Source organism: Pteronotus mesoamericanus, unplaced genomic scaffold (genome assembly GCF_021234165.1).
Source record: "Pteronotus mesoamericanus isolate MK-2021 breed Mesoamerican mustached bat unplaced genomic scaffold, CSHL_Meso_final scaffold_125, whole genome shotgun sequence".
Taxonomy (NCBI): Eukaryota; Metazoa; Chordata; class Mammalia; order Chiroptera; family Mormoopidae; genus Pteronotus; species Pteronotus mesoamericanus.
In genome coordinates this window covers 5319550-5607907 of record NW_026555304.1, presented here as the reverse complement: position 1 = coordinate 5607907, position 288358 = coordinate 5319550, and the positions used below count along the sequence as shown (strand labels likewise).

General features: G+C 39.6%; 1 protein-coding gene, 1 long non-coding RNA gene and 1 pseudogene across 4 annotated transcripts; 1 reads left to right on the top strand and 2 right to left on the bottom strand.

The window, feature by feature from the left end:
- Nucleotides 1-37467: 37467 nt before the first annotated feature.
- LOC129082290 (uncharacterized) lies at nt 37468-41566 on the bottom strand. The gene is made up of 3 exons (XR_008530396.1): nt 41480-41566; nt 40458-40592; nt 37468-38616 (listed from the first exon to the last, which is right to left on the bottom strand). It is a non-coding gene; the product is annotated as an uncharacterized LOC129082290 (long non-coding RNA).
- Nucleotides 41567-132589: 91023 nt separating this feature from the next.
- Nucleotides 132590-282879, bottom strand: AUH (AU RNA binding methylglutaconyl-CoA hydratase). Of its 3 annotated transcripts, XM_054588036.1 has the most exons (10): nt 282592-282879; nt 264023-264090; nt 263829-263916; nt 242985-243071; nt 214442-214534; nt 210588-210644; nt 143518-143705; nt 139636-139686; nt 137994-138041; nt 132590-133061 (listed from the first exon to the last, which is right to left on the bottom strand). In XM_054588036.1, the coding sequence occupies exons 1-10, from the start codon at nt 282845-282847 to the stop codon at nt 132984-132986; spliced, it is 1014 nt and encodes a 337-aa protein (XP_054444011.1). In that variant the 5' UTR covers nt 282848-282879; the 3' UTR covers nt 132590-132983. The 3 variants fall into 3 exon arrangements, with proteins under 3 accessions (XP_054444011.1, XP_054444013.1, XP_054444014.1); XM_054588038.1 differs by lacking the exon at nt 242985-243071; XM_054588039.1 differs by lacking the exons at nt 263829-263916; nt 264023-264090.
- Nucleotides 213694-213967, top strand: LOC129082350 (selenoprotein K-like; annotated as a pseudogene).
- Nucleotides 282880-288358: the final 5479 nt, after the last annotated feature.

The window sequence follows — 288358 nt, the reverse complement described above, 5'->3', positions numbered from 1 at the left end:
GTTATCTTTGATTTTCTCCATATTTGAAATATTTTATTTCAATTTGCCTGTCCCACAGAGGAGCGCAGACATTTGACACCTGGCCGTGCTCCAGCAGTGGAGGCTGGGGCACTTTGTTAGGTTCACACAGCATCCTTCCCTAGGTCAGGATGTCTGCAGCATCTCATGCCCATTTCCTTTCATCTCCCTCAGAAGGACACTTGGGGGCAGTCACTCTACGTTGCACACACTCTGTCCCTCTGGGTGGCTCCACTTGCCCTGAGAATGGAGCCTTTCTTGGAAGGCCCCAGGGTGCTCTGTGACAACGCTGAGCAGAACAAGACCATGGGTGACATTGTCAGCACATAGCTACTACTCATCCAGCCAGCCGGGCTGCAGATGGCTCTAGGAGGAAGAGCCAGGCAGAACCCACTGGCAGAACTCATAAATCACAACCCTTCCTCTGGCTCAGCACATGGGAAGGGAGAACAAATTCACCAATGTACTGTTTTAAGTGGTTTTAAAAAATACAGCCTTGGCTGGTGTGGCTCAGTGGATTGAGCACCAGACTGCAAAGCAAAAGGTCACCGGTTCAATTCCCAGTCAGGGTACATGCCTGTGTTGCAGGCCAGGTCCCCAGTGGGGGGCGTGCGAGACGCAACCACACATTAATGTTTTTCTCTCTCTCCTTTTCTCCCTCCCTTCCCCTCTCTCTAAATAAATAAATAACTTTAAAAAAATACATACACACAACTTGATTTCCTTGCCATTCTCCCTCTCATTTTCTTAGCAACCCTGACGTACTTCCAGGAACACTTCATCTCCCAGAAAAGGAGATGTGTACAGTCTCTGTGTTATAAAATCATTAGGAAATAAGCACATGAAGAAGAGGGACAGAAACCATGGACTGAAAGCACAGCTCGAGCATTTACTGAAATAGTCCCCACTGAAGTGGGAGATTCTTTGTCCTTCTCATCCACATTGTTCTCACCACAGCATTTGAATTAAACAATACCCCACACAGTATTGTGAGCACCTTAGGACCAAAACATTAATAAACAACTTGCTTACAAAAGCGGTAAGTTCAAGAAAGGTGGCTCAACTAAGTCAAAGTTCAAAGGAAACTGAGTGATGACGGGAGACGCGTGACGATGAGTCACATGTAGTGTGAGAGCCAGGACTTCCACAAACACGTGGGGTGGGGCTGGCAGAGTCAGCAGGAACAGCGGCTAAGTTTACTGATCAGATGGGCAGGACTTCTTGGAAATTGCCAGCAGGGGAGTGACTGCCACAGAGCCAGGATGCAGGGCTGGCAAAAGAAATGAGGCAGTGCATGCTCTGTTACCTTAGTGAGTGGCAGCTACCCCACAGGAAAGGCAGCCTCCAACATCACCATGGTTCCAAGCTGAGCTCCTATCAGAGGAGTAGCATCAGAGGAGTTGTGACACAGAATCTGGTGTCCTTGACAGAGATTTCCTCCTCATTGTGATGAGAGCATTCTCAGATTCATGCCCAGGTGACAGCCCAGAAGGAAAATAGGAGTGTGTGTGTGTGTGTGTGTGCATGGACATCTCTGCATGTCCATACACTGAGGACAATGGACAGACACATAGCCACAGCTCCAGAGGGTTACAGAAGTCCTCCTCACTGGAGACGCAGACTGGTTTGAGGACTGTCCTAGGTGCGTCCATCTGAGTCTCGCCATGTGGTGCCTGGCAGGGAAGTACAGGTTGCCTTCACATTCCTTCAGGAGATGCTGAAAATCAGATGTATGTGCACAAGTGCAGTCAGACTGCTAGAGGAAGGCTGGGAGACAGGAAGCTGCTGTGGCTGGGAAACACGACACCTCCTCAAGAGTCAGGGTCACTGTCCACTTCCTTGGCACCCCTCCATCTGTGAGAGTAGCAGCTTCCCCTGGTCAGTGGCCTCAGCCTTCCTTCCCAGGCCTCTGGGCTGCCTACAGCAATGGTATCAGAGCACCAGGACCTCTGACTTCCAGGGACTTCTCTTCCAGTAACCATGTGCCCTTGGGCATTGGCTTCCCAGCAGGAAACACATGGAGCCTGAGAATCAGGCGTCTGTCAGGGCAATGAAAAATGGGGCCCTCCCAGCATGATGGTCCAGTACCTATGGGGCTTGACCCACCTGCATGGGGTCACTGTTGCTGACACATACTCATGCTCACATATATGCACTCACACCATGTTACACACTCACATCCATACACACACAGAAACATGTGCATGCATCTATATTCCCATGCACACACAGGCTAACATTCATGCTCTCACACATACACACATGCTTACACTAGTGCATACACAAATGCACAGCATATACACATGATTACATACCTACTCAAACATACCTCACACACATAAATGGACACATATGGTTGCACACACACATACCCACATACATTCACACAGGCACACATACACACACATATCAGTCCTGGGTGAGACCACCACAGCCCCACACCACCCCATGCCCCAAACCTGTCTGAAATGGACACAGACCCATGACCCCGAGTATCCTATTTGCTGAATTATAAGGTGTCTCTGAGGTCAGTTTCTGGGATCTCAGACTAGCCCAGCAGATGGCTGCCCACAGTTCCCAGCTGAATTGTCCCATGGGTTGTCCTGCAAGTTCACAAGACACTCTCTCCCCTCCCTGTTATTTCCCCATCACCTTCTCTGTCTCTCAGTATCAGACTCTTTCCCCTTTACTCCTTTAGCTCCCATTGCATTTCAGAAAGACAAAAACATCATCCTAATGGAGCTACCTGGCTGATACCACTTCCACCCAGTGATGGAAAACCATGTAATCAATGGTGGGACAGAGACACCACATGCCTGATGACCTGAGGCATGTAGGGAATATTCCTGCATGAAGTACCTCACCTGAATCTAGTTTTGAGGACACATCAGACGTCCAACAAAACAACTGCCCTACAATCTTCCAAACTCTTGGGGTAATGGAAGACAGAGAAAGGCTGTTCCCAACTCAAGGCCAGCTAAACAGCCATCCACAAGACAGGATCTCAGGTTGAGTCTGGGCCAGAGGGGAGAAGCTGGGAAGGGCACTAGACAATAAGAGAATTCTGAACCCAAGCTGCAAGCTGGATAATAGCAGAGCATCAATGTTAAATTTCTGGAATTGGAATAAGGTGTGGTGGTTATATCAGAGAACACCCTTATTTTCTGTGGGTGTCTCTGGAGGAAAAGGCCCCATGTACAGATTCTCCTGGCCCCACAAAACCTGTCAACAACATTTGTTAATAAACAGATGAATGGATGACGGGGTGCCTCTGCCTTTCCATGTGTCCTCACTTCTAATCCTTACAACACAACTCCCACTCACCCCCGATGCTCGCATCTCTATGCTTAACTTACAAATGCTGAACAAACTCAAGGCCAATGATGTGATGTTCCCATTCTAGTAGCCATTGGAGCTAGGACTGGGCACTCTTCTTTGACCTAATGTCCTCCAGCAGTCCACTGTACTGACCTCCAGGATCATTTAGTGTCATAGATTATAGATTACCCTATATCCATTGCCTCTCCCCATAGAAGGGGACAGTTGGCAGAGCACATTGGCCACTTTAGGTAGCCCACGTCACACAGAAGATGTCCTTAGCAGGGGCAGCAGAGCTCTGTGTCTGGAACAGAGTGCCCAGGAGTCCAGAACCAGGGACATCAGCATCCCAAGTAGAAGTTAGGAATGCAGACTCGGCCCCAGTCCAGATGTACTGGATCAGAGCAGTCACTTTAACAACACCTCACCTGTGACTGTGAGCACAGCATATCAGACACCTGTGACTGTGAGCACAGCATATCAGAGAGACATCTGGCTGGAGAGGCCAGGTTGGTGCTCAGTACCCCAGGGAGGTCAACTGAGCCTGGAGACACCAATTGGGGTACAGAGAGATGAGTAAATAAATCCTTTAAAAATAAATAAAACAACAAATAAAAAATCAATAATGACATTATGTCAAGATATATATTTTCTTCTTCCCTGAAAACAAGGATGATCTTCCTGGAGAAGTTTCTGCCTCAGACAAGGCATTTTGGTGGCTAAGCAATAGAAGACCATTGTAACATGGATTCAGTCTCAGTCTCGGAGGGTATCCAAGGTCCCTCAGGGACTGGAACTTTCCCAGAGCATCTCTGAGCAGTCTCCTGACATTTTCTGCATGCTCTCTTGGCTTCCTGATCTCCTTCTCTCTGCAAAGAGCTTCCTCTGCTGATATGTGGCTTCTCTGCTGCTCTCTGAGCTGCCTGCACACCTTCAAGCCCAGCCAACACTCTGGGTGTCTCCTCCATTCAAAGAGCTACTGTCATTCGGCCGAAGCTCCCTTTCCTAGTTCCTATTGCAAATCTGCAGTCCAGAGAATCTGCAAGCCCTTACTTGGGTAAAAATCCACCCTGAGTGCAGCTCAGTGATGACTGGGAGCAGGTCCCAGGTGAAAGGAGGTCCACGCAAATGGCAAGGAGAATGGGCATATCCATTTCCTGTCTAGACTTACCCCAAAAGTCAATCACCCCTCTGGTTAAACCCGGCTTCTCAACTCCATGGAGCTTGAGTTATAAACTAAATTACAAACAGATTTAAAATGTTAGAGGACTGCAGATAGCTTATAGCTCTTAGCACAGTGTCTGGAACATACTTGAAATGTTCTCACTGAATAAGTCTGAGAAATTGGAGGTATTCTAGGTTGGTTATTTCAAATTATTCACATAACTGGGTAGAACCTTCTCCATCCCAGAGCAATTTTTCCTCTTATATCTCTATTTATTCAGGTACAGCCACACACAAAGCCAGGCTTAGGTGTGAAAAGGACTGTGAGATCACCTGGACACAAGGATAGCCCCTCAGTTAGGGGCATGAAGTACCCAAATGTCCTATTCCATCTCTCTTTTAAAAGGCAGTGTTATAAAATATCCCACCTGCCCACACTGTGAATAAAATTGGAGTTTAAATAACCCAGTGTCCTCTAGCTGGGGATAAAATTATAATGACATGTTTATAAAGTGCTTCTGTATAACAGGCCCTAATCTAAGCACTTGCTATTTTTACTCATTTTACTCTTACATTGACCCTAGAAGGGTCATTATCTTCTATTACAGATGAGGAAACTGAGGCACAAGTTACTTAAGCATTGTGCTGATGTCACTCAGCGGCAAGCCCACTGTACAGCCCAGGGTTTTGCTTCAAACCACCACCACATAGGGCTTTCACTTTCTCTGCCCTGAAGATTACTTACAGGTAAGGAAGGCTCTGGGAAAAACAAAGCAAATTGGTTTCCTTTAGTCTTAAAGTTCAAATCTATCTACTTCATCAAAGGAAGGAAATGATAGGTGAGTTTTCTTTTAACCTACTGAAAATTTTATATTTCAGTTTTGAATCTCTTTAAAAACTTCACAAAACCCTCTCATACTTTATCAGTACATTTTAACTGTCTAATTGAGGGGAATGGGTACACATGTTGCTGAGGAACTTCAGCAGGTTGTCACAAATCAGACCCACAAACTCAAAATTGCAGTGCATTTCTACATGAGTCATCAGAAGACAGGGTGATGGCAGGTTTCTCGCAGTGCCTGAGGTCTGCCCCACGGCACAACTTTTGTTGTATGTTTTTTTCCACTTCAGTAGTAAAAGTGGCTGTGTGAGTTGCCTTGTTAGCATTTTCCCATCTGTCACGGTGTCCAAGGTTATGTCTTCTAACGGAAACATCAATCATTTTCTCTGGGCTCTAGTGTTTCTTGTTCACGGTACACAGCCGATCTCACCTCTCACTCCTTCCAGCACACTGGGGCACCAGGCATGACAGAGAATTGGCATCGGATTCATGTAAATCTGAGTGGATGCTGGGAAACCTCTTCCTGGCTGTATTTGTACTTCTCTAAGAATCAGGTTTCCACCTGTAAATTGGAGCAGTAATAACTAAACCAGTTCCAGACTGTCATAAGCATTAGTCTCAATCTGTTGGTTCTCAGCACAGCCCTCACTTGAGTGACCTCAGGATGGTAGATTAGTTGGGGGAGAGACTATTTGTGCTCAGTTATGCAGAAACATGAGCTCCAGTGGAGAGATCAGACAAGTAGTGGGACTGGTCAAGAGGGTGATTCAGGTCCAATACTGAGAAGGAATTTTCTACAAATAGAAGTAAACTTGCAATAGAATGGATTTTCACAAGAGGATATGGGTTACCTCTCCCAGGATGTAGTAAGGTTAGTCCTGATAAGCATTTGTTGAGGGGTTTGTAGGGAGAATTTGTAGAGCAGATAAAGTGTTGAGCTGAATGACTTACTCTGACTGATACCTGAAATAATACAGCTTCCTCATCCTGAGATACTCTCTATCATATCATCATGATCTTTTTCTTTTGTAGAATCTTATCAAATCTGTATCCTCTTGTTTATTTACAGCTGACTTGTTTTACTGCCTCTGCCACCTGACTGTCAATTCCATGAGGGCAGGGCCCTTCTCCTTGTGTGTTTCTAGCATTTGGCCAATGGTGAGCACTGAGTAAATATTTAATAAATAGAGGAATGGGTAAGTTAATAATTTCTAAATCTCCTTTCAATTCTGAGTCCATGAGACATCAGGCTACCCTTACTTTATCTTCAGGTATACTTCTTTAAAAAAGACAAAGATGTTTTGGGACAATTGGGCAAGGAAAAAAAAAGAAAGAAGTAAAACTATCTTCACACAAGTGATTAAGAAGTACAAATTGGCAGTTACAGAGCAGTCATGTGGATACAAAGTACAGGATACAAAATGCAATCAATAATATTGCAATTACTGTATAAGGTATCATATGGGTACTAGATTTACTGGGGTGAACACTTTGTAAGTGATATAAATGTGTAATCATTATGTTGTACACCTGAAACTAATATAATACTGTATGTCAACTGTAATTTAAAAATTAAAAATTATTCAAAGATAATAAATGGAGGAGGAAGGAGAGCTTTAAAATGTCACCGAGTAAGTGTAGAAAGACAAATGGAGTTAAGAAACAATCACTGGATGTTAAACCTCGTAAGTAAAAGTTGAATGAGGCATAGGATTTTTACGAGGTTTGAAAGTATCTCCCACAAATTAGTCATTAATTACAAAGGCAAAAATAGTCACTTCTACAGTAGAGAAACCTCCTTGGCCAAGTGATCAAAGCACTGGCATCCCCAATGTCAGGAGAGATGACACATGCCACCATGTTATTGGCAGCTACTCAAAAATGCATCACCTGAATCTAACCACAAGTAAATGTATGCACACCCAAACTATGAAATAGTGAATCTAGACTCTAAAAAGGTCAGTGTCAGAGAAGACAAAGAAAAGCTGAATAATTTTTCCAGGTTAAAGGGGGACACAGAAGAGCTGATAATTAAACGCAATGGATGATCCTGTTCTATATATTAGAACACAGTGGAAACCTATAAAGAGATGACTGGGACAATTGACAAAATCTGAACATAGAGTGTGGATTAGAAGACAAAATTGGATTGATGTTAAATTTCCTAATCTTGATAACTGTACTGTGATTATGTAAGAGAATGCTCTTGTTCTTAGGAAACAGACTAATACATTTAGGGAGAGAAAGGCATGAGATCTCCCGCTGATTCTTCCAATGTTTCAAAACAAATAGCTAACTACTTATATAGCATATATATCACACTCACAGAATGGATCAAACAAATGGAATAAAATGTAAACTCTGGTGAATCTGGGTGATAGATATGACATTTTTCTTGCAAGTTCTCAATATATTTGAAATGACATCAAAATATAATTATAAAAACTTTCAAAAAAAGATAAAAATGCCATCTCTGCTAAAACAAAACAGAGAAAAAAAACCCCAACTATCTTCATACACAGATAGCATGATCCCATATATAAGAAATTCTAAGTAATCTACAAAATAATCTGTTAGAATTAATAAATAACTTCAAAAAAGTTACAGGATACAAGATCAATATATAAAATTACTTGTTCTTCTATACAATAGCCATGAACAATCCAAAAGTAAAATTAAGAAAACAATGCCATTTAAAATACAGTTTACCCTCAAACAATGCAGATTTAAACTGCCCGGGTCTCCTTATATGCACGTTTTCCACATACTTGGAGGGCCAACTTAAGTTATACATCCATTTTCAACTGTGAGAGTGTTGACACCTCTAACCCTTGAGTTGTTGAAGGTTCTACAGTATCATCAAAAATAATAAAGATGGGAGAATCAAGATGGCAGAGGAGTGAGTGGAAGTCACACTGACATCCTCCCAGAACCAACTTGGAATTTCAACTAAATTGTGGAGAAATCACCTGGAACAAACAACTGAACAATAGCAAGAGAGGAGCCCTGTAATCTTGGAGACAGGAGAATCGGTTTTAGTGCAATCTAACTGGTAAAGAGTGCAGTACAGACTTGAGAAGGCAGGTGGGGCACCCACGGGCAGCAGCACCAGAAGGACATTGAAATGGCCACTTGGATCGCCCTGAGAAGAGTGGGGTCTAAACCAAAAGAGGGGATCTCTAGCCCACAACACCAGAGTCCAAAAACTACACAGAAAACAGCCAGCTGGAAAAGCGGCAGGGTTGCTCTCTGCCAGAGACAGGTGGCTGGAGATGCAAAGAACTGATTAAAGGGCCAATGCATACATTTTTATTTGCAGCCACTTACCCTGGTATCTGGCAAAGGTGGGGGCAGAATGAGCTAGAGACACCTGAGGAGGGACTTGGGAAGGAGCTCTGGGGAGAGAACTAGGAGAGTGGCTGGCAGGATATCAATGCTGACTCATCCCCCACAGACAGCAGCCATCTTACTCAGGTAGAGATCACACCCCCTGAGTGGTTCCAGTATCAGAAGATCCAATAGCCCCACCCCTAGGTGGGAGTCCACCCAGCCCGGTGCTGTCTAAGCTGCCAGCTGAGTGCAGAGTGACAGCCACAGACAGTAGATCCCTGGCTAAAGGGGGTGCAGACAGGGTTGGAGACACTTTAGGAGAGACTGGAGATGGAGGCTTTGGGGAAAGAATGGAGAGAGTAGCTGGCAGGATCCTAGTGTGGACTCCTCACCCATACAGCAGCAGCAAGAGAGGACCCAATAACCCTGCCACCAGGAGGGACTCTGCCCCCCCCCCCGAGCTGTCTAAGATGGCCTGCTAAAGGCAGAGTGACTAGATTAACAGCTGAAGGAGACAGTCACAAACAGTAGATTCCTGGAAGTCTCAAACAGACTACCTAATGTCAAACAGGGACGACATCTGACATCATCACAGGCAGATCCAGAAAGAAAAAACAGCGGTCTCCTACCATAGGAGTTCACATCACAAAGGCAAGAAATCGAAAGAGATCAACTTAAGAAACAGAAGCAAAATAGAGGAGTCTCACAAATAATGGGAAGACAAAGAAATATGCCTCACTCGAAGGGGAAGGAAGAATCCCCACAAAGAGAACTAAATGAAATAGAGGCAACTATCAGATATTGAGTTTAAAACAACAGTTCTCAGGAAGCTCAATGAGCTCAGTGAGCTCAGGGAGAATTACAAAAACCTACAGGGAAACTGCGAGGAACTTACTGCAAACTATGTCAGCATGAAAAAGGACATAGAAACTATCAACAAGAGACAAGAGGAAATGAAGACTACAATTTCTGAATTGAAGAACACAGTAGAAAGAACCAAAAGAGGCTAGATGAAGCAGAGGACTGAATCAGTGAGCTAGAGGATAAGGTAGAAAAGAGCACCCAGAAAGAGCAAGAAAATGAAAAAAGACTCAAAAAGAATGAAGAGGTGTTGAGGGAAATGCAGGACAACCTGAAACGTAATAATATCCATATAATAGGGATACCAGAAGGAGAGGTGGATGAGGAAGGGATAGAGAACCTGTTTGAAAAAGTAATGATGGAAAACTTCCTTAATTTGAGGAGAGGAAAAAGTCATACAAGTCCAGGAAGCACAGAGGGTCCCATTCCAGAGGAACCCAATGAGGCCACTCCAAGACACATCATAATTAAAACAGCAAATATCGAAAACAAACAGAGTCCTAAAGGCAGCAAGGGAGATACAGGTAGTAACATACAGGGGAGCTCCAATACGGCTAGCAGATGACTTCTCAACAGAAGCACTGCAAGCCAAAAGGGATCAGCAAGAAATATTCCAAGTTATGAAAAGCAAAGGCCTGCAACTAAGACTGCTCTACCCAGCAAGGCTCTCAGTTGAAATGGAAGGCAAAATAAGGAGTTTCCCAGACAAAAGAAGGCTAAAAGAATACACCTCCACCAAACCAGCACTGCAAAATATGCTAAATGGATTGTTTTAGGAAGATGAAGTAAAAGAGTCTATGAATACCCAATTCCTTTCACAGTCACCAATACTTCATATTACCAATATTTTTAATACTTAATCTGATTGTGACAATGACGTGTTATTTTAAGTGTTACTTTATTATTTGTTGAAACTAAACCTGTTTTTGTATACTTGTTGCCTATTTCTACTATTTTTAAGAAGCTTTAAATGACTTTTTGGTATTCTTTATCCATTTGTTGATTAAAGGTTTGTAGAACTTTTTTCCCTAAAAAAACAAACAAACAAACAAACAAACAAACCCTATTAACCATGTTTTAGATGTGTGGAAAATACTTTCCCATCTAAACCTTGTCCTTTAACTTTTTATATATATACACTACTATATAGTCTTAAATGTTTAATATAGTTATATGGTCAATATTTACTTTCTAGTTTCTGGGTTTGAATATTTTAGTTCAGGTTATGAAAAATATTAGTTCTATTTTCTTTCTTTTAAAATAGTATTATATCTATGAATAGATAATACTATTAAAACTGTTAGGAGAAAATATAGGTGTAAATCTTTGTGAGCTTGGTTCAGGCAATGAATTCTTAGATATAACACCAGAATCACAAAAAACAAAGAAATAGATAAATTGAAATTTATTAAAATTGAGAATGTTTGTGCTTTAAAGGATACCATCAAGAAAGTGAAAAGACAACCCACAGAATGGAGAGAATACTTAACAATTATTCATCTGCTAAGGGTCCAATACTAAAAATACAAATAACCCAATTTAAAAGATGGCAAAGAATTTCAGTATACATTTCTGCAAAGTAAATATACAAACCACAGATAAGCACACCACTAATCACTAGGGAATGACAAATCAAAACTACAATGAAATACCACTTCATACACACTAGCATGACTTAAATTAAAAATACAGAAAAAAACAAGTGTTGATGAGGCTGTGGAGAAACTGGAACTCTCATTCATTGATGGTGGAAATATAAAATGGTATAGCCACCTGGGAAAACAGTCTGGTCTGAAAGTCCTTCAAAATGTCAGGTGTAGAATAGCCACATGATCAAGAAATTTCACTCTGAGGTACATAGTCAAGAGAATTGTGCACATATCAGCATTATTCAAAATAGCCAAAAAGTAGAAATAACCAATATCCATCAACTGATAAATGCATCAACAAAATGGGTATATCCACAAATAAAATATTATTTGCCAGTAAAAAGGAATAAAGTATTGGCACACAGTACAGCAAAGATGAACCTTGAAAACATTATGTTCAATGAAATAAATCAGAAACAAAAGGCCACATGTTGTATGATTCTGGATATTAAATTTCCTGAATAGGCAAACCCATAGGGTTTCTAAGGAAGATTGTGGGGGCCAGGGTGGGAGAAGGGAGGAATGGGGAGTGACTTCAATGGGTACAGAGTTTCTTTTTGGGAAGACGAAATGGTCTAAAATTAGCACTGCATAACTCTGAATATACTGAAAACCATTGAACTATGCACTTTAAAAGGGTGAATTTTGTGACATATTCATTATATCTAAATAAAACTCTTGTGTATTTTTTTAAAGTCAAACTTTTAGTACAAAGTAAAATAGTAAAGGGAATATTTAACTTTCAGGAGATGACATTTGAAAAAAGTGTTTGTGATCTTATATCTTGTTTAGTTAATTGTGAATGAAAAGGTTTTCTTTTTATTGATGATTTTTCTCATACTGTATTTGAAAAAGATCATAAAATATGTTCTTTATGTAAAGCATGCATAAAATGATAGAAAAACAATAAAATAAAACCCATGAATCATCTACCTAACTTTGTGAGATCTCAATATTCTGTCATATTTTCTTCACAGATCTTTTATTACATAAGTAAAATTTTACATTATAGTTGAAGGTTCCTGAATACCCTCCACAAGTACATCCCTACTAGTCCTCTCCCCAGAGTAACTGCCACTTTATCAAACATATAAGTCTCACACATATTTTTATGTCTGTACTCTTTTTTATGTGTCCATGAACATTGTTAACAGTATATTTTTGTTTTATAAAATTATTTGTAAATGTTTTCATGTTGTAAATATCCCTCTGTAATTTGCTTGTTTTAGTCAACATTATGTTTTTGAGATTTATCAATGTTAATTCATTCATTTTACTGAATAAAAAAAATATCCAGTCCACATTTTAGAGACTTCACTGCCATGCATTGATCCATTCTCCTGTTCATATACATTAAGCCTGGTTATGCGTTTTCTCCTATTACATTCCATGCTACTATGAACATTCTGCTTCATGACTCTAGGCATTCCTGTGAGTTTCTCTAGGGAATCCCCTGGTATAGCAATTTCCAGATCATAAAGGATATCTAGATGCTGCTAAATTGCCCTTCACAGAGGTCAGCTAATTTACATCCCCTGTCATCAAAGTCAGAGTTTCCAGCCCCTCCATCCCCAACAGGAGATAGTACTGCCAACCTTTACTTGTTCCCAATCTACTTCTTGTCATTCTCACCTTTCTGATTACTAGTTAAGATTGAGCATGGTTTCATCTTTGTTGGTTTTGGGGGATATGTCTTATGTGATTACCTTTTAATATCTTTTGCCCATTATTCTATTGGGTTGTTTGCTTTTTCTTAGAAACCAAAAGAATTCTTTATATATTCTAAATGCTAATCCTTGGTCAGTTATATGTTTACAAGTATCTCCTATACTGCACCTTATCTTTTCACTTTTTAAATATTGTTTCTAATGCTTGTTTTTAACCTTAATATAGTCAAATGGATCAAGTTCTTGTTTTCTGTCCTTGCTTTTTGTCTTTTGAGAAATCCTTGCCGATTTTCAGAGCATAAATATCTTCTATATAACCTTCAGATTTGTTTTAAATTTTGCTTTTCACATTTAAGTTTTATTCAGCCTGGAATTATGTTTGACTATAATGTGAGGCAAATTTAATTTTATGTTTTCCAACACAACCCAGCAGTGCTGCTTGGATTATGTATCAATCTAGAAGGCAACCTCTGCCGTATGTCAATTTTCCACATATGCACAGGTCTGAGCCTAAGTTCTCTATTTTGATCCTTTGACCTATTTGTTTATTATTATAGTTTTATAGGAAATCCAAACATCTGATAAGCAAATGCTCCCACCTTGATCAATCTTGATTATTCTTCGCCATTTCTTCTTACATGTGAAGTTTTGATCAGCTTGTTAAATTCCCCCCAAAATATTTGTTGAATAGTATTTGAAGTTTCAATGAATTCTTGGATTAATTGGGAGAAATGGGCATCTTTATGCTGTTGAATATTCTCATCCATGAGCAACTTATATTCTACATCTACTCATCTATTCCATCTTCCTTTATGTAATTTAAAAACACTACATGTAATTTTGATCTTCTTGGACCTTTATGGAAAGGTCCATAATGACCTTTCACAGCTTTTGTTAGATTTATTCATAGTTACCATATATTCTTGTTGCCACTATAAATGGCATATTGCTTAAGTTGCATTTTATATGGTCTGTTGTTATAGATAGCACATTGATTTTTTATACTGATCTTGTGTCCAGAGGCATGGTTAAACACCTTCATAGATTTTAATAATTTGTCTGTATATTCTCTTGAATTTTTGCGTATAAACCATCTTTTTATCATAGATAATTTCAGCTTTGCTTCCCCTCTGGAAATTCTTGCACTTCTCATTTCCTTTTAATACCTCATGATAGTAAGGTACTCAAGTAAAATATTGGACAAAAAGAGTGAGAGCAGACCATTGGATGCTGTTGGTACAGGTTTTCTGGGGATGTCTGTTAACAAGTTAAGAAACCTTATATCTAGTCCCAATTTCCTAAGAAATTTTATTGTTAATTAATGTAGAATTTTAAACTGTTAAGGTGTGAATTACATAAATCAATGTTCAAACATACCCTTACATTCCTTGAGTAACCCATATTTGTCATGATTTATTTATTTTTACCTATTGCTGAACTATGTTTGCTAATTTCAATTAAGATTTTTATGCCCACATTTGTAAGAAAGATTGATCTTTTCCTTTCTCATGCTGTCTTTGTCTGCTTTGGTATAAAAAACAAAGTTACCTCAGAAAATGCGTCAGAGAATAGTGACTCCTTTCTACTCTCTGGAACATTCTGTATCATGCTGGAATAACTGTTTCTTGACTGTTTGGGAGAATTCTCTTATAAAACTGTCCAGTCCTGGCATTTTGAGTATAGTACTAAGCAGAGGAAACTTTTAAACTGCTAATAACATTTCTTTAACCGTTAAAGGTCTATTCAAATCCCTTTGGTTTTTGAGTTTTCCAAATTACATTTTTAGAGGTAATTATCTGTCTCTCTTTATTTTTAGGTTTTTTTATTGTTGTTATTCTTAGTATACTTCTAATTTCCATTTCTACTCTATCCATAGATGCATGCCTTTTTTGTTTCCTACAGGTGCTTATTTGTGCCTTCTCACTCTTTCCTTTCCATCTACTTTGGCTTAGTTTGTCTATTTTATTTCTTGTTTTATAAAACCAGCTGCTATATTTATTGATTCTCTCTATTTTATTTTTGTTTTCTGTCTCCTATATTTTTGCTTTTTTTTTTTACCCCCTTCCTTGTACAGTCTTTGGCTTTGTTTATTTCCTCTCTTCTTAAGATTGTTGCTTGTCTCATTATGTTTAAGTATTTTCTCCTCTAATACAAATATTTAACACCAGACATTTTGCTCCAGATGCTGGCTTAGCTACATCCAAAAGTTTTCATGTACAATGTTTTATACATATATGTATGCATATATTTATGTATATGTATATAGTAAATGATTTTTTTAATTTAACTTCATTATAATCAGATAATCATGTCCAAATAACTACTAACTCTGTGGATAATAAATACTTGATTCTTGATTAGGATATGCTTAATTGTTACAAATAGTTCATGTGTGCTTGAAAATAATCTCTGTGTACCTTTAAGTGGCCTTTAGATAATCTGTGGTTTCTCCCGTCTTTGGGTTGTTCAGGGATAATTAACCTCTCAGTGTTCTATCTTCTGAAGTTCTTGGGTTTGTCAGTTGAATCCCAGTTAGGGAGGTGTTTGCAGACATTTCAGTTAATTTGCAGAAAACCATGCCTCTGAAGACTTCCTTTGATAACATGATGGCTCTTCTACAAGAGACAATATTTAGGGTAGCTATCATTGCAGCTCTTTGACAACTGTGCCTCTGGAAAATAGAGACAGAGCTCCAAGGAATTGCCTTTTGGGAAATGAGGTGTGAGGGCTCCTAACAGGCTGCAAGCTTGGAAGCGAACTTTCTCCCCTCTGGCAACCTCTCTGAAGTGAATCGCCCACAGTGAGAGAAGATGCTGAGTTCCACTTCATGACATATGATTTGCTAACAATGAAAATAAAATAAAATAAATAAATTTTGAATATCCATTCAAAGTGAGGGGCAAACAAATGTTTATCTGAGATCAGTAAAAAAGACTATTTGGGAATCATTAATTTTGGCATAAGTCCAAATCATGTTCCCATCAGGAGGTGAAGGCAAGGGATATCTATGAGAAAGGGAAGGAGGAAAAGTATATCAATAGAAGGAAGACATTTCTATTGGTGTGGATAACATTACATAGTGATGTTAATTCTAAACAGTATTTTTAATTTTCAGTCCAAAAATCATAACTGCTTTCTTGTTAGCTTTGGAAACAGCTTTGGAAGCATAAGATTGCTTAAGCCCAGTCCAAAGGTCATTTTGCCCTAAATTAACATTCCAAGGTTTGAGACGTAAGGCATGCCAGGTAGTTCCTCTGGAATGGCAGCTCTGGCCCCATTCTAAAGTGATTGCATTTATATTATTCCTTACAGCTTCTTTTTCTCTGAAGTTCTCTTGGAACATCAACCAAATCTCTCCTCTGAGCCACCCCACTCTGCTCCCAATCCCAACTGCCTGCAAAAGGTTTCTGGGCATGCCTGTGACAGGACCCAAACAACAGAGAGTGGGTGTTTTGTCAGCCATTTTATTTTTGATGGCTTGCTAAGGTGAGGGAACCCAGAATCTTCATGAGTTACAAGGTGAAGGGAGATCTTGGAGGCAGATCTGCACCCTAGGGTGCAGACTCAAATTACCATAGGGAGAAAAACAATGAACAGTAGAGGCCACTGTGATAGATATTTTAAGATATTTACATCCCTAAATTTGAAGTGGGCTCAGAGAATGTTCGGATTAATTTTTTTGTAAATCTATTGGCCTCTTGTAAACACAAAAATGAATAATAAAAATATGAAAAAATACCTGTACTCCCAGTAGCAATGAAAGAAATACAAACTGAAATAACGAGATGGTATTTCTCATCTTTTAGATCAGTAAGGAGTGCACAATGGAAACATTTGAGGTTTTTTGGAGACAGAAAACAAACTAATTGGATGATAAAAATGTTATAAGCTTCTTAGGAGGAAAAAAAGTTGGAAAACTCACTCCCTTTCTGAACATGAATCCTAAGTAAAAGTCATACCCTGTGCAGGAGGGATATTATCATTGTCCCCATCCCCCACATCCTGCTCTGTTCTCCTCTGGGCTCCTAGAAGGTTGCAAACCAACTCCTGGCAGGCAAGCTGGGCCCTGGGACTAGCTCAGACCAAGGGCTGCGAGAGGAAGTGATGAGTAGTGTCACATGCACTAAGCACAGAAGACGAGCGTGGGCTTTCCTTTGGCTCTGAGCTCTCCTGAAGCATACCTGGGGTGGGGGGTGGCAGTGCAGGAGCTCCTTCAGCTCCATCAACAGTGACTGCGAGTAATCAAGCCCCAGCCACTCTTTGTCGGTCTTGTGTGTGTTAAGCCACTGACATTTGAGGGTTGCATGTTATCTGCTTATCTAGCCTAGATGCTCCTGACAAGAACATAAAGATTAATATCAAATGGGGTTCATTGTAGCATTACTTATAAAAGTATAATTTTTAAAACATCATTAAATATGAAAAAATAGGAGATGACCAAATAAATTTTAGCAAGTGGAATAATACTGTAATAAATACTTTACAACAAATAAAATCGATATGTTGAAGATCCTTAGCAATGGGAACATTCTCACAAAATATTGAGGGAGAAAGAAAAAATATTAAATGATTCATACAGTATGATCACATTTTTATTTAAAACTGTTGATGTAAACTAAGAGAAAAAAAATAAGTACAAACATCTTAGTAGTAATCATGGTAGTAAAATGAGACAAAATTAATGATCAAAACCCTGAAAATGGCCATCAGGGAGTTTGTAAGACGGCGCAGTGAGGGTAAGCCAAAAGATGTTATTTCTTATAATACAGAAAAGATAAATAAGGACTATTTTCCAGGAGCACAACAGCAGCAGGTTGAAATACATAATAGCTGGTGTGGGAAGGGTATTTTATTGAGCAAGTATACTCATTACTTGTGAAATAATTTTATAGGGCACGATGCCACCTTACTCCTTTATTGTCCCTTGTTTTTCACTGACAATCACTCTAATCTCAGGCTGATTGGTCATAGCTGAGGGAGAGAAATAGGGGCAGGGTAACAGGCAGGTGATGTCAAGAAGTATTCTCTGAGCTACTAAGTTAAAATCAAGCCTTGAGATTGTGGATGGGTAGATGTTCCTGAAACAGCACAAATAACTTGGACTTGCCATCCCCAGACACTTGCAAACTAGGCCAAACTTTGTCTAGGAACAGCACATACTTAGGAAATGTTGGCCTGAAGAAACATAGGAACTTTCTGAAATTATTAGGGCCAATTCCAGGAATGATGGAGGAATGGAGGCAAGCTGGAGCATCAGTTTTTAGAAATGACCATCAGGTGATCAAATAATGCTCTCGGGTCTCAACAACAAATTAAGAATTCCAGCGATTCCAACTGTTTCCCTTTCTGGGGATGTCTCTTGGGCCAAGGAGGGCTTCCCTCTTTGTTGTGGGTTTTCCCAGAGGTAACTACAATGCAAGTCCATTTCTCAGCAGTTAGAGCTGGAATGACACCCACATAGAAGCAGAGAAACCTTTTTTGGATTCTAAAAATGCTGTTGTATGATGCACACAGCTCTTGAATGTCACAGCTGGGAAGTTACTACTGCTCTCTTTCATTGACAGAAGTGACAACTGACACTGTGATAGCAGTGTAATGACAATGATGACAGCGTTTTATAGGATAACTCCCTGAGCGTAGTTGAGAGGCTGTGAGCAGAAGAAATTGAGAGTGTTAGGAGGAGGGAATTTGAGTTGGAACCATTATTAGGCTCAGGATATAGCAAATTAATAATTTGGAGCATATGTCATTTGGGTAAATTTTTATTTAACACTCACTATGTGCCTGGCCTTACTCTAGCCCTTGGGGACAAATATGGATTCTACAGTCATAAAGTTTAACTTCCCATAAAGGGTGCAGATATTTATTAACAAATAAACAAATAAAACAAATAAAAAAGAGCACCAGAAGAGGAAGGTGGTGGAGGACTGTACAGGGAGGCAGTCTCTGAGCTGGGTCTTCAACACAAGCAAGAGCAAACAGAAACTCTTTGTAAGTTCAAACAAGGGCCTGCTTTTAGGCAAAGTCTGCCTCTGGCTTCCAGAAGGATTTGATGGTCTGTGGACAGGTTCCCAGGAAATGGGCGCTAAAAATTGAAATATCACTGGAATGGGGAACACTTCAGGGCACGTAGTCAGGTGTGCTGACTTCTCAACGTCATGAAGATGATGCCACTGCAGAAGAGAAGGCCCCCCGGCTCAGACTCCATCTACAGTGTCCCCCACGGTGTGTACAGACATCACCTGATCCTTGGAACTGGAGGACAGGAGATTCCCATGGGAACTAGGGCTCAAAGAACCAGCCTAAAAATATTGATCCCTCTTGATGCTGTGGAAGTTGTAAGGAACAAACTGCCATTTGTCCCTGATTCAGGAGTCTCCTGTCCTCTGCAGGCTAACTTGTCAGTTTGCAAGGAAGGGGGATAGTTCAATCCCTCCACAGTTCTTGCAAGGGCAGACTTATTGGGAGAGAAACCATCATGTATGGACAAAAACACTACGGGAGAAAAAGCTTTTCAGGAAGAGAACCAGGGCGTAAATGGCTAGAGGAGAGTCTCTGTCCATGGGACAGCCGTGGTCCGAGGAGGGGAGGTGGTCTGCCAGGACCTCTCTCCACTACTCAGTTTGTTTTAAAGGCCCCATTTACCAGGTCACATTGAGGGCAATAAGAGGCTTTGGAGAGCAACATCCAACTTGTTGGCCTGGTTAGAAATAACCAATATTTGTTTTAAATAATAACAGCAAAAGGTTGTCATAGGATCTTATTTCTGGAGTTATTTATAGGCTTCATGTGATAGCCTAGTGAAACTGATCACATTTTAATGCTGCAAAGCTTTTGGTCATAAGATAGTCTATCAGAAAGGTCAACATTTTCCTGGAGGGAACCTGCCACCTCAGGCCCTTGGAACACAGGTGGTACTTAATAATAAGCACTCTGGGAACTTTAACAGAGCCCTGTTTCCCAAACGTCAAAGGGAAATGAGCCAAAGGGTGCAGCTCCTGCCAGCTCTAAGCCACGTCAGCCCTGAACTTTTGGCCTGGCCCTAGCACTCCATAAAAGTTTGTTTTCTCCTCTCAGGTTTCAACATCATTGGCTATTATCAGTAATCTCTGCCAGGGGAGGCCGTGGAGGCCTGATGGTTCAGCCCCAGAGACACTGCAAAACCACTTCTGCTTGGGTCTGGAGTGAACTTTCACACCTGGTTTTTAATCACTACTGTGCAAAGGATTCCACCCACTTGGAAAGTGCTGACTCAGGTCTCCTTTCTCCCAGACACACACCACCCCTTGTAGCAACTCCCCTCTGTGCAGCGCACAGCTCTCCAGAGTGCCCAGCTACCCAATATGAATTTCCTTCAATTCTACCCAACTTATTTTTCTTAAAGTGGGGCTGGAGAAGGGGTAAGGTGGGGTCTGGGTTTAAAGATCTCTGTCACAGGTGTGTGGCAGAAAAGATGGCCTACAGGACAGGACTGGATAACCGGTGGATGGGTATCTTAGTAACTAACACTTGGCCACCAAAATCAGGAAAACAGGTAACAACACTTGCCTAAATCTTAATAGTAGATAATGTTTTTCACCGACTTATTTTTAATTAACACCATATATTTTCTTTACTTTATGTTTAATTTTTTATTTTTAGATAATTGTAGATTCACATGCAGTTACTCTCACCCTGTTTCTCCAATGCTGTCCTCTGCAAAACTTTAATGCAATATCATAAAATTTTAATGTAATATAACTGACATTGAGATGACCTAGGGGTCATATTCAGATTTCCCATTTTAAATGTATTCATTTATGTGTGTTTTCAGTTTCATACAATTTTGTCAGATGTGCACATTAGTGTGTCCATCACCACAGCCAAGATATTAAACATTTCTATCTCCCAGGGTCCCTCCTGCTGCCCTTTTATAAGGACATCCACCACTCCTCTACTTCTAATTAATCTAATTTAATTAATTTAAAAGAAAATATATTGGTAGAAATGAAAACTGGTACAGCCACTCTGAAAAACAGACTATTTCTGATGAAACTCAATATAAAACTCCTTCTCATACAGCCTATAAATTGTGTTTTCAAGCATTTATTCCAGAGAAATGAACTTATATGCACTCAAAAACCTGTGCATGAATGTTTAAAGCAGCTTTATTTGTAATAGTCAAAAACTGGAAACAACCCAACTGTCCCTCAGTGGGAGAATGGTTAAGCAATTTGTGGTCCATCCACACCATGCAGTAATTCTGATTACGATATTCAAACATGGGGCAGGGGGATAGGTAGAAGAACAAGAAACTTTCTGTCACCAGCTGGTATCCAATTTAACTCAGTTCTGACACTACCAGGAAATAGCAACAGATTCCCCAGGTTAAGGGCTCTGTCTCACAAGACCCCCCTGCAACACACACAGACACCAGTCACAAGTCCAGTTTGTTACCTGTGCTTCTGACCAACTGGCTATAAATCAGAGGTTCCCACCACATCCTCCTTGTATTTTATTAATTTGTTAGAACAGCTCATAAAAAACATTTTAATCACTAGATCACTGGTTTATTATAGAAAGAATGTAACTCAGGAGCCATTGCAGGGAAGAGATGCAGAGACAAGATATGGGGAAGGTCAGGAAGCTTCCATGTCCTCTCCCAGAGTGCCACTCTCCCTGCATTTCCAGGGTTTCAGAAGCTCTATGAATGCTCCTTTTGGTTTTTTTTTTTCCTGGAGCTTTCATTATATAAATATGATTGATTAAATCATTGGCCATTGGTGTTTGACTCAACCCCAAGCTCCTCTCTCTTCCCTGGAGATCAGGAGGAGGGACTAAAAGTTCCAACCCTCTAATTATATGAATGGCCCTCCTGGCGACCAGCCCCCATCCAGAAGTTAGTTCCAAAAGTCACCTCATTCACATAAAGAACACCATTGTGGCTCTCTTGCCACTTAGGACATTCCCAGGGTTTTAGGAAGTCTATGCCAGAAATGAGGACAAAGACCAAATATATATTTCTTATTATAAATTTCAATATCATACCATAGACTACTACTCAGCAATGAAAAGTAATGAATTAATGGTACATAAAACAACTTGTGTGAATCTCCAAGGAATTATTCTGAGCGGAAAAAAGCCATCCTCCAAAGGGTGCATACTCTGTGATTCCATTTTTATAACATTCTTGAAATAATAGGATTTTCAATACAGAGACAGATTGCTTTGGACTTGCTCTAAGATAGTCATCTGTAAACCCTAAAGAGTTCTTCTGCTGATGTAAAATGCATATGGGGTGGGGGGGGGGTTCTTCAGAGAATCAGAACCAATAGGATGTGTGTAGGGAGAGAGGCAGAGAGATTCACTATAAGAATTGGCTCATGTGATTATGGAAGATGGCAAGTCTCATGATCTGCAGGGTAAGTTGGCAAACTGGAGACCCAGGAGAGCCAGTGGTTTAGTTCCAGTTACAAGGCAGGAAAAAAATATGATGTTCTAGGTCAAAGGCTGGCAGACAGGAAGAGTCCTTTCTTATCCTTGGGAGACTTTTTATTCTATTTAGAACTTCAACTGATTGGATGGGACTCACCCACATTGAGTATGGCACTTTGCTTTACTCATTCCATCAATCCAATGATAATCTCATCTAAAAACACCCTCATGGACACACACAGAGTCATATTTAACTAGGTATCTGGGCACCCCAGAGCCCTGTCAACTTAACACATAAAATTAACCATTATAACCTGTATTTTAATATAATTAATGATTAATTTTCTTGGTAATCCTGTGTTTTGGTTTTCTATGTTTGAATAAGACCCCTTGCTTCCAAAACATAATTAAAAACCTTAGTGACCTGAAATAATCATTTTCTTGTGGGTCAGGGGATTGAGGGAGGCTCACCTGGGCAGCTTCTGCCTAACTATGTGGTATAGGCTGGGCTGCGGGGACATTCTGGCCCCTGTGCAGATGCTTCCTCCTCAGCCTGCTGCCTCCTCGGCCTTCGTCCAGCACCACAGTCTCTGGGTGGTAACAATACTTACACAAGCTGCCTCCCAAATGAAGGAAGATGGAGGTTCTGGAACAGCATTCCTTTCACCTTATTCTATGGTTAAATATCACCAGGAACACAAGGACTTGACAGGGTAGGAAAAAGCAGACCACCCCCAGCATGGTGGGGGAATAACAAGGTGACTCTGAAGAAATGCATGTAGCCTAGGGGACTCTGTGTTGCCATTTTTGGAAAGTCTAATCCACCCATCCTATGTACTTTATGCGCTAAAGCATTGTTCTGACCAGACATCCGTGGGCTTCTCCAAGCCACCAAAGGTCACAAGGCACAAGCTAGGCTAAGAACCCAATGACAAGGCATTAGTTAACTAGGGGGAGGAAGGGTATCTGTTAAAGTGTGTACTGACTGAACAAAATACCATATGAACCATCTCCTGGCATATCTATAAATATTCTTGCTCTCCTAAATTCATCAAAAGGTCTAACCACATTCTCTTTAAAATCCCAGGACAAGATTAAAATAGAGGCCATCTGTTAACTCTGGAATTACATTTTATCTTAGCCCCTTCCCTGTTTTAGAGCTTCCAGGTTGTTTTCTGGGCTGCATGCTGGTTACATGGCCAGACCTAGGAACATTCTAAGTTGTAAGTCACTGCCAAGACTAGGGAGCTATCATCCACTCTGACTGGAGCTAAAGGGTCCCTCCCTGAGGGTGCTCTGTGCAGACATGGAACACCTGAGTCAGAATTTCCCATCTGCTTGATAAACACACTGCTGGTCTCCCAAGGCCAGAAACCCCAGGACACCAACAGACAAGGGAGCCCTATTCAGTTCAAACTCCCTGGAATATAAAATGGAAGGATTCCCTTCAATTCCCAAACTTTGAGAAAAGGTTTACACTTGCTCTCTGGGCTCCTTATGTTAAACAATTGACTCAGAAAGGAAATGACCTGTTGGATATCTTGCCTCCTATGTCGGTCCTGTGGACAGAGGGGACCATGCGTGGATCAGGTCTCCTGGATGAGAATCATGACTCACCAGCTGGTGGGGCCCATCCGCAGAGCAGAAATCAGTCATGAAAACAAAGACGATTGGTTCCAGCAAATGACTGATGGTGCCACAAACAAGTCAGTGAAAATAGCTAGAAGTGACCATCAACCCCCTCATGTCATGTGATCCCCAAAGCTTCAAGAGTGACTCACTTCTCTGCCCCAAGTTCAAAATCCCAACATTGTCAAGGGAGGAGAGAGCAAGGGAGGGAGAGGATGGATTCCAATTCTCTAGCCTGACAGGAAGCATGTCCCATCTTCTCCCTTCCCTGGAGAGTCTTAGTGACCAAGACCCAACTTTAGTCCCCTCCTCACACTCCACCGCAGCTCTCAGGAACAGTAATGAGCTTGTTCCAGCTCATGTTTAAATTACCTGAGGAAAAGACTTGGAGCACAAATGGAAGAAGACAACAAGTAGATTGGTCCCAATAAATTCGATTCCCTGGCAGTTGAGGACAAAGAACATTGCACTCCTGCAGAGTACAGGGTGTCTTCATCCTTTCCATGTATCTGACTTTTAAGTTGGCATGTGTTCAAGCAAAACTTTCAGATTAGAATGGGTTAAGATTATGACTGAAAGGCAAACTTGACAAAAATCAAGACGGCAGAGGAATGAATGGAAGTCACAATGACCCAAGGACCAATCTGGAATTACAACTAAATTACAATCTGGAATTAGTTGTAATGACCCAGGACCAATCTGGAATTACAACTAAATTACAATCTGGAATTAGTTGTAATGACCCAGGACCAATCTGGAATTACAACTAAATTGTGGGAAAGTCACCTGGAACAAACAACTGAACAAAAGTGAGAGAGGAGACTTATAACCTCGAACAGACCAAAGAATCAGCATTAGTACAACCTAAGTGGTGAGGAGTGCCATAGAGACTTGAGAAAGTAGGCTGGGCACCCACAGATGGCAGCACCAGAAGGATATTGAAATGGTCATTTGGATACCCCTGAGAAGAGCGGGGTCTAAACAATAAGTGGGGACCTCCAGCCTACTGCACCACGCCAAAATAGTACACAAATAACAACAAGCTGCAAAAACCAGCAGGGTTGCTCTCTGCCAGAGACAGGTGGCTGGAGATACAAAGAGCCATTTAAAGAGCCAACTTATAAATTTTTATTTGCAGCCACTTACTCTGGTCTCCGGCAAAGATGGGGGGCAGAGTGGACTAGAGATGCCTGGGGAGAGACTGGGGAAGGAGGCTTTGGGGAGGAAACTAAGAGAGTAGACGGTGGGATCCCAGTGATGACTCATCCCCCATATGGCAGTAGCCATCTTACTCAGGCAGACCACTCCCCTGAGTGGTAACAGTGTGAGAGGACACAATAGCCATGCCCCCAGGGGGTTCTGCCCTGGCCCGGTGGTGCTAAAGCCTGGTTGCTGACTATAGGGTGGCAGCCACAGATAGTAGATCCCTGGCTAAAAGGGGTGCAGAGTAGTCTAGAGACACTTGAGGAGAGACTGGAGACGGAGGCTTTGGGAAGAGAACACAGAGAGTAGCTGGCGAGATCCCAGTGCTGACTCCTCCCCCATACAGCAGCAGCCATCTGGCTAAGGCAGACCACTCCCCTGAGTGGCAGCAGCATGAGAGAACTCAATAACACTGTCCCCAGGAGGGACTCTGCCCCGCCCTGTGGTGCCTAAGCCTGACTGCTGAGAGCAGAGGGACTTGATTAACAACTGAAGAAGAAAGCCACAGACAGTTGATTCCTGGAAGTCTCAAACAGACTGCCAAGATCAGACAGGGTCAACATCTGACATCATCATAGGAAGATCAAGAAAGAAAAAACAGCGCACCACAAGGTCCGGAAATCGAGACAGATCAATTTAAGAAGCAGAAGCAAAAAAGAAGAGTCTCACGAATAATGGGAAGACAAAGAGACACCTCCTGCCCCATTGAAGGGAAAGGAGGAAACTCCAGAAAGAGAACTAAATGAAATAGAGGAAAGGAAACTATCAGGTATTGAGTTCAAAACAACAGTTCTCAGGAAGCTCAATGAGCTCAGTGAGCTCAGGGAGAATTACAAAAACCTACAGGGAAACTGCGAGGAACTTACTGCAAACTATGTCAGCATGAAAAAGGACATAGAAACTATCAACAAGAGACAAGAGGAAATGAAGACTACAATTTCTGAATTGAAGAACACAGTAGAAAGAACCAAAAGAGGCTAGATGAAGCAGAGGACTGAATCAGTGAGCTAGAGGATAAGGTAGAAAAGAGCACCCAGAAAGAGCAAGAAAATGAAAAAAGACTCAAAAAGAATGAAGAGGTGTTGAGGGAAATGCAGGACAACCTGAAACGTAATAATATCCATATAATAAGGATACCAGAAGGAGAGGTGGATGAGGAAGGGATAGAGAACCTGTTTGAAAAAGTAATGATGGAAAACTTCCTTAATTTGAGGAGAGGAAAAAGTCATACAAGTCCAGGAAGCACAGAGGGTCCCATTCCAGAGGAACCCAATGAGGCCACTCCAAGACACATCATAATTAAAACAGCAAATATCGAAAACAAACAGAGTCCTAAAGGCAGCAAGGGAGATACAGGTAGTAACATACAGGGGAGCTCCAATACGGCTAGCAGATGACTTCTCAACAGAAGCACTGCAAGCCAAAAGGGATCAGCAAGAAATATTCCAAGTTATGAAAAGCAAAGGCCTGCAACTAAGACTGCTCTACCCAGCAAGGCTCTCAGTTGAAATGGAAGGCAAAATAAGGAGTTTCCCAGACAAAAGAAGGCTAAAAGAATACACCTCCACCAAACCAGCACTGCAAAATATGCTAAATGGATTGTTTTAGGAAGATGAAGTAAAAGAGTCTATGAATACCCAATTCCTTTCACAGTCACCAATACTTCATATTACCAATATTTTTAATACTTAATCTGATTGTGACAATGACGTGTTATTTTAAGTGTTACTTTATTATTTGTTGAAACTAAACCTGTTTTTGTATACTTGTTGCCTATTTCTACTATTTTTAAGAAGCTTTAAATGACTTTTTGGTATTCTTTATCCATTTGTTGATTAAAGGTTTGTAGAACTTTTTTCCCTAAAAACAAACTATTAATCCTTTTTTAGATGTGTTGCAAATACTTTCCTATCCTAGTACTTGTCCTTTAACTTTTTATATATGTATATTACTGTCTAGTCTTAAATGTTTAATATGGTCATACTGTCAATATTTTACTTTCTAGCTTCTGGGTTTGAATATTTTACTTCAGGGTAAGAAGAATATTAGTTTGTATTTTCTCTTAAAACTCCTTAGATTTTACATACTGATTTTTAACCCACCTGAATATTTCTTGTATAATGTGTGAAATAGGGCTCTATATTTGTTTTATTTCAAGTAACAGTGGTCCATGCACCTTATTTGTTGAATAAGCCTTATAAGCCTTATTTTCCCCATTGACTTGAAGTATCAGTTGAATCATATATTCTATTGTTAGTTAGATATATATGTTTGTTTCTATAATGCTCATTTTATTTCATTGATCTACTCGATTATTTCTGTGCAGATGTCATGTTGTTTTAATTGCTGAGACTTTATAATGGATTTAAGTTTTTTAATATTTTATCATGGATCTTGACATTTAAATAAATAAATAAAATCTACATTTTAAAAAAAAGGAAGAAAGGAGGAAGTCCTACCTTTTGCAACAACATGGATGGAACTGGAGAATATTATGCTAAATGAAATAAGCCAGTCGATGAAAGACAAATACCATATGATCTCACCTATAAGTGAACTCTAGTGAACAAAATAAACTAATGAACAAAATGAACCACAGGCATGGAAACATGGAGCAGACTGAAAGCAACCAGAGGGGATGGGGAAGGAGGACAATGGTGGAAAGAAGGGGAAGGGACTAGGCAAAGAACATGTATGAACGACCCCATAGACATGGACAACATTGTGGGAATTGACTGCAGGAGCTGGGGGGGATGGGTGGAGAAGGGCAAGGGGGAAAAATTGAGCCAAATGTAATAAAATAAACATGATTTTAAAGAAATAATAAGTTAAAAAAAAAAGGCCAGCTTGTTGTGCTCAGAAAACTTTTACAAAAGTCGCTTTCATTGTGTTGTCCACATACCTCCAAGGACACCATAGCTGGCTGGACTTTCCAGGACCAACTTTGTCACCAACATTTGGCCCAGCTGAACACCTGCAGCCAGCACTTCTCAAATAATGGGAAGTTACTGCAGAAGAAGGACAGAGGAAGGACACCATCTCTGCCCCTCCCTCCCTGCACCAGACAAGCCCTGTGGATCTGAGTCCTCTGATTAGCCCCAAAACTCAAGCGTAACCAAATACTTGAAATAAGTTTAAAGAAAATGTTGGAATTTGGAAAAGGCCTCACTGGGCTAGCAACTCCTTTGCTAGCCTAGATAGTAAGCTTCCTACTAAAATGCACAGAGGGAAGGAGATAATATAGTGACAAAGCAAGTTAGGCATGTGGAACCAGCACGTAGGTGTCAGCCAGAGGCCCAGGCAGTAACCCCTCTTGCCAGTGGCTAGGGCTGCGCAGACTGGCCAGGTTCAGGTGACGAGGCCACTGCGATGCAGAGAAGAGAGCCTGGCTTTCTTTGCTGTAAAGCATCAGGATGCTCTATCTCTGTTTTTAGAGCTCGGTATTTAGAAGGCTAAGTGCTTTCTAAAGTGTTTAGCTTTCTCTACATTGTTTGCACCCTGATTGAGGTGACATCTTTGTCCTGCTCCCCCTACACCCTCACCACCCCATATGCACTTCGCTCACTTTTTTACCTGATTTGCCAATGAAGCTTGAAATTAACAGCATTTTTGGTTTTGTTTGTTTCCTAATCTGGCTCCAACACTGACTCCCAGAGCCACAAAAGTGTGGTGGCCACTCTGGAAAAGCATGGTGCCTTCCCTGCGGCCACAGAATATACCCAAGCCAGAATTTCACAGACGTGGCCAGCTCCCCTGATGTGTGCAACTGGACCCCAGGGTGCAGTCGCCAGCCTCCGCATCCTTGCAGCAAGTCTACAGCATGTGTGCAGGGCTATCCAATTCCTGGGCCTGTCGTCAGAAGTTGTTGGCCTGATCTGTCTCCTGTCACCTCTTGCACTGGGGTACTCTGCTCATCACTCTGTGACACTGAGCTCTGTTAGATTCTCCCACTGCTGTATCTGTTCCAGGATTATCCAGGCCCAGGTGAAGCCCCTCATAATGCCCTAAGACACTGAATACTGGGCTGTAGAGTTCCCACAGCCTTTGCCAGATCCCCACATAACAGGCTTAATCCACCCCAGGTGGGAAAACAGACCCTACGCCACCGATACCCTCTACGCAGACCCTACATCCCTGCTCTGGCCGCCACCCGCAGGGATTCATCCAGGCCTGCTCTTCTCTCTGGGGCCCCATCCCCACTGAAATCACAGTTGGGCACCTCTGCCCACAGCCCTGAGGCAGCCAAGACACTGCCAGATGTACCCGCACAACTCTGAAGGAAGGCAACTGCTGTCTGAGAGTCTGGAGCCTGAGACTGCAGGGTCCTGTGTGCACAAGCCAGCAGCCTCACACCTGTAGGAGGAGAGAACAGGACAGAACACTCCTCTAGCAAGGTCCTTTGATTCTTGTCCCAGAAAGACACACTGCGTTGGGGTCATTTCCTCCACTTGCGAGATTAGGGCCAGGGTCTTCATTCCAAGACAAGCTCCTTCTCTCACCCCAGGAAAGGGCAGGGCATTTGAGAGTGGAAATCATCATAGACAAATAAAACACTTGTCCTCACATGCAGCCCTGGTTGGATGTCCCAGTGTCCAGCTACATAGAAGGTGCACTGTCTGCTTAGTTCATCCAGATCACCATCTGCAAAGCACCAGGGTTCAGTCACCTTTTACCTCATGACAGAGGGGTGTCAAAGGAGACACACAAGGTAGCCCAACTTGAATGAGAACATGGTGTCCTTCAGTAGTTCTCACCATGTCTAAAATAAAAATAAAGACTTGGTATTTCTCTTCTCGAGGAACATCCACTCCCTTCTCCCCTCAGTCTTGGCCTCCTTTGCTTCCCCTCCCTCCTACCCTTCCTCCAGGCTCTCTCACTGCCCCAGTTTCTTCCCACCTCTCAGCAATCCCAGTCTTGCCTGCCAGGGCCTTTCCCAGCCCAGCCTGATGCTCCCTACCCCTGAGTCCTCTGACCCCACACCCAAGGCTTTACTCACTGCAGACATGACAGGACAGCTGTAGGTGACAGGTGAGCTTCAGACATGACCACTACACTGTGCTGAGGCCTCACATAATACCATAGGATTCAGCACACTTGCTCCCTGTATTCCAGGTTATTCTCTTTTGTAGTCTGCTCTCTCCTCACACACACACCCCCTCAGCCACAAGCTCTCTTTCAAGAAAAAAGTAAAGTGAACAGGCATCCATGGTCACCTTTTCTGTCTCTGATTCACCTGCTACTGGATAGACAAATAAAACACTGTATGGTATGACTGTGGAGCCAGGACATGTGGAGCCAGCCTTGCTCCTCCACCAAGGCCGGAGGCTGATCCCTTTCCCCGACACACACACCTGCTCAGAAACTTCTTGCTTTTCCTGCACCATTATATTTTTCTCTCTACCAGGTCATTCCAACAGCAAGAAAACATGCTCTAGTATGTATGGGGGGAGAGGGCCACTGAGGAGGGTATTTTTTTCTTGACTCCACATCTTCCTCCATCAAGAGCCCCATTTCCCTGTTCCACATAACAAAATCCAGAGTGTTGTCTATAGAAGCCATCTGCTTTCTCTGCCTTCCAGTTTTTTGCTCAATGCATTCCCATCCTGATGTGGAGACCTCCACCCAGGAATTGCCGTTCACCACCTGTGACCTCCGTGCTGACAACATAAAGGCTGTTAGAGTAGCCCCATCTCTTGGCACCAGGACAACTGGCTCTTATCTTGACCCTGCACAGCATTCTATACTGCCTCTTCTTTCAGTCTCAGCCCTCCTCCTCTTCCCATCCTGACCTCCCTGGCTGTGGTTTCCAGAGGTGCCATCCAGGTCCTTGTCTTAAATGTCATCTGAGGGCCAGCAGCTCCAGACACCAACCTCTCCATCAAGGTCCTCATACATACTCATCTGACTACTTGAGACCTTGAGATCCAACCAGGGCCTTGAACTTTATGTGGCCAAAAATGGTCTTAAAATGTCCAATCTGAATCAATGACTCAAACACCTGTCCTCAACCCAGCTCCTTTCCTCTCTCTGCACTCAGAATAAATGCTCATATTGTCCTAATAATTCTATCTTCCTATTCCAAAGCATACTACCCACCACCTCCGGTCTCCACCCTGTCCAGGTGCCATCATCCCCTGCGGGGTCTGCAGCGGCCTTTCCAGCAGGCTGTGCTCCTTACTGCCCGCCTCCAGTCCAGTCCCCATGCAGCATGTGCAGCCAAAGTGATGCCATGGAACCTCTATGACTACATGGTTTTGCTCCTTGGACACTCCCTGTGAAGACTCACCCTCTCTAAACCTGGCCACCACACTTCAAGAAACCTCAGCCACAGAGCACCTGCATGATGTCATCTTGTTTACCATCACCACCCAGCCAGCCTTGGAGGTGTTCTCACTGGGAGATCTTTGGCAGCACTGGCTTTGAGACTTCTTATGCCGCAACAATGACTGAAACAACTGCATCCCACCAAGAACAGATGAGAAACAATCACAAAGGACACTCAGACCATAAAATAGGGAAATTAAAGTACATGTCAAAAATCAAAAAGCCAATAAAAGGTGTAAAGGAAATGTGAGGAACTCCCAGGGAGCAGCCCAGAAGAGCCCGTGTAGAACCTGTTGACGAAAGATAAGACAGTGAGCAGGTGAGTCCAAATCCAACTTCCAAATAACAGGAAGTCTGAAAAGAAAGAATAGAGAAAACTGAAGGGGAGGAATTATCCGTGAGCATTATTCAGGAAAATGAGTTTCCAGACAGACAGTGCCCACTGAGAGCCCAGAATGTGAGATGGATGGAACTCATCACCAAATCAGGTCACAGTGAGATGACAGTGCACCTGAAATATCCCAACCACTACCTTCTTACTAGTGACAGTGGAAGATCTTGACAGAGGTACACTGTTTTCAAGTTTCTAAGGGAAAATTACATCAACCGCCGATATTACATCTAGCCAACCTATCATTTTGAATAAAGGCATTTTCAGATACAGTTTTTTACTTCAAAGCACCTTTTCTCAGGAGTCTATTGGCTCATCAGGACTACAACAATGAGAAGAAACTTAGAAGGAGGAGAACATGGCATCTAGGAAAGTGGAGACTCAGAGCCGGAGACAGGAAAATACAGTCCCTAACTGGTGACGAAATGAAGCCCCAGGACAAGAGGCAGCAGGTGTAGGCATCAGCCAGATCAGACAGAACCAGAGGAAAAAGCCTTTTAAGAAACAGATGAGGTTAATAAAAACCTGGAGGGTTTGAACAGAGAAAGAATCACCAATCTAGTGGTCAATTCAAGAATGAATGAGTGATAGATACATGTAAATTAAGCAATTTTTAAACTGGAATGAGGCAATTATTTACTCCTGGGGAATTTAGAGGTTATACAAGCAAGGAAATGTAGTCATCATGTACCATGTGACAGTTGTGAAAAACATTTCGAGTTATAATCATGTGAAGATCAATGTGGCCAGAATTATTGTCACTTATTGTGTCACATGAGCAAATATTTCACTTCCCAAAGTAATAGGTCAAGAGATAATATTTAAAACTTAAAAATCAAGAAATAGCATTATCTGAAAGAGCAGGGGTGGATTTCACCTGAGCCCATGGAAAGAGCTGAAGAGGACTGACTCTGGGAGCGATGCTGCTTTCTGAACCTGGTGAAACTTTTAAACTGAATTAAAAGAACAATTTAAAAATCAACCCCATGCATGAAATTTCTAAGGAAGGCTATAAGAAAATGAATCAGTAGATGTTAGAGAGTAGGGAAATTGCATGTGAACCATAAGTATTTGTTGTATACTTGTTATACTCCTAAATCATTTTCTCTCATCAGTCTAGAAAGTGGTCCTCAGACATGAGTGGGGAAACATTCAGGAAGACTCCAGCCTCTCCTAAGGAATTTTGAGAAGCCAGGCTGGCTGATGGGACTCTGAGCAGCTTTGGGGGTCACAGTAGGAAAAGATGGATTATCAAGTGGCAAGTGCCCACCCAGACCCCAAGATCTGCAGCAAGCCAAAAATGTGAGTGCCTGTCAACACAGTTTTTGTACCTGCCTCATTCTTGTCTCTGTTCATGATTACTAGACCTAATAATTTACATTCAGTGAGTTAGCTCTTCACTGTTAATTCCTAAAACATTTTCTATGTAATTTTTAAATATGATGACACTTCATTTCTATTAAGGACTGGTCAAGACATATGGACTATTTATGTCACATAGCAATCTCAGGCTAATACACTCATAAACTGAAGAGAAGACTATATCACCTGCAGTAATATCACTCCTGATAAACCGACCATGTCTTCCACCGACCCCCATTTGACTCCTCTTTTTTTAAAGTAAACTTTTTATTTTGGAGTAACTTCATATTTACAGAAGAATTGCAAAGATAGTACAGATAATCCCTGTGCACAGTTCACCCAGCTTCCCCTTTTGGTAACACTTCACAGCATCATAACGCACTTGTCAAAACTAACAGATTAACATAGCTATTAAATAAACTCCAAGCTTTATTCTGAGGTCACCAGTATTTTTCCATCACTGCTTTTTCTCTGTTCCAGGATGCAGCCCAGGAAATCGCATTGAAATCTTTTTCTGGGTTTTTTTTTTATTTTTAGATATTAAGCATCACATGTCTGGCTCCATTTTTAATTTTAGCAAAGATCTGGTAAGCCTGTCATGTGACAAAAATAAGATGGCGAGATAAAATAAGAATTCTCTTACTTTCCATTTTATGTGTTTATTTTTTTATAATTTTCTTTTGCAATTTGTTTATATTCAATATTGTATTACTTCATGGTGTACAGCATAATGGTTAGACAATTATATACTTTACAAAGTGCTGACTTTGATATTTCAAGTACCCACCTGGACCCAAACATAGTCATTACAATATTATTGACTATATTCCCTATGTTGTACTTTACAAAACACTGTCTATTTTATAACTACCAAGTTGTGTTTCTTAATCCCTTCACATTTTTAACAGTCCCCCAATCCCCTTCCTCCCCTCTGGCAACCATCAGTCTATTCTCTGTATCCATTAGTCTGTTTCAATTTTGTTTGTTGATTTATATTGTTATTTAGATTCCATACATAAGTGAAATCATACGGTGTTTTCTCTGACCTAATTATTTCACTTAGCATAATAACCTTTAGGTCTGCTCTTACTGCCACATTAGTAAGATTTCATTCTTTTTATAGCTGAATAATATTCCATCATATATAAGTACCCCAGCTTTTTTATCTTCTCATCTATTGATGGAAATCTAGGTTGCTTCCATATCCTGGTAATTGTGAATAACACTGCAATGAACATAAGCATGCATATATTCTTTCAAATTAGTCTTTTGGGTTTCTTCAGATATATGAGGTCTGTCCAGAAGGTTTCCAGTCATGCAATGTGAAAAATATAAACATTTATTTAAAAAGATACAATATATAAGAAACATTGTGCATAGGACAATGATGCCTCGAGTGTCCTCCAAAGTAGGCACATTGGGACCTCACACAGTTCTCCCAATCATCACCTGCTGCCCCATTGTATTTGCCTGAATCTCATCAATGGTCTGAAATCTCTTCCCCTTTTAAGATGATAGGAGTTTTGGGAAAAGTCAGAGTTGCAGGATGCCAAATCTAAAACTGTTTTCTGTTTTAATGAGGAAAAATATCCTAAAGGCCTCTGCATGAAACATATTATTTTATGGCAACAAGAGGCCAACGATTTCAGCCTTGCTTCTCAGCAGTGTTTTAAATATTATAAACATGTCACCTTGCGGATTCATTAGCTGTTTCTCTTTTCTCCTCAGGTTGAAATACAGTAAAGACTCTAACAATATTCTAAATTCCTGGCCAAGAGTTACAAGACCAACATTAACAGCTAACTGTCCTCTGCTCAAAGCCACCTTGAAATGTCAAGTGCTCTTGTGGCTTTATGGCAGTGGCAAAAAAAAAAGTAACATTTCTAGCTGCAGTGGCTGAGGCCCTTTGAGGACATGGTTTATTCCCTAGAGGGGTTGGTGCTGCTGAGCATTTTCTCAAAGTGTGGTACCTGCAGCTCTGAGTGTCACTGTGTATATTTTTCTTGGGGTGCCTCTCTGTTTCCATTTAGCAAAAGTATATTCACTTAGCTTCCAATTTTATTAGTGAATCTGAATGAATTGTAGTCATAGCCAGATATGCTAAGGTTGTTACAATGCACAGTGGGATGTTTCTGTGGTCCTACTGGATCTGAGGTGCAGGCTAAGAAGACAAACCCAGTGAGGTGTAAATGCCCCGATGGCAGCATAGAAAAGCTCTAGAGTACATGAGGTCTCCTGGGATGTTTGTTATGTTGCAGGTGCACTTTGAGATCACCTGCATCAGATGTTATGTGGCATGGTAACCAGGAATGTACCATGATTCCAAGCAGGTCTTCTAAGCAGATTGGCCACCAACTAGTTAGAGATGCACAAACCCTACAGAGGACAGAATTTACTCCTCACCATAGCCAGTGTCAAAGGACCAGGAGGTCCTTTGGGATGAGAGCTGGAGAACAATCACGACCTCCTGTTTCTCTACCCACCAAAGGCTCTAGAATCTATATGGCCTTCTATGGCAGTCTGACCGAACCTTACAGGATTTGCTGCTGGCACAGTCATTAATAAAGCTACGAAAGGGAAAGGACTATGAGAAGTAGCATGTCTTCTGCCCTCTCTGATGCTTGAACATGTGGAATCTAAACTTTAGAATTTCCTATTTTATCAGTGCTGGCACAGACACCTGCTGCAGCTCTCTCCAGCCCCCATGCCTCTCTGGCTCTGTGCAGGGCGGCCCCACGCCTGCAGGAGCTTGCTCAGTGCACATGTTGGGAGTGGGATGGGTGCAACCCACTGCATAAGAGGACTGGGAGTTGGTGGGTAAACAGCCAGCTTCCCTTCCCTTGCTGGGGCAATCCTAAGGTACATTCAACAGAGTTCAGCAGAAGGTTTGCAGCAGAAATGACCCTGTCACTTGCAGCAGTAACCTAATTACTAACCCACCTTTCAGTGGCTTTTCCTACTCACTTTTACCTCCCTCACTTGTGTTTCTGGGGGGATCACTGCCCAAATAACTTTCACCTATGTTCTTACCTCAGCCTCAGCATATGGAGAAAACCAAACTAAGATTCAATCTTCTAGCTAAGAAACATTCTTCATCCCTCTACCCCTTATGAATTGTTTTGTTTTATTTTTAAGAATTAAGAATAAAAAAGAAAACAACACTATTGAATTATAATGGGCTAAACTCATGTGAACCAATTAGTTTTAAATCACTCAAAGTATAGACTAACATAAAAAGATACCAATAATAGAAATGCACTTTCAAATGTGGTGACTGGTCCTGACCCTATTGACTGGGTAGCTAACATTTCAACTTTTCAGCTGCAATCGTGACAGTCCTGACACAATTCAGAACAAGGACATGACATCTGAAATCAAAGAAGGAAAGAGAGCTACACTTGATTCAAGTGCAGACTATGTAAGGAAACCAATTACGTGCTCACGGCCATAGGAACTGTGCATGACTTTGTTATTAAGAATAAGGTTTTATGCATAAAAATGTTATAGAGACAGTCATAGTCTCAGGTTGAAAATTACACAGTAACTAAACCTTACAGTTCCTACAAACATAAACTCAAGATGGATTACAGACTCAAATGCAAAACATAAAACTATGAAACTTAGGAAAAAAAGAGGACTTTGGTCTAGGTAAATAGTTCTTAGAGTATTTACATCCAAATGTATAATCCATGAAGGAAAAAGTTGATAAACTGGGCTTCATTAAAGCTAAAAACCTTTACTCTGCAAAAGACCCTGTGAAGACTGTGAAAAGACAAGCTAAGATTGGGGAAAAATATTTGCAAACCATACATTCATCCAACAGAAAACTTATATCTAGAAGATATGAAGAACTCTCAAAATTCAACAATAGAGAAAAAACAATCCAATTAGAAAATGGGCAAAAAAAAACATGAGACATTTCACCAAGGAGAATATACAGATGGCAAAGAAACACATGCAAAGATGGTCAAAGGTACTCAGCCATTAGGAGACTACAAATGAAGCCACAGTCACCGCACACCTATCAGAAGGGCTAAAATAGAAAATAGTGACACGAGCAAATGCTCAAGGGGATCGAAGAAATGGGACCTTGATGTGTATCCAGTGGGGATGAGTGGAAAATAGCTACCGCAGAAAACAGTTCAGCAGCTGCTTATAAACTAAACAGTTTACTATGTTTATAAACATAATATGTAATTAACATACAACCCAGCAATTGTACTTATGAGCACTTATTCCAGAAAAATGAAAACTTACGTCCACACAAAAACTTGTACACAGATATTCATAGCAGCTTTATTTATAATAATCTAAAACTGGAAATGACCCACATGTCCATCAAGGTGAATAGTTAAACTATGGCCATCCATATCACATTGTATACCACTCAGTAATCAAAAGGAATGAACTATTGATTCATGCAAGCACTTGGGTGAATCTCCAGGAAATTATGCTGCATGAAAACAGCCAGTCCCAAAAGGTTGCAAATTTTATGATTTCACATATATCATATTATTGAAACATATATCACATATTATTGAAATGATAAAATTATAGAAATATAGACCAGATTAGTGGATGACAGGGATTAAAGGGAGTGGGGTCAGGGAGGGAAGAGGATGTGGTATAAAAGCCTCATGAAGGATCTATGTGGTGATGGAAGCATCTTGTATCTTCACTGCATCAATGTCAACACCCTGGCTAGAATATGGTACTTTAGTTTTGCAAGATGTTAGTACTGGAGAAAACTGGTAAGGGGTACAGAGGATCTCTCTGTAGCATTTCTTACAACTGCATGTGAACTCACAGTTATGTCAAAATAAAACCATTTAATTTTTTAAAATAGAACAAATAAACAGGAAAATTAATAAATCTGAGAAGATTCTAATATCATGTTTATATATAAAGGCAAATACCTTACTGAATATTAATATACATTAAGTAACAGGATAAAATGGGAAAAGTGATTATGGAAACCAGGAATCCAATGAATAATGGCTACCTAATTGTTGTAAACATTGTTTTTAAGTATCACAAAGGTTTCAATGTTAATCCTCAAAACTTAAAGAAATATTACTCTCAAAGCCTAAAGCCATTTCTGCTATTCTAGAAATGGTTTTAGATGGCTCCCTTAATTGTTTGCTTTTACTACATGAGAAACTAAGCCAAAGCCATCTTCCAACAATAAGTTGTGCCAAGGTTGCCAAGAACATTACTAGTTCCACATTCTTTAAAACAGTTCACCAGCAGCTCTTGTTCTACTGCATTCCATAAAATAAACCCATTCACACACTGGAGAATTTGAAGCCTCTTCTTTCTTTTGTTTGACATGACCTCAAAGCCTGCATCTGCTTGTCTGTCCTTTAAGCAGTTTCTCAGCAGGCTGACTGAGGGGCTGCTCCATAATTTCAATTCTTTCCTGTTCATCCAACCTGTTGCATGAACCTAAAAATAAACCCAATAAACCATGGATTTTTTGCTTCTAATCTGGATATAGCTCTCTTTAAAAAGGCAGAAAAAAAGTGGCAAATTTCATGCCATTAAAACATGCTAATACAACTGTAAGATATAATTTCTCATGTTGACAAGTTTTAATAGTAGGCAATTAACAAATTTTGCACATTTGGGGTTTGATGACACATTGACCATCAGAGGGACCTTGGCCCCAATTGTGTTCACATACGCATATGTACTGGTTGCTGTGTAACAAATTATCCTACAATTTAGTGGCTGAATGCAACCATAAATATTTGTATCTCACAGTTTTGTGAACCAAGAATTCAGGAGTGTTATACTGAAGAGGCTCAGGGTCTCTAATGTGGAACAAGACTAATGCCTCCATGTGAAGGCAGGCAGAAGTGACGAATTTCCTCTTACTCAAGAGAGGTGAGATTCTTGCTTCAATTCAGGTCATCAACTGATTAGATGAGGCCCACCTACACTGTGGCAGGCATCTGCTTACCAGTTTATAGATTTAAATTTAAGTTCATCCAAAAATGTACAGACATGTTTGAACAAAGTCTGGACACCCTAAGGCTTACTCAAGTTAACACAAAATTAGCCATCATACCCACTATTTCCCTTTAAACTTATCAACATTAATTATAACCCTATTCTCCTAATTTGGTATTTCACTCAGTCACCCATTGCCCATCTGTAATAATGTATGAGTTCTCAGGTGCATTACCACCCTGCTCACACTCATCTACAATGCTTTTCCTTCCCTTTCCCTATATCTCGAGTCTCTTTCTCACCACACACACATAAACACCCAGCTCTGATGCCTAAGTTTCAGTGAAGCAGTTAATATTTCAAATATTAACTAATATTTCAAAATATTTCCTATAAAATCAGAAATATTTAAATTGTAGACTGTTATTATGCTTTCTCTCCCAGAATGAATGTTAAATCTCAACAATCCTTTGTTAACACTCATGTGCTCACTTCTCAGTCATTAATCATATCCACTTTGATATCAAATGCATAATACAAGATATATTGTTCATAGTGTGTCAGAGCTCTTTACCTTCTTAGCTTGATTAAAGTAATTTCTTCTAGTATCCTCAAAAAATGTATGCAGTTTTACTTTCTGAGGCTCTACGTGTCCAAAATGACCACAATTTTTTCTGAAACATGACTTTCATTTTTCTCAATATAATTTACTTGTATAATTATTCTTAATTGTTATCTTCTATCTTCCAATGTTGTTAATGAGACATGTAATGCTAATCCCTTTTTTATGTTTAAAAAAATTCTGAAGCTTATAGGTGTTTGTTACTTTATCAGGAAATTCACTGGAGTAAGTCTGAAGAGATGTCTTGGGATAGAGTTTCATCGACAATGTGGTCCTGTGTAGACACACAGAGGTGTGTCAGCAAGCATGGACTGACCCCCTGATATCCCAGTGGAGGGGCACTCACACAAGTAACAGGAAGAGTATTTTAAGTGTACCTGAAAGGCTAGTGTATGGAATAGAATGTTCTATTCACATCTGGTCTCAGTGTCCCACAGGCTGATCAAGAGGTATATCTCCGACACTTGTCAAGGTATCTGGAAGCTGGTTGGAGCAGCAAAGTGTGTGTTTAAGTTGACTGCACTCTAGGTACTTCCTTGCAACTGCTTTTTTAAAGGCAGCTTTCTTCTGAGGATCTTACATGCCATATCCATTATAAAGTCCTCCTTAGCACTTCCTGGTGCAGTATTTGCATATGCCTCTCCTGAAGTAAAGCCTCCCTTGGTAATGGCAGATAGAACAGCAAGGGGGATGAGAATGCACTGGTACTCACACACACCCCTGAAATGGGGAATCCCAATGTCCTCGTCCACCACAATGGGCAGCCTGGCCACACTGAAGCTTCATTTCCTCTGTCCTGTCTCCCAACTTGGGATGGAGAAGGTTACAAGCAAGCAGTTGTTAAACCCTGGAAGAGAAAATTCATAGACCCAGAGGGCATTATGTTAAGTGAAATAAATCAGACAGAGAAGGGCAAATACCATATGATTTCACTTATATGTGGAATGTTGAAAAACAACAAAAAAAAAATGAACAAACAAAATAGAAACAGACTCATAGATACAGAGAACATTTTGATGGCTGCCAGATGGGAAGGGAGTTGGAGGGTTGGGTAAAAAGGAAGAAGGGATTAAGAAGTATAAATTGGCATTTACAAAATGCTCATGAGGATGAAAAGTACAGCTTAGGGAACATGGTGAATAATATTGTAATAACTAGGTATGGTGCCAGCTGGGTACCATCGGGGACATCACTTTGTAAGTTATATAAATGTCTAACCACTATGCTGTATACCTGAAACTAATATACAATAATACTGAATGTCAATTGTAATTGGAAAAAGAAAGGAAGAAAGGAATGAAGGGAAGGGAAGGGAAGGGAAGGAAAGGGAAGGGGAGGAAAGGGAGAAAGGAGGGAGGGAGGAAGGGAAGAAGGAAGGAAGGAAGGAAGGAAGACAGAAAAGAGATGAGAGAGAGAGAGAGAGAGAGAGAGAGAGAGAGAGAGAGAAGAGCACTGGCTGATATGGCTCAGTGGATTGAGAGCCAGCCTGTGAACCAAAGTGTCGCTAGTTCAAGTCCCAGTCAGGGCACATTCATGGGTTGTGGGCCAGATCCCCAGTAGGGGGCACTCAAGAGTCAACCACACATTGATATTTCTCTCCCTCTCTTTCGCCCTCCCTTCCTTTCTCTAAAAAAAAATAAATAAAATTTTTTAAAAAGAGAGAGAGAGAGAAAAGAAAGAAAGATCAAAAACAATATGCCATTCCCAGGATGAAAGGCAGACCCAGCAAGGTACCCCTGGGGCCACAGCCACCCTGGGAGGCCAGTGTCTCAGGCGGTGTCTCAGGTGGTGTCTCATTTCTCCAATCTCTCAGCTTCACCTGCAATGTTCAGAAAACAGAGATCACAAACCATGTGACTCTTTTATAGCAAGAAATGACACCAACTAGGGCAAGAGAGTAGGAGTGTTGGGGCCCCTCCCCCACACCCAAGAGTGACGCAGATTGTCCTCTAAAAGAGCAAGGATGATGAAAAAAATTTCTCAATGCCAATAAAAAGCCACAGCAGAAGGGGTAAAGAGGCATTATCTAATCATGCAGAAAATGGGAGAGGAGGAGGCTGTCAAAATGCTCTCTTCTCCCTCGAAACATCTCAGCTGCTCTCTCCTTGAGCAGAAGGAAAAGCTCTTTGAAAAAGCAACGATTTGCCTCAAAAACATTCATTTAAAAAGTCTTACAATTATTGACATTCTCATTAGACATTGGCAGGAGCAGAGTATCTCCCCTGTGCCTGCTGAGAGAAGAGTTTGTTTTTTAGGAGGGGAAATAAAACAAAGGCACAGTCCAAGGACGCTGTGCTCAAAGTGCACGTGATGTGAACTTGATTGTCCCAGCAATAATGAGCCTGAGACTGTGCTGTTATCCACCTGGGCAGGCTGCCCCACATCTCTCTCTCTCTCCCATCCCCCCACCCCTCAGACACAGAAGCTCAGCTGGGCATCCGTCCAAATGACTCATTATATTCTAGCTGTATTCAGCACAAAAGTCATCTAACATCAGAGGATCAGTTACATCAACTAACAAGCACAGGGATTGATAAGCAGCTAAAATTAGGTCATAGCAAAGCAGCGCTTCTGATGGATGAGGTGAAATTTAGCCACAGGTTTGCTATTTAAAGATCTGTTATGGTTCCTTTCCTGTAACCACAATGAGCACACAACAAAGGATCAGGCCTCTGATGAAATGTTTAATCATTGCTATTTGCCCAGCTGACTGTGGTAACGATTTACAGGTTTTTGAAGAAGCGTTCAGTTCTTGACTGAGCAACATAAATAAATGCATTTTAATTCCATATCCAGAGCCTAATGGCGGCTATTTCTCCCTCCTCAGGGTGAATTCCATCAAGTTATTTTAATCACTTTTAAAAGCATTCTGTCAAACACTTTAGCCTCCAAATTATGACCCAGTTTGGTGTTTCAAAATTCTTCATCCAGTTAAAGCAAATATGCTCTCGATTGCCAAATGTATTCACTTTGTCCTAGTGGCCTGATGTCTTTGCTTTCCCTTTTCCTTCAATTTTAGAATTGCACACAGTTCCTAAGTGACTCACTTTCTTCTCTTCAGTTTACATATTTCCATTTCGTGGTGCTCCAGATTGGGGCTCCCGTTTAGTTGCATTTAGGTTAGTTGCGCTGAAGTTCCAGCCCTGCAACAGACAAGAGTTCTGGTTTCTTTATGTGATGTATTACGTTTATTGACTTGCGTATATTGAACCATCCCTGCATCCCTGCGATGAATTCCACTTGATCATGGTGGATAATCTTTTTAATGTATTGCTGGATGCGGTTTGCCAATATTTTGTTGAGGATGTTAGTGTCTATGTTCATCAGCAATATTGGTTGTAGTTTTCTTTCTTTGTTGTGTCTTTATCTGGTTTTGGGATTAGGATGATACCAGCCTCATAAAAAGAGTTTGGGAGTCTTCCTTCATCTTGGATTTTTGGAATAGTCTGAGAAGGACAGGGGTTAGCTTTTCCTTAAATGTTTTATAAAATTCTCCTGTGAAACCATCCAGCACAGAGCTTTTGTGTGCCAGGAGTTTTTTGATTACTGCTTCAGTTTCACCAGTTATCGGTCTGTTCAGGCTTTCTCCTTCTTCTTCCTTCAGTGTTGGAAGGCTATACTTTTCTAGAAATTTGTCCATTTCATCAAGATTTTCAAATTTCTTGGCATATAATTGCTCATAGTAATTTCTTACAATCCTTTGTATTTCTGTGGTATCAGTTGTTATTTCTCCTCTTTCATTTCTGATATTATTTATTTGGGTCCTCTCTCTTTTTGTCTTGATGAGTCTGCTTAAAGGCTTGTCAATTTTGTTTATCTTTTCAAAGAAACAGCTCCTGGATTGGTTGATCCTTTGAATTGTTCTTTTAATCTCTATGTCATTCAATTCTGCTCTGATCTTGATTATTTCCTTCCTTCGACTTGCTCTGGGATTTATTTGTTGTTGTTCCTCCAGTTCTTGAAGTTGCAGGGTTAGGTCATTTATTTCAAATGTTTCTATCTTTTTCAGGTAAGCCTGTATTGCTATGAACTTCCCCCTCAGGACTGCCTTTGCTGTGTCCCATAGGTTTTGGATGGTTGTGTGCTCATTTTCATTTGTTTCCAGAAACTTTTTGACTTCTTCTTTGATCTCATTATTGACACATTCATTGTTTAATGTGTGCTATTCAGTCTCCATGAGTTTGAAAGTGTTTGAGGTTTTTCCTTGAGGTTGGTTTCCAGTTTCAAGCCCTTGTGGTCTGAGAAAATGCTTGTTATTATTTCAATTTTCCTGAATTTGTTGAGGCTTGTTTTGTGACGTATCATGTGGTCTATCTTTGAAAATGTTCCATATGAATTTGAAAAGAATGTATATTTTGCTTCTTTGGGATGAAAGGTTCTATATACATCCCATAAACAAAAGGAAAGACAAAAACCACATGATCATCTCAATAGATGCGGAAAAAGCATTTGATAAGGTACAGCACCCGCTTATGATAAAAACACTCAGCAAAATGGGAATAAAGCGGGCATGCCTCAACATAATAAGGGTCATATATGAAAAACCTACAGCCAACATTATACTCAACGGGCAAAAAAACCTAAAAGTTTCTCCACTAAGATCTGGAACAAGACAAGGATGTCTGCTTTCGCCACTTCTTTTCAATATAGTATTGGAAGTCCTAGCCACAGCGATCAGAAAAGAAAAAGAAATAAAAGGCATCCAAATTGGAAAGGAGGAAGTAAAACTGTCATTGTTTGCAGATTACATGATAGTGTACAGAGAAAGCCCCATAGAGTCCACCAAACAACTACTCGACCTAATAAGTGAATTTGGCAAAACAGCAGGATATAAAGTCAGTATTCATTTGTATATTTGATGGCATTTTTGTACACCAACAATGAAATATCAGAATCAGAAATCAGGAAAAAAAAATTTGCTATAGCAACAAGAAAAATTAAGTACCTAGGAATAAATTTAACCAAGGAAGTAAAAAGACCTGTACTGAGAAAACTATACAACACTGAAGAAAGAAATTAAGGAAGACACAAATAAATGGAAGCATATACTGTGCTCATGGATTGGAAGAATTAGCATCATCAAAATGTCCAGAATACCCAAAGCAATTTATAGATTCAATGCAATCCCTATTAAAATACCAATGACGTATTTCACAGACATAGAACAGACATTTCAAAAATTTATATGGAACCATAAATGACCCCGAATAGCTGCAGAAATTTTAAGAAAGAAAAACAAAGCAGGAGGGATCACAATACCAGACTAAAAACTATATTACAAGGCCACTGTAATCAAAAGAGTCTGGTGCTGGCACAAGAACTGACACATAGATCAGTGGAACAGAATAGAAAGCCCAGAAATAAACCCATGTCTCTATGGTCAATTAATATTTGACAAAGGGGGCAGAAGCATAATTTGGAGTAAAAATAGCCTCTTCAACAAATGGTATTGGAAGAGCTGGACAGCTACATGCAAAAAATTGAAACTCGACCAACTTACACAGTATACAAAAATAACTCAAGATGGATAAAAGACTTAAATGTAAGTTGCGACACTATAAAAGTCCTAGAGGAGAACATTGGCAGGAAACTCTCAGATATCCCACACAGCAATATTTTCACAGATATGTCCCCAAGAGCAAGGGACATAAAGGAAAGAATAAACAAGTGGGACCTCATTAAAATAAGAAGCTCTGCATGGTTAAAGAAAACGTCAGCAAGATGAAAAGGGAACCAACCATATGGGAAAATAGATTTGCCAATGATACATCAGATAGGGGTTTGATCTCCAAAATATATAAAGAACTCACATGACTCCACTCCAAGAAGACAAACAATCCAATTAAGAAAATGGGCAAAGGACCTGGACAGACACTTCTCCAAGAAAGAGACATAGAGGGCACAGAGACAAATGAAAGGATGCTCAGCAACACTAGCCATCAGAGAGATGCAAATTAAAACCACAGTAAGATACCACTTCACACTGGTCACAATGGGCATCATAAACAGCTCAACAAACAACAGGTGCTGGCAAAGTTGTGGAAAAAAGGGAACCCTAGTACACTGTTGGTGGGAATGCAGACTGGTGCAGCCATGGTGGAAAGCAGTTTGGAATTTCCTCAAAAAGCTAAAAATGGAACTGCCTTTTGACCCAGTGATTCCACTGCTGGAATTATGCCCTACAAATCCCAAAACACCCATTTGAAAGAACCTATGCACCCCAATGTTCGTAGCAGCACAATTGACAATAGCCAAGTGCTGGAAGCAACCTGAGTGCCCATCAGTAAATGAGTGGATCAAAACACCATGGTACATTTACACAGTGGAGTACTACACAGCAGAAAGAGCTACTACCCTTTGCTACAGCATGGATGGAACTGGAGAGCATTATGCTAAGTGAAATACGCCACAGGGTGAAAGACAAATACCATATGATCTCACCTATAAGTGGAACCTTATCAACAAAACAAATAAGCCAGGAAAATATAACCAGGAACATTAAAACAAAAAAGAAACCAATAGGACCAAGAGGGAAGGCGGGAGGGTGGGATAGGGAAAGGGAAGGGAATGGTCAAGTCAAGGAACATGTGTGGAGGGCCCATGGACAAAGCCAAACTATAAAAGGATTGAGGGAGGGAGGTGGGGGAGGAGGGCAGGGGAAAGTGGTGGTGGGAAGGTGGAGGAAAATGTATTTGAACAATAGAAATATAAAATAAATTTAAAAAAAAAAACAGTTCTGGTTTTTTAACCCTGGAGGAGGTGGGGCCTAGAGCCACACATGCAGGCTATGGTGGCTGTGGGTCAGTGTGTCCTGTCTGGGCAAAGCCAGGATGTATACTTTGTGCCCACCCAAGCCACCACTGTCCCCTACCTCCAAGGGGCCTGTGACAGCACCAGGCACATTCAAGGCCACAGACAGCTCTGAGGGGCTGTTGAGCCTTCCAAGGTACTGGACCCAAAAGTAATGCAGCAGGGTCATGCGCACAGTTGGGGAAGGAGAACATGAGGCAGAAAAGTTAGAAGAGGGAACAAGGGCCTCGACCCTACCCTTCCCCTTTTCCATCATTGCTGGAACATCACAGATGTGACCTTCACTGACCTCTTGTTTCCTGCTTTTCCCTCCCCAATTTCCTGTAATTGGGAGGACCAAAAAAATTCCCCATCTAGAAAGGAGAGACAAGGGTGAGCTGCATCGGCACTTACGCCGCAGGTATCAGAAGCAGAGAACCACTCTATCCCCATCCTGGCCTGCATTTAAGAAAAACCTCCCACCCAGACCCTATGCAGGCATCTCATTCGCCAAGACTGCCCATTCTCACTTCTTGAGTGTATGCTATCTCTTTAATAAATTTACTGTGCTTTGCTAAATCCTCTATCACACTCTCAAATTCCTTCTTGTTCTGTGACAAGGACCTAAATCAGGCTGAGGCCTCCCTTGACCTCAGGTGCCACCCAGCATAAAGGAGGCCTCAGTGGGCAAAGACAACTGAGTCAGAGCTCTGGAAAGGCCGAGAGGACAGAGTTCCTTCTCCATGCAAGTCCGGGCCCTGGCAGCTGTCCCAGGCCTCACAGAGAGCCACGGTGCGCTTGGGAAGAGGGCACGTGAGTTATGCCTCTGCTGCCCTGTGCAGTCCAAGTTCCTCAGCAGACCAGACTGCCCTCCTAGACCCTGTCCCAGTTACATCTTCCCACCTCTTCCTTCCAGAAGGGACACCTGGGTTTCCAGCTGACCATTCAGCAGGGACAGTGATTATCCTGTCATCTCAGAAACATAACCACGTGACCACGTCTAGCAACTGCTTTTCAAATGCAATTTCCACATGTTTGCTTCCGTTCTAGCCAAATGGTTGTGCTAGCTTGGTTGGAAGGATAAACTCTAATCACAAAGTACGGTTCCCATTATTATATTAACTGGGTGTCTAATGCAGTGGCTTCTGTAATCCTGTGGACATTTCTTAGAGAGCCTACTGCAGACAGCAGGAGGGTGTGTTGCCATGCCCTCAGTCCCCATTTCCCATGATGTAGAGGGTTGGGTAGAGCTGCAGGGCCCAGAGGATAGGCAGGCGCTCACTAGGAAGCCCAGCTGATGGGGAGCTCAGTTGAGATGGGAGAGGAGACAAAATATTTTAAATTTTGATTCTAAACCTCCAAGTGGTTGCTCCTGGCTGTGTTTCTGCACTCTCCACACACAGCCGCCCAACCTATGTGCCTTAGTTAGGATTCCTCCCTGTGACATCCCAGTGCAGGGAACGTATTTGGAAAGTTATTTCAAGAGCACTGGTGGCAGGGAGGAAAAAGAACAGAGGTGAGATGGGACAAAGAAGGCAACAAGAAAGCCAGTTGTTATCATGATAAATGAGCCCTAGCCCACTTGGGACCCCTGGGTGCCAGGTGGATCTCAGGGTGAAGTTGCAGAACATGTGTAAGCTGCTCCCAGGGACCACTACCAGAGGCTTATGGGGTGGGGAGGGACATTGATCCACAGGGTCCTGGCCTGTTGAAGAGTCAGGCAAACTGGCAGAGGGCCAGAAAGAGCCCTGCTGAGATGCAGGTGCTTAGGCGTTAGCAGGTATGCATCTTCTGGTGGAAGTGAGAGTGGGTGGGTGTGTTGACAGCGCTAGCTACAGCATCCAGGACATTGTTTTCAGGAGTGCTCTTTTAAAGCTTAAATTGTGCCCCATGTCAGGAGAAATGGGAGCAAAAATCCTGATTAGTCAGGGGTTGTTTTCAAGGGTTTATTAAAAGGGGCACTTCTATTCATGTTCACAGTCCCAGCTGTGTGTGCCTTTATACTCAATGGGTGCTAAGGCCATCCTGTGGAGGATGACACGTGCTCTTTTTTGGACCCTTCAACCAGAGGGCCTATTCCTTGAGGCTGGTAAATTATACCAGGTGTCATTGCTAATCACCTTCCTCTAGGTTATTTAGGTTATATCAAGAATAAATATATATATATTTATCAAGAATAAATATATATATATTTAGGCCCTCCAAGTTATGTTGACTGATTACATTTTCCAAAAATGGCCACACCTGTTAGCATAACCCGAGAGTCTATATTCCCTCCTGCAATAGGTTGAATTGTGTTCCCCCAAAATTTATATGTTGTATGTCTAACTCCAAGCATCTCCAAAATGTAACAATATTTAGAGTTGTATTCTTTAAAGAAGTAATTAAGGTAAAATGAGGTCACTAGGGTAGGTCCTAATCCAACATGACAGGTGTCTTTATAAGAGGAGGAGATTAGGACACAGACACACACAGAGGGACAACAATGTGAGGACATTGGGAGAAGACAGCCTGCCATCTGAAAGCCATGGAGAGAGGCCCCAGGAGAAACCAACCCTGCAGAAACATTGATCTTGGACTTTCAACCTCCAGGACTATGAGAGAATAGAAGCCTGTTGTTTAACCCACCCAGTCCATAGCCCTACTACATGTCCCTTGAGCCTGGACAACTCCAAAACTACCTTAACCAACAGTGCACAGTAGAAGTGACACTGAGACTTCAAGGCTACATCAGAAAAAGCAACAGGGTTTCCAGCCTGACTTTCTGTCTCTCCTGAATGCTTGCTTTCTCAGCTCAGCCAACATGCCTTGAGGGACCCCAGGCAGTCCACATGGGGCAACAACATGGCACCAATCACCAGACAAACATGTAAGGGAGACATCAGGGGATCCCAAGCCCCAGGCTCACAGTCTTTCAGTTGAGGTTTCAGCCACGTTGGGGCAGAAACAAGCCATTCCATCTGCATTGTCCGAATTCTCAACCCACCAAATCCATGAGCATAAGACACAACTATTTTATGCCACTATATTTTAGGGTAACTTGTTACACAGTCATGGTGACTGAAGCCATCTTGAACAGGAAATAATGTGATCTTCAGTTTGCCAATGAGAAAACTGAGACAAAGTAAACTCAATGATTTTTCCAAGGTCACACAGCTAGGCAACACCAGAGCAACTTGAGTAATTTTCCCACCATGAAATAAGGAGTTATCAAGTGTGTACATCAGGGAACAAAGCCTGCTAAGCCACTGGTACACAGAGATGGCCTGGGGAGTAGTGGTGGACTGCATATACATCTAGGGTATTTCGGGTGTTCAGGGTATTCACCTACCTTGAGTATTTTCCTGCAAAGATTGTGTAAGTAGATCTGTTGGACATATTTCAAGGATATATTTATTAAAAACTTTGTTAGAAAGTGCCACATTTCCCCCCAATGAAAGGGCAAAATTTGACACTCCATTAACAGTGTCTGGGAATCCTGGATCAGTAAAGTCTTGGCAACATTATGGGATTTCTGATAATTGGGAAAGCTTTTATTCTTTTTTTTCAATTATTTTTAAAACCTTAGATGGTATACTTAAATCAGCATATGTTGAATTATAACTTTGAAGCCTTATCTATTGCCCTCACATTGTGAAAGACAAGGAAAGTAGTATAGTTACACCAGCTTCCTTTTCTCCTCTCTGTCTCCAAATTCTTGCCAATTACACAATTATCTCTCAGTTGTCCTGCTAGAGCATTTGCAGGCAACTCCCTACCTGGAACTTCTATATCTGCAGGCTGTGTTCTACTTTGGTCTCAGCTTCAGTGACTCAGTGGCTCTCAGGGTCCACCTCAAGTTGCTATCAACAGGGCTCCTGGTGTGACATTCCCTGAGTCCTATTTGTGTGCTGTTGTTGTACTTCTAGCTGATTGACCCTCTTCTTATCATCACATCTTGCCTTTGGGGGTTTTCTTTGAGACATTACTTCACAGTAGCCATGTATTCTCCCATCTTCAAAACTGGGCTTGGACATGTTCTTTGACTTTTAGCACATTTTTGTTCATGTGTTCTTCACCTATCCTTTGTTATCAGCCACCTCCCTTTTGCAGCCTCGTTCAGGTCCTTTGTTTGTTCTTTTTTGATGATTAATTGTCCTGATTTGAGGTGCCATTCATGGCAGACCAATTGGTACCAGAGAAGGGACCAGGAGAGTGAACTAGGACAAACTGAAACTTGAATGAGAGCATTTTCACCAACATCACACCCCAGGGCTGCCTTTACTTAGGAAGAACTGTGGTGGCCATCAAAGCTGCACAGGCTGCCACCCCATAGATTGCGCCTGACTCTAGCTGAGCAATCCCTAAGCAGATTATGCCCACCTTCCTTCTGTCAATCATCCTGGAGTCCACACAACATAGGAAGCCTGGAGTTGACCAGTAGACTCAAAGAGCTGACCAAAAAGCAAATGGAAATTCTAGTTCCTATCTGGACAATGGGGAGTAACCTGAAAACTCTAACAAGGTGCTATATTTCACGTGTGTCACAGTTGCCTTCTGTGTTTTTGTGTCCTTCCTTATCCTGTAACTAGAATGGCTTCACTGAACCCCCTCCTGGGAGAAATCATGTAATTGTTTCAATTTTGCTAATTATCTACTTAAGGGTCACTGTTTCCTACAATATAGCAGCTTAACTAATTAAAAAGATTAACCTGGGGTAGAAATAGAGAGTAAATTTATGCAAATTTATGACACTATGACTTGGACATAGGTATGAAGAACAGTATGAGACTTCCAGCCTATGAACCTGTGAATGGCTAGCTGCCCCTGGAGGCTACCTCCAGAGTTGTTCCTCCTGGAACCAAGACCAGCTAATATCCAATCCAGGATCCCAGGTACTATTCTGGTTCTGGCTGCATGTTGGCACCCCCAGGGCATCCAAAACCCCAAACAGGTCACAGCAGGACTCCAGAAGGTGGGGCTATTGCTGGAACTTTCCACAGCTCCCTAGAGCATTCCAGCAAGTGGCCTGGTTGAAAACCCCTGGTCTAGACTACAGTGTGTGGTCTTTGGTTGATAGTCTGAGCCTGCTTTCTTCCTGAAGTAAATTTTGAAGCAAATTCAAGTCAGGTCAAACACACCTGTTCCTTTCCAATCACAGGTGCTAACAACCAGTAACAAATCAGAGGGAAAAGAAATCTTCCTTGGGAAGAGCCCTCAAAAACCTTTTTTTTTTTTCCTCTACAGTCTAGGTGGTCCTCAACCTCCACTGCTTCTGGACTTACTCTGGGTTATTAAGAAAAATGCATGCCATGGATCCGTGCCCCTCCCCGCCCCACCCAGGGCTCCTGTCTTAAAGGGTTTAGATGTGTCCTGGACCTTCCCTAGTGACTCCTAGGACCCTATACCTTCATGCTGACCCATGTGAGTAGGGACACCTTTGGGTTCCAGGTTGGTTCTAATGGTCCCATTGCTCTTTGGACTATTTAGGATGGTCAGAAGAAACTGTGCACAATGACTATTTTTGAATAGTCATTTATTTAAAAAGTCACCACGGTCTTCCTAGGTGTCCACTACTGTGCTAGGTGGTTGGGGAAGGACTGTGGACAACAAAGACACAGTCCCCGCTACCCCATAGCTTGTATTATATGACTATATTATAGTCCTCACTATATTCTTGTAAACAAAGTAATTGAAAATGGTAGGGCATGTTATAAGAAAAGCAAACAGGGTGCTTAGATATAACATAATGGGGTCATGTCTCCTCCCACTTGGGCCTTTACCTGCTCTCTCCCTACTGCTTTACAAAAAGGTTCAGGGGGTAACCCTTACACTGGCCTGAAAGATAAAAGAAAGCAAGTCACAGGAGGGAGAGAAAGACTGTTCTGGGCAGAGAGAAGCACATACACAGGCAGTCACGTTGGGTCTTAAGAAGACAGAGGCTTCCATCTGGGCCACACCCTCACTCTCTCTTGGCTTGCTTAATCTGAAGGAAGCCTGGCCTCTGTGGCGAGCTGCCCTATGGAAAGACCCAGTGCAAGGACTGATGTCCCCACAAAGTCAGTGAGGACCTGCCAGCAGCCACAAGATGAGCTCCAAAGCAGACCCCCTCCAAAGCAAGCTGACATGACAACTGTGGTCCCGTAGGTGACTTGATCCAGGGGATCCAGGTAAGCCACATCCATATTCTTGATCCATGAAATTGGTGAGATAATAAATGTTTACTGTTTAAACTGCTAACTTTTGCAGTGATTTGTTAGACAACAATAGATACCTACTACAGGTGTCCTCTACTACTATTATTCCACCTGCCTTCTTCCTGCAAATTGGCTCCTATATTTCTTTGACTTGTCCTCATCACTTTTTGTGTCCTTTCTTATTTTCTGGCATCACAAGATGCTCCAGGTTCATCTTGTACTTTCCCTGCTCCAGTTCTGGAATCAACTGCTTCTATGAAGAATTCTATTCCTCATACTGGAGAATGTTTTTTAGAAACCCAGACCTGGGTGCTGGGCATGCTTGGTGCTACTGGGTGTCACTGCTTCTAGGCCCTCTCCGCAGGCACAGCTAAGAGATAAATGCATGTATACCCACATCAATGTCTATTTTTATAAACTGTCTATACATGTATTAGAAGCCAGGAGTTATTGCTGACACCTCCAAATCCCACCCAACACCCCAAGAGGCTTTCTGATCTTACTGTATTCGCAATTCCTCCAGGAGAGCTGTTCTCACTTCCCAGAGCGGCCTGTGTGTTCTGTAGTGTCGGGACCCACAATGCCAACTCAGTTTCTGGAGTAGCCTGGTCCTGTATCCTCCCACTTGAGCCTGCACCTACTCTCTCCTTGCCCCTCCCATGGCTGTCCTAATCAACTTGAATTCCTGCAAGGTCAGTTTGAGAGTTAAGAGGTCCTAGGTTGTCCCAGCTTTTTGGGCCTTCCTTTTTTTTTAAATCGAGGTAAAATATACTTAACATAAAATTCACCATTGTAACTACTTTAAATTGTGAAATTCAGTGGTTTTTAGTATATTTACAATGTTGGGTAGTCATTAACACTACCTAATTTCAGAATATTTTCATCACCCCAAAAGGATACCCTGTACCCACTAAGCAGCCTCTTCTGATCTGCCAGTGGGTCCCATATAGTCGCCTGGGGTGGTCTGAAGTGAGCTTGTATACTCCCCTGGAGTGATCTCAGGTGGGCCCATGCACTTAGTGTGATTATAGCTGCTGTTCTCAATTGGCTGGATGCCATCTCCAGTGAATACTTGCTAGACTATTTGGGATCCTCCTTTCTTGGGTCCTTAGATTCTTTCCCATCTTGTCCTTCTTTTTCTGACCACACAGATGACAATGCCATAGACTCTGGTTGAGGGTAGTTCACCACCATCCATCTGTTTTCAGGGTTTGTGGGAATAGTTTGTCAGCTGGTTTTGTTACTAGTCCAAAGTCCATGTGCTCGATCCTTCAAAAAGCCAAAATTCAAAACATCAGACTTTGGAGTAAGGAAAGGTTTATTGATCAAGAAGACACCAGCCAAGAAGATAGGAAACCTAGTGGTGCCTCACATCCATCTTCCAAAAGTACAGAGTTAAGACTTCTTTTATGTCAAGGGAAGAGGAAATGGGAGGGGCAAGAAGTGATTGACGACTACAGATATCTGGGTGCAGCAGTGGTCTAAAGAAGACTATGCTTAGTCTGTTGACCCTAGTTGATATGAGTCTATCATAAGTTTCCTGCAAATCTTTGATAAACAATACATACTTCCCTTATCTCCTTGGGACAGGCATTTTCAAGTAAGGAGCTGTTTTTGTAAAACGCAAGCCACAAGCAGAATTCCTCTAATGATTAGCATGTCTATATGCAAGACTACGCAGGGAACAAAGCAGGCTAGATAAAGATGGAGTCAAGAAGCCAAGTGTTTCACTCTGTTACAGTTGTGTTGTCCATGCTGCCCATGTATTTTGGTTTAGCTATCCAGTTGCTCTGTTTGTAAGTGTGTGGAGGGGGGCAGTGAGTGAAGGTTGGGGAGAGTCCAGTGAAGAGCACAGGCTTCTTTAAGAATTACCAATGATACGTTGGACAGGGGTTTTATCTCCAAAATATATAAAGAACTCACACAACTCCACTCCAGGAAGACAAACAATATAATTAAAAAATAGGCAAAGGACCTGGACAGACACTTCTCCAAGGAGGACATACACAGGGCCCAGTGGTAATGGAAGGATGCTCATTATCACTAGCCATCAGAGAAAAGCAGATTAAGACCATAATGAGATCCTATGCACCCCAATGTTCATAGCCGCGCAACTGACAACAGCCAAGTGCTGGAAGGAACCTAGGTGCCCATCAGTAAATGAGTGGATCAAAACACCATGGTACCTTTACACAATGTAATATTATACAGCAGAAAGAAAGAGCTACTACCCTTTGCAACAGCATGTATAGAACTGGAGAACATTATGCTAAGCGAAATAAGCCAGGGGGTGAAAGACAAATACCATATGATCTCACCTATAAGTGGAACCTAATCAACAAAACAAATAAACCAGGAAGATATAGCCAGCAACAATGAAAGAATAAAGAAACTGAGAATAATGAGAAGGAAGGAGGGAGAGGGGTAATGGGGAAAGGAAGAGGAAGAGAAGAATCAAGGAGCATGTATAAAGGACCCATGGAAAAAGCCAAAATGGGGAAGAATTGAGGGAGGGAGGTGGGGGTGGGTGGGACAAGGAAAAGTGGAGACAAATGTATTTGAACAATAAAAAAATTTTTTAAAGAAGAAGAATTCTCTGATGCATCACCTCTATGAGTTTTCCAGGGCTCCTGAGCCATGAAGGTTTGAAATTTATCAGGCTTCTTTCCTGGGAAATGATGTAAATCATTAAGAAAAGGTCAAGTTGTTTTCAGAAAACTCTTTTTATGAAGGGAAAGAAAAGTATAATATGGCTTATGAACATTTGTTCCCAAAATGCTTAATTCTTAAATGCAATTTAATACAACCTGGAACTTTAATATATGTGCAAAGATTCAGTCTCCAACAGTCTGGATAAATGTAGGTGTACAAATAGTGCAGGAATGGGGGGTGGAATTTCCTCTTTTTCTTCTTACTTCTTATGGCTAGTAGAATAAAAAAAATGATAGAAGACAGACTAACTGGAGAAAATAATCAAATTTAATTATGCATGTATGGACAGAGATGCCATAAGAATTTGGGACCATGGACAAATCAGGACAGTGGAGGTTTATATGCCGTCATGAGCTAAGAATAAAGAGGAGTAGTGATTTTGGACTTCAAAGGGGAAGAAGACTATTCACACTGAGATTGAAAAGCACATTTTTGGTAAACAAATGTTAGCTGGGCTGTCTCTAACAATGGGACGCAGAGAGAACTTTGATTAAAGAACTATAGAAATGATCCCTGAAAGTACCCTAAGAACACCAAAACGCCAATACAAAAGAACCTATGCACCCCAATGTTCATAGCAGCACAATTGACAATAGCCAAGTGTTGGAAGCAACCCAAATGCCCATCAGTAGATGATTGGATCAAAAAGTTATGGTACATATACACCATGGAATACTACGCAGCAGAAAGAAAAAAAAAACTACTAAACTTCGCGACAGCATGGATGGAACTGGAGAGCATTATGCTAAGCAAAATAAGCCAGGGGGCGAAAGACAAATACCATATGATCTCACCTAAAAACAGAACCTAACCAACAATACAAAGATGCAAGGAAAATAAGACCAGCAACACTGAAAGGAAAAGAAATCAACAGAGACAAGAGGGAAGGAGGGGGGGGGGCGGGAAAAAGGAAGGGAAGGGGAAAGTCAAGGAACATATAGCAAGGACTCATGGACAAAATCAAAGGGGAAGAGCTGAGGGAGGGAAGGAGGGAGGGGGCAAGGGAACGTGGTGGGGGGTAGGCAGAGACAAATGTATTTGAAAAAACAAATTAAAATAAAATAAAATTTAAAAAAAAGAAGTAAAAAAGAAAGAAAGAAAGAAAAAAAGAGTCTTAAGAGGTCTTTCCCTGTTTGTAACACTTAGTTCATAACAAACCATATTATCTATGATAATAGCTCCCTTCCTGGAGCAGGTCCTCTCTCTTAAAATTCTTTTAGGCAACTTGGGGGAAAGTCACATTTTTTCCTGAGTCTCTTGTTTCTTAAAAATAAACAGCTTAAAGTAATCAATATCCCAAAGAAAAAAATTTGGGAGTGCCAAGCTCAGCTCCCCTTTAGTATATATGTGTCTATAGCTTTTGGTAACTCAAATACAGGTTTTCAGGGTTTCTTTTTAAGAATAATATTTATCAAATATTAAATTCTGTTGTGCGTGCTTTCTTCCCTCCACTGTGGGACTGGCCAGACTTCAGATTCATGTGCTAGCAGATGACTTCCCATGCTTGTAAAGGGGGCTTGGTGTTTGAACCAGAGGCAGTGCATGACACTCGGGCTGACACAGGCAAGCACAGACCAGGGGTCTGGGTAGGGCCAAAGATCAGGGAAAAACAGTTCTACTCCTCTATTGACAGGACTATCATACCCTGCAAAGTGCAACAATCAATGCTTGTCTTGTGTCTAGTGTTTTGTTTTGCTTTGTTAACATGCCCTTGCTTCTCTTCCCTGGTGTAACCACATGTTACATGGCCTGGGACAGTACTTCTGAAACCTTTCTGGTAATGAGCTTCAATAGCTCTGTTAAAGGATGCCTGTCACATTATCACAAGAGCTTTCTGAGCACAAATGGATGGGCCCCAAGGATCAGGTTGTCAAGCTTCATGTCTCCCTCAAATTCTCAAGTGACTTACATTCTTCCTGCATTTCTGAAACATCATTAGGCAAAGAGCTCTGGAGCTCCAGAAAGATTATTCTCATGATACAAATCTTTGCAATTATGACAGCTCTAAAGTCACACCAAGAGCTGGTCAAACACTGTGCCCAAGCACAAACTAGACCAAGAACAGCTGCATCTCAGAAAAGCACCACTTAGAAAAGCAGAGGGAAGGGTCAAGTCAAGGAACATGTATAAAGGACCCATGGACAAAGACAACGGGATGGGGGGTAGAATGTAGGAGGTGGGCAGGGAAGAGGAGAGCAATGCAGGGAAATTGGGGACAACTGTAACTAAACAACAAAAAAAATTTTTTAATTAAAATATAGGAAAAGCAGGAGAAAGAACAACATAGAGAATGAGGTAAAACACTCTCAGAAACAAGTTTATTCTTACACATGTATGTATTTTTATGTTTGTTTCTTTTTTTATCTTTACTTACATATGAATTAGAAGTACAATATTTGTGGTAAGAGAATACAAAAAAGACCTGTATCAGAAATGGGTGAGAACAGGTCAGACAGACAAATAAATCAGTCGCTCTCTATAGGGGAGAGAGAGAGCGGAGTTAGCTTGTAAGCCTGACATTGTGTCTTATGATTTCACAAACATTTGCTGCTTAGACATATTTTGCTTGTTGACAGGAAATCAGAAATCTAACCAGAATGTGTTTAGTCAGTAGAGTATACTGTTTACATCAAGATAGATGGATGTAGGTACATGTATGTATGGATAGATGGATAAATGCATGTGTGGATGCATGCATGGATACATGGATGGATGCATAGATGGTGGATGGGTAGATGGATGCATGGAGGGATAGATGGATGCATGGATGGATGGATGCATGGATGCATGGAAGCATGAAAGGATAGGTGGGTGGATGCATGAATGGATGGAGACATGGGTGAATGGATGCATGGATTAATGGATGTATGTATGGATGGATGGATGTATGGATGAACTAATGGATATGTGGATGAAAAGATGCATGGATGGATGCATGAATGAATGAATGGATGGATACATGGATAAATGGATGGATGGATACACTGACATGTGATAAAGCAGATATAACAAAATGTTAATTGCATAATCTGGGTGTTGAGGATATTGGTGGTTCCAATTCAATTCTTTAAACTTTTTTGCATGTTTGAAATTTTTCATAATAATATGTAAGAGAGAAGCCTTATGGTTAATGTCCCTTATGGCTTTGTTCTTGACAGACTCAAGGAGGTTGTTAAAAAGTAAGATTCCTGAGCAACACCTCACCTACATCTGAGTTTCTGAGTGTGGGGGTTGGCAGACTGAATTTTCAAAGCTCTCTTGGGCTTCTTGTAAACCTAGGTTTTAAAAATACTATGAAGAAGTCACCTCAACCAAGTTAATCACAACATCACCAGGCATAGCTCTGCCTCTCACCACATGAACTTGCAACAACTGTGTCAGAACAGTGGCTGCCGTCTGACACTCAGAACACAAAGCAGGAATCCAGATCACCAGCCTCTGGAGGAGCAGAAACACTCGCTGTGTACATTTGGTGGTGGGATCCTGAACTCAGACCCAAGGTAGCCTTGTAGCCACATTGGGTCTATCCCCTCAGCCTTTCAGGCCTGTTTCCTCACCCTATAGGATTAACTGGAAGAAGCAATTAAAGAACACAAGCTTTCACTTCAACATATACTTATCCATTTATTCCTACAACAAATATGTACTGAGGGCCTCAAGGGCTGTTCACCCCATGAATCAATAGGGCCCCACCCCTGCCATGATGAAGGTAGTTTAGGGGAGAGTGGACATTCACTTACACTCATGTTCCAGTAGGGGAGGAAGTGGCTAAGGGCTAAGGGGGCATCTGACCCCCCTGAAGATGAGGCAGAAAGGGGCCTCTTCTACTCCAATATTTAGTGGTTTAAAACATAGATGAACTATTTATGACACCAATGATTGTTTTATGATTCTCTCTCATGGTGCTGGAGGTTGACTGCACTCAGCTAGATGGTTCATATAAGGCTGCAGCCACTTGGTGGCCACAACTGGACTCATGTCCCGGGCCCCCTCATGCAGCTGCCTATCTGTGGTAGAAGCTGGCTGTCGGCTGGTCCTCCCCTGGGGCTACTGCCAAGAGCACTGTGCATGGCCTGCACAGCCCCAGCTCCTTTAAAACATGGCAGCTGGACTGCAGGAACAAGCATCCAGGAGACAAGCAGAAGAAACTACATCACCTTTACGTCTTCACCTGGCCAGCAACAGAAACCACTGCCAGTGTCTCTACTTAAGGGAAGCCCAGATTCAAGGGGAACAGACACACCCCAACACTTGAGAGAATGAGTGTCAACATCATATTACAAGTAGAGCATTGGTGTGATGTGGCAGTCATTACACAGCCTCCTGAAGATGCAGATGTCTCCTGAAGATGGCTTGCACAGCGTTAGAAGGATAAGGGAGTGTCTACATGGAAAAGGAACCACATGAGCCTGGCCAGGCACGTGGACAGCAGGTGTTCTGAGGAAACTGACAGGTCCCCACGCTAATGAAACCCAGAGGGCTGGGGGCAGACAAGTGAGACTCATGTCACATATTGCCCATGATCACTTTGCAAATCTAAGCAGATTGTGCTTGCTGCATTGAGCACATGTCTGTCTGTATCAATTTCCATGGGGAAATAGATGACTAGCAGTAATGCCCATCTCTGGGAAAGGGACTAACACTCCAGCACTGGACTGCCCATTTGCAGGCACCAGCCACATATGGCTCTCAGCCTTGAAAAGTGGCTGCTCAGGGCCTGAATATGCTCTGAAGGTGGAATGCATTCCTGGGTTTGGAAGACTTAGTAGGAAAAGAATGTAACATACCTCATCGATGACATGATAAAATGACAATAGTTTCAATATATATTGAGTTAAATACTTTATTAAAATTAATTTTGCTTGTTTCTTTTTTTAACATGCCTACTAATACTATGTAAAGCATATTCATGGCTCAGATGGTCTATTGGGCAGTGCTGCTGTTGTCATCGGAACACCAAGCTGCCCCCTCCCTACGAGTGGGCCACACTAGTTCCCCGCCTGGCATCCCCTCCCACCCTCAGTCACTGCAAGCCCTGCTGGCCTCCGGAAGTCCTGCCAGTCTGCTCCCCAGAGCCAAACTCGAATGGTGTCAAGCTTTGTCTTCTGATTAACTTGCTCCTGTGTGGAGCCTGATATGGCTCCCTGGATGTGATCCTGCCTCTGGCTTATAATAACATTGTTTAATCAGCTAAAATGAGGTTAGGAACTCTGGTGCCCACTGGCCTCTCTCTCCAAAGAACCCAGGTTCCGTGGCAATGATTAACAGCTTCCTGCCCTCCAAAACCCTGGTGACTTGGGCCCTAAGCAATGGCAAAGTAGCCTCGCACAGTGCATTTCCCATTCCAAAGCCTCAGAAAATGAGAGGAAAACAGTTCAGACAGTGTCATCAAGGCCCCTCCATAGAACAACCACAACTGGCCCCATCACCAGGAAGAATACAGAGCACTCTCTCATCCCTACAACCTACAATTCCAATACTAAATGTATGCAGGCCTGCCCCATGGCTGCTTTTCAAACTCCAGCTGACCCTTGAATGTGGGTTTCAGCAGTACAGGTCCACTTATATGTGAATTTTTTAAAATAAGTGCATATAGTATTATTAATGTATTTTCTCATTCTTATTATTTTATTAATAGTATCTTCTTCTCTCTAGCTTACTTTATTGTACAATAAGAATATAGTATATAATACATATAATATATAAAATATGTGTTAATTGACAGTTTATGTTATAGGTAAGGCTTCCAGTCAACAGTAGGCTATTGATAGTTAAGTTTGAGGGGTCAAAGTTATACATGTATTTTAAGTGACCGTGCAGGGCTCAGGGCCCCTAATCTCTGAGTAGTTCAAGAGTCAGCTGTATACACATAATTTCTAACTGTGTTTCTTTTCTTGGACTGGTTTTTACTTGAGGATGCACTGGTGGGAAAGGTTAGTTTTCTGACCCTTTTCTTGGTCTGCAGCATCACTCAGCTCATTAATTAACATTTATGCTTACATTTCTCCTGCTAACTCTCAGCCGAGAAATGATTTAGTTTTGGAAAGGTCAAAGAGATACTCATTGAGCCTTTTCCCTTCTAGTAAAGAATGCAGTAGAGGGGAAAGACAACTGGATGTCTTTGGCTCACTCAAAAATCTTAAGAATTTAAACCATCTCCACCAGGTGTAAAAAACGCTCACTGCCACAGAACATGGTAAAAGCCATAACAGATTTAACTACACAACATGTCCACAGAGGGACCAAGAGAACTGCATGACACATACACACAGATACTCAAATACAAACTTGAACTTAAATAGATACTCTGTGCACATACAGCAAGCCAATAAATATATGTGAAACTCAGCTGTCTGCCTTCCCATTCAACAAGAAGTTCTGCTGGAACCGTGTTAGCCAGGGAGGGCTGCTAGTGGGGACAGGAGGCTTTTGGTGGTGCCTGCAGAGAATACACCACTCCCAGGCTAAGTGACTCACGTTATCTCATTCAACCTCACCATTCCTGGTAGGTGGGTGATAGGACAATTAAATAAGTGGATGTGGGAAGACACAAATAGGACACATAATTTGCCCAAGGTCAGTGGCAGAGCTGATATCTAATCTGGGCATTATCCAGGTCTGAGCACATGCCCAGACCACTGGGCAAACCTCCTCTCAAGGAATACCGAAAAGAAAATCGTCATTCATTCTTTAAAAAAAAACAAAATCATTGAACATATGCTGGAGGACACTCCCTATTGGTCCCTGATAAAAAAAAATATATTAACGATGGAGCCATTCCTGGTCTCCTTGGAAGACAAAGCGAGTGAAGGCAGGCTCCTGACATGTAGGCAGTGCCCGTTTCAGTACAGACATTCAGAACTCTGACCCTCTGGCCTCTTTCTCCCCTCCCTCGAATGGAAGCACTGCCTGCTCCCGGGGGGCATTAGTCACTATGTGGACAGCAGGGAGCATCGAGGTAACAGAGATGGGTTTGGAGAACACACAGGCCAAACTCTCCTGCAGAAAATAACACCAAAGCTCCAGATCTTTGAGCAAGGAATTTTAACACCTGTAGTAGAGACCTTATTAATAAATGACACTTGTTGAAGATTCTTTTATTTGTCAAGCTGTAGGATAGACACATTTCATTTTCTGAATTTTCCCCTTGTATGTTGAGGAAGTTAGGGTTTACAGAATTAACAAAGTCTTTCAGATTCCAGTCTGTGATCAAAATCAACACTACACATGCATTCCTGAAATCTGTAGAGCCTCATAGAGGTTCAGAGACAATGACCCCTGAGACTGGAATCTTGGAATGGCACCGTTACCTCTAACCCACTGACAATGACCCACTTACTTCAAGGCACATTCAATGCCTGAAGTTTTTAGCACAAAGAAAAGTGCAAAATCTTTAACCCATTAAGAGTTATTTTAACATTATGAATCCTATATACCAAAACTCATTTATGTTGTTCACATAGTAAACACCCTTGTTTTCTCCTGCCTGCCACTGCTTTACAAAGTGTCCTAGCAAAGACTGCCTGGAGAGGGCAGGAAGACATTGACACCTCAACATCCCCACCCCAGAAAACTGAAGAGTCACCTTCAGGTGGCGCAGAAAACAGAGGATACAGAAGGGCTCAGGAAGGGCTGAGGTTATTCCTGGGATGGTACTGAAGAAACTGCATTTCAGAACCTTACCTGCAGAAGAAAAGTCCCTGAATGGGGAAAGGGGTGGCGTGGGGAGGGGGGATTGCTGGTCGATACATCTTACATGTGTAGGATATCTACATGTATGAGTCAAGAGGAACACCTGCCCCTGAAATAAGACAGAGCCTATAAGGCCTTGAGGACAGACAGGAAGAGGAAAAGCCAGTAAACACTGGCTGTGGCTACAGCAGCATCCTTCAGTACCTCATCAGCAGGAAACATGCATTTTCCCCAGCTCACCCAGCTGATCAGGCACTGGAACATGGGTCCTGAGGAGTTTGGTGGATCAGTTCCTGGAAACCCTGCTTCAGTGGAAATTTCCTCAAGCAAAGCATTCACCCTGAGCCTGGCCACCTGCTATGGAAGGGACCCAAGAAATGTCCACTCAGTCCCGGGCAGCCCAGCGTTAAACTTATGGTGCCTTCAGGGATCCTTAAGGACACCTGCAGAAAGTGTCTGGTGGAGACCGTGTGGAGGGAACATGGGGTGGCAGGGAGAAGACAGCACAGGGTCCAGGGCCACCTTCTCCACCAGCAGGAGACACACAACTACAGCAAAAGCCACAGGAAAGAATTAAAGTCTGGTTTGCCCAGAAAATTTGCTCTGTGCATTTGACCTCCCATTCTGTGCTTCACACCAGTTAGGGATTTCTTCTCAGAAGACAGGAGGTGAAACCCAATGACAGCAGCCTTCCGTGCTGAGAGCTGGCCGGCCCTTTCCAAAATGTGTAAAGGAAAGATGCTGTTGTTTGCTGTGCAATTTTAAGATGAGGGAGGCACGTGTGATCTATTCAGAAAGCTTACTGAGAACATGGTAAGGCACCAGCCTGGTGCTGTGCCCCTGGAACCCACAATAGAGGTGGCTTCAACCTCCCCATGGACTGGGGACGGTGGGGATGGAGGCTGAGACCAGGCCCAAATGCAGCAGAGTCCACAGAACCAATGCCCCAGCTAGGAGTAATCGCAGGCCAAACTGGGGAGATGCCACCTTCCAAAGCATGGCAGGCAACCACCTTTCCCCTACACAGCCTTTTCTTGGGGCCATAATGCCACTGTGACATTGACCACATGTGAAAATGGAGTTTAATAGTCGCCTCCTAGCAGGAAAGTGACATTCTTCTGTGGTCCAGCCATCTGAAATCTGTTTCAAGGGCTCAGTTCACAGTAAAACACCCCCAACCCAAGATGAGAAAGTGGCTCTTCAATCGCTCTCATATTTCTGCATCCATTTCCTCTTGTTTTGTGGATGGAATAAAGGGAGTTTAGTTTGGCCATTGCTCAGATCTCTAAGGGACCCAAGTGTTCTGACTTCTCAGAAGGTCTAGCTGGGGATGCTCATGACAACCTAGTGACTGGTAGCAGCTTCCCTGTAAAACAGACCAGTTTAAGTGGCATGAGGGAGAGGCTCCCACATTGCAAACCGTGGGGAAAACAAGGACCTTGGAAGGGGAGGGAGATCAAGACCCTCTCTACCCAAAGCTGGCAGCCCCTGCAAAGGCTGTTGCTACCAATTTAAATGCCCATTTCTTATTCTATTTTGAGGCCTCTGGGATTTCAGGCTTGTTGAGACATGCCAGTTGTGAAGCCCTAAGCATGGAATGCTCATGCTAGCTGGAGGCAACACATGTGGAAACACATTGCTCACCAGGATTTGCCTCAGGCCTTGGAACCATGCTCCAAGGGTCTGGAACAGACCCCCTAGTCCACAAGATAGCTGGGTGTCCAGTAGCCAGAAGGAGGCTTTGACGTTCCCATGATCTATAATGCAGAGGTAAGTCAGCCTTTAAATGAGAATATGTTCCCAGGACTGATAGTAAATAGAAAAGGCAGTATTTTAAATGGAAATAAAGTAGGTTTGGTGTTGCCATAAAGCTACAAACTGCAGCTTAGCTGGGAGAAGTGGATTCCATTTGAGAGAAAGAGCAAATTAGAATATAGGCTCAAGGGCAGCCTAAGAGAACCCTATGCACTACAAAAGAAGGAGAGAGGGAAGAAGTGAGGTGAGTGATCCAATCAGCTAGCCAGGAGAGAAAAATGTCACCCTGAGCTTTCATAGCATCCACCCTTTATCTCCAGCCCACAACCCCCGGCCTTGCTCCAGGCCAACCTCTCGCGGCTCAGCTCAGCAAACATCAATAGGAAAGCAGACTGAGCTCAGTGTTTGTCTACACCTAAGAATTTTTTCACACATTTAAGGATGTTTTGCATATTTTTTCTACCCTCCCCTCCCCAAAATGTGGCTCTGTAGTATACTTCTGCATTCTTTAAACCTCTTAGTTTGTGCAACCCGCATTTCAAACTCTAAGGATCCTGCCAGAACTTTCTTAGTTTGATTTTGGGTGTTTTATTTTTCAGGGCGAGGGGGACATCAAATGAAAATTGAATTGAGCAACAAAGAAAATACCACTTTATGTTTTCTTGGTTTAAAAACAAACAATAAAGGCTGACTTAATATGTTGACAATGTTCTAAGTCAAAAACCAAACCGAAGAGAGGATGAATTGAAGTCCCTGTGCCCTCCCACTGCATGTGGTACCTGGTACCAGCCTGGTCTTCGTGTGTCTAACACTCTGTTTGCTCCCCAGCTCTTGACAGGATGGAGACACCCATGATGCCTGCCAGAACTCCCCCTGGCGAAGAGCAACATAGTTTGTCTTCCAAAGCTTTGCATGTTGATGAGACTATGAGTCAGGAAGAGAATGGATTCAACTTGCTTGAAGATAAAGTTGCTTGAGATTTTCAAGATGGAGCCTGGTACTCTTTATGTAAAAAATGTCACTGACTTGTGTCTATTCAGAGCTTTGATTTTCAATGTTACTAGAGTTTCTTTTTTTCTTAGACAATGCTAAATATTTAAAGGCTTAGAGTGACCTGGAAATTCATAAATGCACATTTAAAAGTAATTTCATTCCATTCTAAAATTAGAAGTGGAAAAAGTCAAGAGAATCAAAACAAGTTGTTGAAATGAATATTATGGTTGGAGCAAGTCTTTTTATGTTTGTTTCAAATTTATTTTATTGATTCTAAATAATCTTTAAGAGGAGGTGACTCTTATTATTTCCCTCGCTTACAGGGATATCCAGGACCCAGAGGTGGGATGACTTTCCCAGAATTCCTCTCACCACATCAGGGAGGGGTCTGGGCTTCAGCACCTCTGCCCCCATGAGAATTCGGGGAATGCCAGTTGCATGGATGATGATTTCATTCTTTTGCTGTTGGAAGAAGCATTTGGGAAATCAGCCTCCAGCATATTTCGTTCATTGAAAAACTGACTATCACAGATACAATTGGGCCCCTACTTGGCACTGGGAACTTAATATAAGATTGTTATCTTTCATAACATTGGAACCAGAGTGGTAAATCTCATAGCTGAATAGTTCTTGGACATGTTTCAGAAAGAAATATCTATACTCGATGTTGAATAGCCTTCTAAAGGAACAACAAAAGCAGAATAATTTTCATTTTCTAGAAGGCACACAATTTTGGCAAGGGCATTTAAAAATATTAATAGATCCTGCCCTGGCTGGTCTGGCTCGGTGGATTGAGTGCCGGCCTACAAACTGAAAGGTTTTCAATTTGATTCCAAGTCAGGGCACATGCCTGGATTGTGGGCCAGATCCTCAGATGGGGGAGGGCAAGAGTAGATCTATCAATGTTTCTCTTGCACATCAATGTTTCTCTCCCTCTCTTTCTCCCTCCCTTCCCCCTCTGTAAAAAAATAAACAAATAAGTAAAATCTGATAAAATATAGTAGTAGATCCTCATGCCCAAGATCCAAGTAATACACTAGTGTTCTGAACAAATTGTAAAAGGCTCTGTGCTTGGCCTATCCCCTCTGCCCCAGTTGGATCTAGGTAATAGCCCAGTGAAGTTGGACTGGGCATTGGCACGTATAGATGTGTTGACTTTATGCTACATAATGTTCCTTGCACTTTCCTCATTTAGCCATGTGTCTTGGAGTTCACTTACACGTGTATGTGTATCATTTTCCTCAAGTGGACAGAATACAAATTAATTAACAACTTCTCTCATTGATGATCATCTAGAATGTTTTTAACCCAATAGCTGAAAAAACAAACATTTGAATTTGCTGTTTCCTCAGTGGGGGCATTTTTATATATCTTCATTATCTACCTGTATTTCATTGTGAATCACCTATTTATTTTGCTTATTTCTCTATATCATTGTTTGCACTGTTCTTATGATTTGTAGGCACTCTTCATATATTCTGATATTATTCTTTGTTTGCTAAATATTTTCTTCCTCTTACTTGTCTTCTCCAAATGCTTCAGGACAGCTCTTCTTATGCATTTTCTTTTATATGTAAACTTGAGATTAGGCTTGCCAATTTTTAATTTAAAATATTATATCTCATTTTGATTGTGATTGAAACAAATTTATATTATTTAGAGAGAATTGAAATCTTTATAATATTAAGGTGTTCTTTCAGAATAATATGTCTCTCCATTATTCAAAAATTTTCATGTTCTCTTTTAAGGTTCAACTGTAGATTTTTGATAGATAGCCTCTATTAGGTTAAAGAAATATTTTCTGTTAACTTAATGAAGATTATGTACTTAATTAGGAAAGAATGTTGAACATTTTTTAAAAGTTGTCATGTCCGTTAAGAGAATGTATGGTTTTTCTCCTTGTCCACTAAGGGGATAAATTGTATCAATAGAGTTTCTGATATTGAACCATCCTTGCATTCCAGGTAGAAACCCTAATTGTTCATGATATTTTACTTCTTTAATATGCAATTACAATTAATGAGCTAACATTTTACTTAGGATTTTCACAATTAGGTCCATAAGTGAAATGAGCATGTGATTTTATTTTTTTGTACTGTTTCTAGTTTGGGATAAAGATAATGCTAACTTCGTATAATGAATTGGGATATATGTATCAGTCTCAATTTACTGGAAAAATATACATAATATGGAGATTATTTATTCTTACAAGTTTGGCAAAATCCACATGCACCATCTGGGACTGTGTTATTTGTTTCGTTTTGTTTTTGTGGAGGAAGGGTTTCTTCATCTGTCTGGGGTGCTCTAAAGAAATACCACAAACAGGGTAGCTTATAAAGAACAAATATTTATTTCTTACAGTTCTGGAGGCTGGAAGTCTGAGAATAGGTGCATTGTGGCCAGGTGCATTGTGGTGCATTTCAGACTATAGAATTCTTGTTGTGCCCTCATGGAGGAATGGGTGAGGGAACTCTGTAGGGTCTCTTTTATAAGGAATCCCATTCACGAAACTCCATGTTCGTGACCTTATCACCTTCCAACGACCCCATCTTTTAACAACATCTTATTAGGTGTTAGGATTCCAACATGTGAATTTTGGGGGACACAACCATTCAGACCATGGCAGGAGGAACTTTGAAAGGACAGTTCTCACAAGAAGCTCAATACTGTAGTGGGCCACTTTCTCTCATACTTTCCCCTGCTTCCAGAATTAAAAGTGAATACTTAGCAAATATTAGCTGTTTTTGTTCCCAAATCTGTTTATAACAAGTGTACCTGTTGTAATAATTTTATTTAACTTAGTGTTATATAAGCCAATGGAATAAGCACCAAAAAAAGTTTTCATTTTATGAAGACTAAGTTGAAGCTTTAGGAGGACTAAATAGAGCTGAGTAAAAAAAAAAAAAATGATTTAGATTTTAATGTTCTAACATAGCTGGAATTGGAAGGTGGGCCTCAATCACAAACACTGTATCCTGGCTATTCCAAGTATGATCCATGGACTGGTAGCACCAGCATCAGTTGGAACACTGCTAGAAATCTCAGGCCTACTCCTGACTTACTGAGTCACACTCTGCATTTGAGCAAGATCCCCAGGAGATGCACAGACTCATTAAAATCTGAGATCTGATGTAGAAGGATTCCACAATCACATTACATTTACTGTCTGAACACTCTCCCCCTGTATTTTAAAAATCAAAACTAGGAATTATTGACAGTGAATTATAGGTGCAGTTTATGTAAGAATAATGTTGTAGGCATCCATTCAGCAGACCCATATTCAAAGAGAAATTTTGACCCTTAATTAAAAGACTGGTGAGTGAATACCTGTTTTCATGTTTTTAATTAAAGTGGAACGTTTGAGCTCTGTAATGATATTTTCTTGATTCCATTTAACACACTCTTTCACTTAATCAACTGACTACAGATATGGATAGTGTTGAATACGAGAGATTCTACTATAATTTAGTATTCCTTAATTAGCATTACTTTCATATAGAGTCCCAAAAATGTTGGCATATAGTTGAATCTTTAAAAAATTAGAATCTTTTTTCTGCAGTTGTGAGCACTTTTTTATTTCTAATGTTTCTATGCATCTTGTTTTTGCTGTTTTAGGTTTCTGATTTGTTTGTTTGTTTTTATCTGTTCAGAGTAGCCAGAGATTTGTTTAAATTTTTTTCTTTTCAGAAACTTTAATTTTGGTTTCTTATTTATTTGTTTGTTTTCACTAATATTTCACTTTAGTTTTATTATATTCTTATTTTCATTACCTTTGGATTTTTTTTCCTGTCTCTAATGCTTTCTAAAGCCAGGATTATAAGCTACAAATTTTCTTCTGACAATTGCTTTGCCTATGTCTTTCATAATGTGGTACTCCCATGGACATTCATTTCTGAATTTTTAACTTACAGATGTAGTTTTTATTTTCTTTTTACTTTAAAGAGTGTTTTCAAACTTTCAAATAGAATTACTTTGCCATCCTCTTGATATTAATATCTTTTTTCTGCACTTTGTTCAGAAAATATAGCCTATAATGTCTCCATTTTAGAATTTATTAAGATGTTTATGTTCTGCGTTTTTTTTTTCCTTTTTTTAAATATTATTTTTTATTTTGTTTTATATTTTTTTAATTTATTTACTTTTTAAATACATTTGTCTATGCCCCCCCCCCACCTCTTTCCCTTGCCCCCTCCCACCTTCCCTCCCTCAGCTCTTCCCCTTTGGTTTTGTCCATGAGTCCTTGCTATATGTTCCTTGACTTTCCCCTTCCCTTCCCTTTCCCTGCCCCCGCCTTCCCTCTTGTCTCTGTTGATTTCTTTTCCTTTCAGTGTTGCTGGTCATATTTTCCTTGCATCTTTGCATTGTTGGTTAGGTTCCACTTATAGGTGAGATCATATGGCATTTGTCTTTCGCCCCCTGGCTTATTTCGCTTAGCATGATGCTCTCCAGTTCCATCCATGCTGTCGCAAAGTTTAGTACTTCTTTTTTTCTTTCTGCTGCGTAGTATTCCATTGTGTATATGCACCATAATTTTTTGATCCAATCATCTACTAATGGGCATTTAGGTTGCTTCCAACACTTGGCTATTGTAAATTGTGCTGCTATGAACATTGGGGTGCATAGGTTCTTTTGTATTGGCGTTTTGGTGTTCTCAGGGTATAGTCCCAGCAGGGGAATCGCTGGATCAAAAGGCAGTTCCATTTTCAGCTTTCTGAGGAAATTCCACACTGCTTTCCATAGTGGCTGCACCAGTCTGCATTCCCACCAACAGTGTACTAGGGTTCCCTTTTCTCCACAGCCTCGCCAGCACCTGTTGTTTGTGGATCTGTTTATGATGGCCATTCTGACCGGTGTGAGGTGGTACCTCATGGTGGTTTTGATCTGCATTTCTCTGATGGCTAGTGATGCTGAGCATCCTTTCAAATGCCTCTGGGCCCTCTGTATCTCCTCCTTAGAAAAGCATCTGCCCAGGTCCTTTGCCCATTTTTTGAGTGGATCGTTTGTCTTCTTGGAGTAGAGTCGAGTGAGTTCTTTATATATCTTGGAGATCAAACCTCTATCTGATGTATGATTAGCAAATATATTTTCCCATACGGTTGGCTCCCTTTTCATTTTGCTGATGTTTTCTTTCGCCGTGCAGAAGCTTCTTATTTTTATGAGGTCCCACTTGTTTATTCTTTCCTTTATGTCCCTTGCTTTAGGAGACATATCAGTGAAAAAATTGCTGCGTGGGATATCTGAGAGTTTCCTGCCAATGTTCTCCTCGAGGACTTTGATGGTGTTGCGACTTATATTTAAGTCTTTTATCCATCTTGAGTTTATTTTTGTGTATGGTGTCAGCTGATGATCCAATTTCAATTTTTTGCATGTAGCCGTCCAGCTCTCCCAACACCATTTGTTGAAGAGGCTGTTATTGCTCCATTTTATGCTTCTGTCCCCTTTGTCGAATATTAGATGTCCATAGAGACCTGGGCTTATTTCTGGGCTTTCTATTCTGTTCCATTGGTCTATGGGTCTGTTCTTGTGCCAGTACCAGATTGTTTTGAGTATGGTGGCTTTGTAGTAGAGTTTGATGTCTGGTATTGTGATCCCTCCTACTTTGTGTTTCCTTCTCAAAATTGCTGCGGCTATTCGGGGTCGTTTATGGTTCCATATAAATTTTTGAAATGTCTGTTCTATTTCTGTGAAATACGTCATTGGTATCTTAATAAGGATTGCATTGAATGTATAAATTGCTTTGGGTAGTATGGACATTTTGAGGATATTAATTCTTCCAATCCATGAGCACGGTATATGCTTCCATTTATTTGTGTCTTCCTTAATTTCTTTTTTCAATGTTGTATAGTTTTCTGCATACAGGTCTTTTATGTCTTTGGTTAAATTTATCCCTAGGTACTTTATCTTTTTTCGTGCTATATCGAATGGTATATTTTTCCTGATTTCTTCTTCTTCTATTGCATTGCTGGTGTACAAAAACACCTTTGACTTCTGAATGTTGACTTTGTATCCTGCTGTTTTGCCAAATTCACTTATTAGGTTGAGGAGTTTTTTGGTAGAGTCTACAGGGTTCTCTATGTACACTATCATGTCATCTGCAAACAATGATAGTTTTACTTCCTCCTTTCCTATTTGGATGCCTTTTATCTCTTTCTCTTGTCTAACCTCTGTGGCTAGGACTTCCAATACGATGTTGAAAAGAAGCGGTGAGAGCAGACATCCTTGTCGTGTTCCCGATAGTGGGAAAGCGTTGAGTTTTTGCCCGTTGAGTATGATATTGGCTGTAGGTTTTTCATATATGGCCTTTATTACGTTGAGGAATGCCCCATTTATTCCCATTTTGCTGAGTGTTTGGATCATAAATGGGTGCTGTACCTTGTCAAATGCTTTTTCTGCATCTATTGAGATGATCATGTGGTTTTTGTCTTTTCTTTTATTAATGTGATGTATCACGTTTACTGATTTGAGTATATTAAACCAGCCCTGCATCCCTGGGATGAATCCCACTTGATCGTGGTGGATAATCTTTTGAATGTATTGCTGGATGCGGTTTGCCAATATTTTGTTGAGGATTTTAGCATCTATGTTCATCAGCAAAATTGGCCTGTAGTTTTCTTTCTTTGTAGGGTCTTTATCTGGTTTTGGGATCAGGGTGATGCTGGCCTCATAGAAAGAGTCTGGGAGTCTTCCCTCCTCTTGGATTTTTTGGAATAGTCTGAGAAGGACAGGGGTTAGCTCTTCCTTAAATGTTTTGTAAAATTCTCCTGTGAAACCATCTGGCCCTGGGCTTTTGTGTGCCGGGAGTTTCTTGATGACTGCTTCAATTTCCCCAGCTGTTATCGGTCTGTTCAAGCTTTCTGTTTCTTCCTCCTTCAGTGTTGGAAGATTATACTTTTCTAAAAATTTGTCCATTTCATCAAGATTTTCAAATTTCTTGGCATATAATTGTTCATAATAGTTTCTGATGATCGTTTGTATTTCTGTGGTATCAGTTGTTATTTCTCCTGTTTCATTTCTGATATTATTAATTTGGGTCCTCTCTCTTTTTGTCTTGATGAGTCTGCTTAATGGCTTGTCAATTTTATTCATCTTTTCAAAGAACCAGCTTCTGGATTGGTTGATCCTCTGAATTGTTCTTTTTCTCTCTATGTCATTCAGTTCTGCTCTAATCTTGACTATTTCCTTCCTTCTACTTGCTCTGGGATTTATTTGTTGTTGTTTCTCCAGTTCTTGAAGTTGTAGTGTTAGGTCTTTTATTTGAAATGTTTCTATCTTTTTTAGGTAAGCCTGTATTGCTATGAACTTCCCTCTCAGGACCACTTTGCTGTGTCCCATAGGTTTTGGACTGTTGTCTGTTCATTTTCATTTGTTTCCAGAAATTTTTTGATTTCTTCTCTTATCTCATTATTGACCGATTCATTGTTTAATAGTCTACTGTTCAGTCTCCATGAGTTTGCAAGTTTTTGAAGTTTCTCTTTGAGTTTGATTTCGAGTTTCAAGGCCTTGTGGTCTGAGAAAAAGTTTGGTATTATTTCAATTTTCCTGAATTTGCTGAGGCTTGCTTTGTGTCCTATCATGTGGTCTATCTTTGAAAAACTGCCATGAGCATTTGAAAAGAATGTGTATTTTTCTTCTTTGGGATGTAAGGTTCTACATATGTCAGTTAAGTCTCTTTGATTCAGTGTTTCATTCAGCGCCACGATATGTTTATTAATGTTTTGTTTGGAAGATCTGTCCATTTTTGACAGTGGGGTGTTGAAATCCCCTACTATCAGTGTGTTGCTGTCTATATCTTTTTTGAAGTCATCCAACAATTTCCTTATATACTTGGGGGCTCCTATATTGGGAGCATATAAGTTTACAATGTTGATGTCTTCTTGATAGATTCTTCCTTTAAGTATGATAAAGTGCCCCTCTGGGTCTCTCTTTATGGCCTTTGCTTTGAAATCGACTTTGTCTGATACAAGTATGGCAACCCCAGCCTTTTTCTCATGTCCATTTGCTTGGAATATTATTTTCCATCCCTTTACTTTCAATCTGTGTAGGTCTTTTGCTCTGAGGTAGGTCTCTTGCAGGCAGCATATGTGTGGGTCATGTTTTCTTATCCATTCAGCTACCCTGTGTCTTTTGATTGGGGCATTCAGTCCATTCACATTGAGAGATATTACTGATAGAAACTTACTCATCTTTTCTCTTTGTACTTGTGTTCCTCTCTGTCTCATTCTTTTCCTTCATCTGCTTAAACCAGTCCCCTCAGCATATCTTGGAGTGCTGGTTTGGTAGAGATGTGTTCTTTTAGCTTTCTTTTGTCTGGGAAACTCCGTATTTCTCTTTCTATTTTAATGGAGAGCCTAGCTGGGTAGAGCAGCCTTGGCTGTAGGCCCTTGCTTTTCATGGCTTGGAATATTTGTTGCCATTCCCTTCTGGCTTGGAGTGTTTCTGTTGAGAAGTCAGCTCCTAGGCATATCGGGGCCCCCTTGTATGTTACTTTCTCCTTCTCCCTTGCTGCCTTGAGGATTCTCTCTTTGTCTTTGACATTTGCCATTTTAATGATGATGTGTCTTGGAGTGGACCTCCTTGGGTCCCTCTTGAGTGGGGTCCTCTGTGCCTCCTGGATCCATGAGAGCCTTTCTCTCCTCAAATTAGGGAAATTTTCCATCATTACTTTTTTGAGGAGGTTCTCTATTCCTTGCTCCTCTTCTTCTCCTTCTGGTATCCCTATTATACGGATATTATTGCATTTCAGGTTGTCCTGCATTTCCCTAAATGCTTCTTCATTCTTTTTGAGCCGTTTTTCCATTTCTTGTTCTTTCTGGGAGCTTTTTTCTACCTTGTCCTCCATCTCACTGATTCGATCCTCAGCTTCATCCAGCCTGCTTTGGATTCTGCTTTTTCAACAATTTTGGTAAGTGTTCCATTTGTGTTTGAAATCAAGGTGTACTCTCTGTTGACATAAAAGAAATGGTTTTGAGTGCATAGATTTATATACATATTGCTAAAAAAAAATTTTTAAAACAACAGGCCCAAAAGGAGTCACTTATGCTAAGCCCCACATCACCAAACCAAGACTTAATTACAGTTTCAGCTCTTCAAAAAAAGAAAAAATGGAATCATAATCAGTCAGTCAGGAACCACCTGATCAGTACTAGTTAGGTGATCTGCCTAACAGACCTAGCCATCCCCTAAGAAAAGTAAACCCTACAATAACCAACCTGCTTTTGCTCTATATAACTTCCTTGTTTCTACTTTCTTCTGGCTATAAACATCTTTCCATTTTGTTCAGCTCCTTATACTCCTTTCTATCTGCTTGATTGGATGTTACCTAACTTAAATTGATTTTTGCTCAAATAAATTTTAAAAATTTAATATGCCTCAGTTTCTTTAACAATTGTAATCAAGCTTGTTAATTATGCTATTCCAGTCTTCTGTATCCTTTCTTATTTTTGTCTATCATGGAAGACTCAGTGAACAGCTTACCTAACCATTCCACTGTACTTCTATTTCCCCATACCCTCTGATTTTTTTAAGGATAGCTATATGCCCAGTCTAGGACATGAGCCTAGATTAAATCCAGGCCAGCATTTTTCAACAGAGGCTTTGCTGACATCTCCACTCCTATTTCGGATGCTGGTGTAAGAACATAAGATCTAGAGCAGCAGCAGCCATCTTGTGACCAATAAACATCTTTACCCGTTTTACAAGTTTATTTGCTCAGCATTCTTCGTATAGTCTTCATGCTTCTCCTAAATCTATTTTTTTATCTTGCTGGTATGTGTCTTCTTTAAAGAATCCATCATAAATGGTCCATAGGTGGTACATTTTCTGAGTCCTCAGTGCCTAATTTAAAGTGCAGCTGTCTACAGATATACAAAATATAGACCCACGCATGTCATGCTACACAACAATGTGAGTGTATGTTCATGTCTTACATGGACATGTGCTTGTGTATGTGTGTTCTTATGCGTACATGAATTATGTGTACATTTATGTGCCTGTATGTAAAAGTGTGTGAAGATGTGTGCCTATGTGCGTGATCAGGTATGTATGTGAGTGTGTGTGTTTATATATGTTTTGGGGACAGTGCATCGAATAGGGCGTCTCAGTCCCACAGCCAACCAAAGACTCATGAAAGTTCTCAGTTTACAGAAATCACTAAACCCTTTGTCAAGTGCAGCTATGCTGATGCTCATTTGCTGTGTCCACAGGGACGTTCCAGCTGTCTTTACAGGGTTTGCATTAGCACAAATATTACATTAGTTGTACTGTTTAGAGTGTGCCTATCTCTCAAGAGACTCCAGAACATGATCTTGAAGCACTTAAGTCTGACACGTGTACATCATATTTAAATAAAATACTAAGACAATTCAGTTATGTGACCAACAGCACGGGGTTGGGCGGCATAGATTATCATTAATTCTTAAAGAAAAAATTTATTCTTAAGATATTTCTGGGTCAGTTTCCTAAATTGTTTTGTAATCTATAGAGGAAATTGTCCTTTAAACATCCTTCATAATCTTAATGTCCTTCTAAAGCCATAATCAACTTTCTTTCCATACATTCCTTCAATTTTCTAAGTTGACATAAGTTATATATAGACTCTCCCCTAAGTTCTTCTCTCTCCTGAAATGATTATTAAATTCAATTATAATCTAATATTCAGTGCTTTCTCTAATTGGAGATGCTGCCCATGGGAAGTCATACAGAAGTTTGAGTATTACATTTATCACCTGTTTGCTTCCTCAGCAAAGCAGGCATATATATTTTAATTGAAAGTGCAACCCATGTAGTCATACAAAGTAAGCGTATGTGTGTAAGATGCCACTGTCTTCTCAGTATTTTAATGAAACTGCGCCTGGTATGCAGATATATATATACCTTCATGCCAATAGAAGATGCTGTCTTAGTTGGTTGGGGCTATTGCAACAAAGTGCCACAGACTGGATGGCTTAAACACAACAGACATTTCTCACAGTTCTGGAGGCTAGAAGCCCAGGATCACGCAGACGGGGAGCAAACTCTCCTGAGTGTTATAAGGGGACTAATACCATTAAATGTACTCTACCCTCATAACCTCATCTAATCTAATCACCTCCCAGTACCATCACACTCGGGGGAGCTAAGATTTCAACATAAGAATTTGGGTGGGAGGACAAACTTTAAGCCGTAAACAGGTTTCAAGTCCATCACGGTATCTGTCTGTGTTGCAAAGAGCATAATTTTGTTGAGCCATTTCAAGCTGACATAGACAGGTGACTGGGTATTAAAAGGATTGCAGGCTTAGTGGGATAGCAAAAGCAAGCTGCTTACCGCAGCCTGCAAGGGAGCTGCTCCCTCTACACACAGTAAGATCCAAAGTACCTGCCCCATCTGGGAGCCCCAACTCAGCTGCCAGCTTCCTTACATGCAGCACACACCACTATAAGCAGCAACAAGATGAACAGCATGCTGCCCATGACCCTGAGAAGCCAGCACTGGACAATACCACATTCACCAAGGAAACATTCAACATTGCCAAGGAAAGCTGGCCAGTCAAAACAACAGCCCACCTCACGTCTGCTTCTAATGCTATGAGAGAGTATCTGGAACCCAGCTGCATGAACACCTAGGCAATGCAGGTATTAGACTCCCAGCCTCTGCCCTCAAGGAAGGATGGAGCAGAGGTTGATGTGGATCTGTCCTACTCACCCACCTTGGCCATATTCTAGAAGCTACAGAGTGGGTATATACTCCTTTGTGAATGCTAGCTTAACTTCGAGGAGGTAGTGCTCAATTGAGAGAACCTAGAATCATAGTGCCAGGCAGTAGCTACTAGCACATGTAACTATGTATTACTGAATGGGGATGTGCTGTAGGTGCAAAATACACACCACACCCCAAATACTTAACACCAAAAAGAACATGAAGCATCTCATTAATAACATTTACATTGAGTAGATGTTGAATGATCATATCTTGGGTATATGGGGTTGAATAAAATACATTATTAAAATCAATTTCATATAGATGGATGAATGGATGAAGAAAATATAATCTATTAGAATGGAGTATTATTTAGCCTGAAAAAGGAACAAAATTCTGACATGTGGTACCACATTGATGAACGTTAAGGACATTATGCTGATTGACATTAAACCAGTCACAAAATAACAAATAATGTATTATTCTTCATATATGAGGTCCCTAGAGTAGTCAAATTCATACAGAGAGAGAATAGAATAAAGGTTAGTAGTTAAAGCAAAGAAGGGAAAGGGGAGTTGGGGAATGGAGACATAATTTCAGGTTGGGAAGATGAAAAGTTCTACAGGCAGATGGTGGTGATGGTTGCAGAGCAATGCGGACATTAATGCCATTAAACTGTACACTTAAAAAATGGCTAAGATGGTAACAGCATTATTCACAATAGATAAAAGGGGGAAACAACCCAAATGTCCACCATTGACTGAATGGATAAAGGCGGGTGGCAATGGTTGCAGTAAAATGTGAATATACTTACACCACTGAATTGTGCACTTTGAATGGTTAAAGTAGTAAATTTTAAGTTATTTATCACATATTTGACTTTCAGGTGCACACATTTCAGAATGGTTCATGTTTCCTGGTCTCAGAATTCTCAGGGACAGAGGCCTCCCCACCCCCCTGCCTCCTTCAACCCCTTTCTCTGGAAGATGTGCTCAGGAATGCAATGACTCCATTTCACTGTTTATTCTTTGAGGGGTTTCTTTTGTCATTGTTATCTCCTTTCTCTTAGACTGTGTTCTGAGGATAGCCAAGGACGCTGAAGTTGAGAATGGACACCCTCTGCTTGGCTGTGGCTTCTGCCTAGGGGAGCCTAACATAAACCTTGCTACACGACCCCGAAGAGCCGCAGCAATTTTGAGAAAGAAACACAAAGTAGGAGGGATCACAATACCAGACATCAAACTCTACTACAAAGCCACCATACTCAAAACAATCTGGTACTGGCACAAGAACAGACCCATAGACCAATGGAACAGAATAGAAAGCCCAGAAATAAGCCCAGGTCTCTATGGACATCTAATATTCGACAAAGGGGACAGAAGCATAAAATGGAGCAATAACAGCCTCTTCAACAAATGGTGTTGGGAGAGCTGGACGGCTACATGCAAAAAATTGAAATTGGATCATCAGCTGACACCATACACAAAAATAAACTCAAGATGGATAAAAGACTTAAATATAAGTCGCAACACCATCAAAGTCCTCGAGGAGAACATTGGCAGGAAACTCTCAGATATCCCACGCAGCAATTTTTTCACTGATATGTCTCCTAAAGCAAGGGACATAAAGGAAAGAATAAACAAGTGGGACCTCATAAAAATAAGAAGCTTCTGCACGGCGAAAGAAAACATCAGCAAAATGAAAAGGGAGCCAACCGTATGGGAAAATATATTTGCTAATCATACATCAGATAGAGGTTTGATCTCCAAGATATATAAAGAACTCACTCGACTCTACTCCAAGAAGACAAACGATCCACTCAAAAAATGGGCAAAGGACCTGGGCAGATGCTTTTCTAAGGAGGAGATACAGAGGGCCCAGAGGCATTTGAAAGGATGCTCAGCATCACTAGCCATCAGAGAAATGCAGATCAAAACCACCATGAGGTACCACCTCACACCGGTCAGAATGGCCATCATAAACAGATCCACAAACAACAGGTGCTGGCGAGGCTGTGGAGAAAAGGGAACCCTAGTACACTGTTGGTGGGAATGCAGACTGGTGCAGCCACTATGGAAAGCAGTGTGGAATTTCCTCAGAAAGCTGAAAATGGAACTGCCTTTTGATCCAGCGATTCCCCTGCTGGGACTATACCCTGAGAACACCAAAACGCCAATACAAAAGAACCTATGCACCCCAATGTTCATAGCAGCACAATTTACAATAGCCAAGTGTTGGAAGCAACCTAAATGCCCATTAGTAGATGATTGGATCAAAAAATTATGGTGCATATACACAATGGAATACTACGCAGCAGAAAGAAAAAAGAAGTACTAAACTTTGCGACAGCATGGATGGAACTGGAGAGCATCATGCTAAGCGAAATAAGCCAGGGGGCGAAAGACAAATGCCATATGATCTCACCTATAAGTGGAACCTAACCAACAATGCAAAGATGCAAGGAAAATATGACCAGCAACACTGAAAGGAAAAGAAATCAACAGAGACAAGAGGGAAGGCGGGGGCAGGGAAAGGGAAGGGGAAAGTCAAGGAACATATAGCAAGGACTCATGGACAAAACCAAAGGGGAAGAGCTGAGGGAGGGAAGGTGGGAGGGGGCAAGGGAAAGAGGTGGGGGGGAGGCATAGACAAATGTATTTAAAAAGTAAATAAATTAAAAAAAGGAAAAAAGAAGAAAAAAAAAACCTTGTTACAAGTGCCAAGAATGAGGATCAGAGGGGCGTCGCCCATGACTGAACGACAGAATGCACAGGCTTCGGGACGTGGATTTTAGTGACACTGACTTGGTGATTCCTGCTGGCAGGAATGATTCACGTCATTCCTAAGTGAATCCCAGGTGAATACATTGTGTCCTGTCTGTGTAACCAGGACTGTCACAGCCCACATCCTGGAAGTTCTGAAATGGCCTGTGAGGTTTCTCTGTACCCCTTTGCTCAGCACACCACCTCTGGGCCCTGCCAACACTTTCCAGCTGGTATCTCAGTAGCCCTTGACTCATAGTCAGCAGGTCCCTGCTATTTTTTTCAAGAAGTAGGTTTCTTTTTCATTAATTTGCTAGGTTTTTTTAAGTTCACCAAGCACTGGAAAACACCTGGGGGTAGAAATAAAACATCAGTATATTAACCATGAGTTTTAATTTTCACTTATGAAATGTTCTGGATGTTAAATTTTTAATGGACACTTACTATTTATATGAAAAAAAAGTTATAGAAACAAGGCTCTATGGAACGATGGCTCTCAGGGTCTACTTTAACCTGACTTATGCTGTTTGTAAAATTTGCTTCTATATCACCCTCCACAATTTTCAGATCTCCTTCTCCTTCAAACCACAGAGAACTCTGAGCTACAAGCCAGTGCTTAGGAAAGAGTAAAACAAGTGACCGCCCAGAACAGCCACTCAGAGACATTAGGATGCCAGCAAGCAGTGATGCAAGCCCCACTCAGACACAGACAGAAGCACCCACATGGAGTGAATGGGGACCAAGAGCTCTGAAAAGGTGCTGCTAGAGATGTGCAGGCTGGCATGCTTGAAGGACATATGAGGATATATGTGCAAAATGCTTCTGGAGCAATTCAGTGCCCTTATTAAGGTAACATTGAGCCTCTAATCAGATGTATATTCTAGCTGCCTTGAAAGGTAAGGGAAAAAAATGCTCTCAAATTATAAATGAGCTCTCTTCTGTAATACCTAAACTCCCAAGTTCAGCTAATGACTCTGGTTTCCACTCCTTGTATCTCATAGGCCAGTTATTCATCTTTTGACCTCAGTCCATTTGCAGCCTTCTGTGTTCTCTGTGGTGAAAGGGATGAAAGTTTACAAGCTCCATGTCCTGGACACCCTGCTAACTGACTTCCTAATGAGCTATGGGTGGGAGGTTGGAAGGGAAAGGGAAGAAAAAAGCCTTTTGTTCTGCTCTTGGCAAAATCTCTGTACTAAGTCAAATAGTATCCCTCCAAAATTAATGTCAACCCAGAACCTGTGAATGGGACCTTGTTTAGAAGTAGGGTCTTTTTAGATGTAATCAAGTAAGTCGAGGTTATACTAGATTAGGGTGGGCCCTAAATCCAATGTGACTGATGTGTTTATATGAAGAGGGAAATACGGACACAGAAACACAAAGGTAAATGCCATGTCACAACAAAGTCAGAGATTAGAATGATGTCAAATAATCCTAAAACTTACATGGAACCACAAATGATCCCAAATAGCCATAACAATCTTGAGAAAGAAGAACAAAGTTAGAGGTACTATGTTACCTAATATCAAACTATACTACAAGGCTATAGTAATAAAAATAGTATGGTGCTGGCATAAAAACAGACATACAGATCAATGGCACAGAATAGAAAGCTCAAAATAAACTCATGCCTGTATGATTAATAAATCTGTGACAAAGGAGATAAGAACACACAATGGGTTAAAGACAGTCCATTCAATAAATTGTGTTGAGAAAATTGGACATAAAATTGTAAAAAATTAAACTAGACCACCTTTTTACACCTGCACAAGGATAAACTCAAAGTAGATTAGAGATTTGAAGGTAAGACTTGAAATCATAAAACTCTCAAAAGAAAACATAGGCATAGTCTCTGGCATTTTTCTTTGTAATATTTTATTCTAATATACTCTTCAAGCAAGGAAAACAAAAGAAAAAATAATGAGACTATATCATACAAAAAAGTTTTTTGCACAGCAAAGGAAACAGTCAACAAAATTAAAATGACCTACTGAATGGAAGATATTTGCCAATGATATATTCTATAAGGGGCTAATATCCAAAATGTATAAAGAATTCGTGCAACTCAGCACCAGAAAAAATCCAATTAAAAAATGGGCAAAGACATTTCCCCAAAAAAGGACATGCAGATGACCAATAAACATATAAAAAGATTCTCAATGTCACTAATCATCAGACAAACACAAATTAAAACCACAGTGAGGTGTCACGTTATACCTGTCAGGATGGTCACTATCAATAAATCAACAAACAGTGTTGGCAAAGATGTGGAGAAAAGGGAACCCTCTTGCCCTGTTGGTGGGAATGCAAATTCATGTATCACTATTGAAAACAGTATGGACTACCATAAGATCCAGCAATTTCTCTTCTGGGTATATATCTGAAGAAATCCAAAATACTAATTTGAAAAGATATATGCATCCCTATGTTCATTGTAGTATTGTTTACAATAGCCAAGATGGGCAACCTAAGTGTCCATCTGTAGACAAGTGGATTAAAAAAAGCTTTGGTATATGTATATAATGGAATATTACTCAACCAAAAAAAAGAATGAAATCTTACCATTTGCAACATCATGGATGAAAAAGAGGATATTATGCTAAGTGAGATAAGACAGTGAAAGTAAAATACAATATGATTTCACTTACACTTGGGATGTAAAGAACAAAATAAACAAACAAACAAAACAAAACAAACTCATAGATATGGAGAACAAACTGACAATTGCCAGGTAGAAGGAGGTTGGGGGGCTGGATTAAAAAGGAAAGGATTATGAAGTACAAATAGGTAGTTACAAAATAGTCATGGGGATGTAAAGTATAGCATAGGGATTATAGACAATAATATTGTAATAACTATGTATGGGGCCAGGTGGCTATTAGACTCATTGTGGAGAGGGTTCACTCCATAATTATACAATTGTCTTATCTCTATGCTGTACACCTGAAACTAATATAAAATACTGAATACCCCTGTAATTTAAAAATAAAATTGGCTCACATGCTTATGGGGCTGGCAAGTCTGAAATCTGCAGTGCAAGCTGGAAACTCAGGCAGGAGTTGGCACTGCCATCTTGAAACAGAATTTCTTCTTTAAAATATCTCCATTTTTAAGGCCTTGAATAGATTGGATAAGTCCCACCTACAGTACTGAGACATCTCCTTTTCTTAAAGTCAACTAATTGTAGATGTTAACCACATATAAAAAATATCTTCACAGCAACACCTACATCAGTATTTTATTGAGTAGCTGCTGGGTACTAGAGCCCAGTCAACATGAAACACCACCCATGAGTCTTGGTTCCTGCCATTATCCTTGAATGGGCCGATCACCCAGGTGCTGGTTGAGTCAGCTGCTCAGTCCATAGTTACTGTTCTCTGACTCCACCCCCTTTCACAACGGAGCCTGTGAAAATGGTTTCACCCTCTTGTCCCTGGACCTATGGCTGGATGCTCACCATCAGACAATTATCTGGTGATGGCCAAAGATATTCAACAATGTCTCACTTGATCATTCCCACAAACCTAATTCACACTTCAAAAGAAGGATCCTGGAGACAACACAACCATAAAATTGGTCCAAACACAACTTTATTCTTGAGCAACATAAACCCCAAAAGGGAAACTCTCGAGATATATCTGAGCTCTGCCATTATTCAATGATATTCAAGCAAAATAATATCTTTGGAAAACTTAGTATGCATACTTGCCTTGGTGGTGAGGTTCACCAGTTATGTCGGAATTCTGATTCCATCACAGAATGACTTTTATGACAAATAATTCAGAGTTGGTTTTCAATCCATTGGTCATTTGGAGGGGTAGGACACAATTAAGATATCCTCTTACATGATAGGAACCAAACTATCCAGCATTAATATAACACAGACATAGAAACCTATATCTATATATATCCACTCATCCATTCATCCTTCCATCCATCAACCATTCATTCGTGCACTCACACATTTCCTTCTATCTACACATCCATCCATCCATCATACATACATACACACATACAGACATACATACATCATCCATATCCCACCTATCATCCATTCAGTTATCTATCCATCACCCATTCATCTGTCCATCACCTACCTGTCACTATTCCAATCATCCATCCATCCATCCAAACATCTATCTATGCACAAACATTTCCTTCTGCTCCAGTACTGTCCCATTTGCTTGCCAATAAAAATAAGGTCTTGATATTCTAATTAGTTGACATACCAAATAAAAATTATCTTCTATTCAGCAATACAAATATAACTGCACAGTTGCACCAAGCCTCGAGGCAGTCTCCGCCCTCAAACACAGAATAGTGAGAGGTATCTGAAAACTTTTGGTCATTATTCTCAGTCCTGACTTGTTCTGTTCAACTAATAGGAAGTCAGGGGTCCCAGATCAATTCCAGAAGATACCCATGGCTCTTCTCTCCCAACTCCAGAGGCTATGGAGATTCTTAAGTAATGGATTTCCTCAGACCACAGCAAAGGGCAAAATAGTGTTTTATTCCTGCAGCAAATATACTGAGCACCATGTACTGGGAACATAATGTTTGCCCTCCAACAGTTTCTGGTTACTAAATCAAATATCTAACATGTTCTAATAAGTAAATGTTTGGGGGTAAATATGAGGGGTCCCTTAACACAGCATAGGAGTGTGACTGAAGAGTGGCTTTGCAGTCAGAGAGAGGAGCACAGGCACAGGTTTGGGAGAAACACAGCGGTGTGCTTATGGGCCTGATGGAGGGCTTGAGCACAGCCAGCCAAGAGGCAGAGTGAGGTGGGAGACCGGGCCAGACCAGGAAAATAAGGCCTTTGAAGGTTTGCAGTTCTAGGAGCAGCAAAACTAGTTTTGCATTTTATTTTACCCCCAATGTTTTATTGTTATAAAATTTCAAATACACAGAAATTTTGAAAAAATAGAAGAGTCAATAACCAAGGACTATGTGGACTTAGATTCAACAGCTCCCTTTTAGTGGGCATTTGGGAGGGCGGGCATGTCTGTTTACTGAGTGAGTAGCAGACAACATAACCATTGGCTCTTGAACACTCAGTATTCATCACTGAAGACTAATGACCTTCTCCCACCTTATCACACCTAACAAAAAGGACAATGATTCCTACTAACATTCCGTGCCCAGTCCATCTTCAAATTTTCCAACTGTCCCCAGAAAGTCCTTTGGAGTTGGGGGTGGTATTTTCAGATGCCATCAAAGTTCACCCATTGCATGTGGAGGTTAAGTCTCCAAAGTCCCTTGTAACCAAGAGCCACGCTGTTTTTCCTAATACATTGACTTCCTGAAGAGTGCAGGTCCCTGAGATGTTGAGAAATGTGCCACATTCTGTCCCACATTCTGGATTTTGTCTGATTGCTTCCTTGTGGTGCCCTTTGGTATGTTTCTTTATTCTTGTATTTCTTATAAACTGAAACTTAATCTGGAGCGCTCATGAGATTCAAATTAAACATTTTTGTTGAGACCACTTCATCAATGACACCATAGCTTTTGTGTCACATCAGGGACACACGATGCTGGTGCTCAATCTCTGTGACACTAACAGGATCACGTGGACAAGATAGGAATCCGACAGGGGAAAGGATGGATATCCAGGTTGTTCTCCAAGGTCCGGGGTCCTCTTCTTGCTGTTCCAGTTGAAGTCACCAGGTCGTCCTCCGTCTCACTGACAAGTCTGCCCCAAGTGCATCTGTGCCGTTTATAGGCCCCCTGGTGGAGCCATACACCCCCCACCACCAAAGCCTGCCCTTACTTCACAGTTTGGAGAGCAGGCCCCTCCCTTTCAAATGAAGCCAACTCCATTGTTACCTCAGCCAGGCTCCAAGCAGGAGGAGGAGGGTTTGCCCAAACCTCCTTATACAAAACACCAAAAGCAGGAACTCATGCACTCTCTAACCTTGGGAAAAGGGCTTTCTTTCTTAACATCCCCACAGATACAGCAAAGGAGGAAATGCTCCTCTGCAGGATAAAGAGATCCATCCATCTTCTTTGCTGCTACTTTTCTTTACTTTACTTTTTGTTCTTCTCCTCCTCCTCCTTCTTCTTCTTCTTCTTCTTCTTCTTCTTCTTCTTCTTCTTCTTCTTCTTCTTCTTCTTCTTTTTGTTAACATTGGTTCATAGGAAAGTTTTGGGTAAATAAAAGGGGAGTGTGTAATTTATATGCTGACTTAATCTTCAATGTGTCACACGTACACACACACACACACACACACACACACACACACATAGGGAAATGACAGCAAGCAACTTGAGAACCACTTCTAAAACTCTCTGCCAGGCGTAATATTACTCACCAGGCAAGAGGTGAATCATTAACGATCAGAAATGATCACTTTTCAGTTATACTTTCTTGCATTCTGTGAAGGTAAGTGTGTTTTGACAATTTTGTGCGTGAATGTGTTCATGGGGCATCCAGAGTATGTTCCAGTAAAATACCTATGATCTGCTTTCTCCTCCCTTCCTCCCTCCCTCCCTCCCTCCCTCCCTCCCTCCCTCCCTCCCTTTCTTCCTTCCTTCCTTCCTTCCTTCCTTCCTTCCTTCCTTCCTTCCTTCCTTCCTTCCTTCCTTCCTTCCTTCTTGTGTTTCAGTTATTTCAGCAAGGAGCAATTGCTCTAACTAAGGGGAACTAGAGAGGGCTTCCTAGAGGAGGGAAAATTTAGGTTGGGATTTGAAGAATCATATTCAAATGGGGGAAGAGTCTCAGGCTTAGAATAAACAAGAGAAGGTAGCAGGGTTCAGGGCTCCTTTGGAAATACTGAAAAGCTCAGAGTCAGCAGCAGTGTGCACTGGGAGAGGGGAATGTGGGCAAAGCCAGAACACAGGGCAGTTGGAGCACGAACCTCAGATGAAGCCTCAGTTTGTGGGCAGTCAGGGGCATATGGCAAATGGGGCAACATGATCCAGTTTGTTATAAAAACAAACACATTGGTGACAGTACTGTGAGAGGACAGCTGGAGGCAGAACAAGTGAGGCTTGTGAAACACAGTAGGCAAGATGCAGGGGGTCTCCTCCACCCTAGGGACTGGAGTTCTCGCACGTGCCTTGAGTCCCTCAGTCCTATAAAAGCTACTCCATGGAGACCTTTGCATCAATACAATAGCCCAGGCACCTGAAAAACAGAGGTGAACCAGCAGAAGGCAGGTCACCAGGTGAGAGCTGTCTGGACCTCAACAAAATGCAATGTCAGAGTGGCCCCAATTGCTTCTACCTCTGAGAGTAACTGCTGCACTGTGTTTGCATTTCCCATATCCAAGTACAAAAATCACCAGTGAGAGGGAGCCAGTGAAGATAAGTGTCCTTATCACAAACTCCTGTGAACTAAGGTCCTTTCACTAATCTTGGTGGCGTAGAACTTAGCAGGAAATAATCGAGCCCTCGAGTTTTCACTCTAGTAACTCAATGTTACATATACCACAGGCCTATAAAAGGTCTGTTTCTAAAGGTAGATTCTGATTCTTGGTTTAAATGTGAGGATTATATACACTACTTTTCCTTAAAATCAGACACCACAGTGGAACCTTGCCTCTCCCCGCCGCCCCGACGCACACTCGGCATGAGTCCTTAGAGGTGCCCAGGGACACTGCTCCATCTCGCCCTACTCTCTGCTATACCCTTCACAGCATATTGGGGCTGAGGCCCTAACCACTTATGAGGCATTGATACGCCTGGTTGGAGCCTTAAGAAGGCCTGGAAGTACCTGCTTTTGTGTTCCTGGGAGTTCTGAGTAACCTCATAGGAAAGGGGTTAGCCAACACTGGCACCCACGCAAGTTTCTGTAAATAAGTGTTTATTGTACCACAGCCATGCCCATTGGTGTATGTATGCATTGTCTGTGGCTGCTTCCTCATCACAACAGGAGAGCAGAGTATATGGCCAACAGGGTGGTCCTAGAGGAGGTCTCAGAAGAACCTCCTGCCGGCCGCAGGCAATGGGCAGAGCTGGGGTGAAAAAAGGCTTGAAGTCACTGGTTTGGGGTGATGTGTTACACAGCAATAGATCACTGGAAACTATTTCCCCTGTCCCCCCAATTTCTGGGCTGCGACTGTGAAGATAGGACAAAAAGACCACCAGCAAGATCAGACCCAGAACCATGTTGAACTTGCTCCTAAAGCTGCCCAATAGCAAACATAACTGATGGCAGAGCTTTTCTGGAGAAATACCATAACTCATCATGAAACCAGCTATTAAACCACAGACTTCTGTTTCCTTCACCTCAGACATCACCCCTACTCTCTGCAACAGTTTGACCACATTTTAGTTTGTGGGTTTTTGCCTTTTAAATAAATCTTATCATTACAAATGCAACAAGGCCCCCGCATGGTCCCCCGGACAGGAACTTCTCCCTCTTACACAGAATGTCCACTGCGTGTTCTTTCAGATGCAGTGAATTCTAGAACGTCCTCTTAAAGAGACATGCCTGTCATTTCAGAACGTCTTGAGCTTTAAAGAGGGAGGCACGCTGTGAGTGCAGCCATGGTTTCCATGGCTTGCTTGTCCTGAATCCCTCGCTTGCACGTGTTCTTAGGGAAAGTGAAATATCAGAACACATCTACTTGTCACATCTTGAGGGAAGGCTCAGCCCTCTCTTTCGCCCTAGCAGAAGCCACTACTCACAAAAGACAAGTGGCAGGGTCACCATGGGTTGTGCAGAAACCCCTGTAGAGGCCACTGTCAGCAGGGCTGCCCACCCGGTGAACAGGTCTCCTCCCTAAACAAGGGCATAGGCAGAAAACCCCAAGGTGCCTATGCTTAGTGCCAGAACCTGTGTTGCATTGCATGGCACAAGAGACTGCAAAGGTAACTGAGGCTACAGACTTGGGAAGAGAAACTGTCCTGAGTTATCGAGATGCTCCCAGTATCATCACATGCACCTTCAACAGCAAGAAGCCAGACAAGACGTGGCAGAAGGTGGCTTCGGAAAAACGGGAAGCATGAAAGAAGGGGCAGGAATACATAAGCGCAACATGGGGAGGTGCTCTACAGGCCTTCCGGAGCTGAGTTGGACTCCAGCCGAATGCCACAATGGACAAGGAAGCCTGGGCTGGGCTGAGGCTTTTGGGAGCACAGTCCCCCAAACACAGCTCAGTCACCCGTTCTGCTGGGAAGTGAAGTCTCAGCACCTCTTCCTCAGACTAGAGAAAAGCTACAATGTTTGTCACATTGTTCTTTCCTTCCAGGGAAATCTAACACATCATTGTGACTCTGCAAGTGCCACTGTTCCTGGTTTTCGTGAAGCTGTTCTTAGGGAATGAGTTATTCCCTTTACAAAGAAAAAAGAGAGCCAGCCCTCCTTTTCATTGCATACCCACCCATTGAAGCATTACCTGCCCATGATCACCTGCTCAGCAAGGTGTTCCTTATTCTAGAAGTTTTCATGCCTTATTGAATATAAAAGTTTCAGCATTTAGTCAGCAGGATGGTAGCCACACCTTTGCTTGAGAAAACCAGTCCTTTTTGTGGCCCAGGGTGTTGTTGCCAAGGCAACAAAGAAGGACTTGCTATCTGCGGTTTTCCAACCACACAAAGGGGATCCAGACCCCTCTATACTTGTGAACCTGTTGCTTCTGTCTCTCACCCTGGCTGCCCACACACCCAGCTGCCTTGTGCTGCCCCTTGCAGCCCCCACCAGGGCCCCTCTGCCTGCAGGGACTCTCCCTTTCTCTGTTTTCCCCAAGTAGCCAGGAGCAGACAGGAGAGGTAGTGAGAACAACCAGGAGCCTGGGAGACATGTGGTAGATGCGCTGCACCATCCCAGGTGAAGTCTCCTCTGGGACTGAGATGCTCTGTCCCCTAACCTGAATGCACAGAGCCACCCTGGCTGCATTGCCATGTCTTCTATCTATTTGCCTAGGCCTCCCCCAGGCCTGCACAGATCTCCAAGGTCTATATGCATTATTTCTAATCCTTACCATGGCCCAGCCAGGGAAACTGAGGCAGGAGCAGAAGGGAAGGGTTTGGAAGGCGTGCATCTTGACTAATGCAATTAACACCAGACGTTAATGCTTTTAAAAACTCCATTATTATACTTGATGATACATGCTCAAAAAATCAATTACTGCAATAATAAATAACAAAAACTGAAAAGAAAGGATAATTAACTCCTGAAATCATAACATCTCACGATGCATCCAGTCCTTGTCTTCAACCAAGGACTCAGATTTGTTCTAATGCTGTTTGTGTCAGAGCACCTTGGCACTGCTAACATTCCTGTATCTCAGCTCTGGGCTCTGGCCACTCTGGCCAGGGAGCGCTCAGGTGGCTGAGGGGAAGGAGCTCACTGACCTCCTGAGCCCTGGGCCTCAGTGTGCATCCACCTGAGTGCTGATGACTCTGGCATTCCTGCTAGGATGCATTCGGAGTTCTAGAGGACCATCTGCCCCTACAGTGGCAGTCAAAGGAGCTCTGTTTGGCAGAAGTCCTAAGGGGCTACGTGCCTGCTGGGCAAGGTTTGGGCACTGGACAGACCCAGCTCCAATTCCCTGCCACCGTACCCTCCCCACTGCTGGAGCCAGATCCAGGAAGAAGTGCCACCTGATGCTGCAGTGGCTGGGGGACATGGTTGGACAGGTGATCAGAAGGAACCTAGGAGGAAATTCTGGCCCAGGTGGAGGTGTAGGTAGATACACTTTGCTTCCTTGTATAACCAAAAGAAGGACAACCACCAATTTAAAAACAAAGAACAACAAGAACTGCCAGAAAATCAAACTACATGATATTCTGACAACCACGGAGTTAAAGAAGAAATACTCATCCAGACTGGGAGGAGGAGCAGAGACGGGCAGCTGGGGTGGAGAAGACATGCAGCAAGATGGGGGCTAGTGGACAAGGTGGTCCCACATTCACATGTGGGTAAACTGGAAGGAATAACTGGGGAGAGAGCCAGACCACGCAACCCAGAGTTCTAGCACGGGGAAATAAAGTCTCAAAATCTCTGGCTATAAAAACCTGTGGGTGTTGCAGAGGTGGGAGAAACTCCCAGTCCCATAGGAGAGTCCATTGGAGGGACCCACAGGGTCCTAGAATGTACACAAACCCGCCCACCCAGGAATCAGCATAGAAAGGTGCAATATGCTTGGCATAGTGGGGAAAGCGACTGAAAGTGGGGTGAGAGCCAAGTAAGTGACATTGTTCCTTCTCTGACCCCTCCCCCACATACGGTGCCACAATGCAGCAAAGTCGGTTGCCTGGCCTGGTGAATACCTAAAGCTCTGCCCCTTACAACGTAACAGGTGTGTCAAACCAAGAAATACAGCGCAAATGAAACAACAGAACAAAGCTCCAAAACTAGAACTAAATGATTAAGAGAAACACTGGTAATCGGCATGCTCACAGAAATTATTGAGTATGGTCACAAAATAGAGGAAGAAGTGAAGGCTATATAAAGCAAAACAAAGGAAAATATACAGGGAACTAACAGTGAAGGGAAGAAAACTGGGAGTCAAATCAACAATTTGGAACAGAAGGAAGAAATAAACATTCAACCAGAAGAGAATGATGAAAAAGAATTTTTAAAAAATGAGGAGAGGCCAAGGAATTTCTGGGACAACATTAAATAGTCCAACATCTGAATCATAGAGGTTTCAGAAGGAGAAGAAGGAGGAGCAAGAAACTGAAAATTTATTTGAAAAAAAATAATGAAGGAAAACTTCCCCAGTCTGGCAAAAAGAAATAGACACGTAAGTCCAGGAAGCTCAGAGAATCCCAAAGAAGTTGGACCCAAAGAGGAACACAACAAGACACATCACATCATAATTAAATTACCTGAAACTAAAGATAAGGAGAGAATCTTAAAAGCAGCAAGAGAAAAGGAGACAGTTACCTACAAAGGAGTTCCCATAAGACTGTCAGATGATTTCTTGAAAGAAACTTTGCAGGCAAGAAGTATTCAAAGTCATGAATAGCGAGGACTTACAGCCAAGATTACTCTATCCAGCAAAGCTATCATTTAGAATGGAAGGGCAGATAAAGTGCTTCCCAGATAAGGTAAAGTTAAAGGAGTTCATCATCACCAAGTCCTATTTATATGAAATATTAAAGGGACTTATCGAAGAAAAAGAAGATCAAAACTATGAACATTAAAATGGCAACAAATTCACAACTATAAACAACTGAACCTAAAAAAAACAAAAACAAAGCAAACAACAAAACAGGAACAGAATCAGAAATGGAGATCGCATGGAGAGCTATCAGTGGGGAGGGGGAGGGAGAAAATGGGGGAAAAGGTACAGGGAACAAGAAGTAGAAATGGTAGGTACAAATTAGACAGGGGGAGGTTAAGAATAATATAGGAAATAATGAAGTCAAAGAACTTATATGTATGACCCATGGACATGAACTAAGGAGGGAATGTTGGAGGGAGGGGGATACAGGATAGAGGGGAATAGAGGGGAGAAAAAAATGGGACAACTGTAATAGCATAATCAATAAAATATACTTTAAAAAAAAAGGGTGAGTAGGATGACAAAGTATGGACACCTTCAGGGCCTCAGACCTCCCTAAGGCCAAGGATGAATGACAAAGTGTTGTTGAAATGGGAGCCAGGGTCTGCCTTGACTTGGGGGCCTCACCCAGGCAGGCCTGAACAATGTTGGTGATGTGGGGATGTTGATTTCCAACTGCACAACCCCCTGATGCCCATCATGCCCACCCAAGGGCTGAAGGGGACAGAGAGGTCCTCTGAGCACAAGGCCCCACCGTCCACAACAGAGGGAAGTATCGAAGACTCTCGTGACTAGCCTGAGAGCTAGGGCTGCTGTGAAAGGCCCGTGACTTCCTTTGACCACGTTGGGTAAGTCAGCCAGATTCCTCATCACGTGTTCTAGAAGCTCCACCAGAAATGCACAAAACCCATGGAAAAATGGATCTCCTACTGTCACACCAGGGGAAACAACAGTAAGCTTAAGAAGTGCGTGTCAAGAACACATTCCTGATGACTCCACTAGGCCGTGTACCATATGGGTTCTGGGTTGTGAAATTCAGAGCAAAAATATAGACTGAGGTCGTCATCCCTCACTACACACTCACACCACAGAGGGACCCTTAAAATCTTCCATGCCTAGGCATCACCCAGACATGATAGCAGAAGCTCTAGAGTAGGGAATGGGCATCAGAATTTTCGGACTTCCCCTAGTGATTTCAAGAGGCATTGAAGAGCAATGAGTTTCTAATGCTCTGAGCATAGGCCTCACTTGGGATCTTGTCACATTCAGATTCTGACCCAGGAGTTTTGGGGCACAGAGATACTGCTTCTGCTAGTCTATGTACCATACTCTGAGTAGCAGGAAAATAAACTATTGTTCCTCAGTCTCATCTTTCCTTTTATTTTTAAACTCTGTGCCTCCCAATGGTTAACATAAAAACATGTCTCCCTTTAATGATGTTTGAAAACTGCACAGGAAATTAAACATTACACCAAAACCAAGTGTCAGTGTGTAAGGATTAAGCCCGGCTGTTTCACATCGTACTTCTGTAGCTGCAGGGCATCCACCATGCCCAGGATCTGGGAAGACAGCCTAGGACAGAACACTGAGGTTCCTGCCACTCCTCTGTGCAGCCTCAGGATGGCCTGCAGCCCACACCCGACAGCAAGTAAAAGACAGGCCAGGCAACTTCAAAGGGCTTTCCAATGTGACTGGGACTTTTGCTTTTAAATTATTTTTTAATCTTTTCCATCATGTGGCCAAAGGATCTTTGGCCTCCACTGTGACTTCCAGGAAAGGGGCAGGCCTCTGGTGACACTTTGCACCAAGGGCAGCCAGGCTAGGGAACCTCCTTGACAAGGACAGGCCAGGCTGGCTGAGGTCGCAGATCATGCCAGAAAACACCAACAAGACCAAAGGCCAGGCCAGCATCAGAAACTCCACTGGAAACTCCACTCCATTTCTGTGCCAGACGGTGGTAGTTCAGGCTTTATGGGCCTAAAGCTCTCTGCCACAACTGCTCTGTCCCACCACTGGAGCATGCAACTGGCCACAGAAAGTTTATAATGAGTAGGTGTGGCTGTGTCCCAGTAAAACTCAATTCTCAAAAACCAGTGCCAGCTGGACTTGTCAACTCCGGCCAAGAACAACACTTCTCAAACTCTAATGGCTACAGGTCACCCAGGGCTCTTATCAAAATGAAAAATCTGAGTGAGCAGGTGTGAGTACAGTGCCGTACAATAGAAATATAATGTGAATCACATGTAATTCAACATTTCCTGGTGGCAACAGTTTTTAACAATTTATATGAGCCCTGGCTGTGTGGCTTAGTTGGTTGGAGCATCAGCCCCTACACCAAAAGTTTGCAGGTTCTATCCCCAGTCAGGGCACATACCTGGGCCGAAGGTTCGAACCCTGGTTGGGGTAATTACAGGAGGCAGCTGATCGATGTTTCTCTCTCACATCGATGTTTCTCTCTCTCTCTTCCCCGTCTACCGTCCCCCCGCCCCGTCCTCTCTTTCTAAAATCAATAAACATATTCTCGGGTGAGGATTTTTTTTAAGTTAAAAGAAACAGGTGAAATTTATATTCATATATTTTATGCCTGATATACCTGAAATATTCTCATTTTATTATGTGGCTCTAGCCACATTTCAAGTGTCCAACAGCCACACGTAGCCAGTGGCTGGGGAGATATCTGGAGTTTTATGTGGGGCCTGAGACCCTGCAGTTCTAATGGGTTCCCAGGTGATGCTGATGCTGCTTGTCCAGGGACCATGTTTTGAAGCAAAGACTGATAGATAGATAGATAGATAGATAGATAGATAGATAGATAGATAGATAGATAATAGATAGATAGAGATGATAGGTGACATGTATAGACAATTTATTATAAGCAACTGACACACATAAGGTGGTGGAGGCTGGGGCTCCCACAGTCTCCTGTCTGCAAGCAGGTAAGCTGGTGGGGCCCCCATCTCACACACACACATTCCTGAGAGGCCTGTCCCCAGGGCTTGGAGCAACCTTCCCTAGGGCTGGTCCATGCTCTGCCCATTCTCATCTCACTGGATTCTCCTCTCAATCCCAGCACATGGCACTCCACATCTGTAGGAACCTAGTGCATATGCCTGTGTCTGAGACTTTCATATCCATTTTCCTGGAAGTGCCTCCCATCTTCTCTGATTCTCCAAGGTACTGCTAGGTCCGTCCCCCTTCATTGGTTGGGAGCAGGGCGGCCCAAGGTTTCCCAGAAGCAGGTCCTGAAGTGGGGGTCCCTGTAAGAAGGGCTCCCAGGCAAGACTGTGATGGCAGGCAGAGCAGGACACAGACAGAGAACAACAAAGGGACGTGTCACCTCAGGCAAGGGATGAGGTGCAGACTTTTAGTCAGACCCTCAGGGACGTAAGCAGAACACCTTGGAGTTTGAACTAGGCTTTCAAACTCCCACATGATGAATGTGTGGGGGTAGCAGAGACCACAAGTCCCAGATCCTTCCTGCACCCTGTGCCTCAAGCTAAACAGCTTCAGCAACCCAAGGGCAGCTCAAGGGCAGCCCGCATAGAAAGTGCTGGCCAAAGTGCTGGCCAAAGTGCTGGCAAAAGCACACACAATCCCGGAGTGGGGAGCAGAAACTGTAGCCGAACCCAAGAGGGCTTGGCCAGAGCCTCCGCAATCAACAGTCTCCTAAGACCCTCAACATACAAGTTTCTCAACTGTTGGGGGCCAAATGTGTGGGGGACTGGGCAATGCTCACCGGTGCTTTATTATGCACATGGCCCCTGCACTGAGCCAACACTGCACCTCCTCTGACCCACACTCAGATCCCAGGAGCAGGTGGCCCATTCACTTCTGTCAGGGTTACTCTATGAGTCACTAACATCCAAGCTAGGCCATGCGCCCATTTCATCATCCCCTCCAATGTGCTCCTCCAGTGAATGTGGCTTCTTATCTTCAGACATCTTTTTATCTCAGTGGAGAAAATAAAAAACTCTCCTCCTGACAAAAGGCTCTATGGAAAATGTCAGAGTCCCTTTATGATGTCACCCAGGTGGACAATGTGTGAGACATGAGATGTGGTTAGTGCTGGTGACTGGGTTGCGCATGCCCAGCTTTCCTTCTCTGTGGGAAACAGAGCCAGTGTAGAAAAGCCTACCTCTTTCCACAGCTGAAAGGGCCTGGGATGTCCCCAAAGCTGGCCTGTGCCATGATCTACCCTGTACCTGCTCTAAACAATACTGGGAAGACACAACTCAACAAAAAACACTTCTTAAAAAATTGCGTTTATTGACATACTTAATTGTGCTGGTAAATGACTCTCTGAGAAAGGAAAGGGGATGAAGCTCTGATTCAAATTGTTGCTGATATTTTTGGAGTAACTATTTCCACCTTGACATATCTCAAGCTCCCCACTTGGAAAATTCCTCAATGTTAACCCCTTGGCTCTCAGAAGCACAAGGATGACAGTCTGCATGTTAGTAAAGATCTGGATTGCCCCAGCAGGTTGGCTCAGTTGGTTGGAGCATCGTCCTGTACATCAAAGCATTGCAGATTCGATCCGTGGTCAGGGCACATATCTAGGAAGAGGGTTTGATCCCTAGTCAGGGTATGAATGGGAGGCAACCAATCAATATTTCTCTCTCACATCAATGTTTCTCTGTCTCTCTCTCTCCCTCTCTCTCTAAAATCAAACTTATCCTTGGGTGAGGATGTTTTTTAAAAAAGGATCTGGGTTGTCTGCATTACTAATTTGTCCATACCTCACTTGGGGCAACTCATGTATTACAGAGATTTAATGAATGTCAAAGAATTATTTGGGGTTGACTTTTCTCAAAAGTAAATTTATATACTTATCTCCCTGAGGAATTCGTCTTGAAATAAGAAGTTAATGTAACCTGTCACCCTGCAAGACCTGCAACTCATTCATTGCTCTTCCAGAGGCATCCAACTTGTACCTTGCAGGTCACATATGGCCCAGGATGGCTATGAATGTGGCCCAATGCAAAGCGTAAATTTACTTAAAACCTTTTTTTTTTTTTGCTCATCAGTTTTCATTTGTGTTATGTATTTAATGTGTGGCCCAAGAGAACTTTTCTTCTTCCAGTGTGGCCCAGAGACACCAAAGGGTTGGACATCCCTAAGAGAGGTGTTCTCTCTTCTCTTTCCCTGGTATTAAATCTCGATCAGTGGTCAGTTGGCATCCTGGCCTTGGGGGATTCAGACCCAAGACAACTTGACATCTTAGAAACAACATGGAGCTGGGAAGGCTATCAGCACGGTGTTTAAAGAACACAAGGCAAGGGCAGAGAGGACAACAGGGTACCACCTCCACCGGCTGGGCTCATGTAAAGTTTAAAATGAGAGAAAGCTCCACACAGCAATAGCTAGTGATTATCTACTGTCAAGTAGAAATGGAGATTCACAACTATTTATTACAAAAGGCACCAAATAAAAACTACCATCTATGTATTGAGCATTTATGTATCAGGCACTGTGTTACAGTCTTATAACATTGCATATTTAAGACTCATGAAAACTTCTGAACGAGAGGTGTTAGAATCCCTTTTTATAGACACAGACACAGAAGCTCTGCGAGAGGGTGTGTGGGGGACCAGGCAGCGCAAATGTCAGAGCCACAGCAGCCGCGACCCGAATCTTGCTCTGCCCACAAAGCCTTCATACCTTGCATTGGCAGAGAAGAGGGGACAGCAGGATATTCTTCTCACTTGAATCCAGTATTTCTTCTGCTCTAGTTGTCTATCCCTTCCCTACTGCCAAAACGAACAAACAAACAAAAACAATACAAAGAAAACATCATTTTCCTTAAGGATTTGTGGACACGGGTGCTGATCAGGTGTTGTGTTTGAAGAATTGATACTTTGGGGCCTGGGGGTTGCCCCATCCCACCTGTGGACCTGAGAGCTTGTTACTTCAGAGCTTCCCCTGCTCTCACCTTCATAGTATACAAAGAAAACAAACCTGTGACTTGATCTCCCACCTTCTCCTCACTGCTTGTCTTGCTCTCAGCCTGGTTCTGAGTCTCTCTCCATGGCTGACAGCCAGCTACCTCCTGACACATAGGAGGCCTTGGATCTTGACCTCTGGAAGCCATGAAATGCAAGGACAGGACTTTGCCTCTGACTGAATTACCTCCAAATCCTCCCTGTTGTCACAGAAACCTGACAGTGTTAAAATATTTTGGGTGACCCCCTAAACAATATCAGCCTATAAAAAAGGGAGATAGCCAACAAACAGGCTGTGCCGGGCAATGAGCACTAAATTTCCCGTGAGTCCCCCGCTCGCAGCCGAGTCCTCTCTCTGCCTTCTAGAGACCTGTCAGACCAAGGCCTGTCTGCTGCAGCTCTTGCTGGGAGATGCCTGTGCTAGGAGATACCAAGGCTGAGTTCCCACTCGCCTCCCATAATGTGCAACCACCACAGAAGAGAGAACAGGACACAACATGCCAGCACTGAGAAGGGAGGGCAGAACCCACTCTCAAACACCACAGCCCTGTTCTAGCATCGGGGTGATACATTTAGGCCAAGTAGGATGTTTGCAGGTAAATCAACATTTTGCTGTAAATAAAATTCTGCCAACCAGGGAGTTTAAGCTGAGGATTGCGGAAATTTATTTTATTTGCATGTTGACAAGACAGCTCTTTTCTTAAAACAAGCTCAGTATGACCCTTGTTTCAAAGACAGCCTTCACATTGAGGGTTCGGGTGCCTTTGGGTACAGGGTCTTGTCAGGGACTTGGGTCAGAGCATGAAGGGCTTGGCGACCCTTCTCCCTGGACAGCCCGGCAACAGCAGATGGCCATGTCGCCCCTCCTGTCTTTGTGGTGCTCCCACTCGCTCCTCTGGGCCCTGGCATTTGGCTGAAGTCTTTTTGTGACAGGCTGTCACTCCAAACACATCTGTCGGTTGGGAATCACGAGTTCTTTAAATTGAGAGCTGACCCCGTACTCTGGGACCAGCCAGTGAATGACTGCATCTACTTCAAGCCTTGTTACTTGCACAATAAATACCCACCACATGTCGCTGCCTCTGTACATAAAGGAGGACCTCACCACAAAAAAACAGAATTATCTTCTGAAGGGCAGGCCCCTTGTAATACAGGCTCCCCCTTCTACATGAGTGTTCTAAGAACCCATCTGCATCAGTGTACCAGCTGGCATTATTGTGAGAGGCTGCCTTCAGCTTCAGTGAATCTTTTTTTGAAGACTCTTTCACTGTGTTTGCCCATTTCATAAGGGGTGATTTACGAGCACACCTGCCCACAACATGCTGAGTGTTCGGCAGTTTTGGACCAAAAACAGCACAACCCCTGTGCTCCACCCTCCCTATTCACCTGATCTCATCCCAAGCAACTTTTTTTTGCTTCCCCAGATGAAACAAACTCCTCAGAGGGAAACATATTGCCAATTTGGAGAGATGAAACAAAAAAAAAAATGATGGAAGCACTAAAAGGCAACAAAATCGATGAGCTCAAAAACTTTTTGAGCAGTGGAAAAAACATCTCAACAGGTGTATTGCATCAAATGGAGAGTACTTTGAAGGTGACTGAAGTTTAAACATGTAAGAAAAAATACACAATTTTTAATAAATAAATTTCAGGGCTTTTGGGTCCTCCCTTGTATGTCCAATCTTGCCTCTCCTCCACTTTTGCTGAATTGTATTATTACTCCTTCTGTCAGTCAACAAACCTGTGTGATCAGGTGCCGTGCCCTGTATTTGGAGACAGCCTTTTTGAAATATGGCATCACATGCCAGAGGAGAACCTCTGCAGAGACAGAGAGAGACAGTGATTGGAGGATATGTGGCCATGAGTGAGGGAGGAAACCTGGGCCACACACTCCTACTTGTCGCCCCATGCTGCTCCAGTGCTGCTCCTACCACTGAGAGGTGGGATCCAGGTCACCTCCTCCGGAGTCTGCGTTGGTTTGTGTGACCCATCTGACCAGTAGAAATGCAATGTATGTGACTTATGTGAGTTCTAGACTAAGCAATAAAAAGCTTTGAGGTTTCTGTCTCTGTATCCTAGAACACTGGTTCTCAAGACACTCGAGCTTGGAATCCAGGTGCCATACCATGAGGCTGCCCCAGGCATGAGAGATGGCCAGCTGGCAGGCATGAGGCTGCCAGCCCTACCTGAGGCACCACCTTGGATAGCTACTCAGTCAAGTAGCTATCAGATAACTATCTCCCTGGATGACCTCTATTTTATGGTCTCCAAGTGAAAGGACCCAGCCAGGCCCTTTACCAATTTCTGACCTCAGACATTGGGGGCAAAACAAAATGGTGGTTTTAAGTCACTGAACTTGGAGTGGTGTCATGCTACAACAAATGACCAAAGTAGTATGGAAGCAAATATCAGGGGTACCTCTCTGGAATACTGAGAGGGGAAATCCCAGGAAGGTTTCCTGGAAGAAGTAGTATCTCAGATGGAGAGATGGGAGCAGGATTTTCTCAGAAAGAAGCAGCAGCACAAGTGAAGGGCCAGTGATGAGACTGGGTTTTGCTTCCCTGGGGATGTGTAGTCTGTGTGAAGGGAAAGAAGAAAGGTGGTAAAGATATTAGCAGAGATGAGCTTATACCCTCTGGGCTGCCTGCAGCGCATAGTTGAAGGAGCTGCCCATGCCATCATCCAGTGTCTCCAGGACTGCAGAAGAAAGCACACAAGGGCCTTGGCGCAGTCACAGCTGGTCTGCAGCAGCAGCTGGTGAAAAGTCCCACAATCCACTATCTTCTGAGGCTTGCCTTAGATACACATCACTGGGAGTCAGGGGACATCGGCTTCCCCTGAGAAAGAGCAATGAGCATAGCTGGAGCACATGGGTCCCACTCCGGTGGACAAGATGCAGCACTTCAAGGTACAGGTGCTGATCAGGTGTCGTGTTTGAAGAATTGATCCTAGAGGAGGTTCCGAAGCCAGGAGGGAAAGTAGCTGGAATGAAAGGTATAAAACTGAAGATTCAGACCCTGCAGCAGGAGCATCACCATCATGGGAGGACGGGTTCCAGGGCTGCCAACAGAGGTGATACTTTGGGGTTTGGAATCCATGAGAGCCAAACTATGACACTTCAGGGCGATTCGAAGTGCTACTTCCCAAACTCTAATGAGCACTACTTGCCTGGGGATTGAACTGAATGAAATATGCAGCCCCGGATCCGAAGTTCCTAACAAGCTCCCAGGTGGGGTCAGTGCTGCTGCAGGTTTGGGAGCCACACTTCGATCAGCAGGAATTCAGAAATTTCCCAGGAAGGTGGGCCATCATTTATCTGAACCCTAGCAACAGCTTAGCAAATGGAGACCTTGTCTATGACTATAAAATAAAATAAAATAAAATAAAATAAAATAAAATAAAATAACACTCTTCATTCCACAAAACAGTGCTAAAACTAAGAACAAACTTAATGGTTTATTACTGTGATTGCGTTATCATAGCTGTGTATTAGTGTTCTATTATTGTGTAACAAATCACCATAAACTTAGCAGTTCCGACAACACCCATTTATTATCCCTCAGCTCTGTAGGTCAGAAGTCCAGGCAGCTGGCAAGCTTCTCTGTGGGCACCTTGTGAAGGGTGAAGTTGAGGCTCTTATCTGGAGGTGCTGGGAAGAGTCCCTTTCAGGCTCCTTCATTCTTTGCAGCTGCAGGAGACTGAACGCTTCTCTTTCTTCCAGTTCTCAAAAGGATTGCTCTCAGCAACTAGAAGCTACTCTCAGGTCCTTGTCCCCTGTCCCATCATTTCAAAGCCAGCAACAAGAAACTTCTCTGTGTCAAATCTTTCTAATGTCCCCTTCTCTTACCAGCCAGAGAAAACTCTGCTCTTAAAGGATTTGGGATTAGCTTAAGCCCACTCAGACTGTCTCCTCGTTTTCAGGTCAACTAAAGAGTAACCTTAATTATATCTGCAAAATCCCTTTTGCTATATAAAGTAACATGATCCCAGCCCTGGCTGGTGTGGCTCAGTGGATCGAGCGCCAGCCTGTGAACTAAAGTAACGTAATCCCAGGAGTATCACGGGCTCAGGTCTTGGGGCCATCCTGAAATTCTTCACCCCATGCTGGAAATGGTTCCTTAGGCAAAAACTGCCCAGTGGGCATGTGAAAATGAACTAAAAAGGGCAGTCTTCAATTACATAATCAGAAGAGAGCCTAAGACCAATTTCCCATTCAACAAAGAGAAACCAAAAAAAGTAGGGACTCTCACTTTAGCAAACCAAGCCAAAAGTCCAAGACCAATTTGTATTACTGCTAAAAAGTCATGTGTCATGTAAAGAAAAAAATCTAGTAACATTTTCTGTTTCCTGAAAACACTACATTAGAAGCAACATCTAAAAATTATTGAGTAGTTTACACCCCCAAAGCAAAATCTACAGATTGATTTGAGGAGAACTGGTGTCTTGGTACTGCTGAACTACCCAATCCAGAAATACGGTCTATCTCTGTGTAGTCAGGTGTTTCTTAAATGTCTCTCTCAAGCAACGTTCTGTGAACAGAACCTGTGCCTTTTTTGTTAGATGTATTTTTAAGAATTTTATTTGACATAAATGGGATTTTTATGTCATTTCTGATTGTTTGCTGCTAGTATATACATATGTGATTAATTTTTGTATACTAGCCTGTATCTTGCAACTTGTACTAGTGGTTTTTAGATCGTTTGAGATTTTATGTGTAAACAATCATGCCATGCTCAAATATAGACAATTTTACTTCTTCCGCACCAATTTATGACTTTTACATCTTTTTCTGAGTTTACTCCCGTAGCTGTGTTCTCAGTGCATGTTATTGACTACAGTGATGAGAGAGCATACTTCCTTATCTTGTTACTGATCTTAGAAAGTATCAGCATTTCAAGAGTACATACAGTATTGGTTTAACTCTAGGTTTTTCAAAGATGTCCTTTATCAGATGAAAGTAGTTCCTTTCTTTGTTTAATTTTATAGAGTATAAAACAATTGCACAATCATAGTAAGATAAATAAACATGCTTCTCTCAGCAATTTATTGATCTATTAAAAAAAATATCAGTAAACACGTCCAGGAGCTGAACATTATCATTTACCTTAACCCAATAGCTATTTATATTATACATCATTACATAAGGACACAGAAAATTACACATGATGCAAGTCTCAAAAAATTTAAATGATCTGAAAATATATGAAGCAGTTTCTCTGACTGGGGAAGAATTAAATTAGCAATTAATAATAATAATAATAATTCCAGGAAAACCTATTTGGAAATTAAGCTATATACTTCTAAATAATGCCTGTTTTCAAAAGAGAAATCTCAAATAATTTAGAAACTATTTCAAACTGAACAATAATGAAAATATACAATCAAAATATGGATACAGCTAAACCAGTGGTTAGAGGGAAATTTACAGCTTTAAATACTTGATTTAGAAAAGAGGAACTAAGATCAAGATTCCACCTCAAGTGGCTCAAATAAAGAAGAGCAGAGAAAACCCAATACAAGTAGAAGGGAAGAAATAATAAAGATCAGAAATCAATAAAATAGAAAACAAACTGCAAAGAAATTAGGAAGCTAAATCCTAGTACTTTAAAAATAACAAAGTAGATAAACCCATAACAGGACCAATCAAGAAGAAATTGTACCAGAACATGGATCATCGATATGAAGAATGAAAGACTGGTTATCACTTCTGACATTAGAAATATTAAAATGGTAATAAACCAGTTTTGTGAACAAGTTTATGCCAATAAATTTGGCAACTTAATGAAATGGACAAATTCCTTGAAAGATGCAACTGACCAAACTTTACACAAAATGAAAGAGAAAATAGGAATAGGAATTACTTAGTAAAGAAACCTTCTCACTCAGGAAACTTCAGGCCCACACGATTTCCTAAGTGAACCCTGTAAAATACCTGAAGAAATAATAACACCAATAATACACAAACTCTTTCAGGAACAAAGAGGGAGAGAACATATCCTCACATGTTTTCTGAGACAAGCATAATATCAACACCAAAAATATAGAAAAACATTATTTTAAAAAAGGACTTTAAAGCACTAAAGTTAACAACACTGTCATGAGAGTCTCAAAGTCTAAGTCAGCTCCACTGTAACAGAAATAACTAACTTAAGCCAATGAGAATGTCTATTCCAAAGTCATGATATTACACTTCATCCCACGATGTCTTTAAGAGTTTGCCCTATTTGGTAATACGGCAGCCCCCGCCCCTGCAACCCCCTCATCTGTGGTTTCACTTTCTGTGGTTTCAGCTACCTGCAGTCACCCTTGGTCCAAAAATATTAAATGGAAAAATCAGAAATAAACAATATATGTTTTAAATTGCATACCATTCTGAGTAGAGAGATGAAATCTTGCACTGTCCTGCTCCATCCCACTCGGGACATTAGTCATTCCCCTGTCCAGCATCTCCACGCTGCATACACTACCCACCGATTAGTCACTTAGTAGCTGTCAGTTATCAGATCAACTGTCGTGGTACCTCAGTGTTTGTGTTCAAGCCACTTTTATTTTACTTAATAATGGCCCCGACATGCTAGAGTAGAGATGCTGCAATTTGGATATGCCAAAGAGAAGCCAGAAAACGTTTCCTTTAAGTGAAAAAGTATGTACGTAGAAGAAAAAGAAAAAAATATGCATTTTTTTCACATATATGTTTCGGTACTGTGCACAGTTTCAGGCATCCACTGGGGGTATTGTAATGTACCCCCCAAATAAGGGGGGATGACTGTAAATGATTTTTAAAGAGAAAAGTTAATTCTGGGGAAAAACACAGAAACAAATTGTTGGTTTTGCAGAAATCCAAATATGAACTAGGACCCTGGAAAACTATGTGCACTGGTAATGAACTTATAAAAGAATGATATAGAAAACTCCAAGAGGAAAGAGCCCATGATCCTTTTTACTGGTGTGTAGTGCAAAATTTTGTAAATGTGTAAATGTAAGTCCTTTGAAGGAAGCACTGCAGTTTCTATTTTAGCAAATGTTCTCATTGTGGTTTCCACTATGTAACTAAGTGACCTTCCCGCTAAGAAGATAGGTGATAGTGAAATGAGATCGTCTTTAACTAGTTATGAAGAACCAGATGTCAGCGGGAGGATAAAGCCCCGTTCCACAAGTGGCTGTGACCACATGGACATGCTCAGGCCTCCACAGAATGACCTCCTAGGAGTCCCGAGAGAGACACATAGCAGCTGTTGAAAACCAACTGAAATTCGGGGTTCCTCATCTGACACAGGACTGTGATGGCAGTTTGACAGCACCAGTGGTTTATAAGAACAGTAGAGAGCTTGTTCACACTTGAAACGTGCACAAAGAACCTTGGAGGTGGGACTGCCGAGGCCGTTCTGAGAAGGGCTCACCTGCTCTGACAAGATCATTGGAAGCAGAGAGTAGGGTTTAGAGTTTTTAGAGAATTTGACATTCCTGCAACATCACACTGAGCGACCATGGGTTAGTAATGCATGTTCATGGTGTTTTACAAAAGAACTAGTCCCAGAAAGATTGGGAAAAATTAAAACCCCTGGTCCCTCACCACAGTTTGCATATGATGCCCTGTTCCAGAACAGCAGCTCCAAGTGTGGTTTCATGTCTCTGAGCTCCGGGGAGTTGAAAGTTATTAGCTACCGATAAAGGTATTTCCTGGTGACACAGTGTCAGTTTTCATAGCTGATGTTTACAATTGACTTTAATGAATGCTACGTTGTCCCTCTGCCCAACTTGTTCACACCTTCCCCTTCCCCTGTGTTTTCTCAGAAAAAAAGAAGGGCTGGCATCTCAGTCGCTGTACCTGGAAATGCCAGGCCCAGGGCACGCCTGGGCAGTGGGATTTGCAGGTGGGTCATCCCTGGAGTGATGCCAAAGGGAAGACTCTGGCCAATAACCAGGAGCAGGAGAGCTCCTGCAAAACCCAGGCTGGGGTGGTCTTTGCTGCAGTGTCAGAAGCTCCTCATGCTCTGCACAGACTGTGGGGCCAGCCCTGGCTCCTCAATGGGATGCTGAGGGCACAGAGACTGGCTCAGCTCACGCAGCACAAGGGTGTTTGAAACTCCTTTGTTTTTCTGAGTCAGCCCAAGCTTCACTTAAATGTGGTCTCCTACAGATGCAAACTGGAAATGAGGCAGCTCTTTCTTCTGGGGCAACCTCCGCAGCGAGTGTGTGAGAGTCCCATCCTAGGGGCCCATGGGCGATCAGTTTAATTTCCCAAGTCCCAGATGTTTTATTTTGCAAAGTTAACAAACTGCAACCTGCTTACACTGCTCTGAGATGCACCAGCCTCACCTTCTTTCACATGTTCAAGGATAATAAAAAACCCAGTCAACATCAATATAAGATTTGATTTCCCGATAAACCCATCTTGTGGCTAGTCACGGCTGGCTACTGAAGGTGTGCTTGCCAGGGAACAAGCTGTGTGTTTCTGTGGTTGGGTCTGGGAAACCAAACTAAGCTGTATGGATTTGGGAAAGAGGAAACAGAACTGTGGCCATGAAAGGGTCTGAAGATTAAAGGGTGCTGAGGAGGGGTGTCTGAGCTCAGAGAGGTAACGCACTTGCCAGCAGAGGTATGGGCTGCCACTGGGCCTGGCCGGAGGCTCTGCCCGGGTGCTCCGTGTTCCATCAGCCCTGGGCTGAACACCCCCAAACAAAAGGAGAGCCAGATGATTCAGAGGACAAAGCAGGCAGAGGAGAGCAGGAAGCCAGCCAATGTTGGTCTATGTCCACAGGGCACCACACCTGCACCGCACCCTACCTGACACTTGGGATTTTGCCTGTTACCCCTTCCTCACCCTGATAGGCCTCTTGGACCCGTCGCAGATCTCAGAGTGGTGCACAGCCATGCCATGGAGCCATTTCAGGAGAGGCAGAGAGTTCCTGCTGCTCCTAGGGCAGGGGCCAGATGGTGGCAGATCAGTCTGTAGCAGACCTCATTTGTGACAAAGGGGGAGTTATTGGGCTCAGCCTAAGGCTTACTGCTATCTGAGAGCAATCTGGGGTTGTGCCATAGCTGCCCCGAAATCAACAGTACTTATGTCAAGTTATACAAAGTGAGCCACTGAGTGGAGAGATCACTCGCGCTCTCTGGGGTGTGTCAGAGCTGGCACCAAGGAGCCATCTGAAAATAGCAGTACTATGCATTCTCCTGCAGAGGGGAGGCGACTCCATCACTCACCCTGACCTCTTCAGCTGGCCCTTGCACCAGGGACGGTAGAACAAGTGTTTGGCAGTGGGGTTTGGGGTTTTAGGGTGCTGCAGGGGTCTGCAGAGACATGAGTTCATCTACATGAAGTCTTCAAGGAGTTTAAAAGGGGAAATCAGTCACTACAGGAGGTCACAACAATGAGGGGAGAGTAAGAAGGGCCAAAATAGAGGAAAAATGGCAGGGGCTGGGACCCCACCGTTTGCTGAGGAGTCAGCATGGGACATGGGTGTTCATTTGTGTGCGTGAAAATATGCACACATGAACTTGTCACACCTGTGTGTGTGCACATGTTCGCAGTCCAGACCATCACAATAATGGTCACAGTTAACAGTGGTGAGTTTGGTCCTGTCCTGGGCACTGTTCTAAGCACTTTGCATATATTCGTGCATTTAATCCTCATGACCATCCTACAGAGATAGCCACTCTTGTTATGTGCACTTCATAGACCAGGAAGTTGAAGAAGGGAGCAACCCAGTGACCATCCTAAGGTCCCACAGCCAGTAGGTGGCAAATCTGATGCCAGGCAACCTGGCTCCAAACCCAGACTGGAACCATTCTGTTCTGCCCAGCCCAAAACATGAAAGGCAAGGTAAACTGTTGAAGCTCTTAAGTGGTGGGACTATGGGTGGTTTTTATTTTTTTATCTTTTAAAGTATTTTTATATTTAAAGTTATTCCTTTAAAAAATGCAAGAAGTATCACATTTTCCTTAGGGAAAGGAGTGCTGTGGGATTTCTCCTCCTCCCCTGGAGATGATGTCAGTGGGCTTGAGAGAGCAGCACCAGGTAACCGGAGTTATGCAACTGGGTGTGCATTCACATGAATGACAATGCACTGGAGACACTGACGAAATCCTGGGTGTCTACAGCTGTCAAAAGCGGTTTTGAAAATAAAAGGAATGCTCGCAGCCCACACCCTGACTTTACAACCTACCATTAATTAGGGAAAGAAAGAGCAGTCTGTTCGGTTTCATGACTTCATCTTTCCACCTGGAATATAAAGTTCGAAGATACCATGTGATGTCCCCCCCACCTCCTTTTCTTCTCATCTATTCTCGCTCTAACAGTCAGAATTTTTAGTTTCTATTTTTAGCGCTGCTACCAAATAAGAATGTAAATATATTCTGCATAATTCATCAGATATACTACGAATATTCAAGTGCAACTCCTAGCCTCATAGTCACAAACATGAGCTGCTCTGTCTCCTGCTCCAGCCAGCTGCTAGTGTCTGAAGTTAAACTTCAGGGTATCTTCATGTCCTCCTTCCCAGTCTCAAATTTTACATCTACTTACTTAGAGAAGTCTGAGCTCTTCATCTCATGCTGAATGAATATGAACTGCTCTTCTAGGGGACCTGGCTTCTTTGCTCGTAGGAAATAGGTCTCTCGGGCTCAGGGCAACTCATGCCACGTCTCCACACCCCTGCCCATTCTGGGGGCCAGCACCTTTCTAGTCTGCAGTTAGAATACTCATTGACTTTAATTCACACTGATTGAATGCTCATTGATTGAAACTCAAACACATATCCATTCACTACACCAGTGACTGTTCATGACTGCACCATGACGATAACTTGGGTCCCAACCCCAGAGACCCTGATTTAAATGGCCTGGGTGGGCTCTGCCATGGGGAATTTTAAAAACCTCCCCAGGAGACCATGGTGTATGCAGTCAGGGTTGAGAGCTTCCACTCGAGGAGTTCCTTGAGCAAAGCCCCCTCACCCCACCCAATTCCTCTGCCTGAGCCTTGGTGCTGGCTTCCTCCAGGCAGTCACACAGCCTCCTGGCCTGTGCTGCAGCCCAGGCTGCCCTTCCTCCTGCAGCACTTGGTTCCAGCTCAGGCCCTCTGGAGGAGCTGCCCCTACTCAGCACAGTGCTGGGGTGGGAGGTGAAAGATGACTTGTCTTCCAGCAATAAGTAGAACAAATTACCCTGATCAGAAAATACGGGGCATGTGGGAGAGGAAGCAAGAATGGAGGCTCCATCCCACGTGTGGGAGCCCTGGTGGCCATGTGACTCCTGAACCTTTAAGAACTAAATTGTCCACAGGTCCGTGATCCTATGGCATCAACTTGCACTCCAGCTGCTCTGGGACCACTGAATTCTCTGGGAGGCACCCCTATATCCAGGTGGGCCAGGGACATGCTGTGAGTCGTCCCTCCCTGCAGCTGTGCAACAAGGCAATCCTGCCTCAGTCTCAAGATGAAAACCTGAGCAAGATCACTCACTCACATGAGTGGGGGCTAGGGAGGAGACAGGGGTAGGTAGGTGTCCCACTGGGATGGCGGTCCATGAAGACTGAACCACCTCAGGGGAATCAGGGCCCTGAACTATTTGCAGAACTCAGGGGCAGGACCTGGCCTCCTTAAAGGTGAAGGGTGTGGTGTGTGGGCAGCTGGTCACTGTTTCTAGATGTCAAGTGATGGAGAGGTACCACAAACATCTGGCTATGCCCTCTGACACGCACTGTACACCGGGGCTTGGTATTGCTTAGCGCTTCACATGCAAGCTTCCTAGTTCTGGTGGACATAAGGGGTACCAGAAGCATTAGCTGAAGACTAAAGAGGGTGACTGTGGGGCAAACAGCCACTGTGAAAGGAATATTGACTGAGTGCAGCATGTGCTGCCAGATAGGACCTCCCTGAATCCTCACTCTGGTCATGAGGCCCAGAGTCTTTTTCTCTCCCCCGAATGTGGCCTGGCCTGACTACTGCATCCACCATTGACTGTGGTGGAAGCGGTATCTTAGACTTTTGCACCCAGTTCTTAAGAGGGTTTGAGTGTAGACTTCCTCCTGAGCATAGTCTGTCCCTCCCCACTGCCAGGACATTCCTGCTGGCCCTGGGATAGATCAGAGGTCCTGGAGACAGAAGACATGGGGATACTCCAACCTGTCAGTTCCTGGCTCGCTGCAGCCACCAAAGCAACCCCCACTGGTGCCCTGTCCAAATTCTTATCCACAAAACTGTAAAGAAAAAAAAAGTCATGTGTAAGCACCAAATTTTGGGATGGTTTGTAACTGAACCACCACTCAGGCTCCTCTGTACTACAGAGGTCTGCTGACCACCCTGAGCGCCCTGGGGAAACAGATTCGCACATCCCTCAAGAAGGCCTGCAAGAGGGACGTGTTCCCAGTGACACTGCTGAGAGCTCCCCAGGTGGGCAAGACACAGCAGCCCAGGGATGACCTTCAGGGGGCCTCAGCTTCAACATCAAATTATTAAAAACAAACTTTAACTCTTGATAGGACTGGTTGAAACTAAAAAAAAAAAAAAAAAAAAAGTACTGCCAAACTCCTGAGGTGGGAAGAAAAACATTTCAAATGCTTTATTTTAGATATGTTATTTAAAAAACCCTACACCACAAAACAAGCTGCAAAAGGCAATTAATACAACTACTTAAAATATGGAATTACCTGCTCTGGTAAATGTATACAATAGGCTCTATGAAGTCAGCCTGGGCCACAGCCAAAGGCCTATGTGAGAGCTCAGAACTGCTCATGCCTGAGCTTACTTTTCTATCTCCCAGGCACTCTGGAAGCTGCTTTCTCATCACACGCACCCCCGAGGAGCTGCAGGTTAGGCACAAATGTTGTCAATGACCTTCCACCCAAGGACAGGAAGCTGGCCTGGAGAGGGGCCACGTCATGCCAGATCCCAGGTAGGCCCAGGTCTGGCTTCTCTACTGACACAGAAAAGGGGCCATGTGCTAATAAGCAAGGCAGCAGGAAGGGTCCCTGCCCTGTACTTCACCCTGCACCTGGCCCAACACCTTTGTGTATATTTCTTTAATGCCTGCAAAGCATGAGTGTCCCCCCATCACCCAAAAGTCATTTCTCGCCTTTAGAGGTAAGACTTTCTGTTACTGGGAATCTGAAATGAACTTATTAGCACTCTTGCTCCCCTGACCACAGAGAAAGCAAACTTTAAGGAATAGAGCTCTGCTGATGAAGTGAGAAATAAGGAGGCACAGCTCCTGACTAAGACAACCGTGGCAGTGTCGGTGTCCCACCTCAGACAGGAGCGTGAGGTCAAGCCAGGTGCCAGGACTTTGTTCACTGAATGATCATTGTTCTTTTTAATTTTTAAATTACTTTATTTATTTATATTACAGTTTGCACTCGACGCTTTTTTGTATTACTTTCAGGTGTACAGCACAGCAGATAGACATTCATTCAGGTTACAAAGTGTTTCCTCCAATGACAGTGCCCACCTGGCACCATCGATAGTTATTACAATATTGTTAACTATATTCTATGCTGTATTTATATTCTTATGAGTAATCTTTTGATGAAAGGTCTCCAGCTGACATGAGGTGACATGTCCATTCAAGGCAGCAGTCCCCAGAGTGAGGAGCCCTGAGGGGCCAGGGGCAGGAAGACACACCTCACACTGGACAAGCAGCCAGACCCACTTTCTGTCTGGCCCTGTCCCCCGAGGCTGAGTGGGCTCCAGTGCCCTCTGCCCATGGCTGGAGAGCTCAGTGAGCAGCATCAGCAGGGGGTTGGAGGGAGCAGCCTCAGGGTATAGATGGTCAGCCCAGGTGTCACATCAGCAGGGGCTGGGCCTCTAGGACTAGGGTGGTTTAGCTTCCTGCTTCTCAAAGCATAGTGCACTGTTCAGATGCCATTCAGGACTGCAGGCTTATTCCCTGTCCCATGACCACCATCCTCCACCCTAATTGACTCTACCACCCACCCATCTGACCCTGCCCCCTCGGCCCCAAGGCAGCTTGCATCCACTGACTGATGAGTGCCCAAACTCAGAGACCCTCTGAGAAGCCATCTGGCTGCAGAGCACTGGAGGTTCAGCTAAGGCCACTGTCATGACAAGATCACTGTTCAGTCCTTGTTCATCCTGTCTGGCTCCTCTCCCATCTCTTCCCTTCATTTGCTCTCTCACTCCCCTTTCCTTTCTCTCCTCCCTTCTCTTCCCCTCCTCTTCTCTTCACCTCCCCAGCAACTCCCCTCCTCTATCCCTTTCCTCCCAACCCTCCTCTCTCCTCCCCCTTCACCTCCTCCTCCCCTTCACCTCTCCTACCCCTCCTCTTGCCTTTCTTCACTCTGCCCCACTCCCCTCACAGGTGTGCATCCCTGAACCCACCTGCACATGAGGCAGTTCCTGTTCATTGCAGTGTGTTGTCTCTCCAACCTTCTTTACTACTATCACCTTTTTTAAAAAATGTGTAATAGTAAAGAAATAATCAGAGAGGCAAGAAACTGACTGAGGCATCAATTGGTAAATAACAGACCAGGTTTCATTCCCATTAATCCTATTCCAAAAGCCATGTTACAATGCTGTGTATTTGATTGGAAAGACAATGGCTTCTATTGGCCTGTTAACTGGGCAACAGAGAGAGTTTCATGTATCTGAGGTGAAGTTCATTTCTAAAAGTTATACAGATTAGAGAATAATCTTTAAGTCTTCTTCCTTTCAATGCAGGAGGGAGATGTGTCTTCTCTCATGTGCGTGGATGAAGTGGAAGGAAATAAGTGAACAATGGTTCACAGAGCACTGGAAGCCGGAGTGACTGGGAACCCAAGAAGAGAGAAATAAACCCCCTGGGGCATTGCGCTCCATTGCTGAGCCCCACTGCGCTCCCAGATCCAAACCCCCCTCCAGCCCTGGACACAAGATGGGCCCTATTCTCAAACTAAACCACCCCTCCACAAAAGATGGACATTGACAAAAGCTTCTCAAAACCTTACAAAATACACTTCCACAAAAGAGCAACAACACAAACGAAAACAGCCACACTCAGAGAAAGTAAAGCGCAACCACACAGCATAAATTTAGACAGCTAGTCAGGAGAGCCTGGAATCAGTGCACCACTCCCCTCTGCCTCCTCATACACACACAATGCACATGACATACCACATACACAATAAATCACAACATACACACACAACACTCCATAACACACACATTCACCACAAGACAACACAACACACCAAACACCACACAATATACACAAGGAAACACTGTCATACACAAGAACACATGCTCTACAACACACCTCAAAAATCACCCTGTAATACACCCCCCCACAACACAGCACACAAACAAAACATAACACATTCCACAATACACACCCCACAATACACACAACATACATACATACAACACAGAGCATAAAGTATACCCACAACACACCATAACACACAAATATACACTTCAGAGCACTTCAGTGGGAAGAAGTGAGGTGGATACATCCTGATCACTAGGAACGGGAAAACCCTTCATTTGTTTTCATTGATGGAAGGGCAGCTGGCAGGTGATGTTCCTGAGCTCATTATCCAAATCACCATCAAGTACCCACCCTAGAAGAAGATAAAAAAGAAAGAAAATATGGCCAGAGCCCTGGGTGGCCCAGGGACAAGAACAAGCCAAACATCTCCTTCTAAGAGACCCCAATTTTACACAAATCTTTGGGGTGGGATTGTTTTGTTTTTATTGAGGTAACATCAGTTTATAACATTATATAACTTTGGGGTGTGCAGCATTACAATTTGACATCTGTACATTGCATCATGCTCACCACCAAAAGTCTAGTTTCCATCTCTCACCATATAATTGACCCCCTTTACCTGTTTTGCCCTCCCTCCACTCCCTTCCTGTCTGGTAACCACTGATATGTTGTCTGCCTCTATGAGTCTGGTCTTTTTAAAAAAACATTTTGTTCATTGTTTTGTATTTTTTATATTCCATGAGTAAAATTTGTCATTTTTCTGACTTATTTTACTCAGCATAGTACCCTCAAGTTCCATCCATGTTGTCACAAATGGCAGGATATCACCTTTTTTTTGACTAAGTAGTATCTCATTGTACATATGTATCACAGCTTCTTTATCCAATTCCTTGATAAACATCTAGGTTGCTTCCATATCTTGGCTATTATAAACAATGGTGCAATGAACATAAGAGTGCATATATTTTTCAAATTAGTGTTTTCACTTTTCTTCAATTAAGTACACAGAAATGGAATAGCTGGGTCATGTGGTAGCTCTAGTCTTAATTTTTTGAGAAATCTCCATACTGTTTTCCTTAGTGACTTGCACCCATTTACATTCCTATCAATAGTGCACAAGGGCTCATTTTCCTTGTCATGCTCTCCAGCCCTGGTTGTTTCTTGTCTTTTCAAGCATAGCCATTCTAACAGGTGTGTGGTGGTGTGTCATTATGGTTTTGATTTGTACTTCCCTAATAATTAGTGTTGGACATCTTTCCATGTGTCTGTTGGCCATTTGTATGTCTTCTTTGGACAAATTTCTATTCCTATATTCTGCTCATATTTTAATTGGGTTGTTTGTTGTTGTTGAGATGTATGAGTCCTTTATATATATTGGATATTAACTAGTTAGTGAATGTATGACTTACGAAGATCTTTTGCTATTTTGGTTGGTTGACTTCTCATTTTGTAGGTGGTTTCCTTTGCTGTCCTTTTAGTTTGATATAGTTCCATTTGTTTATTTTTGTTTTTATTTCCCTTGCTTTTGTAGTCAAATCCACAAACACATTGCTAAGACCTATGTCAAGGAGCTTACTGCCTATGTTTTCCTCTATGCATTTTATGGTTTCAGGTCCTATGTTCAAGTCTTTAATTCATTTAATTTTTGTGTATGATGTAAGATAGTACCTAGTTTCATTCTTTTGCATGCAACTGTCCAGTTTTCCCAACATCCTTTGTTGAAGAGACTGTCCTTTCCCCATGGTAAATTTCTGGCTCCTTAATTATAAATTAATTGACCCTATATGTGTAGGTTTATTTTGGGGCTCTCGATTCTATTCCATTGATCCATGTGTCTGTTTCTCTGCCGATATCATAGTGTTTTGGTTACTATAGCTTTCTGGCATAGTTTGAAATAAGGGAGCATAATACCTCTGGCTTTCTTGTTTTTTCTCAGGATTGCTTTGGCTATATGGGATCTTTTGTGGTTCCACACAAATTTTAGTATTTTTTTCTCTATTTCTGTGAAAAATTCTGTTGGTATTTCAATAGGGATTGTATTGAATCTGTAGATCGCTTTAAGTTAATATGGACATTTTAACAATATTAATTCTTCCAAACCATGAGCACAGAATATCTTTCCATTTATTTGTGTCTTAAATTTTCTTCAACAATGTCTCGTAGTTTTTCATGTGCAGGCCTTTCATCTCCTTGGCTAAATTTATTCCTAGGTATTAGATTCTTGTTATAATTGTAAATGAGTTTGTTTTCTTTTCATTGTTAGTGTATAGAAACACAAATATTTTTGTATATTGATTTTGTATCCTGCAACATTCCTGTATTTATTATTTCTAATAGTTTTTTGGTGAAGTCTTTAGCATTTTCTATATATAAATTCATGTCATCTCAAAATATGGCCGCTTTACTTCTTTCTGTTCAACTCGGATGCCTTTTATTTTTTATTTTTTTGCCTCATCGTTCTGACCAGGACTTCGTATACTATGTTGAATATAAAGGGCCATTTATTATAATAAGTATTATAATAAATTTATTAATATAAATTTAAAAATAAGAATGGCCATCTTTTCTTATTCCTGATCTTAAAAAAAAATTTTTCAATATTTCAACATGGAGTATGATACTAGCTGTGGGTTTGTCATATATGGCCTTTATTATGTTGAAGTACTTCCCTTCTATACCCATTTTATTGACAGTTTTATTATAAACGAACGTTGAATATTGTTACCTGCTTTTTCTGCATCTATTGAGATAATCAAATTACTTTTATCCTTCACTTTGTAAATGTGTGTAGACCGTTCCTGTTGAGTAATGTGCTAGCTGCCTAATGGGGGTGGCTTTGTAGTTTACTGTCTTTTTTCCCTGGCTGCCTTTACATTTATCATTGACTTTTAATATGTCTCGGAGGATTTTTTTGTTTTTTTTTCCATTGAGGTAATTAGGTGTTCAATTCGCTTAATGAATTTTTACTTCCAGTTCTTTCTCCAGGTTTGGGAAGTTCTCAGGTATTATTTCTTTAAATAAGCTCTGTGTTCTCTAAGGGACCCTTTAATCACAGAAAAGTCATGTCTGGGCTGAAACCCCCATGGCTCCTCTGCCCTTCTCTCCTTGGATTGAGAAGAGAGTGGAAGTAGTGGATGCGGCTCACAAACCCACTGCAGGCTGGGTAGCTCTCAGGACAGGAAGTCTGGTATCACCCTGAAACAGAAGCGCAGCCTGAATTTCTAAACCTAGGTAGGACTCTGATTGGGTACAGACAAAAGTGATTTCTAAGAATGCGGCTGTATTCATCTTCTAATGCAACACTCCAAGGGACATAAAATGAAGAAGTCTCTACAGGACTCTTGGCAGTGGCCACTGGATGGGGGGAGGGCGGCGGGTCTTTGACATCTTACCAGCAGTAGCTAATGCCACCAATAGACTAAAGTCTCCCAGGTAATATAAGAGGAAAGTTTAGACCCAGTAAAGTCACCACTCTAGTCTAACACAATAGACACTTATTTTCCAAATGTGTCAGGAGTCAAGAACTATAGAACCTTTTAGGAAAATGAAAATAAAACTGTCTGATCAATCAAGAACATAGAAATGAAAAGGCTGTGATATAAAATGAATGATGATGTGATTGAGTTAATATGAATTCAGAATTAAAGCTAAGAATATTGGAATTGTGGTTACAAAAATGAAAATGAACCTTTAAAGTTAGAATGAAAATCAATAAAAAGTTCCTGGAGCTTTCTGGTTTTCCCGTCTCTTACTCTCTCATTACAATAAAGTACATGTATTTTGTTGTGGTGAACAAAATACTGGCCATTCTCTCCAAAGATGTCTCTGTCCTAATCCCTGGAATTTGTGAATTTGTTCAGTTGCATGACAAAGGGAAATTATGGTAACAGATGAAATTAAAGTTGCCAATCAGCTAACCTTAGAATAGGGAAATCATCCTGGATAACGTGATTGTGTTCAGCATAGTCACAGGTCTTAGCTGTGAGTGAGGACAGAGAGGGGGAGAATTCAACCTGCCGTTGCCACTTGCAGATGGAGGTGAAGACATGAGCCAGGGACTCAGGGGTAGGGGACCTTCAGCACCTAGGAGCACAAGAAGGGATTCTCCCTGGGAGTCTTCAGAAGGAAATCAGACCTGCTGACCCCTAGTCAGCTTCTGAACTATAAAACTGTAATATGATCAATGTGTGCTGACCACCGAGTTCATGGCAATTTGTTAGAGCAGCAATAGAAAATTCATACAATTGTAGAAAGATTAGAAAAGGTTTATGTATTACATGTATATTACATAAAAATAGGGTTATATTGTGCTATGGAGTTGTATCCTGCTTTTCCAACACAGCACACAGTAAACATTTTTCCATTGTAATTACACACACACACACACACACACACACTTCTATAATGTGATTTCCAGCGCTGCATGGATTGCATGTACTACCACGTGTTACCCACCTTCCTGTGGCTGAAGGCTGTTAGTCTCACAGATTACCATTCTGTGCACACATGAATATCCTTAATTACTTTCTCAGGATGAATTACTAGTACTAAAATTGTTCTCCCAATGTAAGTGGATTTTGATATTTAACACCATTGCTAGCAGCCCCCCTGTGGCCCTGAACCCTCCCCAACTCACGGCCATGACCAGGTCTTCATGACATTTTAGGGGGTTTGGTGACATGTTTTAGTCTGTGAGGCCCTGTCCCTGTGCCTCTTGTGTTCATTGCCAAGAACTTTCTCTTGGGAATCACATGGCCAGAGGCATGGCAGGGGCAGCTGGGATGTAGAGCTCTCTGGACCACAGGACCAAGGGCAAGCCCTCCAGGACAGCTATTCCTACAACAGTTCAAAGACCACCAAATCTTCATTGCTGTGGTCCATTTAGTTTTTGAAGTACTGTGTCCTTCTTTGTAAAACTTCACTTCCTTTTTAAAGACAACACATTCTGGACCTAGATTTGTCCATGACATCTTTCAAAGATTTTTCAATATTTTAAAACTTGATTCTTGACATGCCCTTGGTCAGAAAAAAGGACTGCAAGAATTATCAGGAGAGTTAAAAACACACGAAGAAGTTCACTGTGATCTTAGTGTCCTCCCACTAAAATCTGGGAGTGCACAGAGCACAGCTTAGTTTCCTCAGGAAGCTGGAGTCTCTGGTTGGCAAGATCTAGTGACTGCTCCCTTTTACAAACTGCAAAGTGTGTGTGTGCACAAGGTGGAGTTGGGAGCAGGTGCACGAGCTTCCATTCCAGCTCAGCTTTTGGGGAAAGTCCTTGTGGTGACTTGTGTGTGCTTTGGCAGACATAGAGGTTAAATTAACTCATTGACTAATACCTTTTGATAGCTGGTTTCCCAGAGTTTCCAACCTCTCTCTCTGGGCTTCACAGTCTACTGTCTGGGCCACTTTGATGGCTTCTTAGAGCCAGGCTGGTGGTTGTTACAGTCCTGCCACAGTGAATCCTAACATTGACTCGGTCCAGCCTTGTTCTCCTCCCTGCCTTCCAGACCCTGGACATCTTTGTTCATCTTCCTTTTTGTCCTTAGATATGTCACCATTCCTATCCCAGAAGTCACTCTTCTCGGGACCTTGTGTGTGTATAATATGGGGGTGTGTGTGTGTGTGTGGTATGCATGTGGAAAATATGCTTATGCATGATGTGATATGTGGTATAGGTATGATGTGATGTATGTGTGTGATATGTTATTTTGTGATGTGTGTGGTATGGTGTGATGTATATATGGTATGGTGCATATGTAGTATGTGAGGTGTGTGGGATATGTGATATATGTGCTATGTATGGAGGTGGGATTATATGTTGTATGTGTTGTATGGATTGTGGGGGGTGGTATGTGAGATTTGTGATGTGTGGTATGTATGTGTAGTATGTGTGATGTGCATGTGTGAGGTGTGTGGGGTGCATTTTCTGTGTATGTGTGGTAAGTGCTACATGTGTTGTGTGGCATGGTATGTTGCATGATGTGCATGATGTGTATGTGGTGCCTGTGAGGTGGGAACTGGGCACCGTTTCCATTGCTCTGAGGAAGCACGTGTTCAGGTTGAAGTCCAGCAAAGACTAAGAAAACTTCCAAATCCCACCGAGTGTGGGGCAGGCCGTGCAAAGAATACTTGGTGCTGGGGCAGCGCCTGGGCAAACTTGATGCCCAGGTGGCATGCGGAGTTAGGCTTTGGGCACCTGCTCCGCTGCGTCCTTGGCCAGGGCCCACTGGCTGAGGATCACACCCCTCAGGACAAGGAGGACTCTGCTCTACCACGCCAGATGGCACCAGGCCTGTAAAGAGTAGTGCTCTCGCAACCATCACCGCTACACCCCACCCAGGCTGGACCTTAATCCAACTCCATCTCCAAACCCCATGTCTGGCCATACGGTGCCTGAGCCCCAAGACCCTGGGACCAGATTCAAGCCCACAGTGCAGTCAGTGGGTTCAGACTCTCAGCCTAACTGCCTAGAGGGGCTAACCAGCCAGCCTTTAAGCAGGGACAGTCTCATCAGTTTTAAGAGCCTCTGGAACAACAGATGGTAATGTGTTGACACTGAGAGATTTAAGGGGACGCAATTACAGTTCTCCTGAAAAAGCTTTCTCTAAAATAAGAAAGCACAGATTCCTCAACTCACAGAAACTGCTGACAGCTTTGTTTTCAACCCAGCAGGAGTAAAAAGAAGCTGATGACTTATTTTTGCAGGTTATGCTGATTCAAGTCTATTTTTAGATATTTTTCCTAAGTAAGTGTACCAGAATAGCACTCAGTTTGAAAATCATCATCTCGTGGGCCTGCGGCGGGCATGCCTGTCCTATCACGTTGGTTCCCCATGAAAAAGGCATTTTGTGTGTCTGTAGTGATGTGGAGGGAGTGCTCCAGCAATAGCCACAGTCACATTTTAAATGCCCATCAAACTACTACAGGGTCTGGCACAAATTAACACCTTTTTATTACAAAATCTTTTATCACAAAATCATAAGCATGTAATTCTGTGACATAACAGTATCATACTCAAACACACCGTATGACATTTTAGGTGAAATGTTCAAATTAAAACTAAAAATTACTACGCTTTTATTATCACCCTACCAAACACACTCAACAGGTGTTATTTCTGCCAGACTGTGTATTTTATTTATATATTGAGCACCACCAAAAAATGCCCTTTGCTTTTAAAAGGAACTTCAAATAACCCCTTGTATTTAAATAGATTTCTTACTAAAATGTCATCCAACCTGATCGTGGTTGTTAGATTAAAAAAAATAAAAAATAACCTAAGGGAAAAGGGGCCGAAGGAGAACAGGATAAAGGCCCAGTCCCTGGGTTTCCGGGTTCTGAGAGCACTCTTTCCCTCCGCAGCAAAGGGGCCCCTTCAGAGTGACTCACGGTTTTCTACAGAAATGTAGTTGGTGCAAGAAACACATGATGATGATGGGAATCTGACATATGAGTAACAGGCTGCCGAGCACCTCCTGGACCCGGTATGTGGCCCTTGGGAGGGCCAGGGTAACAGCAGGCATCTGGCCCTGCAGGTCTGACCCACCTGCAGGCTTGGCTCAGGTTATTTTTAGCCTCCACTGAACTTGACTCACTCCACCTCCTGACTAATCTAGATTTAAATGCCATTTTTCTCCTACAGGTCAAAAGAACTCTGCAAGGAAGACCACGGACGTAGTCAGTGGTCAGCACTGAAGGCGCAGTAACCGCAATGACAAACTGTCCCAGTTACCTCCTCCACAGCAAGGGAGCAGCTGGTGGGGTTCAGGGATCCGTGGCCACCATGTGGGGGCCATCCCTGTAGTCTCAGAACTGCTTGTGTACCCAGCTCTGGGGTGGTATCTGTCTACACAGAGACCCTGTGACCCTCACAGGGCATAGCAAGGAAGCCCCTTGCTCTTTGCTATTTTCTGGCCTCTCTAAATATTTTCCAAAATAATTACCAAAATAAAATCACACACACGCATACATACACATTCCAAATGCACAGAAAGCCTTTCTTGAGGAAACCAGTACTAAAACAAATCCTCTGTGGTTACAACACAGTGTTTTGTAACCCACAGTGGAGTTCATCTGAAACCTGAGCACAAGCCACCTCTTATCTGTGCCTGTTCCAGGAAGCAGCTCTGCACTTTGTCCCCGCCCTTAGAGACACTAGCACGTAGGCAGCAGCAGGCAGCCCAGGACCTGCTTCCTGTGCCTTTGCACTGCTTTGGGAAGTCTCCCATGTCAATGTTTACCCACCCATTGGCATTCAGTGAAGCCCAGAGCATGGAAACTGAGTAGGGACAGGGGACCTTCCCAAAGCAACTTGATTCGCAAACACTGCCCTTTAGCAACGAGGCTCAGCCTAGAATGTGCCAGGCTAGCTGGCTGGAGGGAAGAGAAAGTCTTATCAGAGCACAGCTGAGCCTGACTTTCACAGGGCACCAGCCACCTCTCCATCAACATTTCCTGCCTGCAACTGATCACGAGGCAATCTAGTATCAGGAGGTGAGGTCGTTGTGAGGCCTGCTCTTCAGACAGAAGGGGACAGAAGGAATTGAGCACTTTTGGAGAGGAGACCGGATTCCCCCTTCCCCCACTCCTCTACCCCAACCCCCCACCAGCCCCCCCCCTTTCCCTGACTCATTTTTCTCTTTGAGAACCTATGGCTGTACTTCAGCTAATTGGTCTTACATCAAAAACACAGGTATAGTGTTATGTAAACTGTTCAAAAGAAAGAAAAGCAAGCGTTCCCTCCTTTAAAAGTTTTATTTAGGGAACAGATGTATTATTTAGGAAAAGTTCACAAGTGTTACCTGGTCATCTTGCAGAAGAAAACTGATGATCTGTTTCACGTGCCAACAGGGGCTTCTGTATGCCTTGCTGTGAACATCATAGTACCTACCTCCTAGGCCTTAGGGAGGACATATGATCTAGGTAGGCCCCAAAGAGTCCTTTCCTGGGAGGCTGTGAGCTGGAGCTGAGTGAAGACAGTACCCCTTCCCCCCTAGTGGTGAGGCAGACAGCTGGGAACTGCCATCAGTGAAGCCAACCTATAGGACCAGACCCAGAGGATGAAAGCCATGTAGAGAACATCTGATGAGAAATGGAATGTGTCCTACAGCTTCTGCATCCTGGCTCCAGTGGTCCCGGAGGATACTGCTTCCCGACCCCCAAGAGTCTGTGTTGAGAGTCATGATACTCCCCTTGGCCTAAGCTTCTTTAGTTGATTTCCTGACACTCAACTGGTAAGATTTGAAAATCTTCAACAAAATGCAGAATTGTAATTACCTTTTTAGTCATGTGAAGTCAGTAACCCCCCATCACAGTGACCCCCCTATCATGTGTTTGAGGAGCTTTGAGAGTTAACAGTGCCTACAGAGGTGTGAGGACTTCTGCACCTGTTGTTCAATGACACCTTAACTGAAAAATTATTCTGAAACTCAACCAAGGGCCAACTATATGTCCCAGTAACAAACTAGAATATATCTAGTTATATTAACAGATATTAGGAAAAATACATTCTGAAATTTTATCTGGATTACATGCACTTTTTTTTTAAGAAAAGAGGTCTGAGAGACATCTTTGTAGCCCAGAAAATGTTTAGGAAAAGCAACTGTCTATTCAATATTTAGTTCACAAGATGGAGCACTGTACAATACATCTGACATTTTCACAGCAAATTAGAATATACAAAGGTCAAATTAAAATATGGTAGAACAGTGTTCACACATGAACAAATCTTATGAAAACTCCCACTCCTAAATAAATCCTAAATAGTTTTCTCTCTATCACTCAGTGGCTTTAAAAAACAGTTGTTAATCATGTATACACTGAGAAGCCAAAACACATTTGCTTATTTCTGAAGCATACTTTTGAGCTCATATTTGAGCTCTGTTTAAATCTTTCATTTTTGTTTGATGAGAGTTACGTCACAAAGTTAATCATTCCCAAGATACTTGCCTGAAAACCCTGTGCAAGCAGCCATTAATCAGTGAGTGTAATGCTGTGTAATGTGTTCTGCAGCACATGTCAGGGGACCAGAGCCCACAGCCGTATAATGCAGGCCAGGGGCTATGCCTCACACTGACCTTTTCTGAGAAAGAACTGGAACCACATGACGTATGCTTCCTGCCAACAGTCACTTATTGCCAATAGTTAAGTTGGATGATATGGAGAACTAGAAATTTCAGTTCCTTCAGAGTCATAAAAAGAAGACTCTTTGAAGTCCCTGGTTTCTGGCAGCGTTGTGGCTGTCTTGGATGTGTTACTCTTGATCATTACAAAAACTGCTCATTAAAACTTGAATAAAATATTTTGCTCAAGTGGTTCCTGGCATTTGTGTTAAAAACAATGAACAGAGCCCCACAGTAAGATTATTTTATACATAAGAAAAGCAAAAGGTCAAAGATATTGGGAACCAAACATATATGCATAATACATCGAACCTCAATTCATCATGTTTGATGTTCTTGAGCAATGTTAGCAAGAAACTATTACTTAATCTTTCCAGTGTTATCCAAAGAGAACACTTGCGAAATACTCAAGGCAAATATGCTGTAATTATTACATGAATAAAGGGCCTATTAGCATAAACTGTTTTTGTAACACCAACACAGACTCTAGTGGAGCAGACCAATAATTAACCAAGGTAATAACAATGGCCACTATGTTGGAGGAGCTCTGAGAGTTAACAGTGCCTACAGAGGTGTGAGGACTCCTGTGGAACTTCCACCTGTTGTTTTCAATGATACCTTAACCGAAAAATTATTCTGAAACTCAACCCAGGGCCAATTATATGTTCCAGTAACAAACTAGAATATATCTAGTTACATAACATGTATTAGAAGAAGTAAATTCTGAAATTTTATCTTGATTATATGCATTTTATTTTATTTTTTTAAAGAAAAGGACTCTTGGATTCCGTCACCAGCAAATTCTCACTGTATTTTAAAGCCTGTCCAAGATCTGGTAGGTTCAAATTAATAGACTGTCCTGTCATAGTCTTGATGTCCAATAGCAGAACATGAATTTAACGGCATGGAACAAAAGTTTATACTTTTCCAAAAGACATAACACATTTATAAATGCTAGAATATCAATAATAAACTTGATTTTTACTACTTGAATTCTGCATTTATAGATTGATTTGCTTTGATTTATGGCTATTAGCTTAGCCACTGAGGGTTGAATGAACACAAATCCTCCACAGAGCACACCAACTCATGACCAGGCAGGAATAGCCTAAAGTGAAGTAGCACATCTCTGTTTCCTGGGCCTATTCTCAGAACACATATTTAAAATACAACCACAGCAGTAAGCCTTGCCTTTCTTGAACTGCAAATAATATTTACATTTTAGAAGTAAAGCAAATAATCTGAGCTCTAATAATAATATTAATATTGATAATTAACAATATATTGTTATAGTATTGTTAAAAAACCATCAATTTTGATGTACCTGAAGTAAGAGAGCTACTCTGAACACCTTATTTACTAGTAATATCCACTGCTTTGAAATCGGCTGGGTGGGTGATCTCACTGGAGTTGATGCAGTGAGACTCTCTAAGAATCTCCTCCTCCATATAAGTAATGAAAACACTGGCAGTAATTGTCAAAATCAATACTTAAAGAACCCTAGAAATCAACCAAAACTTGCAACAATCTGAGGAGCATTTATTAAAGAATAATGGCTGATGTCATTAAGAACATCGAGCTCTGTGACATTTTAAATTGCTGCATATCTAGCCCCTTTTCCCAAATTCCTTGTAGAGTTTCAAAACCAATAGCCTCAAAGTCCTGGTAGCCATGACCTGACTAATACTGCATCTGTACATTCCCCAAAGCTCTATTCCCAGAAATTTGTCATGATCTAACCAGTCTAGCAGGTCCCTGGAGAAATCAATTACTGGGGGAAACCCCCACTCACAGGGCTATCTTTATTTGTCCTTAGAGTTCTTTCCATGTGAACAGCTTTTTCCAGATAGTATTTATGGAAAACAACCAGTGACGATTGTTTAGCCTCAAAGTTGCCTGAGGCACTGATAACAGTTGGCACAAATAAAAAGACAACTAAAACACTTACAAGGAGAAACTGAGGAATGAGATATCCATATGGGGCTATGACAAGCTCTGACCTATTCCTAGGGATCTAGAAGGCAATGTGAATATGCAGTGCTGTGTGCATACTCTGGAAAGACCTGAGAAGGCCCTAATTCTTACCTCTAGTTGACCTTGAGGCTCTGAACAAGAAGAAAGTAAAAGCTAAGGCCAGGCTGCCAATTGCCTGACAAAGCGTTTAAGGCACGCCCCTAACATGTGCACGGAACCCCTGTGTAAGCTGAAGACTTACTGATTCAAAGAATTTAAGAAAATCTCAGTCCAATCATAACTGACAACATACAACAAAGAATACAGAATCAGTTCAGTCAAGTCAATAAATAAACGAAGAGCAACAATAACAACCAACCACCACAAATATGGCGGGAGGGGAGACAAGGATCTGACTTCCAGAGTTGCCATATTATTTAGCATGTTCATTATTCAACAAAATATATGACATGTAAAGAAACAAGAAAGTGCAACCCATAGAAGAAAAAGAAGAAGCCAATAGAAATTGTCCCTGAAAAGGTGAAGACATTGAACTTACTAGAAAACATTTTCAGTCAGTTATTTTAAATATGTTCAAAAAACTAATGAAAAGTATGAAAACAATGTATCACCAAACAAGGAGTATTAATAAAGAAAAATTGTAAAAAGAACCAGAGATCAATTCTAAAGTCAAAAGCAGAACTGAAACAAACAATTCAATAAATGGTCTCAGGAGCAGATTTGAGATGGCAGAGGAATCAGTAAACCTGAAGACATATCAAAAGAAATCATCAAATCTGAAGAGAAAAGAGAAAAAAGACAAAAGAAAAATGAACAGAGCCTCAAAGACCTGTCGGGTACATTCAAGTGTACTAACATGCGCATAAAGGAAGTTCCAGGGGGAGAGGCAAGACAGAGGTAAAAAGAATATTTAAAGAGATAATGGCCAAAAACTTCCCAAATTGAGAAAAAGACATTAATCTACCCAGCCAAAAAACTCAATGAAATCTAAGCAGGAACAATTCAAAGAGACTGGCACCAAGACACAGCATAGCCAAACTGCCAAAAGCCAAAGGCAAAGCCAAAACCGAAGAGAGGATCTTGAAAGCAGCAAGAGAACAGTGACTTGACAAGGGCTCTCAGTGACATCAACAGCTAATTTCTGATCAGAAACTATACAGGCTACCAGGCAGTGGGATGACATAGTTAAAGCGTTGAAAGAAAAAGATTATCAACCAAGAACCATATAGCTAACAAAATTATCCTTTAAAAATGAATGGGAAAAAAGGGATCTAAGATAAAACAAAAACTGCATTGTCACTAGCAGAACTCCACTGTAACAAATTAATATAAATAATATAAACAGGTTGAAATGACACTAGAGTAACTCAAATCTACATTAAAAAAATATAGTGTACTGGCAAAGGTAACTACATACATAAAACACAATATAAATGTATTTTTCATTTGTAACATTTTTCTCCAATCAGAAATAAAATACTAGTGCATAAAGCAATCATCATAAAGCTGTTCTATGGGTTTATAAAGATTTACTTTATATGACAATAATAGCATAGAGAAAGGTAAAGTTACAAAGCTACATAGAGGTAAAGTTTCTACGTATTAGTGGAATTAAGTTGGTATTAATCCAAAATGGATTTTATAAGTTAAGATAGTAACTGTAATCCCTAGGAAAACTATTAAAAAAACAAGTGAACAAGTACATAACAAATGAAATGACAAGAGAATTAAAATGGTACATAAGACAATAGCTATTAATTACAAAGAGAGCAGTTAATGAAGGATGAGAACAAAAAGGTATGGAATGGAGAAAACAAATAGTAAAATGGCAAATATAAATCCTACCTTATCAATAATTACATAAAATGTAAATGGTTACATATGCCAATCAAAATGCAGAATACCACTGATAGGTATTAATAAATGTATCAATCACACCCCTCCAAGAATTAGAATTTCCTTCTACCAAGTCAGAGCTGTCATTTCCTGTCTTTTATGGCATGTCACACATTTCTTGTATTTTTAAAGCGTTCAAATTTTGGCCACTGGTGAGCAAATTCTAGACTTCATAAAGAATGTTTCAGAAAAGTGTTAATGGACAACTCAAAATAAATGTTAGTCAATGCAGGAGAGGTGATGAGGAGTTTGAACTTCTGTAGCTTGCCAAACTTCTCTTCACTTTCTGTAAACTGCACAAAGGATTCATTCAACATAGTTCAAAGGCTAAAAGTGAAAGTGACTCAGACTATTTTCTAAAAGTTAAGAAAGTGCAGTTGCACTATTTACGAAGTCCTCTGAAACCTTTGCCTGTGGACATCACCACTAAATATAGTTCTAGAGCTGTAACTTGAAGCCACAGTGATTTTACTGTTCCTCTGTTTAAGTGTTCAGATTCCACTCCGTGAAACAGGTTCACAAGACAGCAGTCTTTGAAATGCATTAGGACTAGAACTTGGCTGTACAATGCATGCGGGGCACAGCCCCATGCTGGAAGGCTGCCTTGCTCCTGACCTGGGGCAGAGCACTCCAGCATCTCTGTGACTGGGGAGGTAGTCAGGCAGTCACGTGAAAACAAACAGGGTAAAGAGAACATGGGCTGCTTCTCTCAGGGCAATTCACCCACCCTGCCCTCAAAACTGGTACTATAAACATGGTCCTCAGGCATGATCATTTTTCTTAAAATATCAGAAGAATTCTGCTTAAACTATGGATTACCCCAAGGGCCAAGGTAGTAATTAACCAGAGTCACCTTAGGTGGTTACTTTCTGTGCCTCTTATGACACAGGCCAAAGTGAACAGCATTTGCACTGATTTAGTTCACATGAACTCGGCCTGCAGTAGAGATGAAGGTGCGTCCTTCTGTAGGAGTTCAGGGCCAGACTGGCCAAGTTAGCAGAGCTGTCCTCTGCAGCCCCCCTGCATTCCCACTGTCCTGGGAGAGACTCTGCAGTATTCCCTGTTGACTACGTCCTCATCTCTGTGTCTGGACAAATGCAGAGTGGCCAGCATACAAGTGCGTAACAGTGGAGCCCACATGGCTTCCTCCAGCCAATGTCAGCCTCAAAGGTCCCAATGCCTTGCTATGGTTTACTGGAAATGAGGCCTCCATAGACTTCTCATTCCAGGCTTCTGAACAGGCGCCTGAACTGGACATGGTCTGAGACCTACCTGCCCATCCCAACAGGTCTCTTCTGAAACATGAAACAAATAAAACATCCAGAGAAGATGGCTTGGCTGATTAAAAAGCACTTGGTGTGGACACATCCAGTATCTGTCTTAGCCATGATCACGAACAACTACTGGACCCTTTACAAATGAAGAAAACAGGCTCCAGACTGAGATGCTTTGTCCAAGGTCTCACCACTGGCTTCAGAAGAGGGGAAACTTGTCCAAAGAACTCCTGTGCCTTCCGGAGACTGTGGCCACCTGAAATGGATGTTGAGAATGGAGTACAATACTATGTCTGAGCCTGGGTGCTCCTGAGCCAAACCTGCTTCCTTGTAGATGGGCATGGCTACTGAACCACGAGTCCTCAAACTCACGCTCAGGGAATGGTTTTAGGAGACATGATGCAGCTCCCCTCTGCTGAAATGGTTTTGTCTGCTCTGGAGTGTCGCTCTGGATACAGAATGCCTCGTCTCAATGTCTTCAACTATCAATTGACAAGCCCATTTCCTAAGGTTTTTGATTGCTTGGATTAGAATGTGCAGGTGAAGTGCCCAGTTAGGGGAGACAAAATGAGGGTCACTGTAACCATCCTACTGTCTACCACTGTTCTCAGATCATTCACTATATACACTTCCAGTATCTTTTCAGGTCACGAGAAAATTGTTGGATCCATCAAGGCAAAGGCTGACATATTCACGTGTCAGCAGCCTGTGGTTGTGTTGCTGGGCTGTTTTCAGAGTGAAGACCGACAACAGGTCAATGGCTCCAGGTTCACCTCTCCTACTGCACTACTCACTGCTATCAGGCCATGCTCCAGCCTCCTGCTCTGGGCCCAGAAAATTCAGTGCCTCTTCTCCTTGGATGCTGTGCACAGTAAACCTAATAGCCACGGAAGCACCTGTAGGCATTTAGGGCTTCATACATGGTAACCCTTATCATCATAATACCCACCCCTAATTCTCTCATCTTATTCACATTAGTGTCTTCAGTGATTTTGTCAAAGTGTTTCCTTGAAACATAGCATACTCCATAATGCTGTGTTTTTTGTTCTTTAAAAGGTGATCGAGACACTGGTGGCTAAGTGCACTCTGCTGCCCCCAGGGAACTGTAAGCTCATTGAGGAAAGTCCAGCTTCCTACCTGCCTCCTCTATGCTGGCTCTGCATGGCCAAGTGTCATGAGGGCTGGCCCTGCCACATCAGGGGTGCTCCTGTCAGGCACCCAGCTCTTCCACCTGCCCTGAGGAATAGCCTGAAGTGCAAATGCTGTGCACCATGTAGTTTGAGGATTAGAAGCTATGCCTTTCAGGGATAGCTGAATTCTGGCAGATTCCCACAACCGGACTATGAAAATCCAACAGGAGGCATTTGAAATGGCAGGTTTCGAGGGCATGAAAACTATAGGTATTTTGAGCCCAGGGTTTAGTTCCCCTAACCCCTAGTCACAATCTATAGCTTATTTCACCTATACAGTTGTTATTTAAGAAAATAATTTCTATTGCTGTTTTGATAAATGCTGTCATACACATCAGTTACAATTTAACTAGGTAGGTAGACAAATAAGAATGGCATGGTTAATTAAAAATGTTGGCCTGCCAGGAATTATGGGCCCCAATGAAAGTAATGCGAAGCCTATCACCAGAAGAGGGAAGTAAGGTACAGCAAGGAAAAGTGTCAATGGCCAGCCACTATGAGTCCCTATGAAAAATCAGCATTTCCCACTGTGTGGCTCCCATGAAGTAACACCCACCACTCAAGTCCATGTACAAAGCACTCTTCTAAGTATTGTCAGAAAAATATTGTAACACATTTTAACAAGCCAATTTTTTAACAGCTTGAAAAAGGGAGGAAAGGACTAAATTGACAGGAAAATCAGGTCATTTCTTATTGAAAACAACACAAACTTGAAATGACCCTTTAAATCAAAGAAATGAGTCACAGGAAATCTGAGCCTTCCTTATTTTTGCATAAATACAACTGTTCTGTCTCAGAACTTGTATAAGTTAAAGATCTCTATTTTCTTTCAGAGATAGATGTGATAAACTAACCAGTGTTAAATTATTTCACGACCAGTAGGTCTCATGTTCTGAGAATGGGCACTGTTTTTTCTGACCTGCAACTTGCTTGGTTTGTCCTCCCTGCTCTGAGTTTTCCTGAACTTAATCTCAACACACGGATATATCCCCTGCGTTTCCAGCCAGCATCAGCCTGATGCAGTTCTGTGGTTTCAGTGTTAGGACGCACTCACCAGTCACCCATGCAGGTGCCCACCCGGCCCGGCCCTGCCCTGCCCTTCCCCAGGAGCAGGAGAGCCATCCCAACCTCACACCTACTTGCTGGACCTGGACCCCAGCAAGCCCACACCACTGAAGAGAAATCCACAGGAAAGGCGGACCACACACACACTTCTCTTGCTGTGATTTGTGTCTAGCATTTGAAGTCGCTGCAGGACGATGTCTCTGCTTTCAGATACACTCCACTGACTTAAACAGAACATGTACTTGATCAGCATCAGACTGACTCCAAGTTAAGAGAAACAAGCCATTCAGCACACGCCTAATATTTTTTCCTCATTATCATAATTATTTCTACTCAGTTAAAATGGAACTGGCATTTAAACATCTCACAAACCAAAATGGTCCTGATACCTTTAAAGAACTATGAAAAGGACCAACACTTTGCTATTATCCTGCATGAAATGTATGGGGCAAGTTTATCAGAAAACAAAGTGCACGCACCACAAGATAAAATCACTGGAGAGCCAAATGTGAATTTTAATAGCTCCTTCCATATGATGTGATCATCGCCAACCTGTACAACATCAGCAGGGAAGGTGAGCACACACAGTGAGGATGGCCTGCCAGCAGTGGGACATCAGCTGATGGCAAGTCCATGTCTGCCCTTTTCAAGGTTTTGAGAGTTGTTTCCCAAATTAAAAAATAAGTTTCAGTGATTTTAAAAATTTGAAGTGTATATGCTTACCAAGAGCAAGGAAGAAAGGGTGCTGAATGTGGAAATGCTGAGAGCAGGCAGTCACAAATGTGCCTTCACTGGAAGGAGGCACAGCTATATTGTTTGGGGACGCTGGGGCACCTGGGCCTCAAATGAGGCATGGATCCCATAATGTAGGGCTTCTCCAGTGCTGCTGGACTCAGCCCCGCAGTCAGAAGGCAGCCTGGTTTGATAAACCGAATACAAAATAAAGGTAGCTTAAATTTGTTTAGAACGGTGATGTCTTCCTACTTTTTCACACTCAATTCTGCAGTTTATGTTCTCCACATGCTTCACATCTGTCCCTGCCCCTGGCCTAGACAAGGCTATACCTATGCTGACCGGCCTGGGCTCCTCTTACCTGGTCACTTTGCCTTGCCAGGGGTGGAAAGACACGGTGTCTGTTAGAAGAGGGAGAAAAGGATGTGGAATCAGGTGCAAGTAATAGGGACAGGGGCAGAAGGCAGGCTCCACCTCACCTTTAATCCACGACTCTAAACTACTTCCAGGGGCCAACCCTGGCTGTAATTTTCTTTTTTGGTTAGGCCAGGGAGCCAGGCCAGACGCTGGAAGGGCTGAGCAGAACCACAGCTTGAGGCCTGCAGTGAGCCCCCCAAGGCCTTTGGCCCCAGCCTCTAACTGGGTTAATTCTCCAACGACTACAGTGTACATACAACTAAGACAGACTACGTAAAGAGTTCACCTGACACAAAGAACCAGTGCGGAAAGGTGGTTTCTTCTAAAATCCAACACACAATGTTTTATTAAATTCAAAAAGAATGGGTAAGAGAAAAATTCCCAAGTTTTCTTTTCACTAATTTTTATTTAGATTTGGTAAATTTCACTCAATATCTATCAATGCCTTTGTCAATCTGAGATGTATGTGTGTGTGCATGTCTGTAAAACTCCCTTAGAAACTTTATCTGGTATAACTTCACAGTTTTGGTATATAGAAATCATTTTATTTTCATATTGTAGCACAGTAGACATACAATCAACATTATTTCCTAGAGTGTGCAATATATAAATTATTCACATTAAAAAATTAAGAACAGAAAGCTTCATATGCAGGAAATATTTTAAAATGCCTACCTACTTTGGAATCTGTGCTTTGACAGTAACACACCACTAGCTTTATAAATCTGAATGAATATGATGTGTACACAGTGGAACAAAACACACAAATGGGCCAACTCCAGATGCTTAACTCACTGTATGGCTAACTCACTTCTCATTTTGCCGTTGGGATTCCAGGTGCTGAGGCCTTCGTGGATCTGAAAGATACTCCCAGAAGTACATTTGTTACACTGGCATTTGAAAGACTGCTGTTTCTTCTACTCTCCTTTATAGCGAGGGGATCTTTTCTCCTTAAAAGCCAGAAGACCTTCGAGTCTGTCTTTCGTTGGAATGGTCTAAGAGAAACATTGGTATGTATACCAAAAAATAAAAACTGTAAAAATTTAACAAGCTTTATCTAAGAAACTAATTAGAACACAATCTAAAATTCTGAACTCTACTACTCATTTGTACAATTCTAATTAGGCGACCAAATTTATTATTCTAACTCCAAATATGCTTTCCCCCATTTCAAATATACTTTAAAAAAAAATGATAGGTTTTATTTTTTAGACAATTTTAGATTCTCAAAAGAATTGAGCAAAAATTCCGAAGTCCCATAGACTCCCCCAAAACCCCAAACCACTTCCCCTAATATTATCACCTTGCATGACTGTGGCACATGGGTTTCAAGGACCAGTATCAATATATCATCATTAACTAATGTCGAGTTTACATTAGGGTTCACTGTGTTACACATTTCATCGACTTGGACAAATGTAAGTCATGTATCCACCATTACAGTCATTGACAATAGTTACCTCACTTTAAACAACCCTTATCTTCCTTACCTATTCATCCCTAAGCACCCTCCCCATTAACTCTTCCAGAATGTCATACAGTTGAAAATCATATAGTATGTAGCCTTTTTAGATTGAAATCCTTCACCAAGCAATATGCATTTAAAGTCCTTTCATGTCTTTGTGGCAGAATAACTTATTTCCTTTTATTGTGGAATAATATGCCATTGTCTGGATGTACCACAATTTATCCAGTCACTTACTGCAGGACATCTGGGCTACTTCCAAATTTGGCAATTATGAATAAAGCTGCTATGAACACAAGTGTGCAGGCTTTTGTGTGGACATTAGTCTTCAACTCATCTGGGTAAATACATAATAGCACGATTGCTGGATCATGGAGTTAAGACGATGTTTATCTTTGTAAGAAATGGCCTAATTGTGGCTGGTTTTTATCTGCGTTTCTTAATGACATATGATGTGGAGCATCTTTCCCAATGATTACTTGCTATCTGTATATCTACTTTGGTATGGTATCTGTCTAGATCTCTTACCCACTTTTTTTAATAAGACTGCTTATTTTTTAATTTAATCTTTATTTTTTTACATTACCTTTTGGTTCACTTATACCTCCCTCACCCCAGCAACCACCACCCTATCGTCCATGTCCATGAGTCCTTTTTCCTTTTTGCTCAATCCTTTCAATCCCCCACCCCCACTAGCTGTCATCCTGCTCTCCATCTGTGAGTCTGTCTCCATTTTCCTTGTTAGTTCAGTTTGTTCACTAGATTCCACATGAGTGAAATCTCATAGTATCTGTCTTTCTCTGACTGGCTTATTTCACTTAGCATAATGTTCTCCAGGTCCATCCATACTGCCACAAAGGGCAAAATTGTCTTCTTTTTAACAGCCGAGTAGTATTCCATTGTATAATCGTCCCATAGTTGTTTTATCCACTCATCTATTGATGTGCACTGGGTTATTTCCATTTCTTGGCTTTATTTATTTTTTAGAGAGAAGGGAAAGGAGGGAGAATGAGAAAGAAACACCAATGTGCATCAATGTGCAAGAGAAACATTGATTGGCTGCCTTTCATACACCCCTAACCAGAGGCCTGGCTTGCAAACCAGCCATGTGCTGACTGGGAATAGAACCAGGGACCTTTTGGATCACAGGCCATTGCTCAGCCCTCTGAGCCACACCAGCCAAGGCTCTTACCCACTTTTTAATGGGCTGTTTATTTTCTTATTGTTGACTTCTAAGTTCTTTGTATGTTTTAGATACAAGTCCTCTGTCAGATTTGTGTTTTGCAAAGACTATTCCCCAGTCTGTGGCTTGTCTTTTTATTTGCTTTGCAATGTCTTTTTGCAAAGTAGACATTCATTTTAATAAAGTCAAACATCATTTTCTTCTTTCACAGATTATAATTCTGGTGGCTGTCTAAAAAGTCATTGCCAAATCCAAGGTCACCTAGATCTTCTGTTATCTTCAAGAAGTTCTATAGTTTTTCATTTTACATTTAGGTCCATGACCCATTCATTTTGAGTTAATTTTTGTGAAGGGTATAAGGTGTCCAGTTTCATTTTTTTGTAGCTGAATGTCCAGATATCTTAGTACTACTTGTTTTCAAGACTATCTTCTCTGTGTTAAATTGCTTTTGCTCATCTGTCAAAGACCAGCTGACTATATTCATATGCGTCTACTGTCAGGCTCCCTGTTTCGGTCCATGTATCTATTTGTCTATTCTTTTGCCAGTACTACATGGTCTTGATTACTATAGCTTTATAGTCTTGAAGCTGGGTAGTGTGAGTCCTCAAACTTTGTTCTTCAATCTTGTGTGGCTAATCCGGGTCTTTGGACTTTCCATATAAACTTTAGAAATGGTTTGCTGTTTTAAAAAAGTAACTTACTAAGGTTTTTATTGGGATTGCACTGAATCATAGATCATGTTGGGAAGAAGTGAAGTGTTAGTAATATTAAATCATACTATCCATAAAAATGGGACACCATTCCGTTTACTTAGATCTTGATTTTTTCACCAGAGATTTGTAGATTTCCTCCTACAGACCTTGCACATATTTTGTTAAATTTATACCTAAGTATCTTATTTTTGTGTGTGCCAATGTAAATGATACTGTGCTTTTAATTTAAAATTCCAATTTTTCATTGGTGGTATACAGGGAAGTAACTGACCTTTGTATATTAACCTCGTGTCACATAATCTTGCTGTAACTGCTTATGAGTTAGTGAGCTTTTTTGGTTGATTCTTTGGGATTTTCTACATAGACAACCGTGTCATCCATGAATAGACAGTTTTATTTCTTCCTTCCCAATTTATACACCTTTTTTTTTTTTTGTCTTATTATATTAGTTAGAACTTCTAGTAGATGCTGAAAAGGAGTGGTAAGAGGGGACATCCTTGTACTGTTCCTGATCACTAAGTATATTAGCTGTAGGTTTTTGGTAGGCATTCTTGTTCAGTTGAGGAAGTTCTCTTCTAATCAGAGTTTGCTGATTCTTTAATCACTAATGGGTGTTGGACTTTGTCAAATGCTTCTTCTGCATCTGTTAATATAATTGGATGATTTTTCCTGCTTAACCTGTTGATGCAGTAATTACAATAACTAATTTTCAAGTGTTGAATAAGCCTTGCACATTTGCAGGAAAAAATCCATTTGGTTGTGGCATATAATTCTTATCATACATTGCTGGATTTGATTTGCTAATACTTTGTTGAGAATTTTTATATCTATGTTCATCAGAAATAAAAGCCTATGGTTTTCATTTCTTGAAATTTCTTTGGTTTTGTTATCAATGCAATACTGGTCTCATAGCATGAGTTTTAGAAAGTGCTCCTTCTGCTTCTATTTTCTGAAAAAGATTGTAGAGAACTGGTATAATTTTTTCCTTAAATGTCTGATAGAATTCTCTAGTGAAAAGCATCTGGGACTGATCCTCCCTACTTCAGAAGGTTATTAATTATTGATTTAACTTCTTTAACAAACATAGGACTATCCAGGTTACTTAATTCTCCTTATGTAAATTTTGATATTTTGTGTCTTTCAAGGAATTGGTCCATTTTATCTAGGTTAACAAATTTGCAGGTAAAGAGTTGTTCATTGCATTCATTATCTTTCAATGTCCATGGGATCTGTAGCAATGGACTTGCTTGTACCTCTGATACTGGTAAGTTTTGTCTTCTCTTTTATTTTTTGTCTGGCTAGAAGTTTCTCAATGTTACAGATCTTTACAAAGAACAACTTTTAGATTTGTTGATTTTTTCTATTTTTTTTTAAATTTTTAATTTCATTGATTTCTGCTCTAAACTTTTTTTCCTTTTGCTTACTTTGGATTTAATTTGCTCTTGATAATAAAGTGGACATATTGATTTAGATCTTTCTTCTTTTCTAATATATGCATTCAATGCTATAAATTCTCTCTAAGCAACTGCTTACAATGCATTCCCACAAGTTTTGATAAGTTTTATTTTGATTTAGTTCAGTACTGTTTTATAATTTCTCGAGACTCCTTCTTCGACACATGAGTTTAGAAGCGCATTGTTTTACCTTTATTAAAAGGTGGGATTTTCCACCTATCTGTTACTGATTTCTGGTTTAATTTCATGGTGGTCTGACACAATAGTTGGTATGATTTCTGTTCCTTTACATTTGACAAGATGTAATTTATGGCCAAGTGTGCTTTTAAAATTTTTCTTCAGACTCTGAGGCTATTTGTAAAAGGTCTGTAATTTACTTCATTCATGGCATGTGCACATCAATAACAGGTGGCAATGCATACATACAGACCATACAAAATAATACTCCAGCTATGCTCCTACTCTATGACAATGGTTAAATGCAAGCTGAGGCAGTTTCCAGTTCTCAGGAAAGGTAGAACAAAGTTCTTTTGCTACTTTAGATGCCCTAAAACAATGTTATATCTTTCATAAAAACAGGAGGAAGGAAAGATCAAAAGGAGGGAGAAGTGGTGACAAGGGGAGGAAGGAAGGAAGATTTGTTCCTCTATAGCAAGCCCTACCAACCTGTGTATACAAATAAAACTGTGTAATTGAATTAGTGAACAAAGGCTGAGAATGTTAGGAAAAGCCAATGAGTCTTCAACACCTATGTCCCCCAGCTGGCACATGCTCACCGCAGCCCTCCTCCGACCTCTCTACACTGGAGTGAGTATTCAAGTCACATCCACAAAATACAACATGAGCCAAAGAAACAGCTATAGCACAAATGGTACTAACTTAATTATCCTAAGAGCTTTCTAAATTATACAGACAAAGGTCATTAGTTTGTGAGCAGAATCAAAAAGCTGGTAACAGTCAAATAGCAAGAAACAACTAATTCCAACATTTGTATGATTCTGGAATAGGTATGAGTGTAACCTCACTCAGTGATATATAATTCATTTGGCTTATACAGAAGGTAAACATATTTCATAAGGGGTATCTGCACTGAATGTGACTATATTACATACCTGAGCATAACAAGCTTCTTCTATGGCTAATCCTGTTACTAAATCGACCTGAGGACAAAAACATAATTCATTTCAGCAGGAATTACTTTTTAGAATATGGTATACTCAATGTAAATTCAAATTTAATAACCTTATTCCAAAAGAACAGAAGCTGTCCATGTAATGTGGCAAATCACAAGTAAGACTAGCTGGAGAGACTTTGGAAACAGGCTGCCTGAGTTCAAATTCCAACTCTGCCATGTGGGAGCTGTGTAACCTTGGGTAAGATATTTGACCTCGCTGTGCCTGGGAGAGGCACAACTAAACAAGTGGCTAATTGTAGTACCTACCAATTGAGGGTATTGTGAGGATTAAATGAGCTACAGGTAATCCAGGTGAAGACTTTACATAGTACCTAAGATATACAGGCAGGCCTCAGAGATATTGCAGGGTCAGTTCCAGACCACAGCAATACAGCAAGTATCACAATAAAGTCACACACATTTTTTTGGTTTCCCAGTGCATACAAAAGTTATGTTTATATTATACTGTAGTCTATTAAGCATGCAATAGCATTATGTCTAAAACAACAATGCACATTTCTTAATTAAAAAAGTTTACTGCTAAAAAATGCTAACCATCATCTGAGCCTTCAGTGAGTCATCTTTTTGCTAGTGGAGGGTCTTGCCTTGATGTTGATGAAAACATAATTATCCGTGAAGGGCAAGAAAGTGAAATGCATTAAAATGAGGTGGCGGGGGGCGGGGGTGTGGTATGGTGTGTGTGTGTGTGTGTGTGTGTGTGTGTGTGTGTGAGAGAGAGAGAGAGAGAGAGAGAGAGAGAGAGAGAGAGAGAGAGACCTGGCACCCGGTAAGGGTCATATAAAGTGTTTGCTACTAAATGTTGTTACTACTATGTAAAAAATGTTAAAAACCAATCAAATACTTTGTAAATGTTTAAAACTACATTCATAGCTAACAAATTCAATCTCTTTTTACTGCTATGAAGCCCAGCAGGTTCTGGGTCTGCAAGGAATAAATATCTTTCTTCAAAATTACCATACTTTAACCAAAATATAACTACTGTAATTAAAAGTCCAATGTCAACGTCTGCCTGCATGCTTCCTTGCCCTGCCTGTGTCTCTCTGGCCCAGGGCCTCCACCCTTTCAGAGCCACCTTGCAGGATGACTCCAGGACACCCCACTGACTTGCCCTGTGGCATGTGCATCTCCCTGCAGAAAAAAACATGGGTAAGTTAAAAATGAAGAGAGCCAGGAAATCCTCCTTAGAATTCCTTTTTTTTTTTTTAAATAACACAATGCCATTACTAAAAATACACAGAAAGCCCCTTTCTTTAGGTTTTCTATGACTACTGGTCAATAAATCTATTAACTCAATGGCAAAATAACAAGCATGTCAACTAGGCTGTACAGCCATCAGTGAAATAACTGAATTCTGTGACTGATATGAATTAACAATAACTAGTCACAGAATGAAGTCAGTGATGTAGTTAAAAAGAACCACAGTAGCTTTCGGTAATAGTAGCATTGAAACAGCCATATTTTAGAACATTAAAAAAATATGTAGAACTCTAAACATGGTTCATTTAAATTAAATCTCCACTACCTACTCCAACAACAAACTCAACCATTAAGGAACTTACCTCCATCCCTTGATTAATGGCTAATTTTGCCACTCGCATTGCAACTGGTCCCTAAAATTCAAATTAAAGAAAAAGATTTTAATTATTATTCATACTATTTATGTTGTATATCTCAGCAAAATTCAGAAATTTCCATTGCTGGATCCATGGCCTAGAAGCAACAATGGCGGTAAGATGAAAATGACAGGAGTTTCTTTTAGGAGCCCACAAGGTCTTAATCAGCAAGTGTAGCAAGTGCAACTGCATCAGCATGTTCTGTAGACTCCATGGGACCTGTAGCTAGCAAACCGCATGCTTGGAGGTCAGCAGGTGATGTGTGCCCAGCACAGGGTTTACCATTCTTGAGCAAATCTCCTTAAAAGTTAAGAAGGGAAAAGTGAAGGAGACAAAGTATTTGGCAGGATACCACATCGGTCAGTAGTGTGACAGAAACCTGAAATATGACTGAAGTTCAGAAGTCAACATCATCAGACATCACCATCGGGGGTCCAACATCTGTGTTTCACACACTGGCTGTATCTTTCCTCCATGGGCACTGTTAACTAACCACATTGGTGACATACAGCAAAAAAGTGTCCTCCAGGCAGTGTTCCCACATTGTACAAACACTTAAAAGTTCAAGTAAGTCCTTCTGGGTGTGTGAGGGTCACAGAGGAAAGAACTGGGAGTCTTCCATGAAAAGGAAAACATTACTTTTGTCTTAGAAAACCACAATCCTTGAAATGGAATTTAGTTACTCATTTATATTATAAATTCTCAGAAACTGTTTATGTGTGATGAATTGGAATGGCATATTTTTAAATGTCTTTTAAATTAAAATGAGAATGGTTGTCCTGGCTGGGTGGCTCAGTTGGTGGGAGTGTCATCCCATTCACGAAAAGTTTGCAGGTTTGATCCCCAGTTAGGACACATACCTAGGTTGTGGGTTCAATCCCCAGTTGCAATGCATATGAGAAGCAACTGATCGATCATTCTTTCTCTCTTTCTCTCCGCCCATCCCCACTTCGTCTCTCTCTAAAATCAATAAACATATCTTTGGGTAAGGATTTGAAAAATAATGAAATTAAAATAAAATCAAATAATAAAATAAACACAGGCTCTAACTCACAAGCACAACAAAGAACTCCATGAAGAGCAAGGAGAATAAACGCATACAGCACAACTAAGTTTTTTATAAAAGAAGAGGCTTCCTAGCTAGGGCTTTTGATGATCAACATTAACCTAGCTAAAGTCTCTTCCTAAGTCACATGCTTAAAAATGTTTTTCAGAGGCCACAATTTTCCTAGGGTTTGATGAGTATCTTAGAATTCTTCCAGTTGTGATAGGCATGTGCGGTACACATACTAGTATTACTTTTTTAAAGATCAAGTCACTTTTTTTTTAAACACAGTGCTCCTCTCACAGAAAATCTTCTCCATCCCTTTTATTGCCAGCTGACCCCTGCTGGGTGCTAGTCGAACTTCCATATTACATGAATCCCCAAACCCCCGTCACAGTGTAGATGGGAAGTTGGGGGTCTGAAGTTGGGGGTCTGGAATGGCCCTGGAATGCTGCTTGTCTAATACACTCTCACAGGATGCCTTGACTGCTAGCCCGCAAAGCATACTTTGGCCACCAAGGTTTAGAATGTTAGAAAAACAGGAAAATGGAAATGCTGTTAGATATAGTGCTTATTTAATGAGTTCCTCTTTCAAAATATAAAACCAATGCCTCTTCTTCTGTATGAACATTTTTTTTCTAAGACAGAAAAATGGAAGTAACATATAATATAGAAATCACCTGGAAATATTAATTTTATATAAGCTAATTGTTTGAAAGAGTAATCATTCAGTAACAAAGGCTATAAAAATAACGATTATTTCACCTCAAATTGTGTTTTGTAACTTCTGCATACAGTTTCAGAGTTAAACATTTTCTCAGGTCATTCAACATCATCCCTGACCCAGGAAAGAACTTTAGCAATTCATGTTCTCAGAGGCAGGCCCTTCAGATGAGAGATGGGAGGATAACCCAGTTTGCTCCATGGTAGAGTACAGCTGGAGGTCATACTGGAGGTGGGGTGAGCCGAGTGCAGTGATACCATCAACTGCATTGAGGGTCACTTGAGAAAGAGCAAGTTCCCAGGGGTGAGAAAAGGAATCAGAACCTCAGGGATGGGCAAGGGGCTAATGAGCCTCCTGGGTAGAGCTCTGGAGTGAGGAGCTGACACTCATGTCCAAAGCCAGGAGAGGATGTATCAGAGCTGGAATTATGCCATAATCCTACTTAAACACACTCCTTTATTTCAACTGAGACATGTGTTGGTCATAAAGGTTTAAGACAAAGGAAGTCAGTAAAACAATATTTATTTTTATTTATTTTAATGTATTTATTGATTCATTTTAGGGAGAGGGAGGGAGAAGGGAAGGAGGGAGAGAGAGAGAGAAACATTGATTTGTTGTTGTACTTATTTATGCACTCATTGAATGATTCTTGTATGTTCCCTGACTGGGGATTGAACCAGCAACCTTGGCACATAGGGACAACATTCTACCCCATGAGCTACCCAGCCAAGACAACCAATATTTAAACTATTACTTCTCTTGACACTTTACCTTTAATTTCTCTTTAGGTAGATATTCCCCTAATTTTGGGGGAAGATGATTATCCAAGTTACAGGGAGACCCTTTTTTTCCTTAAAAGCAATAACAATCTTTTCTATTTGTTCTTTCTCCATTGATTCAGAATATGATGCTCTGTGTGACCTTACATGGGGAATGAGTTATGTAAGGGCCCTGCCCTGAAAGAGCTCAGAGCTCACACATTAATTGAGTAGGACTAAAGTAGTATCAGCACTAGGTAGTGTGGTTTTAGAAACCAACTCACCTGTGAAGTCCCTCTGAAAGCTCTCAGGGGACAGATGTGTCACAGCAGGCCTGCCCTTTGTCTGACAACAAAGAACCTTCTGAAACTGGATGCAAAGCTCCCAACAAATGTGGAGGAGTTTTGGAAAGGGATTTTAAGAGATGCCCCAAAGGATCCATGGCCCCCAAAGAGACTGCAAATCCTATATGCATTAAGTGACTGAGTTTGAGATGAAGTTATTTTGACTCCAGAAATGGTTAGGGGGTTATGAAATGTGAAAGTCCTCTAGAGATAAAGACAAATCAGTAACTGTTTACATAACAAAAATGCTCTAGTCCCTGATTTCAGAAGAAAGGAAAATTTTAAAAATATACCAGAAAGAGTGTGAGAACAAAGAAATCCTTAAAACAGGACCCTGTCATCTATAATATACAGTGAGTTCCAAATTTGAAAGTATAATTGTGTCTACAGCCCTGAATGCACCCGATCTCAACTGAAAGTGTAATTGTGAGGAACGATATTGTGAACAAGGCAATTAAAACAGTGCCTATATCACCATAAAAACAAATATAGTAAGACAAACACCTGCTGCTATTCAAGCAGGTTATCTCAAGTTAACCTATCACAATGAAAGCCCACTTTGGCGTGATCAGCTGTGTTCTCCTTACTTGTGTTTCAGTGTATTTCAGCTCGGGGGATCCATTGTGACAGCTCAGCCATCACTATTTCCCTTCATGTGTATGGCTCAGGTAGAGTGTTCAGGTGATGAACTTCAGATACTAAGAAGTTCTGGTACATGTGACAAACATGCGTGAAGCATTATCAAAATATGGCTATAGTATGGGTCTCAGATCATCTTCAAACCTGAATTTTAATTCTGAAGGCTTTTAATGTTAATCTAGTATCCTGTTTTGCAGCTACCATGTATTCCTTTACTTGGAAGCAAGCCAAGGGCACCATGGGTACATGAGATGATTCTTGTTTTTGTTAATCTGCTATAAAAGTTACCTAAAAAGAGAATAAAAGAAATGGAAATACCTGAGGCAAAAACTCTCTTGCCAAGTCCAAGGCCTTTCTGTAGGCAGCATCTCCCTCCTGGTTCTGTTCTAGAACATGGCTGATCAAGCCCACTGCTTTGGCTTCTTGGCCATCAAGCACACGTGCAGAGAAGATGAGCTCTTTGGCTAGGGACATCCCAATGGCGCGAGGCAGTCGCTGTGTTCCCCCTGCAGAGTAGACAAGAGAGAAAATGCAAGCAATGATTTGATACCTTTTACTTTTAACATTTCAATTATTTCATTTCTTTATTTATAGTATTAAACTAGAGCCATGAATTTATATTTCAGAATTAGTAACCGGAAAACGATTTCAAAACAGAATCTAATCTCTTGATTTTTTAAAATTAACATCAAGAAACAACTGAGAATCTTGTATTATTATGAAGTGATTCCATCACTGGGCTGTTACTTGCAACAGAGCTGGTGTGCTCTGGAATCCAATCCATAGTCATTACCATGTGAGCAATTGTAAGGTGCACAGCAATGGGCAGCCAAGACCATGCTTGAGCCCATTCACCATGGGAATGAAAGACAGGTCCCTCAAGCTTGGTGCTTTTCTTTCAGTTTATCTTACCGAAACTTAACAAATTCTGAGAAATTCAACTCATGTGCTTTTAAAGAATCATTTACAGTAAATGACATGTAAATTAATTTTAATTTAATAAAAATAAAAACATATAATTGCTCATGACAATAGGCTTTGTGCTGCTAGTTATTTTTCAGTGCAAGTCCTATTACCCTCTGACATTGAGGCTGGGATCTCATCCAACAGAAAGCTGGAAAAAAGCAGGTAATATTCTTAATGGCAAGCCTCACTGTGAAAACAGCTGCAATATTAAGATTTGTCTAAACCTTATCCTTGAAATGGCTGCTGGGCTGCCCAGACCACTGGTGGCAAGACGTAGGAGAGTGGCTGGTTACCAAGTTTCACTGTGTTTTGTTTGGTCCACAAAGTTTACACTTTTTTTTCTGTATTAGTTACTAACAACAATTAAAAACTGGGTGGGTGATACTGTACAGAAGCTGATTTCTCCCTGACAGTCAACCATGGTGCCCCTACAGGATGCACTGCCCTCTGTTTGCCCAGCCTCCACACTCTCATTCATAGCTCTGCTCCAACACTCTAGATGGACAGGTTTGCTGTCCTTACACAACTGTAAAAGGAAAGCAAAATTTTTTCTTATTTGCATCTCAATCAAAAGTGGAAAAAATGAACCATAAAGACCACAAGTTCCAAGAAAGCATACTTTCCTTCACTAAGTACAATATATTCCCACATGTTTAACAAAGCATGCCTGCAATGTAACAAGCAACTGTATTAAAAACCATGACCAATACTTACAAAATATGGGTGATTAAAAAAAATAAAGAAAATCTCAGTAAACTGGAAAAGGGCTGACATTTTCAACAGGGATTTTTTTTCTTAACATAAATAAAATTAGTACTGCTTCTGTAAAACCCAGTTAATCATTAAGTGTTTACACTGCCCAAGCAGTTAGAAACTGAGCTTATATGTGTTTTACTCAATATGGCAGGAAATGTGTCTGAAAAAAATGAAGCACTGGCAAATTTAAATCAAACTGTAAACAGTGCTGTTGTTCAGTGTAGTAAAGATAGATTGGAGAACTTAAGGGACAAGCTGCATGGCACACAGGTTATTTATGGTGCTTCCAAGGGCAGCTGATTAGAACAAAGTTATAAATAATATAATCCAGATAGCTGTATTTACTCATGAAGCTGATCAGAATTTTCATGAGACTGAAGAACTTATGGATATAGTGTTCATGATAAGCACATTAGGAAATTACTCTCTTTTGTGTTCTGTAAAAAGTTTAATGCAGATTGTTTAAAATCATACATGTAGACCCTCAGTGGTCATTGTTAATGTGGCACTTTTTACTCAGCTGAAACTCAATATTCTGCAAGTCCATAAGCTTAAGCCCATTCATCATATCCTGTTGCTTCTATTTTAATCCACCAGGAAGGAGGATTTTGTAAAAATTTAACAAAGGAAGATTCATGAAACTAACACTGTGACACAGACCCACTCCCTTGAGCTGAATGGCATACAATCCCATGCTTTTCTCAATGAACTAAATGCTGGAGGACATGTCAGGGTAAAAGGATCCCAGGAAAAATCCTCCCCTAGACTCACCAACTAACACTGCATCCAAGACTTGGCCTTTCCGGTTGACATCGTAAGCCATCTACTCTTAGGTTCTTCATATAAGTGGAATCACACAGCATTTGTACATCCATGACTGGTTAATTTCACTTAGCCCAATGTCTTTAAGGTTTATCCAGGTTGTAGCATGTATAAGGCTGAATATACCATTATTTGAATATACAACATTTTGTTTATTCAACCTTTGATGAACAGTTGGGTTGCTTCCACCTTTTGGCTATTAGGAACAATGCTGCAATGGATATGTGTGTACAATTCTTTGAGACTCTAGTTTCAATTCTTTTGGGTAGATAGCCAGAAGTAAAATTTCTGGATCATAAAGTAATTCTATGTTAAGTTTTTTTTGAGGAACACCATACTGATTTCTATAGCAGCTGCACCATTGTACATTCCCATCAATAGAACCTAAGTGTTCCAATTTCTCCATATTCTCACTAACACTTGTTATCTTCTGTTTTGTTTTGTTTTTTTAAGGTATCCACCCCAATGTGTGTGAGATTAGGTATACCACTGTGGTTTTAATTTGCATTTTCATAACAACTTGTGATGTTGTTATGTGTGTATTAGCCAGCTGCATCTTCTTTGGAGAAAAATCTACTTAAGTCCTTTGCCCATTTTGTAATTTTGTTGAGTTGTATAAGTTTTTTCTATATTCTGAAACGAATCCCTTATCAACTAAATAATCAGCAAATATTTTCTCCCATTTCATGGTTTGCTTTTAGACTCTGCTGAAATTGTCTGATGCACAAAGCTTTTAATTTTGATGAAATCCAATTTGTCTATTTTTTTCCTTTGCTTTTGGTGACATATCCAAGAAACCATTGCCAGATCTAATGTCACTTAGATTTTCCACTGTTTTCTTTGAAGAGTTTTGTAGTTTTCATTCTTATATTAAGGTCTTTGACCCATTTCAAGGTAATTTTTGTATATATGTAAGGCTAGGGTCCAACTTCATTCTCTACCAGGCAGAATATAGTTTTGCCAGTACCATTTGTTGAAAGGTGCTACCTTTTTTAAAAAGTCGTTTATATTATTACAGTTATTCCTGCTTGTCCTCCCTTTCCCCACTACCACCCAATCTCACCCTCTCCCCTCCCCAAGTCAATCCCCATATTGTTGTCCATCAATATATCAACAAACAACAAGTGTTGGCAAGGATGTGGAGAAAAGGGAACTAGTGCACTGTTGGTAGGAACGCAAACTGGTGTAGCCACTGTGGAAAACAGTATGGAGTTTCCTCAAGAAGTTAAAAATGTTAACACCCTTTTGACCCAGTGATTCCACTTCTGGGAATATATCCTAAGGATTCTGAAACACACATACAAAAGAATATAGATACTCCTATGTTCATAGCAGCGATATTGACAATAGTAAAAATCTGGAAATAGCCTTACTGCCATTCAGTAAATAAATGGATAAAAGAGCTGTGAGCCCTGGCTGGTGTGGCTCAGTGGATTGAGCACCAGTCTGCAAATCAGGGGGTCGCTGGTTCGATTCCTGGTCAGGGCGCACGCCTGGTTTGCGGGCCAGGTCCCTGGTAGGGGGGCGTGAGACAGCTACACACTGACATTTCCCTCTCTTTCTCCCTCCCTTTCCCTCTGTCTAAAAATAAATAAATAAATAAATAATCGATCAACCAATCAATCAATCTTGGGGGGAAAGCTGTGGTATATTTACAATGGAATACTATGTAGCAGTAAAAAAGAAGAAATGCTTACATTTTGTGACAGCATATATGGATCTGGATAATATCATGCTAAGTGAATTAAGCCAGTTAGGGAAAGACAAATACCACACAATATCACTTATATGTGGAAAGGGGCTATCTTAAATAATTACACAAATCTATTATTTAATTCACTCATTCTTACTAAAGATTCTCCTTTAGGAAATCTGTTTGGTAAGAAATTATCTGGACCACTTCCCTATGCTGCAATCAGTTTGCAGAAATCAAAGACTGATCGTCTCTTTACATTTGTAGAGCTGAAGATAACCACCTCCTACCACCTCCAGGAATATAAAATTTGTGATCTTAAATTTTATAAAAATTATATGGTCTGTTCAATTTGCCTGTCTTAATTAGTATTGATGGTATGAGCAAAGAGCGGTAGAAATGGAATAAGCTGCACTGCAATATAACAATAAACCAAAGATGTTATGAATAGTCACCCTAAATAGAACTCTCTTTATGTCAACATTCTACTCCAGTTTGGAAGTAACTGTGTTGATGAAGAGCTATTTTCCATTATGAAATTAAATGAAACACTACCAGGGCTCAGTGCAGCACCACATCACAACCTGAGAAAGAAGTGTCCCCAAAACCTGGTGTGGAAGAAAAAGGTTTGGATTTTAAGTCCAAATGGAAACAGGCACACTAGAGAGAATTTTTTTCAGTTCATGTTTTATTAATTCTATTTATTAAATTCTAATATTAGTTCAGAGTTGGGTATCATTCTCACTGGCATATGAGTTCAGGATCACTCAAGTGCCATCTCTAGATATAGTCCTAGGAACTGACAATGTTAAACAATGGAATTAAAAATCGTTCCACTATGACAACACCCCTACCACATGCAAGATTCTAGAGCTCTATGAGAGTCTATTTAAACTCTCACTACTATCCATCCCAGCAGCCTCCACCACGGAGCCCTGACTCCTGGCCAGGCCAGCTCTGAGGTTCCAAGACTTTTTGTAACTTACTCTAAGTCACTAAGTTAGGTTGCAGATATTGGGTTCAAACCTAACTCTGCCTGATTCTTAACTAGTATGTAATAAGCAAAGAGCAAATCATTAAATGAAAGCAAGGTTTCAATTTATTTGATAAAAAAGGTATATGTGGTGTATGTAAGTAGGTACGTAATAGAAGTAGGCATATACACATATCAAATACGACCAATTAAATGTCTCTGTATGAGTCAGCCTACTTATTATTTCCAAAACGTTCTGCACTGTGTAATATGACACTGGAATAGTAATAAAAGTGCTCCAGCATTCTGGAAGCCCAGAGTACAGGGAGACAAAGAGCCAGCCACTAAGTAAAAGCAACAGAGCCACTCCCTGCCTGTGTTCCCAGGAGGCATGCAGACATCAGGAAGCCTCAGTTTCCTTGAGCTAGCTGCATTCCTCAGAGATCATGGTATCTGCAAGTAATAACGTCCGGGGCACTCCTGCTGAATCAAAGAGAAATGTGCACTTGAGCTGAGAACTTCCACAAAATTCCACAGGCTCCTGCTAAAAAACCAAGGTCCTCAACCGTTCTTAGGGGTAGTAAACTTATAGCAGCTTCCACAAAAAAACAACTATTCCTGATTCACTTTATCACCTACCAGAAAAGGGTATTCTATGGTGTTTCATGAATCTGCATGCAGATAGATCAGAGCAACAAGGAGAAATTGAGATCCAAAGCCACATTACTATGCTATGAGAAAAAGGAAGCATCTTGGCCACTGCCCCTGCCCCTTCTAATGTAGGGATCCTCAGGAGAAGCCAGCTGACCTCTAAGGCTTTCTGCTTTGGCTCTGTAAACAGTAAGACTGACTCAGTGGGTCTGAGGCAAGCCCTGAGGTTCTGCACTTCTAACGGGCTCCAACATTCACACAAAGAGACAGTGGGATTCGCTGACTCGCTGCTGTTGAATGTGAGATGGTAGGTGATTTTTAATACAGCAATAGAATGTACACCACCAAATGAGTATCTGCCACTTTAGAATAGCCAACATTATTTTGCAATTCCTCTTCTGGAACTAATTTCCAAAGGACAACACATTTCTCCATTCGTTCAAGTACTTATTGCAACTCCCTATTTAGGTTTGTGGATACAGTTGTGTTTTAAACAAAGCCCCTGCTTCCTGTTCAGAAGCCCACAATGAGCAAAAAAGTAACAATGATAGGCACTAGGAAAGTAGAGAGTATCAGAGAGCAGGGTGGGCAGTTTACACAGGACTGATCTGTGGAAGGGATCTGAGGGGACCTGAAGTTGGAACCAGAGAAACACAGAGAGAGGCATGAGTGACCGAACAGTAGCCTGAGAGGAGCAGGGCAAGAACCCGTGGGAATCTGGGCCCGGAAGGACCGGAGTTTACTGTGAGGGTGACAGGAAGCCACTGAGCATTCAAGAGCATATCCTGCAAGGTGTTGTGAGAATCTCATCCTCTAGTGCAGATCTGGGTTTGAGGACAAGCCATGGTCACAGTGAGCCAAAAGGAGGAAGGTAAGCAAAATGTTCATGCTCTTTGTGGCAGGGCACCAACTGGTTCAGAGAGAAATTGCAAAAGAAGTCCCAAAAGCTCTCAATGCCTGTCACCTGCTGTTCCACCTCCACCGCCTCCATTAAAATCCTGGTTTTTCTTTTGGGGAATCCCTACTTGTATGCAGCCTGGGACAACAGAAGATCCCATCAGTGGAGGCCAAGGGGCCAGATCTTCCTCTCTGCCCTGGCACAGCCGGGCAGGCATCACTGGGAGGGAGTCCTGACTGCGTGACCTTGTAACACGAAGACTTTCTGAGCTTACAGGCAATGCACGAGCAGTGATGTGCAGACCTGCTGATTCTTGTACTGTGACCCTAACCATGGGTGGACTGTCTAGTTCTAGTTTGTGCTCTAAGCACTGTTCTACAGCCATCTATTGATTCTGGGAACCTTACAATATATTTTCTGTTCACTTAGGGTGGCCAGAGTCAGTATCTGTTACATGCTTTCCAACATCATGAACAACACAATAACTAGTTTTGTTTTTCTCTCTTTCAAAAATAGATGAAACTCAATGGGAATTTGTTCTATATTTTGCAAATAAAATCCATTTGTTCAGTCACTAATTTATTGGTTGAGTGTCATAATGTGTGCCAGGCACTGTCTCAGGTGCTGAACAAAGACTGGTGAAACAAAAAAACCATCTCTATCTTACGAAGCTTATCATCTTAAAGGCAGAGAGGGAAGAAAGGGAGCAATAAACAAGCACTTAGGAAAGAATTGAGGTTGTAATGAGTGTTATGGAGAGAATTTATGGCAGGAAAAACATTCTGAGGCAATCACTAGATGGCTAATTTAGATTGGGTAGGTGGAGAGGATCTGTCAAATAAATGTGAGGCCCATGTCTGAATGCTGGCAAGGCAGTCACATGAAGAAGACCAGGTAGAACATGGAATGATGAGATCAGCCATGCAAAGGCCCTAAGAGGAAGGCAAGCTCATCATGTTCAAGTATGAGAAAAAGAGGCCACTGAAGCCACCAGGAAAAGAATGTGAGGTTGGACAGGCAGGGTTTAGGTCACACAGATGCAGTATCAGGTTTATAGCTTACTCTATGATACAACACTAGAGGGTTCTGAGCAGAAAGTGACATAATTCGATTTGCATTCTAACCTAAGAGATTAGATTACAGGAGCAAGATAAAAGCAAGGTGCCCAGTAGGAGGCTACTATTCCTGTCCAAGTGTGGTATGATGGCAGGTGGAACTGAACTAAGGCAGTGAAGGAAGGGGTAAAGGTTGAGATTTGGGGCCAGTACTGTCCAAAATTCCTAGTGAAATGGATGTAAAAACGAGAAAATGATTTATTGCCTAGATTTCTGGCTTAAGTGCATAAATAGAAGGTGTACTGTTCACTGACACTGCAAAGACAGGTGATAGGGTGTACTGTCATGTGAAGTACGTTTTTTACTTATATAAGTGGGCATGTGACTGGATATCCAATCTGTTTATTAATGATCACTATTATATAGACGGCATTCAAAGCCAGGAGCCTAGATAAAATCAGCTAGGGAGACTGTTTACGGATAAAGGAGCAGAGAAGGATCAGCAAGAGCCTGAGAAGTGACCACTGAAGTGGACCCAGAGGGGAAGAATGCAGAACGAAGGTGGTGCTCAGCACTAGCCAACCACTTTTGGACACCTACCCCACCACCATTCATCCAGCCTTCTTCCAATTAAGTGTGCAGGAGTCTTACAGAAAAGATTTCTTCACTGAAATAAAGCTACCTAGGAATAAACAGGCTTCCAAGATATCGTCATGTCTACATGTGACACCTGGAGCAGTAACAGTCACCTTAAGACTGTGACAGAAACCAGTAAAAGCTGAATTCTCAACCTGAACATGGCACAAGAGAAAGACATCACTAAGCTGCTGAATTTACCAATCTTGAAACTGCCTTACTCTGTGCGGTATTATAAGGTATTTTCCTATTTCTTAAGCAACCTGAAATAGGATTTCCTGTTTTTTGTACCAAAAAAGTCTGGAAGTATAGACAGACTGAGAAAAGATATTTGGACACACATTCTGAAGAGTAGAAGGCAAAAATCCTGGGGAAATATGGCAGGATTTCTGGGCAGAATTAGCCACACATTTGAGATTTGAAGTCATGAGATTGAGTCAGCATGGCTATCTATTTTCTTTTCAAGTGACTTCTAGCCATTTGGGGGTGAGCATAGAATAGGCTTGATAAACTGGCACTCTGCAGGACAAATACAAGGAGATCAGAGAAGTCAAGTAATAGCAGCAGTTGATGTTTATTAAGCAGACACTTCCTACGTGTTCATTCATTCATTTCATCCTCACAATTCCCCTGCGAGGTTCATATGAAGGTAGTTCAAGGCATTCTTAAGGAATACCTTATCACAAAGGATCATAAAACCCAAGCTGGGTAGGGAAAGGAGAGAGATGGCTGAGAGTGAAACTGTCCATGGACTTGAGGTCTGAGGAGAACTTGAAGTTTAGGATGTTGGAGTGAGGTACAAAAACTCTGGATTCAGAATCGAGATGTTATTAATGATGTTCAGCCCAGGGTATAACCATGAGGTACTGGGCTAAGATGGGAAGCAAGAAAAGATCTCTAGAGGTATAATCACAGGTAGCTGAAATACAGTCCTGTAAGCAGTTTGAGGTAACGTACAAAAAATCCTTAACATCGTTCCTGGAACAGGTTTTCTGTGTCTTAAATCAAGTTGAATAGAAAATCCTACGATATTGGGGAATCTATCATTCTAAATGGAAAAATTAGTATTTTTCTTGGCCAATCCAAAAGCTCTACCAACTTCTTCAAATACAATATAACAGTCTGACATGATTTCTGCATAATATTTAGCATTTTAAACACCAATTTACCTAATTCTTCAACACTTAATGAATTCACTAGGGAGTATGTTTATGTGGAAAAAACAAATTTATCAAATATGAATTATGTTTCCTTCTGTGTGGTATTAAACATATAATGAAAAGAAAGAATTTTCTAACTGTTCACTGATCAAATGAAAAGTCTGGTGGTGGGGAGAGCAGCAAGAATCCTGGAGAAGGTGGAGGTTACCAACAGCCTGATGGTTGGTGAAAGAGTGAGCAGAACTGCAAACACCCAAGGTTCACTCACATCAAATCTAATCCTCTTCTTGACAGTGAAATTCTGAAAGTAGATTGCTTTGAACCATTGTCTAAAGCCGCATACAAAATAACAAAATGGAAACACTCAAAATGGGTGTTCTGTCTTGTTTCTTTTGCTTGTGATCTATCAATAATACAAAAATAAGTGTTATTTAGTTTTTAAATGCTTGATTGTTTTCCTTTACTTACTAAGCATCATCCAAAGGTGACCAATATGTTTTTTAATCACTGAGAACCATAAAAAACTGAACAGATTTTAACACAGTCGATGCATTAGAATCCACTGCAATTATTATCTACATTAACTCTCAGATTACCCCATTGTTGGACAGTAAAAACTTCCTTAGATTGGCTTTAGAACCCTTTCACAATGACCTTAACAGTCTTTGATAACTCTTGTTATCTAGTACCACAAAATGTTTGAGTTCATGGTGTACACTTCCTCCCCAGACCCTGACTCAGACACTTCCCCAGCACCCCTATTCCTTTCAGTGGAGCTACATTTTAAAGTTTAAAGCTGCCCATATCATGATCAAGTTTGCTTATAATAGTCATGTGTTCGTATGCATGTTCTGCATATTCTTTCCAACAGGTGATAAGCATCAAGAATAAGCAGTAACAAACAAGCATGGAGATGGTTCTTTGGCAGTGAGATCTTCACTTTGTGATACTAGCAGATCTGCAACTCTTTCACTGTCCACTTTATTAAATCCTGCCTCTTCAACACCACCAATAATTTGTTTTGATTTAACCACTTCCTTGAAATTTAACAGTCAACCACAATATTCTGAGGCCACTTTTCTCAAAGCTACATAAAGGTCACAAAAAGCCACCCTATAATGTCAGAACCCAAGTTCCTTCTATGTTCCTCCCTTTCTATCCTCAGCCTGTATCTCTATTCTCCAGGTTATTTCATGGTCTAAAAAGGCTGCTGAAGCCTTACCATCACATTTGCAAACCAGACGGCAGGAAAAAAGGGGAAAGGCAAGAGGGCGCTTATGTTCAGAACCATTGATTAAATAAATCTTAGCCAACAACTTCTGCATCCACCTCATCACTTAGAACTTGCTGGCATGTAGTTATGGGAGGAGGTTTCTCTCCTTTCACTCACCTTCCTGAGCGTTTCAACATAGCATGGGGAACAAAACTGGGACTACATTACTAAGGGAAAATGAAAATAGCTAAAATATTTTGATTACATAAAAAAATGTTTTCATGGTTATGTATTATTTGGATAAAATGAAAATGTATTTGATATGTCATATTTCTGTTCAATTTTTTTTACACCAATCTATTATTTTAAGAAGGCGTCAAGAATTTTTTTTTTAATTTTATTTTTAAATCAAGTTTATTCTATTACAGTTGTCTCAATTTTTCCCCCTTTGCCCTCCTCCACCCATCTCACCCCATCCCCCTATCCCACAGTCAATTCGACTCAGCTGTCCGTGTCCATGGGTCATTCACACATGTTCTTTGTCTAGTCCCTTCCCCTGCTTTCCACCACTGTCCTCTTTCCCTATCCCATCTGGTCACTTTCAGTCTGCTCCATGTTTCCATGCCTGTGGTTTATTTTGTTCATTAGTTTATTTTGTTAAATAGATTCCACTTATAGGTGAGATCATATGGTCTTTGTCTTTCACTGACTGGCTTATTTAACTTAACATAATATTCTTCAGTTCCATCCATTTCACAAAAGGTATGAGTTCTTTCTCTCTCTCTCTCTCTCTCTCTCTCTCTCTAAATCCAGATTGATTTTATTTTTTTAAATGTCAAGATCTGTGATATTAAAAAATTTAAATCCATTATAAAGTCTCAGCAATCATGACACCTAAACAGAAATAATCAAGTAGATCAATGAAATAAAATGAGCATTATAGAAACGTATATATCTATCTAACAATGGAATATCTGATGCAATTGATATTTCAAATCAATGGGGAAAATAAGGCTTATTCAACAAATAAGGTGCATGGACCACTATTACTTGATATAAAACAAATATAGAGCTCTATTTCACACATTATACAGAAAATATTCAGGTGAGTTAAAAATCAATATGTAAAATCTGAGGAGTTTTAGGAGAAAATACAAAGTAATATTTTTCATGACCTGAAGTAAAATATTCAAACCCAGAAGCTATAAAGTAAAATAGTGACAATATGACTACATTAAACATTTCAGACTACAGAGCAATTATTAATGTAAAAAAAGTTAAACGAGAGGTAATAGAATAGGAAAATATTTACAACATATCTATAAAACGGTTAATAGTTTTCTGTTCTTTTATTTTTAGGGAAAAAATTCTACAAACATTTAATCAAAAAATGGATAATGAACACAAAAATGTCATTTAAAGCTTTTTTAAAAAAATAATAGGCAAGAGATATACAAAAACAGGTTTAGTTTCAACAAATAATGAAGTAATGATTAAAATAATACATCATTGTCACAATCAGATTAATAAGGATTAAAAATATTGGTAATATCAAGTATTGGTGATGGTGAAAGGAACTGGGTATTCAGAGACTCTTATTTCTTCATCTTCTTAAAGCAGCCCCTTTAGCATATTTTGCAATGCTTGTTTGTTGGAGGAGCCTTTTAGCCTTCTTTTGTCTGAGAAACTCCTTATTTTGCCTTCTATTGAAATTGAGAGCCTCACTGGGTAGAGCAGTCTTGGTTGCAGGCCTTTGCCTTTCATGACTTGAAATATTTCTTGTAGTGTTTCTGTTGAGAAGTCATATGCTAGCCGTATTGGGGCTCCCTTATATACTACCTCTTTCTCCCTTGATGCCTTTAGGATTCTCTGTTTGTCTTTGATATTTGCCATTTTAATGATGATGTGTCTTGGAGTGGGCCTCATTGGGTTTCTCTAGAATGGGACCCTCTGTGCTTCCTGGACTTGTGTGACTTTTTCTCTCCTCCAACTAGGGAAGTGTTCCATCATGACTTTTTCAAGCAGGTTCTCTATCCTTTCCTCATCCTCTTCTCCTTCTGGTATCCCTATTACACGAATATTATTACGTTTCAGGTTGTCCTGCATTCCCTTAATGCCTCTTCACCCTTTGTGAGTCTTTTTTTCATTTTCTTGCTCTTTCTGGGAGCTTTTCTCCTACCTTGTCCTCCAGCTCACCAATCGATCATCTGCTTTATCTAGCCTGCTTTTGATTCCTTCTACTGTGTTCTTCAATTCAGAAATTGTATTGTTCATTTCCTCTTGTCTCTTATTGATAGTTTCTATGTCCTTTTTCATGCTGATATAGTTTGCAGTAAGTTCCTCAGTTTCCCTATAGTTTTGTGGTAATTCTTTCTGAGATCACTAAGCTCAGTGAGCTTCCTTAGAAACATTGTTTTGAACTCAATACCTGATAGTTTACTTGCCTCTATTTCATTTAGTTCTCTTTCTGGGGATTCTTCCTTTCCTTTTGACTGAGGGGTGTTTCTTTGTCTTCTCATTATTTGTGAGACTATTTTTCTTTTTTTGGCTTGTGCTTCTTAAATTGGTCTTGATTTCCTGACTTTGTGGTGTAAACTTTTGTGGTAGGAGACCACTGTTTTTTATCTTTCTGGATCTGCCTCTGACGATGTCAGCTGTTGACCCTGTCTTACCTTAGGGAGTCTGTTCGAGACTTCCAGGAATCTACTGTCTGTGCCTGTGTCCTTCAGTTGTTAATCTAGTCACTCTGCACTCAGCAAGCCAGCTTAGAGACACCACAGGGCAGGGCAGAGGCCTCCTGGGGGCAGGGTCATTGGGTCCTCACACACTGCTGCTGCTCAGAGGAGTGGTCTGCCAAAGCCAGACGGTTGCTGCCATACAGGGGAAGAGTCAGCACCAGGATCCCACTGGTTACTTTCCCTTTTCTCTCCCCAAAGCCTCTGTCTCTAGTCTCTCCTCCAGTGTCTCTGGACAATTGTGTCCCCTTTAGCCAGGGATCTACTATCTATGGTTGCCACTCTGTACTAAGCCATCAGGTTTTAGCACTAACAGACCTAGGCAGAGCCCCCTGGGGGCAGAGCTACTGGGTCCTCTCACACTGCTGTCGCTCAGGGGAATGGTCTACCTGAGAGACATATCTGCTGCCATATGGAGGAAGAGTCAGAACCGGGATCCAGCTGGCTACTCTCTCAGTTCTTTCCCCAAAGCCTCCTTCCTCAGTCTCTCCTCAGGCACCTCGAGCCCACTCTGCCCCTGCCTTTGCTGAAGACCAGGGTAAGTGGCTGTAAACAAAAATGTATGCGTTGGCCCGTTAAACAGCTCTTTGCATCTCCAGCTGCCCATCTCTGGCAGAGAGCAACCCTGTCGCTTTTCACAGCTGGCTGTTATCTGTGTACTTTTTGAGCTCTGGTGCTGTAAGCTGGAAATCCCCACTTATGGTTTAGACCCCACTCTTCTCAAGGGGATCCAAATATCCTTCTGGTGCTGCTGCTCATGGACACCCTGCCCACCTTCTTGAGTCTCTACCACACTCCTTACCAGTTAGGTTGTGCTAAAGCTGACTCTTCTGTCTGCCCAAGGTTATAAGGCTCCTTCCTCTCTTGCTATTGTTCAGTTGTTCGTTCCAGATGATTTTTCCACAATTTAGTTGTAATTCCAGATTGGTCCTGGGAGGAGATCAGTGTGACTTCCACTCACTCCTCTGCCTTCTTGATTCTTACCAAGAAGACATCAATTTTTTCCCCCCTAGATAATGGTGTCTAGGGATTATACCACTTACAACAAATTTAAAGTAGCAACCTCTATACCAATGGTGGCTTAAACACAACAACCTTGTTTTTGCTCCTCTGTATTCCCCGCTGCCCTATGGGGACACAGGCCTCCTACACCACAAGGAGGTGCCAGCTGCTCCCTGGCACTGATGCCCTTCTCCTTCCAGACCAAAGTTGTACAAGTCCTGAAAGTCCAAAATAAACCAAACACAGATGCTATTTTCTTTTTGTTATATTTATATGTATTTAAATGATTTAAAACAAGCTTTGACATTTCACAATCAATTATAATGTAATATAAACAACTGAACGCAACTTACAGTTTTGGATTATTCATTATGTTTTCATAATATTAAAAGGGAGGTGTCACGTATTCTTGTTTTTATTTTGAGGGGTTTCCTTTTTAGCCTTTATCTTTTCCTTTTTCCTATGACTTCATGAAGAAAGAAGCCATACTAACTAAGGGGGCGCTTACAATAAAGACTTTAGGTTGAAAGTTATGTAGATTCTGCATTAAGGGCATCTGTTGATAGAAGTTATCAATGACTTCTACAAGTAAATATCACCTTCGAATTACTTCTAAATTCCCTCTCACACACAGGAAGCCCCACTTAAGTTTATTTTTTCATAGAATTGTGGAGGAAACATTGCAGTAAAATGTTAGCTTTGGATTACAATGCCCCCTGCAACTGACTGCTGTGGAAGTCTATCAGAAGGCTTTAGGCAAGTGCTTTCTTGACGGATCTGGGCTAGATATTTACAAACTGAATTCCTCTTACAATGACACATCAGGTTCAAAGAGGAGTGCTCTATGTGAACAAACATGGTATGTTTACTAGGTCTCATAATATATGTCACAATCACACAAAAAGTATAAAAATATTTATCCTTCTATCTGTGGCCAATATTTAAAAGTGTTGTAATACTTTCTATTCCCTGAGGCTTTGTAGCATGTTGTAAAGCAATGAGTAAACACACACACACACACACACACACACACACACACACACACACACACACACAGAGAGAAAGAAAGAAAGAAAGAGGAAAATAAACAGGAATAAGTGAGGAGAGGAGAAAAACCTACCTGCCTAACCCCAGCAGAACCTACCTGAAACACATCAGCTTAACCTTTATGTGGCTTATGCTAAAAGAGCATCTGGCAAAAGCTTAAAGTTTTAAAATTAGGGCAAGAAGAAAAAGATTATACATAAAAAAATTTTTCCAGATTAAATTAGTCTGACAGGCAAAAAATGACAACCTTTGTGTTTGTGATATAGCTTTCATGACTGTTTTTTATAGAAAGCTTTCTTGACTGTTATCCCATGCACTGACAGAGAAACAGATATAACAAAGTTTTATTTATTAAAAATCATTTAAAAATTATTTTAAAATGTTTATATGCACTTTTCACAACAAATACTTGCTGAAGGATTGTCAGGTATTTTTTTAACTTCTGAAAAATATATTGTAATATTCTACATGAAACATAAAATGCAACTCTTTAAAGACTGCTGTGGTGTACATCTGTCTACCTGGGGCCACCCAGCACCCACCATCAGCAAGCACTACATGCTCCCGTGCCATGTGTCCTAGTGACTACAAGGGGTCACTGGAGGATTCTCCTACCAGAACCTCTCTCCTATCCCAGGACAGGCAAGACAATGACTTTAACCAGAAAGTTCTCTCTTGTAACTTGCATCTTGAATGGAGCAATGGAAGAATGAAGGAAATGGTCGGGTTTATCCATTCAAGTGAAGATTTCCAAGCAAGGCTGTCCTAAGTTGTGTGGCCAGATAAAACTTTGTGATGGTGGAAACGGTCTCTGTCTGCGCTGTCCAATGTGGGAGTCACTAGCCATATGTGGCTACTTGAAATGTGACTAGTGTGGCTGAAGTTTTAATTTTAGTTTGTTTTAATCAGTTTAAACTTAAACAGCACATGCGGTCAGCAGCCATGACACTAGATGGTCTAGGTCCAGAGTTTCCTGCTCCTACTGCCTACCATGAGATCCTTTTTCGGTCATGATGTTTGTTTCTGTTGCAAAACCTAAAAAACCTTGTTAAAATCTATATAGTTCATTTCAAAACATACAGCATTTTTGTTAGTGAGGGAACTGAGGTGCATGGTCTGTACACCTTTTCCATAGCTCACCTGTCTGGCAGGAGCAGGAAGCAGGCTGTACATACCCAGTAGCAGACTGTGTTCTACAGCCTGCGTAGCCTCTGTCAGGCCAAAATGAGAAGAAAGGAGGCATCCAGAAACCAAGAGAGTAATGCTTCTTACAACACCGTTGCACCACACGCAAGAAAAATGGGTACTGCTAACTGGATCAAAACAGAAACCTTTCTCACAGCACTCAAGGTATTCCTATCCCAGGATGGCTTGAAGTTAAGCACAGTTAATTGCTCAGAGGAAATAAAACTAACAGAAGTGACTCAATTGACTCTTCTATATTCTGATTTCTATCTAGTTGTATATCTTTACAAATTCCTATTGATGCCTTTTGAGATTATTTATAAGTACATGTATGTCATTATGCTACCAAACGAATATAAGTACATATATATATATATTCCTGATAGCCTTAAAGAAAATTCTTGATTAATTTTGTTTAATACAGTGGTATTTATAATATTTCATATTCACTTCACTGGATAAATCATATAAATACTGAAATGAGCTGGCAAATTTAACAGCTTGATATCTACAGATACAAAGGAATTCCATCCCTTTATAAGTTCTATTTACCATTTTTACTCTTAAAAACTCCTGAACACTGAAAACAGTTATGCAATAATCTCTAACCCAAATGGATGGCGAATACGGTAACACACTAATCATGCAGTCTGTGCTTTAGGAAAAAACTGTTTTACCATCTCTAATGATTAAATAAGAAATGTTTTAGTTATTTAATATGCATTGCAGGTAACCCCAAAACTCAGAGGCTTAAAACAACAAACATTTATTCTTTCAGTTTTTGTAGGTCAGGAACCTAGGGATGACTTGGCTAGATCTTCTGGCTCCAGGTCCCTCATGAGGCTGCAGTCCTCTGCCTCTAGCTTGTTCACTCACTAGTTGGCAGATGTTCTTGGTCCCTCCCAACTTCAGCCACTCCACAGAAATACTTCTAGACATGGCAGGTTACTCCCCTCCAAGGTGAGCAATTCAAGAGAGAGTATGCACCAAAACCACAGGCTTCTAACAGTCTACCTGAAAAGTGATTTCCTATCTCTCTGCCACATTCCATCAGAAGTGAGTCAACAAGGCCAGCCTTCAAGAAGGGAGGGATCGCACGTGGGTGTGAACATTCAGAGGTTGCCTACTACAAGGCCTACAGCTGATTAAATAACACGCACTGTCAAGGTCATCTTCCCTTCTGCTCATCTGTCCTTTAACAAAAGTTTCTTCCCCTACTCCCAAATCACACTCAGAGCATTTTACAAAATTTCAAAATCATCTTTCATTCTTTCAAAAATCAAGGAGATGAACAGGTACGTTAACTATTCATTAAAATCATAACGAGGGAAACATGGGAAGAGTACAGTATTAAAGATATTCCTTCTGGAAAGCTTGTCCCATGAAAAACAGTCTTTTCCAACTACAATCAGACATAGAGAAAGTGAAACCAAGAGAGTAACAGTGTTTCTAGATGTACTGATTTAACTTTATCTTTCTAAAATGATTCATTTAACTGTATTAACACAAAGAGTAGAGAGGCTGTCTGTATTTCATAAAAACTGGACCTTGATGTTTTATGTTTTCATTAAATGAACGATATAATAAAGAGCAGATAAGTGGAAAATACTCAATATCCAGATTTTTTCTCTCAGTATAACACAAAATGTATGAATATGTAAAGTCATAGTAAAACTTTATTGCTAAAAATACAGTATGTATGAATATTTGACAATACCTAAGAATGACTAAACTATGGAGTGGACATAAGATTTAAATACTTTTTATTTTCCTCATCAAAAGCAGGTCACTGATAAAAATTTAAAGATTCTGGCACAACAACACAATGTTGAATGAATAACCACCATTTATTGAGAATTTATTATGTACTATGTAAATTAACACATCTTATAATTTTTACAGGAATCCTATGAGGCCACTACTATTATTATCCTTATTTGAAAAATCAGAAAATTGAAGGTTTATAAAGGTAAAACAACCAGCTCATACCCACTAGTAAACCAGTGGGTGAATTAGGTATGTCGGATTCTATAGCCTACCTACCTTTCCTAATGTCAAGCTACCACTCCCAGGAAGAGACAAGATGCATGGCTATTAAACAGTTTCCTTCTACAGGGCAAAGTCTCAGTGGGATTTACTTGGCATAAGAATACAATTGCATAACTGGAACAAAAGGAAGAATGAATAATTAACTACCCATGGGTCTTTTATCAGACATAGTGAAAAACAACAAAGTTTCAGAAGAAAGCACACAGTGGTCAACTGCCCCTGGAAAGTGTCGTGGGAAACAATGAATTACAGGCCAATGTCCATAGGTTTCCAGTCAGGATGGTGGACTATGGAAACACTGTGCTTGCCTCCTCCCATTACCATATTAAAACTACAACTAAACTACAGAACGAACAATAAGAACCACGTGAAGACCAGCTGAACAAAAGTCTTATAACTAAGGATATAAAGAAGGAGCCACATGGAGACTGGTAGGAGGGGCAGAGACTGGAAATGACCTGCTCCCTCAACTACATGTGGTGGTTAAGAATTGAGGGAGTCCTCTCAGCTGCGTAGGGTTCCCCATGAGAAGCGAGGGATGCCAGTCCCACACTGGGATCTGCAGCCCAGAGGACCAGTGTTGTAAAGAGAAGTTCCCACAACATCTGGCTGTGAAAATCAGGAGGGACTCCATCCAGATGAGACAGAAGGCTGCTGGAAACCCAGGAATCCTCTTCAAGGGCCTGTGCACAGACTCACTTACTCACAGTCACTTGCCTTAAACTCTAAAAATGAGATGGCAGCTTATAAAATACCAGGGACATATGGGGAGGTACGCAATTGTCTGGCTCAGGATGAGGGGTGGAAGGGGGGCTCTGATATGGAACTGAAGTACTGGCAGGTTGTTTGTTTCTTGAGCATTCTGCCACATAGGCAAAAGGGGCAGGCAGGTGCCAAATTTGAGTCATCATAAACACAACTCACCCCAAACTGGCGATTCCCAGAGACCATGTCCCACCCAACTCAAACGCCTGGCCCAAAATTCTTTCAGCAACTGTTCCACACAAGCAGCCGACCAGGCTTTGGGGAGAGAACTGAGAGAGTAGCCAGCAGGATTCCAGTGCGGATTCCTCCCCCATATGGCAGCAGCTTGAAAGGACCCAATAACTGGCCCCAAGGAGAGACTCCGCCCCACCCTGAGCTGACTAAGGCAGCCTGTTGAGTGCAGCGTGAATAAATTAACAGCTGAAGAAGACAGCCACAGAACAGATTCCTGGAAGTTTCTAACACATGCCTAAGGTCAGACAAGGTCAACATCTGACATCATCAGAGGCAGGTCCAGAAAGTAAAAACAGCAGTCTTCAACCATAGAAGTTCACACCACAAAGCCAGGAATCAAGACAGATCAACTTAAGAAGCAGAAGCAAAAGCGAAGAGTGTCACAAATAATGGGAAGACAAAGAAATATGCCCCGCACGAAGGGAAAGGAGGAATCCCCACAAAGAGAACTAAATGAAATAGAGGCAAGTAAACTATCAGGTATTGAGTTCCAAAGAACGGTTCTAAGGAAGCTCAATGAGCTCAGTGAGCTCAGAGAAAATTACCAAAAACTACAGGGAAACTATGAGGAACTTACTGCAAACTATATCAGCATGAAAAAGGACATAGAAACTATCAATAAGAGACAAGAGGCAATGAACAATACAATTTCTGAATTGAAGAACACAGCAGAAGGAATCAAAAGCAGGCTACATGAAACTGAGGCCGAATCAACAAGCTGGAGGACAAGGTAGAAAAAGCTCCCAGAAAGAGCAAGAAAATGAAAAAAGACTGAAAAAGAATGAAGAGGCACTGAGGGAAATGCAGGACAACCTGAAATGTAATAATATCCATATAACAGGGATACCAGAAGGAGAAGAGGATGAGGAAGGGATAAAGAACCTGTTTGAAAAAGTCATGATGGAAAACTTCCCTAGTTGGAGGAGAGAAAAAGTCACACAAGTCCAGGAAGCACAGAGGGTCCCATTCTAGAGAAACCCAAGGAGGCCCACTCCAAGACACATCATCATTAAAATGGCAAATATCAAAGACAAACAGAGAATCATAAAGCAAGCAAGGGAGAAAGAGGTAATAACATATAAGGGAGCCCCAATATGGCTAGCAGCTGACTTCTCAACAGAACCACTGCAAGTCAGAAGGGAATGGCAAAAAATATTCCAAGTCATGAAAAGCCAAGGCCTGCAACCAGGACTGCTCTACCCAGCAAGGCTCTCAATTAAAATGGAAGGCGAAATAAGGAGTTTCTCAGACAAAAGAAGGCTAAAAGAATACACCTCCACCAAACCAGCACTGCAAAATATGCTGAAGGGATGGCTTTAAGATGAAGAAAAAGTTTCTATGAATACCCAGTTCCTTTCGGAGTTGCCAATACTTGATATTACCAATATTTTTAATACTCATTAATCTGATTGTGACAATGATGTTATTTTAATTGTTCCTTTACTATTTGTTGAAACTAAACCTGTTTTAGTATATTTCTTGCCTATTTCTATTATTTAAAAAAAAAAACCTTTAAATGACTTTTTGGTAGTCTTTATCCATTTATTGATTAAAGGTCTGTAGAACTTTTTTCCTTTAAAAAAAAAAACCCTATTAACCATGTTTTAGATGTGTTGCAAATACTTTTCTATTCTATTCCTTGTCCTTTAACTTTTTTTATATATATAATACTATGTAGTTAAATGTTTAATATAGTCACATTGTCAATATTTACTTTATAGCTTCTGGGGTTGAATATTTTACTTCAGGTCATGAAAAATATTAGTTCTATTTTCTTCTAAAACTCCTTAGATTCTACATATTGATTTTTAACTCACCTGAATAATTCTTGTGTAATGTGTGAAATGTGGCTCTATATTTGTTTCATTTCATGTAATAGTGGTCCATGCACCCTACCTGTGGAATAAGCCTTATTTTCCCCATTGATCTGAAATATCAACCTAATCATACATGTATTAATCAGATACATACATTTGTCTCTAGAATGTTCATTATATTTCATTGATCTAATTATTTCTGTGCTGGTGTCATGTTGGTTTAATTGCTGAGACTTTATAGTGGTTAAATTTTTAAAAATATTTTATAATTAACTTTGACATTTAAAAATAAATAAAATGAATCTGCATTTGAGAAAGAAAGAAAGAGAGATGGAACTCCTACTTTTTGCGACATGGATGGAAGTGGAGAATATTAAGCTAAGTGAAATAAGCCAGTTGATGAAAGACAATTACCATATGATCTCACCTGTAAGTGGACTCTATTCAACAAAATATACTAATGAACAAAATAAACCACAGGCACGGAAACATGTAGCAGACTGGAAGTGACCAGAGGGGAGGAGGAAAGAGGACTATGGTGGAAGGAAGAGGAAGAGACTAGACAAAGAACATGTATGAATGACCCATGGACACACACAACAGAGTGGGAATTGATTGTGGGAGCTGGGGGTTGGGGGATGATGGGTGGAGGTTGGGTAAAGGGGTAAAAATTGCGACAACTGTAATAGAATAAACATGATTTATAAATTTAAAAAAAATAATTAATTAATTAAAAAAATAAAAGAGCAGAAGTAACAAGGGATTATAAGAAATTAGTATGGAAAATTTATATGCCACATTACACAGAATCACAAATGCCCCCAAATAGCCAAAGCATTCTTGAGAAAGAACAAAATTGGAGGTATCAAGCTATATGATTTCAAACTACACTATAAGTCTAAAGTAATCAAAACAACATGTTACTCTCAGAAAAACAGACATAGAGCTCAATGGAACAGAAAAGAGAACCCAAAAATAAACCCATGCCTGTATTTTCAATTGGTCTATTATAAAGGAGGCAAAAATATACAGTGTGGTAAAACAGTCTCTTCAATAAATGGGGTTGGGAAAACTGAACCAAACATGCCAAAAAAAAAAGAAAGAAACCAGACCACTCTCTTACATCATATACCAGAACAAGGTCAAATGGATTAAAGATATAAATTAAAGACCCAAAGCCATAAAAATTCCTAGAAGAAACATAGGCAGTACTTTGAGACTCCTTAGTAATACTTTTTTGCATCTGTCTCCTTGAGCAAGGGAAACAAAAGAAAAAAATAAACAAATGGGACTTCATCAAACTAAAGAGTTTTTGCACACTGAAGGAAACCATCAACAAAATGCACACAACCTACTGCACTAAAGAAGATATTCAACAATAATACATCCAATAAGGGGTTAATATCCAAAATATATAAAGAACTCATATAACTCAACACACAAAAAAATACGATTAAAAAATGGGCAAAGGACCTGAACAGATACTTCTCCAAAGAGGACATGCAGATGTCCAACAGACATATAAAAAAATGCTCAACATCACTAATATCAGAGAAATGCAAATTAAAAGCACCCTGAGATACCACCTCACACCTGTCAGAATGGCCATCATCAATAAATCAACAAACAAGTATTGGCAAGGATGTGGAGAAAAGGGGACCCTCGTACACTGTTGGTGAAAACGCAGATTGGCGCAATCACTATGGGAAAACAGTATGGAGATTTCTTAAAAAATTAAAAATAGAACTACATTATGAATCAGCAATCCCACAAGAAAGCCAAAATAGTAATTCAAAAAGACATATGCATCCTTATGTTCATAGCATCATTATTTACAAAAGCCAAGATATGGAAGCAACTAAATTGTCCACCTATAGACAATTGAATAAAGAAGAGGTGGTACATATATGTAAGGGAATATTATTCAGCCATAAAAAAATAATAAAACCTTACCATCTCCAACAACATGGATGGACCTAGAGGGTATTAAGCTTAGTAAAATAAATCAGACAGAAAAATACAAATACCATATGATTTCACCTACATGTAGAATCTAAAAAACAAAATAAACAAAATAGAAACAAACTCATATATATAAAGAACAATCTGAGTGGCTGGGGTCTGGGGGAAAAAAGTGAAGGGATTAAAAAGTACAGATTGGCATTTACAAAATAGTCATGGGGATGTACAGTACAGTATAGGTAATATAGACAATTATATTGTAAGAACTATGTATGGTACCAGGTGGATACTAGACTTACTGGGCGATCACTTCATAAGTTATATAAATGTTTAACCACTATGTCACACAATTGAAACTAATATTGCATGTCATCTGTAATTGAAAAATAAAAACATTAATAAAAACAAAATCAAAAAAATATAAGCTACACAAGGCACACACACTTCTGCCATCCTTCTGTTTTGGCAGTAGATCTTTATCCTCTCACTCTCTGCTCTCTGGTGCTGGCATCCCTCCTCCTTATTGTATGATTTTCTATACTAGAGCTTGTGTTGTAGGAAAAGGCCAGTGGCAGAAAAGATGTGGAGCTCACCACAAGGCATAGAGCAAAGTGCCTAGGCCAGTGTGCCCATGTCTCCACCCTGGCACTTTCTGGGGTCTCCTTTGCAGAATAGCCTGCTTTACCTTTTTAACTTTGAACAGAAAACAAATAGCAAAATGAGCAAAATAAAACAAGCATGATTTTTCACAGTGGCTGAACTATAAAGAAAAACTATTTAGCATTACTCATATTGAGAGAACCACCAAACAGTTTGCTAAATGACAGTATAGTAGTTCCCCCTTAGCCACAGGGATATGCTTCAATACCATCAGTGGATACCTGAAACTGTCGGTAGTACCAAAGTCTATATATAGTGGCTTTTTTTTCCTATACATGTACACTGATGATAAAGTTTAATTTATGTGTATAAATTAAGCTAAGTAAGAGATGAACACTAACTACTAATAAAATAGATCATAATGATATCCTGTAATAAAAGTTATGTGAATGTGGCATTAATAAGTAACATAAGGGTGACTGACCACAAGCACTGCAATATCTCAACAGTGGACCTGATAACTGAGACAGCTAGTAAGTGACTACCAGGAGGTAATCTAAATGGCATGAGATTTCATCATGCAACTACTCAATACGGTACGAAACTTAAAGCTTATGGATTGTTTATTTCAGGAACTTTCCATTTAATATTTTTAAACTATGATTGACTGCAGGTAACTCAAACTGCAAAAGGCAGAGCCACGGATAAGAGGGTATGATTGTCTAAGGTTTTGTTATTCAGGGAACTAGTCATCCTCTCACTGCCCACTGTTTCATCTCAAGAAAGTGAGAAGAGCCATTCTACAGAGCATATTCAAGTAAGATGAAGCAACTCCAACTAACTGAAAACAAATTATTTTTATAAAATATATCCATCATCCAATCAGTTTTTCACAATTCTATGTCACAAGAAAACCTGTCAAAAACAAGTAACCTTCTTCCCCTACTCAAAGCAAAACAATGCATTCTATAACACAATTAAAATCTTCCTAACCCACAACGTATTAGGACAACACACATATATTCTCCCATATCTGTTGCTTTTTCATCTTGGGCTAATTTATAAAACTTATCCAATATGTACTTTAAAATGTTCACTGTATAGTATCAATTACATATCAATTAAAATAACAAAACTGTCATAATAAAATATTGGAGAAAAACCCCAAACACTGGCCACCTGTAGAATTCCTAGTTACTCCTTTTGCTTCTAGTTATTCATCTTGCTCATAAATAAAGACACTGCAACTACAGGTCAAATAAATGTTTTTATATACTTGTTAGAATTTCATATTTAAAACTACTTTAAAGTACAGTTGGGACATAAAATATATGTGAAATTAACTTGTGTAAGCACTGACATTCTATTCTCTCTTATCCACATCTCACAACTAACTTCTTAAGCACACTGTTGAGTGTAGGCAAATGACCAGGAAAAGACAGATTACCCTCTGCCTTTTACTCCTTCTCCCAGTGTCCTGTTGATCACATACCACCTATGAGAGGCTGCAGGGAAGCAATCCCTGTGCTCTCCCCATCCCACGGACACGACAGGTAGTCATTACTGCCAACCTAGCAAGAACAATTGTTCTGTTACTATCACTACACAAAACATGGTTATGTCAATGTGGACTGACAAAGGTGTTCCTCTCAAAAATTAGGTCTGAGGTGTAAATTTTAAAATTAAGCCATACTGCCAATATTTAAAGTGGACAACTCTTTTAAACATTGAAAAAAGGACACTGATTACAAATTTAAATGTAAGTTGCAGATTTTCCTAGGGTAGATATTTGGCTAGCTCACAGCTAACTGCTAGACTCTCCCTTTAAAGAAGCGATACAAATTACCTGAAAACTCAGTGAGGGAGGGAACAAGAGGTGGAGACAAAAACAGCAATGAGAAAGAGGAAGTGGCACAATCTTATGGCACAACTGTTGGAAAGCGGAGGTCAGAGAACATACAGGACCTAGTTCAAGCATGGGGCCATCATGCTTGAACCACTCCTCACTCCCAGAAGCCTCCAGGGGCAAAGATGGCAAATGGGCAAAATCTTCTGTCTATACTACCATAACCCCTTTGCCATATGAAGAAAGGGATGTGAAGGCAGCCTGAAGAAAAATTTGAAAAGAGAGACACTTTGTGAAAGAGACCCTCTCCTCATCAGCTGTCCCATAAAATGAGAGATAGCCACTTTGGTTTTTGTCTGGTAAGAATAAAGCTAGAGAATGAAGGGAGAAATTATCACAATCATCTAACCACTAGCCACCTTCACCAATTAGTAAGGATTTAGTAAAAAGTAAGGCAGAAGTGAAAAGAGAAGAAACAAGATCACCAGGACCTGGATAACTGGGTAGGAAAAGTGCACTGCTGGGAGGTGTACAAAATACCACTTAGGTGGAGCTGACACCAACTGAGAGCAGACAACTCTGGTGCCAAGGGACTTACAGGTATTGCCTCATTTAATCCTTGCAACCTTATCATTAACCTCCATACAGAGAGGAAACAAAGGCCCGGAGTCAGGGTTAGGAAAGCACAGAGCCAGGATGCAAACCTGGATGGTTGCTCCACCTGCCATCCTCACTCCATGAGATGGAGGAAGACACCCGATCCCCAAAGACACATGTGTGGCACAAGTGTGGATTTCACCCATCTTTTCTATCTCAAACTGGAAATGGGTCCCTCCCATTCCTTTAGCTCCCTCAGACCTTTACTTCCTTTCTACGCAGCCTATTCTTCCCACTGGTGGAACACGGCAGCCACATTCTTGCCAGGATCCTTAATCTTAAATCTCCTTAATCTTGCTATTATCTTGGTCTTTCATTGCACCCAACCGGCAACTCTCAACCATGCAATAAACCATCCTTTTACCTTCCCTGATTCTACATCTGGACAGTAGCCCCATTCCCTCTGACAGGGGTAGTCATGTGATTAAGTTGGTCAGTGGTGCTGAAAGCAGGAGCTTCACTATCACCTGCAGGTCTCTGTCTACATTCAGAACATGCCAGAACCAGCCAGCAGGAGGATGTAGGACTTGGGTAGAGGCCGAGTCACCCTAGTCATTCAGGAAGCCCATCCTGAAACAGCCAGTGGGCCAGTTAACAGACATGTGAGCAGCCACAGCAGGACCAGACTTGCCAGAGGGGCTCAGCCTGAATTATTCATGTTGGGCACGTGAGCTATATAAACAGTCATTGTTTTGAGCCACTGACTTTCAGAGTGGACTGTTACACAGCATTATTGTAGCAACAGAGATCTGGAACAGAAACAAAAATCCCTCAGGGGTAATAATCACCATAAATAAGGAGGCATGTCTGTACTTAATTTTTCCTGAAGTATGTCCTTAGAATACAGAGAGTAAACCCACAATGAGCAAGGGAGGTGTGCACCTATCTTCTCAGAAGCCAATACAGGGAACAGATGAGGTGAGGACACTGGTGAGGACAAAGACAGAGGCCCAATCTGTCTGGCCTCCAGCTTTGTAAATGAAACCTTTCTGAGAGCCACATTGAGCAGTCAGGATGGATATCGCAGGGACCGCAACACCTGATGAACTTACCATCTGGTCTTTTACAGAAAACTTCCCCCACCTTGATAAATATGACTGGAAAAACACAAATAACAAGTTTGATCTAAAGAACCCTGCACCCCAACTTTTACTTTCAAATATATGTGCAACATATATGAAAAGTAACTGTATGCTGGGTGACAGAGAAAATCTTAACAAAGACAGAGTAATTTATACTAGATAGTCTATATTCTTTTTCTAAAAAGTAATGAAGATATCAAACAAAAATAGTTTCCAAAGCCATTATGTTTCAAAATTAAAAATATACAGATATGTTAAATGATAGGTAAACATGTTAAACAAGCTAGTTAAAACATAAAACTTCTAAAAGTGACTAGTGAGAAAGTACCTAATATGGTGAATATTTGTCTATAAATCTAATTAAAAACAAATAAAATCTATCAGGTTGACTACAGTTTCAAGATAGCAACCAAATTATATGGGTCAGGCATTCCTCCAACTGAAAATGAACAAAAATGTCAAGGTAAAAGCACTGGGAGATCCAAAAAGAGCAAGCCATTTGAGGGATGAAGACTAGGTATCACAGAAGTAAGCAGAGCCCCCAAGTCATGTATGTTCTGGGGTAACTTACAGATATTAACAACTCGGGCTCCTGTTTCAAGGTTTGAGGGCCACAGGGATGGAGAAGAGAGGTCAGGGCCAAGTCTGATTAAGGCAGGGAGGCCAGAAGAAACCTACCCACTACTTCAGAGGGCTCTGTTCCAAAGGGAGGGTAAACCAGACCTTTGTCCTCATGACCACGAAGGACTGTTAGAAAGCTTGGGTTAGTGCTGAAACGAGCAAGAAAGAGAGGGGAAAAGAAAGAGGAAAACTCCCCAGGACATTATGGCCACAAAACTGCCATTGTGTAGTTCTGGATAACACTGTGACAGAATCTGAGCACTAGTGGACCCTGAAAAACTGAATGTGACCTGAGGAATCCAAATGGCACTGCCTTCCAGAACACAGCAGAACAGACGCAGATCTCTCTGGGGGAGGGCATGTTCATCCCCATCAGAGAACCCATTCATGGGGAATGGCCAGCAGGCAGCCAAACATATTCAGGCACAAGAAGAAAACAAACAGGAAGAATAACTAAGAGAAACACTAAAAAGAAAAAGAAAAAAAAAAAAAACCCACACAGACTTCAGAAACCAAATGATCAGATACAGGTTTTAAAACAAGTATGTTTATCATATGTAAATAACTAACAAATTTGAAGATATTCATAGGAAACTAGAAAAAGTGACAAAATTTAGGGTGTCCAACCTGCAGCCCACAAGTTGCATACAGCCCAGGATGGTTGTGAATGTGGTTCAACACAAAATCGTAAATTTATTTAAATCATTATGAGATTTTTTTGTGTGATTATGTGTCACAATGTATTTAATGTGTGGTCCAAGACAACTTTTCTTCTTCCAGTGTGACCCAGAGACACCAAAAGGTTGGAAACCCCTTAATTTAAAACGAACCAAACAATTTCTAGAAAGGAAAGACACAGTAACTAAAATGAAAAAACTTGACAGATTTGGCATCAGACTGAAGACAGCAAAATAAAACAAAGTAAACTGGAAAAAAGATCTGAAGAATTATCCTAAATACAGTACATAAGAAAACACAGTGATCAGGTCTAGCATAACTTTGGTCAGAGTCTGAGAAGAAAGGAAAGAAGAACAGGCAAAGGACAATGTTTCAAGAGATACAGGTTGCATATTTCTAAAACACTTAAGGACACCAATTCTGCCGGAGAATTAGAAGCAAAATAAAAAAAATGAAATCCACATCATAATAAAGAAGATGAAACTCCAGGAAGCCAAAGAGAAAACAAACAAACAAACATTGAAACAATTAGGAAAGGAAAAAAGTATAGATTCTCTTCAAAAAAACAAAAGCTAAACCAGAGCTGACTTGTCGGGCATAGAAGCCAGAAAGGAGTGGGATAGCTTCACAGGTCTGAAAGAAGACAAATGCTAACCTAGAGGTCTATATCCAGTTAACATATTCTTTAAGAATGAAGACAAACCATGAGAAAAAGGATAAAACTGCATCTGTTTCTCACAACATGTATCAGGTTAAATGCCAAGTAGTCTGAGATCCAAAAGTAAAAAAAAAAAAAAAAGGAGGACTAAAAGAAGGAAAGAATTCTTAATACCTAGGTCTATGTCTCAAAATCTGTATTAAAAAAGATGAATGCATTAAAAATACTTTATAAAGAAAAAATCCTACACAAATTAAATACAAATGGTGAACATAAAAAAACATTTGTAATTTTGAAGAAAACAAAAAATAAATATTTTTAAAGATGTAAGAATCTTTTTTCAATTATTATATTAGTTTCTGGTGTACAGCATACTGGTTAGACAATCATATATTTTACAAAGTGGTACCTTTAATATTTCAAGTACCCACCTGGCATCATACACAGTTATTACAATATGATTGACTATATTCCCTACACTGTACTTTACATCCTTGTGACTATTTTTTATAACTGGTAATTTGTATTTCTTAATATATAACAAAACTATTTATCCAACCTCAAACAACCCTTCCACATATGACAGACAGGCAAACACTCCAAAGATGGGTGCTTCTCTGAGCAAGGCTGCTGGGCACAAGCTCTTTCAGCCCCTGCACAGAAAGCCTCAACAATATCCAGGCTCCAGCTATTTCACTGCTAGGGTTCTGCTGAAAGACTAACTAGTAAAATGTGAAATGACATGACATATGCACCAGGTTTTACATTATGCCTTATTTGTACCTACAAAAGAACGAGCACAAGCCACATGTCTATCCATAGAGAACAGGCTGAATACATTATAGCGCATACACAAAATGGAAAAAAAGCAATAAGGAGACATTTACACAGCTATAAAATAAGCATGTTTTATATATATATATAAAACTGCTATCGTGTCTTACCACATGCTTAGCATGTGGCATATGCTTAACTTTTTAAAAAACTGCCAAATTGTTTTCTAAATTAGTCATACCACTTTACATTCCTCCATGCAGTACCCAAGTCCCAGATGCTCCCTGTGCTTGCTAACACTTTGTATAGTCAGCTGTTTTCACTTTAGCCTTTCTAATAGGAATGTACTGATTTAGTGGTATCCCACTGTGGTGGTAATATGCATTTCCTTTACAATATTGAACACCTTTTCTGTGCTTATTTGTCACTCATTCATCTATCTTTGATGAAGTATGTTCTCAAACCTCTTGACTATTTTTTAATTAATGTTGTCTGTCTTCTTAATATTGAGGTTTTGACAGTTCTTTACATATTTTAGATATGACTCTTTTATCAGGTATATGATTTGCACATATTTCCTCCCAGTTTGGGACTTGTCTTTATATTATTTTCTTAACAATGTCTCTTCACAACAGGTTTCTTAATTTTGACCAAGTCCAATATTTCTGTTTTTTCCTCATATAAATTGTGCTTTGGTGTCTTACCTAAGAATCTTAATGTGTAACTCAACAGTGCAGAGATGGTTTTTCTAGATTTTGTGGTTCAAACTTTATATTTTGTTTCATATTTAGGTCTATGATACACTTTTAGTTCATTGTTACGTATGATGAGACCTTTGGGTTAAGGCTAACTTTTTGCATATGGACAACCACTAGCTGAAAAGACTTTTCTTTCCCCCAATGAAGTCTTTATACCAAGCTTTATTTTCAAATGTTTACCTTTGTATTATTTATTACTTTTGTCTTTACTGAGACTGTCTCAAAATAAAGTACATGTCTTCTTCCTAATAATGTCTAAAAGAATTAGTAATATAAGAAATACTAAAAGCATGAATTCCTAACAAGGTTATATTCTGACAAAGGACACCCTAGCCTAAAAGCTACAATACACAGGAAGCCCGTGGGGATGGGAGTGACAGCAGGGGTAGTAACCACTCAGCCTAGGACACGGTTGGGGCTGCGTACTGGGACACAGGAATTTCAAAAGTTGGCTAGTGAGCCTTATGCTCTGACCACCTGTCACAGAACACTAGTTTTTGCCCTCACTGTTTCACATTACAATGTAGCTGAGCACACGTGTACACCCAATATAATTTGCAAGGTAGTGCAATGGCATTTTTTGCTGTTGGTCAATAATATAACAAAGTGTCTACGTCTATAGTAGATAGCTCCTATATATTTACATGATAGCTCTGATCATGTAAATGATCAAAGAGAGGAAAAAAGTAAGTGAAGGAAGAACACAATACTTGTGAACACTAGCCTGGCATTCTGGAAGAGCTCTGGTGATCCTGAGAACATGAAAGCCACGATGGCTCTGCGACATTACTAAGGAAACACTATCTCACGTCAATCCCCATTTTCATGTTACCTCACCTCTGCGTCTGTTCAGCTGTTTACACAAAGTTGTTTCTTCTCTAGATTTTTTTTCTTAGCAGTAACATAAAAATAGCAATAGCAAAGTCAGATTATAAATGTGACAAATAAAAGTATACTTAAAATATTCAAAATGTTTATCAACCACTGTTTCCCTTAACTTTAAATAAGATTACTTAAAATTTTTAAAATGTGGGGTTCCTTACAAGTTACAGTCTTCACTAACCTCTCCTTTTAGAAAGTAGAAAAAAAAAAATGGGTTCATAAAATTGTCTCCAGACCCAGTCTGGAAGGACAGAGACACTGTTAAGGGACTGGCCTCAACCTGAGAAGGTGGGCAGTGCACCCAGGGCATCCTGTGATCCCCTCCCCTCACACTCCACAGGACTCATCCATCCCAGCTTGTCATGGTGCACAGATTTTTCTCACTCTTCCAAAAAATTCTTTAAATACCACAGTCATATCAAGCCACTCTGCAGAAGGCCATAAAGGCCAGTATATCACTTAGCAAATATTTATTACATTTTTAAAGTTCTCATTCTCTGCTGGGTCTCGTGCAGGATCAGAAATAACAGAACTTCCCCTCACTGTTTCCACACACACATGCAGCTGGGTCTCCTGTACCTAGGGAGCTGCAGATGCCTGACTGGTCAGTCTAAGTTGCCTGTTTTGCACAGTATTTGATTCTAAATTACTAATTAAAACCCTAAAAAAATGTCAAGGGCATATTCATTATGTTTTCTTCTCTCTAGAAAACAGCACCCATAATTTTAATCTCATTAAATAGGAGAAAAGTTCCTATTGAATCTCTGATGTTCCTCTGGAGGGCAGACGGTTATGCTCAACACAAGCCTTCTATCAGACTGTTGACTGCTGAGATGTGCTGACTTGCTACTGAAGAATTCTGTCCTTCAATCCGGAAGAGGATACAGATTTCAGTTCTAGAGGACTCCTAACAGTATACACTGTGAAGGCAAATTAAGTGTCTGATAAAGAAATCACTCATAAACAAACTGACAACTTCCCACAGCATAAGGGAAGCTGTGAGCATATCAACGTGCCTGCTGTGGCCTCAGAAAAAGGGCACTGTCCAGGAGCCCAGAGAGCTGAGACTGTGACTTCCCCATAGGAACCCCACTTCAGCTTTGTGAATCTCAGCTTCATCACCTATTGGTGGAGGAAGATAATAACCTTGCTGTGGTAAATATTCTGCATGATCAACCACCTCAGCTTCTGATCAGTCCCTTTAAGTACAGCAACATTGCTCCAAGGACCCACAGCAACAGGAAAAGCCTCCCACAACCTGGGGTACACCAACACATGTTTGAGTGCTGAGCTATTGGCCAGAACATGAAAATGGATTCTTCCCTTCCAATTACATCTCCAGTACAGAGCTCTGTCCTCCTCTCATAGGTCCTTCCACAATGCAGAGGCTGGCAAGGTGTTGTGTTTTTGGAGTGTAAACACTCATAGATTTACACGTGTTGGATCTTTACTACTTACAAAGTAGCTGGGTTTCTTAGAGGAGTCACTGGAGAATAGGAAATATAAGTCAGTCACTGGCTGATCGTGTATTCACTATAAAAGCCAGAAGCTGTGGTTTCCACTGATATAAGCTCCCAATGAGCCTGTAAAAGAGAAAGGAGAAGGGAGCCAAATGTCGAGTGCAGGCCAGGAGAGAACGTTCCCTTTGCTCCTGCTCCTCCTCCACATTCAATTTCATCCCCTGATAACCCTATAGCCTCCTATATTCCATTCAGCAAATCTTCTGATCAATTCTTACAAAGAGCAAGCAAAAAATAATTCACATCACCTCCTAATTGCTATAATTATGTAATTATAACATGTAAGGGGTTACATAAATATTTTCCCTCTTTCAGTTCCTTCAAAGACTCCCTGGCCTTAAGTGGCTCTCAATGCCTGGTTGAGCTGCAAAAGCTATTTATCTATCAACCAAACAATCAATCTTTTTTTCTTTTCTCTCTTCTCTCTCTCTCTCTCCTCTTTCTCTCTCTCTCAGTGGTAGGGGAAGTGGAAATCTTTTTTTTTTTAACTTTTACTTATGATCAATAAACATCTACATGGCAATAATGACACTTATCATGTGCCAAACTCTGTTCTAAGTACTTTATAAGCTCATTTAGCTCTTACACTGGTGTTATAACCCCCACTTTAGGCCCAAGAGGCAATCATTAGCAGAGCTAGGTGTTCACACATGGGCATCACTAGTCACTATCTCTTCTGTCTCTCTGAGCCAGAAAGCCTGTGTGGCTATCCCTGTTGGATCCCAATTCCAACAGCTGCAGGAGCCATGAAAGGGAGGGGGATATATATGTGAGTTATCGAGATGACCTCATATTAGAATAAAAAGCAAAAGAATAAGTAAAGTCAACATTATTAAGATACCACTGGATATGAATATACATTTTGACTAAATTTGAACAAAGGTATCATGAAACCCCATGGCAAAGAAATAAAGCCATTAAAATTGACCTGTGGCCCAGGCCGGGTAGCTCAGTTGACTGGGGTGTCATCCCAATACACCAAGTTTACAGTTTTGATCCCCAGTCAGGGCACATACCAGAAGCAACCATCAAATGCATAAACAAGTAAAACAACAAATTGATGTTTCTCTCTTTCTCCCTTCCTGTCTCTAAAATGAATGAATGAATGAATGAATGAATGAAGCTAGCTTTTAAAATTAGGTATTAAAACAACCTTTTAATGTTCACATTTTTACTACCGGACTATAATCACATATGGTATAGATGAATGTCTAATGAGAATAGGCAAATTTTTGTTTCTATTCCAGCCGTTATTACTAGTGTTATTTTTTGTTTATCTTTTCATTTAAATTCAATGTATGATTTATAATTTTTAAAGTACGCAATGATCTCAATGACCTATTACTCTTTAGAAAATAATCCATCATAAAATTCCTTTAACAAGGTCCCTTCATTGCTTGAAATGATTAAGTTTACATGATTCTATAACAGTCCTTCAGCAATACAGATGGAAAAGCAAATCTAAATTCAATAAATATTTCAACCTCAGACTACATGTTAGTCACCCAAGAGAAATCTGGAAAAGTTATTTTGGCAGTCACCATTCTCACGTTTAACAGAATGCAGAGGTTAAGGTTCTCTGCACAGAATAATATGAAATGAGCGAACAGCTCTCCAAACTTATCAGATATCCTGATTTCAGATATTCATACTTATCAATAAATCATGACTTATATCCTAAAAACAAAGCCTATAAATAATATCTTTCTTTATAGTAAGTTTATCAACACAATCCACAGAACCTCTGTGAAAGCTCAAAATAAATTATGGGGTCTGATCAAAGACTCAAGAAGAGAGAACACCTGTGAGATTATTAATGGGATGGAGGCAGCACTGCCCGCCTCATCACAGCAACCTACTCGCCCATAACAGGCATCTCTGCTTCAGTTGAACGAGTTTCCTACTGTGCACAGTGAGGAGCTGGCTTTCGTGGCTTTGTGGCTCTTCTGTGTCTGGCTTTGCAAACTGTTCACTGAAAGAGTTTCTTTATCCCCGCTTGGCTCCTGATGAATCAACACTGAGAACCTCTTTTCAAACAAGTCTACCAAAGTTATCTAAATATATCACTGTGCAGTGTATAATCTTTGTATTCCTTAAAATAAGTGTCAGACAAGTAATTCTGCATGTAAATCATATTTTATGGTATTAAAGCATGATTCAAGAAAACAAACTATAAATATGTAAGAAATTAGCAAAAGAAAATATGCTAAGTAAGGAAAGAGTTACATTCCAAGCTAATTAAAGTGGAGATAAAACTAATGTCATTTTTGGCATACTTAAAGGCCCATGTACAAATTAGTGTAAAAAATATAACCAAATAAATGTAAATTATCTTGAGTGCACAGACCTATTATCAGAAACAAGACGTTAAGAAAAATTGCAAAAGTGTGAAGGTAATCTCTGGATGGTGTGCACAAATCTGTTTACCTTAATTTCCTGGATCATGTGATATGTTGCTAAAATTACTAGGTACTTTGAAAGACATAAACCAAGTGCTATGGCAGGGAGCTAGGAAAGTCTTTCTGAAGGAGGGGCAAGGGGCTGGGTAGAGGAGGGGAGAGAAGATGGGGTCCTCTACCTGAAGCTCATCCCAACATCAGCACAGGTCTCAGTGGCTGAGAGGGGTCATGGAGATGAAACAAGAAGGGCAAAACTGGGAAGCAAAATTCAAGTCTTTCAATGCCAGGATGAGTTTATGCTTTCTTTGGCAAGCAATGGGAGCTACCTAAAGTTTTAGTGTAAAATTAATTTGGCATTCATCATATGGGACATAAATGTACCAAGGGGAGGACATAATCCCAAAGACTAATTACAAAATGCTGGATTAGTTCAGGTGGCAGGTAATGGGAGTCTGAATTTACAGAGTGGCAGTAGAAACAAAAATGAATTGTAGCATAAGAAATGGCTAATCAAAAATTGCAAATTGTCCAAGTATCTATTTCTTGAAATAATACAAAAAGTAAACAATGGTCTATGATGGCAACCATCTATGGGGAGATCAAAACAATCTGGAATTTATTTATAAAGAATTATATTTATCCTTACATGTTTAAACTTCAGTCACCTTGAAAGTACTCTCCATTGGATGCAATACACCTATTGGGACATTTTTTCCACTGCTCAAAATAGTTTTGAACTCATCAATTTTGATGCCTTTTAGTGCTTCTGCTGTTTTTTGTTTTACCTCTTCCACATCAGCAAAACATTTCCCTTTGAGGACTTTTTTCATCTGGGGAAACAGAAAAAAGTCGCTTGGGGTGAGATCGGGTGAAAAGGGAGAGTGGAACATGGAGGTCATGACGTTTTTGGTCAAAAACTGCTGAACTCTCAGCACTGTGTGGGCAGGTACATTCATAAATCATCCATCATGAAATAGGCAAATGGTTGAGTCTTCAAAAAAAGAAAAAATTCACTGAAGCCAAAGGCAGCCTCTTACACCACCAACAGCTGGTACACTGATACAGATGAGTTCCTAGAATACTCACCTAGCAGAGGAAGCCTGTACTACAAGGGGACCTGCCCTCCAGAAGGTAAGTCCAGTTTTTTAAGAGTCCCCCCTCATATATGTGCTGTCAATGCACTATGTTTACACTGTGAAGATCATCTTCCTAGTATCAGAGCACTACTATTGTCTAACAACAATCCTGAATGGTTGAGTGGGGAAATCAGTATATTTACTACAATCAACTATCCTTAATCTGCTATGTGTCCCTGGAGGAGGTTCAAAGACTCAGTTTCCACATTAATAATCTGGGAATAATCTATATCTTAGGCTTGATGTTGAAATTTGAGACAATAGGACAATGCCTACACCAGGACCTGGCATATAGCAAAACTCAAAGGTCAACTGAACCTGATGTTAATAGCATTTTAAAACTGTCACACAAAAGTTATAGTGAGATTTAAGTTTAGGTTTCTAAAATAGTTTATATATTCCAAAGTTCCCATTTGGACCACAGATTTAGAATTTTAGACTTCTGATAGTCATAAATTTATTAAATGTATGCACTAATATGTATACATTTCTCAGCATCAGAGCAAACTAATTACATGTTGGCATGCTTTTAACTGTCAGAATACTAAATATAGCCATAGTTAAACCCAGCATAAACTGTTTCATGCTCAAAAAACACCTAAGAATGATAATCCACATTGCTGACTCTATCTTTTGTTATGACTGAACAAATATTAATACTTTCATTTTAAATTGTTCTGAAAGGTAGTTTTTCCACAAAGGTATCATGAAATATACTGACATCGTTTCATGTAATTCTACCGTTTACTTGCTTTTAATTTGCTGTCCAACTGTGTAGTATGTGAGTGATGGCAACACTACAAAAGAATGTAGTTTTTAAAAGAAAAAGCTTTCCACAGCTGCTTGTAATAAAATAACCAAACCTCATAGCAAGGGCTGATCAGATAAAGATAAATATAGTAACAAATGCGTAAGTCTAAAATAGATCTGAGAAAAACTATTACAGAGGACATTTCCATGACTCTCCTGACAAGCAATTTTCAATGATTAAATGTGCTTATGCATGTATGTGCATATGTTTTATATACAAAAGCTATTTATAAAGCTCTCCCTTACAACTTCAGAGAATCATAAATTGAGTTTTAAAATTTTAAACTATCAAATGCTAACTTGGTACCCGGTAAAGTTATCATTTAGAAATGACCTTTATTACTTAAAATCAAAAGTATAATGTAAATTAACTTAGAAAATGTCATTGATTTTCAAAACCAAGCTAACTGTTCATGAATTGAGGCACTATAAATTATGCAGCTCTATTTAAAAAAACAAAGAACAAGTTCTGGCATTTTATCTTCTATTTTACAGGAATTAAGTAGAATTAAATTTAAATAGTGCCATAAACATTTTATTTCAGTTACATATGATTTTAGAAACAACAGAAATTAATCATTTGTAATAAATGGAAGAACTTGAAATCGCTTTTGGCTAGTCTATTAAATCAGTTAGTGGGGCTTAAACTATGAAAATATATATCTACTCAGATTGCAGCAACTGAGCTTATGGTTGATTTAGTGGTATAAAATTACACTTCATAAAATGTCCTAAAACACATTTGCTAAAAAACTATGACCAAGATGATTTTGAAATTCTGATGCTTCCTGTAACAAGGTGACAAGTGGGCCTTCCAATGCTGCTCCTCCCCATTTCCATTCCTTAACCATTTACGTGAGAGTCTATTTCTGAAATGTCTATTCTGTATGTCTGTTCTCACACCACTATCATGCTGTCTTAATTTCTTTACCTTATAGTAATCAGGCCATGTAATTCAGCCAATTTTGTTCTTCGCATCTCCATACAGACTTTAGAATTACCTTGCCGTTTTATACAAAAAAAAAAAAAAAATGCTGCTAGGATTTTAACTGAGATTGCACTGAATCTATAGATCAATTTGGGGAGAACTGGCATCTTCATAATACTGCATCTTCTGATACATTAACGTGTTATGTCTCTCTGTGTAAGTCTTCTTTCATTTCTTTCCACCATGTTCAATGGTATTCAGTAGACAAATCTTGTACATATTTGGTTAAATTTATTCCTAAAATCTTATGCTTTTAAGTACTACTGTAAAGGGTACTTAAAGGATTACTTAATTTCATTTTGCAATTGCTCATTGCTATTATACAGAAGTACAACCGATATTTATATGTTGATCTAGTGTGCAGAGATTCTGTTCAATTCACTTACCAGTTGTAATAGCGCTTTTGGTAAATTCCTTAAGATGGTTTCTGAACATGATCATTGCACCAATAAATAGAGAATGTTAATTCTTCTTTCCAATCTCTGTGTTTATTTCTTCTTCTTGTCTTACTGCATTGGCTAGAACCTACAGTACGCCACTGGGTAGAAGTGATGAGAATGGTCATTCTTGCCTGGTTTCCATTTTTAGAGGGAAAGGATTCAATTCTTCATCATTGAATATATTAGCTTCAGTTAGTTGAGAAAGGCCTTTTGTCAGACTGAGGTTATATCTTGCTTTTCTAATTTGCTAAGAATATTTTTTTAATCATGAATCAATGTTGAATTCTGTCAAATGCCTTTTCTGCAAATATTGGTATGAACACACAATTTTTCTTTTATTCTGTTAATGTGACAAATCATATTGATTAAAATGAGATAAATCTTGCTTAGTTTTGATATATTATCTTTTCTAATTAATTAATTTTTGACTGAGGACTGGATCCATGGTACCTAGACCAGCCCTTGTCACTTAATCCAATATGTTACACAATTTTATTAGGGTGGGTAAATGACAGAGCTAGAGTCCATACAGTAAGGAAGTGGCAGAGCACAGAGCACAGAGGGCAGCAGGTCTTCAAGCTCCAAGCATGGAGCATTACATCAGAGCTGCCCACGAGTCAAAGTCATAATCCCCTACCCCCTCACCTCCACCCGCAGCTCTTGGCATTGCCAACACAAGAAAGCAAAAGACAGAAGAAATAAAGTCATAGACTCCTGACTCAAAGAAGCAGAAGTCAACCCAAAGAACACTACATCTCTCTTGCCAGCATTCAGAGTAATGCTCCTGAATGGAACATCCCTCAGGGAATGTGTAACAGGTCAGTTTACCGCCCGCATCCAACTTATTTTTTAATATATTATTGGGTATAATGTGCTAAAATTTGGTTAAGGTTTTTACATCTATTTTAATGAGGGATAATGCTCTATAGATTTCTTGCCTTTTAATACTTTTGGTTTGGCAGAAAAGTAATGAGAGCCTCATAAAACGAGTCAGGACCTAGTCTCTCCTCTATTTTCTAAAAAAATGTGTGTAAGGTTGATAATATTTCTTCCTCAAATTGTTGTTAGATTTCACCGGTGAAGCCATCTGGGCCCAATTTTCTTTGTGGGGAAAAAAAATTAATTACAAATTCATTTTCTTATAAAAGTATACAGGTATTCTGATTTTCTATTTTTTTCTAATATGTTTTGGTAATTTCATGTCTGTCAGGAATTTCCTGGCATAAAGTTGTCTGTAACATTCTCTTATTATTCTTTAATAACTGTAGGACTTGTAGTAATGACCTATCTTTTAATCCAGATATTAGTAATTTGTGTGGTATTTTTGTTTGTTTTTTGTTTAATAGTAAACTTTATTTTCAGAGCAGTTTTAGCTTTACAGAAAAAATGAGCATAAAGTACAGGGACTCCCATATGTCCCCTGCCCCCCTACATGGACAGCCTCTCCCACTCTCAACATCCTGTACCAGAGTAGGACATTTATTACAATCAATCAACCTATGATAACATGTCATTAATCATCCAAAGTCCATACTTTACATTAGGGTTCACTTAGCTGGCAGTGTTTTTCAAAGAATCAACTTTAGGTTTTACCAATTTCTTTCTCTCTCGCACAGTCTTCTTCACTAATTCATGCTCGTAGAAATAAAGGTTTAGCTCATTGATTCTTTTTTTCTAACATAAGCTTTTAAAGCTGTAATTTCTCTTTAAAGTTTTGCTTTAGCTATATTCCACAAAATTTAACGTGTTGTTTTCATTTTCATTAGGTTCAAAATATTTTCTAATTTCTCTTGTGATTTCTTCTTTGACCAATGGGTATACTTAGAAGTTACTGATTCTAACTGAATTCTGTTGGCGTCAGGGAATATAGTCTTTATTATTTCAATCCTTCAAAATTTTTTGTGATTTATTTTGTGATCCATGTTTCTGTCTGTTTTGATGAATATCCCAGGTACGACTTCAAAAGACTATGAATTCTATTGTTGTTGGGTAGAATACTCCAAAAAGATCAATTAGGCAAAGTTGTTTAATAAAGTAGTTGAAATTTTCTGTAGCCTAATTTTCTTTCCATTTGCTCCATCAATTATGTAATCACCAGCAAAAATAGTAGATCTCTTTATTTCTTCTTTTAGTTCTGAGACTTTCTGCTTCATGTATTTTGAAGTTCTGTTTATTATAGTTACATGCAGATTTGGGATGTTACATCTTCTTGGTGAACTTGCTCATAAAATGTCCCTCTTTATCACTAGTAAGATTCTTTTTCCTGAAACCTTGTCTTCTGGCATGAATACAGCTATTCCAGCTTCCTTATCTATTATAAGCATGGCACATCATCTTTTACCCTTTTAGTTTTAACTTATCTGCATTATTATCATTAAAGTGTCTCTTATAGATAGTGTACAATTGAATCTTACTTTTTAACCAGTCTGACAAGTGTGTAATCACATTGTATATAACAATTTATATTTAATTATCAATATGGTTAGGTTTAAATTTACCATCTTGATATTTTTTTTCTATTTTTCTCATTTGACCTTTATTACTTGGTCATCTTTTTTTCTTGTGATTCAGCATTTTTTAGTATTCCATTCTATCTTTATAACTGGTTTATTAGCTATATTTAATTTTATTTAGTGGTTGGTAGCCTTTCTCAAGTACAGTTCTGCGAGAAAATAAAGCTAACAGGAAATTATATGAATGAGTATTTTAACATCTCCCCATGATAGTACATAGCTCTTAAATGCACAGGACAGAAGTTAATTATATATACTAGATGTCTTAAGGCATTAGGGTTCAACTTAGTTTTCACCAAATTTGGAAAATTTGCCTGACCTTGTAGAGTTTTACCCTATGTAAGCACATCTTAGTATTCAGCAACAAACACAAGGTAGTCCCTGTGCCTCTGCTTTAACTGTGTGAACATACACTATGCAACATGAGAGTGGGGTGGGGGCCTAAATCTGTACAGTTTTATAAACAGCCCATCAATTACATGCTATTTTTGGAAACCTCTATCTAAATTTAATACCTCTAAAACAGCTGCTGACTCTAAGAACCCCCATGACTGCCTCAAGAAGACTATTTTCCACACCTTTGACAGCACCCTTGCAGTACATCTAGGCTAGAGCTTCTCAACCTGCCTCTTCTCCTACATTCCAAAAAAGTGATTGATATATCTTGTTTGTTGATTACTCCTCTTTGCATTGGTTGATACTTTTACCTTTATTTTTCCTGTTAGAGTCTGTGCTTTCATTTTGGTGAGTCCTTAAAAAGGGCAAAGGGCAATGACAATGCTCAGTTCTTAGCTTATCTTCTTGACCAGAAACCTTAAAGATTTTTAAGCATTAAATGGAAAGATTATAATCACACACAAAGAAGAGAGAACAGCATAATGAAATGTCATTACTGATGACTGCCTTTCAAGAATTTTTTAAGCAAATAAAAAAATTCGATAGCCTCTACAATAATCAACTCTGTTGATCAAAGTCCTCTGTGACTGGCCTGTATGGATAAGAAGTACACAGTACCTAGAAACCACTTCTAAAAGCCACTGGTAAAAATAAGTGTGCCATGCACGGTATTTTGCTGTGTATAATGCGCACTTTTTTTGCCCACATTTTTCAAGGAAAAATAAGGATGCACGTTATACATGGGTAGTACTAATTTGTTACTAATACATAAAATTTCTTGTACCATAATATGTTCAAAAATAAATGCTAAAATTCCTTTATAATACAAAAGACAAGTATCTACACATAAATAAATGAATGATGAATGAATGAATGAATTTAAAAATTAAAATGAAAGATTCTTCTTCTCCCTGAAAGTTTGGGGCAAAAACATGGGTACACATTATATGCAGCAAAATACGGGTAATTTGATTTTGTAATCAGGTCAAGAGCTCCTTGCAACATCTGTTACATGGAATTTCATGGAATTACTGCCCATAAGGGAACACAGGCCCCACAGAGTCAAACATCTTCTCTAACATGTAAGAGGAGCCCAAGAGCTGGATGTGTGTGGTCCTATGTCTAGGGGCAAGTGAAGTCACTGGCAGGGCCAACTCCATCATGCCCATCAATTAACAGGACAGAATCCCTTTTCCCCTTTTAATGTTTTATTCATAGGTAACTTAAAAGGTATATGTAGCTTATTATAAATACTGTACAGGCTAGGCTAAAAACTTTACATAAAATTATAAAATAGAGTGAGATTTTAAAGAAACTCTAAGCATGTATGTGACAGACTGCTTGAGCACCTGTGTGCATATGTTCCCTTTCAGGTGTGCTTTGCTGGGAGTTTCAGAAGCACAAAGCTAGGCAGAAGCAAAAGCAGATCCCTAGCACCATAATCTAAGTCACTTGATTATTGGTCCAGATTACAGAAAAGGAAGTGTCAGCTTAACCCTGTGATGCATCACTAAGACCTAGATTTAGCAACACACACACTGCATAGGGACCCCAGCTTACAAATGTAAAACTCCATGGAATAACTAGCACTTACATGGTACTTTACAGTTTACCAAACTGTTTTAAAATATAATAAACCTTACAACAGCTTTGTAATACAGACGTTATCATCACTCTCACTTTACAAATAAAGAAAAGCTCAGACACCTAAGTAACCTGCCATAATTAATAACTTGCCACACATTTAAATGAACTGAACCCAGTCTCATAACCCAAGCCTTCACATTGTAGGATACAGCTTATATTGCCTTTGACCATTAACTTGCTCCCTTCTTGTTGTGTCTAGTTCTTTCTTTTTAAATCCTTACCAAAAGATATGTTCACTGGTTTTTTTTTGGTGGGGAGGGGGTGCGGGGAGAGAGGAGAGAGAAAGAGACAGAGATAAGAAAAACATCAATGTGAGAAATATCAACTGACTGCCTCCCAATACACACTCCAACCAGGGATGGACCCACAACCTAGGTATGTATCCTGACCAGGGATCGAATTTCCAACCTTTTGGTGAACGGGGATGATGCTCCAACCAACTGAGCCACCCAGCCAGGGAGGTGTCTACTTCTTTTTTAATGATTGCAATAGCCAAATAGAAAAATCCAAGGTTCTAGATGTACATTTTGAGTTGTCTGCACCTCCTGTTCCTTTGGGCCTCATCTACTTGCCCTGCACTGTCCTCCCATGGAAAGAAGCCTTTGTGAAGCTCCTGCTGGAAGTGTATACCTCCGCCCTTGTTGGTGGCTGCAAATGAAGAGATCAGTGCATTCAACAGGTCCCATCCTTGCTGTCAGTGGTTCAGTAAGCCTGTGTCTCTCATCAGTGACATTCACTTGCCGTTTCTCTGGTATGCTGGGTACCACAGGCAGGCAGGGTAGAGGGGTGATGAAGGGAATCGTCTCCCCGTTCCTATTCTCTTTTCCCTATTCTCAGAATGCTTTCCTTCCCTTGCAACTATGAACACCTTTTTCATAAGAATTCTTGAAGAACAGCAATATATGGTTTGACTGGCTCTGGCTCCTCCACTGAGATATTGCACTGCTGTCCATATACCCTGGACTCATAGGTCTGTTCCACTAACTCCCAGCTTCACCCACTTGCTGCTCTGGTCTTCAAACATCAACTCCAGGTGACTGGATGCCCTCCTGGAAGGTAAGATAAAGACTAAATTGAAAATCTATGAAATCAACTTCCTCTCAATAACATTACCATTAAAAGTTTACTCACACAAAACACTGTTTTCTTCTATCTGAGAGCAAAAAGTATGTCATCTATACTTTGGATTAAATTTGGCCTCCTCAACCTATGAAACATTTCTATGATGAGAATATCTAGGTTAGAGTAAACACATTCCAATGCAACTCACTCCTGTTAGGAAGGGCAGAAAATTTAAAAGTGCTTGCAAACTTTATGAATGGGCAAAGAATAAACACATGTACACTTACACTGAGGAAAGTGTAACAGTTCATACACATGTTTCTTAAACCCCTGCCTTCTGTTTTTTATGCTAGTATAGCAGTTGCAACTATTTCACAGTCCTCTTTTGAAAGCTGAGGTACCTTTCTAGTGCATGCATTGCTAAATCTAACTCTTTGGGAGTAAATACATACACACACACACACACACACACACACACGCACGCACGCATATATAGTGATATGTAACAATACTCAAAGATATTGAGCATAATACATCTAAGCACAAAGAATTAAATAGAAGCATCCATTTAATAGACAAAAAATGTAAAACAAGATGCTGATCTGCATACTCTTAAACCACCTGAGATGATACAATTCAGATAATTATCCCTTTCAAAAAGTCTGAGAAACTGTTCTGAACTCCCTCATAAAGAGATGGATTAGCTACGGAAATGCTTAACTGTCTAGGAGGTGGAATGCAAAAAGATAGTAATAATGAGTCAGAGAGTGAGCTAATACAAAAATGATGTAGTGACAGATCTAAATATAGCTGCTCAAATTTTCCATTTCACTACTGCATAATGGTTGGAAAAATGTATTTATTTTCAATACATAATTCTTCCAGCAATATTTTAATTTTAGTAGGAAACAAATGCCTTTGATGACAAAAGTATATTTTATTCTACATATATGTGAATTTTAAAATGCAGTGCTTCAAGTTTAGTCATTTAACACTTCTAACCCTAAAATTATCACTTTAAAATTACAAGAGCAAAAACTGAAGTACTTATTTGGTTTATTTTTTTTTAATATATGATATAAAAAATTAATTCAAGAAACATGTTATTTTGGCTGTCCCTTTACAACACACACCATCCAGTAACGGGTTTTAAATGCTACAGCACTGGGAAGCAGTTCTAAAATTTTATATACAATTCAGCACACAGAAAAACACTGACAAATCCCATTATGGCCTGCTATCCAAATCTGTACAAACCATATCCTCGAAGGCTGACTACACAGAGAAGCAAAGCTACTGCTTGGAAGAGCCCCCAGGGTGTCTCCAGCAATGTGGTCGGGAGAAACTGCCTCCAACTGTAGGAGATAGCAAGGACACTGACCAAAATTAAAATTTCGCTTTAGATTTGAGAAAGATATGTTTTTTTGGCCAATTAAAGTTCTTGCAAAAATGATAACCAACTCAGATTGCCTCTGATTAGCATAAGGAAAAGGGGTTCTCAGAGAATCAAGGGAGGCTCTGAAAGTTAACAGGCAGACACCAGGCAGGACCGACAGCAATGCTGCAGTCAGGGCCAGGCCGCACGAGCTCCCTAAGGCCCCAGGGCCGTCCTGCAGAAGAGCTCCCACCTGTGGAGCTCGAGGTTCCACTGCCCAAGGGAGGTGGGGGTCTCTGACTCACTCCCTGGTGGGAAAACAGGCCCAGTGTTCTCCTCCTGGAAACTGGGGTATTTTCAGGAAGGGGAATGGATAGATGCTAAGCAGCCAAAAAGCATCAAATGTCTACTGTAGATCATAGATAGTCCAACAACACTTTAATATTTCTCAGTGTGAGTAATTTTATGAATTCAAGCCAAATTCCCATGGCTATGGATCTCAGAGGATTCAGACTAGTCGCTCCCTGTAGGGCAATAAAGGAATAAACTCCTTCTGCTTAGGCTCTACCTGGAATTTTGTTTAATTAAAGAAGCAGTCTCTGACATACTCAAGTGTGGCTTATCCAGTGCCTTACACAGTATCTGTCAAATTAATCACAGTTACTCACCCAAGAAAATAAACTTGTACACAATCCAAATAAATTTATAAGCTGGTATTCATCACTTTGATACAGAGGTATGTTCCAATGCTTTTAAAAAGACCTAAATTTTCTGAAAAATATTTACAGATAATTCAACTGGAAGTTGCTACCTTCCAACTAGAAAGGATAAAGAAAGTAAAAATAAATGTTCTAATAGGATCAGAACATCTCATTAAAAATGCTAATGCATAAACTGAAATTCATATATCTAGAAAAAGTTCAATATTAACAGCCCAAAAGTGTAGATATATATTTATTAAAAACATGTTTCAAAACACTTTTTAAAATAGTAATATTTATAAGTTCCCCTCCTCCAAATATCAGTATTACAAAATTTAGAAAGGTCACTGACACAGTGGTATACAGGATTTAACTGAGAGGACTTTCTTCGTTTGTTTGCCAGAAATGATACTGAAAATAAGTTTGAATTTACAGTAGCATTCATCCAAACCCAATCATAAAATACTTAACAAATTAAATACAAAAGAGCCTGCTTCCAACAGCAGGCTGCGATGGGTGTATGCATTTGCTCACAGAGACAATTGATGCATGCACCTGGGATAACCTTCAGTAAGTTTCAATCAAAGCCTGACAGGTACCAGTTATATTTCACACAGGGCAATTATAAGCAAATGGTTTTCAGACTTAATGTTCTGCCATTTCTTTTTCTTTCTGGAATGTAATCAACAAGATATTAAGATTGCTTCTGCCTAGCTTTTCTTTATCTTCCCATTTACAGAAATAAATATTCAATCATAACACATTTAGTGAAAAGGTCAAAAAAAGACCCAATGTTTAGTAGAATTTTTCTGACAATTACTCCAACAAATGACATGTCTGTACCTTTTGTGCATAATAAAATGTTAGTCTTTTCATAATGAAATACAAAATCTTAATTATGCTTCTCATTTTCTGTAATTTCTAGACTTTTTGACATATACTGTACTAACATATGAAAATCAGTTTGAAATGCTTTTGTATGTTCAATACGGTAAAACTACAACCACTCCCTGGACTTCGTGTTATTCTAAAACCTAATGCTCACACAGGCACATTCTTTGTTGTATGGTACAACAACTAAAGTAGACAGTAGTATGATAAGCATATGGTCCAGAGTTAATACACCATGTGCTCAAATTTGTATACTGAATTATTTAAAAAGTTAACTCTCATATCCTAATGCACTTTTTAACTACATTCTACAACAACTGTGCATGCATTTACTCTCAGTACACCTACACTAGCTGAACTGAGTTTAGGCTGCTCCTTTACAATGCTGCCTCTACATTATCTGCTGTCACTCTTCTGGATCAACAGCACTTCTCCAGAATCAAAGTGTCTGGAAGCTGTGGGTGCTCTGGGCAAGCCTTGCTCCTTCCTGAGTCTCTGAACTGCCCACACGTAAATGGTGTTAGGGTGCCAACATCCACCCCACCTCCATCATGAGAACACAGAACATCTCGTTACATCCTTCAAGATCATCTCTTACCCTCCCATCAGTTCAACTCTCCTTTTCTTCTCCCCTTCTTAATTTTGTCATCATTACATTTATCATCATATAACATAAAATGTTATTTTATTTATCAATTCACCTCCTTGAATGGAAGCTCTATAAAGGCAGGATCAGGTCTCTTATCTACTGCTCTATTATTCCAGCCACTACAAGTGCCTGGTACATAGTAACTACTCAAAAAAAAAAAAATTACTCAATAAACAGATGAATACATCTGACAGACAGACCTATAACCCAAAACCAATAGTTTACTGGAAAACCAGGTCAGGTGCACTAGGAATTACAATATGCTCTAAAGAAAAAGGAGAACAAAATTCTAAGTATAACAACACCTGCATACAGCGTCAACAATACCTCACTGATGTGGATGGACAGAATAAAGGTTAACTGTCTCAGTCAGACTTCGTAGCTATTAGCAATGGAAATCAACTTTGGCTGATTTACATGGAAAAGGAATTTACTGAAGGGTTTCTGAACAATTCCAAGAATTACCAAATATGCTAATAACAGGAGAAAAGTTTTGAGACATCCTAAATTAAATTACACCAGGCCAGAGACTAAGAGACAAGACAAATATATCATTAATAGCTGGAGGCCAACTAACGAAAGATTCTTCACATTCCTGAATGTGTGTTGGAGCTTTAAATCAACCTCCAGGAACTATCTAAAAAGAAGTAGCCAACCACCAGATGCTACCACATTCTGCTTATACATAAACTTTCCAGACTGTTGCCCACAGTCAAATAAAAGTAGTAAAGAGTTCTTCCTTGTGGACTGTGCCCTATCCTAGAAGTATCCTCTGCTTCATCTTTTCCCTTATCTATAGCCAATGTAAATTCTTTCAAAACAACTTAATCTTTCTTCCCCAAAATATAATGTACAAGAGAGCCCCATCAATCCCAGGAGAGCACACATGTTTGTCTTTTCCATCAACCCTGCTGCAGAGGATTCAAACAGCTTGCCCCAGACCTGGTCCTTTTTCTGGCTGACATATGGCCCAACAAACCCTTTCTTTCAGAAAAGCTTTCGGTCGTAAACGTTTTTGTTTAGCTCAAAAAACAGGCAGGAACCAAGAATCACCATGAACCAAGCAGGATGACAGCCCCAGACCACATCAGAGAGGTGGAAAGGACTCTGCTCCCCAGGACTCAGACAAAGCCCCCACCACTGCCAGACGGAAATCTCCACTGTCCCTGCCTCTGCAGGTCAGGCTTCAAACTCAAACTCCTAGGCAGTAAACTCAGCTAGCAGTCATCCACCAAACCTAAACAGCAGGGACCCTAGAAAGAGGGGTTCATTTGCTGAAAATGTCAAAAACAAACAAAAAAAATGGTTCTTCACAATAGTGTGTTAAGTACACATCACTTGGTATAAATACCAGGGAAAGCTCTTCCTAGGAATGCATTACAAAGGATTCTACTACACCTGACTAATATGAAAGTGTTGGTGAAGTGGCTGTTCATTAGCACTGTGTGTGAGAATAGTTTGAAATTAATACCATACACTTCACATATTTGAATAGCAATTTAGATTTTAGCCTATCAACTGGCATTAATATATAAGTACCAAACTGAAGTATTTTAAACTCTCTAGATCTTTTTAAGTAACTGAAATGTTTTTTTAAAGCATCAGCAATGTGTATACATTTGTAAGGCAAATCAATGAAAAATAATTACCCAGTGACCCAAATAACAGGGACCGGGACGGGGTGACTGTTCTAGTCACCAATCACTGACTCATGAAAATTCACCTGTTTGTTTTTAAAAAGGGTGTGAGCTCTTTGACTAACACTCTGGTTCTTTTTGCAGCTTTAATGTTATGGCTACAGAACACAAATAACTCCTGAATCTTAGTCAACTTTCTTTTCTCTCTTCTCAGAGGTGTGAAAAGGCTGGCTAGATAGGCTTGAGTTTAAGAAAGATAATCTGTCTCTTTCTTCTTCCATCTCCTTAGGCTCCAGTGATGAGCAGAGGAAGCCCTTTCAAAGTCTGCATTACTCAGAGCAGGAAAACAGAGTTTACATGTTCCCTGGAATCTAAAGAACCTGTCCCCATAGGGCACTGAAATACGCCTAGTTAAAAACAGACTACAAGACAGCAACAGAAACAATACAAATGCGTAAAACAGTGTTATACAACAGAAATTAATCCAGAGAATATGCAAACATAATTTCTGGGTCTGACTCCTACAAATCCTAGAAAATGTACTATTTAAAGAAAAGCAATTGATTTCATTCAAGAAACATTTACTAACAAGCATTTATCATTTTAGGAACACTGGGCTAGATGCTGCTGACCCACGAGTCAACATAATAGAATGGTTCCTTCCCTGATAACAAAGTGCTGAGGACACATGGAGGGCACAATCACTGCAACAGAAATGTAGTTTGTTAAATTAAAAAAGAAGATCTTTAGACCTAGGTGTCTCCAATGCCCTGGCAGCCTATGTAAGCAAACCTAATCTACTAAGCCTGTAAACACTGCAAGGTTAGGAAAACAAAACACTAACAACAAACAATCACAAACAGCCACCTAGGCTTGAAGCTATAACCAACAATAACTTCCTTACTTAGCATCCACCTTTTCTCTATAAAAGTCCTGTTTGATGAAGTGCTCCTAAGTAATGAATGCCTGGCTTCATGCTGCTTGATTCAAATGATTTTTGTTCAAATAAACTCAAAATTATGAATATGCCTCACTTAAACAAGATACAAAAGGGAAGAAAATAAGATGCTATAAAGTTCTTATTTCAATACCAAATGACATGATCTTAATACTGTTAAGTAAAATATTCAAGTCTCCTCACACTTTACGCTAGGTGTTTTCTCCCAAATTCTCAAGAGTTGTGAAACTTATGAATAAAAAGTTAAAAATGTTACAGTTGCAAAGTCAAATATATGAAAACTAAGGGAGAATGAAGTCAATATTAAACTGGCAACTCAATTTATTTTTCTGAAAAATAAAATATTTAACTTATATTAAATAAGTCTTTATGTAAGTTATTAATAAGATGAAAATGCAGACTACAGATAATGCTGAGAAGAAAAACATGTAGTAAACAGATGGTTATGTGAAAAAATGGACACTGATGATGACGAACCATACACATAGGGAGCCTATTATCTACCGAAACCTTTTTCAAGTGCATAACCATTTATTCCTCTCATCCTCATAATGCCATTATAAAATACTCATGACAATTATTACCCTTAATTGATTAGGAAACCAAAAGAAACACTGAGAAGCAAACTTCCCCCACTTTACCAGGGCCACAGAGGGAGGACTCACCCCACTCCAGGGCCTACAATAGGGAGATTAGTGGTTTTTTACCAGTTTGTTTTCTTGATCCCTTTCTGAACCACTAAACTGATACATGACTGATTTCAAAGTAGCACATTTTAAATATCAGGTATTTTAGAACCAACAGCTAATTTATTTTAGAGGAGTCCTATGGTTATTCTGGATTTTTCAACTCCTTACTCTGGCTGGTGAATGGAACAGGAAACTTCCCTGATCGTGTTTAAAGCTGGCCACAGTAAAATGAAATTTAAAAATACATATATCAGATGAGTATTCTCAACCACCTGAGCCAGTGAATTCTATCATGGTATCAGATAAAAGCTTGCTTAACAAATAAATAGTTCCTGGGTTTTCATAAGATACCCACTACTTCAACAGGCCAAATAATCAATCTGAACAGAAATCTCATAACTTATCATCTAAAAGAGTGACTATGACTATTCCAGATGCTTCCTCTGCCTCTGAAATGCTCATGACAAAAGCGTAATTATTAACAGGTCAAAAAATAAATTAATTCCAGGGCACTGAAAATTATGTTCATGAAATGAAAAGTGGCCTTGCTGACACTGCATCACTATTTCTAGACAGCGCACTTGAACATCAAATAAATCTCACATCATGGAGATGCGCCAAAAGGCAGTGACCTAGTTTATATTGGGGTGGGAAAGAAATAGCAATCTGTCCTTTGAGACTTGTACCAAAATAGCTTCCTAAAGCACAACTTCATGCTTTTAAAAAATTTAAATAATTTTTCCATGCAAGGGCAAAAATAATAGCCAGAGCCAATATCAAATATACATGTCTTTTATGTAACCCCGAAAGTTAATGCTGGTTCTGAAAATGCTATTTGTATTTTCAAAACTTGGAAAAAAATTAAGGATCAGTCGAATTAAGTAAAAAATTATTTTCAACACCAAATAATTGCTGAGTACAAGCAATTATCCCACACCAGTTAACCCAGATTATTTTTGTGAAACACCATAAAAATATCTGGCTGATTCTGCCAATGTCACATCCAAGGAAAAATGCAAGTAATAAGCCACAAAAATTTTGTAAAAAGTATCTTCATATTACATGTACATAAAAATATAAAGACATACTGAACCTGTGCATAGTACCATAGAAACAAAATCTGGCACAATATACACTAGCAAGAATCAAGACAAACTACTTTTAAAAGAGATATGGCAAGAAACAAGTCAAGAAGACACTAGGCCTATGAATCGTATTTACAATGGGGTTTTCTTCCTGAAATGAAGAATGTGAAAAATAGGATAAAATTACCTCTTAGAAGAATTCATTGCATATCAATGAACAAACTGAACAAACTGTATAATGTCTATAAGACACACTCTTGAAACAAAGCAACTCAAAGGTAGAAAATAAAAGGCTGGGTAAGATACATGAGACAAATGATGATCAGATGAAGTAGGGGTTCATAGGATCATAATCAGGTAAAACAGAACTCAAAGTAAAAATGGGCATGTTATACTGACTATGGTATAAACCATAATGACCTCTCTAGGCACCAAAAGACACAGAACTGAAATACGTACAAGAAAATCTGACAGAAAAACAAAAACTTGACAAACACAATAGCAACGGATACTTTGACATGCCTCTCTCTTAATTTCACAGATCAAATGCACAAAAACTAAAAAAGACATAATAAAATACATAAAACTGTATCTAAACCCTACAAACAAGAAGAAATTTTCATTTCAAAGACCATGGAATGTATTTACAAAAACTGGCCAATGTAATTATTATACAAAATGAAACTTCAGTCACTTCCTAAAAGTAGTGCTACAGAAAATATATGAACATGAGATAATGAAACTAGGAATTATTTATAGTTAACATCAAAAATAACTTGGAAACTTAAAAAGAGCACTAAGCAGTTCTTAGGTTAAAGTTAAATAAAAATAAAAATGCAAATCTAGAAAATAATAAAAGTGCTATATGAAAATGAATGGTATGCCAGCCAAAATTAGCTTAAAGATACACTAAAACTCCATCACTAAAAATGAAGATTAAATAAATACTTAAATTGTAATGTTAAAAGAGTAATGAGAAAATGAAAAAGCTAAAATTGATAATCATAAAAACAGGAAGTCATAAATTAGAAAAGAGAGAAACAGTAAAAAAAAATCTAAGAACCAGTTCTATGAAATAGCAAATCATGAGAAAGGGAAGAAAACAAAACAAAATTAAGGAGAAACACCCAAATAAGACGGGAAATTAATCATAAGAAAAATTACTACGAGTATGTTAATACATTTTAAAATCTGGATAAATATATTTTCTAGGAACTGTAATTACTGAAGTGGAATTTTTTTAAGTGTCAAAATATATCAGGGCATCCAAGTAAAATTACTACAACTTCAAGAAAATATTAATTCCAGTATTATTTCAAGTATTCCAGAAGAAACCAGATAAATAAGACTTCCAAATACTTCTAAAATGCTAATATTTAACTGCTACCAAAATCTCACAAGATAACATATGAAACAAAATTTCAAACTAACCTCATCTATAAAAAGGGACACAAAAATACCATTCCAATATAAGTATACAGAATCCAGAAGTATCATTAAGGATGAAAGAATATACCATTACCAGAGCAGTTCATTCCAAGAAAGAGCATCTTTCAATAACAGAAGATCTATCTAAATAATTCAAGTATCAAAAATTTCAACGGTATCAATATATTATTTCCTTCATAGAATTATGGATGTATATCTCAAAGTAAAGGCCAGCAGAATGCTTTACAGTGAAAGACTGCAAGTTTTTCTACTAGAGTTATAAAGGAGACATATCTAAAAAACAGCAAGTCGCAAAAAGAGAATGTATATGATGGTATCTTCAGGGAAAAAAGTCTATGTTATCTATACCAATAAATCAATAGATGCGTTTTAAAATCTGAAGTGATAGGCATCAAACTGTTAACAATAATTACTTATTGGGACTATTTCCATATTGTTTGAATCAAAATCTAGTGACATAAGATAACATAAACAATTACTTTTATGAACTCCTTGAATTACTGAAAGATTCATTCAATTTCAAAATTCCTCAAAACTGTCTCCCATTATTTTTTTTTATTTCTAACCATACATTATTAGTGTTGCTATGTTCTCCTTATTAAAAAACATCAATGTTACTTTCATGTTCAAATGTTCTGAGAGTAAAATTTTAAATATCATATGTTTTTATTAACAGATTACAATAGCTCATACAAAAGACTTCCCCAAGGAGACATGGGCACTGTGGGTTGGACTACTCAGTTTCCCCACTGGAAGAGGCATGGTAAATGAAGCAGTTGACTTTCTAGTGGTGACGTATGGATAACAAGACAAAAGAAGGTAGAAGACAAGGATAAAAAAGTGCAGGAAAAGAACAAAACCTGCTGCTGACAACTGGCTACATGCAATTGGATCACACAGCAGGGCTACCTAAAAGGTTGCCCTAACTAGTGGTCACAAGGTCCAAAAACTCATTCATAAAGTGCTACTATAAAATGAAAAATAAACAAAAGGGAAAGGTGAGATATGTAACTATCAACATACAATACATTCCAGTTTAGCACATTATCCTATATGCAGGAAAAAGCTTATTTAATAAATGCCAGTTTTTCATACAAAAACATGAAACCTAGATGGTAACAGGATGCTGTGCAGCTCTACCAGAATCATGACAGATGGTCCTCACTTCTGAGGAACAAAAACCCAAAAACTGGTGACTCTGTTTCAAAGGAAATATTCATGACAAATGCCTTTTAAGTTTGACTCTACCTTTGTGGGTACTAGATTCTGGAAGGATTTTGGTGAGATTTCAGTAAATAGTAAAATAGCAACAATCAGTCTGGATGTATGTTAAGAGAACTTCTGATTAAACTCTCATTGATTTGACAGAACTAATGCAACTGAGTTCCAATTCAGGATGGCAACATAGAAGAATCCTCAACTCACTTCCTCCCATGGACACAAATCTACAGTTAAATACAGAACAATTTCCTCTGAAAGAAACCTTTAAAAGCCAGCTAAGCAACTTCTACATATAAGAAAAATGAGAAAAAAACTCAAAACTGGTAGGGGAAGCTGAGATACAATCTCACCACACACACCACCCAAAGTGGAGACTCACAACTGGGGGAGAACTCACAACTCCAATCTTCTCCCACGGAGCAAAGGGTTTAAATACCATATCAGATAACCCAACTTTTAAGCCTTCCACCTGAAAGATGAAAACCGAAAACATCTAGTTTGGAAGTCAACAAGGGTTCATGTACATGAAGCCCATAAGGGTTTAGTGACCAGAGAAACAGTTCTTAAAAGGCTCACACAGACTCACCTGGCTACCCACAGGACCCAGTATATAAGCAGCAGAGTGAAAGTCCAATATTTGCATGGAAGAGACTGATTAACTTATCTTCATAGCTGTAGCCTGAGGGGCAGCTTCTAAATAAACGCACATCAAGGTACTGACTACCATCCTCTCCAGAGAGGTCAGCAGGCACCATCTTCACACTCTCCATCTTCCCTGCTCCAGGTCATTGGTGTCTCTGAGAAGTGACCACGTGCACATGTCTGATGCCCCAACTTTTGTGGCTGCCCAGCAGAGGACACATCCCTTGATAGCCTGGCTCTGTTGTCCAGGGGGGCTTCTGTTAGTGGGCTCAACAAGACAATAGCAAACAAAGAAAAGAGGTCTTAATTGCCCAGAGCTCAGCACAGAGGGAACAAACAGAAATACCCATCTCCCAGTCTTCTCCTGAAAGAGGTATATTTCATACTTTAAAAGCTGATGCCTAAGTGAATAGGGGCCCAGCTTCTGATGAACCTGAATCTACATGCTAAGACCCTCTCTTTCAGGCTGCTTGACACACCTTCAACTAGTGGGAACCACTAAGAATAGGCAGACTACCCAGATGAAACCGAAGGTTTGGGAAACAACTAAGAGTTAGGGCAGAGTTGAAAGGTAAGGTTCACCTCTAAGACTAAGGGAGAGGCACCTGTTTTATATAATGCATAAAAATAAATACAGAGTCATGAAAATGAAGAAACAAAGGAATATATTCCAAACAAGAAAACAAGATAAAATCTTGGTAAAAGACCTTAATAAAATGAAAATAAGTTATTTATCTGATAAAGAGTTCAAAATAAGAGTCATAAAAATGCTCACTGAAAACCAGAGAATACATAAACAAAGTGACTGTTTCAACAAAAGAGATAGAAAATATAAGAAGATACCAAATAGAATTCACAGAGTTGAAAAATACAGTAACTGACCTGAAAAAATATGACAGAGGGGTTCAAGATCAGACTACATTAAGAGGAAGAAAGGATCAGCAAACTCAAAGGAAGAGCAGTGGAACTCATTCTATTAGAGTAAAAAAAGGAAAAAGAGTAAAGATTAAGAGACTTTATGGGACAAGATCAAGCAGACCAATATTTGCATTATAGGGGTCCCAGAAGGATAAGAGAAAAAGGGGAAAAACACTTACTTGAACAAATAATAGCTGAAATATCCTAACCTGGGAAATTAAAATGATATCAAAATCCAAACAAGATAAACCAAAAAAAAAAACCCATACCGAGGTACATTATAATCAAAGTGTGAAAAGTTAAAGGAGAAAAATCTTAAAAGCAGTAAGAAAAAAAACAACCTATTACATACATAGGGAACCCCCATAAGACCATAAGCAGATTTTCCAGCAAAAATTCTGCAGGCCAGAAGAGAATGGCATAATATATCCAAAGTGCTCAAAGAAAACTTCCTACCAAGAATACTCTACCTGGCAAAGTTGTTCTTCAAAATTGAGGGAAAGATAAAGAGTTTTCCAAACAAGCAACTAAAAGAACTCATCACCATTACACTGGCCCTACAAAAAATGTGAAAAGAACTTTAAGTTAAAACAGAAAAGTACAAATTACTAACAGTAAAAAATAAAAGTATAAATCTCAATAGTAAAGGTAAATATCATAAACTCAACAGTAAAGTTAAAAATAACCTAATGCCTTGAAGGTGGTGGATTAATTACTTATAAAGCTAATATAAAGGTTAAAAAGCAAAAGTATTAAAAATAACTATAACTACAATAATTTAATAGATACGCAAGATAAAATTATGTAAAATGTGACATCAAAAGCATAAAATGTGGAAGGAGTAAAAATGCAGAGCCCTACAATGCATTCGAACCTAAGTTGTTATAAACTTAAAAGACATGTTATAAGTTGTTGTATGTAAGCCTCTTGGTAACCAAAATGCAAAAGCCTATAGTAGATTAACACTAAAGACAAAGAGAATGAAATCTGAGCATACTAATATAGAAAATCAACTGAGCTTCCTACCCACAGCATTTAAGTGATTTCTTAAAATTGTTATTTAACTTGATACATAAGATACACACTATAGAATATTCAAATTCAAATAAGGCGATCTTGATTACAACTGGACAACAGGAAAGTAATGTGCTATTCGCAAAAAAAAAAAAGAAATCTTAAAATACCAAGTTACTGGTTATTAAAAAACAAGAAAAAATAAAATAAAAAATGGGAACAAGAGACACTAATATTGATGAGGTCATAAAGAAGGAAATTAAAGCACTCAGAACCAGAATCACTGATTAATTTAATTATACTTAAAATTTGGACACAGAAAGCAATAAAGCAAATTTTAATAAAGAAAAGCAGAGTTGAAGAAAGTAAAATATGCCTGTAACAGTAATTTCTCTAATTAACTAGTCCTTAAAGTTAACTTCATTCTGTCTCCTCCAGAAGCCCTAACATATATTTAGTAATGCTCAATGAAGGCCCTATCGTCTCAAACTCTGGGAAAGAGAGAGACAGTCTCTGGCTTCAAAAAGGAAGCTTCAAAGATTTATATAGTTTCACATTCTGTATTTGAGTACAATACTTTGAGTCTATTTTTGTACAAATTGAGCGATTTAAGTTGAGGTTCTTTTTTTATTTTTAGCAACATGGATGTCCAACTTTTCCAACACCATACTTTTTCCACTGACGTGCCAATGTATTTGTCAATTATCAACTCCCCATACCTGTATGGGTCTATTTTGAGATTCTACTGGTTCCACTGATCAATGGGTCTATTCTCTCACCAATACTATCTGAAGGAAATAAATTCTCTTAGTTTTCCTTAATCTGAGAATGTCTTTATTTCACCTCATTCCTAAAAGATATTTTCTCTGATTTAGAATTCTGGGTTGACAGTTCTTTTCTTTCAGCACTGTAGAAATGTTGTTCCATTTATTTCTGGACTCCATTGTTTCTGATAAGAAATCTAGTCTTGTTTACCTATAAAAAATGTGTGATTGCCCACTACCTATCAAATATTTGGGGGGGGATCTCTAGTTTTAAGCAGCTTGATTCTGATTTGTCTGGTCATGGATTACATTGGGTTTATTTGTTTGGGTTCACTTAGCTTCTTAAATCCTTTCATTTAATGTCTTTCATCAAATTTCTAAAGTCTTCAACCATTACTTCTTCAAATTTTTTTTTTTTTTAATGAACCACATTCTTTCTTCTTTTGGGACTCTTGTGAAAACATTAAACATTTCAGTACTGTCCCACAGGTCTTTTTTGTTTCTGTTATTCAGACTGATTAATTCATATTCATCTCTCTTAAAGTTAATCACTTTATTCTGCTATCTCTGCAATTCTGCATCCTGCAATTCAGTCCATACGGTGTGTTTTTATTTTGACTATTGTATTTTCCAGTCCTAAAACTTCTACTCGTGGGTATTTTATCCTTTATTTCTTCTTTGAAACTTCCTATATTTCCATTTGTTCATGTGGTATGAGGCCTAAAATTAGGGCCCAATATTCTGTACTGCCTCATATGTAGGGAAACCAGGTGGATCACAAATGTCCTGACCACAAGTCCCCTCCCCATTTTGCTTTCCCACATACAAGCTGCCTCACCAAGGAGCCCAGGTACAGTTCCTATTTACTCCTGCGGAGTGGATTTCAGCTCCCTGACAAACCATGCAATTATTCAAAGAAGCCAATCACATCCTTCTCTCTTATTACTACCAAACCTGCCACCTACAGCCTGTTTTTGCACTCAGTTCCCTAGTACAATCTCTGTGTGGCTCTGTGGGACTTATGGTATCATCCTCCCCTAGGCTGTAGGTATATGTGACTGCAAAATAGCTAATAGTCACATCTGCCCAGTGTCAGGTGTTAGGTGCCTGGCCATCCCCAGAAACCTAGGAAAGGAATCCCTCACCAACAAGGTGAAGGGGAGAGGAGTGGGTATTGGAACCATTCACCTCTACTTCTTGGGGCATTTTTGTAATGACTGTTTTAAAATCTTTCTCAGATAATTCCAACCTCTGCCATCTTTTGGATGGTACCTGTTGATTCTCTTCTACCATGAAAAGCTGAGATTTTCAGTTACTTCATATGCTGAATCATTCGGGCCCAGACGATTTTGTTTTAGCTTTCAATCAACCTAGTTGTATCCAGACTGCACATTCCAAACAGCCTTCTGTGGATTGTGCTTTCAGTTAGTTATGTTTTTGAGGCATTTGGCCAGTTTCCGATCTGGGCAGTGGTCCATCTCTTGGTTCAAATTCTCAAAGTGTTTGGTATGCTGTTTAGCATCAGAGCACACATGCTCAGCCCAAGAGTGAGTCCAGGAGTTCACAAATGACAATGTGGGGTTCCCTTCCTGAGCTCCTCACTATTCACCATCTCCCTAGTCCTTGCTGGTTCCTGGAGCTCTCTGTCTGTTGTTCTGGTCCTCTGCCTAGAACACTGAGGTTGTATTTACCTTGCTGTGCACTGCACTCCAACAACTACGCCCATGTCCAAGACCAAACGGTAGATGGGCAGAGAAAAGAGAAGCAATGGTCTGGCCACCACCCACTTGAGACAAAGCTCCTCTGACTGAAGAAGGTTCTCCTCCCTCAGAGTTTTTACTGTTTTGGGTCCTGGCTGCTACTGCTGTCACTACAAGGAAATTCATTTCCCAGTCTGTCAAGCCTGAACTAGCAAGATTCTCCTGGAATTCTGTCTGTGCCAATGTCCATTTCTTGGCTTTTTTTAAACCAGACCAGTGGATGCTAGAAAAAAAATACTAAATTCCATTTTCATTTTCAGCCAGACCACTCTCTCAAGCTCCACATTTGCACAACCATCTACTCAATTAATACTACTCTTGGATATTGAACTTGGGTTTTTAACCAAATATGTCCAAAACAATATTCCTCATTGTCTCCTCCAAACCTGCTCTTTTCACAGCTCTCCACATCTCAGCTGAAGGGAACTTACTCTCAGTTACTCCAGCCAGGGGTCAATGTTTACTTCCCTTTCTCTTTAGTTTCTGATCTGATCTGTCAGGAAATTCTCCAGAGTCTAACTATATCTGACTACTTCTACCACCACTGTCCTAGCCCAGGCCCCATCATAATCCACTTGAATTACAGCCACAGGCTTAGATCTAGCAGGAATGTACTCCTGTCTCTAACCTGATCACTGATATCAACTATTGGCAGGGGACCAGACAAATATTTAAATCCCTAAGACCACACTGCTTCTCTGCTGACAAGGTCATAACCTCTCCAGGCTCTGACTCCACTACTGTTTCTCTGACTGAGTCTCCTATCACTCTCCTCCTGTCTCTTATGGCTGCAGTGGTGGGGTGACTGTTCCAGGCATGCTTCCATCATAGCCCTTTATCTTGGGTATTCCTTTGCCTGAAATGCTCTTCCTCATACCTGTATGAATAATTTCCTCAGTTCATATCAGTCTTAACTCCAATGGTACCTTCTCAGTGAGTCCTCTTCTCACCCCCCATTTAAAAGTGAAGACCCCATCCCTCGTCAGACCCCTTGTCCTGGTTCTTTTTCTACAGCACCAGGCACTTCCACCATACTTCACAACTTACTATTTGCCATGTCTACTGCCCGTGTGCTGGAATGCCAGCTTCTTGGCAGCAGTGATCTTTCCTTGTTTGCCCACAGCTGTATGCCCAGTATACATACCAGATGCATGGCTCAATAAATATTTGCTGAATTAAATGAATAAATGTGTCTGGAACACAGTGTGTGAGCAAATGTGTCTGGAACACAGTGTCTGAGTTAAATGAATAAATGTGTCGGGAACACACAGTGTGTGAGCACAGAGTGTGTTCCCACAGTGTAGGAAATGAAGTTAGAACAATGCTGGGAATCCACCCTGCAGGCCTGTAAACTCAGGCTGAAAGCTGACAGAGTTCACACTATTTTCTCACAAATCTTTAAATGCCTAAGACCACAAACTCACAAATTCCAGTGGTAAACTGCTTATTAATGTTTGATTCCAACAACTTATAATGATAGGGCAGTTCTGATACTTACAGACGAGCTCAATCTCTTCTACCAGATTTTGGATAGGCAATTCCAAGGGAGCATTGCTGAGTCATATACAGAAATACAAAGTGAGACAAAAGCAGGTTTACAGTTGTTTGAATGGAAAATAATACAATAATTAATAATAATAAAAGAATAAACTGTTTCACATATTCACAACTATAAACCTACTTTTGCCTCACCCTGTGTATGTTTCCTCCACAGCAACTAACAAAATGGCCTGTCAACAGTGGGAAGCCACCTAACAACTTCCAAAACACCCTAATTAGACACAGAATAGTGAAGAGTCACTGATTGCATTTTAAAGTACAAAGAAATGAGACTCTGCATTATATGAGGTAGTGCTGGCCTTTAGAGAGGTCACTTGGGAAGCAGTCTCCTAAATCTGGCAACGCTCTCCATTGTTCATAAACTGGTAAATGTTTGACATGAATATGCCTCTTTAAAAAAGTAGTCTTATTAATGTTGTTATACTTTCCTTCTTCCTGATATAGTATGACCTTATTAATCAGATTAGGCACAGAAATGTCTTTTGCTATTTGTGAAAATCAAACTCACCCTCGCAGGATAATGATGAATCATTGCTGAGTCTGTTCAAAAGAATAGGTTCCGATTCTGATGTAAATTCTAAAAGGATTTCAATAAAGATGATACAAGAAAACTTTCCAAAATGACTACCGTGGTTAGGACAACACACACAGAGGACTTAAAAATCCACTGTCACTTCATAAACACACCTTAAACTAGAGTGCCTAGACACCAGGCCAAGACACTACCTTACTGACGAACATAGTCTCCAAGTCAAATGGGCAGTGATGCCCCAAATCCTCTACCCTGAAGAGAAGAAAAGAAACTGAGGACTCTTGTTCTGGTCCCATGAAACCTGAGTGCTCTAATTTTCTTCTTTTCCTTTTTAACTTGGAGAATAGTCAATGCCAGTAATTAAAGATGCTTTTCCTGAGAAGTTTCCAAGAAGAGCATGCTAAAAGTGCACTCATGGTTAGTCACCACCTTAAAAAAGTGATCATTGTCATTATCACTCTAAGTGAGACAACCTAACATCTTAAGTACCATCAAGTAAAATGAAAATAAAACATAGAGCATGGTCCCTTTAGAATTGTTGGCAAAAATTTTTAACCTAAATTTGAAGAAATAACTATCAAATCTACAATGTGCAAACCTCAGCAAGATAATTTGCCTGAAATTTTGCTTAATTAGTTACAAAAAGGGGATGACTTTTCTAAATTTAAAAAAAAAAAAGTTTTAACCAAATATGGTGTGTGACATTGAACTAGATCCTGAATTGGAAAAGCAAAACAAAACTACAAACTAAATTTTGAAACACCTGGGGAAATCTGAATATTATTGTTACTACTGTTTGGTGTGATGATAATGTTGTGGTTATATAAGTTCTTCCTTATTCTTAGGAAAGGCAGGTTGAAAATCTTAAAGGTTTACTCTGTTATTTTGAAATAGTTCAGCAAGAAAAGATGGGTGTGCATCTGAGGACGGACAACAGAGAGTGGGAGACAGAGTGTATGGCAGGAGAGGGGAAAAGGGAGGGAAGATCTTGACGAGGGGTACAAAGAGATTCATTTTACTGTTTCTCAAATTTCCTAAAATTTAAATATTTCCAAAATAAAAAGCTGAAAAGAACAGGAGCATTGGAAATACTAGACATCTTGTCCAGAGTGGTATGCACCCCAGTAAGAAGCCTTAAACAGTTGCCTTAGGCATAATAAGGTTTCTTGATACAAAACCCACATTCTCCATAAAAGACGCAAGGAAAAAAAAGAAAAAGACTGGGAATGAGGGAACTTGGCACCATTTTGTGTGCAAAGAAATTTTTAAACTGTTAAATAAAAACAATCCTAGTTCCCTCAACTTGTTTTATTTGGTTTTTATAAATATTGCTTAAGGGGCTACCTCTAAATGAGAGTTTTATTTTAACTACTACTGAAGTATTCTCCTGGTTAGGAGAAGACAGAAAGTTGAGCTGGTTTCTTAAAAGTGAAAATACTGGAGAACGGAGTAGAGGACTAGGGTACAAAATCTCTGATATAACTTAGAATACTGTAGTAGCAAGGTCTTTGAGTAACAATTTCAATTATTTTTAAATTGGCTAGTACTTTAAATCATTAACACTGTATTTTGTATCTTATAATATTAGTCAAACAATCAAATATATGCATATAACAAAAGTACTGGTTTAAGTATATGACATTCAATTACATCCCATTTTTAAATTATATCTGATATAATATTACTTAAAGAAGTACACTTGGTTTTAATGCTTCTACTTTCCTTTACACCTTCCTTTTCATTAACTATGTGCTTTTAATAGTTATTTGACAGCAGACAATCTCCTTCTTAGTATAACCCAACTTCAGACTACCAATCTAAAAGATGTCTTATAGTAATGTTCCATTAATATTCAAGTTCACTATGAATATTATTATCTCTTCAAAACAATCATTTTCTAATTTACCTTGTTTTATTTTAAGAAACTTTTTGCCAACCAGGAGCATCAGGTTAACTCTCCTGTGTTTATCAAATATACAGAAATCCAAATAGGGAGGCACAGCTTCATTTGGATTAATGTTAAAGCATTCTGAATTCTAAGACAAATTTATTTAATAAGAATTTTTAAAAATAACAGTATTCATGAGAATAAAGTTCACATTCGACCAAACTTATAAAAAATGTATTTGAAAAAATAAATTAATTAATTTTTAAAAAAGTGTGTTATAATTAATGGATCCACCATTGATGAGGACCCTAAAAACTTATGTACATTGGGAAGAATGTGTTAATTTCAAGACCTCATATGGCTGGCTCATAAGAGAAGATTAAACAAGCTAAAGTTATCACCCTTATTTCTGCAGTATTATCAGCTAAGCTTTGTTCACCTAATCAAACTCAACAGTATTCTCATACAACTGCTCTACCTTCTAGTACATTTAATACAAAACATTTCACATTCAGAGCCTGATAAATAACCAAATTCCTAAATTCATCTTTCTCCGACACCCTACCTCTGAGATATACATAAATATAATCTCCATCCCTGTCCAAAAAAAAATTACTTAAGCATTAAAAACTACTGTGTTAGTTTCCGAAGGCTGCTGTAACCAACCACCACAAACTTGGTGGCCTAAAACTACAAAAATTTAATTCTCATAATTTTGGGGACCAGAGTCCAAAATCAAGATGTTGGCAGGATTGATTCCTTCTGGAGGCTCTAAAGAACAATCTCCTAGCTTCTGGTGACAGCCAGTAATCCCCGATCTTCCCTGATTTGTCAATGCATCTCCTCAATCCCTGTCATTGTCTTCGCAGGATCCTCTCTCAGTCTATCACAGGATTTAAGCCTCATTCAGATAACCCAGAAAGATCTCATTTTAAGATCTCTAATTATATCTGCAAAGACCCTTTGTCCAAATAGGGTCACATTCCGGGTTTCACACTGACATCTTTTGGGGCGGGGCACCATTCAACTATAGTCACTACCTTTCTAGGATTAGTTATATCGTAATTACTAACAAATGCTTATTTCTTTTTTTTTTTTGGTGGCTGCTCATTTATTTTTTTAAATTTTATTTTAATTTATTTTTTCAAATACATTTGTCTCTGCCTCCCCCCCACCACTTTCCCTTGCCCCCTCCCTCCTTCCCTCCATCAGCTCTTCCCCTTTGGTTTTGTCCTTTCAGTGTTGCTGGTCTTATTTTCCTTGCATCTTTGTATTGTTGGTTAGGTTCCACTTATAGGTGAGATCACATGGTATTTGTCTTTAGCCCCCTGGCTTATTTCACTTAGCATAATGCTCTCCAGTTCCATCCATGCTGTCGCGAAGTTTAGTAGTTAGTTTTTTCTTTCTGCTGCGTAGTATGCTTGGTAGTGCGTAGTAAGCACTAACAAATGCTTATTTCTTAAAGTATTTGTTAGTAATATCAGTAAAGCATATCATCTTTTTCCTAAACCTTGTTTTATTTCACACATTAGTTATCTGATAACTCTTTTTAATTGGATGTATTTTCTTATAAATTCTTTTTTTTTTGAGTTTTCATTAGTCACTAGGAAAAAAGGTTGACAAAACAGGTAGATATTAAATGTTTTTACCTACAAGAATAGGATTTTCATGGATTACCAAAGTAGAAAAGTTAGTCAGTCTTACACATTGATCTGGGTAGTATTCAGTTTCACTGAATTGTTTTAACATTCTACCTATACACCCTAATCAGGATAAATACTCTTGTAACTGTGATACAGTTAAACATATAATTTTAACTTATTCTGATACAAACATGTCTGGTGTGCAATGCTGCATTTAATTTTTTATATTGTACTGTTATTTCATTCCTGTTCTAATAAGTTATCAATATACACATCCTCAAATGAAGCCTACTTTTTGAGTAAATAACATTACAAAATGTGAGTATCTCCAAATTCTTGCCATCAGACAAAAGAACAAAAATTTCAGATTTATTGGGTGATGCAACATGATGTCATTATCCGTGGTGGAAAAGTACTTTCTTAAATGAGTCTTCCAAAAGAAACAGCTATCATTTTTGTAGTAACAGATTAATCAACACCAGCTGCCCATTAACCCCAGTCTTTGTCTTGCTGTACAGAGACACAAGAAACAAGGCACAAAGCCTCGGTGCTCTTGTCCCTCTTCACTGGAGTCTGACCGCGCGTGTGGAGCTCTCTGCGGGCGCACACATTTATAGACCCACGCATAAAAGTTTCAAAATAGTGGTATCATCCTTCAAGAACAATAAGACTGGTGGAATAATTTAAAAATTAAGAAATCACAAAGAAAAGCACAGAAAAAAACACAAAAAGAGAGCCAGGGCCAGTGTACCCACCATTTTCACACCAACATAAGCTGAAAGAGTGCATTATGAATCAGGACTTGACTAAAGAAGCAAACAGCACAGCATTAGTTCTTCATCCAAAATGTTGCCGTTTCAATTAATACCTTTTTGCCTTGTGCCTGTTTTTAAGAACAAATCAAAACGGGTGTGAACGATTCATACCTCCACCAGGAATAATTGCCAACTTTGTTTCAACCAGGCCCATCTTTGCAGAGGAAGCTAAAAAGGAAGGAAGAAAATTAAGTAATATCCATATAATCTAATTCATTTATGATGACTTGAAAAAGTAAAAGAAGCTATGAAAACAGTAATCCCCCCTTATCCACAATTTTGCTGCCCAGTTTCAGTTACCCAAGGACAAACACTCTCTGGAAATATCAAATGGAAAATTCTAGAAACAACAAATTTGTAAGTATTAAATCTCATGCTGTTCTGAGGTAGTGAGATTAAATCTCCATCCTGCTCCATCCTACCTAGGATGTGAATCATCCCTTTGTCTAGTATCTCCACACTGTAGACACTACCTGCCTATCAGTCACTTAGTAGCCATCTTGGTTATCGGATAAACCATGGCGGTATTGCAGTGCTTGTGTTCAAGTCATCCCCCTTATTTCCTTTACTTAATAGCCTCAAAGAACAAGAGTAGTGATGCCTGCAATATGGATATGTCAAAGTGAAACCATAAAGTACTTACTTTCAATGAAAAGGCATGTATGTAGAGGACAAAACATAGTATTACATAAGGCTGGTATTATCCGAGGTTTCAGGCATCCCCTGGGAGTCTTGGAATGTATATCCCTGGCATAAGGGGAAATGACTATATTTTGTTTACTAATTATATTTGTGTCACAAATCTTTTTAAAAAATCACTTCAGAAGGCATTTAGTTATGAAAAGTAACACTCTAAATTACATACAGGGCAGGGCCCTAGCTGGTGTGGTTTAGTGGACTGAGCGCTGGCCTGCATACCAAAGGGTCACCGGTCAGATTCCCAGTGTAGGGCACATGCCTGGCTTGCAGGCCAGGTCCCCAGCAGGGGGTGTGCAAAATGCAACCACACATTGATGTTTCTCTCCCCCTCTTTCTCCATCCCTTTCCCTCTCAAAAAATAAATAAATAAAATCTTTAAAAAAAAAAAAACCACGAACATTTTTAAAAATAAATTAAATAAATTACATACAGGGCATGCAAAAGTAGGTTGACAGTCGTGAGTACATGAAGTAGAGTTTATTCTTATATTATTATTTTTTCCCCATACAACTGTAAACCTACTTTTGCCCCGCCCTGTATATTAAGAGATTCTCACGTTTTATGTTAAAAACTGCTTGGCACCCTGGCTGATGTGACTCAGTTGAAGCATCATCCCATAAACCGAAAGGTCTCAGGTTTGAATCCTGGTCAAGAGGGCACATTCCCAGGTTATGGGGTAAATCCCCGGTTGGGGTGCCTATGAGAAGGCAGCCAACTGATGTTTCTCTCTCACATTAGTGTCTCTCTCTCTCCCGACTCTCCTCTCCTCCCTTCCCCACTCTTCCTATCTCTATAAAGCAATGAAAAGATGTCCTCAGATGAGGATTAAAAAAATTATTAGGCAGAGAAATAATTTTTGATGCAGAAAGACCAAGGTTGTAACTCCATAGTTTGACCTGATACTGCCAAGTTATGTTTGAAGGCTTAGATCTCATTAATTATTCAGGTTGAAGAGCGAGGCTATGTCTGACAAGCATGAATTCTTTAGCTGCCTGAATAGTTCTCCAGAGCAAACAGTTTAATATATCATATCAGATATAGCAACTTTTCAAGATCAAATCTCTAGGTATTTTTTGACAAATGGTTTTACTGCTCTGATAGAAGGACAGGCTCCTTTTTTCGTGTTTGTTTTAGGACTACTTTAAAACATCTCAATTACTTCTTTAGTTGTATATCCAAAAGTACCTGGGCTGCTTCCCATATCCTACTTTCCAGAATCTGCATTCTTTCAGAAATGTATTCCATGTACCTTAGCTTTTCAATTTAAAACCCAATGATTCCAGACAAAATACAGAGATCCCAAATAAAGTGGAAAGAGGAAAAAGTGTACAATGACCAGCAACTACAAACCCCAAGAAAGTCACCATAAAATTATTTTAAAAACATAATTATATCAACTCTACTTTTAACAGGCAGCTCCTCCAGAAGTGACAGTGGGAACCTGGGGAAGAACAGTGACAAATATTTTCTGCCTGCTTCATGCAGTCCTTGGTCCAGGAGCCCCTTTGGGTCACCACAATGAGGGAACAAGGACACAGCACTGTGATTCTTGAGAAGACAGTCTGAGAAAGTAGCGGAAGAATGCAGTGCTCTGGCAGGACAGCAGGAAGGCTGTGTGACAAGTGTGATGCCAGACTGCCAGGGTTCAAATCTGAGTTCAGCCACTGATTTGGGGCATGTTACTTAACCTCCCCATGTCCTGGCTTTGTCAAGCACCACAAAGTATTTATCTCAGAGGGTTGTCAGAAAGATTGAGTGAGTTAATATTATACATGCCAAGTGCTTAGAATGGCACTGGGTACAAGGTCAACACTCAGTACAGGGCTAGCACTAAGTGTTTTCATTATTATTTTTTTTTTTTTTAAGACTTTATTTATACTTTCAGAGAGAGGGGAAGGAAGGAAGAGCAGGAGAAAAACATCAAGGGTTGCCTCTTGCACACCCTCTGCTGGGGACCTGGCCCACAACCCAGGCAAGTGCCCTGACTGGGAACTGAACTAGCAGCTCTTTGGTTCAAGGCTGGCAATCAACAGAGCCACACCAGCCAGGGCTCATTATTATTTTCATAATCACCTCATCCAATCCTCAGAAAGCCATCCAGAAAAATAGCGAGCCTCAAAGGATTAAATTATTATTACCATAGGTGATAATAATTATGGCTAGGCACATGCCATAAATTCATTTGATTGTCAGAAGAGCTAACGTCATTTCACCCAACGTGGAGGAAACCGGTCTAAAAAGGACAGGACCAAGGATTTAAATTCAGTTCTGTATGACCCTCTTCTCCTTTCCTACTGCTAAGATTGAACAAGAGGCTATCAAAGACTGTTTTCTTAACTGGAAATTTTAAGTACTTTGTTAAGCCCAACAGTTGATGTTTTTCACCTAGATGTTCTACTCGGAATTTTCTGAAGAGTAAAAAAACAAAACAAAACTCATTCAAAAAATGTTATTTTTGACAGAAGATGAAAAGGGTCAGACCGCTCCGTCACTCCAGAGGTGGGGAACAAGGAGCAAAATGGTTTACATCTTGAGTGGACAAGTGTTGGACAGCCAGAGTCAGTCCCCATGGAGATTATCTTTGATAAGAGATTTCTTCTGGGGAATAGCTGAGTTTGTGGTTTTCTGTTTCAAAACTACTTCAGCAAAATGTAAAAAAGAAAAAAAGCTAAGGAACCTCATCTGATTCTAGATATGACGATGGAAGAGGGTCCTCAGGAAACACGCACTGAAGAATGGGTCTATTTACTCATTTGCATGGTCTCAGTCCCCCTCCAATGGCTGGTGGATGAGCAAAGTAAACGTCTGCTCAAAGCAGCAGACAACTGGACATGCACATTCATAGCAGAAGGAAACCACTGAGCAGTGGAGAGCTGACCGTGCTAGTCAAGTAGATGAATGTGTATACCTGAACAAGAATTACTCTGTGTCCTCCTAGATGAATGAAGTAGTGTTGGGAATTCCCTGGCAGGGATCTGGCATGACTGACTTGCAGTTCTATAAATGCACATGTTTGTCTCATTAACTTTTTTATAGTTTATGAAAGTATTAATATAGTTTTAATAAGTATTTTTAGGTTACAAAACTGACTTCTCATCTGTATATAATTTAAACTCCGAATTTGAAGAAAATTAAAAGGCCGTGTGTTTTAGTACTGTTCGTGTCACCTTTTTCAACTTCTGAAAGCATTATTAAATTTGTTCTCATTTATAAATCACATTGCATTTCTTTCAAAAAATGTTATTTTTAATAGGATTAATTCTTACCTGCCACTCTTATATCGCATGCTAATGCCAGTTCAAGACCACCACCTAAAGCCAGTCCATCTATGGCGGCAATCGTTGGCACTGGTAGATTAGCTGTAATAGAAAGAAAGATGTCATGCTTCTTTAGTAAGTTATCTCACTGTATAATTTATTTTAGACTTTTTTTCTGTAAATATATTTTTAAATGGGCTACAGTATACAGAATTTTGTGTCCCCTTTGCCTTTAATAAAATAACCATTTCCCTCATTGTTGTTTTTCAGGCACATGGAATGACTGTATAGTGTTCCACCAAACAGTAGCTGGAAATGATCAGGCTCTATCTAATATCACATTTCAAATGGAAGAAACTCTGAGAAAGCTCAGAAAACCTACGCAAAAGCATGACTGGGTAAAGGTTAGTCATTCAACAAACAAAAAAACCAGACTTTCTTGAGTGCAGAAACAGAATGTTACTTTAATGAAGCTTTTGTAAATTGAAATATACAGATTTCATGTTTATAACTGGTTCTAAAACTGACTGGTTAATTATTCTATGAAGCACAATCCTTCCTATTAATTTTATTTTTGACTAAGGGAATGTGAAGCTAGGCCTACCTAGCTAGGCACAGGTAACAAAGGCTGTTAATATACGGAACAAGGCATCACAAATGCACGAAAATCCCAAGATAACTGATCAAAGAATATTTTTTTCCCTCAAGCTCAAACCTTTGCTCATGACCCTGGAACAAAAAACACTTACATTTGCTACCAAGATTAATAAAAGCGTAATTTTTCCAAAAAAAAAAACAAGAAAGAAAGAAAAGAAAGAAAGAAAGAAAACTTCACATTCTCATTGTCAAAAAATAAAATAGGAAGGATTCTGCTTCACAGAATGTGGATATTAAAAGGTACCATCTCTTAATTGTTCTTATCACAGAAGAGCTGTGTGACATGACAGAGGTGTTAGCTAATGCTACAGTCATAATCATATTGCAATATTTAAATATATCAAATCAACATGTTGTACATCTTAAACTTATATGTTATATGTCAATTATATATAAATTAAAAATAAAATGAATAAATAAGTGAATAAAATAAAAAAGTACCACCCCTAAAAATCTTTCTTCCATAGGTATTCTGCTATGTAAAATTCCAGAGACAAAAAGGTTCATTTCTTGAGCCCTTTGAAAATATACAAATGTCATAAAGTATGCTGACCTTTATTCCTACCTGAATGAATTTATCAGATTTATTCTAACAGCAAAGTGTGAAAAGGCTGGGATGGAGCACATACAGATGCTGCCACCGGAAGCAAAGAACAGGACGAGTGGGACGCTGGAACAGGGTACACCTCACTACTGCACCTGCCTAAACATTTCAGGGGCAGATGGGGGCTTGAAAGGATAGGTCAAATTTGAAGCTGCTCCATGTAATATGTTTTAGAGCATGCTTGGTGAAAAAAATGAAGAGAGAGCTAGGTCAGTGATTATAGTCAGAGTATGAAGTTAATGAAAAAAATAGTATCTAGTTCATTTTATCTGACAAAAAGGAAGAAAGAAAAATCAACAAATGAATATAATAGCAACTTAATCTGAGTGGCACCCAAGGTCATCTCCAGTCACCACAAATAAAATGAAATGACTTTGCGATCCAGTTCTTAATCTTCCTTCCTTTCCAGGAACCCAGCTACAGAAATTATTCAATTTCCAGACTCCTTTCAATCTACTACCTCCCCAATCTCAAGTCTCTCCCATCAAAACTTTCCCCTAGGTCTTACTGTGGCCTCAGTTCGCCTGCCTCTAAGAAAGCTTCTGAAGTGGGTAGAGTAAATGTGTGTCAGTCATTCCCACTCACCTCCACCTCATAGCTCTAGTCCTACTCCATCTCACCATTTTACCAGTAAAATGGTGATACTATCCTATAATCAATGGGCACTACCTGGTCCCTATTAAACTGAAGGTCAGAGGCATTCATCCTGGACACTCCTCCTTGAATTCCTCTCTTAATCTGCCTACTGGGTCCCTTTCTCATCTCTCCTTCCTTTCCATCTACCTTTGGTTAGTTCTCAGCCTTCTTCCCCTCTCAAAAGCAGCTCTTCCTGGGAGGTCTCATTACCACAATAACTTTTACTATCTATCTAAACAGCAACAATACCCACATTTCTACTCAAAGTTTTCTCTCAACTGAATCCCTATAATTACCTACCTGCCTGTAGTATCTCTCCACTTAAATGCTTTACATGTACAAACCAACTCCTTCTCAATCCTTCTAGATTCTGTTTCTCATTTTGAGCACCTCCATCCACCATGTTACCTAAGTAAGACATCTCAAAGTCATCCCAGATGTCCTCCTTTTCAATGCCTGGCATCCTCTTGTTTTTGCAGTCCTATCTAACAGCTCACAGATCTTCAAGTCCCCTTCCCTTTCTATTGCCAGAGTTCCAGGTACCCTCACTTCTCACCAGCAGAAGTCTCGAATTGAACTCCTTCCTACAATTTGCCCCTTCCAATGTACCTTCCATATATCCTGAAGGATAGTCTTTCTAAAATGCAAACATAGCCATGTTATCCCTCTTTTTAAAACTGTACAATGATTTATTCCACATTCAAGATAAAAATGGACAAAACTTTTAGTACAGCACAGGGGGTGCCCTACGAACTAAGTTCTGACTACCTGCGCAACCTTTTCTTCAACCTCAGACACCAACTGTGTTTCAGCCCCAAACTACTTATAGCACCTCCAGAGTCATTTCCACCCACTCATGTGTACACCTGCCCTCTACCTGGAATGCCTAGATAGCCCCTAACTTTCTTCCAAGACATTGCTCCTGAAAGTCCTTCCCTTTATGCTTCCATGGCAATGTGTACAAACTTTTCATCAGTAATCACCACCATACGGCCCATTCTGAAACAAAGATTAATAACATCATACCAATGCTGGACAGTGAGATCCTCCTTATCACTCTGAGACAAACTTCAAGGTTTTTCATGGCCTCTTCTGTCTCCATTATATTAACCCTCATATTCTCCCTACTTTTCTTTTTATTGTTAACTTCTTTCACTTAATACTTTAAGGAAATGACATGAATATATGCAGGCTATAATGCTTACAAAAAAGAAAAACTGTGGAGTTCCTAAGCTGGAGAGAGCACCAAGAAGAACATGGGAATGTTTTCCTCTTGTTGTATGAGAATGCTAGTCAACAGTGAGTGCTAAAAACACTCAAATATCTGCTGCAAGCTGACTCTTCAGAAAGAGAAAGAGTAAAAGTGAGTTTTAAAGGGCCTCCAAAATCAAACTCAGGCCTGAAATATGTGTACTACTGAGTTCCAGTTTCTGAAAATTCCAACCCATAGTAAATAGGTGTTATCTGATATTCCTTATATTTTTCTCTAAATATTGGAACAACTGACGTGACTTATATGGAAAGAGGAATTTTCACATCAAAGTGTGCATTGAAAATAAATACTAGGGGGAGAATTGGGAACATATGTAATAGTGTCAACAAATTTTTTTTTTTTAAAAAGAAAGATTAAGTAGAAGGGTCAAAGGAATAAATAGCTCTAAATTACAAAAGTAATATTCCGTAACTTCATAAGCTCTGAAGCCTAACAGAAAGAACATAAGAAGATTACAATTCCTGGTCACGTATAATGTTCTTAATACTGCAACACAAAGGGAACAACTGCCTCAAAAAGAGTTGGCGAGGCTGTACTCTGCATTTTGATTAGTTAATATTCTCAAACAAATGCACTTAAAAATCAAACTTAACCAATAGAAAGTTAACAAGTTTCATTTACAGATATATAAAATGTCACTAAAAATAATAACTGCGCACAAAACTTCCGGCCAAGATGGAGGCGTAAGTGGATGTGCTTCACCTCACACAACCAAAAGAAGGACAACCACCGATTTAAAAACAAAAAACAACCAGGATTGCCAGAAAATCAAACTGTATGGAATTCTGACAACCATGGAGTTAAATATTCATCCGGACTGGGAGGAAGGGCAGAGATGGGAAGCTGGCGTGGAGAGGACACACAGCAAGATGGGGGCTAGTGGGCCAGACAGTCTCACATTCCAATAAACAGGGAGGAACAACTGGAGAGCAAGACAGACCACACAACCCAGGATTCCAGTGAGGGAAATAAAGCCTCAAAACCCCTGTCAATAAAAACTTGCAGGGGCTGTGGCGGCAGGAGAAACTCCCAACCTCATAGGAGAGCCCACTGGAGTGGCCCATGGGGTTCTAGAATGTACACAAATCCATCCATGTACAAATCAGCACCAGAAGGGCCCAATTCACTTGTGGGTAGCGGGAGATGTCACTGAAAGTGGGGAGAGAGCTGAGCAAGTGGCACGGTTCCCTCTCAAGATACCTCCCCCACATACAATGTCATAATGCAGCAATGTAAATTGCCCTATCCTGATGAACATACCTAAAGCTCTGCCCCTTACAATGTAGCAGGTGCACTGAGACAAAGAAGTATGGCCCAAACGAAAGAACAGATCAAAACTCCAGAAAAAGAACTAAGCAATGAGGAGAGAGCCAACCGACCAGATGCAGAGTTCAGAACACTGGTAGTCTGGATGCTCACAGCTTTGATTCAGTATAGACGTAAAAAAAGGAAGAAATGAAGGCTATACAAAGTGAAATAAAGCAAAATATACAGGGAACCAACAGGGAAGGAAACTGGGACTCAAATGAACAATTTGGAACAGAAGGTAGAAATAAACATTCAACCAGAACAGAATGAAGAAACAAGAATTCAAAAAAATGAGGAAAGGCTTAGGAACCTTCAGGACAACTTTAAACATTCCAACATCTGAATCATAGGGGTGCCAGAAGGTGAAAAGGAAAAGCAAGAAATTGAAAACATATTTGAAAAAATAATGAAGAAACACTTCCCCAATCTGGAAAAGGAAACAGACATGCAATCCAGTAAGCTCAGAGAGTCCCAAAGAGGTTGGACCCAAGGAGGAACACATCAAGACACATTATATTTACATTACCCAAGACTAAAGATAATAAAAGAATCTTAAAAGCAGCAAGAGAAAAGGAAAGAGTTACCTACAAAGGCGTTCCCATAAAGACTATCAGCTGATTTCTCAAAAGAAACCTGCAGGCAAGAAGGGGCTGGAAAGAAGTATTCAAGTCATGAAAGAGAAGGAACTACAACCTAGATTACTCTATCCAGCAAAGCTATCATTTAGAATGGAAGGGCAGATAAAGTCCTTCCCTGATAAGGTCAAGTTAAGGAGTTCATCATCACCAAGCCCTTATTATATGAAATGTTAAAGGGACTTATCTAAGAAAAAGATCAAAACTATGAATAGTAAAAAGATAACAAACTCACAACTATCAATAACTGAACCTTAAAAAAAAAAAGCAAACTAAGCAAACAACTAGAACAGGAGCAGAATCATAGAAATGGAGATCAGAGGGGAGAGGGATGAGGAGAGGGAAGAGTAGGGGAAAAGGCACAGGGAATAAGCAGCATAAATAGTAGGTAAAAAATAGACAGGGGATGGTTAAGAATAGTATAGGAAATGGAGAAGCCAGGAAACTTATATGTACAACCCATGGGCATGAACTAAAGGGGGGTGGTTGGAGGGGCAGTACAGGGGGTGGAGAGGAATAAAGGGGAGAAAAAAATGGGACAACCGTAAGAGCATAATCAAAACAAAAAAAAAAGGTGGATAAATGAAAAAATCATTCAAGAAGAACAGAAACAAAACCAATGTTAACTGAAAATATAATAAATTCCTTATTATCTCTAATTTCACCTAAAATTTACCTTCAGCTTAATGTACTCGGCCCCATTTTCATCATTGTTTCAAAGGAATGAAAAAAGCAAAATAAAACCAATATTGCCCAAAGTTGCCCAGCTCCCCTGAAGGTCCAGCCAGAGCCACTGAGGAAGGAGCCAGCCTGGATGCCCACAAACATGCTCAATTCATCACACGGAGGACCTAGAAGCCTCTGAGGGGGAAACCACCATTCCCAGGAGTCAGAAGAGGGACCACTATGGGTGAAAAAAGCTGCTTGATTTTCCTAAGCTTATTACTTACTCACCTGCCTTTCTATATGGCTACCTATGAAAGTGCTTACTATGTGTGGCTACTGTCCTAAGCACCTTAAAGATACTATTTAAACCTCCTGCCAGCTTTATGACATTAGAACTAGTATGGCCTTTATTTTATAGATGGAGACACTGAACAGAGAAGTTGCTACTACTTGCCTGGTATGGCCACAATTCAAGCACAGGTAGTCTGGCTTTAGGTCTTGTTCATAACCACCGCTGCCTAAAACCAGTTCTTACCAACTGGACCCAGAGCCCCAGAGGTAAGCCTTGGCATTGTAACCTATCTTTCCATCCTTCCATCCTTCCCCCCTTCTCCAAGGAGCCATGACTGCGTATCTAAGGGTAGGGAAATGCTGAGTCTCCCCAGTATGTCTGATGCACACATTGGCTCTGTGCTCCCCTAATTCCTGGAGACTCAGAGACATGGCACCTAACTGAGTCCAACCAGGGAAACTTCAAGGCCGGGCACAAGGCACCAATTGACTGTAACAGCGAGCTAACAAGTTTTCCCTGGGGAACTGTAAACCCAGAGTGTTCCCAGTACATGACTGTATAGGTTGTTAAAGTAGGAAGGACCAATAACCAAAGCAACCTCTTCCTATCCAAATTCCGAATCAAAAAAGCCTCCCCGGCTTTTGCAAATGCAAAGGGGAGTTGTGAGCAAGGTGAAGTCCCTACACACTTCCACTCATCAGCCTTGTCTGAGAGATTACAGTAAATGTAACTGACTTCCACAGTCAACTGCAGCTCCCCAGGAAAGAAAGCTCATGGCACGTCAAATGCTGCTTGACATGGCAAATGTAGTTATTCCTGTTTCTGATAAAAGTGTAACACTACATGTAGTTTACTTTTACCTGGAAGGAAAAAATATATACCATTTTTGCCGTGTTTCATGAATTCTCAGGCTCCATGTCTTGCTCTCCAGAGAGTAAACCAGCAGCATTAGAACCACCTGGAAGGTTGCTAAAACAGAGAATCCCAGGCCCCAGGCCAAGCCTCCTGAACCAGGATCTGCACTTTAACAAGATCCCCATGGGAAGGTCTGGATACCAGGTAACCTGACCATCTCACCTTCCCACAGGGTTACACTCTGATCCACTACACTGAGAGACCGAGGACTAAGAACTGTAACTCTTTGGGTAAGGCTCCTAAGTGTAAAAATAGTAAAAATTTACACACAAATGTTTGTAGCAGCTTTATGTGCAGCTGCCCCAAACTGGACACAACCCAAATGTCCCCACACAATGTATCCAGCCAATGAGACACTACTCAGCAATAAAAAGGAACCAATACTGATAAATGCTATAAATTGATGATCTCCGAAAAGAAGATGCTAACTGAAAGATGACATGCAAAACTAATCCACAATGTGTTCCATTTATAAAAAATTCTTAAAATGGAAACTAGTCTCTAGTGAAAGAAAGCAATTCAGTAGTTGTCTGGGGACTGGGGGAGACGGGGGACAGGGAGGGACAGGAGAAAGGAATTACCAAGTGCCATGAGGCAACTTCTGGGCGTGATGGATATGTTCATCATCTTGACTATAGTGATGTTTTCACAAGTCAAAGTTACCACACTGTACATTCTACTATGTGCAATTTATTGTAGGTCCATTATACCTCAATAAACCTATTTTTAAATATTATGTGACCTGATTAATATGAAAATGATAAATCCAAGAAAAGAAAGTACATTCATTTCCTGATCTTTTATAAATAGGGAACAATTGAGTAATGTAATTTAAAATTAATAAAGTAATACATGTATGAATCAATTTAAAATTATAAAGAAAACAGTAAGAAAAAAAATGATGGGATGAGGAAGGAAAAAAATGATGGGATGAGGAAGGTGAAAGGGAAGTATCTAAAACCAGGAATATACAATTCTGCCACTGCTCAGAGTAAGAAGTCATCAGAGCTTCCTAAAGAGACAGGAAACCAAAGTTATCACAATACATAATGCCATGTCAAGCACTACATAAAGTTATCACAATAAAGATAACCGAGGGGGCAAAAATACAACCCTTTCCCATTATTAGAACCCACAAATTTAAAAAAACAACAAAAAATACTATATATAAGATAGTATTTAAAATGTAAAATCACCAAATCAGAAACATGGCAAATCATGACAGACCTAACACCAGACACATCCACACACTGAAAGAAGGTATACTTGTCCAGTAAGAAAAAGACTTTGGCAGGCACTTTTCCAAGGAAGAGATACAGAAGGCCCAGAGACATATGAAAGGATGCTCAGCATCACTAGCCATTAGAGAAATGCAAATTAAAACCACAATGAGAAACCACTTCACGCCGGTCAGAATGGCCATCATAAACAGATCAACAAACAACAGGTGCTGGTGAGGCTGTGGAGAAAAGGGAACTCTAGTACACTGTTGGTGGGAATGCAGACTGGTGTAGCCACTGTGGGAAACAGTTTGGAATTTCCTCAAAAAGCTAAAAATGGAAGTGCCTTTTGACCCAGTAATTCCCCTGCTGGGACTATACCCTAAGAATTCCAAAATGCCAATTCAAAAGAACCTATGCAACCCAATGTTCATAGCAACACAATTTACAAGTCAAGTGTTAGAAGCAACCTAAATGCCCATCAGTAGAGTGGATCGAAAAACTATGGTACATATACACAATGGAATACTACACAGCAGAAAGAGGAAAAGAACTACGACACTTCGCGACAGCATGGAAGGAACTAGAGAGCATTATGCTAAGTGAGATGAGCCTACTGGTGAAAGACAAGTACCATATGATCTCACCTATAAGTGGAACCTAAACAACAAAACAAATAAGCAAGGAAAATATGACCAGCAACGTTGAAAGAAAAAAGAAACCAACAGAGTCAAGAGGGAAGGAGGGAGGGGTGAGCAGGAAAAGGAAGGGAAGGGTCAAGGAACATATAGCAAGGACTCATGGACAGAGCCAAAGTGAGAAAGGATTGAGGGAGGGTGGGGGGGAGGGGCAGGGGAAATTGGTGGTGAGAAGGTGGAGACAAATGTATTTGAACAGAAAAATAAATTTTAAAAAAATCCCCCCCAAAAAAATAAATAAAAATGAATAAATAGGCTTAACCTTGGCTATGCTATAGCCTCCTTCTTTCTTCTTTTGGAAATAGGCCTGCCTCCAAGAACACAGGTTCTCCTCCATGCCTAGGTAAAAAGTGTCCTGTGAGTTATGTGATCCTCTGGGCCAACTGCTGAGGGTGTGGCCAGCACACACCCCATGCAGCTGTGAAAGGGGTAAGGTGGCCTAGCTGGAGATCCAAATGAGTAAATCTCCTCATCAACAGAGCTAAGATCACAACCTTCAACTTAGCTAATATCCATAATAAAGATAATAGTTTGCTTCTTTTTTTATACTTTTTACCTTATTTTTCAATTTGTTCCAAACCTCTGAGAGGGAATATTGTTATTTATTGAGGTTCTTCCTCAGATACCTTAATAATATGTAAAATGGTATTTTCTGCATCATTATTTATAATAGTAAAAAACTAAAAACTACCTAAATGCTCATTAATAAAAGAATAATTATAGTATGTCCATAGTAATAATACTAAGAAGTCACTTTTTAAAATGTAGTGGTAAACAAATCCACACTGGAGAAAACTAGGCTCCAAATTGTTCCTAGAAATAAATTAATTTTCAAATACAATGTCTATCACATACCCAAAGAATAACCAAAGAAACAAGCATAAGAAAAAATTCATACAAAATTGAGATCCATTACCATCAAAAACTGACTCTCAAAGACCTGAAGCCAAGCAGGAAATTATAAACTATAAAAAATGGCGATTAATTTTTAAAGGAACTGGAGGAGAAAAATGTGGCAGCCAGGTAGGTAGAAGCTAAGTCCACTTGCTCTTGCCCCCAGCTTGGATTCTCAGTTGATCTTCCGACAAATAACCTAAACAATCAATGGAATCTTAGTTGTTATGAAGTTTTCAAGCCAAGGAGTAAAGAAGATGCTTCACAATGGGCATTAAGGAGATTTTATAGGTGGAAGGGGAAATACCCTGTGCAGCAGTGGAGAGACCAGACAGAAATCGAAGATTTTGGCTCACTCCCCGCCTAGGGCAGGTTGCCCCAGTACCACACAGGGAACCCCAGACCCTGGTTTGAAGAGACTTGGTAGGATACATGGAGTTGGGGAGATCCATGCTACACACACACAGCAAGCAGCTCGTCCAGAGTTACATCACCAAACACCAACAGGGAGAGGGAAGAGAGAGACAGACAGACAGACACTCTTATCTCCCAAAAAACAATCAGGGGCTGAAGCTGGGTGGAGCAGAGGCAGGCTGCGGCCAGCTGTGACTGTGACACACTTTTGGCTTTTTGGAGAGGTGGTATGCACAGGGAAGCAGACAGTGACTTGTTACTGCAGTGGGGTACCACAGAGAGACTTTTTAAAAGGAGAGCTGAAGCGTGGCTGGGTGGGGACCCCACGCACAGCTGCCCTGCCAGCAAAGGGACAAGATTGAAAGCACAATTTGATCCTAACTGAATACAGCTGGGCATGGAGATCAGAAAGTTGCACAGCAAAGGGATTTCTGGGCTTCAGCCCAGCATACCTAGCAAGCCAAGGGCTAGGCATAGCAGAGAGTTCAGGACTATGCCTACTGCAACGGCAGTGGTCTAGGAATTAGACAAGCAAGAGTTGGGCCCCTGTGATTATTTACAACCAGGCAGAACCCTCTTCCTCAGCAGAGTTCAAACCTTTGGGAAGAGAAGGACATACCCAGTCCTACCTATTGCAGGACTGCAAGTACCACATCCAATGAGGAAGCTCTGCAGAACACTCAGGCCAGGCTCAAGAACACCGTGCAGGGTACATATACACAGGAGAAAGTAAGAGAAAATCTAAAAGGGCCCATATTGAACTTTAAGGGAAACAAAATACACTGGTTCCCAGGGCCCTATTCCACTGAGAGGCCAACAAGGCAATGAGAGCAGAAATTGTGCAACAAGGGCTAATCAGGGCCCCACCCAGCCTCAGCTCGCACACAGAGTTGTCATCAGCACCAAGCAGGAAAGAGCTAGCCTCTTACACAGACTGGCCCCTCCCTTGACATGGACAGCTAGTTTATCAGAAACTATACATTACTGGAAATAAGCTGGGACAGACCAAGACAGGCGGTGCAGGGGGAGGGGAAAACACCCACAATTCTCCCGGAAGACTGAACAGTACGTCCCTGGTGAGATCCAGGGGTCCTAACCTTGTGATCACAATGTAAGTCTCCTCTAGAGGTAGGTGAAGGCAGTACCCATGGTTCTGCCAGAAGCTGGATGACCCACCCCTAGACCAAATTGTTAAAACAGAAGCTGCACATACAAATTGGAAAGGAGAAAGTACAACTGTCATAATTTACAGACCACATGATAGTGTGCATAGAAAATCCTACAATCTGCACAAAAACAATTACTCTACCTAATAAATGAATTTGGCAAAAAAGCAGTATACAAAGTAAATATTCAGAAATCAATGGCATTTCTGTATACCAACAATGAAATATCAAAAAGAGAAACTAAAAAAAAAAAATCCCATTTTCTATAGCAACAAGAAAAATAAAGTACCTAGGAATAAATTTAACCAAGGCAGAAAACCAGTACTCAGAAAACTACAGAGCACTGAAGAAAGAAATCGAGAAGATACAAATAAATGGAAGTATATACTGTGTTCATGGATAGAAAGAATTAACCTCATTAAAATGTCCATACTACCCAAACCAATCTATAGATTCAACGTAATTCCTGTTAAAATACCAATGGCATATTTCACAGATCTAGAACAAGTATTCCAAAAATGTATATGGAGCCAAAAAAGACCCCAAATAGCCTTAGCAATCCTGAGAAAGAAGAACAAAGGTGAAGGGATCACAATATCTGATATTAAACTATACTACAAAGCCACTGTAACCAAGACTAGTACTGGAATAAGAAGAGACACACAAATCAATGGAACAAAATAGAGCCCAGATATAAACCCATGTCTCTATAGTCAATTAATATTTAATAAAGAAGACACAGGCATACAATGGAGTAAAAAAGTCTTTTCAATAAATGGTGTTGGGAAAACTGGACTGGTACATCCAAAAAAATGAAACTAGTCCAATGACTTAAACCATATACCAGAAAAAACTCAAAATGGTTAAAGGACTTAAATGGTTTCCTAGCAGAAAACATAGGCAGTAATATTTCAGACATCCCATGTAGCAATATTTTTGCTGAAATATCTCCTTAGGCAAGGGAAATAAAGGAATAAATAAACAAATGGGACTACATCAAATAAAAAGTTTCTGCAAGACTAAAAATATCATCATCGAAATGAAAAGGGACCTGACTGTATGGGTCAATTATACATCAAACAAGAGTTTAATCTCCAAAATATATAAAGAACTCATACGACTCAGCACCAGGAATACAATCCAATTAGAAACTGAGCAAAGGACCTGAAAAGACACTTCTCCACAAACGACATATGGATGGCCCAAAGATATATGAAAAAATGCTCAACCGCACTAGCCATCAGAGAGGTGCAAATTAAAACCACAATGAGATACCACTTCACACCTGCCAAAATGACTATCATTAATAAATCAACAAACATCAAGTGCTGGTGAGGATGGGTGTGGAGAAAAGGGAACCCTAGTGCACTGCTGGTGGGAATGCAGACTGGTGCAGCCACTGTGGTAAACAGTACAGAATTTCCTCAAAAAATTAGAAATGGAACTGTCTTATGAACTAGTGATTACACTGCTGGGAATATGCCCTAAGAATCCTGAAACACTAATTCAAAAGAACTTATGCACCCCTATGTTTATAGTAACACTATTTACAATGGCCAAGTGTTGGAAACAGCCCAAGTGCCCATCAATAAATAAGTGGATTAGAATACTGTGGTGCATTCATACAACAGAATACTATGCAGCAGAAAGAAAGAAGGAATTCCTACCTTTTGCTACAGTATGGATGGAACTGGAGAACATTATGCTAAGTGAAATAAGCCAGTTGTTGAAAGATAAATACCCCATAACTTTACATATAACTGGAATCTAATGAACAAAATAAACTAACGAGAAAAATAGAACCAGAGACATGGAAACATAGAACAGACTGACAGCTGTTGGGGCGGGGGGCGGGGGGGTGGAGGAAGAGGGGGAATGGAGGAAGGCAGGCAAAGGGATCAGTCAAAGAACATGTATGAATGACTCACAGACATGGACAACAGAGAGGGGACTGACTGTGGGAGAGAGGGATGGGCAGCGGGGCGGGAGGGGCCACAAAAGGGAAAAAAATGAGACAAATAAAATAAACAATAAAAAATTTTCTCAAGGCAAAAAATTTTAAAGAACCAAAAATATTTAAAAGTTAAATAAAAACTGTTTAAAAATACAGGTGCAACTTATGAGAAAATTAGTAAACTGGGAGATGGTGTACAAGAGAGGTAAGAAGCAGCGGAAAATCACAGAAAAAAAGGAGATATAAAAGATCCAGTCTAATATATATCTAACTGGCAGAAGATAAATGAAATAATAATCCTTCCAAATGATTTAAAATAAAGGAGCAAATTAAACCTGAAGAAAAAGGAAAGGAATTAATAAAAATCAGGATAGAAATTAATAAATCAGAAAAAATAGAGAGGATTAACAAAGCCCAAAAAAGATTCTTTTCTTGAAATGTATAATAAAATTGATAAGCCTTGGAGGACATAGCGAAAGAAAAATAAGAGAAGGCACCAAAAACCAATACCAGGAATGAAAAGGGGACATTACTGTTGATTCTTTCAACATTAAAGCAATCAGAGAATATTATTAATGACTTTATATCAATGTATTTGAAAATCTAAGTGAAATGAATATATTTCTAAAAAATTATACATTTCAAAAACTGAAAAAAAATAAAAAACCTGTTACTGTGGGTAGTTTCATAGATATGTTTGTACATAATCTATATAGTATATATACAAAATATATTCAGGTAAAAGCCAAGAGAAGATCTAAAAATATACAAATTACATTAATATAATATCAGTAATTACTTACATAAAGAGAAAGCAAATGGGGAAAACTGCTAAAAAGAATTTTAAATTTTTATATTAAACACAGTCAGATATTCCTTGTGGAATTAAAAGCTAACAAGCACGTATAAAAAAGACAAAAAAGAATTCAAGTGATTTTCTTCCTTGGTCTTTTCACATTCTAGAACATTACAGAATAATATTTTCGTATGAAAGAGCTTGGCTAAGCCCATTACTCCTTCTATATTTATCAAAACAGTATAATTTTAACGAAACTGTGCAAAGGCATAATATGATTAACACAATGAAAGTCAACGAAGACAATAAAATTCCAAAAAGGAAAGGAGACCATAAATTGCAAACTGTGAAGTGTAATTCTATTCTATACTATGATTCAACAGGTGACGGATGTTAACTCAGAGAAAACACTGGATTCCTAGGTACTTGTGTCATTTTCCATCATTCTTAGCAAGAAGATAAAGGAAATTAAAACTGAGATCTGGTAATTACTACTTAGAAAAATAATAAAGACACTTAACTGGATTATTTCATCAATCAATCTTTCACATACCACTTCCAATTTCTAGTTATTGTATCAAATGGGGAACAGATAAAACATATGCTGAATTGAATCCAATATAACTAAATTAATTACTTATTTTAAAAATCTTCTTGGCCTTCAAACAAACAAACAACAAAGGCATAGTGAACACATCTAAAATAAAAGTCAAATAATCATTTTGTTAATAGCCAAGAAAATATATTACAAATGCATAATCTCTCAAATTGTATCTTAATAGTCATTATGATACTAAGTATTTTCAGAATAAGCTTTATTTCAGATAAATAAAAATAAAATGAAATATCTGCAAAAGCTTTGAGTTGTACAATGGTGATAACCTATAAAACTAAAAAAACAAAAACAAAAAAATTCACCTCTGCATTTTTGTGAACAAGTATGACATGTCTCTAAATCAACTGGAAACTTGAAAGGGCTATACCTGGAATTTATGCAAGCTCTTTATTATTCATTACTCAATAATCTCTAAATACTAAAATGGGATACTAGATAGAGTTTACTTTTACAAACACATTTCTCAGTAACATTTTATGTAATTAAGAAGAATATAATGACTAAATGCATGAAGTGATAAATACTTAGAAAAAATTACTCCTACCTTACTCATATTAAAAAATTCTGAATATTACATCAGAGACTTTTATTAAGCCATGATAAATGAGATGTTATGCTTCATAGAAAGGTATTATATAACTATTTTTTGAAGAAAAACTTTTCAAATATTCTTATAGTTTATTTATAAGAAATCAAATTATGGGAAGTAGTTATCCATAACCAGAATAAGTTTCAGATAATTAGTAATTTTCTAAATGGGTCTAAACCAAAAAAGCCCAAAAGTCTGACTGGGGGCTTCCCAAAACTGCCCAGAGAATGAAGCATTTCCAATCTGCCAGCTAAGGAAGCAGCTGCCACAGCCCAACACTACTCTCCAAAGGATGCTTGTTCAGGTCACCAGGGATGAATGTGTTGCAAAATCCAGTAGTTGCTTCTTTAGCACTCATCTTACTTGGCCTGTCAGCAGTGTCTAATCAAATCTACTTTCTTTACCAAAGATTTTTTTTCACCTGGCTTTCAGAGTACTGTTTTTCTCCCTGTCTCCCACCCTGGCTAATCTTGCTCGGTCTCCTTTCTGGATATTTTTCATCCCAGCCTTAAAAATATATATAATGCCTCAGTGTTGTCAGTGTTTTTTCTCTCTACAGTGTCAAGACTTCACATACCACCAACATTCTGATGACTCCCAAATTTTCATCTCCAGCCTCGACTACCTGCCCAAACTCCAAACTCATTTCTAGTTTCCTGCCTGGTCTATCTCCACTGGGATATTTACCAGGCATCGATTACCTTCACATTTCAAACTTGAACTCCTGAGCTATACATTTCACTCCAATCTAGCAAATATCTAGTAAATATCCTAATTTACTAATCACAAGAAATAATCAAACTGCTCCATCTATGTTCATCCTATCATTGTCAGTCACATCCTGGGAGCAACATGAACTGGGGTGGAAGACAAGATCAAACTCAGGCCACTACAGGCATGATTCTTGCCGTTTTAGGCATAGGCAGGCAGAAAGGGATTCCAGGAGAGAGGATCCTTGTGCAAATAAGAGGAAGGCATTACAATTCCCCTTTCAATCCAGGACCTACCATGTGCCAGTTACTAAGCTAGACACTAAGCACAGGAGAGGGAAAAACCTACCGTGTTCTTACAACAGATAGGAAAAGTACCAGATGGTAAAGAGAAGACTAGAATCCACATCTTCTGAGACCTCCAAATCAAGAGATTTTCAATAAATGTCTATCAAAACAATTCACAGAAACTCACATTTTGGTAATATATAAAGTGTAACTTCTCTACAAACAAAATAAACATTTTATGGCAATGTCTTTAAGAAAATATTACACTGAGCCAATGTTTTGACATAAAAACAATTTTATATTATGATATATAATGTAACTTACAGCTTGAAATAAAGATGACAGAAAGAAAGATCATGTGGTTACCAAAACATTAAAGAATACCCACTTGTGCTAAGTCAGCTGGGCTGGGGCAAGAAGAGAGTTAGATTCTAATAACAAACCTCTACTTAAGGGAGGCCAAGATAAGTTTGATGTGAGTTTGCTTCTACTATATACTGTGGTGAGTTTTTATTTTTTTTAATTATTAGGGACTGAATTTGTATCAACTTCAGCTTTTTAATTCTAAAATTCAAGTGTATTTCAATCATAAAATGCAAAAGCATGGTAACAAAAATAAAATAAGCACTACCTGAGAAGAGGCTTATTCTGTAAGATTTGCATAAGACTTTTCACACATAATTTTTTTTATTTTGTTGGACAAAAATATTTCCTATGTATTTGACCCAGAGAGACAGCTTCTTCTGATAGAAAAATTCACATGAACAGGAGATTTTCAATCATATGAAAGAAAGCTAATCAGAGCATTTCAAAATGAAATTACATTATGTCCTTTTATAAAACTTACTGGTATAACAAGATCATAAGAAAAAAAGATATTTGTTAAACAGATGAGTTTTTTAATCCATCCCTTTTAATATAATTACCTGCATTTCAATACAAATACAGTCCTGCGTTTACATAGATAAATTAGAGCTTTTGCAATTTTATGTCATCAGAAAAAAATATGCGGGGAAGCTGGAAATGCCTCGCATTTTAGGGAATTACTGTGGAAGATAACTTAGAAAAATATCATCCACACCACACTAAATTCCACAATTTAAAATACTGGTGAAAACCTATTTTAAATATTTCTTTATAATTAGGCTGCAATTCTTTGAGGCCTCAACTTGGGAAAACTAGGCCTGTCCTCTCCTCACCACTTCCTACCTTCCCACCAATTCCTACCTGCCAGCCCAAGTTTGTACTTGAGAGGGAATTCTAAAAATGCTTTTTAGCTCTTCATAAAATATCATCCAATTGAACAAGACTGGCCATCAGTAGGTAACTAACACTTTTGCTGCCCATATTCTATATATTCCTGAAGTGGTCAATGGTGGTCCCAATGGTGATGTGCCCAATGCTGCAAGTTAAAAACAGGAAGGAATGTATGTGCCTCAGGCAGCTGGGGAACCACAGCTGTTACTAATTAGATGGGGATAATGTCATGTCTGTGCATCAATGCTGACTTTCCTAATAAATAATCCTTACTGCTTTCAACCTAGACATTCCATACTTAAAGTGGGGAGATGGTAACAATGATTAACCTTACAGAAATCTGAGAATTCACTGTTTCTTTAGAATGAAACATCTCAAAAAGAACCATATGATATTTTTTTCTTTAGAAAGAGACAAAGATCTAAATTTGGTTCTAGGAATTTGCAGTTACTTTTTAAGAAGAGGCTTTCTGAGAAGTTGCAAACAGTAAAGTTTACTGTAAGGAATTTAGTGACTCTGAACAAAACAGAAATCTTTTTATTAAGAGTTATCTTAAAGAGCTCTATTTTAATAAAGTAGAATAGCTTTCAAATGAGTCCAGTACAGACTCTCTTCCATTAAAAACATGCACAACAGAGTGGTCGGCACCATCAAGAAGAAAAGTCCATTAGCTCTTCAGATCCCAGTGAAAAGATCTTCCAGTTGTGGAAAATGGAAATATAATGAGGCAGGAGCAATACTGGTTCAAACAGGCAGGATATACCCTGATTTGTACCATTACTGATAATGGGAATTTCAATGGTAGATACAAATTGGCCAATTTCAGTGTTATATGTGTAAGTTATTCATTTACTTGCAATAGTGTCTATACTCCAGCTCCACAAATATATTCAAAACATTTACCTATTCTCCTGTCATTGGAATTTTTTTGTTTACAGCATTTTACTATTAACAATATTGCTACTATAAAGTTTTTTTCTTATATCCTGGTGTAAGTTTCCTCAGGACTACACACAAAATGCCTATAGAATAATGTAGTTTCAAATTCCAAGTAGCAATCCATCCATTAGAAGGTCAAAATCCAAAATTTTTAAAAAATAAAATAGGATAGCATCAAAATGCAATACACAAAGAAAGGTTATTATTTCATTAACCGCTGCTACCCACCTACCTCTGGCTGTCTATTGGGCCAAACTGTAGATATACTTCTTATTAGTCTAGTAAAAGCAATCTTAAAGTCACCCCCTAGGTAAATACCCCCCCAAAAAAGTGAATCTTACAGAATGACAATGTTCAACTTTCTAAGACAACACCAAATTTTTTCCCTAAGCAGTTATACCAATTTATACTCCCATAAGAAGTGTACAAAACTTTCCGGTGCTTTCCAATGATCCATTTTCTCACTAACTACTGGTAATACCAGGCATAAGAATTTTTGGTCAATCTGGTAGATGTGAAATAGCATCCCACTGTGATCTTTATTTGCATTTCTATTAGTAAAGAGGTCGCTCATCTTTTCACATGTTTACTTCATATTTCCCTTCCTCTTGTATGAAAAATGTTTTTCTGTTGTGTTGTCTTAATAGACTTTCAAGATTGCATGTATGATTGTATGTATTGATTTACGTATGCACGTAGTGTGAACGAAAAAGTGGCCACATACTAAACCTGACAAGCTTGGGAGGGCGGGGTGGGGGGGGATATAGTCAGCCTTACAAATTCAGAGACTTAAAGCAACCAGATAGGATGGTCTAAAATTAAAACTTTCCAATAAAAATGAGTCATGGTGGGTAGTCATATCATAGGCTCATGTCTTCCCTGACAAAGGTCAATCTTTACCTTAACTGACCCTGCCTATTGTCTTTTTTTGCATCTATCATAACATACTTTTAGAATGTCAGAGTAATCCCCTTTTTCCAAAACTCTCAAGGCCTCATCTCCCACCACAGCACAAGACCACAGAACCCCTCACTGTTATCTTGTTCCCCTAATACCATGCCCATGTGCTGTAAACTTTAATTGTTAAGTATCCTGTACACACTGAAATAAAAGTATGTGTCTATCCATTTTATTTTTTTACCTAATCTCAGACACTTCCCTTCTTTGCTTTCTCTCACCTCCCTAATCTATCCCCAATGAATTCCATATAACCCCTTTATGTCTTCCCCTTTAAATCTGATGTATAAAATAAGTGTAAAAACTGCCACTTTGCAGAGCATTTTCTCAATTATGTTCAGATTTTGCTGCCAGGCATTCGTCACTTATTTGGCTCAAATAAACTCATAAAAATTCTTTACAGGTTTGGACGTTTCTTTCATCAACAGCAGATATACACAAATCCTTTGGCAGCTGTGTATTTCAAGTATTTTCTTCCAGTTTGTGGCTTTTCCTTCTTATTTCTTTACAGTGTCTTTGATGAACAAATGTTCTTAAGTCCAATTTAAAATTAATAGAATTTTCAAGCTTTATTTGTAACTGTTGTATTTTGTGTTTAAGAAATTTTTCACTCCATCAAGAACATAAAAGATTGTTTTATTTCATAAACATAGTAAAATTCTTGCCATCCCCCAATGAGCTGCAATGCATCCTTCTCTACTTGGGTGGATCTGTGCTGAGTTCTGTATTCCACTAGACTGGTCCATTTCCATACAAAAGCCAGTAATATACCATCTTAACTTTCCTATCTTTAAATAAGTCTTTTATTTTAATTTTTAAATCATGTTTATTCTATTACAGTTGTCTCTAATTTTACCCCTTTACCTGCCTCTACCTATCCCACCCAAACTCCCCCACTCCCTTAGTCAATTCCCACTCTGTTGTCCATATTCATGGGTCATTCATACATGTTCTTTGTCTAGTCCCTTCCCCTTCTTTCCACCACTGTCCTCTTTCCGCATTCCCTCTGGTCACTGTCAGTCTGCTCCATGTCTCTATGTCTGTAGTTTATTTTGTTCATTAGTTTATTTTGTTGAATATATTCCACTTATAGATGAGATCATATGGTATTTGTCTTTCACCAACTGGCTTATTTAACTTAGCATAATATTCTCCAGTTCCATCCATGTTGTCAGAGTTAGTATTTATTTATTTATTCTTTTTTAAATGCAGATTGATTTTATTTATTTTTTAAACATCAAAGTCATTTATAAAATATTGAAAAATTTAAAACCATTATAAAGTCTCAGCAATTAAACCAACATGACACTAGCATAGAAATGATCAAGTAGATCGATGAAATATAATGAGCATTCTATAAATAAATGTATATATCTGTCTAACGATGCAACATATGGTTAAATTAGTGTTTCAAATCAATGGTAAGATAAGGTTAATTCAACAAATAAGGTGCATGGACCACTATTACTTGAGATAAAACAAATATAGAGCACTATTTCAACGCATTATACAAAAAATATTCAGGTCAGTTAAAAATCAATATGTAGAAGCTAAGGAGTTTTAGAAGAAAATATAAACTAATATTTTTCTTACCCTGAAGTAAAATATTCAAACCCAGAAGCTAGAAAGTAAAATATCGACAATATGACTATATTACACATTTAAGACAATATAGTAATATACATGTAAAAAAGTTAAAGGACAAGTAATAGATTGAGAAAGTATTTACCACACATCTAAAAAAGGGTTAATAGTTTTGTTTTTGTTTTGTTTTTAGGGAAAAAGATTCCACAAACCTTTTTCTTCATCTAAAACCAGTCCTTTAAGCATATTTTGCAGTGCTGGTTTGGTGAAGGTGTATTCTTTCAGCCTCCTTTTGTCTGGGAAACTTCTTATTTCGCCTTCCATTTCAATTGACAGCCTTGCTGGGGAGAGCAGTCCTGGTTGCAGGCCTTTGTTTTTCATAACTTGAAATATTTCTTGCTGATCCCTTCTGGCTTGCAGTGTTTCTGTTGAGAAGTCAGATACTAGCTGTATTGGGCTCCCTTGTATGTTACTAACTCTTTCTCCCTTGCTGCCTTTAGGATTCTCTGTTTGTCTTTGATATTTGCCATTTTAATTATGATGTGTCATGGAGTGGGCCTCATTGGGTTCCTCTAGAATGGGATCCTCTGTGCTTCCTGGACTTGTGTGACTTTTTCTCTCCTCAAATTAGGTAAGTGTCCCATCATGACTTTTTCAAGCAGGTTCTCTATCCCTTCCTCATCCTCTTCTCCTTCTGGTATCCCTAATATATGGATATTATTACGTTTCAGGTTGTCCTGCATTTCCCTCAATGCCTCTTCATTCTTTTTGAGTCTTTTTTCATTTTCTTGCTCTTTCTGGGAGCTTTTTTCTGCTGTGTCCTCCAGCTCGCTGATTTGGTCCTCAGCTTCATCTAGCCTGCTTTTGATTCCTTCTACTGTGTTCTCCAATTCAGAAATTGTATTCTTCATTGCCTCTTGTCTCTTATTGATAGTTTCTATGTCCTTTTTCATGCTGATATAATTTGCAGTAAGTTCCTCATAGTTTCCCTGTAGATTTTGGTCATTCTCTCTGAGCTCACTGAACTCATTGAGCTTCCTTAGAATCGCTGTTTGGAAGTCAATATCTGAGAGTTTACTTGCCTCTACTTTACTTAGTTCTCTTTCTGGGGATTTCTCCTTTCCTTTCGACTGGGGGTCATTTCTTTGTCTTCCCATTATTTGTGAGACTTTTCTTTTTCACTTCTGCTTCTTAAGTTGATCTGTCTTGATTTCCTGACTTTGCAGTGTGAACTTCTATGGTAGGAGACCGCTGTTTTTTTCTCTCTGGATCTGCCTCTGATGATGTCAGATGTTGATGTGTCTGACCTTAGGCAGTCTGTTTGAGACTTCCAGGGATCTACTGTCTGGATGTCTCCTTCAGCTGTTAATGTATTCACTCTGCACTCAGCAGGGCACCTTAGACAGCTCAGCGAGGGGCAGAGTCCCCCTTGGGTGTGGAGTTATTGGGTGTTCTGAAGCTGCTGCTGCTCAGTAGGGTGGTCTCTGCCTGAGCAAGAAGGGTGCTGCTATACAGGGGTGGGGTCAACACTGGGATTCCGCCAGCTACTCTCTCCATTCTCTCCCCAAAGCGTCCGTCCCCAGTCTCAAGCGTCTCCACACCACTCTGCGCCCCCTTTAGCCAGGGATCTACTATCTGTGGCTGCCACTCTGCACTCAGCAGGCCTAACTTAGTTTTCAGTGTCAATAAAGCAAGGCCTTTCATTTTCTTCTCCTTTAGGCACACTTGGCCATTTTGGGGCCTTGTTATGCTCAAATTCCTTACAAAATTAACACTGAGAATTTAAGTGGAATTACACTTCTGAGAATCATCTTTTTGATACTGATTCTTCCTATTAGGGAAGATACTGTGTCTCCATTTAGTTATTTTCTAATGTCTTAAAATTTCATAATTTCTCCATCTAGCTTGCATATATTTCTAAATCCATTTTTGTTCCTACTGTTAATGGCACCTTTTTGATGTCTTTTGTCTGCTACTGGTATAAAGAAAGACTATTGATTATTTTTATATATGAATCTTATCTATCTTGTAACATCTGTTTTTTCAAATAATTTGTTGATCCTCAGATTTTCAATTGAAAAAATCATACCACTTGAGAAGGACAGTGGTATATTTCTTCTTTTTCAATCATTCCTTTATTTCTATTTCCTGCCTTTCCACAGAGGCCTGGACTTTCAGGACAATGTTGAAGAGAATGGAGATAGTGGGCCTCCTGTCTTTTTCCTGACTCTAGGAGACTATTTTAACATTTTACTTCCAAGAAACAAATACTTTTCATCAGGCTAAACAAGTCCCCTTCTACCTTCCTAGTCTGCCTTCAGCTTTTTCTATGAATAAATTTGACATATCTAAAATTATTTTTATTACTCTATTGAGAAAAACATGATTTATTTTAATTGGCTAATATCATGAACTAAATTTAGTATTTTCAAATGAAAACTTCACCCTCCCTCTTGTATTTCTGGGAAATTCCAATTTGGTCTTTTTAAAAACCTACTGGACTTTATCTATATTCACAAGTGAGACTGGCTTCTCTCATTCATTTCTTCAACTCTTTTTGTCATGTCTATGTATGAAAGTTATCCTAGTCTGAATCATGAATTTAGAAATGAACTCTCACTCTACTGTCCAGTAGAACAGTTTGTATAAGATTGTAATGACCTGTTCCTTACAGATTAGGTAAAGTACCTGAAATGTAAATCGCTTACAGGGGTGTCCAATCTTTTGGCATCTCTGGGCCACACTGGAAGAAGAAGAGTTGTCTTGGACCACACATTACACCCAAAAAAATCTCACAATGTTTTAAGTAAATTTACCATTTTGGGTTGGGCCGCATTCATAGCCATCCTGTGCCGCATGCAATCCATGGGCCATGGGCTGGGCACCCCTGATTAAAACTGGACCTGGTGCTTCCTCTGTGAAAAAAACTTTTAACCACTAATTCAGTTTCCTCAGTATTTACATGAGTATTCCAGACTAGGTTCTTGAGGCAGCAATTTCACATTTATTGGCACAAAGATTTTCAAAGTATTTTCAGTAGATGCCTCAAACTGCAAGTAAGTACCAAACCCTATACCTACACTATTTTTCCTATACATACATACCTACCATAAAGTTTAATTTGTAATTTACACATACTAAGAGATTATCAATAAAAATAATAACAATAAAACAATTATAGCAATATACTAAAGTAAAATATGAGAATGTGGCCTCTCTCAAAATATCTTTTGTACAATACTCATCCTTCTTCTTGTGATGATGTGAGATGACACAGTGCCTATGGAATAAGAGGACTTGAGGTGAATGACACAGCAACTAGGCATTAGGCTACTTTTAGGGTTACCTGAACAAAGCACTGCAACATCATAACATAACAGAGATGGCCACTGAATGCCTAACTGGGAGAGAGCCTATGGAGCATGACAATGTTGGATGGCTCTAGTCCCAGGTGGGATGGAACGAGGTGGTACAAGATTTCATCATGCTACTCACAATGGTGCAATTTAAAATTTATGACTTATTTCTGGAATTTTCCATTTAATATCTTTTAGACCCTGGTTGACACAGGTAACTAAAACCACACAAAGAGAAACTGCAGATAAGGGGGGTAAACTACTGTACAACACCAAAGGTACAATCCATAAAAGAAATAATAGATATGCTGGCTTTCATTAAAATGAAAAACTAATGCACCACAAAAGACAATGTAAGAGAATGAGAAGACAAACCACAGACTGGAAGAAAATATTTGCAGAAGACATATCTGAAAAAAGACTATGGTCTAATATGTATAAATAACTCTTAACACTCAACAATAAGAAAAAAACAAAAATACTAGGCCAAAACCCTAAACAGATACCTCACGAAAGAAGCATATAAGCATATGAACAAATACTCTACATCATATGTCATCAGGGAAATGAAAATTAAAACACAATGAGATACCACTACACACCTATTAGAATGGCCAAAATCTGGAATACTGACAATACCAGATGCTAATGAGGATGTGGACCGGTAAGTTTCATTCATTACTGCAAAATGGTACAGTAAATCCACCTTGGAAGACAGACAGTTTTTTACAAAGCTAAACAGGCTCTCTTACCAAATGATCCAGCTATTGTGCTCCTTGGTATTTACGCAAAGGAACTAAAAATTTATGTCCATACAAAAGCCTACCTGCAGATTTTATAGCAGCTTACTCCTAACTGCCAATACTTGGAAGCAACCAAGACCTTTGGTAGGTGAATGGATAAATACACTCCAGTATATCCAAACAATTAAATATTATTCAGCACTAAAAATAAAGTATCAAGTCATAAAAAATACATGGAAAAAACTTTAATGCATGTTATTATATGAAAGAAGCCAACGTGAAAAGGCTACAAACAGTATGATTCCAACTATATGATATTCTAGAAATGCAAAATTACGGAGTGGTTGCCAGAGAGGGGAGAGGAGATAAGGAGGCCACGCAGAGAGGATTTTTAGACCAGTAAAAATACTCTGTATGACACAATAATGATTGACACAAATCAATTTCCATTTATTCAAACCCATAAAATGTCCAACACCAAGAGTGAACCCTAATGTAAACTATGGACTTTGGATGACTGTAATGTATCAATGCAGGCTCATCAGTTGTGACAAATGCATCACCCTGGAGGGGGGACATTGATAATGGAGGTGGCTATGCATACATGGAGGCAGGGAGTATACGGGGAATATTTGTACCTTCCCTTCCATTTTGCTATGAATTGAAACCGCTCTGGAAAAATAAAAACCTTAAAAAAGAAATGTTGAGTAGCTGTGACAGAAACAAATATATTTACTACCTGTCTCTTTTTTAAAAAAGTTTGTTTGCCCTTGGTTTCATATATTAGAGTAAATTAAATAGAGACACTTAGTTTCTACCTGCCCTTCAAAATCTCATTAAGCCACCACAAAAGACAACATAAAAATTTTATGTCCATTTTAATGTTGCAGTGAAAAGTATTCTTAAAAAATATTGGGGAACAGGCCCTGGCTGGTGTGGCTCAGTGGACTGAGTGCCAGCCTGTCACTCAAAATCAAAAAATATCGGGGAACTCATGGAAGAGCAAAAGGAAGACTGAATCAGGATCCACAACAAAAATTGCTCTAGTTACAATTACTGAAAAGAAAATGCCACTGCAAAAACAAACAGCTCTTCATTTAAACAGTTCTTCATTTAAAAACTAATTTCAGGAAAATTCTAATTTCAAACCAATAAAATAGAAGGAGGCTTAGAATACCAAGGCAATGGTTAAAATTGGCCGAGTATTAGCCACTCCTCCTAGCACATAGATAAAGTTACAGAAAGCATCAACTTTCACTTCCAAGATTAAGCTCTCTGACCAGTATGGAAAGCAAGTCCATGCTCTCCCTCAGGAGGCTCTGACCATTAGGTTGAGCTATACAGTGAAGCAGAGAAAAGCCTCTGTTAACATTAGCACAGGATGAAAAGGGGCAGAAAGATGACGACAACCATTCTAGAAGGCAAAACACATATATTTTTAAACTCAGCTCTAAAAAAGAAGAAAAATACAAGCAAACAACAATAACAAAACCACACAAGATTCCAAAAGACATTACATGGTCAAATTCTACTAATCCTTCAAATAACTGATGATTCCTTGTATGGCACAGAACAAGATGGAAAGGTTTTCACCACATTCTGTGAGGCCCATATACGCAATATAACCTCGGTACCATACCAGAAAAGGATAACACAAAAACTGAATTAGAAGATCAATCTCACTTGCAATTATATCAAAATACGTAAGACTGAATCCAGTGTAATGCAGTAAAAACCACTATAGCCACTAACCACAATGACCAGCTAGGGCTTACTCTAGTAATTTAAGGCCAGAGCAGTTGAAATAGAATAAAATTCCCTGCGCTTGATAAATTGCTGACAAAATATTAAAAAGTGCTCATCAAAGTCAAGTAAAGATAAGGATAAACATATTCACTTCAACAACTGAATCATGTACCAAGGGCTTTAGACAATGTGAAAATACGTAAGATTAAACTGTTCAGAAAGAAAAAAATTGCATTATTTATAAACACTAAACTTTTCATCTAGAAAAACACCAGAAAATTAATTGAAAAAAGGAAAAATAACTAATACAAGTAATTAGAAGGTTGGCCTGATACAAAATAAGCACATAGAATTTAATAACTTTCCTATAGAACTACAATAACCAGACTTAAACAGAAATGGGGAGGGAAAGATCCAACTCAAATATATTTATATAAATGCTGTAAAATAGCCAGGAATAAATTTGAGAAGAAAAAAGATACAAGACCAAGGCCAAATAACTAATTATTAAATAATGCTTAAAAAAAAAAAAGAGATGAAGGATGTAAAAAGGCAATTTACGGAACAAGAAAGGCAAGTCTAAATTAAAAAGATAAAATATGACACAACATCTGGGGAAATGCAAATTAAAATGTTAAGATGCCTTTTTTAAAACCATGGAAAATTTTAAAATAGCAACATTAAATGCTGGCAGGAATATGAGGAAACAAGTATTGTCATATAACTGATGGGAATATAAATTATTGCAATCTTTTTGAAATATAATCTGGTAGTATTTATTATAACATACAATGAACACATGATTTTTAGAACTGAAATTCCATGTTTAAGAACCTATCCTATATACCAGGTATGTACACACAGAGAAAAGGAAGTGTAGAATACACAACGAGAATGTGGCCTTGTGCAAGCCAAGGAGAGAGAGGCCTCACCAGAAACCCTGCTGACATCTTGATCTTGGAGTTCTAGACCCCAGAACTGTGAGAAATAAATTGTTGTTTTTTTAAAAAAAAAGAATCTATCCTATAAATACACATACTAATGATCTAAAAGTCTTGGTACAAAAATATTCATTGCTTGTTTATAAAGAACCAAAAAAAACCCCAACTGTTCATTAATGAGGAAATAATTTTCAAAAATAATTTTAAAATACGGATGAGACTATGCTACGAATTACTATTCTGCAGTATATTAAAAAGTAGTAACAGTAAAGTATATTGACATGTACTCAGATATTACACAAAATATTACACAAAAGTCTGCAATTCAATGGAAATAGTACAATCCTGTGTATGTAAAAAACAAAAAAAATCCAAGTCATAAATACATTTGTATATAAAATTATTTAAGAGATATAGGTACTGTAAGTCAAAGGCTTATGCCAAATTACTCTTTGTTTTGAAATAATTATCTTTATATACCATGTCTTCATACATGGAAGGCCTCTTTAATTATAAAACGTTCTTCACAAATTTTCAAATCAAATATATGCTATTTTATAACAACCAGCTACAGGTCACGATTATCTAATTATATAAGTATTTTGGCCAAATTTTATATATAAAGACTATGCAACTTTTTAAACATGATACTTAAGGTTATCTTCAGCATGCTAAAAGAAGAACTTAATTGTGCTTACCGATTTCATTAATCACTGCTCTTATTTTGGAGACAAAAGGACCAACTTCACTCGAATTCATTTTGACTCTTTCCTTAAGATCAGCACCTGGAAAGTATTTTATTCACAAATATAATCTAGTTATGAACAAAATTTTAATGCAATATTTTGAAATTTTTTAATTCATATATAACTTTAAAAGTAATTGAATTTATCTACTGAAGGAATTATATCACCTAAGTTTTCCTTCTCAAAGACAAGCACTAGGAAGAATAACCTATTTGTTTCTTCATATACCTGAGAGCTTAACATAATGGTTCTCAAAACTCTGTAGTCTTAAAGCTCCTTTAAATATCAGAGGAAGAGACTGTGTAGAGTATATGTACTGACAGTTACTCTATTTGAAACTGAAACTACAAATTTTTTAAATATTTATTCCTTTAATAATACAAATAAACCCATTTATGTTAACATAAATAAACTACAGATTGATGCCACTTTCTTGTTTCTTGCAAAGATATCGGCAATCTTACCCACCATTGCTTTTGCCCCATCAGTGCAAAGGTCAACCCGGTGAAAAGGGCAAATCAGGCCTTTCTACCATGAAAATCATTTCACGGGTGCCTGCCTTGGGGACTACAGATTACACATGAGAATCACTGGCTTTAAACTACAAACAAACTGACAATTTTGTAATCAAAGAATCATAACTTTGGAACAGAAAAAAATAGAATTCTTTAGGGAACCATTTACTCTGTGGCTCAGTAAAGACATTCTTTTTAATAAAATTAAATTATCTGAGAAGAGTAGGTCCCAATTTAAATAAATGGACAAATAGAATATGTAAAATTAAGAGCATAGAAGGCATACATTCAGATACTGCCTCTCTTATTAGTCCATTTTAAATTAATCACAACTAGAAATAATACCAAGTACCAACAAGCTGACATTGGGACATTCTGAGCCCACACACTTCCTGCAGGAGTGAGAACTGCAGCTGACATTGAGAGAGATATATACACTATTCATATATACACACATACCTAAATATATACACACATACACACAACTATTATATATATGTGCTCTAGAAAAATCTCTCAAACATATGCCCAAGGAAATAACATTCAATTCAACACATATAAAATAGCAAAAAATCTGAAATAAGACTTCCAGTCAAGATGAAGATGTACATAAACATGCTTCACCTCCTCATACAACTGGAGAAAAAATTACAGCTAGATTACAAAACAAGTATCACCCAGAAACATCATAAAATCAAGCTGTCTGAAGTCCAACAACCAAGGATTTAAAGAAACTATATTCATCCAGATGGGTAGGAGAGTCAGAGATGCAGAGGAAGGTGGACAGAGTAGACAGAGGTGGAGAGAGGTGGGGAGGCGCAGGGAGGTGGCAGAACGGGTGGTCCCACATCCATGTGTGGTGGATATAAATCCAGAGAGATATCTCAGGAACAAGGGATCCCAGCCCCAAACCAGATCACCCAGCAGCCCAGCATTCCAGCGCCAGGAAGATGAATTCCCATAACTTTTGGCTGTAAAAATGAGCGGGGGTTGGAGCAGGAGAAGAAACTGCCAGATTATCAGGAGACTTCTCTTAAAGGGCTCACACAGGCTTAGGACTTATGCAGACTCCCCCACGCTGGAATTGAGCATTAGGGCAATAGCTGGAAGGGCACAAGTGTCCTAAACGGGGAAAAAAGTGAAGCGACTGGAAACAGTGTGAGTGCTGGGAGACAGCTTCCTCCCAGGCAAACCTCCAGAAGCCAGGTGGCAGCAATGTCCCCTCTCCAAGCACTACCCCCACAAAGAGCCACAAAGCCGTTAAACGGTTTGCCACATTCTGATGATCACCTAAGGCTCCATCCCACACAAATTACAGGTCACTCTTCCACAACAGGCCATGCTAGTAAGACAGGGAGTCAAAGCAGCTCTACCAAATACACAGAAACAAACACAGGGAGGCTGCCAAATTGAGGAGGCAAAGAAATATGGCCCAATTGAAAGAACAGAACAAAACTCCAGAAAAAGAATTAAACAAAAAAGAGATAACCAACTTATCAGATGCAGAGTTCAAAACCCTGGTTATCAGGATTTCCAAAGAATTCACTGAGTATGGCAACAGCATAAAAAAGACTGAGGCAGAAATGAGGGTTACATTAAGTGAAATGAAGAAAAATCTACAGGGAACCAAGAGCAGAGGGGATGAAACTGAGTATCAAATCAATGATTTGGAACATAAGGAAGAAAAGAGCAATCAATCAGAACAAGAAAAAATAATTCAAAAAAAAAAAAATGAGGATAGAATGAAAAGCGTCTGAGGCATCTGCAAACATACCAACATCTGAATCATAGGGATGCCAGAAGAAGAGGAAGAGCAAGAAACTGAAAACTTACTTGAAAAAATTCTAAGAGAAAACCTCCCTAATTTGGTAAAGGAACTAGACTTACAAATCCAGGAAGCACAGAGAATCCCAAACAAGTTGGACCCAAAGAAAACCACACCAAGACACACCATAATTAAAATGCCAAACGTTAAAGAGAAAATCTTAAAAGCAGCATGAGAAAGGAAGAGTTACCTACAAAAGAGTTCCCATAAGACTGTCAGTGGATTTCTTGAAAATATTTTGCAAGCTACAAGGGATTGGCAAGAAGTATTCAAAGTGATAAAAAGCAAGGACCTAGATTATTCTATCCAGCAACACAATCATTTAGAATTGAAGGGCAGATAAAGTGCTTCCCAAACAAAGTAAAGCTACAGGAATTCATCATAACCAAGCCATTATTTAAAATGTTAAAGGGACTTATTTAAGAAAAAGATCAAAACTTTGAACATTAAAAAGACAACAAATTCACAATTATCAACAATTGACTCTTAAGGGGAAGGGAAAAAAAAAAAAAGCAAACAACCAGAACAGGAAAGGAATCATAGATATGGAGAAACTTTGGAGGGTTATCAGCTGGGAGGGGGAAGAGAGAAAATGGGGGGAAAGATGCAGGGATTAAGAAGTATAAATTGGTAGGTACAAAATAGACGGGGGGATATTAAGAACGGCATAGGAAATATGAAGCCAAAGAACTTATATGCACGACCCATGGACATGAACTAAGGGAGGGGGGATAGCTGGAGGGAAGGAGGGTACCAGGCAGAGGGGGCAGAAGGGGAAAAATTGGGACAACTATTACAGCCTAATCAGTAAAATATATTTTTTAAAAATTGGAAATAACCTAAATATTAACCAAAAGGATTATTAATAAAACTGGGAAATAATTTGCAATGGAATGAAGGAATTAAGAGTATAAATATGGGTAAATCTAAAAATGTTGAAGGATACATAATTATACACATTTATAATTATATATAATTACAGAAATATAGACAGAATATATAACCATTTTACACAAGAATGCTATTTAGGAACATAAAACATGCACAGAAATGATAAACACCAAATTCAATTGGTGTTGACCTCTGGGGGAAGGAGAGAGATGTAACTGGCAATGTGCACAGAGGAAGGACTTCAACCTTTGTAAACTGAATTGCTTAAGTTAGGTGGTGGGTACTCAATATGTTAAACATTTTTGGATACCTGATGCATGTCTCCATAATTAATTTTTTCCATGAAGAATTAAAATTCAGCATGAAAGAAAGAAATGTTATTAGAGCCAAAACAATTTCTAAACTAATAGGATATATTTGTTAAAAGAAGAATGGTTCAACTCAGTGCCACTGTTAACATTGAGAACATAATTTTAAATTGAGACTATATAATGTTGTTCAGTGTATATTGGCTAATACATATTGGTTAATGAAAGTAGCTAAATGCAATGCTATATAGGGGAGAGGAGTAGATAAAGAGGAGACTGACAGGGACTCTGAACGAGCTGGTCCTGAAGGAGGTCCCTACAACTACACCATGAGGGCCCGTCAAGTCCTCATCCTCAGGGTGCCCTCTGACTAGTGCTGCAGTGGGGGGCTTTCATCCACATTCTGATTCTGTGACCACACAACAAGCTTTAAAAACACACTCAGGCTAGAGACTAGGCTGCTAGAGCTATGCCAGGAGCTAAAAGGAATCAGGGTGGTGTCCTGCCACATGTAGCCCATTCACTGTCCACAGCAGAGAGATTTGGAAGACTACTCTGGTAATTGAGGGCAGCCTTAGCCACACACATCAGTATGGAACTTCCTCAGGATTCAAGGCTTATTTTAGAAATAATTACCTTTCTCTATGGAATGTTAACCATTTGTATTGTGATTTTGAGACTACTTTTGAAAAATTGTAGTATCTTTTAGTTTTTACCTTGGAAACATACCCTGCGATCTTGAACATTTCAGAACCTGAAAATATAGTTTCACCTCTATTCCTTCTGTGATCATAAATTTTTTATTTGACAGTATCAGAAGTTTTATTTGAGGCAGAATATTTCTCAGTTCTTTTACTTCTTAAATTCACTTTTTAAAAAGTTAAAAATTATTTCCTTTATATGGTTTAGACTCTCTAAGTCCATGACTATTCCCCTCAGGTGTGCCATTTATGCTGTCTGGCAATTTTACTGTCTTTCCTATTCCACCTGCTCTCCCATGTACATCTACAGACAATTCTGTAACCTCCCTCTTCCTCAAACTTCAAAACTCTTACACAATCATGATACCAACTCACTGAGGAAACAAAATCATTCAGAACAGAAATTCCACCAGCACCTACCACCAAATCTACCCACCTACCAGGATTGGAACCTACATATGCTACCTTCCCTCCTGTTACCACAGATGGACTAATTCATGGTGGAAGCCAAATGTCCCCACCATGTAGCTTTGACCTCCAGGTTAAGATCACTAGATTCTACCCTTTCTTGTTTCTTAAGGGATTTCACATCAACAACTATCCTCATCAATAGTATCCCTCTTCAGAGAATCATTCGGATCAGCAACAATAACTGTGTAATGCTACCCATCTTAAAAAAAAAAAAAAAAAAAAAACTGCATGGGCTTTCATTGCTAGCTCTGATGAATAGCTTAGTATCAGACCAATTCTTCTAGGAATCACCAGATAAAACATGTAAGACAGCTGTCTGAGGACAATGTAGAACTATACAAAGTCAGCCAAAAGCAAATATAAGTTTCTGTATGAGGTTCCAAAGTAAATGTAAGTCACAAAAAAGGTAACAGAAATGGGAGACAAAACTGGATCTCAGGGATAGCCAAGGACAAACAACCCAGGCTTTCAGTGGAGACCGCTGACGGTTAAATACAACACAGGGCAAACACAAAGAAAATCATACCAAGACCAACTGCTAAAAAACAAATCAAAACCAAAATTTTAGAAGATGCCCTAAAACAATTAAGACCTCTAGCTGACTTCTCAACAGAAAATGGGTATATTTAAAGTGGGGAATGAAAACGGTTGCTGATTTAGAATGTGAGACTAAGCAAGGCCATCCCTCACAAATAAAGGTAAAATAAGACTGACTCTCCCCGCCGCCAACACACACACACAATTTGTCACCAGCAGGCCCACACTAAAAGAAACATTACAGAGAATTCTTCGAGCAGAAGATTATAAGAGGAGAGTTTAAAATCTTATTATATATTGCTTATTAGAGACATACCTTAAAACATAAGGGCTCAGAATGGTTAAAATAAAATGGAAAAAAAAACATGCAAACATTAACCAAAAGGAAACTTATAGGGTCATCTTAGTATCTGACAAAACAGACCGAGGGGCAAGAAGCACCACTAAAGTTGGAGGGTCACTTCACAATAATAAATACAATGATCCACTTAAAAGTCATAATAATTTTAAACTAGAATACATAAAACAAGACAGCACCAAAATATATAAAGCAAAAACTGACAGACCCAAAAAGAAAAACTGACACACCTACAATCACAGTGGATTTTAAAAGACTCCCCAGAGTAACCAATAAAGCAAGGAAGCAAATATCCTTATCAGATATCCCTATGAAATAGGAAAAAATTATACCAAAATAGAAGAAAAGTAAAAATGGAAGCAAATTTTTAAAACACAAATATGCAAGAGAGAAAAGTCAAAGCAGTTAGTTTTCTGAAAAAAAACTCAAACATGATAGACTTTTTAGCATAGCTAGTCATGTAAAATCAGAGAAGGCACAAATCACAATACCAAGAATAAAAAGGAGGGATAATATTAAGGAATTCACAGACATTAAAACAGTGAGAGAATATTAACGATGTTTGCCCAATAAATTTGAAAAGGTACATGAAATGGACAAATTCCCAGGACAACACAACTCATTAAAAGTGAAAGAAATAGAAAAATCTAAAAACAAATACACATTAAAGAGACTGAATATGTAATTTAAAGCATTCTTACAAAGAAAACTGCATGCCTATAAGGTTCCAACAATAAATTTTTCCAAACACATAAAAGAATTTCACAATCTTACATGAAAAATAGTTAAAAGACTTGATAAGAACAATGTAAGAAAAAAACATGGCAGGTTAATCTTTCTCATAAACAAAATAATAGTAAATCATACCTACTAGTAACATAAATAATATACAATATATCAAGACCAAGTTACATTCAGTCCAAGATTCAAGACTGGTTTATATTACATTTTTTATTTGTGAATTAATGGAATAAGGGTGAAAATCATATAAATTTTCAGTAGGTGCAGAAAAAGTAGTTGATAAAATTCAACACATTCTTTAACACCTTGAGGTATAAATCACATAAAATAAAATGCAGTCATTTTAAGTATATAATTCAATTATTTTTAGTAAATTACACGGTTGTACGACCATCACCACAATCCAACTTTAGAATACTTCCATTATTACAAAAAGATCCCTCACACCCACTTGCAATCACTCCCTATTCCCAACTCCAGCCCCGGCAATGACTAATCTATTTTCCTATAACTTTTCCTCTTCTGGACTTTCATATAAATAAGTCCATACAATATAGTCATGCACCACATAAGGATATTTTGCTCAACACTGAACCATATAATGGTCCAATAAAATTACAGTGAAGCTGAAAATTTCCTACAGCCTAGTAACGTCTTTGAGCAACACATTAGTCATGTGTGGTGACGCTGGTGTAAGCAAGCCTACTGTGCTGCCAGTGCAATAAAAGCACAGCACATACAATTACTGAAAAGGGATATTCCATCTAGGCTTGTGTAAGTGCACTCTTTGATGTTCACACAACAAAAATGCCTAATGACATGTTTCTGCCATTAAGTGGCATGTGACTATACATGGTCTTCTGCGTCTTTCTTCCATATAGCATAGTGTTTTTCAGGTTCATCCATGTTGTAAGAATTAATCAGTACTTTTCTTTTCTTTTTATTACCAAACAGTATTGTCAAGATATCAGTTCTTCCCAATTTGATCTACAGATTTAATGTATGGACACAACAACAAAGGCATTACTCATGAAATAAATAATGGATATGCTGGACTTCATTAAAATAAAAAACTCCTGTTCTACAAATGACAAAATCAAAAAAATGAGAAGACAAACCACAGCCTGGAAGAAAATATTTGCAAAAGACATACCTGATAAAGGACTACTATCTAAAATATACAAAGAATTCTTGAAATTCAACAATATGGAAACATGCAATTCAATTTAGAGAAGGGCCAACAACCTTAGTCACCTCACCAATCAAGATATACAGATGGCAAATACGCATATGAAAAAATGCTCCACATCATATGTCATCAGGGAAATAAAAATTAAAACACAACGAGACACCACTAACCCACCTATTAGAATGGCCAAAATCTGGAACACTGACACCAGATGCTGGCAAGGATTCAGAGAAACAGAGATTCTCATTCAATGCCGGTGGAAATGTAAAATTTCTCACCTCAAGGGTATAGCATCTTTGGGAGACATTTTGGTGGATTCTTATAAAATTTATTAAACACACCTTCAACATATGATTCAGCGAATCATGCTCCTCTCTATCCATCCAAAGGAGCTGAAAACATGTCCACTCAAAAATCGGCATACAGATATTAATATCAGCTTTATTCATAATGGCCAATACTTGGAAGCAACCAAGACATCCTTCAGCAGGTGAATGAATAAACTGAGGTGCATCTCTGCAGTGGAATATTATTCAGCAATGAAAAGAAACGAGCTATCAAAGCATGGAAAAACAAGGAGGAAACTTAAATGCGTATTATGAATGAAATCAATCTTAGAAGGCTACATACTGGATGACTCCACCAATTATATGACATTCTGAAAAAGGCAAAACTGTGGAGACAGTAAAAAGATCAGTTGTTGCCAGGGTGGAGGGATGAACAGGCAGGGCACAGAGGATTTTTAGGGCAGTAAAAACTCTCTGTATGTTACTATAATGGTAGAAACATGGCATTATACAATTGTCCAAACCCACAGGAGGCACAACACCAAGAGTGAACCCTAAGGCAAACTATGAACTCAGGTGATTATGATGTGTCAATGTAGGTTCATCAGCTGTCACAAATGTGATGCTCTGGTGGGGGATGCAGATAATGGGGGAAGCTGTGCCTGTGTGGGGGCAGGGGTTATAGGGGAAATCTCTGTACCTTCTCCTCAAATTTGCTGTGAACCTAAAACTGCTCTAATAAAAAATTAAATTTTTTAAAATTATACAGTAAATTTTCCTCAAAGTCATCTATAATGACTTACCATCTAATGAAAAAGACTATTCTGCCACAGGATTTTATCAAAATTCAAGGTTTTAATAAGCAGGGCTTCATTTTTCCTCAAAGTGAAGTGTCCTTTCATCAACCAAAACCCAAAACCTCCATTCTATCTAGCATTCCAGGCCCTCTGGCTTACTTGAAGTCTTCTCTCAAGTCATGTCATTTCCCCCGCCCCAGCAGGGTCATGATCATTCTATCACCATACAAATTGTAATAAAATCTCAATCTTGAAAAAAAATCAAACTAACCCCTCATACACTTCCAGTTAGTATTATATTTCTGTGAATATAAAATGATTTCCAGGATATATTGTTAAATGACAAAAGGGCAAAGAGTATGTGTAGAATGATACTTGTGTAAGAAAGAAATGAAATAGGTAAAGAAGCATATCTTTAATTCTACAAAAAGAACATGACTGGTAAACTAGGAACTAGTGAGATTCACTGCCACTCTCAAGGCTGTGAATCATATGGAAGGGACTGGAAAGAGAAAACTGGAAGTGACACTTCCATGTATAGTTTTGCCTTTGAAACAATGTTGGTATTTCACATATACAAAGTAAAATAAGAGTGAGAAACCTAGCTTTACTTTAAGACATAATTACATGAAAGAGGAATAATGTAAATAACTTTTTTTTAAATCTTCACCCAAGGACATTTTCTTTTCATTGTTTTTAGAGAGCCAGCCTTCTCATGAACACACCAACCAGGGACCAAACTGTAACCTGGGCATGTGCCCTGACTGGTAATCAAACCCGCAACCCTTTGGTCTACAGGACAATGCTCCAACCAACTAAGCCACCTCAGCTAGGACCACATAAATAACTTTCCAACACAGTATTTTTCCTCTATATCCTCAATATAAACATATAAATGCTCTAAGTAAATATTAAACTCTAGTTAGAAAATGTGTTTATCACAGTAGTATAAATGACAATTCTGAAACTAATTTTTTGCAAATTACAGTGCTCCAGTAGGCAACTAGTTAGATACTAACTTAAAAGAAGGGAGCCAAACAGCTAAGTAGGCCAGATAACTAGAAGCGGGTAGCTTCCCAGATGTTCCAGGGGACAACCACACCCTAGCCGAAAGAATGTTAACTCCCAACCCCAAGCAGATAGGAAAGACCAGCTTTCAGAACTGGAAGGTCCAGGAAGGGGATTGGATAGGGGGAGGGGCCAGCACAAGCCTGAAGCACAAGCCTTAAGAAGACGACTGGTTAGTCTGAAAGTCTGCTCTCTCTCAAAACCAGAGAGATATAATTAAAGCTTAACAAAGGCTGGGATTCCTTGCATGGACACACACTCTCTCAGTGTTGTGGTAGCTGAATGACAGAAGCACGGAGCCAGTCACAGCCTGGGTGCAATGGAGTCTTGGCAGCAGATGTGCAGGTGGGAAAATGAGTCAGATGAGTTCTGCATCTCAGGGTCCTGGAACCATCCTGGGCCTGATGGGCACAAATGCAGGCCTGTGGCCCCTGAGGCTGGACTTCTACCACAGCAAGAGAGAGCTGAGCCACCTGATCATGGATGAGGCAGTGCCACTATACTGCACATAAATCTTGCCACTGTACCTCACATCCTCCTATGGGTGAGTCCTGGGAAATTCTTTTCCCACGACTTTGCAAGAACCCATTTCCAGACTGATCCAGCAGACCCACTTTGGTCACGGTCCACAACTCACAACAGTAGGACTGGGCAAATAAGTAAATATATTACAGATAATAGAAATATATAATGGGAGAAGCTGTGAATGAATCCTGTGTTGACGAAGTGGAAAAGGAGTTATCAGTATTGACTTGTTTTCAAAATATAAATACAGACATTGGTGTAAATACATGAGTACATATATGTAATGTAATATATTTATCTACATATTTCTTAGCTCTACTAACAGGGCCTAGAAACAAAGAAATCCAGGAAACAATGAGCACAGACAGCACCTAGATCTTGATTCATAAATACCATTCCACACTAAAGGGACCTGGAAACTTCCACCTCTGACTACAATGAAGTAAGTGGTACTAGAGGAGCCCTTCTTCCATCAAAATACATGAACTGTCTTTCAGCTGATCAACAGGTAGTAAGAGACTGATCTGGAAGTCTATTGACTTCTAGCTTTCTTTCTGAAGGCACTTTACAGAGTGAGGTGCAAGGCAGTGGGACCTAAATAAAGCAAGCATGGCAATCTTGATGATATACAGAGATGAGAGTTTGGGTGGCTGGAATTGTAGGACAGAAAACTGGAGAAGAGAGAGCCTCTCAAAGAAAGAGCTCAAATAAACTGCATGGGGTTCCCTTAAACTTTTTACTAAAATTGTCAATTCATTGGTAATCATCAGAGAAAGAACATCACAAGTTGCTGTGTAATGTGAACTCCTGGTGTTCATGCTACGACCAGCAGGAGTCAAAAAAAAAAAAAAATGTACAGAACATCTTGAGCATTCAGTAAAGATATCAGAAACTTTAAAAATAAAACTCAAAAGGGTGAGGCAGATACTCCAGGAGAGTAACCATCTGCTGGAATAAAACAACACTTAAAGAAAGACACCCACTAGGGACTATACTATCTGTCACAAAACAAAACCAATTCACAGATATTTCATATAATTCAAGAGAAGAAAACCACCAAAAGTTTATAGTTAAGAAGAAACAAGTGAAATTATATATATAATTACAAATGTTTTACATAAGTAAATTATATTGGTATTTAATGTATTAATTATATTGCATTTGCTTTTGTTTTAGAGAATATGAAAATACTATCTCTAACGTTCAAAAACACCTTAGTTTGCCCCCAAAAGTCCTAAGTTATTAGAACGGAAATTCTAATCACAGGGTTTTCAGGAACCCTAAACCTCAAGATTATCCAAATTGGTAGTAGCCGTCACACCCAGCATTCACCCAAACAATGCTATTGAACAAAACACTTCCACAACTGTGAGTTTCAGAACTGTCGGCAGGATCATTCATCAATCACACAAGAAAAAAGCGGAACTTTCTCAGTATGTTTAGAGACACAGCACATAGAGAGCGTCTTTCTGCAGTGCTCAATGGAATTCGACCTGGAATGGAACTCAACCTGGCTTCTCCAGCTGCAGGTGCCAGCCAGGTCAGGTCCCAGGGAAGGACTTGGTCAGTAGAGTAAAGAAAGGAATCCAGTCAACCAGGAGTAAGTATACTCAGCATGCAGGCCACTCTGCACCCAGTTCCTATTAAGGTCCTCAAACTAAAATGGTTTCTATTTTTTTCCTAAAGCACTGAGAAATGTTTAAATTAAAAAGAATATATATATATGACAAAGACTTTGGTCATATATTCACAGGTGCCAGAGATTATGACATGGATATCTTCTGGGGCCATTATTCAGTTCACCACACACTTTATTTCTGAGAATTATTTGAAGCAGGGAAGAAAGGTGATTATTTTTTAAGATCACTTGGTCGCTTTGCGGGGAATGTGTTAGAGTGGGGCAAGAGTGGAATCAGAGGAATGAGTCAGCAAGTTATTACTAATATATACTTCCTACTTCTTAAAAATAAAATGGTATCTACAGAGCATAAAATATTATTTAGGTAGTTTTTAAAATAGAAATAGGACCAGAAATGAATTAGCAACAGCCAATAATTATTACTTCCTTATAAATGAGTCCTCTGAGTCATTTTTCAAGGCACCTCTGCCATATTCAAGTGAAGAGGTTGAAAGAGTGGGTATGAAAATTCTAACCCTGTACCAGGGGTGTCCAACCTTCTGGAATCTCTGGGTCACACTGGAGGAAAAAGAGTTAGTTGTCTTGGGCCACATATTAAATACACAAATACTAACAAAACTGATGAGCAAAGGAAGGTTTTCAGTAAATTTACAGTTTAAGTGTTGGGTAGCATTCATAGCCATCCCAGGCCACAGGCAGCCCTGGCCACAGGCTGAGCGCCCCTGTGTCTAATCCAGTGACTGATTTTTCTGACAACCAGCCCCCATCCAAAAGTAATCTAGGGAACTCTGCCTCTGCCTCCAGTCATCTTATTAGCATACAAAAAGTACTTTCTTATTTTTTACTTTCATTTTTTAAGTATATTTTACTGATTATGCTATTAGAGTTGTCCCATTTTCTTCTTCCCTTTATTCCCCTCAACCCTCACCCCCCTCCCACCAGCATTCCCCACACCCCTTGGTTCATGTCCATGAGTCGTACATATAAGTTCCTTGGCTTCTCCATTCCCTATACTATTCTTAACCTCCCCCTGTCTATTTTGTACCAACTATCTATGCTTCTTAATCCTTGTACCTTTTCCGCAATTCTTACGTCACCTCCTCCTCACTGATAACCCCCCATGTGATCTCCATTTCTGTGATTCTGTTCCTATTTCAGTTGTTTGCTTAGTTTGCTTTTGTTTTTGCTTTTGTTTTTAGGTTGAGTTATCCATACTTGTGAGTTTACTGTCATTTCACTGTTCATAGTTTTGATCTTTTTCTTGGATAGGTCCCTGTAGCATTTCACATAAGGGCTGAGTGATGATGAACTCCTTTAACTTTACCTTATCTGGGAAACACTTTACCTCCCCTTCCATTCTAAATGATAGCTTTGCTCGATAGAGTAATCCTGGATGTAGGTCCTTGCCTTTCATGACTTTGAATACTTCTTGCCAGTCCCTTCTAGTCTGTAAAGTTTCTTTTGAGAAATCAGCTGATAGTCTTATGGGAACGCCTTGGTAGGTAACTCTCTCCTTTTCTCTTGCTGCTTTTAAGATTCCCTCCTTACTTTAGTCTTGGGTAATGTAATTATGATACGCCTTGTGGTGTACTTCCTTGGGTTTGACTTCTTTGGGACTCTCTGAGCTTCCGGGACTTCCTGGAAGTCTATTTCCTTTGCCAGATTGAAGAAGTTCTCCTCATTATTTTTTCAAATAAGTTTTCAATTTCTTATTCTTATACTTCTCCTTCTGGCACCCCTATGGTTCGAATGTTGGAACATTTAAAGTTGTCCTGGTAGTTCCTAAGCCTCTGCTCATTTTTTTGAATTTTGTTTCTTCATTCTGTTCTGGTTGAATGTTATTTCTTCCTTATGCTCTAAATTGTTGATTTGGGTCCTGGTTTCCTTCCCTTTACTGTTGGTTCCCTGTATATTTTTATTTTTTTCTTTTAAAAGATCTTATTTATTTATTTTGAGAGAGAGAGGAAGGGAGGGAGAAAGAGAAGGAAACAAACATCAATGTGTGGTTGCCACTTATACACCCCCAACTGGGGACCCAACCTACAACCCAGGCATGTGCCCCAACTGGGAATCAAACCAGTGACCCTTTGGTTCACAGGCTGGCACTCAATCCACTGAGCCATGCCAGCCAAGGCAGTTCTCTGTATATTTTTCTTTATTTCACTTTGCATAGCCTTCACTTTTTCCTCTAATTTGCGACCATACTCAACCATTTCTGTGAGCATCCTGATTACCAGTGCTTTGAACTCTGAAAGGCCAGCTATATCTTTGTCATTTAGTTCTCTTTTTGGCGTTTTGATCTGCTCTTTCGTATCTTATCACTCAGAAAATTCCCAGGGTCTTAGGAGCTCTGTGCTAGGAATCCAGATCAGAAACCTACAATACATTCTGAATTAATTTTTGTATAGGTTGCAAAATGTGGATTTAGGTCTAAATATAAAACATAAAAACTAAAAAACTTCTAGAAGAAAATATAATTTGAGAAAGTCTTTGTGACTTTGGAGTAGAATGACATTTCTCACTTCACAAAATAAGTACAAACCATAAAGAAAACAAATTGATGAATCAGATTTCAAATGAAAAACTTTGTTCTTCAAAAGGAACTGCTAAGAGAAATAGCAAGCCATAGAGTGGGAGAAAATACCTGGAAAACATATCAGATAAAGAACTACACAACTCTACTGACATGCTAAGAAAAACACAGACATCCTGAGCAGTGTGCCTCAGTTGCCTGGGCATCCTCCTGCAACGCAGAAGGTCACAGGTTTGATTCCCTATCAAGGCACATGCCTGGGTTACAGGTTTGGTCCCAGGTCTGGGCACATACAGAGGGCAATCAATTGATGTTTCTCTCTCACATCAATGTTTCTTGCCTTCTCTTTCTCCCTCCCTTTCCCCTCTCACTAAAAATAAATAAGTAAAATCTTAAAAAAAAAGGGGGGGGGGGCAAAAGACCTGAATAAACACTCACCAAAAATGATATACAGGTAACAAAGAGAAGCAGAAAAGATGCTCAAAATTATTAGTCATTAGGGAAATGCAAACTAAAGCCACAATGACATATACCTACATACCCATTAGGATGTCTAAAATTAAAAAGACTTGACAATATAACGTGCTGACAAGAGTGGGAAGCACCTGGATCTCTGCGCAATGCTGAACCGAGTGCAAAATGGCACAGCCACTCTAGAAACAATTGTTAGTTTCTTATAAAACAAAACATAGTTATGCCACAACCTCGTAATTTGACTCCTTAGTTTTTATTCAAGAGAGAAATAAAAACATGTTCACAAAAAGACTTGTATGTGGTTGTTCATAGAAGTGACTTTTATAAAAGCTAAAATATCAGAAAAACCCAAATGACCATCAACTTCTAGACAGATAAACAAATTGTGGTATATCCACTCGACATATAAAATGAATACTCAGCATATAAAATAAAAATCATACTCAGCAATGAAGCAAAACTACTGAAACACATAACATGAGCGAACCTCAAAGCATTATGCTAAATGAAAAAGCCAGATTCCACTTTTAAGACATTCTAGAAGATGCAAAACTACTGCAAAGCAGAGATTGCTGGTTTAAGGGGTCAGAGTAGAGGAAGCGATTGTCAATAAACAGGCACAAGAGAGCTTTTTAAGTGTTAAACATGTTCTGCATCACAACTGTGATCATTGTTTAAACATCTGTCAAAACTCATCAATTATATACTTAAAATTGGTACATTGTATTACAAGTAATTCATACCTCAATAAAACAAACTTTTTAAATTCAAAAACATGAAATAAAACAAAAGAACCCTATGCTAAACTAATACAAATTTGTGGGTATCTATCCTTTCACTGTACTCATCAAACTCTCTCTAAGGCAACAATTTTCAACAAGTGTGTCACAAGAGACATACTGGTGTGCCACAAGAATTTTTAAAACACTTAATACCTGACTATTTAGTCAGAGGAACTAACCTCTTTTCCCTTAGATTGTCAAACTATAAAAATGGCAATACCCAACACAACAGTAGCCATCCTATGTGAATGAATCAAAATTATACTTATTTTTTTGTCAGATTAGCAAAAAAATATATTTTTTTGGTGTGCTGCAGCGTTTTAGTAATTAGTTTACATGTGCCCTGAAATGAAAAAGCTTGAAAATCTCTCCTCTAAGGGATTAACATTCAAATACATTAAATATAACAACCTGAGATTCTGCAAGAACATTGACTAGGTAACTTCAGAAGCCCCCATATATCTAACCACGTCATGACATCTGTATCCATTTGAGCAATACACACAACATTCAATAAAGCATGCTGCCAATTTTAGTAAAAAGTTTTGTCAGAACACAATTTACTAGAATTCAAAAGCAGAAGCAAAACTACCTTTTACTTTTTTAAAAAACCCACGCCAGTGTAATTTAATGAAACACTCAATTTAGAGTTCTGTATACAAGAATCAATTACCAAGAATTGTTTATAGTCTACTTTAGTAATTTCAAAGGAAAAAAATCCTCAGTCTCAGGAATTTCTCATAAAATTTCACTTAAAAAACAATCCATATGCACTTTCTACTAGGTCTTAGAACAATGAAAGAACAAAAACAGACAGATGGCTAGGGTTACACAATTACAACCAATGCAGTAGGCCTAACTAAAACGACTTTTTCATATAGATAATATATTAAAAATGTGACTACAGAAATATGTTGAAATAGAGCATTTTCAGCTTTCCTTTGTATGTGTATGTGTGTGTAAGAAACAGGATAAAAATCTTAATAAATAATTTCTAGAATATGTAAGCAGAGAACACATTCAAGCCAATCTCTTATAAAAACTATTCAGTCAGTGCTTCACAATGAGCTTTGATTATCAAAATGATAAGTCTCAGTATCTATAAGTACAAGCAAAAAAGAATACACAAGAGTGATTCCTGACATGGAGTCATGCTTAGGGTATAGCATGGTATCTAAACACATACACTTATAGGAAGCATTGTCTACAGCCATGGTAACTATGATATACATATCTTTTTTTTCTGTAGCTAGGTAGTGCTGTGTTTAATAACAGAAACTTCCTTTAAATACATTACTATAACCAGAGTGATATTTTGACATTATGCATCTTCTCAATCAACATAGGACCATTATGATGTGTAAGTGCATAAAATTTTAAGAACTTAAAAAGAAGACATATTCCAAAAGATCAGAAAGAAATCACTAGAACAGTAAAGAAAATCCTGCTCTATGAGTAAGGAGTAGTTCCAGCTAAGCCGTGCCTTTAATCATGTCCTTACCCTTAGAAGGAGTCTATAGAAAGAAAGCATGTGAATTGTCCTAGAAGATTGTTTTATTCTAAAAATGTTTCCCCTCAAATGTTTGTAACAAATAATTCAGATGCTCAGTTATGTCACAATTTTAGACACCAAAACCAAAAAATATACTAATACACTTGGTTTATTTTTTCAAAATTACTTAATATATATATATCCACTTAATATAATTTCAAGTAACAATTATCACAAAAGTTTAAAGATGGAGAAAAAAATATCAATCCTAATCCATAATTTTATTTATAAACATAATTTTTACAGCTAGAGTCATAATAGGCATAATATTTCATGTACAGCTCTCTCACACAACATGAATTTTCCACACTATAAATTAGTCTTCATATTACCATATAAAATAGTTTAACATTCTACTGAGTGCATTTGTATGTTTATGTATATTTGTATGCATCTGTATAATAAAATACTCAAATAATAATAAATAATATAGTAGAAAATATTATTTTTATTAGGGGAAGAATGGAGAAGAAGGAATGGGATGAGAGCAAGACTTTTTTAATACATTTTTATACATTTCACATTTTTAACTTACTATTTTTTTAAACTAAAATTTGATTTAAAAATCTAAGTGAGTCCTGGCTGGTGTGGCTCAGTGGACTGAGTGCCAGCCTGCGAACCAAAGAGTCACCGGTTCAATTCCCAGTCAGGGCACATGCCTGGGTTGTGGGCCAGGTCCCCAGTTGGGGGCATACAAGAGGCAACCACACATTTCTCCTTTTCTTTCTCCCCCCGCTTCCCCTCTCTAAGAGTAAACAAAGAAAATCTTTTTTAAAAAGTTAGTGAAATATGGTTATTGACTCTAAATAGATTTAAATGAGAAGAAACCACTCTGTTCAACTTCCACTGCCTAAAAGGATCACTTTAATAGTCCTTAATTATCTGTTTTTCTAGCATAGTAAGAAAATGATGTAGAAAAAAATGAACAAAATTCAGGAGCCAGAGACACTATCAGTGAATAGGAGGGTGGTCTGAGACAATTCAGAGAAACTGCTAAACACATCCCAACAGACAGTCCCTGAAAAGAACATCAGTGAATCACAGCAGTTTAAAAGCTTATTAATTTCAGCAAATACATGCTGAGTTGCAATTAGGTGCTGGGTGCAGAGAACATAAAAAGATGATTTTCAAAGAAAAAGAGAAGTTCCTATCAAGAAATTAGAGGCAAGCTACTTCATAATGATGTGTAAGTTTTAAGTTTTTGGAAGTTTAAGTTTAAGTTCATAAGCTTTAAGTTTTTGGAAATGAACAAGAAACCATTGGAATACAGATGTACAGAGTTAGGAAACCTTTGTGAGGGCAGAAAGGGAAAATGAGTAACTTTCGGGAACTGGGAGGGCTAAGAGACTAATCAATAAATAAGTTTACTGTTTTAGAGGATTTTGGTCTTGAATGTTACTACTCCAGAATAGAAATTAAAACTATCTGAAACACCTTATTCTTCAACAACAACTAATAAATGAGGCTTGATTATAATTAATATTTTAAACTAGTATAGGCTATCAGTTTAAATCTAACTGAGCTGATACTTAATCTATACATATTAATAAAGGCAGACCTACTAAACTGTTTCAAATATATGTAAGGAAAGAAAACCTTTCAGAGAAATTTGAAATAATGGTTCTATTATACACATTGAGTTAATAAAACAAATGATTTGCCCCAATTTTTCTAGAATCCTAACACCGATTTTTTTTTTTTTTGGACAAAATACAGTAACAAGTTCTTATGAGTTAAAATACAAATTATCTTAATCATGCAAAAGTTTAAAAGCACATACAGCAAAGAGAGCAGATCTGATCAACTCTTAGAAAAAAGTATTCAAACCTAATTTGTTAATCTGGGAAAAGGGACATATTTAATATGTCCCCAAGAAGGCAACCTATAAACGATATCTGTAAACTGTACTAAATACAGCATTAAAACCTTTTTCAAATATAAATAATACAGAGATTCAAAACACATGGGCAGCAAAGAAATGTGTAACATAAGAATTCTACCAGTTACTATAATGTTTTAATCACAACATCTACTATCAACAGAAAAACAGTAATGTTACTGTGACTATTAACACTAATTCTGAGGTGTTGTTCTGCCTTCACAGTATCACTATCACTCTTCCTGGATTCACATAATTGGTCCTTCTTTAAAGGCCCCTACCTGCTCATAATCCTCCTGTTAAACCCTTCAGCAGCCCTCAGACGGCCTGAGAGCAGTGACCTCACAGCCATCCATCATGGCACTTGACTTAGTTCCCTGAAGCAATATTCACTTGGTCCTAAAGTCAGATACAAAAATTCTATTGTCTCAATATAAATTGTTCATATCATTTAAGAAATAAAATAGAAATACATGTAAAGCCCCTATTAAAACTATGGACAGCCATCACTTGTGTACTACCAACTATCCTTTAGGTACACAGTCACATTGCCTCCTCAAACAACCTACCAGGCAGATGGTGCTACTCATGTTAGATATTAAAAGCGGAATGATGCAAAATCTCATCACCCCAGCCGCTAAATATTATAATCTGACTGTCTTTGATTACAAAACTGAGTTAAAACTAACCCTTCCAAGTATGCTATGTTATATCAAAAGCCAAAATATAACTCATTTACAGGGAATAGTTCTACACACCATAAAATCTGCAATATTTTAAAATGAAAGCTACAGAGTCTAAGGCTTGAAAAACTAAGGACCCTTAGGAATGAAACTGAAGAATATCAGTTTCACAACTATGACACCTCTAAAACGGTTTTGTCTAGAAATATTTCCCCGTATTCTCAGCATTGTTCTGAGTATACCCTAAATGCTCAATAAATACTTGTTTAATGAATAAAATACTGCATGTCAATCCCTCAAACATCTGATTACCTCAAAGGGATTATCCCATATATATTTTTATGAGGGGCGGGGTGAGGGGGAAGAACCTTTATGCCTCAGTGAAATTCTACCTTTATTTGCTTATTAATAAATTACAATGATACTGCATGTTATCAGCATTTTTTATCATACTCATGTACATTTTTTACTAGTTTAAATAGATTCATTCTATCTCATGGCTTAGAAATACAAACACTGAAAACGCAAGGCATTTTGTTGTTTGGTAAGCAGTATAAATGGGAAAGAAAACATTTATCTTTCACTGCTTTAGATACCAATTTTAAAATACATTCTGTGAACACAAGTAGGCGCTGCTACAAACACTGACCTTCAAAGCAAATGATTGCTTTACACTGTGTGCTGAAGCAGCTATTGCTAGTCGATTCAAGTGTTTTTTGAGCTACTTTTACAGAACACACTGTTGTGGGTAGGAAAACCAGTTTCTCCTTCCCAGATGATCTTTCATAAATATTATTCATGTACTACAAACAATAAATAAAATGTTTTAATGGCTCAAATTATTTTTTCAACTCCCAATCTACATGTTACAACAATTTCTACTGACAAAGCCATCTTTTTTCTTGTAAACCAGTAAAAAAACACAAAGAGGAATTGTTGGTAATGGAATTCAAAGTACAGGACACTTTATAATGGAAAAATAGGCTATTTAAGGAGTTATTAGACTACAGTTTCATTTCATAATAAAATTTATTTACATACCAGCACAGAATATCCCTGGAACTTCACTCCTGACTATTACAGTCCGTACTTTCTTATCAGATTTTAAAGCATCCACAGCTTTTGAGAGCTAAACAGAGATAGGGAGGGTAAGAAAAAAAAGGGGGGTAAATTTTTTAGATTGATGCCAACACTATAGCTTAATATTAGAAGCAAACAGTTTAATCTTTACTCACCATTTTTACAAGATTTTTATTGAATGAATTTTTGGCATAAGCTCTGTTTATTCCAAGCACCACAATTCCTAGTTAAAAAAAAAAAAAAAAAAGCACAAGCACTTGAGTTAGTGATTTTTCAGGATATAGTCTCCCACACACACAGCTGGTTAATTTGGGACTAGGAAATCTTCCGCCTCCTTGAGGTTCACTCCAAGAGCTTCTTTTCATGTTTTCAAGTATATTTTTAAAGAATGCGGTGTATGCAACATACTTATAAAATCAATCTTTTGCTTAACATTCACTGCTCTTCTTCAGACTTTAGAGAAGAACTTTAAAGCACCATGTCCCCTTCAATTTACCTCTTCTATGCACCACTGAGGTAATCGGCATATTTAAGGACACTTAACATCACCAACTCAGACTAACTAAAGGGAAGGCCACGCTTACTAGTGAAAATCCTCAGTTACGGCATGCTATTTAAAATGTGGTTTCATTACCTTCCCCCGCATATGGAAGTAGTAGCTAACAAATCCTTGTCACAAGCAAGTACTACAGGATCAGCTTTTTTGCTAGTGGTATATATACCAGGTATTAACATCTCAGTTACTCTTTTTGTCATACTAACTAGTTTTCAATATTTCCATCCCAAATTTCTCTCCCTTTGTTGCATGTACTTAAACTGAAGGCACTTCCATTTAAAAGTTCAACAAGCAATTCTACCTCAGGCTATAGGAAAAAAAAAAAAAAGTTCATTCTACCTCCCACAAAGCCCAGCTCTCCCTAACTTTCCTAATTTTACCACAGACCATCATCTATTAATAAATCCAGCCTCCCATTCCAATTGCTGCAGTCAGATCAATTTTCCAAAAACAATTCTATGCTTAGAATTCACCCCCTACTTAAGTATCTTTAATTACTTATTTCCAAAATACCTGAGTTCAAAGACCTTAATTTGATATTCAAAGCTACATACACTTGCACTCAACCTACCTGTCCCCTGAGTAAACACAAATTTCCATGTATAACAGAAATGCCTTCCACCCTGGTAGGGGTGGAGTGGGGATGGGTATGATCCTTATTTGTAATTGAGTTATGCTGAAGACAACAAAATGTACATATGCCTTCTCTATGCAAAAAAAACTGTGCAAACACATTTTTCAAAAAAAAGCACAAAGAGGCACTTAGTCTCACAGTAGAATATTTTGCAAGAATTCCAAATGGCCTCGGTATGGAAAGAATCATGAAGAACTGGTATCTAGGTTCTACACAGCTAAGTGACCATGGCTAGACCCCAATACTAATGATAACAGCACCACTAATTGAGCACTTCAGTATGTGCTCCCTGTGTATTACCTCCTGTAATCCCCACAACAACCCAACAGGTAGGTACAAAGTTTATCCTTACTGAGCAGAGAAAGAAAGTGGGAGCTGGAGAAGTTAAATAACTACCTTCTCCTAGTAAGGCAATCTAACTCTACACTTGAATGAATGAAAGGACTATGCTACACTGTTCAAGCTTCAGTTTCCTCATGAAGAAAACCAAGTGGATAACACTAGATGTGTTCAACATGTGTTCATTATTTCAAATGTATTAACTACACATTATGGTGCTCAGCCCTCAAGGAATTAAAGAGTCTAGGAAGAAAAGACAAACATTCATAAAATAATCATAAAAATGTGCAATTAAAAATGCTTTACATGCTCTACATGGTACTACACTAACTATAACCAGAACTGATATGGTCTAGGGGCAACAGGAAAGCTAATGCAAGACAATGCTATCTGAGATGAGATTAGAAAGATGAGTCAAGAGTTGGGAAGAGGGGAGGGGCGGGACTCCACACAGTGGCAACAGAGGAAACAGCATAAAACAGTCACAGCCCCATTACAGGTCCTGACACTCAAAAGAAGAAGAGAGGCCAATGAGAGGAGAGGTCACCACAGTCCAGATATTATCCTTTCAGCTCCTGTTAAAAAATAAAGAGTAACCACTGAAGGAGTTTTAGGTAGTATAAACACATATGCAACCAGGGGGAAAATACAGTTTTGATATTTGGAGGTCACACCAAAAGTGTATAGGGCTAGAAGCTCAAAGGCACAAGCTGTAATCCAGTCAAGAGATAAAAGGTGTGGCTGAGGTTAGCAGAATTAGAAATAGAAGGAAGTGAAGGGACCTAAGAAGTTATTCAAGAAATAAAATTTTAAACGTGTTAGTGATTGACTAGATTGAGGACTCACTGCATTGGAAGTCAGGAGCGTCACTACTTGTTTGGCTTCAGCAACTGGATGAAAGGAGATGACATTCAATGTGACAGAACAAAAAAAAAATGAGGATGGAAGGGGATAAAATTCATGAGTTTGGTTTTGAATTAAAGCAAATCTGAACTGCCTCTGAAACATCCAAGTTGATATCACCTCTAAGGTATAACAAAGTGAAGTGCTTGGCCTTTCTGACTCCATCTTGTTCAATCCTGCCTTGTTCTCATGGCCTTCAAGCTAGTAACACCTGTTTAGTCTTGCACACAGACATGCTAATCATTAGAGGGGTTCTGCTTGCGGCCTGAGTTTTTACAAAAACAGCCATTTTCCCTTCCCTTGACATAAAAGAAGCTTGAACTATGTATTTTCTTAAAATGGATTTGAGGATTAGAACGCCCATCTTTTCAACTGGAAACTTTTTGATCAATAAATCTTTCCTTACTCCAAACTCTGGCATTTTGAGTTTTGTCCTTTCAGAGCTTCACGCACACGAACTTCATACTACATGCTTCTAAGCTAAGGCTCTGAGGTCTGATTGCTGGGGTTGAGATCCCAGTCTGCCACCTACTAGCTATATGACCTTTCACTAGTTATTTAACCTTTTTGATCCTCAGTTTCTCTCAATGTTGAGTGAAGATACTTGTAATTCCAAACTCCACGGAGCTATTGTGAGAATCAAGTAAGATATATATATAGGGTGTGGCAAAAGTAGGTTTACAGTTATGAATACATAAAAGTTTCTTCTTGTATTATTTTCCAAATGAACTGTAAACCTACTTTTGCCCCACCCTGTACATATAAAGTTTACAAAGTAAGTATTCAAATATTTTTGTCCCTTCTAGCATGAAGGGACAATAAGTGTTACCCTAATGCATGCTAGGTACAATACTGATGACATCATTACTAATATGTAAAATGTCATCGAAATGTTTTTAACATAATTAATTGCAGCAGTTTTGGTCCCATGTTCAAGGCCGGATGTTTTGGGCACATCTACCTCAAAGAGTTGGAAATTAGCTCTGCAATTTGAAATGAATCACCTAGTTGGTCCGAAGGCTGTGGGTTATTGTTAAGCTGAAATGAATCACCTAGTCCCTAATAATTGTACCATCGAATGTATTAATGGCCTAGTGATAACCCAAAATGGAAAGAAAACTTAGCTTTATTCAGCAGAGCAATTGTTCTTTGTTTTGTAATTGTCCCATTTTGTTTCACAATTAATAGCTTCTCAAGAGATCAATTATCATGTGTCCTCTTCATATAAACTAGCAAAAACAGGTATATCAAAACTCAGAAAAGATGATACATTCATATTCTAATCTTAAATCCCTGTTTTAGACTTTTTCTGGCTTTTGACAAAACATCATAAAAGTCTTTGGTGAATATTACATCAATCCCACTCCATAAAGTTGACACAACTAAAAGATAAGCAGACAGACTTGGCTGTGATTTTTAAAATATATACATGAATACATTTGGCTTATACAAAATTAAAATACACACAAAATGAAAATCTCCTTCTCTGCACCCCTTCTATTACCCTCCCCAGAGGCAGCCACAGTAATCTGTTAATATGTAACCTCCCAGAAAATGGTATTTGCATACAGAAATAAAGGACTGTATACTACCGTTTGGACTGTCATTGCTGTTTTACACAGGTAGGGTATCAGAGTATTTTCTGTTAGTGCTGTTCTAATAACTAGTTTCATACATATTTCTTTTACTTTATTTGATCTTAAAAATCTTTCTCTATCAAGACATTCCTTTAATTCATAATATTCTGTAAAATGGATTCCCATTATTTAGTCTCCTTTTGATGAATACTTAAACTGTTCCTAAATTCTCCTAAAAACAATGCTGCAATAAAAACTTTCTTAAAAATTCTTGAAGTTTTTTCTGCACATGCACAAGTATAATATTTATCTGCTATGTATTAAGAACTGGAATTTCTAGATATGGGTATTCTTAATTTTGCCAGATACTCCCCAAATATATTGTCTCTATTTCTGTTCAACCAAACACCAATACCTATTTGTTCACAACAGCAGACCTCAATGGAACAAAACACCTCATAGAACACATTTGGAAAATGTAAAGGAACATCCTGGACTGTCACCAAGGTTGGATCCAGGATTTGCCGGCCCTGAAGCAAATTTAGGGAGCCTTCTGTATGTAAAAGAATGCAAAATTACAAAGATAAAATTAGGGACAAACATGAATATTAAAACCTTCTGAATTTTAAATATTTAGGAAATACTACATTTTCTCTACAGTTACGGGTATAACCAGCACAAGGACACGTCCTTCCCCACATATTTGAATTTATATTATCAATAATTCTGAAAAAAATACATGAAATTAACCTAGCATTAAGATCAACTCAAATATACTTTAAACTACTTCTACACTGTACTGAAACACAACTATACCAACAAATTATTCTTACATTACATGTATTTACTTATAAAGATGTACCAGAGCCCTGGCTGGTGTGGCTCAGTGGACTGAGTGCCAGCCTACAAATCAAAGGGTCAATGGTTTGATTCCTAGTCAGGGCCCATGCATGGATGGCGGGCCAGGTCCCTGGTAGGGGGCGCACAAGAGGCAACCACACGTTGATGTTTCTCTCTCTCTTTTTCCCTTCCCCTCTCTATAAAAATAAAAATAAATAAAATCTTTAAAAAAAAAAAAAAAGATGTATTGGAGTCAGGTCACTGGAAGTCAGCTTTTTCAGGCTATTTAGATGTATCTGTGGCAATTCTGTGTGCCACTTTGTATGGAACCACCAGAATTTGTTAGACAAGATGCATAAGATACATAGGACAGGATCTAATGGATAGGGATTCATAAAACTTGAACTCCACACAGACACACAAGTATAAGCTTGTTGCACTAAAATCAATAAAGAAAAATTAAAAGGTAGGGTAAATCTAATTACACTGAATTTTCAAGTATATTACTTGAAATTACTGGTAAAAGACAACTTCCATTTGACTTGGTGTCAGTGAGAACTGAATCTTAGTTTACTCTGTGGCCACTCTCTCCCATGTCCCAACAGAGAATTCCTTTGACTCAATGTTAGGTAAAGCACAGCTCATTTGTGAGAATATCACACTTGCTCACTGACAAACTAAAATTTATTTTGGCATGTTATCCCTTTTTCAATTCAGACTATTGCCTCAGTCTCTTATCATATATAAATTAGTTTGGTATGTTATTCCTAACCCTGTATTAGTTTTTATTCTATTAACTATTTATAAACAGCCATCTGTTTTTTTTTTTATTTTCCTTTATTTACTTCTTGGGTTAAATGGTTTCTCTTCTTCTTAATTCTCTTAAATTCTAACTTGTTATATTTTAGAATCAGAGCAGAAACTTACATATTACTTACATAAAACTTACATATTACATATCTGGTAAAATAGACTGTTTTACCAAAAAGTATCTTCGTTTTGTTTTTCATTATATTTTTATATTTGGGGATTTTTTTAAAAATTATATATGTGAGTAGCTTATATTATCTGTACACTTCATTTCAGGTCAGTAGAAGGGGCCTCATAAAATGTGCTATTAAGAATCACTGGTCTGCCATTCAACACTTGATATTATAAGTCTCTGAAAATACAAGGGAAAATAATGCCATTTTATATCAGGTTTCACAAAATTTTCTGAACTACAGTTGAGTTAACCCAGTTTAATGACCATCTGTCATTTCTTTTGTGCATTAACTATTCTCATTGTTTGCTTATTTTGTCATGGAGTTCTCTTTCGCATTTTGATTACTTTTTCAGATACAAATCTTAATTCATTATTTCTATTACAGACTTTTTCTCTAACACTCCCTTTCTAAATTCAACTTGTTTATGGTATTTTGTTTGAACTTTTATGTAGTATACTTTTGTCTTTGTGACTTGTGGCCTTAAGTATGAAAAACTATGTATACACAAAAACTTGTACCATATGATCAGAGAAACATTACCCAAAAATATTCAAAAAAAATGAAAACAAGCCAAATGTCCATCAACTGAAGAACAAAAAACAAAATGTGATATACACATGCAATATAATACTTGTCAACAGAAAAAACAAAAGATTGGCACGTGTACAACATGGATACACCTTGAAAACATTATGGTGAGTGAAAGAAACTAGTCACAAAGGAACACATATTGTGTAATTCCATTTACATGAAATGTCAAGAGTAGACAAATCAAAAGCAACAAAAGTAAATTAGTCATCCTGTAGGGCTAGCAGGAATAGAAGAATTGGGCAGTGACAGGTAAAAAGTATGGCCTCCCTTCCTGGGACAATAAAAGTATTCTATAATTGATTGTGGTGAAAACAGATTAGCAAGTATAACAAATTCCCTTATTTTGTCAATGCCTTTAATGAGAATGTGTTAGTATTTCATCATTTAATATAATGTTTGCTATACATTTCCAATAGCTTTTTATCGAGTTGGGCAAATTTATTTCCATGTTCAAACTTGTATTTTAAAAGTTCACTCACACCACAGTGTACAGAATAGATGGGAAGGAAGCAAGGATAGAGGTCTGTCCAGAACAAGTCAAGCCATTGTTAATATAACCACAATGGTTTGCACAACATTGATGTAACCTGGCAGCCAAGAGAGTGGACTGTAATGTGCATGAGTGATCAATGATGACTTCATTGTATTAGTTGGTGGGGGTGGTAGATACCATTGAGTGAGCATGTGTACTGTGTGGCCATCATATTCAAAATGACTGAGCCACTGAAGCAACAAATCTGCATCAAATTTTGCATTAAGCTTGAACACTCCTCTGCAGAAACTATTCAGATGATTCAGAAGGCCACAGCTATGGGCAACTGGCAATTGGCAGCTTCACCACGACAACAACCCCGCTCATGCAGCATCTCGTGCAGAGTTTTTTGGCATAACATCAAATCAACCCCCAACAGCCCAGGTTTGGCACCCTGCAACTTCTGGTTTTCCACAAAACTAAAATCACCTTTGAAAGGAAAGAGACTTCAGACTATCCTTGATGAGAGTCAGGAAAATACAATGGGCAACTGATGGCAATTGGGAGAACCGTGTGAGGTCCTAAGGTGCTACTTTGATCAAGACTGAGGTGTCATTTATGTACAACTGTAACAGGGTGTCAGCTGGGAGTCCCCAGTGCCCCCCACAAGCCTATCTTAGGGGCTGGGAAAAGCAGCAGCACAAGGATTGAGAGTTATTTTGCATATCAATAAGAGCAGGCGAGCTAGGGAGATGTGCATGACCTTGACCCCGATGTAACTAGGAGTCAGCCGCCTCACCACCATTTACAGCATCTGCGCAAGAGCTTGGAGATGGTTGGCTCTGCACAACACCATGCCATGGGGGCATGCCTGCCCGGACTAACTATGGCAGCCAAGAAAGGCAGAGAATAGGGGAGTGCTAGCAGGTATAGCCAATTGTGGAAGGGGTTACGGAGGAAGATCTGATCTGCACCTGGATTTAAACTCAAGTGCGGCAGCCATGTGGGTTTAACCAAGCTTAACCACACGGTTTTGGAAGCTGAGAGGCGGTTCCCTCGACCACGCAGCTTAGGAAGCAGGAAAGCAAGATGTAGCAGCCACCATGCGGAGCTCTCTCTTAGAAGTTTGAAAGGATGCAGAAGGATTCCCCAGCTCACCATAAGGATGCAATTTTGGATTAAGAACAGGAGTCTAGCCAAGCTACGAACTTCTATTTTTTTTTTCCCCTGAGATATGGTACCCCCGACTGGCCTGGTTTGGCAAGGGGAGGCAGGACTGTGTGTGTTTTTGTGGGTGCTTTAAAGGGGCTTTGAGATTTAACAGTGACATTCCACCATTACTCTAAATATGTATAACTTTTGAATAAATAGTTACTTTCTTTTTACCAAACTCTGGCATTGAAAGCCACAGTTCATACCAGTGGCAGGCAAAGATGAACCTAGAACAGAAATACCCTGGGGAAGGGGGCTTATTTCAGTAACAGTATCTCGGCTCCCAAATGGGATGCTTCTGTAACAATGTTTCTGGTATCTTGCATCTTCTTCAATAATACTATTTTTCATATTACATGGCTGGATACCTTCTGGACAGACCTCATATACTAGGGAACTACAAACCAGTATCAATAACAGATATAAAGGTAAAAATCCTCAACAAAATGTTAGCAAGCCAAATCCAGCAGCATATTAAAAGGTGGATAAACCATGACCAAGTGGGATTTATCCCAATCAAATACACCACATTAACAGAAAGAAGAAAAAAATTTTAAAACCATGTGAGCATCTCAACTGATGCAGAAAAAGCATTTGATAAAATCCAACACACTTAAATGATTAAAACATAAAAACCTCAATAAACTAGTAACAAAAGGGAATTTCTCAACCTATGCATTTATAAAAAACCCACAACCAATATCATACTCAATGATAAAAGACTGAAAATCTTCCCCCTAAGAAACAAGACAAGGATGCCTGTTTTTACCATTTCTATTCAATATTTCACTGCAAATTCTAGCCAAGGTAATTAGTTAAGAAAAGGCATCCAGATTGGAAGTGTGTGTGGGAGTGGGGGGGCGGGAGGAGTAACACTATTTCTATTCAAAGACGACATGATCTTATATAGAGAAAATTTCAAAGAATCCACCCAAAACAATTTGAGTTAATAAATGAACTCAGCAAAGTTACATGATACAAGATCAATATACAAAAATCAGTTATAAGTTCTATTGAATATACACTATCAATAAACACTCCAAAAATGAAATTAGGAAAACAATTCAACTTGTAATAGCATCAAAAAGAACCGAATACTTAGGAATAAACTTAATCAAGAAGGTTCAAGACTATACACTGAAAACCATAAAACATTTAAAGAAACTAAGGAAGACCTAAATAAATTAAAGATATCCAATGTTCATAAAAGATTTGTTAAGATGGCAATCCTTCCCAAACTGATCTACACATCTCTACCAAAACTACAATTGCACTTTTTTGCAGAAAGACTGACACTGAAATTCAAATGGAACTGCAAGGACTCCAAATAGCCAAAACAACCTAAAAAAAAAAAAGAACTAAGTTGGAAGACTTATTTGGAGGAATTAATTGGGACAATTCCTGATTTCAAACTTATTACAAAGCTATAGTTATCTAACAATGTGATACTGGCATAAGGAAATACATACAGATCAATGGAATTGAATTCAGACTTCAAAAATAAACACACTTATGGTCAACTGGTTTTAGATAAGGTTAGCAAGACCATTCATTCAATAGTGAAAGAATAGTCTTTTCAACATATAGGGTGAGACACTAGATATTCACCCACCAAAGAATGGAGTTGGACCCTTTCCTCACGCAATAGACAAAACTTATCTCAAAATGAATAGAAGACACAATTTTAAGAACTACAACTATAACATCCTTAGGAGGAAACAGGTATAACTCTTCAAATATAGCAACAAAAGCACAAGCAACAAAAGAAAAAACAGATAAATCACACCCCATCAACATTATCAAGAAAGTGAAAAACAACCCAAAAAATAGAAAATATTTGTAAATCATACATCTGATATGGGGTTAATATCCAGATTATATAAAGAATTCTTATTACTCACAAGAAAGACAAACAACCCAATGCAATACTAAGCAAAAGATTTAAATAGGTATTTTCCCAAAACAAATATATAAATGGGCAATAAGTACATGAAATGATGCTCAACATCATTTGTTTTTAGGAAAATACATGTCAAAACCACAATGAGGTTTCAGCTCACAACCAACAGAATGGCTTAAAAAAAAAGGGGAAATCCTGTACATTGTTGGTGAAAACGTAAAATGGTGCAGATGCTGTGGAAAAGTATTGTAGCTCCTCCAAAAACTAAACATGATTCTACTCTCAGGTATCCACCCAAAAGAAATGAAAACATATATTGAAACAAATAATTGTATGCAAGTGTTCAGCAGCATTATCCATAATATCCAAAAAGTAGAAACAAACAAAATGTGGTATATTCATACAATGGAATATTATTCAGCCATAAAAAAGACTAAAGTACTTACACATGCTATAACATAAATAAGCACATAAAAAAATCAGTATGAAAGAAGAGAGATACCTAAAGCCACATATTGTTTGATTCTATTTCTATGAAATACCTTGTACAGGCAAATCCAGAAAGACAAAAAGGAGATCAATGGTTTCTGGAAATTGGGGGGGAGAGGGAAATGAGGAGGGACTAAGAGGTATGGATTTGTTTTGGAGGTAATGTAAGTATTCTGTAATTAGACAGTGGTGACGGTTGTACAACATGGTGAATAAACTAAAAACCACTGAGTTGTACAATTAAAAAAGTTAAAATGGTAAATTTTCTATTGCATAAAGTTCATCTCAATGTATTTTTTTTAAAAAAAGTATACTGGGGGATACCAACCAAGAGGCTTTGCAGAGGTCCAGACGAGAGATGACAGTCCAAGGCTTTGGGCTACGTAGGGGTAACGGGAAGAAGACTGCTTCTGGAGATACACAGTAAAGGTAATATCAACATAACTATTATCAGTGGTATTATAAACCCTCTTTATAGTCAACCTATAGATAAAGCATTGACTAATTATAAAAGAACAAAATGTAACTATCATACACTTGGATGACATAAACTGAAGTTACAAATGACAGAAAATGGACGGTAGAAGATAAAAGAAAATATCAAACATTTCATTTTCTCATCTTACATCAAAAGGAGTCGAGATACTGTCTAAAAATAATTATATAAGTAAAACAAATAAGAAAGACAGTAAATAAAATTATTATTCACAGCGAGGACTCAAGAGATGTTTAGTCTTTACTTTTGATGAAAGGGCCTGAAAGTGAAGGGATAGCACCCTTCCACATTGCATTTTTTTTTAATTTGACTACATATATTGTATTTATTTAAAAAACTTTGTAGCCCTAGCTAGTGAGACTCAGTGGATTGAGTGCTGGCCTGTGAACCAAAGGGTCACTAGTTTGATTACCAGTTTAAGGCACATGCCTGAGTTGTGGGTAAGGCTCCTGGTGGGGGGCACTCCAGAGGCAACCACACACTGATGTTTCTCACCCTCTCTTTCTCCTTCCCTTTCCCTCTCTAAAAATAAATAGAATTAAAAAAACAAAACTTTGTAAACTTCAATAATTTAACTATTATTACTGACAAATTACATGTAATACATTGATTTCAACATGCCTCCATCAGTAATTGACAGATCCTGAAAAACAGGAAAACAGCTAAGAGTATTGTTAAACTGAATAACACCACTCAACTATAACTTGAAACTAGATCTAAATGAATATAGACTGCTGCAGCCAACAACAACAGATTACACATTCACCAATACAGACCACATTCTGGGCCAAAGTCACAACAAATTTTAAACAATAAACATCATACTGAAGAAGTATGCTCTTAGATCTCAATGGAAATAAAGTAGAAATCAGTAACAGAAAGACAGCTGGAAAATCCCAAAATACTTGGAGATTAAGTAAGGTACTTCTAAATAACATATAGGTTAAAAAAAAAATCTCAAGAGAAATTTAAAATATTTTAAACAAATGAGGAAAAAAATAAAGCTTATCAAAATTTGTGGAATACAGCAAAAGCAATGCTTAGAGGAAATTTTATAGCATTGAATGCACATATTAAGAACCATGTGCAATTGGTGGTACAATCTAAGCTTCCACCTTAAGAAACTAGAACAAAAGCAAATCAAATCTAAAATAATTGGAATAAAAATCAGCAGAAAGCAATGAAACTGAAAAACAGAAAATTAGTAGGAAAAACATCGACCCATCAACAGCTGGTTCTTTAAAAAGATCAATAAGTCAATAAAGACTCTAGGTAGGCTAACCATGAAAAAGAGAGAAGACAAATGACTAATACCAGAAATGAAAGACGGGTCATCATTACTGAATTCCATTGACATCATATGTATGACACAGGGATATTATAAACGACTCTATGCCCACAAATTTGATAACTTAAATGAAGTAGGACATTCTTTGAAAGACACAATCTACCAGAACTTTCATGAGAAATACATAAACTGAATAAGCCTATATCAATTAAAGAAACTGAATCAACAAATAAGCCTCCAAAACGGAAAATATTAGATGTAGATGATTTTACAGGTGAATTCTACCAAAACATTCAAAAGTGATAAAATTTCTCTATAATCTCTTTCAGAATACAGAGGCAGAAGGAGCACTTCCAGCTCATTCTATGAAGCCAGCATTAGCCTCATAACAAAACCAAAGACATCACAAGAACAGAAAACTAAAGATCATGATCTCTCATGAACACAGATGCAAAAATCCTCCACAAAACATTAGCAAATCAAACCCAGAAATGTATAAAAGGAATTATATACCATAACCAAGTGGAATTTATTCCAGCTATACAATACTGGTTCAATATTCAAAACCCAATTAACATAACCCATCAAAACAAGAAAAAAAATCACATAATCATCTTAACAGATGCCAGAAAAAACATCTGACAAAACTCAAAATGATAAAACACTTGGACTATAACTTCACGGAAGTTTCCTCAATCTGATAGAGGGCACCTCCAAAAAACCCAGAGGTAACATCATACTTAATGATGAAAGACTGAATGCCTTCCCCCAAAATGGCAAAATAGGAGCAAGACGACAGTGTCTTTTCTTGATACTTTTAACACTATAATGGAGGCTCCCACCAGGGAGATTAGACAAGAGAAAAAGATAAAAAAGAGCCAGATTGGAAAAGAAGTAAAATTACCTCTATTTGCAGATGACATTATCTGTATATAGTAAATATTAAGAAATCCACTAAGAACAAGTAAAAATAAGCAAGTTCAGCAAAGTTACACAGTACAAGATCAACATACAAAATCAACAATCTGAAAATGAAACTAAGAAAGCAAGTCCATTTACAATAGTATCCAAAGAAATAAGAGTAAATGTAACACATGAAGTGTAAGCTTTGTACACTGAAAACTGAGGCAGGAGATAGAAAGGAAGAAACTCCAGAGGTGCCCCAGGGCTAAGATAAAGAACATGGATAAAGGGCGGAGACCCTGTTCTAAGACTGCTGGTTCCTGCATTCCGGAAAAGCTATGAAACCTAGTGAATCAGGAATGCACCTGTGCAGAAGATGCTACCTGACCCCTGCTTCATTATCATAGTACTATAATAAATTAGCATTGTGGGACCCCCCTTCCCGGTAGCCAATCAAGGAAATCATGGGACACCCACCCTAAAGGAATAAAAGCCCTCTAGCCCCGGAGGTTGGGCTGTTAGGCTCTGCTCCGCTCTGCTCAGAGTTGGCCTGCTCCTATGTTCTGTGTGGCTTAATAAATCTGCTTTCTCTCGTTTTCTGCTATAAACTCTGTGTATTCAGTTCAATTTTTGGTCCACTATCACCAAGAACCTGGTTATCTGTGCCCACCTATGATAAAAACTACAAAACATTGTTGAACAAAAAAGGTATTTTCCATGTTCATGACAAGGAAAACATATTGTTAAGATGTCAATAATGACCAAATTAATGTACCTATCAAATGCAATCCTTGTTGAAACCCGTTTTCTTTCTTGCAGAATTTCATAAGCTGATCCTATAATCCACATGGTAATGCAAGAGTCCAGAATAAACAAACAGTTAGAAGAGAACAAAAGTTAAAGGACTCACACTATCCAAATCAAATTTTACTACAAAGGTCAGTAATCAAACAGTATGGCACTGGCATAGAGAGAGACATGCAGATAACTGAGACAACTGAAAGTCCAGAAATAAACTCTTATTTATGGTCAATTAATTTCCTACAAGGGTGTCGAACTAATTCAGTGTTGAAAGAACAGTCTTTTCAACAAACAGTGCTGGGATACTGGATATGAAGTTTTAACCAATTACCTGACACTATATATAAAAACTAAAACAAATCAGAGAAAGAAATATAATAGCTAAAACCATAAAACTCTTAGAAGAGAACAGGTATAAATCTTTGTGACCTTAGGTTAAGTTACTTTCTTAGTTATGATCCAAAAGCACAGCAACAAAAGAAATAAATACATAAGCTGAACTACATCAAAATTAAAAACCTAGGTTCTTGAAAATAAAACCATTAAGAAAATGAAAAGATAACCCAAAAAAGAGGAAAAAGTATTTGCAAATCAAGTATCTGATAAGGAACTTGCACCCAGAATATATAAAGAATCTTACAATTCAACAATCAAAAAACAAAGCAATTAAAAATGGGCAAAGGATTTAAGAAAACATTTCTCTAAAAAAGATATACACATGACCATTAAGCACGTGAAAAGATACTCAAAATCATTAACCATTAGGCAAATCCAAATCAAAGCCACAAGCCATAATATCCCTTCATAAGCACTAGGATGACTGCAATCAAAACCGCAATCAAAACCACAAACAAAACAAGTATTGCTCAGAATGTGAAGAAACTGAAGCCCTCATACCTCCCTGGTGGGAATGTAAATTGCTGCAGCCACTTTGGAAAAATTCAGGAGTTCCTCAAAACGTTAATCACAGAATTACCATATGATCCAGCAATTCCACTCCTAATGAAAACATAGTTCACAAAAATTTATACATGAATATCCTAGGCAGCACTGTCCACAATATCCATAAAGTGACGACCCAAATTTACATCAATGATAAAAGATAGAATGTAGTATATCCATACAATGAAATATTATTCAGCCATAGAAAGAAATGAAGTGCTATACATACAAAATGAATGAACCTTGAAAACATAATGCTAAGTGAAAGAAGCCACAAATGACTACATACTATATTACTTCTTTATATCAAAAGTCCAGAGTAGACAAATCTATTGAGATAGAAAGTAGATAAATGGGTCTAATTTGGGGGCTGCAGGACTATGACAGTAGGAAGTCAAGTCACTGCTAAAGAGCATAGGGTTTCTCTTTCCATTGATAAAAATGTTCTAAAATTGGATTTTGGTGATGGTTGCACAACTCTGTGAATACATTAAAAACAATTGTACATTTTGAATTTTATGGCATGTGAATTACATCTCAGTAAGATCAAGATGTAACTCAAATGTCATTAAATATATGAAAGTCTAATTTAAAAACATGAGAAAAACATAGAAAAAGAATCAACCTGGTAAAAAAGAAAAGCAAATAGGTATAGGAAGACCAGCTACTAGATCTCTGCAATAGTCCAGTTGTGAGGATGTTGACTTGGACTAGAGTGGTATGTAAAGAAAAACACAGAGAAAAGTGTAAAGATTTCAAAGACAGACTTGAAAATGTAGACGTGAATAAGGAGGAAGAAGCAGGTATCGAGAACGACTTGCATTATGCATTTACTTCTTTGCTCTATTTCTGCCAGCAGTTGGTCCAATCTGGTTCAAAAAGATGATCTTTGAAATGGGTCACAATGATGAGCAGAAGTTTGCCAGACTGGGAGAAGAGAACAGTCTAGAAGAGAACAGGTATAAATCTTTGTGACCTTAGGTTAAGTTACTTTCTTAGTTATGATCCAAAAGCACAGCAACAAAAGAAATAAATACATAAGCTGAACTACATCAAAATTAAAAACCTAGGTTCTTGAAAATAAAACCATTAAGAAAATGAAAAGATAACCCAAAAAAGAGGAAAAAGTATTTGCAAATCAAGTATCTGATAAGGAACTTGCACCCAGAATATATAAAGAATCTTACAATTCAACAATCAAAAAACAAAGCAATTAAAAATGGGCAAAGGATTTAAGAAAACATTTCTCTAAAAAAGATATACACATGACCATTAAGCACGTGAAAAGATACTCAAAATCATTAACCATTAGGCAAATCCAAATCAAAGCCACAAGCCATAATATCCCTTCATAAGCACTAGGATGACTGCAATCAAAACCGCAATCAAAACCACAAACAAAACAAGTATTACCAACAAGTAGTTGGTAAGGGGAAGAAGAGGTCATTTGAACCTGCATCCAAAGCAGAAAAATAGCAAAGCTTACATGCAGCTAAAGAGACACATGGACTATGAAGGCCTGCCAGGTATGAGGGCCTCCAGGCAATAGGAAGCCAGAGGTTTTTAACTGAGCAGAGAAGTTGATTCTTGGCCTTGAAAAAAGGTAAACCCAGCACTAGGTATGAAGAATAAACTGGGAAGAAGAATGACCAGTTAACTTATAAAGAAGGCTGTTGCCCAAGACCAAGAGAGACCTTCATAAACCATGACCAAGACTACTGATCAGAATCAAGTAAGGGTGGACAACAATGCAAAAAATAACCCCTAAAGAAACCTGGCATATAACCTTGTGCCTCCACAACAAATTACAAATAGGGGACCCAGATAATAGATAAGGGTTGATGTATTACGCATTCACACCCTTCTACCAGCCACCTCCACCTACAAGGACAGGGAGCAGTTTGGGGCCCCTGTGATACAGAGTGTTCTAATATTCCTTGCAGACTGCCTGAGAGAACCGCATTTTGGACTAGCCTCTATGAGAAGCAGAGGCACCACAGAGACCCCTTCACCTGCAGTATCTTTGTCATCATGTTTTAATTTGCACTGCTTATTGCTGGATCGATAGTGAAGCAAAGCATACTCAACTAAGCCTGAGCTGTCATTCTTGCCAATTCCTAGAGGAAGATGGGTTAATTTTCTTAAGAAACCATGATGTCCTAATACCTGATTTTTACAGGTTATTTTAGGTAAAACTAGAAACATCTGAATTTATTAAATTCTATGTTCTAATTTCTTCTCTTTGATCCTTTTAGGTTCTAACAAGGAATTTCCAGATATTTTATGAAAATTTACTCTCAATTCGCATTCATTAAGTCACAAAGACAAAAAATATATAGAACATGCTGCATATTACTAACTGTACTTGTAATCCTTTTGTATTTCATGTATTGTTGCTATACCTAATGTAATGGAAATTCCAGTGAGACTAAGCTTATGCAAAAGTCGGTGGCATTCACAGCTCTAATCACTCCAGTGCCAATTTACTTTCCAGCTAAATTTCTCAATATTCTGCCTATCATGCCACACTTATATTTCCCCTAAACACCACTCATGTTCATATTCCCTGCCGTGTCTCTGTCTGAAATAAACAAATAACAAATGAAATAAGCCATCATACTCCACAACACCCACTATTAGTCAGATATTTGGTGCGCAATTTACATTACCACCTAATCTTCACAGCAGTCATACAGAGTTGGTATTGTTTCCTATTTTATTCACAAGAAAGTTGAGGCACAGAAGAGTTGGTCTAAAAGCCCTCTCTAATATTAAGTTCCATTGCTTAGTAAGGAATGGAACCTGTTTCATCCCGCAAAACCTTAACCTCTCAAGTCTTCCAGTCTCCCCCAAATGACTGATCATATGGGTCTTGGGGGTATGACAGCCTTGTGCTCTCACCAAACCTTTAAAATTAACACAGGCTTACAATCACCAGTATCTTCCTCACTATTCCAGGAGCTGCTTAAAGACAGCAATCATGACTTAACTCGTTTTGCACTTCTGCTTAAAAGACTATAGGTACTCAATTAACTGTACGTCAAAATTAAATGACTAGTCCTCTGGCAAATTGCTATTACACCTTTCATGATCCCTTTAGATTTTCCCCATCTGGCAAGTGAAAGGAATATAGCTTCAACTGCAATCCCTCAGAACGACTGTTACCCTCTTTTACACACCTTCCTCCCACTGTACTATATTGCTAATGAATCTGTCTCCTCCCACCTCAAGGGCAAAATCAACGTCATCCACAATTGTGTCCCAAGAGCTGAGCACAGTAACCGGAAGACGAAAAAGTGCTCAAAATTGTTTAATTGAAGTGGATCAGTACCCCCAAACTAACTTTCTAGGATAAAATGAACAAGAGGGAAAAATTGTTCCAGCTGAACAGCTTTAAATTTAAAATTCTTCAGAATAATAAAGGGCATTCTCACTGGAGCTTCTAAAACTCTCCCCCCTAACATCTTCGTTCACAGAAAGCAATTACAGAGTAAGAACAAAACCTAGAAGCAAGTATCACACGCCGGGTTTATTGACCTTAGCTCGTCTAGAGATGAGGGCGTAAGCTGCCTTTCTGTCTTCGGCGCTGAGTGGGGCCACTTTTACTGCTAAACTGCACCACAGTGTTCAACACATCTTTAGGCACTGAAAGCGCTAAACAACTGCAATCTATGTTAGGGTAAGGGAGGAGAGGGAGGTCGACCCCCGCCGCTCAGCGGCCAATGACGTCAGCCTCAATATTTGACCTTGCGACACCTTCCTAGGACCGGCGGCCGCCAGCGCCTGGCCACTCACCCCGGTTCTCCTCCTCCAGGTACCGCACCCTCAGCTCGTCCTCCGTCTTCACCTCAGAGCTGTAGCCCCGCCGCAGGGTCGCCCCCCCGGCGGCGGGCACCCAGCCCCGGGCCCAGGTCGCCCAGCTGACCCCCAGGCCGGTGAAGGAGCCCTGTAGTCTCCACCCAGGGCCGAACTGCGCAGAGTAAGCGGCCGCCAAGCGGGTGCGGCTAGCCTGCAAGGCTCCCAATGCCCCAGGTACCGCTCCTACCGCCATATTGTCTGTTTACGGCGCGGGCCTGCGGCTGCTGCCCCACCCCCGCCACGCTCTCGCCGCCAGGCGCGCCCAAGCCCCGCCCCGAGCCGCACTCTCTGGGCCCTGTCCCAAAAGCCCGGCCAGCCCACGCGCGCTAGACCGCGCCCCTCGCCGACTCGCTCCGCCCAGGCCCAGAGACAACGTTGGAGATTCCATTTTCCCAGGCCTCTGTTGCCTGGCAGCGAGCGGCTTTAATGGCTTGTCCAGCAAAGGCAAGGGGAAAGTAAATCTCCAAGGCTGTAGAATAATTATATAAGAGGTCCCCGCAGGGAGTCTCCTCCTGGCACTCCCTGGGCTACACCCTTGGGGTTCTCTGTTAGCTTGAAAGATGGACTAAAATGTGTGTCTGAGGTTTGGTTGACAGTGCAGCAGCTCTGCATGGGACCCTGGTTTACTACTTACTCTCATGAGAGCCAGGGGTTACCAGTTAAACGTGCCTGTAAACGTACGTGATGCTTATTCTATAGAGTTCAGGAACGGGTGAGAACAGCCAGTAACAACAGGGGTCCTCGAGCCCACCGACTCAGGCTGGTGAGATGGCCCTTCCGGAGTCCCAGGAAGGCACCATCGTATTAATAAAAAGCGCTCAGCCAAATCGCTTGTTCAGTGGGATTTAGAGAAGATGGCTCCTTCCTCAGCCAAAAACGCAGATCAACTTAGTGTATAGGTGCTCAAAGAAGCCCCTTGGTTAGAATTTTCTCCTGCCTAGCTTTTATCAAATCTTAACAGAAAAAAGTTCTGTTTAGAAATATTGTCTGAAAAATATTCTGCTTTTGTAACGGGGCACATCCAGGGCCCCCCAAAAGGGTATTTGTAACAGGGTCCGGAAATTGGGGTGTCCAAGAAAAATTTATTCTTCCCCACCTCAAGGCAGACTGCAATGAGGGATGGGAGACCTGGAGAAGGGCCATTGAGAGTTGTTTTGCATGTTAATAACAAGATAGCTTCAGTCCTCACATGTAAAGATGGTTATTTTGCATATCACCAAGGCTAATCAAGAAGGTTTGAAAGACAATGCAGAATGTAACTGGGAGAGGGAGGAGGAGAGGCAGAGGTCTGCGGGGGAGACAAAGGGACACAGACTCTGGGGAACAGTGTGAAGACCACGCGGGAAGAAAGAGGGGAGAAAGGACTCTTGCTAGTGGGCCACGAGAAGGTGCCACATGGTTATGGATTAAAAGCTGGAGATCGTGGCGATGCAGTGGATGGTGCTGAGAACCGCGAGACTCCTGCCTAGCTGAGCCCTGGACTTCTGTTCTTTTTCTTCTGAAGGACGGCACCCCTGATTGGCCTGACTGGGCAAAGCGGGGAAGGTAGGACTCTGTGTGTGCTGGTGGTTGTTTTATAGGGATTTTGAGGTTTATGGGCAATATTTAGCCATTAATCAAACCTGTATAACTTTTGAATAAATAGTTCCTTTCCTTTTCACCAAACTGTCATTCAGAGCCATAATTCCAAGGGCGGCGGGCAAAGGACCTACAACTGAGGGACCCCGGGGAACGGGGGCGGCGCGGGGGCAAAGGGGGGCATTGTTTCAGTAACAGCACCTGGGTCCCCCGTCCCCCCACCGGTCTATTTGTTCAGTAACACTTTGAGCATACTCCCACTGCCACACAAATTTCAGCTATTGCACACTGACTACATTTGTTTGTCTAATTTTATTTTTCAATTAAAGTTTATGTTCAATGTTATTTTGTTAGTTTTAAGTGTACAGCATCTACTATGGGAATGTTGTTGAGAGCACTTTTACTCTACTGTAAAAATAGCACTTGTGAAATTTCTCTTGTAGTTTGGGACAAGGGGATACTTTGCTTCCTCTTGTATCTTTCACCTTTTCTAATAATCATGTTCACTTTAACTGCTAAGAAACAATTTTATCTTAACTAAACTATTGCGATTATTACAATTTTTTAATACTGTTCATTTGTTTTAGGTGATAAATGTTTTGATATCTTTATGTTCACTCATTAATAGATTGTATACTCAAATAAAGGAGTTACAGAACACCTGACAGTGCTATTTAAAATGATATAACTTCAGAAAATACTTATGGTTGATTAAGACAACTACAAAGTGATAATCATTGATTGTTTGGGTTACAGCCCATGGTTTTGATGGGCACAGAGCCTGACAGGAAAAGGCAACATAGAAACACTAGCTCCTTCCTTAACAGTTGTGATTCTGGTCCTTGTTGAAAGTAGTCATGAAGATATCCCCGTGAATGAAGAAAATTGACTGTTAAAATTTAGTGTAAATAACAAACACCACCATGGCCATTACAATCTATCAGCAGTAACAACAAATAGAGGATTGCTAAACATCAGGGCAGATGGACATGGCTTTGGATCCTACTTCCATAACTGCTCCACTTTAAGACATCTGTAAATTATTTAAATACTCCATGCTTCCATTTCTTCATTTGCAAAATAGCTAGTATGAAATGTGTGTCACCTCACAATTTAACTTAAATTTCTTGATCTGTAAAATGGGACAGAGTATGCCCATGTTGTGGGGTTGGTGAGATAAGTATGTAAAGCACTAGGCACTAGGAAATAAGAGCAGAATAGATATTATATGCCATTTATCAACCTACTTCTTAGTCTATACCAAACATTTAAGTATGTTATTTTACTTAATGTTCAGAAAACTTTGAATTTAGTATTATTATTCCCATTTTGCAAATGAGAACACTGAAATTAAGGTACTTACCAAACTCTGCAGCTCATATATGTGATATACCTGACTCCAGTTCCCCGTGTTCTTAGTCACTGTTTTGCACAGCCTCTCAATAAATATTAAAGTGTCTAATAAAATTTAATTCCCTTTCATTTTTTTCTACTTTTCAGTAAAAAAGGTGAGCCAGGAGCAAAGAGAGTGAGCCAGGAATAATGAGTATTAGTTTGGCAGAGGAAGGTAGGGCTGGTGTTTGGGGTATTCAGCACTATTACTATTACTACCATCTGTGGCAGGGGTGTCCAACCCGTGGCTCATGGGCCAGATGCGGCCCAGGATGACTATGAATGCATCCCAACACAAAATAGTAAATTTACTTAAACATTATGGGATTGTTTGGGGCTTTTTTTTTTTAGTGTTTGTGTATTTAATGTGTGAGCCAAGATAACACTTCTTCCACTGTGGCCCAGAGATGTCAAAAGTGTAGACACCCTTGGTACAGGATTTGGGACCCTTGCCTCCAGCCAGCTGTCAGCTAACAGTCTTATCAATCTGCCACACCCTTGACCTTTTCCTAATGCTTATTTCTATGTAATATTAAATGTGTACATTACAGGATGGCCAACACTGAGCTCCTAGCATATAGCCAGCCTGAATGGCAGAAGCCACCCCTCCTAGAACAAAGCTCTGTGCACAGAACACACAGCAGGGCATGTCACCGGTAAAATGAAACACCAACCACAAGCGGAAAGACAAAATTGCTTAGCAAACCCTATGTGAAGAATAAAACAGAATTCTGGACCTCTGGACTTTTTGAAAAATGAGAGTATATTTTAAAACTATCTTACCTGACACAATCAGTGAGAAAGTAGTATATTAGTGTCATGGCTGGACCAGTGTGTCAGAGACACCCATGAATGTGATGGCTTGAACAAGAGAGAATGTTAACAGTCCAGGCATGGTAAAACAGCTCTGCCATCTTCAACGTGGGACTTCCATCTCATGGGTCTAAAGTGGCTGCCCCCTGCTACCAGCAAGACAGGAAAGATGAGGAGAGTACCCATTTCTATCAAGACCTAGAAATGGTGACTTCCAGCCAAGATGGAGGCATAGGTAGATACACGTTGCCTCTTCGCACAACCAAAACAAGGACGACAACAAATTTAAAAACAAAAAACAACCAGAAATGCCAGAAAATCAAACTGTATGGACATCCAATAACCAAGGAGTTAAAGAAGAAACATTCATCCAGACCAGTAGGAGGGGCAGAAACGGACAGCTGGGATGGAGAGAACCCACAGCAAGGTGGCAGCTCGTGGACTGGGTGGTCTCACATTTGATTGCACCAGGAGGAACAACTGGGAAGTGAGATAGAGTGTGCAACCCAGGGTTTCACGCAGGAAAAGAAAGCCTCAACGCCACTGGCTGTAAAAATCTGTGGGGATTGCAGTGGTGGGAGACACTCCCAACCTCACAGGAGAGTTTGTTGGAGAGACCCACAGGGTCTCAGGACATGCACAAGTCCACCCACCCAGGAGTCAGCACCAGAAGGACCCAATTTGCTTATGGGTAGCGGGGGAAGTGACTGAAAGTGGGACGAGAGCTGAGCAAGTGGCATGGTTCCCCCTCTGACCCCTCCCCCACATAGAGCACCACAGTGTTGCTGCGGGGACAGAGAACATTGTGGGGAAGCCTGGGGTATGGGCACTCCTAGGTCCGAGGTTACTGTCCTGAGCCAGCTGAGAAGGGAGTGGGGTTCTGAATCCCGCAGAGCCTGTCCCAGGGGTGTAATAGATGGGGGAAATAAACACAAGTCGTTACAAACACTTGTCTGTTTGCCAGGAGAGGGCACATGGCTCTTCCCTCTAGTGGAGAAAGCCCCAGGCCCCTTTTTCCAAAGACTTTTATTGAAAGGGTTATCAGTGGGGCTAGGTAACAGGAATGCACAGGTTATCTCATTACATCAGTATGTTAATGTTTATAGAGAATAGATGATGTTTTGAAGAAAACAAATGGCAGAAACGCACTAATTTACATGGGTTTGAGAGGAGACTAGTAAACATGAGAGCGCTGAAGGGTACAGGGTTATGGTCTGTCAATAATGTAAATTTCCTTCCCAGCATGAGCTGGCTACCATATCTTTTGAGGGAGAAACAAAGCATGCTTTAAAGAATTTACTTTTAGGCCTGATTTCCCCTGGAAACCACGAGATCCAGTTTAGCACTGTCTTCAGTATTGTTTTGAGCCTGAGCCAGGCAGGGGCAGGGAGCCACCAAGAGACAAGGAGACTTCTTTCAGATAGAATAAGAACTCCAACTATGTCCAAGCTGAGCCAAGGGGTGAGAGCCTTTTTGCCCTTCTCCCACTGCCCATATGGGCTGATATCTGTCTGAGATCATCTCTCCGTGTGAGACATCTTACCCATCATCGACCACCGACCATCACAGGGCCAAGCAAAGTGATGTGAGGGAGGCAGGGGCTGCACTCCTGCCAAGGGGACAGGTTTTGTTTCCTCAGTGGCCTGTTTTCCCAAGGCCTCCTTGCTTAGCTCCAACCTTGGGTCCCTCTCACCTGTTGGTGGGGTTACAGTTCCTGAAACAAGACAGGGCGTTTCCCAACACAGAGCAGTGACATGGGTTGCCCTGCTTTGGTGAATACCTAAGGCTCCACCCCTTACAACGTAACAGGGGCACCTATACAAAGAAATAAGGCCCAAATAAAACAACAGATCAAAACTCCAGAAAAAATACAACTAAATGATTAAGAGATAGTCAACCTATCAGATGGCAGAGTTCAAAA

Bases quoted from the DNA above. Each gene is read 5' to 3' on its own strand.
- AUH (XM_054588036.1), bottom strand. From the start codon at position 282,847: ATGGCGGTAGGAGCGGTACCTGGGGCATTGGGAGCCTTGCAGGCTAGC. The intron at 138,042-139,635 runs GTAAGTTCCTTA...TTTTGTCCTCAG, and splicing joins CCATTAATCAAGGGATGGAG to GTCGATTTAGTAACAGGATT. The intron at 133,062-137,993 runs GTATGTAATATA...TGTTTCTCTTAG, and splicing joins AAGAAGCTTGTTATGCTCAG to ACCATTCCAACGAAAGACAG.